At 47.0% G+C, this 286086-nt stretch overlaps 6 protein-coding genes, 2 long non-coding RNA genes and 2 pseudogenes across 14 annotated transcripts; 8 read left to right on the top strand and 2 right to left on the bottom strand.

Annotated features, from left to right (window-relative positions):
• Window positions 1-35299: 35299 nt before the first annotated feature.
• Window positions 35300-37607, bottom strand: LOC128345488 (uncharacterized). Its single transcript, XR_008316486.1, has 2 exons — window positions 37177-37607; window positions 35300-36809 (listed from the first exon to the last, which is right to left on the bottom strand). It is a non-coding gene; the product is annotated as an uncharacterized LOC128345488 (long non-coding RNA).
• A 41496-nt stretch (window positions 37608-79103) lies between these two features.
• Window positions 79104-128201, bottom strand: LOC128345485 (zinc finger protein 420-like). The gene is made up of 7 exons (XM_053297494.1): window positions 128045-128201; window positions 126871-127450; window positions 125536-125662; window positions 121874-121959; window positions 115424-115550; window positions 104414-105684; window positions 79104-82249 (listed from the first exon to the last, which is right to left on the bottom strand). Exons 2-7 carry the CDS (start codon window positions 127300-127302, stop codon window positions 81137-81139), a joined length of 3156 nt encoding a protein of 1051 aa, XP_053153469.1. The 5' UTR covers window positions 127303-127450; window positions 128045-128201; the 3' UTR covers window positions 79104-81136.
• LOC128345486 (uncharacterized) lies at window positions 97752-104879 on the top strand. Its single transcript, XR_008316484.1, has 3 exons — window positions 97752-98062; window positions 101373-101451; window positions 104849-104879. It is a non-coding gene; the product is annotated as an uncharacterized LOC128345486 (long non-coding RNA).
• A 218-nt stretch (window positions 128202-128419) lies between the features above and the next one.
• LOC128345484 (zinc finger protein 420-like) lies at window positions 128420-177892 on the top strand (annotated as a pseudogene).
• Window positions 150444-174720, top strand: LOC128345483 (zinc finger and SCAN domain-containing protein 31-like). 2 transcript variants are annotated; one of them, XM_053297491.1, is made up of 7 exons: window positions 150444-150631; window positions 157957-158088; window positions 168208-168828; window positions 169580-169709; window positions 170671-170969; window positions 171272-171398; window positions 174582-174720. In XM_053297491.1, the coding sequence occupies exons 3-5, from the start codon at window positions 168514-168516 to the stop codon at window positions 170874-170876; spliced, it is 651 nt and encodes a 216-aa protein (XP_053153466.1). In that variant the 5' UTR covers window positions 150444-150631; window positions 157957-158088; window positions 168208-168513; the 3' UTR covers window positions 170877-170969; window positions 171272-171398; window positions 174582-174720. The 2 variants fall into 2 exon arrangements, with proteins under 2 accessions (XP_053153466.1, XP_053153467.1); XM_053297492.1 differs by lacking the exon at window positions 170671-170969.
• Window positions 177893-182228: 4336 nt separating the features above from the next.
• LOC128345479 (zinc finger protein with KRAB and SCAN domains 7-like) lies at window positions 182229-197990 on the top strand. 3 transcript variants are annotated; one of them, XM_053297482.1, is made up of 6 exons: window positions 182229-182473; window positions 188494-189018; window positions 189763-189892; window positions 191770-191852; window positions 194299-194425; window positions 195940-197990. In XM_053297482.1, the coding sequence occupies exons 2-6, from the start codon at window positions 188605-188607 to the stop codon at window positions 196515-196517; spliced, it is 1332 nt and encodes a 443-aa protein (XP_053153457.1). In that variant the 5' UTR covers window positions 182229-182473; window positions 188494-188604; the 3' UTR covers window positions 196518-197990. The 3 variants fall into 3 exon arrangements, with proteins under 3 accessions (XP_053153457.1, XP_053153458.1, XP_053153456.1); XM_053297483.1 differs by lacking the exon at window positions 182229-182473 and adding an exon at window positions 184033-184275 and having other exon boundaries at window positions 195943-197990; XM_053297481.1 differs by lacking the exon at window positions 182229-182473 and adding an exon at window positions 184033-184275.
• An 87-nt stretch (window positions 197991-198077) lies between these two features.
• Window positions 198078-234941, top strand: LOC128343800 (zinc finger protein 91-like; annotated as a pseudogene).
• A 1854-nt stretch (window positions 234942-236795) lies between these two features.
• Window positions 236796-250410, top strand: LOC128345480 (zinc finger protein with KRAB and SCAN domains 7-like). 3 transcript variants are annotated; one of them, XM_053297485.1, is made up of 6 exons: window positions 236796-238853; window positions 239335-239807; window positions 240498-240627; window positions 243529-243611; window positions 244417-244543; window positions 249635-250410. In XM_053297485.1, the coding sequence occupies exons 2-6, from the start codon at window positions 239394-239396 to the stop codon at window positions 250156-250158; spliced, it is 1278 nt and encodes a 425-aa protein (XP_053153460.1). In that variant the 5' UTR covers window positions 236796-238853; window positions 239335-239393; the 3' UTR covers window positions 250159-250410. The 3 variants fall into 3 exon arrangements, with proteins under 3 accessions (XP_053153460.1, XP_053153462.1, XP_053153459.1); XM_053297487.1 differs by having other exon boundaries at window positions 239284-239807; window positions 249638-250410; XM_053297484.1 differs by having other exon boundaries at window positions 239284-239807.
• An 11110-nt stretch (window positions 250411-261520) lies between these two features.
• LOC128345482 (zinc finger protein 213-like) lies at window positions 261521-276779 on the top strand. 2 transcript variants are annotated; one of them, XM_053297489.1, is made up of 7 exons: window positions 261521-262385; window positions 263438-263515; window positions 263948-264473; window positions 265206-265335; window positions 268000-268082; window positions 268611-268761; window positions 276483-276779. In XM_053297489.1, exons 3-7 carry the CDS (start codon window positions 264060-264062, stop codon window positions 276515-276517), a joined length of 813 nt encoding a protein of 270 aa, XP_053153464.1. In that variant the 5' UTR covers window positions 261521-262385; window positions 263438-263515; window positions 263948-264059; the 3' UTR covers window positions 276518-276779. The 2 variants fall into 2 exon arrangements, with proteins under 2 accessions (XP_053153464.1, XP_053153465.1); XM_053297490.1 differs by lacking the exon at window positions 263438-263515.
• On the top strand, window positions 272660-276476 carry LOC128345481 (zinc finger protein 135-like). The gene has a single exon (XM_053297488.1). The coding sequence runs from the start codon at window positions 273006-273008 to the stop codon at window positions 274206-274208; it is 1203 nt and encodes a 400-aa protein (XP_053153463.1). The 5' UTR covers window positions 272660-273005; the 3' UTR covers window positions 274209-276476.
• Window positions 276780-286086: the final 9307 nt, after the last annotated feature.

Here is a 286086-nt window from a genome sequence, read left to right as displayed (position 1 = left end):
AACTCCATGCGTTCCCTATTGGGCAGATCACGCAGAACAGCGAGCTTAATTGGGCTGGGCCCCTTTCAAAGCCCCACCCCCTTGGGTGGAGCCGCCAGCCCTCCTGTTCCCTGCGGCTTGGTCCCTCATACCGCCCCTGTAATGACTCAGTATACGGCAGCTTCCTATGTTCCTATGTCCCACTTTTTCTGGAAACACAATGGACAGTTTCTCCTGTGATTCCTTTTTTTTTAAAAAAAATTGATGTTAAACAATTTATTTAATAACTGCATACATGCCATAATAATAATAATATAATATGACATTCCTTAGAAATGTGTGCTGTGGTTGTCAGGAGGTGTGGGTTACCTTTTTTTGCTGGGAGCCCAGAGTCCCACCTCATCCCCAAACTGCTGCCCAAGGTAGACTGCCTCTGCCTATGGAGGATCCCTTGCAGGGAGGGAGCTCTTTGTTGACCTGTCAAAGAGCAGAGGGACTCCTCCCCGCTCCCATCCCTCCCCCTTCACAAGACGCCCTCCACTTGCTTCGCAGCTGCAGCTGTACACCCGCCTGTTGTAGATGCTCCTTCTGAAGAACGCTTTGCAGACTTCGCAGGAGAGGAGGCCGTAGTGCATTCCCATCGCGCAGTCTCCACAAAGCAGGCAGGTGTGCGGATCCAGGGGGTAATCTTCTACTCCCTCTTCTTCTACTGCAGGGGCGCCTCCTCCCGGGCCCAACTAAGGGTCCCCTGGACCGAGCGTGCCAGTACTGACTCCAACTCCAACTCTGACTCCTTTTCCGGTGGCAGGGGATTTCCTGGAGGGCAGACTCTGCTAGCCAAGGTGGCTGGCTCAGCCCAGCAGTACTGTCCCCAGGGGGCTCTGGAGCCGAGCTGGAGGGCCTGGCGGCACCCCGGACTGAGCATCCCTCCACAGCAGCAGCCCTGCGCAGGGTGTTAGTACTAATACCTCATACTATATCCGTATGAGGTAAGCATCCGGACCCCTCGGAAGCCACGAACTGGGCCAAGGCTGCGCTAACTTTCCATCTAGCTGTCTCGATTTTACCCGGCTTAAACACGGCTCTCCATATCCTACGCTAGATGGGCACACTGATTGGTTCCTGCCCTGCCTGCCAAAAGAAAAGCATCTAGGTAACGGGCCGAGAGAAGCCCTACCCTGCGCTGAACTGCCCACTCTCTCTGGGCAGTGTCTGTGGTAGAGAGGAGATGGTTCCTTGGATGGAGGGTGAGCTGGACCTGATCTTCAATGCTGGGTAATCTTAGATCCTCCGGAGAAATCCATAAGCCTGGGGGGGGGGTGGACTATCCTAGCTGGTTCCCCTCCTTTGCAGAGGAGTGCTGGGTCCACCTTTTAATTTTTAAAAGAGCACTGAAGACACATTTTATTATTTTTCTTTTTTATTTATGACCCATGGTCAGCTTAGAAAACAATTTTAAAACCGTAGAATGAATAAATCCTACAAAAGGTTAACAGTTGCTAGAAAATAATAAAACATTGGTCACATACAGTACCAATCAAAGACTTAACTAGCAATTGCTAACAATAATATAAACTAAAAATTCAGGAAGAACATATGCATGAAATAAAAAACTGACGTAACCATATATCATTAGAGCAAAACTTTGCGACCTTATATGTAATGGATGGAGATTGATCTGCCAAAAGATAAGAGACACAAGAATCTTCTGAGCATCCTGGAAAGGGTGCCAGATAAGGCGATATCGGGGAGCATCTTAACTCTCTGTAAAATAGACAACAGAGCAATACATGTTGGATGGTTTCAATCTCCCTATAACCACAAGAGCAGATTCTATCTTCCCTAGGTATATATACTCTTTATTCTCTCCACCATCACAGCCGACGGGAGCAGGTCATACCTTGCTCTAAAGAAAGCCCTCAGATAGTGCGGGTTTTCTAGGGTATACTGATTAGTGGGACCCCTGACAGCAATGCATAAACCCAGCCTCCTTCTAGAACATACTGGGATCATAGAAAGCTTGTGTGGATTTTCAATATCCAGGATTCTCTGATTCAGAGCCTGTAGAACTTGATTATGGCTCAACAAAACCAGTTCAGCCATGAAACTCACAGGGTGACTCTTGGTCCCTGATACCGCCCCTAAAATTCCTGGTGTGTGGGCAACTAACCCCTGAGTGCCTTCCCCCACAGAAACCACACTCATGTCTAAACCTACAGGGGGTGCGTGAGCATTTCCCAGCACTGTTAAATTCCCAGCAGACCAAAGGGCTTTGAACCCCCTGGGCGCCAACCACCGAGGTGGCCATCGCACCGCTGGGACCTTGGAAATCAGGCCTAGCCGAGGTCATAATGAGTAACCACAGCTCCTGGTGCTGCTTATCCCATGGCAATGGCGTGTTAATCACAGCCCTCAGGCGAAACGTGCGGTCCTAATGCTCCCATGCGTTGCCCACGAAGTCCATGAACCCCCTGTGGATTATGTCAAAATACTTGACCCATGCTGGTCCTTTGGCTAGGTGCATCTGCATGACCACCCCCATGTAAATGGTGAGGCCGGAGAGCCAATGGGCCCAGTTGTGCTCAAGGGGTTTCCTTCTGTTTTTCTCCTTCTCTTTATCCTAACTCCGCCCTTCTATCAGCGGGGTCTTTTAGCGCCACCTAGCCATCCCTCGGGACCAGGGACCCCAAGACCAGTTGTGCAATTCGTGCGTCCGCACTTGGGGTCTGTAGTAGCTCAGCTGTCTCCTGCTGAAATGCATAAAAGCGATTAGCTGCCACCATTGGTTTTCTGTCTGCAGCAGGAAGGAGCCACTCCTGCTTGATCACCTCTGTGAAGAGGTCAGGCATGAGAAGGAGCATGCTCTTTGGTTTGGAACGGGGAGACAGAAGATCCCCCTTGCTAGAAGGTGTAGACTCCAAGTCCATCTTTGCCTGTAGATCAGTTGTTTTAATTATTCTAGACATAAGAGGGTTAAAATTCTCAGCAACAAATAGGCGTTGAGATACGTTAGTGTTTTCATTATCCTCCGCCCCCCTGGACCACTCTGCCTCTTCCCTGTCAGGAGGGCAGGCCACCCTCCACGATTGACTTCATGAACATCAGATTCATGAACAATCATCTCTATTACGATGGAGTCAGTAGACGGATGCTGCTTCAGGAAGGTGTCATCCTGGTCAGCTGAAGCGTGCACCTTATAAAAGGAGTCCAGTCTCTTTAAAGTTTGAGGGAGGGAGGGAGGGAGGTTTGCTCCAAGAAGCCTTGGTGACCTTAAAGATGGACGGGTTCAGAGGAAGCGATACTGAGGGACGGGCCTCGTCCTCAATCAATTGGAACAGGGGGTCTGGATCGGATTTGTCCCTTTGGGATATTTGGACCCTCAAAGATGCTGCCATGCAAGAGACAAAATCTGTCTAAATTCTGAAATCCTCCAAGGGAGAGCCGGGCCGAGATTCCATCAGAAGTGTAGGGGGCAATGAGCCCAATGATATCCTATCAGACAGAGAAGATTCTGGGCCTTCTTCATCTGAAGACTAATCTGACGAGTCACTCGAGACCGGAGGAGGGAGGGATCGGATTCGAAGTCGAGTAGGTGTCGGCCTGGAGTCTGGGGCGATCATGGCTGTGGCTGCCTACACAGGAGAGTTTCTTGGTGGAACTTGTGGTGGGAGCAATAGGAACATAGGGCGACGGTTCTGAAGGAGGTGAAGTAGAATGTTCGAGGGGTGGCCTTGCAGTGGTCGAGACTCGGCGGTGGTGACGAACCTCCTGGTTCTCGTAGAAGTAGTCAGCGTCCTCTTCTACCTGTTGAGTGTAAGGTGGTAAAAGCGGAGTGAAGGGAACTGTAGCACGCCGGGCCCGGAGGCCATGACGGGATGGTAAACTCTGAGGAGAGCGGGGGGTACCGGGGAAGAAATAAAAACGCTAACGAAGGGGATACTTAACAAAAATTATAGGGGGGAAAGTTGGTACTTAGCAATTTCTAGCAAGGAGTGCTCCAACGATGTCTACTTGTTCGCGGACGAAGAAAGACTGGAGAGGGGAGCCCGCGCAGCTGTCTGTATACCGAGGGGGTGGGGTTACCGCCAAAAGTTGAAAGTCTAGCTTGGAAGCTCTGACGAGGTCTCTGCTCAGGCGCAAAGCCCATTTTGTGTAAAGCACAGAGACCACATCGAAGAACTGGTCACGCAAACCTTGGCAGCAGCAAACACGTTGTGTGGATTTGGGGATCCCATCCATTGAGGCCATTCACACAATCAAAAACTGTGTTCTACCCATGTTTGGGAGCTGAGTGTGCTTCCAATTTCTGGTTGTGTGGAAGCAAGGTAAGAGGAAAACCTGGATAGAAGTGATGGTGTGGAAGCAAGTGAGGAGGAAAAGCTACCCTTGGTTCATCTAGCTCTGGATTGTCCACCCAGACTGGCAGTGACTTCTTCAGTGTTGCATGCAGGAGTCTCCCTCAGCCCTATCTTGGAGATGCTGCCAGGGAGGGAATTTGTGGGTCGGTCTTTGTGACACTCGTGAAAATATCTGAGTAAGGATGGATTTCGGCAATGAGCTGGGTTAAGGGAAGGCCCCATTATGGGGCATTCTCTGCCGTGTTGTTGCTCACCAGGACCCCGCCATTTCAATGGAATTGCATCGTGCGATCGGATGCCATCTTGACACATGGTCACCAAACTTGACCAAACAGCCTTCAAGCTGTCAGTCTGAGAAGAAAAACTCGGTTAGAGCAGACCGACGGTCCATCAAGGCGTCATTGACCCTGGATCTGCAAGCCCCTCAGTAGCAGGAGGACGCAGACAGTTCAGGGGATGAGCCCGTTTTCGCCCTAGCCAAATCAGATGAACTTCCTCCTCTGCATTCATCCTTGGACTCACAGTACTAGTGAGTTGGAGCTATTGCCTACAGAATAAAGCATAGGCCCCTTGAAGCTCTGGCAACTTCAGTGCGGGGAGAGCGGTGGTAGAGACAGCAACTATTTGAAGGCTCAGCTGGGGCCAGATTTCTGGTGAAGGTTGATTAATCAATGCCTTTATTTATACGGCCGCCTGATGACAAATTGTTCTCTGGTACCCTCGCCCAACAGGAAATTCTGCAGTTAGTAAAATATACCATTACAAACACATTAAAACAAAAAAAGAAAGGTGCCCCCTCCAGAAACCCCTGAAGCAACCTCCTCCTATCCCCTGGGCATTACGCTACAGACAGCCCTCGGCGCTCTCCAGAGTCCTGATCCTGCCCTGGGATCTAGCCATGATCCTGTTCCTCTGTCGGTTTCCTGCCCCAAACTGGTCTGTTTCTGCTGCTGACCTTGGATCCTGGAAGCCAGCCTGCGTCCTTTCTGGAACAGGACACGAGTACCTGTATTCTGTTCGTGAGTATGGATATATGTGTCAGGATCACTCCCGATGCCTCTGACGCGTTAGCCCCAGATATTGGGGCCCAAAGCACCGAGACCCTAGAGGGGGACTGTGAGACTACTGCCCAAGGAACCAGGAGAGCCGAACAACCCAGGCAAGGCCCAAAGATGTAGAGGAGACCCAGACAGGTCCTTGAGCCTGTCGGGTCTCTGGGCCCCAAACAGGGAGTGGGGGTCCAGTTGGTGACCCCTGCTCAAGGGAAGCCACCTCCATCTCTGCTGGAACTCCAGGAGTAAGTAACTAATACGTTTATTGTTGTAACCACAGCTCATAACACACATATTAAAACATAATAGAGAGGAGGGCTGGGCTGGTGGTATGCAGCATGAATCGTCCCATTAGCTAAGCAGGGTCTGCCCTGGTTTGCATTTGAATGGGAGACTAGAAGTGTGAGCGCTGGAAGATATACCCCTTAGGGAAGGTCTTCACAACATAAGGCCCAGGGGCCATATCTGGCCCCCAGAGACTTTTTTGCTGGCCCCCAGGTAGGAATATCCTACAGCAGGAACCATGAATGACATCTTGGCCTTTCTGCTGATGAGCAGTCTGCTTGCGTCTTTCCTCCCTTTACCTTTATTTTTCAGCCCAGGAGATAAAGCTTGAAACTTAGTCATTTATTTTGTATTCCTTCTAGGAAGTATCTTACAGCAGGCAGAGCTTAGTTACCCATCCAAATACAAACCAGGGCAAATCATGCTTTGCAAAGGGGACCAACCATGCTTACTACTCCAAATGTGATGCTAACTCATGGCTAAACCCTCCCTCCCATGTCAACTTCCAGTTAAGTCAGGCCTTGGCAAGATGGTGATGAGAGCCAGCATAGTGTAATGGTTAGAATGTTAGAGAAGACCCGAGTTCGAATCCCCATTCAAGCATGAAACTCACTGGGTGACTCTGGGCCAGTCATGTATCTCTCAGCCTAACCTACCTCACAGGGATGTTGTGAGGATAAAAAAAAAACCATGTACTCTGAGCTTCTTGGAGGAAAAGCGGGATTTATGTGTAAAATAATCAAGAATGTGCAGAGGACCCTGGTACAAAATTAGTGGGAGTGGTCCTTTTCCTGCTACTGCTCTGGGTTGAGATGATCATGAGAACCAGGTCCCCAGATTCCGTGCTAAAAGCCAAGCAGGTAGACCACAAACAAGTTCTGCTTGCTCAAAAGCATTGCTCCGTGAGCTGGCCACCGTAACCTCCCTCAGTCCCTGTGTGGTTTGCTGAGAATCTAAATACAGATCAAAAGCACCACAATGACGATGCGGTTTCACTGGACCTCACATTGCTCCCTGGAACTGTGTGCTGGCCGGAAACAGAAAACCTCCCTCGGTCCCTGCGTGGTTTGCTGAGAATCTAAATACAGATCAAAAGCACCACAATGACAATGCAGTTTCACTGGACCTCACATTGCTCCCTGGAACTGTGCGCTGGCTGGAAACAGAAATCAAAGTGACGGCATCTAACCCGACCAAGAGTGGTTCTTTTGGTTTAGCTGGAACAGAGCTGGAAATGAAACCTATTTTGCGCTGAATAAGAAACGGAAAGGGAACATAGGAACATAGGAAACTGCCATATACTGAGTCAGGCCTATAGTCTATCTAGCTCAGTATTGTCTTCACAGACTGGCAGCAGCTTCTCCAAGGTTGCAGGCAGGAATCTCTCTCAGCCCTGTCTTGGAGATGCTGCCAGGGAGGGAACTTGAAACCTTCTGCTCTTCCTAGAGCGGCTTCATCCCCTGAGGGGAATATCTTGCAGTGCTCACACATCAAGTCTCCCATTCAGATGCAACCAGGGCAGACCCTGCTTCGCTATGGGGACAAGTCATGCTGGCTACCACAAGACCAGCTCTCCTCCCATAGGGGAAAGGACGTAAGAGCAAACCCTGCTAGACCACACCAAAGGATCCACCAAGTGATCTTCGTGGGGATGGGGCCATCGCTCCGTAGAAGAGCATCTGCTTTGCATGTCAGAGATCCCAGGTTCCGTCCCTGGCAGCATCTCTAAGTAGGACTGGGAGAGACTCCTGCCTGGGAGAGACTCCTCGGAGAAGCTGCTGCCAGTCAGTGTAGGCAATACTGAGCCAGATGGACCAAGGGTCTGACTCGGTATATTGCAGCTTCCTCTGTTCCTTTGCAACATGCCCTCTTTTGCCATGAATGAAAGGAGATATGTGAGCTGCAATCTAAATTGCATAATTACATTCCAGAACATAACAGGCAGGATGTTGGGGGAGCTGTAGCAATTGGGTTGACTCCAGGAATCTTGCCACTTTGGGGAAGAGAGCCACCAGCTAAAGAAGGGATGTCTGGAAATTGTAAATGCCAAGGCATGTCGGTCAGAGGCTGAGTGGCAGGTCTTCTTCCGAATCCAGCCTTGGAATGCGCTGGGTTGCTTTCCATCCATGCAGATGACACACTGAACTCGGGGGAAGTTATGCTAGCAGCTGCCAGAGGGATCTGAGAAAGTGTGAGGCCCGTTCGAGCATCTGATGACCATTTTATTACACTCATGTTGATCTGGAAAACGATGAATCATGAGCGTAAGAGCCAGAAGGCAGCAGCATTTTAGGAAATCGTAAGAGCCAGAAGACAGCAGCATTTTAGGAAATCGTAAGAGCCAGAAGACAGCAGCATTTTAGGAAATGGAGCATTTTAGAAAATCGTGAGCGTAAGAGCCAGAAGACAGGAAACGGGGCTCAAACTCCACCCAGTTCCATGTAAGTTAGGCCTGGATCTGTCCCAATCTCAAACGAAGAGTTCATATTGCGGGGCTAAGCTTTGCGGGTGGGGCCATACTCCTCCGTGCAGACGATCCCAATCTCTGGCGGCATCTCCAGGTGGGGCTGAGAAAAACCCCTGCCTGAAACCCTTGGAGAGCTGCTGCCAGTCAGTGCAGACAATACAAAGCAAGATTGACTAAGGGTCTGACTCAGTAGATGACCGTTTCTTGGATGAAGGGGCCATATCTCAATGGTAGAGAAGTTCCCCGTTTCAGTCCCTGGCAGCATCTGCAGGTGGGGCTGAGAAAGACCCCTGCCTTAAACCTCAGAGAGCTGCTGCCAGTCAGTGCAGACAATACTGAGCAAGACTGGCCAAGGGTCTGGCTCGGTGTAGGCAGCTTCCTACGTTCTTAATCTTATCCTTAGTGTGGCCAGTTAGCCCCACTTGCCATAAAGGCATGTTAATACCTGATGGCTTGAGTATGGATAGGCAAACCATAGCGTACAGCTCCGTCTCTTTGTTCATTTTGCATCTGTTCAGCCCTCAGCTGCCTTCCAGAGAAGCAGCCTCCCATCTTGATGGTACAGCGACCTCTTGTGGCCAGTATGGTGTAGTGGTTGGAGTGTTGGGCTAAGCCTGGAAAGACCCGAGTTCAAATCCCCACTCAGCCGTGAAACTCACTTCTTCTTATGAAATGATGAAGCCATTTGGGCCACACCACAGTATCCAGCTCAATGGTGAACTTGAGATCTCGGGATCCCTGTCGCTCCAGACGCCCAATTTTCGTTATGATGGCGGAATAATTGGGAAGCACAATATAGTTCATAATATCAAAATCAGCTGCCAGGTCCCCTTTCTCATCCAAGTACACCCCTTCAATGGAAGTATTGACGTTTCCCAGGAAAGGGTGAAGCTAGAATGATGGAGAAAACAGCAACATCAGGAAACAAGAAGCCCTGTTGTCTTACTTAGCCCTTACCAGTTCAAGCCTGAATCTCTATTCAGAGCTGATGCACAACGTTCTTCTTCCTGGTCTCTCTGCACCATGGATGCTGTCATCTCTAACAGGCCTGTAAAAGATAATTGTGAGGCATCTGAGAGTCCCCTCTTGTTTTTCGTATCTTTGTGGTTGGGGTGTGCTCGGAACTGGCACAGGCAGTTCGGTTTGAATTTGAATCAAACTGCCTGGCCCGTGAATCAGTTAGTTAGAACCAGTGGCACACTTCAATTCATGCTGTCAAACTGGGTCAAGTGCTTTCCTTGTAAAGGGGAATTCCATAAGGATTCCCCTCTACAGGCCAAGGGGGATTCCCTATTTAAAAGGGATTTGAGGTCAGGGATGCAGCAAAGTCAGGGATGCACCAATCAGGTGGAGGACAATTAATTTTGCTACAGCAGGGAGGAGAAGCCAAGTTGATGGGAGGAGGGGAAGTGATGAGTGGGCATAATCCTCCCTGCTTATCCAGCTGGATAGCAATGGGTCCCTGATGGAGATGCTGTCAAGTACCCTCCAACTGTTTAACTCATAGCAGCTGGCAGTGCAGAGCAGTCCTCCCCTCCCCTCCCCTCCCGGGATGCACAACTGCCCATCTTGGGTGTAGGCAATGCTCCTCCTGGTATGGTGCTCAGGCACCATAGATGGTGCTGACTAGGATGCTCCAGGGTGGAGAAGACATACCTGCCATTGCTGGATCCTTTGATGTTCCAACCTGCCTCCACCCATCATTGCCACCTGCTTGGATCTGGAGGAATACACAGCATCTAAGGCACGCGCCACGGTCTGGATAGCACTGTAAATCCTGTAACTGTCTAGAGAAAGGAACATTGGTCTTACCGTGAAGGGTTCTTTTTCCCTGTAGTAGGAAATCCTCAGGATGGGTAGTGAACTGAGCATGCTCGAGACAGAACTGGACCACGTGACTTGTTTGTGGGCGTAGCCTCCTCCGTCCTAACCCCAGTTCCAGGGCTGTTGAGCAAGGTGGTATGTCAAGTGGAGAGAGTCCTGTGTAAGTACTCTGTAAGCTGTAGGTAAAGAAGAAAGTGGGAAGATCTCGGACGAGAGGTTAGAGAATAAGATAGACAAGTGCAAAAAACAGCCAAGGAGTCTACTCCTGAGGGGCTGCCTCCGTCCCCGATCAGGCCCATCCTCCAGTTGGCCCCGTTAACCATCTGTGCATCTCTACCTCCCGAAAATACATCCAGGTGGGGCTGAGGATCTCCTACTACAGGGAAAAAGAACCCTTCACGGTAAGACCATTGTTCCTTTTCCCCCTGAGTAGGAGATCCTCAGGATGGGACGTGCCCAAGCTGAAGACACTAATCTCTGGGATGGGAAGGATGTATTCAAACCCCTTGTCAAAGCACCGTGCGCCCCAAGGCTGCCTGTGCTGCTGAGTGGTCAGAACCTTATAGTGCCTAGGGGAATGGAGCAGCGGAAGGCCCCGATAGTGGGATGGGCTGAAAAAAAGGCCGCAAAGGTAGCTGTGCCTCTGGTCGATCGCGCCATGAACCGAATGTTGAGATCCGAGTAGGCCAGGCGAATGCATGATCCGATCCTGCCAGTCGAGGTGCCCTTAGAAACTCTGTTCCCCAAAGAGGAGAGACGGAAAAAGACAAGGAGAGTGTTGGACTTGTGAATCTGTCTGGTGCGATGAACGCCAAGCCCTGGGCCCATCAGGCTTGTGCTACAATCATTCCCCTGGCTGGACAGGGGAAAGGCAGAATGAAGGAAGAATGTCAACTCTGGATCTATGAAAGTGAGAATTAACATTTTGGGAGGGAGGTGGTGTTCAGGCCATGATGCACTGCATCTAGCTGGAAGGTGCAATATACCTTCTGTGCCAAGAGGGTACTTAGCTCAGAAACCCTTGAGCCAAGGTAATAGCTACCAGGAAGAGGGCCTTATAAGACAAAAGCCTCAGTGGACTGGTAGCAATGGGCTCGAAGGAGTCCTTCGTGAGAGCGTTTAGGAACTCGGTTGAAGTTCCAGGCAAAGAACGCCTGACTAGAGAGGAGACGGGTGTGTCGCTTCCCCAGGAATTTGTATGAGAGTGGGTGCAGGTTCGGTTGGCCCAAGTCAGTGGAAGAAAAAATTGGCAAAACCGAGGCTAGTGAGGAGGCTTGGTGCCTCAGGGTGCTTGGTTGCAGAGGAAGGTCTAGGCCAGCCTGGAGAAAGGTGAGGACCTCAGGCACCCCTGTGGGGAGTGGATCTCTCTTTGTGAGATCAACCCTCTGCGGAAGGTGAGCCAGGAGGCTTGATATATTCAATTGGTTGATTGGTGTCTGAAGCCGGAATGGTGTCCTAGACCTGTAGTATCTATCTATCTTTCTTTCTTTTTGACACTACATACACATAATAGTAAAACCGATACATAAAAAACATCCATTGACCATCCCTCCAGATATGTAAATAATTAGATGGAGGAGAATAACTAAAATTATCTTGATTTGTGAACAGAATAAAATTGACCAGATCATAAAGAAAAATCAGGAGAATTAGCTTGATCTGTTCGAAAACGAATAATATGAGTCAATTTTCCCCAGATATGGTAATGTGCCACAAAGACTGGTACCAAGAAGTCAACGACATCGTTTTATGCTTCCAACGTAGTGCAATGGAAAATCCAGCCTCAGTTAACATAAAAACTATAAGATCCTTATATGATAATGTCAAACTAACTTCCGAAAATATATGTAATAGAGGCAACTCTGTCCAAAAGCAGGACAAGACCAGCATAAACGGAAGTATGTACCACTATCACAACAGCCATTCCAACATAATGGAGACCAACTCTGATTGATGTGGGCTGCTCTAGAAGGGGTCAAATACCACCTGAGAGAGAGCCTAACAAAATACTCTCTAATTCAGGAAGAGGTAGAAAAACACCAGCTTCCATTTTGGTATTCCTTCCATACTAAGTCGCTAATAGTTTGCTATAGGTCATTTTCCCAAGCCAACTGAAGGCCAGTTAATGGATCAGATGATTGGTTTATTAAAATCTCCTATAATCTAGAAATCAGGCCCTTAGAGTCTTCTGAAGCCTTTAATATTAATTCCACAAACATAGTCAAACTCCTATTAGCTTGCTTAACTATATCAGGATATGAAATAGAGGAGTGAAATTGAAGAAAATTTAACCAAGAGCAATGCTTATTCCTAAACTTCTCCCAAAATGGTTCTAATCAATTGGCGTATCGAAATAATAAAAATCCTTTAATCTATTGTGTGACACCTCCCAGACATCAAGTAATCGGGAGGGAGAGTCAAAAGTTGGAAATTTGGGATGACTACAAATGGTTAACAAGGGGAAATATGGGAGGGCAAAAATTTTATGCCAAATCCCCCAGATCTTAAAGGTGGTACTTAAGGTGGATTTGTAACAGATTTAGAACTCTTAATAAGTTCAGATATCAATAACTGGTTGTTGAAATTACCAAGACGTTCGTCGGGAACCTTCATCTTCACCCAGAACTTTTCCAGGTCTACTATTATCCACAAAATATCTCTAAGATGTGAGGCTTCATATTAGGCCATTAAGTTTAGAACTCCAATGCCATCCTGTTATACTTTCCTACCGTGTTTCCCTGAAAATAAGACAGTGTCTTATATTAATTTTAGCCCCCCAAAATGCACTAGGGCATATTAGCGGTACATCAGAAATTACTGCTAGGTCTTACTTTCGGAGAAACAGGGTATATAATACATTATTACGAAATCTGAACCTTCTGACAGAAAAGCATCTTTGTGGCCCTTGGCCACTAAGTTCACGCACTCAGCCTCCTGACAGAGAGCTGTACCACTGGAATCGGTGTGAAGTAGTGTTGCCTGTAAGGGTGAAAGAGAAGCGGACCAACTACGGGGGGCCCATTGGGCTCTCTGTGTGGAGAAGGCATAGCCTACTCTTATCCCATGTTTCGACCAAAAACTGGGTCTAAGTGGGACCAAAAGGGGTGGCTCCCACAAGTGGAGCAGTAATCAAAGGAAACTTAGAATTATCGTCAGCATTTCAGGTCTTAAGCCAAGATGACCTGTATACAGCCACGTCCACCGCTATGGCTCGACTGTGTACAATCTAAGCTAGACTTGATACTAAGAGCAGCAGTCTTGGTCATTTAGTTAATGCCCTGGTGAAACCTTAGGCCGGTCAGGAGGGACCACCTTGAACAGTGCCTTGGTCCAGAGTCGAACGCTCGAGCAAGATGGGGTTGGTGGTGCATATCTTGAAGGACGTGGCTGAAGGCATCTCGGACCTTCAAGAGAAGGGAGTGTCAGCGCCTGTTGTCCTGGGGCTAGAGAGGTCCCTGTCCTCTGAGTGTAGGAGACCAATTGAGCCCCCGGAAGGGACAACCTTAGGCATGGCCAAAGGTTTTGAAGGGTCCCCTGGGGCTGGAAATGTTTCTTGGGGAGGTCAACCATCGGTTTGGCCGAGGCCGGGTGCTGCCACTCCACGCACATCACCCTGCAAAATAGAGTGGGGAACGTAACTGTGGATGTTACCGGATCAGCTGCAGGGAAAACTTGTTAGTCAAGGGACGAAGACGGCTCTGCAGTTTTTGACGGGGAGACAGCACTGATTGTGCGCTGTGCCTTAGACAGTAAAACCTTCCGAGTTCTGCTGAGGAAAAAGGTCTGGCAGAGTTAGAAATGGGCAGCATCACACACGCACCCCCCCCCCCAATAATTCCCTTTCCTCCTTGTCTGGCTCCAATGGCCCAGTAGGGTCCAGAGGCAGAGATTGCAAGAAGCCCTTTTTCTGACTGATGGTCAGGTGGTAACTGGGCTGTAGGCCTCCCCGGTCTTTGGGGAAGGGGAGGGTACGAGGTGATACCTTTCAGGCTCTTCATAATTCACTGGTACCTGTATAGCTACAGGATTCGAGCTGGCACCCTTCTGCTTGTTAATCAAGCATTTCCCTGCTGCACCACTTGAGGTGACTGGGGGGGAAGGGAAAAGGGGAATGGTGCAAGTAGACCCGGTGTGAGACCGGAAGGCCGCCTTATTATTATTATTATTATTACATTTATATCTCGCTCTTCCTCCAAGGAGCCCAGAGCGGGGTACTACATACTTAAATTTCTCTCTCACAACAACCCTGTGAAGTAGGCCAGGCCGAGAGAGAAGTGACTGGCCCAGAGTCACCCAGCTAGAATCATGGCTGAATGGGGATTTGAACTCGGGTCTCCCCGGTCCTAGTCCAGCATTCTAACCACTACACCACACTGGTTCCACTGGGGAGCATGGGGCGTTAACTCCTGTCCCACCAGTGAGGGTGGGAGGAAGAGGGGAAAGAATCCCTACGCCTTCTCTTGGTTTTGCATGGCAAAAACTCTGGGCATACACCAACCACACTCATACAGAGGAAAAAACCCCTGAGCCATGGGTTGGGTTCAGGCAAAGGTGGAAACAACACGCGTGTCCCTGCGTGTAAGGGGTGAGGCCCCCGCAGAACTGGTAAGGGCCATGCTAGGGGAGTAGCAGGCAAGGCTGTGGGTGGCTCAATGGAAAACCTTTATATCTTACAGTGCTCAGTCTTTCATTCAAATGCAAACCAGGGTGGACCCTGCTTAGCAAAGGGGAAAAAATTCATGCCTGCTGCCACAAGACCACTCTCCTCCCACTGCTCCGGAAAAAAACTCACGCAGCCATTGAGAATCCTGGGTGAGAAAAGGTCTTTACGTACAGAGGTGACTGCTGAGGCTGTGCAGGGAGCGTGTGAGCGATCCATCATGCAGCGTGGAGGGAATGTGTGGACCAGCCGGTTCCCCCTCAAACGCTGAGGCCCCAATGGCCGGAGGATGAGATGCCAGGATAGTGCCCACCGGGCTCTGGTCATCTCCCTCAAAGCGAAGGCGCTTGTTTGATTCAGCCTTCCACTTGGCGCCATTTGCTTGCTTTCGCTTTTGATTTCCAGCTGGCCACCTGAATCAACAGGCGCTCCCTTAAAAGTACGTTGTGCCCTTTCAGACGCTGGAAGGCCTCACTCAGGCTGGCGCCTCTATTTCTTGGCGTCCACTGCACCTGGACCTCTTGGGGGCTTTGGCTAAGTGCCACCCTAAGGTCCCCGTCTCCATTGTCTGAGCCATGGCTGCAGTCGAGGGGGAAGCTGGAGCAGTCATGCTGGAGTAAGGCGCGGCAACAAAAAGAGCTGAGAAAGCACGTGCGCAGCTGAGAAGCCTGAGCTCCAATGCTGAGCCCTGAAAGAGTTACTCTGAGAGCGAACTCCGTTGTCCCGCTGACCAGGACTGTTGCGGGGGGGGGGGGGGACCCTCCAGAATCTAGCCTTCCTGTTTGATTCAGCCACTGGCTTTCATCCTTCTATCACCTGGATAGAGAATGGGGCGTCTTGCCAGAACCAAAGAGGATTAGGCTCAACTCTCGCTGATATACTTGTTGTCTTAACTGAATGGAGTCAAACAACAAGGGTGTGTTGCTCAAAGAAAGCGCTTTTATTTCATGTCATGAAAGGCACGAGTATCATCAGAGAGCATCTGTCTGATACTGCGCGCCGAGTCATAGTTAGGTAGTTTTTATAGGTTTCAAACATACATGCATATCAATAAAGCAATTAATACACCTTATTAGTTATCAAACCTACATATTCCAGAGGTGCCATCTAGAGCCTGAGAAGATGAGTTACTACCTGGCTTTTATGACAACTTTAATCCCTATGGTATCTCTTACTACCAGCAAGACCTTCTTTCTGCTGACTGAGGAATTTAGCTAATGGCCTGTGTTTGACCACTCCTGGTACCTGTTATCTCTGGTGGGCCTCTCAACCCACATTCTTGAGAGGGGGCCTCTTGCTCTTGACTTTGGCCTCCGTTACCGAGAGGCTTCTCAACTCTAAATAACCTGCTAGCTTTATATTCCATTATATTCCATTAAACTTTTGAGTTATACTTTGATACACTTTTATATACTTACTAGTATTTTTCAGCCCGTCATAATAACGGGCGCTAGGTTTTTGGTTTGGGTTTTTTTGGCTCTGCTGCCGTCCCCGGTCTGTTGTTCTCCTCCTCCCGGTGTTCGGGGCCCCCGCCGTCATTTCCCCTCCCGCCACCGCCAGCCTCCATGCCACGGCTGGTCTCCCCGGCCGGGCAAGGGCCCCAAGGTCTCTCACCCGCCCAGCTTCGGCGGCGCCGCCAGGCCTCGGCGGTGGCTCCACCGCCACCTCGGCCGGCTTCCCCCGCCGCCTCTTGCCCCCTCTTGCCCTGCAGGGCTCGCTGGGTCCTCTGGCTCCTCCTCATCCCCGCTCCTCCTCCTCCTCCATCCCCGCTCCCCATGGCTCCGCTGCTTCTCCAGCTTTTTCGCGGCGGCCGCTTCTGGCCGCCCAACATGGTGGCTGGTGCCGGAGGTCGTGTCTCCCTAGGCGCGTTCTGGGCATGCACTCCGCGCATGCCCAGAACAGCCCAGGGAGGCACGGACACACGCCTTGGTGTCCATGGATGGACACCAAGGCTTTTATTAGAGAGGATTTGTAGGCCTGGATTAAACAATTCATTATCAGTCCCCCCTTTGACCCTGTCCCGCATCGGGAGCAAAGGGTCACTCATTCACATATGCTTCATTCACATATACCTTGCGCAGCCTAGCTTTCTGCTGCTCAGTCAGCGTTCTCATGGGGATTTGGGGAAATTGCCCATTCAGGTTTTGAGGCCACATTTTCCACAAGTTACATACACATTGAAAGCAGCAGCATGCACTTAATATAATTATAGCTAAAGCAATAAGTGTTACAATGAGTTCTCTGAGCCAATTCAGGTTTGGTAGACATCCGGTTAACCAATTCCACAATCCAGGAGCATCTCCCTTTCGTACTTGAGACAGCTCATTACTGATGGACTCCATGTGTCTAATAGAACCTGAGATATTAATTTTATAATCATAAATATAGGAACAGTGTTCTTGTTTCAAAAGTCCACACACACAACATTTTTTTAGAGGCTAAAACAAAGTCTAGGGCTCCGGTTCTGTATGGCAAACTGTTGGACTTCAGGCAGCTCTTGGTTGATAAGGCCAAGGGCTTTAGTAGTTTCACTTATGAACATCTGAAGGGCCACTGTAAAATAGAGTGCACGCAGGCCTATCCAGTACTGTTGGGTGTTAAAACTACGATAGTATTGCAGTGAACCTGGGGCAGTGTTTCTCAAACTTTGTTGGTTCGCCGCCCCCTTTTAGAAAAAATTGAATGCTTAATGCCCCCCCGCCAAGTCCCGCCCCCAGGGTGGGGGGTGAGCTGCCCAAGCCCCGCCCCTGGAATGCCCCGCCCCTTGCCTAAGGCACTGCTGGGGGTTGGGCCAGCCCCGAGTAATGGTGAGGACATAGAGGACAGGAATACGAACTAAACTAGTAACAGAATAAGTTTTAATGAGAAGGATGAGCCTGATGAGATTCTAACAATTTGTCAATATTCGGCTCCATGTTTGTTAACAGCATTCTCAAATCTCCATGATTAGCTATCTGCAGCCTATTTTTTTTTTTTTTTGTTATTAGCGTAGTTACTGCACTGAACCCACGCTGCACTAAATAAGACGAAGGGAATGCAATAAGAAGTTTTTGAACAATAGTCCATAAACCAGGATAAAGTTCAGGTATCTGCTTCTGCAGCCAAAACTGTTGGTATCCAGATTTAAATTTAAATTTCAGCTCTTCATTTGTTCTTAACTCAATCAACTCTTCTTCTAAGTTTGGAGATGCTTCTGAAATTTCACAGGAAAATGGGTCCAAAAGCCAATCAGGTACATCCATTTTTAAAATATCCTGAAATCGTTTTTTGAAGTCCAATTCCAGAGTTTCCAAATGTTGGCAATATTCAAGTAAATCTTCGTCATTTTTTTCTACTGTTGACAAATTTGGAAAGTGGATAAATTCTCCCCATCCCAAGTTTCTTTTATGTATTTGAAGCTTTCCCACAAATGCAGAAATTACATTTTTAGTTTTTATTAGATTCAGGTCATCACCTTGGAGCTGAAGGTTCATTTCACTTAATTTGTTAAACAAATCTGTCAGATAAGCTATATGTGGTTTTGATTTTATCAAATCTGCTCTTAAAGTAGCATCTTTGTCTTCCAAAAACTCTAGCACTGAGTTGAAAAGGTTGGAAAAACGGCTCAAACTGGCTCCCTTTGATAGCCAACGAACTTCTGTATGAAGAAGCAGACGATTGTAATCTTCATCGTTCTCCATACAGAGTTGTCCAAATAACCTGTCCTGCAAAGAATTACCTCTGATTTTGTTCACTGCTCTGATGATGAGATGAAGTGAGCTATGTAAGCGTTCACTCAGGTTTTTCGCTACTAGATGTTGCCGGTTAATAACACAGTGTACGGCCAATATATTTGGTACCTCTTCCTTTAAATGTGCCATAAAACCATTGTAGCGTCCAACCATCGCTGGAGCACCATCAGTAGCAACTGACAATATGTTATTCAGGGGAATTTCTTTCTCTTCAAAAAAATCTTTCATTACACGAAATAATGATGCTCCTTTAGTATCAGTTTCTAAAGTTTGGGCAAACAATAACTCTTGGCAGATTTGTTGATCCCTTATGAAACGCACATAAGCGAGAAGTAAGGCTTCATTCCCTGGCAAAGTTGACTCATCAAGTTGCATTGAAAACTAAGATGTTTTTAAATAATTACATAGAGAGTTTTCAATGTTTTCAGCCATCTCATCAATTCTTCTTTGGACTGTGTCATTACTCAAAGGAAGTTTTTTGACAATGTCAGTTGGTGACTTGTGTAGCACAGTCTGTAATACTTCCTTTATGGCTGGTATAATAAGTTCTTCCCCAATAGTATGCGGTTTCCCTGATTTTGCAATAAGTAAAGCTATATTGTAAGAAGCACGCAACCCATCGTTACCTTGTTTGGAAGCTGTTGAAAAGATAGTTTCCAATTTGGGCTGTTTTACAAACTTTTCTTTGAGTCCTTGAAAATAATGCAAATCTTTATTCTTTTTATCTGGATGAATTTTTGTCAGATGTTCTTGGAGTCTAGAAGGCTTCATAGCTTCATTTGAGAAAACTTTTTGGCATATTATACACATTGGTAATGCATTATTTGAAGGAGACGGAATGAAACCATATTTCAAATAATCAACACTGTACTGCCTGCATTTTTTCTTTGCCTCAGACATGGTAATAACTGAAACAAGAAGCGTTGGAGCTCCGAGGGGCGGGAGCATTTAAAAAGTCGGTGGGCTCCCTCAACTGCATGTAAAACTAGTGACCGCCTTCCCCTGAAAAGTTCTGGCCAGCGGTGGGTGGGACAGCTGGAGGACTGAAGCCCAGGGTGGCAGCTGCCTGAAGACACTAGAGGTCTTCAGGCAGCTGCCGCCCTGGGCTTCAGTCCTCCAGCGTCTCAGTGGAGTCTCAGTGGGCGGCAGAGGATTTAGCCGGCTCCCCTGCTGCACCTGCGCAATGAGCCCCTCCCTTGGCTCGTTGCGCAGGCGCAGTAGGGGAGCTGGCTGAATCCTCTGCCGTCCACCGATTGGTTCCTGGCGCCCCCTAATTTTACATGGAGCTTCCAACGCCCCCATGGATTGCTCCAACGCCCACTAGGGGGCGATACCGCCCACTTTGAGAACCATTGACCTGGGGGAAGGGACTGGAGGATCCTTGCTCCCCAGGACCACCCAAACCCAATAGGAAGCACCTGAAGCAATGTTAGCATATTACAATGAGTAGCATATGCACGCTGCCTACGGACTCACTAAAGAACTACGTGGGATTTGAATAATATTGTGCCTTTAGCAAAGGCTTTAGTGAAGGGATCACCTGCGCTGGTTGAGATATGCCTCCCTGTTAGAGTCCTTAAGTCACAGGAGTCATTTTTAGAAGTTTGCCATAGGGCAGAATAGAGCTGGCACAATGTTCCAACAAATGGCTTTGAGATAGGAGGATAGCCCCCTGCCTTGTAGGCTGTTCTTGGCCATGGCCCAGTAATATTTACACTCAGATTTTCCCAGTGATGGCCCATTTCCTTTCAATATCTGACAGATTTCGCCTGGTGGGGTGTAGGCTAAGGCCAGATACCCAGAAGAGCTAGGGCGACGTAACCAGGGCACCTTAACTTTCTCCCACCACTCTGGCTGCATGTAAGTTTGGTAACTGAGGGGAGGGGCAAACCCAACCCCGTAGTACACTGGTGTATGGACACGTGTCTCGTAATCTGTCTTATCCGAGTGTTCTGCAAGATGTCTACACAGAGTAAAGTGATTCTTGGGGGCCCATGTCCCATAGGTCTCAGAACAAACAACAAGGATTCCCATTATGCTATAGGATCCCAGGAATCCCTCTCTCTTTCCCAAACTGTAAAGTGATTCTACACCAGGTGCCTTTTCCCTTTAGGAAGAGGAGGGCCTTAGTGTCTGCTTCATCACAGATCAGTATTACCTTCTCAGTTTTCCTGCTGTACTAAAACGGTTTCAGGGAGAACCAAAGTAGGAGCTATATCAATAGCTAGTATTAATGACAGATAGTTTTGCCAGCAAGGATAGGGTGGATTCATTCCCAGCCTGTTTCTTGCACTAGTAAGGGAGTCAATATTACATCAGTGTTAAACAGTATATAAAATCAACAACTTGGTTTTCTCTTTGCTTCTGGGACTAGCTCTTTCCAGGCAGCTTAGTCCAGTTTGGTTGTCCTCTGCTTCTGGGACTAGCTCTTTCCAGGCAGCTAGTCCTGCGTTGCTCCCACAGTGTCTGAATCGATTTGTCACTCATCCTCTGTGTTTCTCTGGAGTCTCAGGACTGGGACTCGACCACCAGGTGGTATTTCATCTGCTTCTGGGGAGGGCACCCTGCGTTGCTCCCTCGAGGCTGGAGTTTGGTCTCCAGGTACTGCTGCACTTGCTTCTGTTGGGGGGTAATTTCAGCCTTGCCCCCGAAAACCTTTCACTGTGGTTTCAGAGATGTCCTCCTCTGATGCTCTTTTACATCAGTCAAGTCTCCTCCCTCCAAGAATGACACCTCTCCCATTGAAGTATGGGTAAAGTTTCATTCACCTGCAGATAAATAGGATCTAAAAAGATTTTGGTTAAACAAAGGTTCTGGTCTGCTGGCGCTCTCAATTCCAGAACCCCTTCTGTATCCTTTAGAGTTTGTCATGGCCAAAGGAAACCATGGAGAGCCCTAGAATTTAAAAAAAACACACCCAAGAGTCCTTGGTCTTGTTCAGTGTCGCAGGATTTTGGCTATCCTGGATATCCTCTGATCCACTTGTATTGCTTTGGCTTGTTTGGCTAGTGTTCATAGACAAGCTCGGATGTCCATGTGCTTGAGAGCCTTGGTTTCCCCCCCACCTCATGGGCAATTTGAAATAATGTCTTACAACGTCATAGAAAAATAAACAACAAAACAGATACTTCAGCAGCTCAATATCTGGCTGGCCTGTTAGCCTTCAGGCCTTCCTCAGATATTTGGCATCAAATCTGTAACTACAACATTCTGGGATGCAGGAGGATCAGGAACAAGAAACCTGCATCATGGCCTTCTCCTCAAACACAAGACAGGGCAGCCGATGGATGTTCCGTCATCATTGGCCTGGACTGGGAATGCAAATGGGGAACCCCCCTCAGGAAGCAGCTGTTGCTGATGATGGTTAGCCCGGCCTGTCACACTGCCGGTCCTTCTGGGTCAGGACTGCTGTCCTCTGAAGGCTCCCTTTCCTTTCACTTGACCACTGCTTTGGTCTGTAACAGAAAGACATCCCTCTCGGGAAAGACAGTTCAAGGCAATCCTGCTTATGTTAGAAATAAAAGACAGATGCATGAATTACCAATTTCCCTCCCCTGGGCAGGGACAGCATGCTGAGACTGAGTCCCTGAGTAGCCCAATACAATAAATAAACCTGAGGCTATTTTCAATTTGATCTTTTGGCATTTTCTTTCCAATTTATGTTTTTGTTTTCCTGCTTGCCCTCTTTTCTCCCCTCGAAGTCCAAAACAGGGGATAATGTCCTCATTTGGGGCTTATGACAACTGCTGTGGCTATGCCACAGGAAGAAAAGGCTTCACCTGATGAGCAATCCTGAGCAGGAGGCAAAAACAATAAAAATCAAAAGGGAAAATAATAATAATGTTCACATTCATCCCCCCTTGTGGGTTTGTGACTGAAAAGGCATTAAAATCTGACAGGTCAAACATAGTCTTATCACTCGAGAGGCCACAACATAAACTCCAGCGCTCGAATTTCACAAAGGCCTTTTGGGTGGAACTACTGATAGTCCCGTTCACCTGTAGCCTCATAGAGTCTCTTTTATATCCAGCTGTTCCTCCGAAAGTCCAGAGCGGTGTACTACATAAGTTTTTCTTCCACAACAATCCTCCAAAGCAGGCCAGGCCGTTTAAGTGGCTGGCCCAGCGTCACCCAGCAAGTGTCATGGTCGAATGAGGATTCAGACTCAGGTCTCCCCGGTCCTAGCCCAGCACTCTAACCACCACGCTGGCTGCCTACATACTTACAGACTTCTGTCAGGGCAATCAATTTCCATCCAGTGTATCTGACTTCATGATTCGTCAGTGACATCTGGCCTTTGGGATTTTCACTGCCCCCATCTAAGCCACGTGTAGATAGTGTTCCAGCTCTCCGTCTTCAGCCTCATCTCTAGCAAGCTTGGTAGGGCAACAATATCCTCATAAAAACCTATATAAAAGAAACAGTCCTTGCCCCCAAGAAAAAAAATACTATACCTTGTTGAAAATCTCTTTTGCGAGGTTTAGAGTCTCATGAAACAAACAGGCTTCTTTAATAAAAAATGTTATCAGAAAGATTATCCATAGTCTTGCAGAGGAACGAAGCCTGTGATAAACACAAGTTATTATCAAACCTCTACTCAGGAGCTGTGAAAACAGGGTACGGGTTTTACGACAACACAAAAAACTTGATCCCTTTCAAACTGGGAGGTTTTCCAGGTAAAATGCAAACCAGTCCTTTGGAACTCTCTGCTACTTGGTATAAATAGAGCAAGACAATACTTTATTTCTTCTTCTGTGGCTCATAAAGATTTTGGAGGATCAGCCATGTGTGAAGGGCACTCTATTAAGATTTTGTGTAGGGAAAGTCCAGTTCGCTGGTTGGGCATGACCCTCATGATCAGGGGTCCCAGAGCTTGGCTGAAAGGAAGTAAAGTCAGCTGACAGGAAACCTTGTCGCTCTGTTCTTTACAATAAGGTACTTCATATCTGGGCACCAGTTTATGGACTAATTTCTTAAAACTGTAGCTGCATCAGCTTTCCCACAGGGGTAGGCTTCAATCTTTCCTAGAGAATTACAGACTATAACTAAAATAAATTCATAACCTCGACGTGATGACAACTGGGTTAAGTCCAGCTGGAAGCTGACAAAGGGTCCTCGTGTAGCTTTCAAAGCCACTGATTGTTTTTACAGGTTTGGATCCATTGCATGAATTATACATTTCACATTTTGGCTGCAATAAGAAGAGACATGGTGGTAAGATTTGGGATGAAACCAATCTTTTAAAAGCAACGTGTGCATAGCATCTCTTTCCACACACTCCCATCCATGATAGGTATGTAGGGAAGGGATGCTAACTGGAAGGACAGGTGGCCAATCCTGTTCTTCCAGATCGGGTTTTAGTGCAAACAACACTCTGCCTCACTCCACGATCGTTTCTCATCTTCTGGGGTCTGACAAATCTGCAAGCCGCAGTTCAGGAGGAGTGGGCACTCTTGTTTCTTTAAAGTTATCATGTCTGTTCTTTTAAACAAGTTCACATTTTGTCACAAAATTGAGTACAATTCCAAAAACATGTCTACAATCGGTCTATATTCACCTTCCCCCCACCTTGCCAATTTACAAGCCTTTTGAACTGCTTTTAGCTCTGTTGTCAACTTTTAATACTCCAAAAGTATTACAAACAGCATATCCAGCCTGCAGGTAACCCAATAAGTCTCTGAGGCAAGTCAGAATTTTGTCAAAACAAAACAATACAAAACCACATACACAGACACACACACATGCACACAAACGAACAAAGAAAGAAAGAAACATTCTGTAAAATCTGAAAATCTGCTCTTGGATTGAGTGCATCATACAAAGCAATCCCCCTTCTGCCTCCCTTTTGTTCCCGCCCCCCCCCCTTTGGGGTCCTCCGACCCCCCTTTCATACTGGATTTTGCCCTGCTGCATGACACTAGCTGTTCTACATCTTGCCAATTAGGTTGATGTGTATTGAAGATTGTTTGAAATCTCCGGTGCACCAGTTCTGCCTCATCTTGCAAGCGCAGGGTGTTTTGCTGCCACAGAACTAGGTCTGCTGCAGCAAAAGGGACATGACTATAGGGATGTGCTATCCCGTCATTAGTGGGAACAGGGTAAGTTCTGAGAGGGGCTATCAACTGGGGACTTCCCTCCCCAAAAGATGCCGTTTGAGATGGCTGGTTTCCTAATGCTTGTTCAAGGGCAGTGGAAATTGCCTTAGTTGCTGTTTCCAGGAGAGAGAGAGGCTGCTGCTCCTGCATGAGTTTGCTCTGACAGGCAGTTTCGGTGAGATCTCTCCCAGCTGCTCCAAAGGGGAGCCCTGACCTGGTGTGAGGGGGAGAGATCTGAGACTGAATGTTTTGACTTCCCCCAGCTAACATAGGACTGGCTCTGGGAAGGAGAAGAGGAGCCGGGGGCATAGTGCTTGGTCTCCACCCATCCTCCTGTGTAGAAAGGTAGGGAGGAGGAAGGGGAACTGTGGTGGCCACCATTTGATTATTGATAAGCCTGGGAACCCCCCCCCCGCTCTCTTCTCAGCAGCGTTTGCCCAGACAAACCAATAATCCATTTGCCCAGGCTGTGGGACCTCCAGGAACCCTCGCAAATAGCTGAGACGTTTATGCTCAAATGACTCTTGTCACTGGTCACTGTCTTGAAGGAATCTCAAGGTAAATCCTGGCCATACGGAGGTACAAAGAGTGACCATCCGAACCCGTGACAGTCCCACAGTCCCTGTCAAATCCCTCCAGTTTTCACACATGTATGCTAGGGGAGTTCCTGGAACTAGTCCTTTGCTCTGTCCAGTCCCCATCCTTTCCAAGGATCCCTCCCAAGGAATCCTTCCCCAAGGTACCTTAAACCCGTAGAGCACGCACCTGATTCTCAATGTGGAATCTTGGAAGCTGTCCTTTTCGCCTTACCCAACCCAGGGGGTCCCACTGAGTCCCAGCAATGGTGAACTCACTGTTTGGTACCGGCTGGTTGTCCCTGGATCCCTCTGGGCTCAGGCAGACAGGGTGGACAGTCCCATCTGATTGGGGTGCCAGGAAATTGTTGCGGGGGGAAAACCCTCTAGAATCTAGCCTTCCTGTTTCATTCAGCCACTGGCTTTCATCCTTCTATCACCTGGATAGAGAATGGGGCTCAATTCTCGCCGGTATACTTGTAGTCTTAACTGAATGGAGTCAAACAACAAGGGTGCGTTGCTCAAAAACGAGACGATAAATCTTTATTGTCATTGTCCTGTACAGAACAACGAGATTGAAAGAATCTACAGCAACCTCTACAGGACCTAACAAGAAATAACTAAATATATCCCAATATACACCCCCCCATAGCTCTAAAAAACTAAAAACAAAAACCCCATCAGAAACTGTATTTTGCTGCGTTCAGAGCTAACACCGCTTTTGGATAGAAACTATTTCTCAAGCGGCTGGTCCTGGCTTTTATGACCCTGTACCTCCTTCTCGAAGGCAGAAGCTGAAAGAGATCATTTCCAGGGTGCGTGGGATCCTGCACTATCTCTACCGCTTTGTTAAAACTCCTGGTGGCATAAATTTGGTCTAAAGTGGGAAGAGTACACCCAATTATTCTCTCTGCAGTCTTAACAACCTTGGACAGCAATGCTCTTTCCCTGACTGTGCAACTCCCAAACCACACACAGATTCCATAGGTTAACACACTCTCTATGGTACAGCGGTAGAACCTCAGCAGTAGATTATTTGAAAAACTATTCTTCCTGAGAGCCCTCAAGAAGTATAATCTACGCTGTGCTCTCTTCACCAAATCTTTGGTGTTTGCTCCCCATGTCAGATCATCTCTCAACTCCATTCCCAGAAATCTAAACACCGAAACCCGTTCCACACAAATCCCTTCAATAATGAGTGGCTGAATGTTCGAATTGCATTTCCTAAAATCCACAATGATCTCCTTTGTTTTCTTTAAATTGAGGAATAAGTTATTCTCCCTACACCACTCTGTCAGCCTCTCCACCTCCTTCCTATAGGCCGACTCCCCTTCTCCAGCAGTAATCAGACCAATCACAGTTGTGTCGTCTGCAAACTTAATGATCTTATTGCTGGGGTAGTTGGGAACACAGTCATATGTGTAAAGCGTGTACAAAAGTGGGCTCAACACGCACCCCTGCGGCGTCCCCGTATTTATACTGAGATCCGCCAAGACATGGGAACCCATCCTAACCCATTGAGAACGATCTGATAAAAAGTCTAATATCCACCTACATAAACACGGTGGAAGCCCCAGATCTAATAATTTGGGCACCAATCTATATGGAAGAATAGTATTAAATGCAGAGCTAAAGTCAACAAAAAGCAATCTTGCATAGCTCCCATGTTTCTCCAGGTGGGTCAGGACGGTGTGTAGGGCCATAGCCACAGCATCCTCCATGGATCTCTTCTTCTTATATGCAAATTGACCGGAGTAAAGTCCAACCGGCAGACAAGCCATAATACGATTTCGCACCAATTTCTCAAAACATTTCATTATAATGGGTGTAAGCGCCACAGGACGAAAGTCATTCAGACTGTCTGTGTTAGATTTTTTTGGTAGAGGTATAATGGTAGAGGATTTCAGGCAAGGTGGAACAGTAGCTTGGGCCAGAGATCGATTAAAAATCTTCATGAAAATTTCAGCCAGTTGTTCCGAGCAGTCTCTCAGCGCCCTACCAACCACTCCGTCAGGGCCCATAGCCTTCCTCGCTTTTAAAAAGCGCTTTTATTTCATGTCATGAAAGGCACGAGTATCATCAGAGAGCATCTGTCTGATACTGCGCGCCGAGTCATACAGTGGGTAAGTTTTTATAGGTTTCAAACATACAAGCATATCGACAAAGCGATTAATACACGTCATTAGTTATCAAACTTACATATTCCAGAGGTGTCATCTAGAGCCTGAGAAGATGAATTACTACCTGGCTTCTATAACAACTTTAATCCCTATGGTATCTCTTCGTACCAGCAAGACCCTCTTTCTGCTGACTGAGGAATTCAGCTAATGGCCTGTGTTTGACTACTCCTGGTACCTGTTATCTCTGGTGGGCCTCTCAACCCACATTCTTGGGAGGGGGCCTCTTGCTTAACTCTGGCCTCTGTTACTGAGAGGCTTCTCAACTCTGAATAACCTGCTAGCTTTATATTCCGTTAGGGATGTGAACCAAACTTTTGATTTATACTTTAATACATACTTTTATATACTTATTTGTAGGCCTGGATTAAACAATTCATTATCACTGAGCAAGATAGGCCAGTGGTCTGACTCAGTATAAATCAGCCTCCTATGTTCCTCCTAAGAGTGGGATACAAAATGTAAATAAAATAAAATAAGATAAATTCTGGAAGCCAAGAAAACATGCCGCAAATGAGTTAAGGCTGATGCAAGTGTACCATTGAACAGTTTGTCCGTTATTGTTCCGCATTGCTTTCCATCGTTCATGGTTTGTTGTGGTGTGGAAACCCATCACCACAATGATGAGGGAGATTTGCTTGCCCTCACTTTTGGTTCCTTGCAGGTGATATACCGAAAATCCGTTCTTTGTCTGGGTGGTATCTGACGCCAATAATTGATCCCACACAGCGGAAAAGTTTTGATAGTTTTTACTTATGCAGATCAGTAAGACAACGGGGCAAGGCAGCGCCCAAATCAGTTGTGAAGGGATACAGAGCTTTAAGGAACTATTAATACATTTCTAAGTTCTTTGTTCTACCCATCTATGACATAGCAATACATTGAAAGAGGACACTTTAGCAATTACATACGTAGATCAATCTCCAGTTGACATCAAACAACAAACTATTGACATGGTAATTGGCATTTGGTGGTCTCAGATGTTGATCAACCCTTTTAGTCACAGTTTTACTCTTATTGCCTTTGGCTATGCTCTTGTAACAATTGTTTTCCTAAGTCTGTATGGCTAGCACTTCCTTATCTCCAAGGCTAAGATGTGCGCAGAGGAGGAGTGAAGCTACAATTCTAATTTACATTCCAAAGGTTCAGAGACAGCTCTGGTGTGAAGAAAGGAAGGGAAGGGAGGGCCTGTGGGCCTAACTATATTCTAAAGTTAACTTAAGAGTTTAATATTTGGTCACGAAATGGTTGTGCTTAGGTTCAGGCGTTGGGCCTGTATGTAGTGTTGTTCTGTGTTAAATGTAGTTTTATGGGAATTGGGGTCCCGGGTTATATCACAGGGAAAAGTCCTCGAAAGCCAGTGAATGATGTTTAATCTAACTCTATCTGATTTCTATACTGCCCTTCCAAAAATGGCTCAGGGTGGTTTACACAGAGAAATAACAAATAAATAAGATGGCTCCCTGTCCCCAAAGGGCTCACAGTCTAAAACGAAACATAAGACACACACCAGCAACAGTCACTGGAGGTACTGTGCTGGGGGTGGATAGGGCCAGTGACTCTCCCCCTGCTAAATACAAGAGAATCACCCCGTTAAAAGGTGCCTCTTTGCCAACATAATGGCGAAACCTCCCTAGATCACCCTGTGGGAAGGTATTTGAAAATGTGCTTAAGCAGTGAAAAAGATTAATTTGAATAAGTAGCAAGGTAGCTGAGAAATGGCACTTTTCGCATCCGGTACATTCTGTCCCTTTCCTTGATGGTAAACTAAATAAATGGTGATTATTGCTTCCTTCAATCATCCTTTGTCTGTCTAGTTTGTGGAAACTTGGGGGCCTCCCAGGTAACAAAGGTGCCTGATTATGTCGGTGTGGGTGAGAGAAGACACACTTGAAAGCTTCTGGGTTGGCTTGTATGCCATGCGCAAGTGTGGAATGTACGATTATCTCAGTATAAAAAGAGATGTAGAAATGGCTAGAGTACGTGTGAGCTTTGATGTTAGCTTTAATAAAGCTCTGTTTGAAAGTGTGATACTGGTGCCTGGTGTAAATTACCTAACCAAGGAACGAACGCAGGTAGAATCCCCGACTTCCAACAACCCAAACAGATCAGTGTATTATTATCTACATTTATATTATTATTTTATGATTATTTTTGACATTTATATCCCGCTCCTCCTCCAAGGAGCCCAGAGCGGTGTACTACATCCTTAAGTTTCTCCTCACAACAACCCTGTGAAGTAGGTTAGGCTGAGAGAGAAGCGACTGGCCCAGAGTCACCCAGCAAGTCTCATGGCTGAATGGGGATTCAATGAGAGTCAATGGATGGCTCGCTTCCATTTATAGTGTCTGGAATGGCAGCAGGCTGGCTGACACCACTAGCTTACTCCACAGAGTAGCCCATATTGGATTTCTGTCACTTTTGATGAAGGAAAACTTTGTTTGGGCCTGGTTCGGGCCTAGTCAAGTATCTAGGCCAGGCCTGTGAGTTTTGGACTTCAGTACTGCTGCAAGGGTTGCTATGGTAACAGAATGTCTCCCTTTGCTGTGTGGAGGGAAATGGAAGGAATTGGGACAGCTGCATATAAGCTAAAGTGTGAAGAACTGCTGGCAAGTGGTGATTGGTGCATACTCTCAATATTACTAGTAATATGGCCTGATGTTTGACTTTTAAGGTGATTGGCTAACTGGTTATGTTCTATGCCTCTGATTGGAGAAACTTCACCATCCTTACTTTGCATGCTGTTGTAACTTTATTCTATTCTGATTGGGTCAGACAAGTGTGCTGTAAGCCCTTAATTGGTGGGCCCATCATGTTTGCTGTATAAAGCACTTTTGCTTAGTCACTGCGAGCACCTGGCATCATTAAACAAACTCATGGAGATTTCTCTCTCTTTCTGCCTCTTCTGCATAGGGGATCCTCTGTCCTCCTTTATCAGCTCATGGAGATTTCTCTCTCTCTTTCTGTCTCTTCTGCATAGGGGATCCTCTGTGGTTTTATCAGCTCATGGAGAGTTTTATTTATTTATTTAGTTTTATTTTTACATTTATATCCTGCTCTTCCTCCAAGGAGCCCAGACTAGCAGTGTACTACATACTTAGGTTTCTCCTCACAACAACTCTGTGAAGTAGGTTAGGCTACTAGAGTTCTCCAATTCGTTCACCAACTCTCTTTCATGGGGCAACACCTGAATCTTAGGCCAGTTGGGCAGTACTGAATCCTTTGGTTAGATTATACTTCTGTGACCAAATCAAGAAATTGTGGACTTTATCTTGAAATTATAAAGCTATATCCTATGACTCCTCCTCCTTCTAAGAGATCTGGGACTGTGTGAATCCACTTCCCCCTGATATCCTTTTCTGTGGCAGCTACACACTGCCTTGGAAGGGAAAGGAAAAACTTAGCAAGTGAAAGGAAAAAGCCAAGGACATTTTTTTATTTTTGGAAGCTAATAAGATAGCTCATTTTAGGTTCTGCTAAATACAAAAGCATGGTTTAAAAGAACACGGTATAAATTATTTTTAAAAATGCCCAGGTTACATTTCATGGTCTCTTTCCTCCATCAAGAGGACAAAGAAAAAACCTGCTTCTTAAATACATGAATACAAAAAGGTATAGAACTAGATTCACAGGTGTGTGGCCAGGCAGAGAGGGATCTAGCTTGCCAAAACTTGGTTCCAAATTTCAGGCTACACTCAAGTCTTTCCAGATACAATCTCACCAGCACATTTTTGTTTGTACACTATTTTTTACTACTTAGTTGTTACTACTTAGATCTGACTTGCTCCAAGTTCTCAGGCAACCATAGTTTGAGTTGTTGAGAATAGCCTTCCCCAAATAATCCCTTCTTCTCTATAATTCCCAGGGATGAATGAATGATTCTTGAAGCAGCTGCAGTTGATCATGTATAGTTTCTGCAAAAACAATAGATCTCAGAAGTACATTGTGTTTTGGCTTTGTTGGAAGCCAGGTTCTAGTTAGCGAAGGGCTATTTGAAACTAATTATGCTGTTAGCTGCTTAAGCAAAATGGCAAATATGCTTTTAACTGTTTAAGTAAAATACCCCCTTCTAACAGCTTATACATACTAATCTTAAGAGCTATATTGCAGGCCAAGGAATAGTTTTCGTCTTTCAAAGCCCATGTTCACAGATCCACATTTAAAAACATTTCTAGGGGAAATTCCTAGATTTGAAATCCAAAACCCGAATGCAGGCTCTCAGAATATAGGGAGGAAATTTCCTCACAGCTGCAAATACTTTGGCCTAACAATGCATCTGGTCTGTAGCCGCTTTGGAAAGCGCTACAGTACTTTTTTCAGAGCCACTCGAAAATAGTTTCGCTTTTGCATGAACCATTCCCCAAGCAGCAGAAATAATATCAAGCAAGTCGATGCAGAGAGGAAACTTGCAATCCTCTGCTTTTTGGAACAAAAACCCTGCTTTTTGAGTGACTATGTAAATAAAGGCAGTGGAACTTCTCACAAATGTATGCACTTAAAGTACTCTTAAGGAACTTCTCTGTCTGTGAGCCATGGAATCTCTTTGCCTGGGACTCTGATCAGTCCTAAAGCTGGTGAAGGAAAGAAAGTTAAATTAACAGCAAAGATGCTGTTGAGGTCTGAGTGTGGTACCCCTACCACCACCACAAGCTCCACAGTTAACATCAGAATGATAGAAAATCCACTTCTCTATGGAGGTTGTAGGCTTTCCATTCATTCCTTGACATATTCATCATCTGGGTCAGCATTTTCCCCCCACAATATAGTGGTCTTACTTTTCTTACATTTGCGGGGTGGGAAGCATGGTTCGCACATTACAACATTCTGTTTAGATTTCACCTCTTTTAGACACTAGCAAACTCAGAGGAGGAGGGACTGTCTGAAGAGGGAAGCCTTTGTACTTCTTTCCTTTGATTTTTTTTACTTAAGAGTTCTGGCCTGGTGAATAGTATCAATAATGGCATTCCTGAACCAGGGGCCTGCCATTTTGGAGGGACTGCCTTAGGTAGACTAGAGGAAGCTTTGGGAACTTTTGTTGGAAGGCGGTATGTAAATCTTTGTCGTATTCATATTGATCATGCCTTGGCTCACTTCTAGTCCGCTGTTCCCTGAGGAGAAACATTTAATTTCCTCACTTGTAAACCAGGCCCAAAATTACAATTGCATCCTTCTGTATCAGCCACAGTTTTCTCCCACATCAAATTACAACAAGCCTCAGCTGGACTTGTTTCCTCATAATTGTGAGTCACACGCTAATTAATCACATTCTTTCGTTATGAATTACTTAAATGCATACTTCATTAAGAATTGGGGTTTGGGGTTTTTATTTACTGCTGCGACTTTGTGTTCTATGTATTCCTGTTTTTATAGGTTTTTAAATAGAGATCTTACTTTTATGTTTGTATTATCTGTACTTCTGTATTTTTTAAATTATTATTATTATTATTATTATTAATAATAATAATAATAATAATAATTTGATTTCTATACTGCCCTTCCAAAAAATGGCTCAGGGCGGTTTACAAAGAGAAATAAAACAAATACGATGGCTCCCTGTCCCCAAAGGGCTCACATTCTAAAAAGAAACATAAGACACACACCAGCAACAGTCACTGAAAGTACTGTGCTGGGGGTGGAGAGGGCCAGTTACTCTCCCCCTGCTAAATAAAGAGAATCACCACGGTAAAAGGTGCCTCTTTGCCCAGTTAATTGTGGATTGTTTTAAACATATTGCAATCTGTTTTTTGAGATTCTTTTAATAAAAAGCGGTATATAAATCGGTATAGAAAGTGAACAATAAATAAACACTTTTAATGTTATTTGATTAACTTCAGCTAGCATAAGCTTAGGCCAAAGTTCTCCTTCCTCAAAATGTGGGCTTACTAAACGGTCCTCACATCACTCTGGTGTATGACTCGTTTAGAGAAAATCTCTCCTCTCTGGCTGCCAATCTGTTTTAGGTAGATTTCTTAATACACTTACAATTCCCCGGCTTTCTCACATCAGTCATAATAATCCTCAACTGAGCTGTGGTCCTCCTAATGCTGAATTACATAGTAATTAACTTCATTCTCGTATTAACACTCTTAATTAATCTGGTGATTGACTTCAGTTGTAAATGTATAGGCCAACATTCCCCTTGTATGTTCCCCTTAGGGAACATATCTCCTCAGGCACGCCGGTCCGATGCTTACTGTGGGGAAATATCTCCCCTCTGGCCCGTCCAGCCATGTCCTTGAGGGAGACGAGCAGAGTAAGACCTGGTTTTTGGGGTGGTGGCTGTTTCCCTTCAACCCCATTTAAGTATTTGGCTAAGCCTCTCTTTGATGGGGTCTCCCTTCATGCCTAAATTTTGTGTGAAAGTTGCAAATGGAACCGCATCTTTTCCCTTCAGAGGCCTCCCATAATCAAACACCTTATGAAATAGGACAGGATTCTTTTCTTTCTCCGTATCAATACATTTATTAATGAATCAGTCAGTCAGGGGATATCTGGATACCTCAGTGTTTCCATGGATTAGTAGGCCAAGAGTATGAGGTTGTATTCCTCGGAACCCATGGCGCTCTCTGTAATATGAGAAAAACTTCTCAGAGCTTTTATGAAGGGCTCTGAGACCATAGCCCACACTGTAGGTGAAAGCCAAAAAACATTGCATTTTTGTATTTTTTTAAAGCACTGCGTGTTATTGCTTTAAATTTATTGTTTTGTAACTGACAGTTGGAAGCTCCCTTAAGTTGGTTGAAAAGGTGGTCTTATTTATTTTTACATGTATATCCCACTCTTCCTCCAAGGAGCCCAGAGCGGTGTACATGGTTATGTGTCTCCTTACAACAACCCTGTGAGGTAGGTTAGGCAGAGAGAGATGCGAATGGCCCAGAGTCACCCAGTGAGTTTCATGGCCAAACGGGAATTTGAACTTGGGTCTCTCCGGTCCTAGGCCAGCCCGCTAACCACTACGCCACACTGAAAATATCAATATAAACGAAGAGTAGCTGGGAGAGGCTGACTTGGTGTGTGGCAATTGAACAAATAAATACATAAATAATTGAAAACTGAAACTGTAGACATGGAGAAATCTGAGACAGCAAAACCAATGATGAAGCACCTCCGTCTCATAGTCTGAGATTCCAGGCTGTTCTCACAACCATCTCAACCAGAGAGAGCAGCAGAAAGAAACTGGCTCATGCTATCTTCCAGCTGTGTCCGCCCTTGGCAGAGAGGATCTTGAGAATGCACCAGCATGCACAGGATCCTAGCCGAGCTAAAAGCAGGGGCTCCCTTGTTTTCCTGCTAAGGGGCATAGCCAGGGGAGAGGGGGCCCATGTTCGCCCCTCTCCACCGTGGCCCCTTGGATAATGAATGAAATAGGGAGGTGTAGAGTTGGGGAGGCCTTCAGGAAGTGGGGCCCCCAGGTTCTTTGAACCCATCTGCTCAATTATAGCGACACCCCTGTTTCTGCTCTCCTCGCACCCATTTCTATGAAGAGACTGCTAGAAGCTCAGTAAGCAAGCTGCAAATACGTTCAGATTGATGCGTGCAGTTCTTTGCAGTTTGGCCGTTGGTGTCTTCCCGTGGCCCTCCCTTTCTGACATGGTTTGTTGTGTGAGGAAATCAAAATCACCACAATGACGAGGGTGTTTTTGCTTGACCTCATTTCTGTTCCTCGTGGCATATTGGCAAGAAAAAAAATCCTCAAAAGCCAATGAAAGACCGGATCTAACCACAGACTATAGCTCTGGGCCTGGACAGATACCCATTTTGTATTTGAAACCAGAACATAACTGTGGGCCCTCCTATAGATCACACCACTAGATCTATCGAGATCAATTTCTTTCAGGCTGACCCAACCAATCTGCCTCCCCACAGAGTGGACTACAATGGGTTTCTATCTTGTGCCAGTCAAGCTGTACTGAATCTCTTGGTGATTGTTTACTGGCCAAGTCAATTAATCATGAACTTAATCCTGAATTTGTAAAATGAGGGTCTATGGTTCCTCCCTTTCTGGGCTATCTCGGACCACAAAGAACCTTTTGCCATGGAACCAATGCAGACCCAAAATGCCTTTGAAAAGAAAAAGTTGACAAGAGACAGATGGGTAAATCAAAGGACATTTTTATTTTTGGAAGCCACTGAGAGAGAAGAAGAACTTCTGGCCTGCAGACAGGCTATGATAAATAGCATACAGACTACACCTTAAAATAACACAGTATAAATTAGAATAGCAATAAGTTACATCTCATGGGCTCGTTCATCTAGAGGACAAAGCAAAGAACCTGCTTCTTAAATATGTAAAGGGATATGGAACTAGATTCACAGGAGTTTGTACGTGCCGGGAATTCTATTTGGCTACGTTTGGGAAATGACTTGCCTAGTGAGTAAGAGGTTGCTGATTTGAATCCCAACTAGTAACACCTAAATCGGGCAGCAGCGATATCAGAAGGTGCTGAAAGGCATAATCTTGTACTGCATGGGAGGAGGCAATGGTCAACCCCTCCTGTATTCTACTAAAGGGCTCTGGGGTCGCCAGGAGTCAACACTGACTCAAGGGCACAAAAAGGTTTTGTTGCAAATTTCAGATTACATTCAAGTCTTCCCAGCTAAACTCTTCAGCACATTTTTTGTCTGTTTGGGTAGATCTAAACTACACCTTTTTATCAGTTTTTACCACTTAGGCCTGGCTTTCTCCTAAATCCTCTGGGAACTATAGTTTGTGGAGATGTTGAGGATCATTTCCAAGCAATCCTTACTCCTCTGTAGTTTCGAAGGATTTGTGAATGATTCCTGAAGCAGCTTAATTGGGTAATGCAAAGAAAAAGGTGTTAGTTCCTGAAAAAATAATAGATCTCAAAAGTACTTTCCCCCGCTTTGGCTTATGCATACTAGTCCTAAGAGGAGCTTTGCAGGCCAAAGGACTATTTGTTCACGAATCTAGTAGAAGCCTACAATGTTTGTTCACCTAAAAATATTTCTGTGGGAAATTCCTAAGTCTAAAATCCAAAACGGAATTCAAACTCTCAGAATACGGGGTGGAAAATTCCTCACAGCTACAAACACTTTGGCCTAACAATGCATCTAGCCTGCAGTTACATAGGAAAACAGCTTGCTTGATACACTTTCCAATTTTTTTTTTATAGCCATTAGAAAATAGTTCTTTTCTTCTTCTTCATGAACCATTTCCAAAACCGTGGAAATTGTTTTGTATCAAGCAAGCGGATGTAGCTGAGAGAGGAAAACTGCAATCCTCAGATCACTTTTTATTTACCACTTAAGGCAGTCAATGTGATGGCTTGAGAAAAGTGCTTTTAAATAATCTCTGCCCTGTGGGCCATGGAATCTCTTTGCCTGGGACTTCTCCAAGATCTGACAGCTAGACGTGTCAGACCTTGCAGAAGGAAAGGAAGTTCAATGGAAAGCAACTTCCTTCCATTGAATCAAGGAAGTGATGATGTTGAGGTCCGGTGTAGCTTTTCTTGGCAATAACTCTTCTGTAGACACCAGAGTGATGGAAGAGCCACTTCTTAAGGGGGTGACAGTTTTCCCATTAGTTCCTTGACATAGTTGTCTTCTGGGTCAGCACAGGTTGCTCGGTTTCTCTCGGTGATAAATCTGTTGAGGGAAGAAGTAGAAGTCTACAATATATCACCATTTCCTAGGTTTGCTTTTTCACCATGTGATGATGATCTCACTTTTCTTGTATTTGGGGAGAGGGAGAAGGCCCAGATGCCCATGAACATGCCCCAGACATCTTCCAGATTAGAATATTCCCTTGTTCATCGTCTCCACCTACTCCTGATGTTGTAAACTTCTCCCACGTCTTTTTCTAAACCTCAGCCTTGCCCCCGCTGGCAAATATTTAATTCTCCCTATGTTGAAAAGATAACGTACCATGGCTGCCACCAACCCTTTCTTTGTCTCAGATGAACATACACGTTTGGACCACTTGCCACATTTCTGGAGCACTCCCAATACTTACACTACAGATTTCTGGGGGCAGCTGGTGAAGAAATAACTCTTCAAATGGTGCTCGTATGTCCTTAGTTGCTCTGTGGTTGCATAATTGTAGCAACAGGGAGTAGGCTGGTCTGTAAGAGATGGAAAAGACAGGTGTTTTGACTTCAGGTTCTCCCTCTTTTTGTGGAATCCACCCCCAAACTGACAACCACAAGGCAATGTGGTTGCCTACAACAAGACAATGTGAACAAAATAGTATAGTGCTGATTCTCTTCTGTTATAGTGGCGATTCCCTTTTTTGAGAGCAAATGGCCTTCTCCATCCCCAGCACAGTATCCCTCTAGTGGCTGTTGCTGCTGTCTGTCTTATGTTTCTTTTTAAGATTTTGAGCCCTTGGGGGGACAGAGAGCCATTTTTTTCTATCGTCTATCTATCTATCTGTAAACTGCTTTAGGAACTTTTGTTGAAAAGCAGTATATGAATATTCATTGTAATATTCATCATATTAAGAGCCCCACTGAAGATGGGGATTTAGTAGAACATCTGCTTTACATGGTCCCAGCTTCAATCCCTGGCAGCACCTCCAGGTAGGGCTGAGAGAGACTCCTGCCTGAAACCTGGGAGAGCCACTGCCAGACAATGCTGGGCTAGATGGACCATGGTCGGACTGGGTATATAAGACAACTTTGTATGTAGCAGAGTGGGGAATGGGCAGCTCTGGGCTACTCAATGCAATCGCCAGGAAGCCGTCCTGCACACTCCCTGACAGAAGCTGTGCAAGGGTGCAGTGGGAAAAGAAGTTGCCTCCATGGCTTGGCGATCCCATTGGGCTATCATGGCTACTAATCATCAGTAGATCTTGGAATTCAGCAGTCCTTTTGTAATGCCATCTAAGTGAGTGGCCATCTCCTGGCGGTAAATCCATCCATTGTGAATTGAATCCGCTCACATGCAGGACTATCCCAACAACTCTCCAAAGAAATGTACATTTTTAAAAACCTCCCTCGCCGATCAAATATATATCCCCAAGCTTACAAAAATTAAAAACTCACAGCAAGCAGCCACTACTAAATCTTTATGGGATCTTAGCTCCTCTAGGAGGATCACACCTTGAGCTAAGAGGCATAGCTCTCTATAAAGCTCATGAAAGGCTGATGTCCCTCATCATATTCCCCATTTCAAGTAGCTTTTTGATCCCTGATTGTTCTCTATTCAAGGGCTCCTTTCCCTCCGATTGGAGTCCAGGGCCAGAGATATGTATGCAAGGGGAGAGAAGATTTTACTCACGTGGACCGGCAGTGGTAAGGGAGAAGGAGGCGATGACGAGGAACAAAGCAAGGGCAGCCACAAAGACCTTCATATTAGCTGGAGATGGAGACTGAACCAAAGGCTGCTTAGAAGTCTTCTTCTTCTGCTTCCTTGGGGCTCACTACCTCCAGTTGCCCTTGCTCTGGTTTTTATAGAAGACTCTGGCTGTGGTCATGGAAAATGTATTGCAAGTGTGGGTGGGACTGAGGGAGGATTACACACTTTGGGAGATGATGTCACGAGACAACTGACTTCAGAATACCATTGTATGCAACAAGAGGCAAAAACTCTTGTCCTGAAGGATGCTTTCAACATCGCCCTGGTGGATGATGAGAATGTAGGAATCCCCCAAGACACTTTGGCAGGATACGAACTCGCCACAAAGCATATCAGTGGCATATTTTTTATGGCTTCCACAAGAAGATGAGAGATAAGAGCCATTTGGGGGGATGTTGCTTGGAATCATTACAAGGAATTGGACAGACTGTATTAGCTTGCCACATACTTTGCCAGACTTGCCCAATGAGCAAACTTGTAGATGGACTGTAGGTCAACTTTGAGGGGAAGTGCTTTTCTGCGCAAGTGGTGACTCTTGGGGTTTGGTTCTCAAGAGCAGGCACACACCTTCCACACCTGAGCGCACCTTTGCCATTGTGCCACTTCACTTCTGGCCATTGCTGTTCGCAGTTATTCAGTTAATCACAGTTCTGCAAGGCCAGTTTTATTGCTGTTTTATTGCCAGTTTTATTGTTTTATTCTGCCCCTGCTTTTGCTTTTTAAAAGACTTACAGGTCTACTCCAATGGAAGTCTCACTGCTGTTCAAGAGCCTACCTCCCAAAAAGCATTTGAGGGAGAGGGTAGAGAAAACAGAGTTGTGGGGTGGACCGGCAGTAGCTGGAAGTTGGATTCGATATCACACTTGGCTAGCAGTGTGCAGCGGCCACATGCGGCCACCATGGCCACCGCCTTGTCAAACGAGGTATACAGAACCGAGCAGAGCTCGGGCGGGATACCGTCATTCACGGAGCTACCCCGAGGATAGGATAGGTGATGGATCAACCTATAATCACTTCATAGTCTAGAGGGGCACACGGATTGGTGCCCGCCCTGCCTGCCAAAAGAAAAGCATCTAGGAGACGGGCTGAGGAGAGAAGCCCCACCCTGTGCTGAACTGCCCACTCCAACATTTATTTATTTATTTAATACATTTATATACTGCCCAAAACTCAAGTTCTCTGGGTGGTTTACAGAACAATAAAAACAACCAATAAAAATTAAAACATTTCTACAACTAAATTAAAAAGTTAAAACTATTAAGAACACCATTAAAACAGCATCTAATTAAAAGCCTGGGTGAACAAATGTGTCTGGACTGCCCTTTTAAAAGTTGTAAGTGATGGGGAGGCTCTTATTTCAGCAGGAAGTGTGAGCTGAATGCCTCAAAGGCATTCAACATGGAGCTGAATGCCTCAAAACGCGGTGCAAGAGACAGAGCATCCCATAGGCAAGGCCCTGTCCACATAGTAGCTTCCATTAAAGGTGAACCCCAGGAGGTCAAAATCATCAGGGTGGACCAGCAGTAGCTGGAAGTCGGATTCGATATCACACTTGGCTAGCAGTGTGCAGCGGCCACCATGGCCACCACCTTGTCAAACGAGGTATACAGAACCGAGCAGAGCTCAGGCGGGATACCGTCATTCACGGAGCTACCCCGAGGATAGGATAGGTGATGGATCAACCGATAATCACTGGGGGCCTTCTTTGGCACTACCCCCAGAGGGGAAACCTTAAGCGTGGGAAGAGGCAGGTCTTGAAACGGGCCGAGGACCCGACCAAGAGCTACCTCTTTCGCTCTCTTCTTTGCCACAACCTCCACCATCCCTTGAACCGGTTACGAGCCAAACTATGCAACCCGGGGAACTGCCATGGGATTCTAAAACCAGCTGAAAACCCTGATAACAACAACTCCGTGCGTTCCCTGTTGGGCAGATCACACAGAACAGCGAGCTTAATTGGGCTGGGCCCCTTTCAAAGCCCCACCCCCTTGGGTGGAGCCGCCAGCCCTCCTGTTCCCCGCGGCTTGGTCCCTGATACCGCCCCTGTAATGACTCAGTATACGGCAGCTTCCTATGTTCCTATGTCCCACTTTTCCTGGAAACACAATGGACAGTTTCTTCTGGGATTCCTTTTTTTTTAAAAAATTGATGTTAAACAATTTATTTAATAACTGCATACATGCCATAATAATAATAATATAATATGACATTCCTTAGAAATGTGTGCTGTGGTTGTCAGGAGGTGTGGGTTACCTTTTTTTGCTGGGAGCCCAGAGTCCCACCTCATCCCCAAACTGCTGCCCAAGGTAGACTGCCTCTGCCCATGGTTGCTCCCTTGCAAGGAGCTCTTTGTTGACCTGTCAAAGAGCAGAGGGACTCCTCCCCGCTCCCATCCCTCCCCCTTAACAAGACGCCCTCCACTTGCTTCGTAGCTGCAGCTGTACACCCGCTTGTTGTAGATGCTCCTTCTGAAGAACGCTTTGCAGACTTCACAGGAGAGGAGGCCGTAGTGCATCCCCGTCACATAGTCTCCACAAACCAGGCAGGTGTGCGGATCCAGGGGGTCATCTTCTACTCCCTCTTCTTCTACTGCAGGGGCGCCTCCTCCTGGGCCCGACTAATGGTCCCCTGGACCAAGCGTGCCAGTACTGACTCCAACTCCAACTCTGACTCCTTTTCCGGTGGCAGGGGATTTCCTGGAGGGCAGACTCTGCTAGCCAAGGTGGCTGGCTCAGCCCAGCAGTACTGCCCCCAGGGGGCTCTGGAGCCGAGCTGGTGTGCCTGGCGGCACCCCGGACTGAGCATCCCTCCACAGCAGCAGCCCTGCGCAGGGTGTTAGTACTAATACCTCATACTATATCCGTATGAGGTAAGCATCCGGAGCCCTCGGAAGCCACGAACTGGGCCAAGGCTGCGCTAACTTTCCATCTAGCTGTCTCGATTTTACCCGGCTTAAACACGGCTCTCCATATCCTACGCTAGATGGGCACACTGATTGGTTCCTGCCCTGCCTGCCAAAAGAAAAGCATCTAGGTAACGGGCCGAGAGAAGCCCTACCCTGCGCTGAACTGCCCACTCTCTCTGGGCAGTGTCTGTGGTAGAGAGGAGCTGGTTCCTTGGATGGAGGGCGAGCTGGACCTGATCTTTAATGCTGGGTGATCTTAGATCCTCCGGAGAAATCCATAAGCCTGGGGTGGGGGGGGTGGACTATCCTAGCTGGTTCCCTTCCTTTGCAGAGGAGTGCTGGGTCCACCTTTTAATTTTTAAAAGAGCACTGAAGACACTTTTTTTTTTTAATGACCCATGGTCAGCTTAGAAAACAATTTTAAAACCGTAGAATAAATAAATCCTACAAAAGGTTAACAGTTGCTAGAAAATAATAAAACATCGGTCACATACAGTACCAATCAAAGACTTAACTAGCAATTGCTAACAATAATATAAACTAAAAATTCAGGAAGAACATATGCATGAAATAAAAAACTGACGTAACCATATATCATTAGAGCAAAACTTTGCGACCTTATATGTAATGGATGGAGATTGATCTGCCAAAAGATAAGAGACACACGAATCTTCTGAGCATCCTGGAAAGGGTGCCAGATAAGGCGATATCGGGGAGCGTCTTAACTCTCTGTAAAATAGACAACAGAGCAGTACATGTTGGATGGTTTCAATCTCCCTATAACCACAAGGGCAGATTCTATCTTCCCTAGGTATATATACTCTTTATTCTCCCCACCACTGCAGCTGACGGGAGTAGGTCATACCTTTTTCTAAAGAAAGCCCTCAGATAGTGCGGGTTTTCTAGGGTATACCGATAAGTAGTGGGACCCCTGACAGCAATGCATAAACCCAGCCTCCTTCTCGAACATACTGGAATCATAGAAAGCTTGTGTGGATTTTCAATATCCAGGATTCTTTGCTTCAGAGCCTGTAGAACTTGATTATGGCTCAACAAAACCAGTTCAGCCATGAAACTCACAGGGTGACTCTTGGTCCCTGATACCGCCCCTAAAATTCCTGGTGTGTGGGCAACTAACCCCTGAGTGCCTTCCCCCACAGAAACCACACTCATGTCTAAACCTACAGGGGGTGCGTGAGCATTTCCCAGCACTGTTAAATTCCCAGCAGACCAAAGGGCTTTGAACCCCCTGGGCGCCAACCACCGAGGTGGCCATCGCACCGCTGGGACCTTGGAATTCAGGCCTAGCCGAGGTCATAATGAGTAACCACAGCTCCTGGTGCTGCTTATCCCATGGCAATGGCGTGTTAATCGCAGCCCTCAGGCGAAACGTGCGGTCCTAATGCTCCCATGCGTTGCCCACGAAGTCCATGAACCCCCTGTGGATTATGTCAAAATACTTGACCCATGCTGGTCCTTTGGCTAGGTGCATCTGCATGACCACCCCCATGTAAATGGTGAGGCCGGAGAGCCAATGGGCCCAGTTGTGCTCAAGGGGTTTCCTTCTGTTTTTCTCCTTCTCTTTATCCTAACTCTGCCCTTCTATCAGCGGGGTCTTTTAGCGCCACCTAGCCATCCCTCGGGACCAGGGACCCCAAGACCAGTTGTGCAATTGGTGCGTCCGCACTTGGGGTCTGTAGTAGCTCAGCTGTCTCCTGCTGAAATGCATAAAAGCGATTAGCTGCCACCATTGGTTTTCTGTCTGCAGCAGGAAGGAGCCACTCCTGCTTGATCACCTCTGTGAAGAGGTCAGGCATGAGAAGGAGCATGCTCTTTGGTTTGGAACGGGGAGACACAAGATCCCCCTTGCTAGAAGGTGTAGACTCCAAGTCCATCTTTGCCTGTAGATCAGTTGTTTTAATTATTCTAGACATAAGAGGGTTAAAATTCTCAGCAACAAATAGGCGTTGAGATACGTTAGTGTTTTCATTATCCTCCGCCCCCCTGGACCACTCTGCCTCTTCCCTGTCAGGAGGGCAGGCCACCCTCCACGATTGACTTCATGAACATCAGATTCATGAACAATCATCTCTATTACGATGGAGTCAGTAAACGGATCATCCTGGTCAGCTGAAGTGTGCACCTTATAAACGGAGTCCAGTCTCTTTGAAGTTTGAGGGAGGGAGGGAGGTTTGCTCCAAGAAGCCTTGGTGACCTTAAAGATGGATGGGTTCAGAGGAAGCAATACTGAGGGACGGGCCTCGTCCTCAATCAATTGGAACAGGGGGTCTGGATCGGATTTGTCCCCTTGAGATATTTGGACCCTCAAAGATGCTGCCATGCAAGAGACAAAATCTGTCTAAATTCTGAAATCCTCCAAGGGAGAGCTGGGCCAAGATTCCATCAGAAGTGTAGGGGGCAATGAGCCCAATGATATCCTGTCAGACAGAGAAGATTCTGGGCCTTCTTCATCTGAAGACTAACCCGACGAGTCACTCGAGACCGGAGGAGGGAGGGATCGGATTCTAAGTCGAGTAGGTGTCGGCCTGGAGTCTGGGGCGATCATGGCTGTGGCCGCCTGCACAGGAGAGTTTCTTGGTGGAACCTGTGGTGGGAGCAATAGGAACATAGGGCGACGGTTCTGAAGGACGTGAAGTAGAATGTTCAAGGGGTGGCCTTGCAGTGGTCGAGACTCGGCGGTGGTGACGAACCTCCTGGTTCTCGTAGAAGTAGTCAGCGTCCTCTCCTACCTGTTGAGTGTAACGTTCGTCGAGGGCGGCCTCAAGCTCCTGATTGGTCCACCGACGAGGTTGTTCTGGAGGAATCTCCTCGGGTTCAGAGTCCCGCTCAGTCTCTTATACGGGATCGTGAGGACTAGACATGTAAACTAAGTCAGCATCCAGGATGGTCTCCGTCTGGAGAGTACGGGATCGACCCTTGGCATCGTGTGTCGATTTCTGCTTTTTCTTAGCAGGTTCTTCAGGAGCGCGGCGCTCCTTCTTCCTCTTTTTCTTTTTAGAAGGTTGGACGGAGCGTGGCTTGATGAGAGCCGCTGTCGAGATGGACACTGCCACAGAGCTCCTCGGTACCGAAGTTGAAGCCCAAGTCACGGGATCAACTGGTAAATTAGCCTCAGGAGTGGCTACTGAGATCCCCGTTGGGGACGAAACGGGCTGTAAGCCCCGGGCCGAAGGAGAGGCACTTGTTGATGCCTGCATGGTCAAGTTCGACTCATCTGTGTCCGAACACCTGAAGGCTTGTTCCCAAAGCCAAGAGCAAAGGTGAGACGTTAGATTCTTACACGCCTGCTTGCTAAAGGCTGCACAATGAGGGCAAGAGCCAACCTTGTGGGCTTCGCCCAGGCAAAAAAGGCAAAGTTTGTGGCCGTCGGTTGAAGGGATCTTGGATTTGCAGCGACCACACTGCTTAAATTTCATAGTCTTGGCCGTAGGCCAGAGAAAAGCGGAGTGAAGGGAACTGTAGTACGCCGGGCCCGGAGGCCATGACGGGATGGTAGGCTCTGAGGAGAGCGGGGGGTACCGGGGAAGAAATAAAAACGCTAACCAAGGGGATACTGAACAAAAATTAAAGGGGGGAAAGTTGGTACTTAGCAATTTCTAGCAAGGGGTGCTCCAATGATGTCTATTCGTTCGCGGACAAAGAAAGACTGGAGAGGGAAGCCCGCGCAGCTGTCTGTATACCGAGGGGGCGGGGTTACCGCCAAAAGTTGAAAGTCTAGCTTGGAAGCTCCGATGAGGTCTCTGCGCAGGCGCAAAGCCCATTTTGTGTAAAGCACAGAGACCACATCGAAGAACTGGTCACGCAAACCTTGGCATCAACAAATATGTTGTGTGGATTTGGGGATCCCATCCATTGAGGCCATTCACACAATCAAAAACTGTGTTCTACCCATGTTTGGGAGCTGAGTGTGCTTCCAATTTCTGGTTGTGTGGAAGCAAGGTAAGAGGAAAACCTGGATAGAAGTGATGGTGTGGAAGCAAGTGAGGAGGAAAAGCTACCCTTGGTCCATCTAGCTCTGGATTCTCCACCCAGACTGGCAGCGACTTCTTCAGTGTTGCATGCAGGAGTCTCTCTCAGCCCTATCTTGGAGATGCTGCCAGAGAGGGAATTTGTGGGTCGGTCTTTGTGACACTCGTGAAAATATCTGAGTAAGGATGGATTTCGGCAATGAGCTGGGTTAAGGGAAGGCCCCATTCTGGGGCATTCTCTGCCATGTTGTTGCTCACCAGGACCCCGCCATTTCAATGGAATTGCATCGTGCGATCGGATGCCATCTTGACACATGGTCACCAAACCTGACCAAACAGCCTTCAAGCTGTCAGTCTGATAAGAAAAACTCGGCTAGAACAGACCGACGGTCCATCAAGGCGTCATTGACCCTGGATCTGCAAGCCCCTCAGTAGCAGGAGGACGCAGACAGTTCAGGGGATGAGCCCGTTTTCGCCCTAGCCAAATCAGATGAACTTCCTCCTCTGCATTCATCCTCGGACTCACAGAACTAGTGAGTTGGAGCTATTGCCTACAGAATAAAGCATAGGCCCCTTGAAGCTCTGGCAACTTCAGTGCGGGGAGAGCGGTGGTAGAGACAGCAACTATTTGAAGGCTCAGCTGGGGCCAGATTTCTGGTGAAGGTTGATTAATCAATGCCTTTATTTATACGGCCGCCTGATGACAAATTGTTCTCTGGTACCCTCGCCCAACAGGAAATTCTACAGTTAGTAAAATATACCATTACAAACACATTAAAACAAAAGAAGAAAGGTGCCCCCTCCAGAAACCCCTGAAGCAACCTCCTCCTATCCCCTGGGCTACACACAGCCCTCGGCGCTCTCCAGAGTCCTGATCCTGCCCTGGGATCTAGCCATGATCCTGTTCCTCTGTCGGTTTCCTGCCCCAAACTGGTCTGTTTCTGCTGCTGACCTTGGATCCTGGAAGCCAGCCTGCGTCCTTTCTGGAAGAGGACACGAGTACCTGTATTCTGTTCGTGAGTATGGACATATGTGTCAGGATCACTCCCAATGCCTCTGACGCGTTAGCCCCAGATATTGGGGCCCAAAGCACCGAGACCCTAGAGGGGGACTGTGAGACTACTGCCCAAGGAACCAGGAGAGCCGAACAACCCAGGCAAGGCCCAAAGATGTAGAGGAGACCCAGACAGGTCCCTTGAGCAGGGAGTAGGGGTCCAGTTGGTGACCCCTGCTCAAGGGAAGCCACCTCCATCTCTGCTGGAACTCCAGGAGTAAGTAACTAATAAGTTTATTGTTGTAACCACAGGTCATAACACACATATTAAAACATAATAGAGAGGAGGGCTGGTCTGGTGGTATGCAGCATGAATCGTCCCATTAGCTAAGCAGGGTCTGCCCTGGTTTGCATTTGAATGGGAGACTAGAAGTGTGAGCGCTGGAAGATATACCCCTTAGGGAAGGTCTTCACAACATAAGGCCCAGGGGCCATATCTGGCCCCCAGAGACTTTTTTGCTGGCCCCCAGGTAGGAATATCCTACAGCAGGAACCATGAATGATATCTTGGACTTTCTGCTGATGAGCAGTCTGCTTGCGTCTTTCCTCCCTTTACCTTTATTTTTCAGCCCAGGAGATAAAGCTTGAAACTTAGTCATTTATTTTGTATTCCTTCTAGGAAGGCAGTAGGCAGAGCTTAGTTACCCATCCAAATACAAACCAGGGCAAACCATGGTTCACAAAAGGGACCAACCATGCTTACTACCCCAAATGTGATGCTAACTCGTGGCTAAACCCTCCCCCCCCCATGTCAACTTCCAGTTAAGTCAGGCCTTGGCAAGATGGTGATGAGAGCCAGCATAGTGTAATGGTTAGAATGTTGGAGAAGACCCGAGTTCGAATCCCCATTCAAGCATGAAACTCACCGGGTGACTCTGGGCCAGTCATGTATCTCTCAGCCTAACCTACCTCACAGGGATGTTGTGAGGATAAAAAAAATAACCATGTACTCTGAGCTTCTTGGAGGAAAAGCGGGATTTATGTGTAAAATAATCAAGAATGTGCAGAGGACCCTGGTACAAAATTAGTGGGAGTGGTCCTTTTCCTGCTACTGCTCTGGGTTGAGATGATCATGAGAACCAGGTCCCCAGATTCCGTGCTAAAAGCCGAGCAGGTAGACCACAAACAAGTTCTGCTTGCTCAAAAGCATTGCTCCATGAACTGGCCACCGTAACCTCCCTCGGTCCCTGCGTGGTTTGCTGAGAATCTAAATACAGATCAAAAGCACCACAATGACGATGCGGTTTCACTGGACCTCACATTGCTCCCTGGAACTGTGTGCTGGCCGGAAACAGAAATCAAAGTGACGGCATCTAACCCGACCAAGAGTGGTTCTTTTGGTTTAGCTGGAACAGAGCTGGAAATGAAACCTGTTTTGCGCTGAATAAGAAACGGAAAGGGAACATAGGAACATAGGAAACTGCCATATACTGAGTCAGGCCATTAGTCTATCTAGCTCAGTATTGTCTTCACAGACTGGCAGCAGCTTCTCCAAGGTTGCAGGCAGGAATCTCTCTCAGCCCTATCTTGGAGATGCCAGGGAGGGAACTTGGAGCCTAGATGCTCTTCCCAGAGCAGCTTCATCCCCTAAGGGGAATATCTTGCAGTGCTCACACATCAAGTCTCCCATTCAGATGCAACCAGGGCAGACCCTGCTTAGCTATGGGGACAAGTCATGCTGGCTACCACGAGACCAGCTCTCCTCCCATAGGGGAAAGGACGTAAGAGCAAACCCTGCTAGACCACACCAAAGGATCCACCAAGTGATCTTCGTGGGGATGGGGCCATCGCTCCGTGGAAGAGCATCTGCTTTGCATGCCAGAGATCCCAGGTTCCGTCCCTGGCAGCATCTCTAAGTAGGACTGGGAGAGACTCCTGCCGGGGAGAGACTCCTCGGAGAAGCTGCTGCCAGTCAGTGTAGGAAATACTGAGCCAGATGGACCAAGGGTCTGACTCTGTATATTTCAGCTTCCTCTGTTCCTATGCAACATGCCCTCTTTTGCCATGAATGAAAGGAGATATGTGAGCTGCAATCTAAATTTCATAATTACATTCCAGAACATAACAGGCAGGATGTTGGGGGAGCTGTAGCAATTGGGTTGACTCCAGGAATTTTGCCACTTTGGGGAAGAGAGCCACCAGCTAAAGAAGGGATTTCTGGAAATTGTAAATGCCAAGGCATGTCGGTCAGAGGCTGAGTGGCAGGTCTTCTTCCGAATCCAGCCTTGGAATGCGCTGGGTTGCTTTCCATCCATGCAGATGACACACTGAACTCGGGGGAAGTTATGCTAGCAGCTGCCAGAGGGATCTGAGAAAGTGTGAGGCCCGTTCGAGCATCTGATGACCATTTTATTACACTCATGTTGATCTGGAAAACGATGAATCATGAGCGTAAGAGCCAGAAGGCAGCAGCATTTTAGGAAATCGTAAGAGCCAGAAGACAGCAGCATTTTAGGAAATCGTAAGAGCCAGAAGACAGCAGCATTTTAGGAAATCGTAAGAGCCAGAAGACAGCAGCATTTTAGGAAAGGGAGCATTTTAGGAAATCATGAGCGTAAGAGCCAGAAGACAGCAGCATTTTAGGAAACGGGGCTCAAACTCCACCCAGTTCCATGTAAGTTAGGCCTGGATCTGTCCCAATCTCAAATGAAGAGTTCATATTGCGGGGCTAAGCTTTGCGGGTGGGGCCATACTCCTACGTGCAGACGGTCCCAATCTCTGGCCGCATCTCCAGGTAGGGCTGAGAAAGACCCCTGCCTGAAACCCTTGGAGAGCTGCTGCCAGTCAGTGCAGACAATACAGAGCAAGATTGACTAAGGGTCTGACTCAGTAGATGACCGTTTCTTGGATGAAGGGGCCATATCTCAATGGTAGAGAAGTTCCCCGTTTCAGTCCCTGGCAGCATCTGCAGGTAGGGCTGAGAAAGACCCCTGCCTTAAACCTCAGAGAGCTGCTGCCAATCAGTGCAGACAATACTGAGGAAGACTGGCCAAGGGTCTGACTCGGTGTAGGCAGCTTCCTACGTTCTTAATCTTATCCTAAGTGTGGCCAATTAGCCCCACTTGCCATAAAGGCATGTTAATACCTGATGGCTTGAGTATGGATAGGCAAACCATAGCGTACAGCTCCGTCTCTGTGTTCATTTTGCATCTGTTCAGCCCTCAGCTGCCTTCCAGAGAAGCAGCCTCCCATCTTGACGGTACAGCAACCTCTTGTGGCCAGTATGGTGTAGTGGTTGGAGTGTTGGGCTAAGCCTGGGAAGACCCGAGTTCAAATCCCCACTCAGCCATGAAACTCACTTCTTCTTATGAAATGATGAAGCCATTTGGGCCACACCACAGTATCCAGCTCAATGGTGAACTTGAGATCTCGGGATCCCTGTCACTCCAGACGCCCAATTTTCGTTATGATTGCGGAATAATTGGGAAGCACCATATAGTTCATAATATCAAAATCAGCTGCCAGGTCCCCTTTCTTATCCAAGTACACCCCTTCAATGGAAGTATTGATGTTTCCCAGGAAAGGGTGAAGCTAGAATGATGGAGAAAACAGCAACATCAGGAAACAAGAAGCCCTGTTGTCTCACTTACAGTAGCCCTTCCCAGTTCAAGCCTGAATCTCTATTCAGAGCTGATGCACAACATTCTTCTTCCTGGTCTCTCTGCACCATGGATGCTGTCATCTCTAACAGGCCTATAAAAGATAACTGTGAGGCATCTGAGAGTCCCCTCTTGTTTTTCGTATCTTTGTGGTAGGGGTGTGCTCGGAACTGGCACAGGCAGTTCGGTTTGAATTTGAATCAAACTGCCTGGCCCGTGAATCAGTTAGTTAGAACCAGTGGCACTTCAATTCATGCTGTCAAACTGGGTCAAGTGCTTTCCTTGTAAAGGGGAATTCCATAAGGATTCCCCTCTACAAGCCAAGGGGGATTCCCTATTTAAAAGGGATTTGAAGTAAGGGATGCAGCAAAGTCAGGGATGCACCAATCAGGTGGAGGACAATTAATTTTGCTACAGCGGGGAGGAGAAGCCAAGTTGATGGGAGGAGGGGAAGTGATGAGTGGGCATAATCCTCCCTGCTTATCCAGCTGGATAGCAATGGGTCCCTGATGGAGATGCTGTCAAGTTCCCTCCAACTGTTTAACTCATAGCAGCTGGCAGTGCAGAGCAGTCCTCCCCTCCCCTCCCCTCCCCTCCCGGGATGCACAACTGCCATCTTGGGTGTAGGCAATGCTCCTCCTGGTATGGTGCTCAGGCACCATAGATGGTGCTGACTAGGATGCTCCAGGGTGGAAAAGACATACCTGCCATTGCTGGATCCTTTGATGCTCCAACCTGCCTCCAGCCATCATTGCCACCTGCTTGGATCTGGAGGAATACACAGCATCTAAGGCACGCGCCATGGTCTGTATAGCACTGTAAATCCTGTAACTGTCTAGAGAAATGGCTCTTTCTGGCAGTGACATTCTTTGGACCAGGGTCTCCGGGATCTCTTTCTCTCTGCATCTTGTCCAACCCTTCACAGATAATGTGTGCTTTGAATATAAACAAGGGAATGTAATTTCCACCACCTTTTTCATATGACCAAAAAAAGATCGAGAGTCATCATGTTTTGTCCATCTGTTTGTCTGCATCAAGAAGGAAAAAAACCCATGGATGTACTGGAAATTCATATGATTGTAACTAAACATCAACATGATGTCCCACAAGGCTGTTGTGACCCAGACTTTCCCCACCATGGAAGGCACTGACTTTTCATATACTTGTTGTTTAATTAATACTCCGTTCACAAAATCACGGGTCTCTGCATAGTAAACATATACATTGACTTCATGCCACTTGAGAAATGAATCACTCATCTGTAGCAACTTTTCAAATGTTGTCACTGTTGCAGGATGGTGAAAGAACGCAACACAAATACTGCTCCTTGTGAGCAGAGGCACAAAGGTCTTCGAGAACTGTTCTCCATTGTCCGTGTCTGGAGCAAGGAGACCGATCCATGTCCATCCAAAATGCAGGAGCAGTTTGACAATTCCCGGGTACACTTGTTCTTCTTTGGGGACCATCTGGTAGATGAAAGGGAACTGAGTTTTATCATTCAGAAGATGAGAAGCAAAACCATAACTGACCTTGTAAGGGAAGGAAGAGAGAGGCCATTTTTGTCTTGTTTTCAGGAGAAAGCCCTGATATTCATTTCCCTAACATTATGATCTAACAAAATTCTACTACACTGAATACTTATATACTGCTTTTCAACAAATGTTCCCAAAAAGAGAAATAAAATAAAATAAAGTAAAGAAAGATGGATCTGTGTCCCCAAAGGGCTCACAATCTTAAAAAAACACCACAAGATAGACACCAGCAACAGCCACTAGAGGGATGCTGTGCTGGTGTTGGATAGGTTCAGTTGCTCTCCCCCTGCTCAATTCAGAATATTTCCACTTTAAAAAGGTGCCTCTTTGCTCAGTTAGCAGGGGAAATGGCAGCCATATGATGATAACCAGAGGGCCATTCCTTGCAAGAGCCTTTAGTTGGGGCAGTGCTCTTCAGCCCGTTTTGCTCAGTTATTGGCACCTCCTGTCAGTGAGGACCAGGCAACCCAGGCCTGAACTGCCCCCCCCCCCCCACACACACACAAGAAAGCAGCAGATGCAGCCCATGGCAGGTGAGAGAGCAGAGGATCAGTGAGAATTTTTGCTATCTAGTCCCTGTCCTTAAATACTACACTAACACTTGTGAAAGTAAGGAAACCAGACAAGAGCAACGAGGGTGTTGGAACATCCTCTTGTTATATTGTTGATTTTCTGATTTAATTGTATTTTTATTCTAACTGTAACCAGAGATCTGGTTTGAAAGAGGAAACTGTGCTCATACGTACCCTCACCACATTCTTAGCCAGTAGTGCAAAAGCCAAAGATTTTATATTGCTCTGAAAAAAGAAGAAAAAGATGTGTCCTCAATCGCATTCACTGCTCTTAAAACTGTTATAATGGTTTTTACTGTGACACTCTATGGATGCGAATGCTGGACTTTGAGGAAGCAAGATAGAAAAAACATTGACGTTTTTGAACTTTGGTGCTGGAGAAGACTTTTGAGGATACCATGGACAGCCAGGAAAACAAACAAATGGATCATAGAACAAATCAATCCAGAATTTTCACTTGAGGCACAAATGACCAGGCTCAAACTCTAAACCTAAATTGATTTTTAAAGATGAAGAAGGTAGGCTATTAGCATTGGAAATTTTAATTTCTGGAATTAAAACGGTGATAATTGATAATTGGAATTTATGCCCCTAACGAAAAGAAAGTTGAATTCTATGATTATTTGGATCAAAAGATGGCTGAGTTATTGAATGTTAATTTGATTATATTGGGAGATTTTAATGGTGTTGTTTCTACATCCTTGGACAGAAAATCTGATATACCGGATAGGAATTTACAAGGTAAACTTCCTAAAGCATTCTTTGATTTAGTAGAACACATGGATCTTTATGATTTGTGGAGAATTAAAAATTCAAATGCAAACGAATACACTTATTTCTCTGAAAGCTATCAATCACATTCAAGGATAGATATGGTTTGGACATCCGCTATTACACCATGTATGAAAAGAATGGACATTTTACCCTAGGACCTTTTCAGATCATAATCCAATTTGCTTTACATGGAAGAAAAAAGGAATGACTTCATTTCGCTGGAGATTGAATGAATACCTCTTAAAAAAACCAGATGTTGTGGAGAAAGCCAAAAAGAAGTTAAAGGATTATTTTGAATTGAATTTAAATCAAGGAATGGATAATAAAATAATCTGGGACGCAAGTAAAGCGGTTATGAGAGGTTTTTTATACAGCAAAATGCTACTTTAAAAAGCAGAGAGGATTGAAAAAAGAGACCTTATTGATGCAGATCTCCAAAAAGGAAAGGGAACTATTATGGACTAAAGATAAGAAGATGGTTACTCAAGCTATCAAAATGTTACAACAACTTTCTATGTTAGTAGCAAACGAACTTGAACGGAATTTGAAATATGTTAAGCAAAGGACATTTGAGTTCGCAAACAAACCAGGCAAGTTGTTAGCTTGGAAAATTAGATCTGAGGGGGGGGGGGAATTACATATCCAAAATACTTACAAAAAATGGGCTCTCTTATGATGGAAAAGAAATAAGAGCTGAATTTTATAAATATTATTTAGAACTATACAAAGGTAAAAAAGTGGAAGACCAAAAAATTGAGCAGTTTCTTAGGACCAAAAATATTCCAAAACTCTCTAAAGAACAAATAGAAATTATGAATGCTCCGATAACAATTATGGAAATAACAGAAGCAATACATCAAAGTAAGCCCAACAAGGCCCCAGGACCTGAGGGATTGTCAGCTTTGTACTACAAGTCATTTAAAGATCAAATTTTACAGCCTTTTCAATGGACTATGAATGATATTTTACAAAAAGGGATTATGCCGGATTCATGGAAGTATGCAAATATTGCAGTAATCCCAAAACCAGATCAAGACTTAACGTTAGTCAAAAATTATAGACCAATCTCACTTTTAAATAATGACTACAAACTTTTTGCTGCCATTCTGGCAAGAAGAATGAAGGTTATATTAAGATATTTTATTCATGAAGATCAAGCTGGCTTCTTGCCAAAGAGACAATTGAGAGATAATGTAAGAACAGTCCTGAATGTACTGGAGTATTATGAAAAACATAATGATAAACAGATGGTGATAATTTTTCTGGATGCAGAGAAAGCTTTCGACAATGTTTTGTGGCAATTTATGTGGAGATTATTAGATGTAATGGGTGTTGGCAACAACTTTATTAGGGCAATTAAGACAATTTATTCGGAGCAATATGCTAAGATTATTGTAAATGGGGAATTATCAGACAATTGTGAAATACAAAAAGGGACTAGACAAGGATGTCCACTTTCCCCACTGCTTTTATATTGGTTCTAGAAGTGCTTTGTAGAAGTATTAGAGAAGATGATAAACTACATGGCCCCAAAATTGGGAAACAAGATTACAAGTTGAGAGCCTTTGCGGATGATGTGTTGTTGTTTTTAGAAAATCCAATGGATAAGATTGGAAGACTCTTGGATAAAATACAATAATTTGGCCAACTGGCTGGATTTTATATAAATAAGGCCAAAACTAAGGTTTTAACTAAAAATATGGATCAGAAATCTAAGGACAAACTCTGAAATAAGTGAGTTGAAAGTAGAGAAGAAAATCAAATACTTGGGGGTCTGGTTAACAAACAATAATTCTTTGTTGTTTACAAATAATTATGTTAAAATATGGAATTCAGTGAAAATTGATTTACAAAGATGGTCTAAACTGAATTTGTCTTTAATGGGAAGAATCTCAGTTGTGAAAATGAATGTTTTGCCTAAAATGTTATTTCTCTTTCAGACTATCCCTATAATCAACACTTTAACTTGTTTTAAGGAATGGCAGAAGGATAAAACTAAGTTTGTTTGGCAAGGGAAAAGACCAAGAATTAATTTTAAGAATTCAACAGATGCAAAGGAAAGAGGTGGTCTTACTTTGCCGGACTTAAGGTTGTATTTTGATGCTGTTTGTTTGACATGGCTAAAGGAATGGATAACATTAAGAAACCCTAGAATACTTGATTTGGAAGGATTTGATAGAAGGTTTGGATGGCACTCATATCTGTGGTATGAAAAAAGCAAAATACATAAAGACTTTTTGAACCATTATGTAAGAAGGAGTTTAATGAGGGTGTGGTTAAAATATAAGAATTGGTTGGAACCTAAAACTCTGTTATGGATATCTCCAATTGAAGCCCTATCACGAAAAGAAGTAAACATGCAACTACATTGGGGTACCTATAGGGACTTGTTATATTTCCAGGAAAAGGACTGTAAGTTAAAAAGTTTAACTGAAATACAAAATCTGGTTAGAGACTGGTTTCAGTATCATCAGTTAAATGAAATACATAAGAAGGGTTTTAAAGTTGGATTTGAGGATCAGATCTCGATCTTTGAGAAGGAACTATGTGAAAATGATGACAAATTAGTTTCTAAAATGTATAAACTTTTACTTTTGGAAGAGACTAGAGAGGAAGTGGTTAAAACAACCATGATAAAGTGGGCTCAAGATGTGGGTCGTAATATAGAAATTGCAGCCTGGGAAAAATTATGGAAAACTGACTTAAAATTTACTGCATGTTATGCTTTAAAAGAAAATTATTATAAAATGATGTATAGATGGTATCTGACACCAAAAAAATTGGCATTAATGTATAAGAATGTTTCAAACATGGAAGTGTGGACATTCAGAAGGCACTTTTTTTCATATGTGGTGTACCTGTGGGAAGACTAAAGCCTATTGGGATATGCTATATAATGAGTTAAATAAAATATTTTAAATGACATTTCCTAAGAAGCCAGAATCCTTCCTGCTGGGGATAACACAAGGTGTAATTTCTGCAACTGACTTAACATTTTTTATGTACGGCTCTACGGCGGCCAGAATTATATATGCACAGAAATGGAAGAGTAATGAACTGCCTTCAAAAGAAGATTGGCTGATAAAAATTTTGGAATATGCGGAGATGGCAAAACTTACAACACTGATAAGAGACCAAAATTTGGAAGGCTTCAAAGAAGATTGGAAACCATTCTTGTTGTATCTCAAGAACTATTTTCCTACTATAGACTTTACAGCAGGGTTTGAAATTTAGTAAAAAGCTGCTGGTTGGGTAGATTAACTGTGTTTGTAAGGGTTTAAATTTAGGTTTTGAATTATTATTATAGCAAGGGTAAAACTCTATAGCCGATGATTCACGAAGAGAGGTGCGCGGGAAGTCCACTTTTGTGTATATTGTAATGAATGACAATATTACTATTGTTAAAATCAATAAAAAAAATAAAAATGGAATTTGGAAAAGAAAAAGAAAAAAAAGTCCAGGCTCAAACTCTCACACTTTGGACACATTATGCAGAGACATCCAGTTCCCTTGAGAAGTCTATAATGCTGGGGAAAGTTGAAGGAAAGAGAAGAAGACAATGACCAGCAGCAAGGTGGATGGACTCGATTAGGACAGCAATGAATAGGTACATTGGTACTCACCGTGAAGGTGTCTTCTGGCTGGTGTAGAAGAGGTCACCCAACGTGGGATTACATCCCTCCATGTGCTCCAGAAAGCAGGAAGTAGAGACATATGAAGATCCTTAACCCTACGCCTGTGGGCGGATCCTCTCAGTACTTACAACAGCTTGAGCTTCAGAGAAAAAACCTCAATGATATAACAATGACAGCGAAAGAGATTAACCGAACTAAGATATAAGATCAAGGAATAGAACTAGTAGACTAATAAGTAGCAGCGCGCCTGGTGAGACCAGGGCAAGGTAGACCCCAGACAGAAACCGGGTGGGCCTTGGGTGACCTCTTCTACACCAGCCAGAAGACACCTTCACGGTGAGTACCAATGTACCTTTCTCGGCTGGTGTAGGAGGTCACACAACGTAGGATATACCACAGCACCATCCACGGGGGGGTGGGAGGTAGAGAGAGATGAGTTAGTGGGTTGGGAGGACCTTCTGCAGGACCCTCCGACCGAAGGCAGCCCTGGCTGCCTCATGATCGTCCAGCTTGTAGTGTCTAGAAAACATAAACGGGGAAGACCAAGTTGCCGCCTTGCAAATCTCTTCCAGGGAGGCCGCGGACGACAGCGCAGCAGAGGTCGCCACCGGGCGTGTTGAGTGGGCCGTGATCTGCTCAGGTATCGGAAGATGCTGTGCCCTGTAGGATTCCACAATGCAGGAGCGCACCCACCTAGCTAAGATGGCAGCCGACACCTTGGAACCCCGTTTTGCCTCCTTGAACGCCACAAACAGGGCGTCAGACTTGCGGAAGGGTTCCGTCCTGTCCAGGTAGATTTGCAGCGCCCGGCGGACATCTAAACAGTGCCACTCCTTTTCGGCCTTGTGCTTTGGATTAGGGCAAAACGAGGGTAGGTAAATGTCCACCGCCCTATGAAAGGGCGAATTCACTTTAGGTATGAAGGAAGGGTCTGGAATCAGGCGCACGGAGTCCTTGGAAAAAATGCATAGGTTGCTCTTTACCGAGAGGGCCTGCAGTTCGGACACCCTTCTAGCTGACGAAATTGCCACCAGAAAGGCGACCTTCCAGGAAAGCAACTGAAGCAGTGTGGATCGCAGGGGTTCGAACGGAGGGAACTGCAGCCCTCGCAGGGTAACGTGGTCGTCCCAGGACGGGAACCGATGGCAGACTGCCGGCGACAGCTGAGTGGCTCCCCTCAGGAACTTCCGTAGTAGAGGATGTCTCGCCTGGAATGAACGTTGTAGGGGAAACAGCATCTGCACCAAACAAGCTGTCTGATGTTTGAGGGTGTTGGGCTTCAGGCCCAGAGACAGGCCGTCCTGGAGAAAGTCCAGGAGATCCCGTAGCTTGCACTCCTTGACCGGGACGGAGTGTCTAGACGCCCAGCGTAAGAAGGAGTGCCACAAAGACTGGTAGATCTTGTTGGTGGATGCCTTACAGGAGGCGAGGATAGTCTGGATGACGCCATCTGACAGCCGCTCCTCCTTCAGCAGAGACCTTTCAGCTTCCCGGCGGTCAACTGCAACCACCCTGGGTCTGGGTGGTTGATGGGTCCCTGCAGCAGCAGGTCTGGGCACACTGGAAGTCTGAGGGGTCTGCCCACTGCGAGTGCCACAATCTCTGAGAACCACGGTCTCCTGGGCCAGTAGGGTGCAATGAGAATAATCGAGGCTCCCGACCCCCACAGCTTCCTGAGACACCGGGAGAGCAGTGGAACTGGAGGAAAGGTGTACAGAAGACACGGTGGCCACGGCGTCGACAGCGCATCTGTCGCTTCCGCTCCCCTGGTTGGAAAGTGAGAGTAGAATCTGCTCAGCTTGGAGTTCTGTGGTGACGCGAAGAGGTCTATCTGCAGGGTCCCCAGTTCCTGTGATCCAGTGGAACACTGATGGGTGCAGGCTCCATTCTGCCGGTTGGATCTCTTGCCTGCTCAGCCAATCCGCCTGGACGTTGGAGGCACCACTGACATGGTGGGCCACTATGGATTGGAGGTGGGCCTCTGCCCACGATAAGAGTTCCACGGCCTGCAGGTGAAGGGACCTGGATCTCGTCCCCCCCAGCTTGTTTATGTGCGCCTTTGTGGAAGTGTTGTCTGTGCGCACTAACACATTGGTCCCTGACAGTGATGACTGGAACGCCTGTAGAGCCAGGAGGACCGCCTGTAATTCCAGCCAGTTGATGCTGTGGCAGGCTTCCTCCACTGACCATGTGCCCTGCGCGGTCCTGTTGAGGCAATGGGCTCCCCAGCCGGACAGGCCGGCATCTGTAGTCACCAGCACACGGTCCGGTTCCATAAAGGGCTTCCCCTTGGTGAGGTTGTCCCCTTGAGTCCATCAGGCCAGGGATACCCGTAGGTGCTGAGGTACTAGGATCCACTTGTCCCTTTTCAGGGCAATTCTGCCCTGGAATGGGAGGAGGGTCCACTGTAGTTGGCGCAGGTGGAGCCTTGCCCAAGGTACTGAGTCCATGGCCGCCGCCATGAGGCCCAGTAGCCGTGCCAGCTTGAGAATGCGGATGGACGAGTGGCGCACCACCTCTCGAATCAGTGACACGAGGACCTCCCTCCTGTCCTGAGGTAAAAATAGTCTGCAGAGGGTGGTATCTATGACTACTCCTAGATGGTGGAGACGAGGGAAGGGGATGAAGTGGCTCTTGGCCACATTTATTAGAAACCCGTGCTCCCTCAGGAGGGCCATGGTCCTGGCCAGCGACTGTTCTGCCGCCTCCACCGATCCCGCTCTGATCAAAAGATAATCCAGGTAAAAATAAAGATGGATGCCCTCTGTGCGGAGTATGGCCGCCAGGGGACTCATAACCTTTGTAAAGACTGGGCGCCAAAGATAGACCGAAGGGCAGGGCGCGATACTGGAAGTGCTCGCCCCTGTAGCAGAACCACAGGAGCGGGCGGCTTAGAGGATGGATCAGCACATGTAGGTAAGCATCCTGCAGGTCTATAGAGACCATGAGGTCTCCTGCCTGCAGCACCTCGGTGATGGTGCGCAGGGTTTCCATCCGAAACCATCTTTTTCTTACGAATTTGTGGACGGGGCGCAGGTTTAAGACCGCCCTCAGGGAGCCGTCCTTCTTTGGGACTGTGAAGATCACGGAGTATACTCCTGACCCCTCTTGGCCCAACGGGACGCGCTCCACTGCTCCTATGTCTAGGAGGTGCTTGATGGCTAGGGAGAGGCCCCTGTGCGTCGTTGCATTCCGGGAAGTGGGGGTGAGGAGGAATCTGTTGCTGGGGGTTCTGAGTAATTCTATCTTGTATCCTAATTCTACAATGGAGAGAACCCATTGATCTGTGATGGATTCTTTCCAGACGGGCCAGAAGTCCGAAAGGCGGGCCCCCACCTTGGGTGCTGGACCATCAGGATTGCTGTTTGGCTCCCCTTCCCTGAGCAGGGAAGGACTGCCGGCCCTGGGGAGAAAAAAACTGTCTGCTCTGGCCTCTAGGTCTACCCCATTGTGATCTATAGGGTCTAAAGGAGTCCCTCGGCCTATACTGGGGCCTGAACGCTCTAGATGTCTGAGGGAACCTACAAGATGGGCCCTTGTCCTCCTTGCGTGGTGCTGCAGGCAGAGCCTTTTTCTTATCCCTTGTCTATTAAGACTTCCTTCAGAGCCTCGTCTCCAAATAACTTGCCCCCCATATAGGGGACAGCTGCCAGGTTAGCCTTGGAGGTGTTATCCACCTTCCAATATTTGAGCCAGATGTTACGCCTGGCAGAAACCCCTGCACCTATGGCCCTGGCCGAGAAGCATACGCTATCGAAGGAAGTGTCTGCTATGAGGGCGGCGGCTTTTTGGAGGCGGAGAAGCTTCCTATGCATTTTTGCCTGATCTGCAGGCAGGTCATTGAGTAACTCGTCTATCCACAGCACAGATGCCCTGGACACGAGGGAGGCAGTGGTGTCCGCCCGGATAGCCATAGCAGATGACTCATGGAACCTGCACAGTGCCACCTCGGCCTTTTTATCGGCCAGGTCCTTGAAGGTTGAGTCCCCATCCTTAGGGACCACCACCCCGCTAAGAAGTGCCCCAAAGGGGGCATCTGTGAGGGGGACTTTCAACATCTGTGTCCTCCTCAAAGTTGTAAAGTCTGGCGGCAGCCGCAGACGCTCACTTGGCACTAGATAACGACTCCCACTCCTCCTTAATGGACGAGGTAAAACCCTCTGGCATGACTGCACTGTGCTGAGGGGCTTTCGACTGTGGCAGAACTAGTGCCCCCTTCGTAACCAGGACCGACCCCCCGGGCGTGGCTGGCCTAAGGCCCAGGACCAGTAGGGCTTGGTTAATGATCAGTTGGGCGTCCTCCATAAGGGAAAGCCTCTGGCTATTAGATCCCGGTTCCTGGTCTTGCGGTATCTCCCCCTCTTCCCATGAGGAGGATTCTGCCTCCTCCTCCCCAAGGTCTACGTCCGCTTGGGGATCCCTGGGTTGGAAAAGGTCCGGGGACTCCTCCCCCGATTCTTCCAAGGAGCGCCAGCCCCCGGATCCTGCATAACAGGTGACTCGCATAGTGTGCCTTAGGCGTTTGCATAGTGGGGATTCCCCCTGTGAGTCTGATGAAGAGGGGCTGTCGTAATGGCGCCTACGTGCCCTATTTGACCCCTGAGGGCTGCCTGGACGGTCTTTTGCACCGCCTCCTCGATCCAGCCCTTCAACATTGCTGGGTTTAGGCCACCCGCAGGATTGTCCGCGGCGTGGTCCCCCATTCTGTTGGGGGAGCCTATCTGGTCAGCTAGTGGGTGCGGAGTCTCCTCGTCCCCACTCCCCCCCTGGGGGCCCCCGCTCTCACCAGGATCATGCCGGATGTGTTGCCTCCGTGCCCGCTGATCTCCTCGATGGCTGCCTCCGGTGCCTCGCGGCTTGCTCGTTTTTCCGCTCCGGAGACGTCCCCATGTGAGCTCGGGGATCGTTGGAGCTCCAGCTGTGGCCCGCCCGCCGGTTCCGCGGCGGGTCGGGTGGCCGTCGGGGTAAGCTGGCACGGAGAGAGCAAAGCCGCGTTCCGCTCCGGGGGGTGGGAGGGGGGAGCCGCGCGGCGCTCTAAAGCGGCCGCCGTGCGCTCCCTCTTGGATGCCGCTTCTTCTTCTTCCTCTTCGGGGGAGGTGCGGCTCGGGCTCAGTCATCGTGCCCAGCTAGTGCTTGAGCATCCGGATCTCGGCACGCGGCGGTGGGGAATGGCCTAGGCGTCTCAGCGGGCTTGGAGAGGCTTCCCCTGGCGGCCGCCATTTTCTCTCCTCCTTTCGCGGTGTCCCGCTGCTTTGGCGGGAAAGGCCGACGGTGGGCTGAAAACTCCCTTCTGGCGAGGAGGCCCAGGCCCCTCTCCGTGGCCATCAGTTGGCGCTCGTAAGGGGGGGAAGGGGGGAAGGCAGCGGGGTGAAGCAGAAAGGAGCAGCGATTTTTTTTTTTAAGGGCAAAGTGAATGATAGCAGGTGAAAAGGTAAGGAAAAACTTTCTGAGAAGAGCAAACGGAAAAAGAGATTTCGACAGGGAGAGAGAGGTGAAGCGAGCTACAGCGGACCGGTCCTCTGGAGCAAGGCAGGAAGTAGAACTGAGAGGATCCGCCCACAGGCGTAGGGTTAGGGATCTTCATATGTCTCTATTTCCTGCCTTCTGGAGCACATGGAGGGATGTAATCCCACGTTGGGTGACCTCCTACACCAGCCGAGAAGCATCACTGATAGACCTTAAAGGCCAAGTTGAAGACAGATCATCCTAGACAGAATCCATCTATGTGGTCATTAAGAGTCGACACCAACTTGATGGCACTTCATAAAGCAATCAAAAACTGTTATCTGTCTCAGGACACACTTCCCGAGGCCCAGGGCCTCTTTTGCTTTTTTGCTTCTCTGAAGTGTTGCAAAATAGAATTACTATTATCAGCTTGCCTCCCACCCACCCTCATCCCAAATCCACACCTGTGGGATTTTGTAGATGCCCAAGATGCATGAAATCTGGATGGAGTTTTCAGATTCGGCCCCTTCAAGAAGAGCCAATGGAGCACTCCTCCTTCCACATCTGTAGTTGGACACATTTGCCTGTCCAGTGGAGAGGAGGTCTATCAATGCATCATGTGTCATTTTTGCATTGAAATAGTCATCATAGATGATGTAGCCCAGGGTGATGTTGGGTAAGAGCCTGGGTTTCTAGTTGATCTAATGAATGGCAAATAAGAAAGATAGGAGGTGCCAATACTTGGTGTTTTCTCTCCTGCAATAAAATGTACATGTCACATTAGCCCAATTCAGGTAATGTTTGTAGCCTGGACAGGGGCAGAACAGAAGCATCATCTCTGTGCCTGGATGAGTTCACCATTCCATGCAGGAGGCAGTGGTAGCTTAAAAAAGAAAAACGGAACTAGGTGGGTGAAATTTGGAAAGGGTGGTTATTACAGGATTGGGAACTAATGGTGGAATAAATACATATGTATTGATCACTACACATGGGTTTCTGCACAACACCTGCACAGAAGAAACTTCCATGTAGAAAATGTGTCTCTTGTAAATTGACCCTGAATTTTCCATCCATGACTGGGATATCTGAGAGTTACAGTCAATAATAAAAGAACAGCACCCTGCTTGTGACAGGAATGGGCAAATTACAATGATTTCTTAGTCTGGCAGGGGCTGGTTTTGGCCCTGGCAGAACTTAGCTGCCTGCTCCTGTTGCAAATTCCTCTGTCTAGTGTGGCAAACTAATGTATCCTCTTCCCTCCTGGTGTCAAAGTAAGCACTAGAATGGTGAATGCACATATATCTCCTCATGAGCCAACAGTCATCATAAGACAAAGGCTGGCAGGAATCATTCACTGGTTTATAGACTCCCTCCGCCCCACCACCTTCTTCTTCCCCTATTTTGCTAGTGGCTATTTGGGTAGGTGATCATCTAGGACAAAATTGTGTTTTTTAAAAAGCATGAGATGAGACAGAGAAAGTGACACTTGGAATCCTCACATAACTCCTGACTGTTGTTCTAAGTCTTTAACAGAGATGGCTCATGTTTTCAGGGTTTGATCAACAACTGTGTCTAGATGGTACAGTGTTCCTTTTAACAGGGGTTTCCAGATATTGTTGACTACAAGTCCCATCATCCCTGTTTGGATAGGGGCGTAATTTCAGTGCTTGCCCTAGGCGCTATTTTCCCTAGATACGCCTCTGATCTTCACTCTACATTCTGGGCTGGCCAACCCAAATTGTATGCATCAATAAGTCTTAGGGATGTGCACGGACTGCGGAGGCGCGGTCCGACAGCGTGTGTGTGTGTGTCGCTTTAAGGGCAGGGGAAACTTACCCCTCCCACCACTTTCCCCCCTCCAGCGCTCCAGTTTTGAGTAAAGATTTCGGGGGCGGCAGCATTCCTCCCTGCCGCCCCTGCCCCCTTGTTGACTGTTAAATGCCGAAGTAACGTCGGCAGCACGTTCATTTGCGGAAGTTACTTCTGCATTTAACAGTCAACAAGGGGGCAGGGAGGAACGCTGCCACCCCAAAATCTTTACTCAAAACTGGAGCGCAGGAGGGGGGAAAGCGGCGGGAGGGGTAAGTACAACCCACCCACCCCCGCCCTTAAAGTAACACACATCCCCCCAGCTTCGAACCGCCAGACCAGGCGACCTGGGAACCAGACCATCTAAGTGAGGGGAGGGAAGCATATGGTTTCGGGGCTAGGGAGATGCACAGCGGACAGAGGCCCCCAGGCTGCACCCTCCGCTCCTCCTTCAGGAGCCTTGTTCTACCTGGTTCCGTTGCCCAGAGGCTGTTTCTGCTTGGCCCAAAAGAGAAGGTCTGGAAGGAAGGACCAGTGTGGCTTCACCACCTGTGAAGACAACCAAAAAGGACAAAAGAGATCTAATTCATGACATAAACGCGGGGGTGGCGGTGGCGGTACAGTAAAAACAGTAAGAACGGAGTCAATCAGGCAAATTGCAAACAACTAATGGCATTTTTTTGATCTTACAGAACGATTCCAGAGTGGCCTGGACTCCTAGTTCTTCTGCACAATAGGGTGTGCAAGATGACTGGGGAAGATTGTACCCAGGATATTGTAGCATCCCCTGAAGTGCTGGGAGCATGTGCACTGGGGGACTCAATATATCAGCCAGTGAGAAGAAAAGCATCTTCAGCTCTTGCCAGAAGGCAGGCAGGGCGGGTGTTGGATGGAAGCAATTCCAAGAGAAGGTGCCACAACCAAGAAGGCCCTGCTCAAAAGACAGCAAACTGAAGGGGAGACTTTGAAGAAGAGGTTCATGGTTGGGCAGGCTCATACATGGCGGGGATACTGCAGGTAGATTGGGCCAGTTAATTTAGGGCTTTAAAGGCCCAAACTGGGACTTTAAATGAGTAACCTCCAAAGGCCTTAACGACCTGACACCTGCACACCTCAAAGGTGGCTCCCCCTGCCCTACAAGCTGATGGGGGGGGGGTAACCAGCCACATGCTCAGGAGGATGGTGAGTCTGGGAGAGGAAGAGGAGAGGAGAGCTGGTCTTGTGGTAGCAAGCAGGACTTGTCCCCTTAGCTAAGCAGGGTCCACCCTGGTTGCATTTGAATGGGAGACTACATGTGAGTACTGTAAGATATTCCCATTAGGGGATGGAGCCGCTCTGGGAAGACCATCTGAGGTTTCAGGTTCCCTCCCTGGCAGCATCTCCAAGATAGGGCTGAGAGAGATTCCTGCCTGTAACCTTGGAGAAGCCACTGCCAGTCTGTGAAGACAATACTGAGCTAGAAAGACCAATGGTCTGGCTCAGTATATGGCAGCTCTCTATGTTCCTATGTAAGAGGGCGTTGGAGAGGGAGAGAGATTCCAGACCAGCACCTGAGCGCAGCCAAGGCCACTGCTTCTTGCAGTGAGGGTTCCTCCCTTGTTCAATGACAATCTAGTTTGAGCCCCAGTTCAAAATCTGGTTCAGCACTTCTGTTGCATTCTGCCGTTTGGAGGTAGCCCCCTCTTGTATTTGTGATGTGCTTCTAGTTTTGTTTCCATGTGCTGATATTGTTATATTTATTTTGGTGGTTGGGCCTTTTTAAATTTAAATGTTTAACTGTACACCACTGGGGGGAGAGCGGGGATTAAAAAGAGGGCCTCCCTTGTACAGCTGGAGTTCTTTGTGCGGAAGTTTGTTGCAGAGCCTGCTGGCTTTTCAGTGGGAATGCCTTGGGTTTGGGTGGAAAGAAATCTAGTTATTCACCCAGGGTTTTAATTAGATTCATGTTTTTAAATTTTTAATGTGGGGTTTTAAATGATTTTAATGGTTTAATTGGTTTAGTTTTGATTTTAATTGTTTTCATTTTGTTGTAAACCACCTTGAGCCATTTTTGGAAGGGCAGTATATGAATGAACGAACAGTGAGCTTCCACAGATGGTGTGTCTCCAGACCTCAGAGCCGGCCTCTTCGCCTGCAGGAGGCAGCTTAGGGCAGGGCTGCACGACTTTGGCCCTCCAGCTGTTTCTTGACTACAAATCCCATCATCCCCTGCCAGAGTGGCAAAAGTCAGGAGTGATGGGAGTGGTAGGCCAACATCTGCAGGAGGATTGATGTTTTGCAGTCCTGGCTTAGGGGGTTTCAACGTCAGTCCCTGCCATTGGCAGGCAGCATGAAATGTTGGGAGGCATCTGGATCCACCAAGGGCACTCGACATGCCAGGAGGTCTGGTCTTCTCCCTTTGCCTGATCAGCAGCTTCGGATTCACCAGCCACCTCCCACGCCTCTGCCAGCAGGGACGGGGTGGGGTGGGGGGCGTTCTATACCACCTGCACATCTGTGAGCATCTGAAACAAAGCCGGCATGGTTGTGCCAAGTCAGCTCCTTTGCTAATTATAAAACTGAGCAGTTGCGCTTGTGGGATGCTAAGGCTGTTATTTCCAACGGCCACAGCATCGTGCAAGCGTGATTATGCTATTGTATGTATTTGCGCGCAAGAGCACTGCTGCGCAGGAGTGCTGACGTTGTTTCAGATGCCAGCTACAGCACGGACTGTGTAGAACCATCCTTGGTACACAGCATATCATGTCAGCCACTGTGGTATGCATGGCCTCTTGTGAGACATCCAGGACTCTCCACCTTTTCATTGCCTTATTTTTATTTAAATTATTTTTTAAAAAATTGTATACCACCCAAAACTTGTGCCTCTGGGTGGTTTACAATTAAAATCATTTAGAACATTAAATCGATTACCAATTAAAATCATTTAAAAGATAGAAAAAAATTAAACCCAGTATTAAAATTATTTAAAACTATAAATCTAATTAAAAGCCTGGGTGAATAAGTGTGTCTTCAATGGCTTTTTAAAAGTTGCCCATTATCAACTTTATCAAGCCAGTTGCAGGCACTCCTGACTGTGGCCATCTCACTGGTCATGCTGTGGTTCTCTTTGGAGATCCTGGCAACACCTGCATCTTCACCTATCAGGATACCTATCGGTGGAGGAGCATGGGTTGACAGGGCCAGCGTCCGTCACACCGAGGATGGGGCCCTGACATAAGTACAGTAGGGATTGGGAACTGGAGGACCAACACACTGGCAAAAGTGGTATGTGGAGGAAGCAGTGACTGTGACACAGGACTTGCTAGCAGTCCATTAGCCTATTGGCTCCACTCCTCTCTCAAAGAGACTCTCTTATAAGACTAGTTGACCAAAGAAGCAGACCAAGCAGAGGGGCCTATGTTTTAATTTTGGTCCTCAACCAGAACACTTTTAAGCGCTTATTTATTTCGAGTTGGAGATGGAGCCCCTGATGGCATCAACTCTTAGCACCAGTAACCCCATTGACCACTAGGGGTGGAGATACTTAAGAAGGGAATTCCCTCTTTGACTGCCCTTTCTCTACTCTATTTCCTCTTTGCTAGACTGATAGCCTCAGGTTTCATGCTCTCACCTGGAGCCTCCTCTTCCTGTACGTAGCTAGCAGCAAGGCATGTAGGCCTAATCTATCTCGCTGATGGATTTCCTAAATAAACTACTTTATTTAGAACTTCATGTCTCCAGATAATATTAATTGGCAGTGCACCAATTTACCTGTGCACTTCTGCTGCAGCTGGGGTAGAGAAAGAAGTCTCCCCTCCAAGCTCTCTAACATTTTGTGTATGACTCTTACACCTTGCACTTCTGCCAAGGAGCTCTGAGCAATTTATCTATAGGCTTGTTAACATGACCACAGGCAGGATAAGAAATACTAGCCGACCCACACAGAGCATCTGTGCGCTTTTGGGGAGCCTGCTGTTCCCCTCCCCCTCCCTCCTGCCCCACTCTCTCTTGCCCCCTCCCCCTCCCTCCAGACTCACTGTCTCTTGCCCCCCTCCCTCTCCCACCACAGTCAGGTCCTTCTTACCGGGGGGGGGGCGGTGGCGGGCCGAAAAGTTTCCCTCCCAACCCAGCCTCCAATGCCTCCAGCGGCGAGTCCTGGCCAGGCCGCCGCCTCTTCCGTATCTTGGATGGCCTGGCCAGGCCATCCCACTGCCTCTGCCTCCCGCTTGGTCGGGCAGCCGCCGTCGCCACCTCTCATACCTGGGACGGACTGTCCTGCAGCCTCCGCCTCCCGCTTGCTCAGGCTGCAGCTCATACCTGTCATGGCCAGGCCATCCCACCACCTCCCACGAGGTCAGGGGGCCGCCATCTCCGAGGCCGCCACCTCTGGCCGTTTTGCTTGTGGCCCGCCCCCACTGCTGCCATTTTTTCCGTCCCCTCAACTCTCGCTGGGCCCAGGAACTCTCGCAATGTCTCGTGAGAGTTCCGCCGCCAAATCCTGGGCACGCATGTCCCAAGAGAATTAAATATATAGATGCCCAGCCTGGTTAGGAGAACCGGGCACATTCCTACTGTAAGTCAGTCAAGTGCTTACATAAGAACAGCCTGCTGGATCAGGTCCAAGGCCTACCTAGTCCAGCATCCTGCTTGACACAGTGACCCAGAGACAAGAGCTGTTGCTCTCCGGCAACTGGTATTAGAGGCATCTTGCCTCGGAGGCTAGAGGTGGCCCATAACCACTAGACTGGTAGCCATTGATAGAACTGTCCTCCATGAATTTGTCCAAGCCCCTTTTAAATCCACCCAAGCTAGTGGCCATCACCACATCCTATGGCAGAGGTTTCCATAGATGAACTGTGTGCTGCATGAAAGAGTAAATCCTTTTGTTGTTCTTACATTTGCTAGCATTCCATTTCATGGGATGACCCTGTGTTCTAGTGTTGAGAGAGAGGAAGAACATTTTCTCTCTGTCCACTCTCTCTACTCCATGCATAACATTATACACCTCTATCATGTCTCCCCATGGGCGCCTCTTTTCCAAACCAAAAAGGCCCAGATGCTCTAGCCTTGCCTCATAAGGAAGGTGCTCCAGGGCCCCTAATCATCCTGGTTGCCCTCTTCAATACCTTTTCCATGTCCTTCTTTAGATGTGACCAGAACTGTACAAAGTATTCCAAATGTGGCCGCACCATAGATTTGTATAAGGCCATTATAATATTAGCAGTTTTATTTTCAATACCTAATTTTATTTTCAATTCCTAACGATCCCTAGCATGGAATTTGGCTTTTTCATAGCTGCCGCACAGTGAGTCGACATTTTCAACGAGCTGTCCACTACAACCACAAGATCTCCTGGTCAGTTACTGACATTCAGACTCCATCAATGTATAGGTGAAATTGGGGTTTTTTGCCCCAATATGCATCGCTTTACACTTGCCAACATTGGAGCGCATTTGCCATTATGTCACCCACTCACCCAGTTTGGAGAGATCCTTTTGGAGCTCCTCTCAATTTGTTGTGGATTTCACTACCCTAAATAGTTTAGAGTTCTCTGCAAATTTGGCCACTTCGCTGCTTACCCCAACTTCTAGATCATTTATGAACATGTTAAAGAGCACTGGTCCCAGTACAGATCCTTGGGGGACCCCACTTCTTACTTCCCTCCATTGTGAAAACTGTCCATTTATTCCTACTCCCTCTTTCCTGTCTTTCAACCAGTTAGCGATCCACACATGTACTTGTCCCTTTATCCCATGCCTGCTAAGTTTTCTCAAAAGTCTTTGATGAAGAATTTTATCAAAAGCTTTTCGAAAGTCCAGGTATACTATGTCAATCAGATCATCTTTATCCACATACTTGTGGACACTTTTAAAGAACACCAGAAGGATAGTGAGGCAAGACCACTTTTTTGGTCTTTTGGCCCTACTTTTTTGTTGGTTGGTTGTGCCGTCAAGTCGGTGTCAACTCCTGGTGACACTAGGTTTTTCCTTTGCCTTGGGTCTCTATCTCCCTGGTAACTGCCCCCCCTTTTCCAGTTTTGCCCCCTGATAATATCATACCTAATCTATGGAATTCTGATGACTGGCGATGAGAGACAGGGCGCACCAGGGAAAAATTTCTCCAAGCATGTTAAACCCTGAGGCTTTAACATGTTTGGAGAAATTTGATCGTATAAGAAATGTTTTTCTACTGTTGTCCTGTGTTAATGGGAACCAGCCCCTGATGAAGCCTACGGCGAAACAGCTCCTTATCCCGGGGTGGCTGACGTGATTTTTCCCTGGTGTGCCCTGTCTCATCGTCAATCACCATCAGTCATTACAGAGCAGGTTGCTTTCTTTCTTCATATGCAGGATTTAAGATTTGAACTACATGTATTTACAACATTCTAGTGAATACATTGCCTCCTCCAATTGGATTTGAGGACTCATTACCTGTACTGCATGCACTCTTCTATGTCTCTTTTTGATGACATCTCGGACTGTGTTTGGACACCTGGATATACTGGTTTCTCATTCTTTCATTGCATTTTGTAATTTCATTTGGTATTTTGTCATTGTATTTTGTTACATGCTATACAGATGTGTTTGATTATTCTTACCTGTGTTGAGAGCTGGTCATTCATTATTTTCATTTGGTTTTCCTTGGGCCTGATCCAGCAGGGCTGTTCTTGTAACATCTGGGAACCCCTGTTACAAGGAACACTGTAACACCCACCATCAGTTGTGTGAAAGATAGACACAAAGAATGCAGCTTTTTCTGTGTTGTCATAATCATGGAAAACACCCTGCCTAAAGAAGTCAACCTGGCTGATTGTCTTTCAGCAGGCAGTAGAGAGCTAACACAGCCAGACATTGTGCTGTTTTGTCTTTTCACAAGATGTTTGGACATCTATAAGCCATACCTGTCTGGCTTCCCCTTGATCCAATTATACAGCAAATGCAACTGTGCTATTTTGGAAAAGGGCAGAGAATGTGGAACAGCCAAGAGACGTTGCTCCTAAACAAAATGCAATGTTCCATGGGATATTTTAAAGCAAGGGGGGAAACCTAGAATGGGTAGCCAACCTGAGGCTCTCCAGCTCTTGTTGGACTACAACTCCCATCATCCCCACCACTACTGCAGCTGGAGATGATGGGAATTGGAATCCAACAGCTGGAGAACCTCCAGCTGGCCACCCCAGACTTATGTCTTTCTCAACAATGATAGTAGCATTAAGAATGAAGAACACATGGCAACGATCCGCTTTGATGACCACAACAGCAGATACAGGTGAACCCCATTATCCACAGGGGTTCTGTTCTGTTAGGGAACCATGGATATTCGGGCACTGAAGTCAATGGGATGGTAGCGGGTAGGTTCCTGCAGGCTGGCAAAAAGGGAGGAAAGGCGAATAAAGTGCTCTACAGTGTCCCATGGATGTCCAGGTGTCCTGGAAGGCTCCACCCCAGTTCCAAATTCCCCATCTTTCAGTGGAAAATGGCAGGGGAAATGCTTCTTTTGGGGGTGGGGGAACACATCAGCCACAAAATGGCTCCTATTTACAAAATGGTGGCTGGAAATGACCTCTGAGGTCATTCCTGGCCTTCCTTGAACTACACATACATGGATTTTAACCCTGTTGTGTCTGTAGATAATGAGCTCTGGTGTCAATTAGACACCCGCTGCCCATGAACAGCAGTACTGTGTATAGTGAGGTCCACCTGCATATCTTTGGCAAGTGTAACACCTGCATTATCTCAGGCACTTTCCCCAGCAGACACACTGTATTTATCCTTTGGCTATTTAAACAGTTTGTTCACTGCTGCTGTTTACAGACACGACACAATAGAAAGGTCTCCTAGAGAGTCTACTGAGTGACAGGAACCCCCTCTCCTGCCCAAGAACGGATTACACAAGCATTTCTTTACACAAAGCAGCTGACACCCCGATTAAAACATTCAGTACTAGTATTTTTAAGCCCGTTATAATAACGGGCGCTAGCTTCCCCCCCCCCCCCACTTTAAGCGTTCTTCCTTTCTATTGCTTTTTTTTTGTCCCTGTCTCTCTTCCTTTCTCTCCTTTCCTTCCTTTTCTTGTTCTCCTTTTCCTTCTATCTTTTTTTTGTTTTGTTTTTTATATGTTTTATTCTCTTCGTTATCTTTTTCTCTCTTCTTTCTATAATGGGTGTGTTCTGTGGGGGGGGGGTTGTCTGTGTGTGTGTTCCTTTTTCTCTTTTTCTATCTTTTGTTTTTTCCCTTTGTTCTTCACTTTTATCTCTCTTATTTTCCCTTCCTCTCTCTTTATTTTGTTCTTTTCTTTCCCATCTCTCTCTTTTCTCTGTTTTTCCTTCTTTATTTCTTTTCTCTTCTCTATTGTTCTGTCTCCCTCCCTCATTCCTTGTTTTGTCTTTTGCTGTCTGTCTATTTTTTTGTCTGTCTGTCTTTCTCTCTCTTTCTCTCTTTCTTTGTTTTGCACACCCATTGGGAAAAATGAGAGTACCATCACAATTAGAATTATGCACTGCTTAGTGGCCCCAGAGTGGTTGCACTTTGGAGTGGCTTGCAAGCAGTACATGCACATCTCAGAGCTGTGGATCTCTGCGCAGTATGCAAAGTAGTATTGTAAAGTTCTATAATTTTGAACAATTACAGTCATCTTCACAAATAGTAAATAATTAAGCAAAGGGTGTGTGTGTGCTTGTGTGGTACTCCCCCTACCCCCCTCCCCACAGTATTAAAGTCCAGATCGTCCCATGGAAATGGTGCCGTTGCCGCCTGCTCCGCTGCCCTCCCGGCCGCCCTTCCTCCGAAGGTCTGGAATATTTTTCCGGGCGCAGTTGGCCCACGGAGCCGTTACCACTGTCTTCCCGGCCGCCCTCCCATGAGGAGAGTCCTTCGCCCAAGAACTGCCTAATGTCAGTGGGAGAGAGGTGCTCGCAAGCAGAGCTCCTCTCTCTTGCAAAGCCTCTGCCCGTACTGTCAGTTTGGACGCAAAGGATGCCTATTGCGTCCTTCACGGCCAGAGTGTCAGTTCGGGCAGAGCCGTTGCAAAGAGAGGAGCTCTGCTTGTGAGCTCCTCTTTTTCTCTTTAATGCAGTAGCTTTCAGCCTAATAGACATGGCCGGGGTAAGGAGGACTCAGGAGGGAGGGCGGGCGGCCATCGGCAGTATTTGGGTGGAAATGGCCGCCCGTGGGGCTGTGAAAGGAGGACCGGGGACGCAGGAGTCGGGAAGGAGGGCGGGCGGGGGGCCAGTGGCAGCATTTGGATTGAAGTGGCCGCCCGTGGGGGCTTGAAAAGAAGACCGGGGATTGGGCCGAAATGGCGGCCGGTGGGTCCGGGATGGTGGCGGCGGGCGGGCGGGCAGCGATTGGCCCATAATGGGCGCCCGTGGGGCCGCGGCGAGAGGTCAGGTGTTTGTTGCCAAAGCGGGCGGGCGGGCAGCGATTGGCCCGTAATGGCCACCCGTGGGACCGCGGCAAGAGGTCGGCTGTTTGCTGGCTAATGACCGCCCGCGGCTTTGGGACACTGGTGTCTGCGGTCCTGTCTCCCTTGGGCTGTTCTGGGCCTGCGCTTCGCGCAGGCCCAGAACAGCCCAGGGAGACAGGGACGCAGATCCCCAACGTTCCAAGGCCACGGCCACTCACTTAGCCTTTTATTATATAGGATTACTACTCAGGAGTTATTTTAAAGGACAACTAAATTTCAATTGGACTTCTTTTAGTAAATTCAGTCAGGCTGTCAGCATCGGCCACTATCTGCATATATGACAAATAAATACCTGCTTTTGGAAAAACCTTTCAACATTTTATTGTTCTAAACCTCACAGCTGGTGAATTTGCAAGCCAGATAAGTGCACGGGTTTCTAGTAATCCTAAGGATAATTCTCCCTCAGAAGAGGATGGCATCCGAAAGGCATGATGGGTTGACACGACCTCCTGCTCCGAGACAGGGCCAATCAGAGAGCTTTTCCTCCTGTAGCAGGAGGGAGGGGCAATCCCCTCAGGCTTCAGGCTTCGCCCTGTCTCGCTCCGGCAGGGTCGTGTTGTGTTTTGCTCTGGCTAGTATCCTGCTTTTCCAGCCTTTCTAAGCTATATTTCTTTCCTGAGCTGTGCCAGTCAGGACTTAGTATCCTGGGCTGTTCCAGTCAGGACTCTGCTATTACCTATCCTGAGCTGTTCCAGTCAGGTTCGAGGGCTAAAAGGCTGACTGCCTGCGCTGACCGCTCGTGGCGCTTCTCCCACAGCAGGCTGAGTTTCGGGGTGATAATGAGCTCTGAATTGGCGCATACCGAGAGGGGGGCTTCCCCCTCCCTCTCGGAGGATTCTGTTGCACCGGCGGTGTGTTGTGACGAGTGGGCGGCGGCTACTGCTCCCGCGCCCATGTCTCGTCTTCCTAAGAAGAAGAAGGATAAAAAGAGCAGCAGGAAAGGCTCTAAGGGCCAGCGGCCCCTTTCTTGGCCCCGGCCAGCACTTCCACCGCACTCGCAACGACGAGCGACACGGGGAGAGGAGCGGATTCGCGCTCTGAGGACCCGGCAGGGCAAACTGCTGGCACCGATCAGGTTTCTCCCACCCCTGCCTCCTCCCCTTGTCGGCTGCCGCAGGAGCCGCCTGCTAAGCGTTCGCGCCCCTCAGCTTCCTCCGACATTGCTGAGGAGGACATTCCTCCTAGTTTTGCCGCCCTTCTGTGGCGCATAGTGGCCGAGGAATTTGGGAGGCTGCTTCCCTCCTTAGCGGAGCAGCTTCCAGCTCAAATCAGGGCGCCCACCGCTTCCAGCGCAGGAGGGAGCGATAGCCTAGCTGCAGCCGCCATTTTGGGGGCAGGAGAGAGCGGGAAAGCTCCCGCGACCGCCATTTTAGGATCGGGGGTGGCTCCCCCTAGCGGACCATCGGTTTTGCCTGCTTGCTCTCCCGCGGCCTTGCCCTGTCCTGCCGATCTCGGGCCTCCTGTCTTGAGCCCGTGTGTCACATCTAGCGCTGCAAACCGTGCTGTACCTCCCGAAAGTTTTCCCTTGGAGGAATCAGATTCGGACAGGGAGGAGGGCGAGCTTTCTGGGGATGAAGGGGACAGTTTTTCCACTCCACAGGCCCCTTATCGTTTGTTTTCGCCCTCAGATTTTCCTGTGCTACTCCACAAGGCACGGAAAACCTTAAAGTTGGGGGGTGTGGTGCCCGATCCTCTGGACACTACCCCTGAGGGGGATCCCGTGGTCCTACCCTCTTTGAAGACACCTGAGGCAGTGGTGCCTTGCCCTCAGCTTTTTCTGGATATAATCCACTCAGAGTGGGATCGTCCAACCGAAAGTAAAGGTCCTCCTCCGGGGATTAAGCGCCTTTATACGACAACCAAGGCGGTAATGGACAAATTGCAAATACCGCCTGTAGATGCGGAAGTGGCGGCCCTTGTAACTGGCACTGTTTTGCCCAGAGATGGAGAGGAAGTTTTGCGTAACCATGATGACAAAAAGTGTGACGCCGCTTTGCGGAGGTCCCATGAGGCTTCTTTGCTCGCTATGCGGGCCTCCATGGCTAATTCCATATTTGCAAGAGCTTCAGTGCTCTGGATTAAGGAGCTTCTGCCCTTGGTTCCCCCCGAGCTGTTGGCTCTCAGGCAGGGCCTCAATAAGCTATCTAAAGCTTCGGCCTTCATGGCTGACAGTTCCCTGGACGCTACCCAACTGTCCGCTAGGGCACTGGCTTCCGACGTGACAGTCAGGCGCCAACTATGGCTCAAGCATTGGCGCGTTGACCAAAAGTCCAGGTCTAATCTAGCCATGTCGGCGTTCAAGGGGGGCAAGCTTTTTGGGGAAGTCCTGGAGCCTGTCTTAGTTGAAGGCAAGGACAAGAAAAGGGCGATGCCATCGTCAGTGCAACGCCAGGGATGTAAACATTTCTCCTCTGCTTTCTCTTCATACAGGGGCTTCCGGTCATCCTTTCGTCCCAGACAGGACAAACAGGACAGGTTTGCCTCCTGGAAGCGACCACAGGGCACCTTTAGAGATGCTGCCCAGTCCAGGTATCGTCAGCCTGCACAGCAGAAGTCTGGCTTCAAACGACCAGCAACCCAATGACGGTGCTCTAGAATGCCAGGTGGAAGGCAGGTTGCAGTTCTTCGCCCAGGCCTGGGCGAGGATTTGCTCGGATGTCTGGGTTCTGCGGACCGTGGCCCAGGGCTACAGTCTGGATTTCCACTGTCAGCCTCGCGACCGTTTTCTAGTGTCCCCTCAATCCAACAAGCGGGGCAAACATGCGCAGATGCTGGCCGCCATACGCCACCTGTCAGATATCCAGGCGATCGAGCCGGTTCCCTTGGAGGAGGTTGGGTGTGGCGTCTACTCCATTCTTTTTCTGGTGCCAAAAAGGAATGGAGAGTGGAGAGCTATCCTCGACTTGAAGTACGTGAACCGGTTCCTCCGCACGAAGCGTTTCCGGATGGAAACCCTTCGCTCCATCTTGCTAGCACTCCAAGGGGGCGACTTCCTGGCCTCAGTGGACCTAAGGGAGGCCTATCTCCACGTCCCAATTCATCCCCAGGACAGGAGGTTCCTCCGGTTTGCGTATGCAGGGGCACACTTCCAATACCGGGCCCTTCCCTTTGGTCTCTCGACTGCGCCACGCGTGTTCACCAAGATCATGGTGGCACTCGTGGCGCACTTGAGAGCCAAGGGGATTCATTTATATCCCTATCTGGACGATCTGTTGATCAGATCCCCATCTCACCAGAAGGCCTTGAGAGACGTGAAGGAGACCTTAGTGGTCCTTCAGAAACACGGGTTCCTCGTGAACCGTCAGAAAAGCTCCCTCTCCCCCCGGAACCAGATCCTTCACCTCGGAGCTGTCATAGACTCCGTGAAGGGCACTGCATCCCTGTCACTGGAGAGACGACAAAGGCTGTCTGCCTTGTGTCGAAAGGCCCGCCTACGCAGCCATCTGGATGTGCTATCCCTGAGTCAGTTACAGGGGATGATGGTCTCGAACATAGGCATAGTTCCCTGGGCTCGCCTCCACTCACGCCCGCTTCAATGGCTGCTCCTGCCGCTTCAGGACCTGGTGTCCGCCCAGTCCCAGCGGAGGGTCCGTCTGGCCCCTCAGGTCAGGAAATCACTGGACTGGTGGCTGTCGCCGGCTCTGGCCAAGGGTGTCTCGTTCTTGCCGGTACACCGCATCCTGGTCACCACAGACGCCAGCCTCCAAGGGTGGGGGGGACATTGCCAAGATCAAATCGCACAAGGCCTGTGGTCTCCGTCCGAATGGGTCCAGTCCATAAACTGGCTGGAACTCAGGGCGATTCGGTATGCTCTTCTTCAGTTTCTCCCCTTGATTTGCGGGTCCCACGTTCTAGTGAGGACCGACAGCAAAACGGCCAAGGCTCATGTCAACAGGCAGGGGGGAACGCGGGCATGGCTGCTGATGCACGAGGCCTCGCTGCTTCTGCACTGGGCAGAAAAGAATCTAACATTGTTGGAGGCAGCACATGTCAGCGGCGTGTCCAACACGGTGGCAGACTGGCTGAGCCGGACTCAGCTGGATCAGGCAGAATGGGTCCTGGACGATCGAGTGTTCCGCTCCATCACGGAGAAGTTCGGGACCCCCCAGGTGGATCTGTTCGCCACACCAGGAAACGCCAAGGTGCCCAGGTTCTTTACCAGATACCCGGCGCCAGGGGCCGAGGGAACGGATGCCCTAGTGTCTGCATGGCCAACGGGCCTGCTTTATGCCTTTCCGCCCCCGGCCATACTCCCGCAAACGGTCAGGCTGGTCTGGCAACACCGAGTGGAGGTTATCTTAGTAACCCCACGGTGGCCACGTCGGCCGTGGTTTTCAGACCTGGTCTCCCTGTCGCTGGCTCCCCCGATACCCCTGGGTTGCCATCCGCATCTGTTGCGCCAGGGGCCGCTGTTCCACCCAGATCCTCAGTGGCTGAACCTCCACGCTTGGAGATTGAGCGGGGCACGCTAGTGGCCTGTGGCTACTCTCCTGCTATCCAGAAAACCATTCTCGCCTCCAAACGCCCGTCCACCCTTAGGGTGTACCAGTCCACCTGGCGGGCTTTTTCTGTTTGGTGTGCTTCTGTGGGGTCCAGCCCCAGGTCTGCCTCAGTCATCCAAGTTCTGGGGTTCCTTCAGGCCGGGCTGGACAAAGGGCTTATGCCGGCCACTCTCAAATGGCAGATGTTCTCCATCTCCACTACCCTACAGGTGCCGGGAGTGCCTCCCTTATCGGCACATCCTCATATTAAAAGGTTCCTCAAAGGGGCGGCGGCTCTCAGGCCTCCCCCTATCCATCGCTTCCCCACCTGGGACCTCAACCTGGTCCTCCGGGCATTGGTCAAGCCCCCCTTTGAGCCTTTGCGCTCCATTTCCTTGCGGCTACTCACCCTCAAAGTTGTTTTCCTGGTTGCCATCACCTCGGCCCGGCGGGTGTCAGATCTAGGGGCTTTATCGGCCAGAAAGGAGCTGTGCTTGGTTTACTCTGATTATGTGGTGCTGCGCACCGACCCCACCTACCTTCCCAAGGTCAATTCAATTTTTCATAGGTCCCAGGAACTGGTCTTACCTTCCTTTTGCCCCAAACCTTCGACCCCTAAGGAAAAGGAATGGCATACGCTCGACGTCAGGAGAGCGCTCAGAATTTACTTGCGCCGGACCAAGGCCTTTCGGGTCTCCGAGTCCCTGTTTGTCTCCTTCAGGGACTGCTCACTGGGAAAAAAGGTCTCATCCTCCACTTTGGCGCGCTGGATCTGCCAGTGCATTCGCCTAGCTTACGCATCAGCTAAGGTGGCGGAGCCGGATGGCATTACCGCCCATTCCACACGTACTGCCGCATCCTCCGCGGCCCTGGCTACCATGGCCCCTCTGGCTGACATCTGCAGAGCGGCCACGTGGGCTTCCCTTTCCACCTTCGTGAAATTCTATAAGATTAATGACTGGGCCTCTGCCGACGCTTCTTTCGGCAGACGGGTTCTCCAACGGGTGGTTCCAACATAGTCCCATACTCACGGTTCCCGCCCTGTGTGCCTAGCAGCTATGGTATGTCCCATCATGCCTTTCGGATGCCATCCTCTTCTGAGGGAGAATGAATCGTTGGCACTCACCTGAATGGTCATTCTCCTCAGAAGTATGGATGGCATCCGACCCGCCCGACCGTTCGTTTCTGCTTCTGTTGTTTTCCTACTTATCCACCCCTCTGTTCCCTATATAGGTGTGGGGAGGCTCTATTCTTCCGCGTTGTACGTCTCACCCTAGGGGTGGGGTTTTTCCGCAAAGACAGTTCACAGCTCGTTTTCTTCTAAAGTTCTACTTTACTTGTTGTTCCATTCTGCTTGGTTCTTTCTCTGATACTGTTTTCTCTAGCAGGAGCATCGGAGAGCTAGCAATAGACTGAAGCCTGAGGGGATTGCCCCTCCCTCCTGCTATAGGAGGAAAAGCTCTCTGATTGGCCCTGTCTCGGAGCAGGAGGTCGTGTCAACCCATCATGCCTTTCGGATGCCATCCATACTTCTGAGGAGAATGACCATTCAGGTGAGTGCCAACGATTCATTCTACTCCCACTTCAAAAACCAATTGTTAGACCCAACATAGAATGTAGAACATTGAAACAAGCAAAGCAGATGGACTATTGCTAACCACAGACTATGACAAGACATAAGCCAGCATGGCTGGGGATGAAGGGAGTTGTAGTCCAACAGCATCTGGGGACCCAACTTTGAGAACCCCTGCTTTAAAAGGTAAGAGCAGTCACCATCCACAACAGTGGCCACGAGTGATAATGTGTCAACCCCAATGTGTAGGCGATGACCTCTATTATTTTAAAAGGTTAGCACATTACTAATACATAAAAGTTACTATACCTGACACAACTAATACATGCCACATTGCTAGTTCACATTCGGCTGGGGTTCTCACCCTTGGGTCTCCTAATATATGTTTGTGCATGAACCGTGGTTCACACACTGGTTCAGTGGCGTGGGGAGGGGAGCGGGAGCTTTAAGAAAGAGGAGAGCAGGTCCTTACCTGCTCTCCTCTGTCTCATAAAGCTTCCTGCTGTGGTGGAGTTTATCTCAAGTACCCACGCGCAGCACCAGCATACAGATACACGGGCACCATTTGTGTGGTCAGCAATACCATGTGCGTGCTGGCGCCGTGCCTGAGTACTTGAGTTGCGCACCGTGCTCTCCTTTCTAAAAGCTCTCGTTCCCCTCTTCCCTCCCCACGGCGTCAAACCAGTGCTTGAAGCACGGTTCGTGCACACCCCTATCCCGATATTGTTGGACTACAACTTCCATTATCTCCAGCCACAAGAACCAAAGGCTGTTGTAGCAGGGATGATGGGAATTGTGGTCCATGTGCAACTCAGGACCCGAGTGAGAACCCCTGCATTCGGCTAATAATCCTAAAAGCTTAACATACAACAAAAAGATACAAGAAAGGAGAATCGGTGCTGATCCTTGGCCAGCTCTCAGGACAGCTGGTGATGTCTCCTCCAAGGCTACAGGGGGCTAAAAGAAGTTCCTTCACTAAGACACACTCAGGCGGAGGCTGCAGAAGAGTTTGGGAAGATGCCAGGTAGCCAGCAAGTTGGGGGGAAATGGGTCTGGATTTTGCCACTGGTTGGAAGGAGGAAATTTGCCGAGATCCTGAGTGGACCCTACCAGTCTGGCAGGAACCAACACTGTCAGTCAAGGTGTCTGTTGGCTCCCTATCTTTATTAGCAAATAAGTCAATATGGCAGAAGTGTGGGAAGTTGGGGGCTCCCTCACCTGGAAAGAAACTAAACCTATCACAGACCTCCTGAATCATAGAGTTTTAGAGTTTGAAGGGATCCCATAGGTCTTTGAGCAGAATCCCCTATTCAGTACAGGAAATGCTGGCTGCTGTTTCCTGCTGGGACGTATGAAACAATGCACTGGTATGGAGATGTCTCTTAAAGGGACACAGCGTGATGGGACAAGTTCAAGTGCCAAGACATTTCTTCCTATATAACAGCAATTGCACGGATGGTTCTGCCCTTGTGAAGCTGGTGACTCGAGTGATCCCTTGGAAGAAAGAAATATTCACTACAGGTGACCAGTGGGGAGTCCCCTCATGAGACATTCTGGATGATGATGGCTCTAATTGAAGTTTGATCCTCAAGCCATCCATTATTATCATTTTTTGAGCAAATTTTTTTAAAACCATATTTTAAACATTCATGGGGTTTCTCCTTTTTCTCTGCTCATTACATGAGCTTGTGTTCAGAAACGCTCTCATATAATTATGTATATGACTTATCTAATATGTGAACAATCTGAAATAAAGGTATGTTTTCCATCTGAAGTTCTCTCCAAGCTACAGACATTTCTGGAATTCATGAAACCTGCTCCTGTGTGAATTCTTTTATGTACATCAAGGTTCTGACTGAAGCCCTTTCCACATTCTCAGCATTTAAATGGTTTGTTCCTATGTGAGTTACTTGATGTGCATTAAGGTGTATCCTCTGGCTGAAGCTCTTTCCACACTCTGAGCATGTATATGGTTTCTCTCCTGTGTGGATTCTTTGATGTTCATTAAGGCTTGAACTCCGACTAAACCTCTTGCCACAATGCACGCATTTATGTGGTTTCTCCCCTGTGTGGATTCTCTGATGGTAAGTAAGGCTTGCACTTTGGCTGAAGCTCTTTCCACACTCTGGGCATTTATAAGGTTTCTCCCCAGTGTGGATTCTTTGATGGGAAGTAAGACTTGAGCTTTGCCTGAAGCTTTTTCCACATTCTGAGCATGTGTACAGGTTCTCCCCTGTGTGGATTCTCTGATGAATAGTAAGGCTGTTGCTGTGACTGAAGCTGTTTCCACATTCTAAACATGTATATGGTTTCTCTCCTGTGTGCGTTCTTTGATGTTCATTCAGGTGTGAGCTCCGGCTGAAGCTCTTTCCACATTCCAAGCACTTATGTGGTTTCTCCCCTGTGTGAATTCTTCGATGGTAGGTAAGGCTTATGCTCTGGCTGAAGCTCTTTCCACATTCTGGACATCTATAAAGTTTCTCCCCTGTGTGGATCCTGTGATGTCTTGTAAGACTTGTGATATAACTAAAGCTGTTACCACATTCTGAACATTTATAAGGTTTCTCTCCTGTGTGGATTCTTTGATGTTCATTTAAGTGTGAGCTTCGGTTAAAAGTCTTCCCACACTCTAAGCACTTATGTGGTTTATCTCCTGTGTGGATTCTTTGATGGTATGTAAGTTTTGCACTCTGGTTGAAGCATTTCCCACACTCTAAGCATTTGTATGGTTTCTCTCCCGAGTGAATTCTTTGATGGTACGTAAGGTTTGCACTCTGGTTGAAACTCTTTCCACACTCTGAGCATTGATATGGTTTCTCTCCTGTATGAATTCTTCGATGTGAAGCAAGATGAGAGCTCCGACTGAAGCTCTTTCCACACTCTGAGCATTTGTATGGTTTTTCCCCTGTATGGATCCTCTGATGTCTTGTTAGGCTTTTCCTGCAACTAAAGCTTTTCCCACACTCTAAGCATTTCAGCTGTTCATCATGAAGTCTTTGAAAGGTGCCAAGCCTTGTTTTACTAGTTAGGATTTTTGCACATGGAGGGATTTCGTTCCTTTTGCTTCCTTTGAAACATTCTTCAGAGACTGAATCAGCCACTTCAGAAGCCAGGGAGTTCTGCTTTGCTTCAGTTTTCCTTCTCTGCTGCTTACCTTTTCTCTCACTTTCCCTCCCATCACCTGCAAGATTAGAGAGAAATCTGGTAAGGGATAAATGAAGCCTGAGATATGGGAACAAATCCAGTTAACTGCTGTGTCATTCACAAAACAGAAAAGACTTAATGAGGAGCCTGATTCTCCAGCATATTAAATAGTCTCTATGGAATGGTATGAACTGACAGTGTCGAACATTGGACTTGATCTACAGGGACCTGGGTCCGGCTCCCAGACGTAGGAAGCTGCCATTTGCTGAGTCAGACCATTGGTCTATTTAGCTCAGTGTTGTCTACACAGACTGGCAGCAGCTTCTCCAAGGTTGCAGGCAGGAATCTCTCTCAGCCCTAACCTGGAGATGCTTTGTTTACGGCTATCTTAGAAGACAGGAAGAGACACTGATCTTTGTTCAATTCAAGGTGCCGACTATCAATATATTTAATTCTCCTAAACGTACCCCTCGCTAATCCCATGCGTGGCAGCTCTTGCAGGAGCAGCTGCCTGAGGATAGCAACGGGGATGGGAGACAATGGCGGCCGCTGCCGGTCAGCCAGAAGAGGCTGCGGCGGGCCAGCCTTGCCCTGGCCTGGCTACCAATCAGGCGGAGGCGGCGGCGGCGGCGGGCCAGCCTGGCCAGGCCACCCACTGGGAGGAGGGGGCCTGTAAGCCAGAAAGCGTGGGGCGGGGGGAGGAAGCGGGCTGGCCAGTCAGCCTGCTAGAAAGCGCAGGTGGGGGCCGAGAAGTGGGCAGCGGTGGTGGGGGGGAGTGGCCGGCTAGCCAGAAAGCCGGGCTTGCTGGTGTGGGGGACAACAGCAGTGGGTGGGCTGGCCAGAGGCACAGATGCTCTGCGCCCAGCCCAGCTAGTTCCCTTTAAAGCCCTTTGTTGCCTGGCCCTGTATCTCTGAAAGGGAGCACCTTCTTCCACACCACCATCTCCATCTTTTGAGGAAAGCAAAAGGAAACTCTCTTCTGGTTCCACTCCTTTTTGAAGGTGAGATTATTAATAAAGTCTTGGAACCCACCTACATATCATGGGAGAGATCCCTGATCAGATCTCTCAGTGCTTTCTCTTTGACATAGAAGTTGCCCAAGGGTGGAGGAGGTGGTGATTAGTGGGAGCCAGCCTGGAATTGTCATGAACGAGTCGTGCCAGGTTAATCGCATCTCCTTTTTCAATAGAGTTAGTTGATCATGGGAATGACATGGACATAGTGTATCTTGATTTCAGGAAAGCAAAGTTTCCCATGACATCCTTGTTGATATTTTGGTAAAATGTGGGCCAGATGATACTACTGTGCAATGGTTCCACATCAACCTGGAGGGAGGTACTGGGTGGTTGCCACAGGACTCTGTGTTGCAGAAGGAAACCATCTTCTCACTATTAATTATTTGTTATTAATAAGTAATTAATTGCTTGTTTTTATTATTATTCCTCTTATATAAAGAACTGCTCCGATAACGTTTTTTGGTTGAAGAGCAGTATATCAATCAATCAATCGGTCTGCCATTTTGTTTCCTTTGATATCACCCTCTCCCTTTTCTATCCCTTTTTATACCCCACCTTCCACCAGTCAGTTTGCTCAGGCATCTACAAACCCACTTGCTAGCTCACCAGTGGCAAATGTCCCCAGCCCTCTGGCAGGCAGGACACCCAGCACCACACAGATCTCCTCCCCAGAGGCCCCAGCCCTAACTTGGAGATGCCATGGAGGGAACTTTGAACCTTCTGCATGCAAGCATGCAGGTGCCCTTCCCAGATATCGCCTAAGGGGAATATCTTAGTGCTCACATGTAGTCTCCCATTCAAGTGCAAACCAAGGTAGACCCTGCTTACCAAATGGGGCAATTCGTGCTTGCTACCACAAGACCAGCTCTTCCTCTTATCTGGCTCAGTATGGTCTGCTTTGATTGGCAGCAGCTCTCCAGGATTTTGGACAGGGGTCTTTCCCTGCCCTACCTGGAGATGGTGCCAGTGATTGAACCTGGGACCTTCTGCATTTAAAGAAGATGCTCTACTCCTAAGCTATGGCCCCATCCCCTAGATCAGAGCTGCACAACCTTGGTCCTCCTGTAGATGTTGGACAACAACTTCCCTACTCCCTGACTATTGGCCACTGTGGCTGGGGATGATCGGAGCTGTAGTCCAAAAAATGCTGAAGGGCCAAAGTTGTGCAGTAGGGGTGTGCACGAAACAGATTATGTGTTCCATTATAAGCTCGGAAACAACACAAAATCAGCAGAACATTCCATCAGAACAACTGGGTGAGCCGGTTGTTTCGATGAAATGATCTCAGAACACTCAAAACATTCCAAGTGTTCCATTTTCCCCCTCTAAAATGGCACCCTTCTGGTCTCTGCACACATGAGACGGCCATTTCCATGGTGGTGCTGACCACGCAAATGGCCGCTGTGCTTGTGCAGCGGCCAGAAGAACACCATTTTGGAGGGGGGAAATGGTACTTGGGACACTCTGAATGTTCCAAGTTGGAACGGGCTTGTTCTGTTCTGAGCTTGAAATGGACCCTTCATTTGAACACTCAAAACAGCCTGTTTCAAGGTGTAATTTTCTGAGTTCTGAATGTTCTGCACATCACTATTGTGCAGTCCTGTCTTAGATTTAGAGGGAAGGTTATTTTCACTACATTCCACTTCCAGGAAAGGTGAGTATGAAGGCTGCCACAGATACTCAGGTCTGATGTCACTTTGGGTGCCTCCAAAAAGGGGCTGCTCAATAAGGGCTCTGTCCCCCTATGAAGAGACTGCACAATTATGCCAGGCTGGAAGAGGACAATGCAGGATAGATACTCAAAGCACAGGAAGTATGCCAAGATGCTAAAGACACTTTTTAAGGTTTGGGGAAATGATTCCCTTGGTCAGGGGAAAGCAGGAGCCTTACCCAAGGAGACCAGAGTTCTGTAGTTCTCCTCCATGACTTCCTCATGCAGAGCCCTTTGGGCTGGATCCAGCAGCTCCCACTCCTCCTTGGAGAAATACACAGCCACCTCCTCAAAGTTCCCCACAACCTGAAAGAAAAAAGAAGAAAATTACTACTACGATGATGAATATTTATATACCACTCTTCAACCAAAGTTCTCAAAGCGGTTTACATAGAAAACATGTTGTGAGCCACCCCAGAGATGGTATTTTGGAGTGGCATACAAATTTGATAGACAGAGAGATGTCAAGAATCCTTTATCCGGACTGCTTGGGACTAGAGTTGTTCCGGATTTTGGATTTTTCCGGATTTCGGAATATTTTCATAAATGAGATATCTTGGGCATGAAAGGTTACTGGGTTTTTAAAAAAAGGTTTTATTTAAAGTATGTAATCAAATAAGCATTGAACTCAAACATGGCATTTTAGATGGAAAATGCCCTCCTTCCTTCCTTGCAACCCAGGCTTGGCTTTGGCAGAGGGTCTCAACAACTCCTGAAGTTCCTTTATGCCTTCTCGCCAAGCTCCTTTCTGCCTTCTCTCCTTCCCCTCTCACATGCTTTTCAATGGGATCGCACTCACACGCTTCTCAATGGGATTGCTTCTCAGTGGGATTGCACTCCTTTCCACCTTCCCTCCTTCCCCTCTCTCAGGACCCTCTCTCAGACCAGTTTGAGAAGCATGTGAGTGGCAGTGCTTGAGAGGCAGTAAACAAAAGGCAGATAGCAAAGCCTGAGGGGAAGAACTAAAAGGGGAGCTAACGAGCTTATGAAGCAACAACAGTGAGTTTAGGGGCCATAAGCGATCGCAGGATCGCTTCTGCAAACTGCTTGTCCCGCCCAATCCTGGCCCCAACAGTTCCCAGTCGATTACAGAGCCACCATAATGTTCTCTCTGTGAGTTGCAGGCTTTTTGCTGCTTGGTTATACAGTACTGTATATACTCTGTTAGCTGCTGAGTTGGGGCCAGGATTGGTTTGGGGGCTGAGCTTTAGGGGCTGGGGGGGGGCGTTGTGTGAGAGAGGTTGAGGCTACAAGCATTTTTTCTCTCTCTCTTGGCGTGGTGTCCAGATTTCAGAGCTTTCCAGATTTCGGGAGTCTGGATAAAGGATTCCTGACCTGTAGATAGATCCCGTCCCCAAAGGGCTCACAATCTAAAAAGAAACATAAGGCAGATACCAGCAACAGCCACTGGAGGGTTGCTGTGCTGGGGTTGGACAGGGCCAGTTGCTCTTCCTCTGCTTTCTGTCAGCTTCGGCTGATATGCCAGCTGTGCACATTTCTCAAGATCAGTGGTATATTTGTTGGTAACCTCCAGACTTGACTTCTGTAATGTGCTCTACGTTGGGCTGCCTTTGTACGTAGTCCGGAAACTTGAGTTGGTACAGAATGCGGCTGCCAGGTTGGTCTCTGGGTCATCTCGGAGAGACCACATTACTCCTTTGCTGATGGAGTTACACTGGCTGCCAATAGGTTTCTGGGCAAAATACAAAGTGCTAGTTATAACTTATAAAGCCCTCAATGGCTTCAGGGGTGGGGAACCTTGGCACTCCAGCTGTTTTTGGACTACAACTCCCATAATCCCCAGCCACAGAAGCCAATAGCTAGGGATTATGGGAATTGTAGGCCAACATCTGCAGGAGTGCCAAGGTTCCCCATCCCTGGCTTAGATCCTGGGTATTTAAGAGAGCGTCTTCTTCTCTAGGAACCCCACTGACCACTGAGGTCATCTGAGGAGGTCCGTCTCCAGTTACTCCCAACTCGTCTGGTGGCCACACGGAGACGGGCCTTCTCGGTTGCTGCCCAGAGATTGTGGAATGCGCTCCCTGCGGAGATACGATCCTCCCCATCTCTGGCAATTTTTAAAAAGACATTTGAAAACCCATTTTTTTACCCAAGCTTTCTCAGGGTTTTTTTTTAATACTGTTTGTTTAATTTTATGTTTTTTAAATTATTGCATTGTTTTAACTTTTATATGTGTTGTTATATGTTGAACTGTTTAACTTTTATATGTGTTTTAATTGTTAGGCTCCCAGAGATGTAAGTTTGGGCAGGGTATAAATTTGATTGACAGATAGATAGAAGAGAATCACCATTTTTAAAAGTGTCTCTTTGCTCAGTTAGCAGGGTGTTCTCACAGAAAATGTCACAATCCTTGAAGACCGTCAAGGGGAAGTGACTGGAGCTGTTCCCCTGAAGGATCCAATGCTTCTTCTGTGGCCTTCAATGCCTTCTGAATGGGCAACTTTGGCAGAATTCAAGGGAAACAGGCAGAAAACTACTGGTCAGGAAAAAATTTGATAGAGGCCAGTCTGTCTTGGATGGGGTTGCACCCTGCTTGGGTCTACAGCTTGAAATGCTCCTAGAACTAGCCTCTTCTTGAGAGGATCAGGGGACAGCTGATAGAGCCTTTGCATCCATTTCGGTCTCAGTGACTTGGCTTCAGTGATCTAGTTACATCCCATTTTGATTAATTTAACTCAGGGCTTCTCAGACTTGGGCCTCTGGTGACATGATCCTGGCCCCCCCCCTCCCCCAAGTAGGGAACAGGGCAAAAGGGTCTGGGAGCAGTGGGGCTGTGTTGTAGGGATGGGCAGGGTTCCTGTACCTTTTTTCCCTTCAGGGTCTCAGCAGGGACATCTGTTTCCCAAAGCTCAGATCAGTTGGCTCTTGAGCGGTAGTATTCAAAGCTATGTGTGTAATTTGTTTAACCCAGTAATTAATACAAAACAGCAGTAACTTAATCTTCCATTCACTGAGCTGTATGTGAGTGGGCCCATTGAAAGAACAGTACTTAAAATGCAGTGCAATCCTATGCATGTCTATTCAGAAGTAAGTCCCATTGAATTCAATGGGGCTTAATACCAGGTAAGTGGGTATAGGGGTGCATATTCTTGAACTTCTGGTAACAGAACCTCCCAAATTATTTAAATCTATCTAAGTGGCGGGGGGGGTGGCTATAGGGACTCTTATAGAGAGAGCACCTGCATTTCCGAGTTTGCAACTACACTAACCGAGTTGCCTGGAAGAGTGCCTTCTTCTGCATGATCCCCACCACACATTAAGGTCATTGAGAGAGATCAGTCTCCGGATGCCGCCAGCCCGTCTGGCGGCAACTTGGGAATGGGCCTTGGCTGTGGTTGCGCCTGGGCTGTGGAATGCGCTCCCTATAGACATTCGTGGTTTGACATCTTTACCAGCCTTTAAAAGAGCCCTTAAGACACATTTTTTTAGCCATTGTAACGGGATGCTGAGAGTTGCTGTCCAACAACATCTCAGGACCAAGCAGTGTTCCCTCTAATAGGGATCCCCAGATCTTGTTCACTACAACTCCCAGCATCCCCAGCTTCAATGGCCTTTGGCTGGGGATTATGGGAGTTGCAGTCAACAGCATCTGGGAATCCCTTTTAGAGGGAACACGGGACCCAAGCAATGTTCCAACAGGGAATTCCAGATGTGGTTGACTACAACTCCCATAATTCCCAGGCAAAGGCCATCACAGTTGGGGACCCTGGGAGTTGTAGTCAACAGCATCTGGAATTCCCTGTAGGAGGAATTTCCTGAGAACCCTTGCTGTGGGCTCTCTATGTGGGCTTGTTCTTCAAGACCCTTTGGAAGCTACAACTGGTGCAAAATGCAGCTGGTAGAGTCCTGACAAGGACAAAATTCTTCGACTGTGTAACACCTGGCCTGGCGCAGCAGGATTGGTTGCCAATCAACTTCTCGACACAATTCAATGTGTGGTTATGACCTTTAAAGCTCCTAAAGGGCTGGGCCCAGGGCCTTTGAAGGACTACCTTACCCCACAACAATTATCCTGCCTTACATGAACTTATAAGGATTTTTCTGATGTCTGCAGAGGGGCAGTTAATGGCCATACGAGAGAGAGCCTTCCCCAGAACAGAGTTATGGAACTCCATCTCTCCCAATATTTGCTTGTCTCTCTTATGTGCATCATTCAGGAAACGAAAAATCTCCTTGTTTCAGTCAAGGCTTCATTCTGCCTCATTTTGAACACAGGTATACCTTTTTGCTGCTGTTTTAACTGATTTTAAATTTTTTTCAATTTTATTGAATTTCTGGGCTTTTTAATGGTACTGTATGCCACCTTGAATAGTAACCTAATGACGCAGCAGGGAAGTAACCTGCTAGAGAGCAGGAGGCTGTTGGTTGGAATCCCCGCTGGTATGTTTCCAAGAAAATGGGAAACTTCTATATCGGGCAGCAGCAATATAGGAAGGTGCTGAAAGGCATCATCTCACACTGCATGGGAGGAGGCAATAGTAAACCCTTTCTGTATTCTATCAAGAAAACCACAGGGCTCTGTGGTCGCCAGGAGTCGACACTGACCCGACGACACAACCCAATACCACTTTGAATATTTGGAGAAAAGCAGAACAATATTTTGAAATCAATACAGTGAAATTCTTCCAGGGCCTGGGAGATAAGATAACTGCCTATCTCTCCGGTCATTTTTCTCCTACCTGATCTGATGCCTCCACAGCCACTGATTCTGCTCCACCGCAAAGAGCAGAAGGCCAGGAATGAAGCACAAGGGTAATTTCACTGTCTGTGAGGGAGACAGAGGGGGAGAGGAGAGGTTTTTATGTATTAGCTGCCCCATAACAGATTGTTCTCTGGGCGGCTGACAAAACGACATTAAAACATGAGATGAAAACACACATCACATTAAATCATAACAGACCTCCCCCACAAAAAGGGGAGGAGAAAATACAAAAGACAACTATTTAAAACACATTTTTAAAATTCAGTTAAAATCAGATTAAAATTTAAAAGGCCTGAGTGAACAAAAAGGTCTTCACCAGGTGTCCTAAAGAACAAAGTGATGGAATAGCCACTAGGGAGGCTATTCCATAAACGGGATCCAACCACCCCACAGGTCATGATGGTGATGATAATAAACTTTGTTAGCTGCCCCATAACAAATTGTTCTCTGGGCGGCTCACAACACAGCATTAGAACATCAAGTAAAACCACATAACATGTTAAATCACAACACACACCCCAAAATACAATACAAAACAACTTTAAAACCTTTTTTTAAAAGTCAGTTTTAAAAATCAAATTTAAAAGTCAAAATTTAAAAGGCCTGAATGAACAAGAAGGTCTTTACCTGGTGTCTAAAGGAATAAAGTGATGAAGCCAGGAGGACCTCACTGGGGAGGCTATTCAATTAATGGGTTGTTATAAGCATTTTGCTTCTCAGTTCCTGGAGTGGAATTGGTCAGCCTAGCCACAATGCCTTGGGGCATAATTCCCAGAGGCCGACATCCTAATGGGGGCTTTCACAACAAGCACACGAAGATCACGCAGCTGTGCAAAATCACAGAGATTTCCAGAACTGTGCTACTGTACAAATGTTCCATGAAATATGCCACAGGCTGCACAGCCATTGCACGAACACGATGACATTTGCACTAGTGCACTCTAATCTGGAATACAAGTGCCACACGTTAGTGCAACAAGCTAGTGCAGCAGCCCTGCATTAGCACAATGTCCTTGCACAAGTGTGCCATTAGTCAGGATGTTGGCCATAAATACCGTATTTACCCAAATACAAGATGATTGTGAATTTAAGATAAGCCTCTTAAAAGACAGAGGTTAAATACAGGTTATACTTACTCAAAAGGAACTGGACTCTGAATTTAAGATGACTCTCTGGTTTAAACATTAAAGAACCTGGGGAAAAATCTAGTCTTGGATTCAGGTAAATTCAAATCTGGAACGCGCTCCCTGCTGAAATAAAAGCCTCCCCATGTCTGACAACTTTTTCAAAGTCTCTAAAGACTTATTTTTTCATCCAAGCTTTTTAACTGGACTATGATTTTGAATTGTTTTAAGGTTTTCATTTCAAGTCTCTTTTACAGGTGAAACTCGGAAAATTAGAATATTGTGCAAAAGTCCATTAATTTCAGTAATGCAAATTAAAAGGTGAAACTGATATATGAGACAGACGCATTACATGCAAAGCGAGATAAGTCAAGCCTTAATTTGTTATAATTGTGATGATCATGGCGTACAGCTCATGAAAACCCCAAATCCACAATCCCAGAAAATTAGAATATTACATGGAACCAAGAAGACAAGGTTTGTAGAATAGAACAATATTGGACCTCTGAAAAGTATAAGCATGCATATGTATTCAGTACTTGGTTTGGGCCCCTTTTGCAGCAATTACTGCCTCAATGCGGCGTGGCATGGATGCTATCAGCCTGTGGCACTGATGAGGTATTATGGAAGACCAGGGTGCTTCATTAGCGGCCTTCAGTTCTTCTGCATTGTTTGGTCTCATGTCTCTCATCCTTCTCTTGGCAATGCCCCATAGATTCTCTATGGGGTCAGGTCAGGCGAGTTTGCTGGCCAATCAAGCACAGTACACTGTATACTTTTCATTTTAAACTGTTTTATTGTTTTATTAAGGTTTTAAACTGTTTTATTGTTTTATGGTATTTTATATTTTTAATTGTTGATTGATTTTAACTGTCTTTGTTTTATTTGTAAACTGCCCTGAGCCAGCTTTGAAAGGGTAGTATAAAAAATGAATGAATAAATGAATAAAGCAAGCTTCAGGTTTTAGCATTTTCATTTATATATTTTAAAATTGTTTTAATTGTGCAAATGTTCAATAGATTGTGAACTGCCCAGGGACATTTTTGTATGGGGTGGTATAGAAATATAAGAAATAAATAATGAAGTACGTAAATAAGTAAGTAAGTACATGAACCAGCTGGGGTGGTCAGTACCATATTGAGGGAGAAATGCTCATTGTGATTTTTGACAAGATTTACACTTCTAGAAATGAAAAAGGTGGTGATTATTACTATGCTTTCAACTTTCAGTGTGTTGTCATGCTTTTATTGTCCTGACCATCAGGCTTGCAGCAACCCAATTTGCAATGGTGTTTTGAAATTTTTTTTTAAAAAAAACACACAAAACCCACTATAAAATCAGGTCGCTTGAGCTCAGGAGTTCTGGGCTGCAGTGGGCTATGCCGATTGGGTGTCTGCACTAAGTTCAGTATGCTGGGGGTGAATAGGGCCAGTTACTCTCCCCCGCTAAACAGAGAACCACCATATTAAAAGGTGCCTCTTTGCCAAGTTAGCAGGGGTAGGATAACTAAGTGTTGCTGAACTACAATTCCCAATTGCCCCAGCTACATCTATTGTGGCTGGGGATGATGGGAGCTGTAGTTCAGCAGCATCTGGAGGCTCCTAGTTTGGGAACCACTGCTATAGCCTACTCCCAGCCTCAGAGGCAAGAGGCCTCTAAATACCAGTTGCAGGGGAGTAGCAGTAGGAGAGAGGGCCTGCCCTCAGCTCTTGCCTGTGGGCTTCTCAGAGGCATCTGGCGGGCCACTGCGTGAAACAGGATGCTGGATGGGATAGGCCTTGGGCCTGATTCAGCTGGGCTGTTCCTGTGTCCCCTGAGATTTAATGGCCAAAGTCTTTGGGCCTAGCTCATAGACTAATATAAAGATGGACCGTTCAAACTAAACTCTATGTAACTTGTTACAAAGGCTTGAGAGGAGGATCTTCTACCCCACCCAGCCTCAAGAGGGACTTTCGGAGCCCACGGATTTCAGCTCATTCAAGAGATAGAAGCCAAGTCGAAATACTGCTCTGCTCGTTCTTACCCAGCTGGGTGGTCCCTCTGACACTCTCTTCCACGATCCACTTGAACAGCGGCCTTCGACTAGTGCCTGGTGGAGCCTTCTCTGCCTTCAGGCAATCAGAGATCACTTCTGCTAGCTGTCTTTGCACCTGAAGCAGGAGTGGAGATCCCAGGCAGGGAAGAGAGATAAAGATTAGGAAGGATGGAGATGCAAAGGCTAAAGCCGGTGTGGTGTAGTGGTTAGAGTGTTGGAACAAGGACCAGGGAGACCTGAGTTCAAATCCCCATTCAGCCATGAAGCTCACTGGGTGACTCTGGCCCAGTGACGTATCTCTCAGCCTAACCTACCTCAAAGGGTTCTTATGAGGATAAACCTAACCATGTACACCGCTCTGGACTCCTCGGAGGAAGAGTGGGATAGAAATGTAAGCATAAAGACATAAATAAAATAAAGCAGCATCTCCAAGTCTCCTTGAACTCAAGTCTAAACCATGTTTCTAAACCATGCTAAAAAAAATAAAAATGAGTGCAGTTCTCCTTTATGGAACTTCTTTACTGCATATAAAAGGGGAGGTTAATCCAACAGGATTAGCCTGTTGGTTACACAATAACCAATCAAACATACGCAATAAAGAAGGTCCATAATGGAGAACTGTTTCGAGTTGTCATGAGCAGTTCAAAAAGTCAAGTCCTGCAAAACCTGTATGACGTTAGCTGATGTAAAGTGCGAGTGGCCATAATGAGAAAGCTATAGTGAGTAGGTATAGTGAGGAGAGCCAGCATGGTGTAGTGGTTAGAGTGCTGGACTAGGACTGGGGAGACCTGAGTTCAAATCCCGATTCAGCCATGATACTTGCTGGGTGACTCTGGGCCAGTCACTTCTCTCTCAGCCTAACCTACTTCACAGGGTTGTTGTGAGGAGAAACTGAAGTCTATAGTACACCGCTCTGGGCTCCTTGAAGGAAGAGTGGGATATAAAATGTAAATAAAACAACAACAACATTCTAGGCTCCTCAAGAGCCCCAGGCTCTTACTGCAAGCAAACTTATTACCATGAGGAAATCAGACACTAAGTGGTAGCAGATCATGCTCAAGAATACCCATGCCAAGCCTTGACTATTTTATTTCATTTTTTTCTTACTTGTATCCGAGCCAACCCAAGAATTTAGGAGTCAGACAATGGACTCTTGACAATATTAGGGAACTTCGTGATGGACATTGTGCAGGGGAAGATTAATGGGCTTCTGCTTATCCCCTTTGCAAGTTACATAATTTAGAACAGCAACAGGCTGCCTGGGACAAATAAAGATCTTATTATATAACTCTGCCTCCAAATAGTCTAGTCTAGATGCCATGGTTAAATTTCGAGGCGCCTTGGCTGTCTGGCGCCTAGGATTTGTCAAGCCCTGGCCTTTGCAAACTTATTTCCTGTGTCTATGTTTCTATCAGTGTTGAGGCTTTATGAGCAAGGGTCCCTCAACAGAGTCCATGTCTAGGAACCAGAATGTGCAAGTGTATTGTAGCACGTGAACTGCAGACACATGCCACTGTGGTTGCAAATTTCCTTTTTAAAGAGTCCTCTTCTAAACTGCTTTCACCAGTTATTTATTTATTCATTCATTCATTCAATTTATATACCGCCCTTCCAAAACGGCTCAGGGCGGTTTACAACAGAATAAATACAAGTAAAACCAGTTAAAAATTAAAATCAAAACTATAAAAACAGAATAAAACCAATTAAACATTCAGACAGATAAAAACCCTGGAGAACCAGGGCAAACATTAAAACAATTAAGACAAATTTAAAACCCTGAAAGGCCAGGCCAAACAGATGGGTTTTAAGGGCTCTCTTGAAGGTCAGTAAGGAATTAAGATAACGGATTTCTGCTGGGAGTGCATTCCACAGCCCTGGAGCAGCTACAGAGAAGGCCCGCCTCTGAGTCACCACCAAACGAACCGGTGGTAACTGGAGACGGACCTCCTCATATGACCTTAACGCGTGGTGGGGATCATGTAAAAGAAGGCACTTTTATGTCCCCAAACCACGCATAGCCATGCTTTGGTGGGAAAATGAATAAGGATCTATAGCTCAGTGGTCAAGCCTCTGCTTTAAATGCAGATGGTCCCAGATTCAATCCCTGGCAGCATCTCCTGGTAGGGCTGGAAGAGACTCCTGCCTAAACCTTGGAGAGCTGCTGCCAGTCAGTGTAGGCGATATTGAGCTAGACTGACCAATTCTGACATGGTATAATACAGCTTCCTTTTATTTATTCCTTTGGGGATGGGGCCCAGTGTTCTAATTTTTTTCATCGATATGCAGAATGAGTTTTGTTCTCGGTGGCAGTATCAAAGCAGTGTGTGCGCACATACATTCAGAGTGGCGCCTTCCAGATTCAACCTGAGCGGGATCTAAAATTAACTGAGCAGGCATCCAGAAACTTGTGAGCACGCACATGTGCGCATGCCTTAAAGGGAACATTGATGGGGCCGTGTGACATTTTCCCCCCAGTACTGGAAACACTAGAATCAGCGGCCATCCCATGAAATTGATTGCCAGGAAATTTAGGACCAGCAAGCGGAGGTACTTTTTCACACAATGCATAATCCACTTGTGGAATTCTGTGCCACAAGATGTGGTGACAGCCAACAACTGGATGGCTTTAAGAGGGGTTTGGATAACTTCATAGAGGAGTGATCTACTAATCAACGGCTACTAGTCTGAGGGCTATAGGCCACCTCCAGCCTCAGAGGCACAATGCCTCTGAATACCAGTTGCAGAGGAGTAACAGCAGGAGAGACGGCATGCCTGTAGGCTTCCAGTGGCATCTGGTGGGCCACTATGTGAAATAGGATGCTGGCCTAGATAGGTTTGGGGCCTGATCCAGCAGGGAAACTCTTAACTCCCAAACAATCCCTGCCTTTCTGAGGCCTTTGCTGTTAGTGTTACAGTTTTTCTGGCACCAAACCCTAAACATCTGCTCCTGAGAGGAGCTGCCTCAGGCTCTGCTTGCTGCAGGACCACCTCTTCCCCACCCTACTAGGAAAGTTGCAATCCCCATTAATTGCCCTGTGTTCCTCCTACACCACTGGAACTGCTGGCCCTAGGGGTTGGGACATTCCACATTTGGGTAATTTCCAGAAGAGGTTGGGCAACTGATGGGTGATTTTAGGACATTGATCCACATATCCTCTGCTCCTTAAAAGAACAAGAATGACATTTTCACCTGCTGCTGTTCCTGCTTCTTGTCCTCTGCCTGGCTCAGGAGGAAACCTTCTGCCAGGGCCACTGCCTGGGAACTGGTCTCTGCGCCACACTCTCTGATCCAGCTCTCCAGCTCTGGGGGCAGGACAGTCAGGAATTGCTCCAGGATCACCAGGTCCAGCATCTGAGCTTTTGTGTGTCTTTCCGGCTTTAGCCACTGCTGGCAAAGGGTGTGGAGTTGGCTGCAAATCTCACGGGGGCCCTCGGCCTCATGATAGCCAAACTGCCTGAAGTGCTGGCGCTGTGCATCTGAACTGGTAGTGTCCTCACCCAGCACCTTTTGCACAGTTCTTTCCCAGCTATTTCCCTGGATATCTTGAGGGTCATTTCCAGCTTCGGAACAAGCTGACTTTTGCTCTTCCATCTTTAGTCCCTCTTCTAGGCCAGCTTCCATGAATATAGAAGGATCCTCTGCAAATTTCAAGGCAAGGGGCACTCAAGTGACTAGGTCAAGATGCTACTCCGTGTGTGAGGTGTGGTGCTCTTGAGGCAGGCATATATTTCACTAGCAAAACTGGATGGTTCTGGCTAACAGCATCTCTCTGCAGGGAAGACAAGCAAAGAGCAAGACTCAGGAAGAATATGAATACGGCCAATATTTATACCATATACTGCTTTTCAATAAAAGTTCCCAAAGCGGTTTACATAGAAATACATACACACATATATACATACATACATAGACAGAAAGAGAAATAAAATGGCTCCCTGTCCCCAAAGGGCTCACAATCTAAAAAAGAAACATAAGATAGACACCAGCCACTGAAGGAATGCTGTGTGTGGGATGGACAAGGCCAATTGTTCTCCCCCTGCTAAATAAAGAGAATCACCACTTTTAAAAGGTGCCTCTGCTCAGTTAGCAGTGTCATGGAGAGTGTCCTTTGCCAAGCCTGAATGCTACTAATCTGAATACTACTATTCATCTGCTTTAAGAGACCTCAACCTCCCTGCTTTCATTCACTCTCCGCCTCCCTCCATATCAGCTGCCTCCCACAGAGTTCTTCTAGCCACGTTCCCTTTACTCCGCTGCCTCTTCCAGGGAACAGTGTCAAGCAGTCAGATTCACAGTTTGGTTCTTGGACTTTCCGAGGCGGCGGCAGAGAAATGAAAGACGCTCTCCCGTATGCATGCCTTGGAAAGAATCTAAAGGGTCTCACTGAAGTTCGATCACCTTTGGGTGAGGCAGGGGTATCGCGCCCTGGCCCTGCACCTCGCCCCACATCTGGGCCCTTCCAAAGCTCCTCCCTTCTTTCCTGCCTATGCTCGTCCCTCCTATCCTCCGCTCCACCCCAACTGCGCTTGGCACCACGCACCCGACTCTCTTAAGGGCTGAGGCCACACGCGTGGGAAAATCCTAAGGTCCTTTCCCACGGGAGGGGGCGGGCAGGAAGTGAGCCTTCTTACCAGTCTCAGATAACGCCCGGCCCCACCGGCGCGGTAGGTGCCTTTCTAGACAGCAGGACTCTCTGTCTTTAACTCTTCGATAGGCTCTCCCGCCCCAGGAAGCAAAGCAAGAGAAAGGGGGCGGCCCTTCTCCTCCTCCTCCTCCTTCTGCGTCGCTTTGCAGAAGTACGAGAAGACGCCGCAATAGCGGAAGACGGTGCCACGAAAGGGAATCATTATTGTTTTGGCTCTTACAGAAACGAGGCCTGGCTGGAAGCGACCCCGCGAGGAAGAGGCAACGCCTGTAGCAAAGCTCGGAGCACGACCCCTTGGTCTGGTCCTGGTGTGGCTCCGCTCATTGTGCCAGGTGAGAGAGAACATTAATTTGGCGCTTCTTTTGGGAAAGAGACTCGCTCAGGGCTCGAGTCTTCCTGGGTGGGGTGGCCGAGAGCTTTGCACTTCCTGCCCTGCCTTCCCCTCCTGTGGAGAGATCCGGTGAGCTATATGCGGGTTCTTCTGGAGAACCAAAAATTAACCTCAGGGTAGGCAGATGAAAAGGGGGTTGGGGGAAACCACCGTGGCAGGTCCGGAGCTCAGTAGCAGAGATCTCCATGTCTGGCAGGCAGAAAGTCACAAACTCAGGTCCTGTCGGCAGGGCTAGGAAAGAGCCTTCTCTGACTGAAGCCTTGGAGAGATGCGGCCAGTCAGTGTAGATAATGTTGACCTATAGGCCACCCCACCTCCAGCCTCAGAGGCATGATGCCTCTAAAGGCCAGTCGCAGGGAATCAACAGCAAAAGAGAGGCATGCCCTCAGCAGGCATGCCTGTTGACTTTTCAGAGGCATCTGGTGGTCACCTATGCCCTTTCCCTGAGCAGTCAGACCTGACTATACTCATTTGTGCCATTGCCACTTCTAGGTTAGACTCCTGCAAGGAGTGCAACATGGGGCTGCCCTTGAAGACAGCGCGGAAGCTTTTATTATTTATTCCATTTCCATAACACCCTTCCAAAAGTGGCTCAGGGCGGTTTACACAGAGAAATAATAAAGATCCCTGTCCCTAAAGGGCTCACAATATAAAAGAAACATAAGACAGACACCAGCAGCAGTCACTGGAGGTACTAGGCTGGGGGTGGATAGGGCCAGTTACTCTCCCCCCTGCTAAATAAAGAGAAGCACCACATTAAAAGGTGCCTCTTTGGCAAGTTAGCAGGGGTAGGGACCAATTTGGTAGTTGGTCTCAAATGCAGCTGCCAGGTCATGACCTGGATCAGAAAGATCAGAGAATAAAACTCAGATGTTATATATTCAGCACTGGTTACCAACTTGTTTCTGGACTGTATCAGTTTGGAGTGTTACAGTTCTAGATGGGTTGCCAGAGTTGTTAAGGACCAGGATGAAATCAGACACAGGCCTATATTTCACATACTTCTGAGTTGGTACTTCTGGTTCTGATATGTTGATATGGACCGTCCATAACAGAGTCACTTAACACTTAATCTGCTCAGCCTGTGAAATCACCTACAGGACTCTTCTCTGCATTCATCCTCCAGGGTTCCCTGTAATAGGGGCTCCCAGATATTGCTGACGACAAATCCCAACATGCCCAGCCAAAGACCACTGCAGCTGGGCGAGATGGGTAATATAATGCCCTTATACAAATCTATGGTGCTGCCATATCTGGAACACTGTGTACAATTTTGGTCACCATATCTTAAGAAGGATGTTGTAGAATTGGAAAAGCTGTAGAAGAGGGCAACCAAGATTATCTGGAGCACCTTCCTTATGAGGCAAGGCTACAACATCTGGGGCTCTTTACCTTGGAAAAGAGGCAACTAAGGGGAGAAGTGAGCAAGGTGTATAAAATGATGTATGGAGTGGAGAGAGCGGACAGAAGTTTTTCTCCCTCTCTCACAACCCAAGAACCAGGGGTCACCCCATGAAACTGAAGGTTGGGAAATTTAGGACCGACAAGAAGTACTTTTTCATACAGCGCATAATTAATCTATGGAATTCATTGCCATGGGATGTGGTGATAGACACCAGCTTGGATAGCTTTAAAGGGGGCTTAGACAGGTTCATGGAGAACAGGTCTACCAATGGCTACTAGTCTGAGGGCTATGGGCCACCTCCAGCATCACAAAGGCACAATGCCTCTTAAACCCCAGTTGCAGGAGAGCAACAGCAAAAAAAGAAGGCATGCCCTCACCTCTTTCCTGTGAGCTTCTCAGAGGCATCTGGTGGGCCACTGTGTGAAACAGGATGCTCGACTGGAAGGGCCTTGGGCCTGATCCAGCAGGGCTGTTCTTGTAACATCTGGGAACCCCTGTTACAAGGAACACTGTAACAACCACCATCAGTTGTGTGGCAGATAAATACAAAGAATGTGGCTTTTTCTGTGCTGTCAGAATCATGGAAAAGACCCTGCCTAAAGAAGTCAACCTGGCTGATTGTCTTTCAGCAGGCAGTAGAGAGCTAACACAGCCAGACATTGTGATGTTTTATCTTTTCACAAGATGCTTGGACATCTATAAGCCATACACATCTGGCATCCCCTTGATCCAATTATACAGCAAATGCAACTGTGCCATTTTGGAAAAGGGCAGAGAATGTGGAACAGCCAAGAGAAGTTGCTCCTAAACAAAATGCAATGCTCCACGGGATATCTTAAAGCAAAGGGTAGCCAACCTGAGGCTGTCCAGCTGTTGTTGGACTACAACTCCCATCATCCCCACCACAATTGCAGCTGGAGATGATGGGAATTGTAGTCCAACAGCAGGAGAACCTCCAGCTGGTCACCCCGGACTTATGCCTTCCTCAACAATGATAGTAGCATTAAGAATGAAGAACACATGGCAACGATCCACCTTGATGACCACAACAGCAGATACAGGTGAACCCTGTTATCCACAGGGGTTCTGTTCTGTGAGGGAACCATGGATTTGGGGGCACTGAAGTCAATGGGATGGGGGTAGGTAGGTTCCTGGAGGCTGGCAAAATGGGAGGAAAGGCAAATAAAGTGCCCTACTGTGTCCTATGGGTGTCCGGCTGTCCAGGAAGGCTCTGCCCCAGTCCCAGATTCCCCATCTTTCAGTGAAAAATGGCAGGGGAAATGCTCCTGGGGAACGGGGGACAAATGGGCCACAAAATGACTCCTACTGACAAAATGGCAGCTGGAAATGACCTCCCAAGTCATTTCTGGCCTTCTAGGAACTACACATACATGGATTTTAACCCCTTTGTGTCCGTAGATAATGAGCTCAGGTGTCAATTAGACACCTGCCACCTGTGAATAGCAGTACTGCATATATATTTACTTATTTATTTAGTTAGTTAGATTTATATGTCGCCCTTCTCCCATAGGACTCAGGGCGGCTTACAAGCAATAACATACACAGCAACACAATTCCACAAAAATATATCTTACATAACCTCATAAACCACAACCCCATACAATACTCATTCCACATGACATAATAACCATGGATTACAGGATCACTCTACAACCAGCTATCTCAGCGACCGAACACCCGGCAGAACATTTCAGTTTTACATGCCTTATGAAAGGCCAACAGATCATGGAGAACTCTGATACTATCTGGGTGACCGTTCCATAGAGTTGGGGCCACCACTGAGAAGGCTCTGGCTCTCTTGTTGATTGTAGTTTAATATCCCTAGGGCCCGGGATCACCAAAGCATTACTTGTGGCTGACCGCAGGATCCGGCGAGGGACATATCGAACCAGGCGGTCTTGGAGGTATGGAGGGCGCATACAGTGTAGGGCTTTAAATATTAAGGTTAATACCTGGGACTCAACTGGCAGCCAGTGCAACTGAACGAGCAAAGGTGTCACATGTGCTTGCCAAGGCACTTGAGTAAGGACCTTGGCCCCTGCATTCTGCACCAGTTGCAATCTCTGAGTTAGGCGCAGTGGCAGCCCCACATAAAGCGAGTTGCAATAATCTAACCTGGAAGTGACGGTCGCATGGATCACAGTGGCCAAGTCCGGAGGGAACAGATAGGGAGCCAGCTGCCGTATTTGGCGTAACTGAAAAAAGGCCTTTCGGGCAACCTCCATGATCTGAGCCTCCATATTCAAAGAGGCATCAAGAATCACACCCAGACTCTTCACTGTAGGCTGAGGTATCAAACAAGCACTATCAAGGATCGGTAATTGAGAACTCCCCCCTGACCTCTTCGGGCCCTGCCACAGAACTTCAGTCTTATCCGGATTAAGCCATAGACAACTTTGCTTCAGCCAGTCTGCGACCGCCTCCAAACACCTGGCCAGCCAGGCGAGGTCCACCTGTGTATAGCGAGGTCCACCTGCATATCTTTGGCAAGTGTAACACCTGCATTATCTCAGGCACTTTCCCCAGAAGACACACTGTATTTATCCTTTGGCTATTTAAACAGTTTGTTCACTGCTGCTGCTGTTTACAGACAGGACACAATAGAAAGGTCTCCTAGAGAGTCTATTGAGTGACAGGAACCCCCTCTCCTGCCCAAGAACGGATTACACAAGCATTTCTTTACACAAAGCAGCTGACACCCCAATTAAAACATTCAATATTACTACTCAGGAGTTATTTTAAAGGACAGCTAAATTTCAATTGGACTTCTTTTAGTAAATTCAGTCAGGCTGTCAGCATCGGCCACTATCTGCATATATGACAAATAAATACCTGCTTTTGGAAAAACCTTGCAACATTTTATTGTTCTAAACCTCTCAGCTGGTGAATTTGCAAGCCAGATAAGTGCGCGGGTTTCTAGTAATCCTAAGGATAATTCTACTCCCACTTCAAAAACCAATTGTTAGACCCAACATAGAATGTAGAACATTGAAACAAGCAAAGCAGATGGACTATTGCTAACCACAGGCTATGACAAGACATAAGCCAGCATAGCTGGGGATGAAGGGAGTTGAAGTCCAACAGCATCTCGGGACCCAACTTTGAGAACCCCTGCTTTAAAAGGTAAGAGCAGTCACCATCCACAACAGTGGCCACGAGTGATAATGTGTCAACCCAAATGTGTAGGCAATGACCTCTATTATTTTAAAAGTTTAGTACACTACTAATACGCAGAAGCTAGTACACCTGACAACTAATACATGCCACATTGCTAGTTCACATTAGGCTGGGGTTCTCACCTTTGGGTCTCCTGTTATGTTTGTGCATGAACCGTGGTTCACGCACTGGTTCAGTGGCGTGGGGAGGGGAGTGGGAGCTTTAAGAAAGAGGAGAGAGGGTCCTTACCTGCTCTCCTCTGTCTCATAAAGCTTCCTGCTGTGGTGGAGTTTATCTCAAGTACCCATGCGCAGCACCAGCATGCAAATACACGGGCACCAATTGTGTGGTCAGCAATACCATGTGCGTGCTGGTGCCGTGCCTGAGTACTTGAGCTGAGCGCCGTCACAGCAGGAAGCTACATGTGGCAGTGGAGAACAGGTAAGGCCCTGCTCTCCTTTCTAAAAGCTCTCGTTCCCCTCTTCCCTCCCCACAGCACCAAACCAGTGCTTGAACCACAGTTCATGCACACCCCTATCCCAATATTGTTGGACTACAACTTCCATCATCTCCAGCCACAAGAACCAAAGCTGTTATAGCAGGGATGATGGGAATTGTAGTCCATGAGCAACTGAGGACCCAAGTTTGAGAACCCCTACATTAGGCTAATAATAATAAAAGCTTAACAAGAAAGGAGAATCGGTGCTGATCCTTGGCCAGTTCTCAAGACAGCTGGTGATGTCTCCTCCAAGGCTACAGGGGAGCTAAAAGAAGTTCCTTCACTAAGACACACTCAGGTAGAGGCTGCAGAAGAGTTTGGGGAGATGCCAGGTAGCCAGCAAGTTGGGGGAAACGGTACTGGATTTTGCCACTGGTTAGAAGGAGGAAGCTTGCAGAGGTCCTGAGTGGACCCTACTAGTCTGGCAGGAACCAACACTGTCAGTCAAGGTGTCTGTTGGCTCCCTATCTTTATTAGCAAATAAGTCAATATGACAGAAGTGTGGGAAGTTGGGGGCTCCCACACCTGGAAAGAAACTAAACCTATCACAGACCTCCTGAATCATAGAGTTTTAGAGTTTGAAGGGATCCCATAGGTCTTTGAGCAGAATCCCCTATTCAGTACAGGAAATGCTGGCTGCTGTTTCCTGCTGGGACATATGAAACAATGCACTGGTATGGAGATGTCTCTTAAAGGGACACAGAGTGATGGGACAAGGTCAAGTGCCAAGACATTTCTTCCTATGTAACAGCAATTGCACGGATGGTTCTGCCCTTGTGAAGCTGGTGACTCGAGTGATCCCTTGGAAGAAAGAAATATTCATTACAGGTGACCAGCGGAGAGCCCCTCATGAGACATTATGGATGATGATGGCTCTAATTGAAGTTTGATCCTCAAGTCATCCATTATTATCATTTTTTGAGCAAAATTTTTTTAACCATATTTTGAACATTCATGGGGTTTCTCCTTTTTCTCTACTCATTACATGAGCTTGTGTTCAGAAACACTCTCAATTATGTATATGTCTTATCTAATAGGTGAACCCTTTGAAATAAAGGTATGTTTTCCATCTGAAGTTCTCTCCATACTCCAGACATTTCGGGAATTCACAGAACCTGCTCCTGTGTGAATTCTTTTATGTACATCAAGGTTCTGACTGAAGCCCTTTCCACATTCTCAGCATTTAAATGGTTTGTTCCTATGTGAGTTACTTGATGTGCATTAAGTTGTGTCCTCTGGCTGAAGCTCTTTCCACACTCTGAGCATGTATATGGTTTCTCTCCTGTGTGGATTCTTTGATGTTCATTAAGGCTTGAACTCCAACTAAACCTCTTGCCACAATGCATGCATTTATATGGTTTCTCCCCTGTGTGGATTCTCTGATGGTAAGTAAGGCTTGCACTTTGGCTGAAGCTCTTTCCACACACTGGGCATTTATAAGGTTTCTCCCCAGTGTGGATTCTTTGATGGGAAGTAAGACTTGAGCTCTGCCTGAAGCTTTTTCCACACTCCAAGCATGTGTACAGTTTCTCCCCTGTGTGGATTCTCTGATGAATAGTAAGGCTGTTGCTGTGACTGAAGCTGTTTCCACATTCTAAACATGTATATGGTTTCTCTCCTGTGTGGGTTCTTTGATGTTCATTCAGGTGTGAGCTCCGGCTGAAGCTCTTTCCACATTCCAAGCACTTATGTGGTTTCTCCCCTGTGTGAATTCTTTGATGGTAAGTAAGGCTTATGCTCTGGCTGAAGCTCTTTCCACATTCTGGACATCTGTAAAGTTTCTCCCCTGTGTGGATCCTGTGATGTCTTGTAAGACTTGTGATATAACTAAAGCTGTTACCACATACTGAACATTTATATGGTTTCTCTCCTGTGTGGATTCTTTGATGTTCATTTAAGTGTGAGCTTTGGTTAAAAGTCTTCCCACACTCTAAGCACTTATGTGGTTTATCTCCTGTGTGGATTCTTTGATGGTATGTAAGTTTTGCACTCTGGTTGAAGCATTTCCCACACTCTAAGCATTTGTATGGTTTCTCTCCCGAGTGAATTTTTTGATGGTACGTAAGGTTTGCACTCTGGTTGAAACTCTTTCCACACTCTGAGCATTGATATGGTTTCTCTCCTGTATGAATTCTTTGATGTGAAGTAAGATGAGTGCTCTGACTGAAGCTCTTTCCACACACTGAGCATTTGTATGGTTTTTCCCCTGTATGGATCCTCTGATGTCTTGTGAGGTTTTTCCTGCAACTAAAGCTTTTCCCACACTCTAAGCATTTCAGCTGTTCATCATGAAGTCCTTGAAAGGTGCCAAGCCTTGTTTTACTAGTTAGGTTTTTTGCACATGGAGGGATTTCATTCCTTTTGCTTCCTTTGAAACATTCTTCATGGACTGAATCAGCCACTTCAGAAGCCAGGGAGTTCTGCTTTGCTTCAGTTTTCCTTCTCTGCTGCTTACCTTTTCTCTCACTTTCCCTCCCATCACCTGCAAGAATAGAGAGAAATCTGGTGAGGGATAAATGAAGCCTGAAATGTGGAAACAAATCCAGTTAACTGCTGTGTCATTCACAAAACAGAAAAGACTTAATGAGGAGCCAGATTCTCCAGCATATTAAATAGTCTCTATGGAATGGTATGAACTGACGGCCTCGAACATTGGACTTGACCTACAGGGACCTGGGTCCGGCTCCCAGACATAGGAAGCTGCCATATGCTGAGTCAGACCATTGGTGCTGCAAGGGAGGGAACTTGGAACCTCAGATGCTCTTCCCAGAGCGGTTCCATTCCCTGAAGGGGAATATGTTACGGTGCTCACATGTGGTCTCCCATTCAAATGCTACCAGACTGGACCCTGCTTAGCTAAGGGGACAAGTCATGCTTGCTACCAGAAGACCAGCTCTCCTCCTCTAGTCTCATGAAGGTCTCAGGATCAGCTTAGGCCAGTCATGATTTCAGCGTCTAACCTACCTCACAAAGTTATTGTCCAACTTATCAGTTCCTTTTGCCTCACTCTAGGGTAATTTCTGTGCTGAATGAGAGGAAAGAAAGTGAAACTGAATCCAGTTAGAGGCAGAAGTACTGATAGTGTAGAACCAACTAGAGCAGGGGTTCTCAACCGGGTCCCCAGATGTTATTAGACTTCAACTCCCATAATCCCTAGCCCCAGTGACCTTTGGTTGGGGATTATGGGAGTTGAAGTCCAATAACATCTGGGGACCCAACATTGAGAATCCCTGATCTACAGCCCCTCTATGGATATGGTGTGGCCAAGCTCCAGACTCCCAGTCATAAGAATATAAGAACAGCCCTGCTGGATCAGGCCCAAGGCCCATCTAGTCCAGCATCCTGTTTTGCACAGCAGCCAACCAGATGCCGCTGGAAGCCACAGGCAGGAGTTGAGGGCATGCCCTCTCTCCTGCCATTACTCCCCTGCAACTGGCCATCCAGGCTGTTGGCTGTCACCACATTCTGTGGCAGAGAGTTCCACAAATGGATCACGCATTGTGTGAAAAAGTACTTCCATTTGTTGGTCCTAGACCTCCTGGCAATCAACTTCATGGAGTGACTCCTGGTTCTAGTGTTGTGTGAGAGGGAAAAGAATTTCTCTCTCTCCACACCATGCATGATAAAAAGCCGGGCATGCAGGCGTGGGGGTGGGGACAGTGGCGTTGGGTGGGCTGACCGGAGACACAGATGCTCTGCACCCAGCCCAGCTAATTCCCTTTAAAGCCCTTTGTTGCCTAGTCCTGTATCTCTGAAAACAGGGAGCACCATCTTCCACACCACCATATCCATCTTTTGAGGAAAGCCTGCAGGTGCTCTTCCCAGATATTGCCTAAGGGGAATATCTTAGTGCTCACATGTAGTCTCCCATTCAAAAGCAAACCAGGGTGGACCCTGCTTAGCAAATGGGACATTTCATGCTTGCTACCACAAGACTAGCTCTCCTCTTATCTGGCTCAGTATGGTCTGCTTTGATTGGCAGGAGCTCTCCAGGGTTTTGGACAGGGATCCTATCTGGAGATGGTGCCAGTGATTGAAACTGGGACCGTCTGCATTTAAAGAAGATGCTCTACCCCTAAGCTATGGCCCCATCCCCTAGAGCAGTGTTTTTCAACGTTTTTGGAGTCATGCACCGGTACATCCTTTGTGCGCAGTTTCCAGGACCAGCAGTTAGTGAAGGTGTTCCCCCCACCCTCACCCCCCACCCCAAAACAATTTCAAGCCACTGGAGGGCACCGCCGCTGGGAGCTCTCCAGAGCTCATTTCTAGGCAGGCAGCCCTCACTGCTGGGATAACTCCTTGACTTGAGGAAATTATTAGACCACTTCTAAAAAAGTCTGCCTTCAATCCCTCAGAGTTGGGTAACTACAGGCCTGTTTCCCACCTTCTGTGGTTGGGCAAGGTAATTGAGAGGGTGGTGGCTTCCCAGCTCCAGGCGGTCTTGGAGCAAACTGACTATCTAGACCCATTTCAAACTGGCTTCCGGGCTGGCTATGGGGTGGAGACTACCTTGGTCGGCCTGATGGGTGATCTCCAGTTGGGAATTGAGAGAGGAAGTGTGACTCTATTGGTCCTTTTGGACCTTTCGGCAGCTTTTGATACTATCAACCATAGTATCCTTCTGGAGCGTCTGAGGAGGATTGGGAGTGGGGGGCAATGCTCTTCAGTGGTTCCGCTCCTACCTTTCAGGCAGGTTCCAGATGGTGTCCCTCCGGGACTGTTGTTCTTTAAAGTCTGAACTTTCATATGGTGTCCCTCAGGGTTCCGTATTGTCTCCAATGTTGTTTAATATCTACATGAAACCGCTGGGAGAGATCATCAGGACATTTGGTGCAGGGTGCTATCAGTATGCCGATGACATCCAAATCTATTTCTCCATTTCAACATCAGGAGAGGACATAACCTCCCTAAATGCCTGCCTTTAGTCGGTGATGGGTTGGATGAGGGATAACAAACTGAGGCTGAATCCAGATAAGACAGAGGTACTCATTGTGTGGGGTCAAAACTCAGGAGATGAGATTTATCTGTCTGTTCTGGATGGGGTCACACTTCCCCAGAAGGAACAGGTGCACAGTCTGGGGGTGCTTCTGGATCCGAGCCTCTCCCTGGTGTCCCAGGTTGAGGCGGTGGCCAGAGGTGCCTTTTTTCAGCTTCGGCTGATACACCAGCTGTGTCCGTTTCTTGAGATGAATGACCTCAGGACAGTGGTACATATGCTGGTAACCTCCCGACTGGATTACTGCAATGTGCTCTATGTGGGGCTGCCTTTGTATGTAGTCCGGAAACTACAGTTGGTTCAGAATGTGGCAGCCAGGTTGGTCTTCGGGTCATCTCAGAGAGACCATATTACTCCTGTATTGAAAGAGCCACACTGGCTGCCGATAAGTTTCCGGGCAAAATACAAGGTGCTGGTTATAATCTATAAAGCTGACTTAAACAGCTTGGGCCCTGGGTATTTAAGAACATCTTCTTTGGCATGAACCCCACCGCCTACTGAGATCATCAGGAGAGGTCTGTCTGCAGCTGCCACCGGCTCATCTGGTGGCTACTCGGGGACGGGCCTTCTCAGTTGCTGCCCCGATGCTTTGGAACGCGCTCCCTGAGCTTTCCTATCTGACATTTTTAATAAAATCTTTAAAGACACATTTGTTCACCCAGGCTTTTAATTAAATACCGTTTTGGTGATTTTAACTTCATTTTAAACTTGTTTTGGGGTTTTAAATTGTAATGTTTTAACTTTTTGTTGTCATTTATTTTAAGCAATGTTTTAATTTCTTTGTCATTTATCTGTTTTAACTAATGTTTTAACTCATGGATTCTCAAACTTGGGTCCTCAGGTGTTATTGGACTTCAACTCCCATAATCCCCAGCCTCAGTGGCCTTTGCTTGAGGATTATGGGAGTTGAAGTCCAATAACACCTGAGGACCCAAGTTTGAGAATCACTGTTTTAACTTCTTGTTTTTGTTGTAAACTGCCCAGAGATGCAATCAATCAATCAATCAAATATAGCTTCCTCGAAATGAACATTATCCTAGCAGTGAGGGCTGCATGCCTAGAAATGAGCTCCGGAGAGTTCCCAGCAGCGGTGGCCCCCACCGGCTCAAAATTGTTTGGTGGGGGGATTAATTCCTCATGGACCAGCACAGACCGGCACTCAATTCCTCACGGACTGGCACTGGTCCACAGACCGGTGGTTGAGAAACACTGTGCTAGATCACAGCTGTACAACTTTGGTCCTCCTGTAACACCATGTAACCATGTAACACCGATATTCAAAAAGGGATCTGGGGGCGATCCGGAAAATTACAGGCCGGTTAGTTTAATGTCCGTTCCAGACAAATTTATGGAAAGCATCCTCAAGGATAAAATTGTAAAGCACACAGAAGAACAGGCCCTGCTGGGAGTGAACTAGCATGGCTTCTGCAAAGGTAAATCTGGCCTCCAACCTTTTGAAGTTCTTTGAGAGTGTCAACAAGTGGGAAATAACGGAAGTAATAAGCCAAAGCAAAGCCAATAAAGCACCAGGGCCTGATGGATTACCAGCTTTGTACTACAAGTTATTTAAAGCTCAATTAATACAGCTTTTGCAATGGACGATGAATGATATTTTGCAAAAAGGAAATATGCCGGAGTCTTGGAAGTATGCTAACATTGCAGTAATCCCCAAACCGGATTAAGATTCAATGCAAGTTAAAAATTACAGGCCAATCTCACTGTTAAATAATGATTATAAACTTTTTGCTGCCATTTTGGCAAGGAGAATGAAGGTTGTACTAAGAGCTTCATTCATGAAGATCAAGCAGGCTTTTTGCCAAAAATGCAATTAAGAGATAATGTGAGAACAGTCCTGAATGTATTGGAGTATTATGAAAAACACAATGATAAACAGATAGCTATGATCTTTCTGGATGCAGAGAAAGCATTTGACAATGTCTCCTGGCAGTTTATGTGGAGGCTACTGGATGCAGTGGGAGTTGGTAATAATTTTATTAGGGCCATTAAGACAATATATTCAGAACAATATGCTAAAATTATTATAAATGGGGAACTATCGGATAATTGTAAAATACAAAAAGGAACTAGACAAGGTTGTCCACTTTCCCCATTACTTTTTATATTAGTTCTAGAAGTGCTTTGTAGAAATATTAGAGAAGATGAACAAATACAAGGCCCGAAAGTAGGGAAACAGGAGTATAAACTTAGAGCCTTTGTGGATGATGTGGTGTTTTTTTTCTAAATAATCCATTAGAGAAGATCGGAAGGCTCTTGGAAAAAATAGAACAATTTGGCCAATTGGCTGGGTTTTATATAAATAAGAGTAAAACGAAGGTGTTGACAAAAAATATGGACCAGAAATCCAATGATAGACTTTATGAAACAAGCGAATTGAAAGTGGAGAAGAAAATTAAATACTTGGGTGTCTGGTTGACAAACAAAAATTCTTTGTTATTTTCAAATAATTATATCAAAATATGGAATACAGTAAAAATTGATTTGCAAAGATGGACTAGAATGAACTTATCTGTAATGGGAAGAATTTCAGTTGTGGAGATGAATGTTCTACCTAAAATGTTGTTTCTTTTCCAGACTATTCCTATAATTAATACATTAACCTGTTTCAAGCAATGGCAAAAGGACATAACCAAATTTGTTTGGCAAGGGAAAAGGCCAAGAATTAAATATAAAAATTTAACATGCTAAAGAAAGAGGTGGTCTTACCCTGCTGGATTTAAGGTTGCATTTTGATGCTGCTTGTTTGACATGGTTAAAAGAATGGATAACATTAAGAAATCCCAGAATACTTGATCTGGAAGGATTTGATAGAAGGTTTGGATGGCATTCATTTCTGTGGTACGATAAAAGTAAAGTGCATAAAGACTTCCTCAATCTCTATGTAAGAAGGAGTCTAATAGGAGTGTGGGTAAAATATACAAAATGGCTGGAATCTAAAACTCCATTATGGGTATCCCCGATTGAAGCTTTGGCATGTAAAGAGATAAATATGCAATCTGAATGGGGTACCTATAGGAACTTGTTATGTTTTAAAGAGAGGGGCTGTAAATTAAAAAACCTAATCAAAGTACAAAATTTGGTTAGTAACTGGTTTTAGTATCGTCAGCTAAACGAAATTTACAAGAAGGATCTTAAAGTTGGATTTGAGGATCAAATGTCGAGATTCGAGAAGGAATTGTGTGAAAATGATGAAAAATTAGTCTAAGTTGTATAAGTTGTTGCTTTTGGTGGAGACAAGAGATGAAGTGGTTAAAATGACTATGATAAAATGGGCTCAAGATGTTGGTCATAATATAGATATGGCAGCTTGGGAAAAATTATGGAAAACTGATTTAAAGTTCACAAGAAGTTATACTTTAAAAGAAAATTATTATAAGATGATGTACAGGTGGTATTTGTCACCAAAAAAATTAGCATTAATGTATAAAAATGTTCCAAACAAATTTTAGAAATGTGGACAATGTGAAGGAACCTTTTTTCATATGTGGTGGTCATGCAGGAAGGCAAAGGCCTTTTGGGATATGCTACATAATGAGTTGAAGAAAATTTTTAAAATGACATTTCCTAAGAGGCCAGAATCCTTCCTGCTGGAAATAATGCAAGGAGAGTTCTCCAGAAGAAATTTAACATTTTTAATGTATGCAACCACGGCGGCTAGAATAGTATATGCGCAGAAATGGAAAGATAATAAAATGCCCTCAAAAGAAGTTTGGTTGATAAAAGTTTTGGAATATGCTGAGATGGCAAAACTTACAGCACTTATAAGGGATGAAAACTTGGAATGTTTCAAAGGAGATTGGGAGCCATTCTTACTTTACTTAAAGAACTATTTTTCCAATATGGACCTTTCAGCAGGGTTTGAAATTTAGTAACAACAGCACGTTGGGTAGGGTAAAATCGAGTTTGCAATGTGGAGTATATGTGTTTTGAATTATTATAGCAATGGTAGATTTGTATAGCTAATATGAACCGTGCAGACTGGTAAGCGGGAAGTCAATATTTACTTAATTAAATGTAATTGGATTGTTAAGATATTGTAAAAACCAATAAAATTTTAAAATGCAAAAAAAGAGAGAGTGTCAACAAGTGTGTGGATCAAGGTGATCCAGTTGACATAGTATATATACCTGGACTTCCCAATTTTTTTGACAAAGTTCTTCATCAAAGACTCCTGAGGAAACTTAGCGGTGATGTGATAAGGGGACAAGTACATGTGTGGATTGCTAACTGGTTGAAGGACAGGAAACAGAGGGTAGGTATAAACAGAGTTTTCATAATGGAAGGAAGAAGTGGGGTCCCCCAGGGATCTGTACTGGGACCAGTGCTTTTTAATTTATTCATAAGTGATCTAGAAGCAGGGGTAAGCAGCGAGGTGGCCAAATTTGCAGATGATACCAAACTCTTTCGGGTAGTGAAATCCATAACGGATTGTGAGGAGCTCCAAAAGGATCTCTCCAAACTCGGGGAGTGGGCGACAAAGTGGCAAATGCGGTTCAATGTTGGCAAGTGTAAAATGATGCACATTGGGACGAAAAAGCCCAACCAAGTCTACGTTGATGGGATCCGAGCTGTCAGTGACTGACCAGGAGAGGGATCTTGGGGTCGTGGTGGACAGTGCCGACTCAAAAATACAAGATTTGGTTAGAGATTGGTTTCAGTATCATCAGTTAAATGAGATGTATAAGAAGGACCTTAAAGTCGGATTTGAGGACCAGACTTCAAGTTTTGAGAAGGAATTATGTCAAAATGATGAAAAATTAGTTTCTAAAATGTATAAACTGTTGCTTTTGGAGGAAACAAGAGACGAAGTCGTTAAAACGACTATGATAAAATGGACTCAAGATGCGGGGCGTAATATAGAAATGGCAGCCTGGGAAAAGTTAGGGAAAAATGATTTAGAATTTACTGCATGTTATGCTATCAAAGAAAATTATTATAAAATGATGTATAGATGGTATCTGACACCAAAAAAATTGGCATTAATGTATAAAAATGTTTCAAACAAATGTTGGAAGTGTGGACATTTTGAAGGCACATTTTTTCACATGTGGTGGACCTGTGGGAAGGCTAAAGCCTATTGGGATATGATATATAATGAATTAAAGAAAATATTTAAAATGACATTTCCTAAGAAGCCTGAATCCTTCCTGCTAGGAATAACACAAGGTGCAATATCTACAACCAATTTAACATTTTTTATGTATGCCTCCACGGTGGCTAGAATTATATATGCACAGAAATGGAAGTCTAGTGAACTGCCTTCAAAAGAAGACTGGCTGTTAAAAATTTTTGAATATGCGGAGATGGCAAAAGTTACAGCACTATTAAGAGATCAAAACTTGGAATGTTTTAAAGAAGATTGGAAACCATTTTTGTTGTATCTAAAGAATTACTTTCCCACTATGGACTTGACAGCAGGGTTTGAAATTTAGTATAAATCGCAGGTTGGTTAGATTAATTATGTTTGTAAGGGTTTGAATTTATGTTTTGAATTATTATCATAGCAAGGGTAAATTTTATAGTTGTTGATTCACGAAGAAATGTGAGCGGGAAGTCCACCTTTTATGTGTGTATTTTTAATGAATGATAATATTGTTATTGTTAAAATCAATAAAAATTGAATTTGCAAAAAAAGAAAGAAAGTGCCGACTCAATGTGCAGCAGCTGTGAAAAAGGCCAATTCTATGCTAGGGATCATTAGGAAGGGGGTTGAAATTTAAAATAAAACAACTAATATCATAATGCCCTTATACAAAACTATGGTGCGGCCACACCTGGAGTACTGCGTACAATTCTGGTCACGATGTCTCAAAAGAGACATTGTTGAACTGGACAAGGTGCAGAAGCGGGCAACCAAGATGATAAGGGGCCTGGAGCACCTTTCTTATGAGGCAAGACTACAACACCTGGGGCTATTTAGTTTAGAAAAAAGACGACTGCGGGGAGGCATGATAGAGATCTATAAAATCATGCATGGTGTGGAGAAAGTGGATAGAGAGAAATTCTTCTCCCTCTCCCATCACATTAGAACCAGGGGTCATCCCATGAAATTGATTGCCAGGAAATCTAGGACCAACAACCAGAAGCACTTTTTCACACAATGCATAATCAACTTGTGGAATTCTCTGCCACGAGATGTGGTGACAGCCAACAACCTGGATGGCTTGAAGAAGGGTTTGGATAACTTCATGGAGGAGAGGTCTATCATTGGCTACTAGTTTGAGGGCAATAGGCCACCTCCAGCCTCAAAAGGGAGGATGCCTCTGAGTACCAGTTGCAGGGGAGTAACAGCAGGAGAGAGGGCATGCCCTCAACTCCTGCCTGTGGTTTCCAGCAGCATCTGGTGGGCCACTGTGTGAAACAGGATGCTGGACAAGATGGGCCTTGGGCCTGATCCAGCAGGGCTCTTCCTATGTTATGTTCCTATGCTGGACTACAACTTCAATACTCCTTGACTATTGGCCACTGTGGCTGGGGATGATGGGAGCTGTAGTCCAAAAAATGCTGAAGGGCCAAGGTTGTGCACTAAACAGATTATGTGTTCCATTCCAAGTGCGAAAGGGAACACATAATTTGCAGAACATTCCATCAAAACAACCGGGTGAGCCGGTGGTTTCGATGAAACTATCTCAGAACACTAAAAACATTCCAAGTATTCCATTTTTTCCTCCAAAATGGCACCCTTCTGGCCTCTGCACACATGAGACAGCCAGTTGCATAGTGGTGCTGACCACGCAAATGTTGGCTGTGCTTGTGCAGATGCCAGAAGAGCACTTGGAACACTCGGAATGTTCCGAGTCGGAACAGGCTCGTTCTGTTCTGAGCTTGAAATGGACCCTTCATTTGAACACTCAAAACAGCCTGTTTCAAGGTGAAATTTTCTGAGTTCTGAATGTTCTGCACATCCCTATTGTGTAGTCCTGTCTTAGACTTAGAGGAAAGGTTATTTTCACTACATCCCGCTTCCAGGAAAGGTGAGTATGAAGGCTGCCACAGATACTCAGGTCTGATGTCACCTAGGGTTCCTCCAAAAAGGGGCCACTCAATAAGGGTTCCATCCCGCTATGAAGAGACTGCACAATTGTGCCAGACTGGAAGAGGACAATGCAAATTAGGTACTCAAAACACAGGAAGTATGCCAAGATGCTAAAGACACTTAAGGTTTTGGGAAATAATTCTATCAGTGAGGGGAAAGCAGGAGCCTTACCCAGGTATACCAGAGTTCTGTAGTTCTCCTCCATGACTTCCTCATGCAGAGCCTTTTGGGCTGGATCCAGCAGCGCCCATTCCTCCTTGGAGAAATACACAGCCACCTCCTCAAAGTTCCTCACAGCCTGAAAGAAAAAAGAAAATTACTACTACAATGATGAATATTTATATACCGCTCTTCAACCAAAGTTCTCAACACGATTTACATAGAAAACATGTGAGCCACCCCAGAGATGGTAGTTTGGAGCAGCATACACATTTGATAGGTAGATTGAGAGATCCCCTGTTCCCAAAGGGTTCACAATCGAAAAAGAAACAGAAGGCAGATACCAGCAACAGCCACTGAAGGGACTCTGTGCTGGGGCTGGATAGGGCCAGTTGCTCTCCCCCTGCTAAATTAAAGATAATCACCACTTTAAAAGGTGTCTCTTTGCTCAGTTAGCAGGATGTTCTCACAAAATATCACAGTCCTCGAAGTCTGTCAAGGGGAAGTGACTGGAGCTGTTCCCCTGAAGGATCCAACACTTCTTCTGTGGCCTTCAATGCCTTCTGAATGGGCAACTTTGGCAGAATTCAAGGAAAACAGGCAGAAAACTACTGGTCAGGGGGGGGAAATTGATAGAGGCCAGTCTGTCTTGGATGGGGTCACACGCCGCTCGAGTCTACAGCTTGAAATGCTCCTGGAACTAGCCTCCTCTTGAGAGGATCAGGGGCAGCTGATAGAGCCTTTGCATCCATTTCGGTCTCAGTGACTTGGCTTCAGTGATCTAGTAATTTAGTTACATCTCATTTTGATTAATTTAACTCAGGGCTTCTCAGACTTGGGCCTCTGGTGACATGATCCTGGGGGACCCCTCCCCCAAGTAGGGAACAGGGCAAAAGGGTCTGGGAGCAGTGGGGCTGTGCTGTAGGGATGGGCAGGGTTCCTGTACCTTTTTGCCCTTCAGGGTCTCAGCAGGGACATCTGTTTCCCAAAGCTCAGATCAGTTGGCTCTTGAGCAGTAGTATTCAAAGCTATGTCTGTAATTTGTTTAACCCAGTAATTAATACAAAACAGCAGTAACTTAATCTTCCATTCACTGAGCTGTATGTGAGTGGGCCCATTGAAAGAACAGTACTTAAAATGCAGTGCAATCCTATGCATGTCTATTCAGAAGTAAGTCCCATTGAATTCAATGGGGCTTAACACCAGGTAAGTGGGCATATTCCTGAACTTCTGATAACAGAACCTCCCAAATTATTTAGATCTATTTAAGTGGGATGTGTGGCCATGGGGGTGTGGTGGTTGGGTGAGTGTCGCGATGGGGTGTGGCTATAGGGACTGTTATATTATTATTAATTTTTATTATTATTTATTACATTTATAAACCGCCCCATCCAGAAGCTCTGGGCGGTGTACAACAACTTTTAAAAGACATAAAAACACACAATTCAAAACACAGTGCTAAAAACAATATTAAAACCATTCAAAAACAATGGAAACCATTTAAAACCAATTAAAATACCTTTAAAAAAACAACACCACTTTACAAGCCTTGGAAGGCCAGGCCAAACAAATAGGTTTTTAGGGCTCTCTTAAAGGCCGAGAGCGTGCCTAAACTGCGGATTTCTGTCGGGAGTGCATTCCATAGACCAGGACCAGCTACAGAAAAGGCCCGGTTCCAGGTCGCCACCAGTGGTCCATCTCCGAGTTACCACCTCCTGTGGTAACTGGAGATGGACCTCTCCAGATGACCTCAAAGAGCGCTGGGGATCATACCGAAGAAGGCGCTCTCTAAGCTAACCCAGACCCAAGCCGTTCAGAGCTTTAAAGGTAATAACCAGCAGTTTGTATTTCGCCTGGAAACATATCGGCAGCCAGTGCAGCTGTTTTAAGACAGGCATAATATGGTCTCTCCGGGTTACCCCAGAGACCAATATGGCTGCCGCATTTTGAACTAACTGAAGTTTCCAAACTACGTACAAAGGCGGCCCCATGTAGAGCGCATTGCAGTAGTCGAAAATGGAGGCTACCAGCTGATGCACCACTGTTTTGAGATCGTTCTTTTCAGGGAATGGACGCAGCTGTTGAATCAGCCAATGCTGATAGAAAGCACTCTTGGCCATAGCCTCCACCTGAGATACCATGGTGAGGCCTGGATCCAAGAGCACTCCCAAGCTGTGGACCTGTTCCTTCTGGGGAAGTGTAACACCATCCAGCACAGGAAGATCTAACTCATCCCTTAAATTCCGATCCCCCACAATGAGCACCTCTGTCTTGCTTGGATTCAGCTTCAATTTGTTATCCCTCATCCAGCCCATTACTGCCTGTAAGCAGGCATTTTGGGAGTGAATGCCATTTGATGATGATGATGAGGAGGAGGAGGAGGAGGAGGAGAAATAGATTTGGGTGTCATCAGCATACTGATAACACCCAGCACCAAATCTCCTGATGACCTCACCCAGCAGTTTCATGTAAATATTAAAAAGCATTGGTGACAGAATGGAGCCCTGAGGGACTCCATATAATAGCTCCCGTTTTAAAGAGGAACTGTCACCAAGCTCCACCATCTGGAATTTGCCTGAGAGATAGGAGTGGAACCACTGCAAAGCATTACCTCCTATCCCCAGTTCCCCCTACCGATCCAGAAGGATACCATGGTCGATGGTATTGAACGCCGCCGAAAGATCCAAAAGAACCAACAGAGTTACACTCCCTCTATCGATTCCTCAGTAAAGGTCATCCATCAGGCCGACCAAGGCAGACTCAACCCCATAGCCTACTTTAAAGCCAGTTTGAAATGGGTCTAGATAATCAGTTTCCTCCAAAACCGCCTGGAGCTGGTTAGCCACCACTCTCTCAATCACCTTGCCCAACCATGGGAGATTGGAGACCGGCCTATAACTATCCATCACTGAGGAATCTAGGGAAGGCTTCTTTAGAAGTGGTCTAATAATTGCCTCCTTCAAACAAGGAGGCATCCTACACTTGGTCAGCGATGAGTTAATGATATTAACTAAGCCATCCCCAACAATCTCCCTGTTAGATAAAAGCAGCCAAGTTGGGCAAGTATCCAGAGAACAAGTGGTAGGCCACACCGCCCCAAGCAGCTTGTCCACATCATCAGGCATCACAGACTGAAACCGATCCAATCTAATACTGCAAGAGGGAATGCTGGACACCACCTTAATAGACTCTGCGGAAACAGTGGAGTCCAAGTCGGCCCAAATACAGGAGATTTTGTCTGCAAATAATCCATTAAAAGCATTGCAGCAGAACAAAGTCCCCAGGGATTGGTTAGAATTGGAACGAGTCTGAATCAAACTCCTCACAACCCGGGACAGCTCTGCCGGACACAAAACCACAGAAGCAATGCGCGCAGCCCAGAATAATTTTTTTGCCACACGCACCGCCTCTGCATAAACCTTCAAATGGGCTCTATGCTTTCCTGTCACATTCAAGCCGAGTTCTCCTCCACTTGCACTCCAGTCACCTACCTTGCTGCTTCAGACCCCGTAACACCTCTGTATACCAAGGGGCCACTTTTAAAGCAGATCAGAAGAGATGCTTAGGAGTGATCGTGTCTACTGCCCTGGTGAGTTCCCTATTCCAGGTTCCCACCAGGGCATCGACAGTCACTGGCAGGGCCAACATCAAAACCAGGATCCCACACCCATGGAACACCCCACTGATCCAAACAAAAGACCAAATCAAGTGTGTGGCCGGCAACATGAGTTGGTCCTGAAACTTGTTGGGATAGACTAGTTTCAATATCACAATGGATATTAAAGTCACCCAGAACCAAAAGTCTGGGTGACTCCAACACCAACTCCGAGACCAGCTCCGTCAGCTCAGTTAGGGAGTCAGTTGTGCAGCGGGGTGGACGGTACACCAACAGAATCCCCAGTCTATCCCTAGTTCCCAGCCTCAGAAAGACACACTCTATGTAAGTCAGCTGTCGCACAGGGGCCCTGGTAAGGGGAATGGTATCCTTATGGACCACAGCCACTCCACCTACCTGCCCACATCTCCTAGCCTGCTCCACAACAGAGTAACCTGGTGGAAGAAGCTGGGCCCAAACTGGGCCACTAGCCTCCCCCATTCTGGTCTCAGTTATACAAGCCAGGTACTCTGCTCTCTCATCCATGATCAAGTCATGGATGATTTTTGTCTTATTCTGAACCGACCTGGCATTGTAAAGGAGCAAGAGAGAGCACCTGCGTTTCAGAGTTTGCAACTACACTAACCGAGTTGCCCGGAAGAGCGCCTTCTTCTGCATGATCCCCACCACACATTAAGATCATTGAGAGAGGTCTGTCTCCAGATGCTGCCAGCTTGTCTGGTGGCAACTTGGGAATGGGCCTTCTCTGTAGTCGCTCCTGGGCTGTGGAATGCACTCCCTATAGACATTTGTGGTTTGACATCTTTACCAGCCTTTAAAAGAGCCCTTAGGACACATTTTTTTAGCCTGGCTTTTAGTAATTGTTGAATGTTTTAAATTTGTTAAAGCTTTTGGAGTCATGCGGTATTTTATTTATTTATTTATTTATTTATTTATTTGATTGGTTGATATGCCACCCTTCCAAAAATGGCTCAGGATGGTTTACATCAAAAATAAAAACAAACAATTAAAATCAAAACTAAATCAATTAAAATCATATATTTTTAAAATTAATTATAAAACACCACTGTCTGAGAGCCGAGTCGAACTGAGAGGCACCCAGGTACCTGGCAACCTCCTGCCCAGTGGGAATCCCCACACCAGATGAACCAGAAGAAGAACTCCAGTCAGTACTTGGTTGGATCTGAGGAGTCATCCCTGCAAATGTCCTCTGGTTCAAAGAAATCTTCCCAGGACCTCCCGGCCATGATAGAAGCCCATCAGTACTGTCGGGGCAGGCGCCTACAAAATGCTGCAAGGCTCTTGAAGACAAGAACTTGTTCCTGGAAGGGCACAGCCAAGTTACCTGGCATGAGCAACCAGGTCATTTTCTCAAGAAACAACACTGGAGCGACCCACCCTTTTGTTTTGATGCCCATCTCTGAATTCTCCTGATTAGCTCTGTCTACAATCCTGATCTGTTGCTCTGGGAGCTGTCCAAGGTCAGGGGCATCCCTGGGCCTTCTCTCAGAAGAGACTATGGAAGTGTCTGGAGCAGGACACCCAGATGTTATTGGACTCCCATGATCCCCAGCCACAATGACCCAAAGCCATTGTAACAGGGGATGCTGAGAGTTGCGGTCCAACAACATCTCAGGACAAAGCAGTGTTCCCTCTAACAGGGATCCCCAGATGTTCACTACAACTCCCAGCATCCCCAGCTTCAATGGCCTTTGGCTGGGGATTATGGGAGTTGCAGTCAACAGCATCTGGGAATCCCTGTTAGAGGGAACACTGGACCCAAGCAATGTTCCAACAGGGAATCCAGATATTGTTGACTACAACTCCCATAATTCCCAGCCAAAGGCCATCACAGCTGGGGATCCTGGGAGTTGTAGTCAACAGCATCTGGAATTCCCTGTAGGAGGAATTTCCTGAGAACCCTTGCTGTGGGCTCTCTATGTGGGCTTGTTCTTCAAGACCCTTTTTGGAAGCTACAACTGGTGCAAAATGCAGCTGGTAGAGTCCTGACAAGGACAAAGTTATTTGACTACATAACACCTGGCTTGGTGCAGCAGGATTGGTTGCCAGTCAACTTCTCGACACAATTCAATGTGCTGGTTATGACCTTTAAAGCCCCTAAAGGGCTGGGCCCAGGGCCTTTGAAGGCCCACCTTACCCCAAAACAATTATCCTGCCTTACATGAACTTATAGGGAGCTTTCTGACACCTGCAGAGGGGCAGTTAATGGCCATACGAGAGAGAGCCTTTCCCAGAGCAGAGTTATGGAACTCCCTCTCTCCGAATATTTGCTTGTCTCGCTTATGTATATCCTTCAGGAAACGAAAAACTTCCTTGTTTCAGTCAGTTCTTCATTCTGCCTCATTTTGAACACAGGTATACCTTTTTGCTGCTGCTTTTACTCTGACTCTGAAACACTTTTGGGAATTTTACTGAATTTCTGGGCTTTTTAATGGTACTGTATGCCACCTTGAATAGTAACCTAATGACGCAGCAGGGAAGTAACCTAACTAGAGAGCAGGAGGCTGTTGGTTGGAACGCCTGCCGGTATGTTTCCAAGAAAATGGGAAACCCTTATATCGGGCAGCAGCGATATAGGAAGGTGCTGAAAGGCATCATCTCACACTGCATGGGAGGAGGCAATGGTAAACCCCTCCTGTATATTATCAAGAAAACCACAGGGCTCTGTGGTCACCAGGAGTCAACACCAACTTGATGGCAGAACCCAATGCCACCTTGAATATTAGGAGAAAAGCAGTACAACATTTTGAAATCAATACAGTGAAATTCTTCCAGGGCCTAGGCGATAAGAGACCTGCCTATCTCTCCGGTCATTTTTCTCCTACCTGATCTGATGCCTCCACAGCCACTGATTCTGCCCCACCGCAAAGAGCAGAAGGCCAGGAATGAAGCACGAGGGTAATTTCACTGCCTGTGAGGGAGACAGAGGGGGAGAGGAGAGGTTTTTATTAGTTAGCTGCCCCATAACAGATTGTTCTCTGGGCGGCTGACAAAACAACATTAAAACAAGATATAAAAACACACAACACATTAAATCATAACAGACTTCCCCCCTGAAAAAGGGGGAGGAGAAAATACAAAACACAACTATTTAAAACACATTTTAAAAATGCAGTTAAAATCAGATTAAAATTTAAAAGGCCTGAGTGAACAAAAAGGTCTTCACCTGGAATCTAAAAGAACAAAGTAATGAAGCCAGGCAAACCCCACTGGGGAGGCTATTCCATAAACGGGATGCAACCACCAAAAAGGCCATGATGGTGGTAATAATAAACTTTGTTAGCTGCCCCATAACAAATTGTTCTCTGGGTGGCTCACAACACAGCATTAGAACATCAAGTAAAACCACATAACACGTTAAACCACAACACACACCCCAAAATACAATACAAAACAACTTTAAAACCTTTTTTTTAAAGTCAGTTTTAAAAATCAAATTTTAAAGTCAAAATTTAAAAGGCCTGAATGAACAAAAAGGTCTTAACCTGGTGTCTAAAGGAACAAAGAGATGAAGCCAGGAAGACCTCACTGGGGAGGCTATTCCATTAATGGGATGTTATAAGCATTTTGCTTTTCAGTTCCTGGAGTGGAATCGATCAGCCTAACGCCACAATGCCTTGGGGCATTGCTTTGGGGCACAATTCACAGTGGCTGACATCCTAACAGGCACTTTCACGACAAGCACAAGATCACGCACTGTGCAAAATCATAAAGATTTCCAAAACCAAGTACCAGTTGCAGGGGAGTAACAGCAGGAGGGAGGGCATGCCCTCAACTCCTGCCAGTGGCTTCCAGGGGCATCTGGTGGGCCACTGTGTGAAACAGGATGCTGGACTAGATGGGCCTTGGGCCTGATCAAGCAGGGCTGTTCTTACGTTCTTATGTGCTACTGCACAGAAGTTCCATGAAATATGCCACAGGCTGCACACCCACTACACAAACACGAAGACATTTGCACTAGTGCACTCTAGTCTGGAATACAAGTGCTGCACTTTAGTGCAACTAGCTAGTGGAGCAGCCCTGCATTAGCACAATGTCCTTGCACAAGTGTGCCATTAGTCAGGATGTCGGCCATTAATATTGCATTTACCCAAATACAAGATGACTGTGAATTTAAGATGAGCCTCATAAAAGACAGAGGTTAAATACAAGTTATACTGACCCAAAAGGAAGAGGACTCTGAATTTAAGATGGCTCCCTAGTTTCTAACACTAAAGAACCTGGAAAAAAATCTAGTCTTGGATTCAGGTAAATTCAAATCTGAAACACACTCCCTGCTGAAATAAAAGCCTCCCCATGTCTGACAACCTTTTAAAAATATCTAAAGACTTATTTTTCACCCAAGCTTTTTAACTGGACTGTGATTTTGAATTGTTTTAAGGTTTTCATTTCAAATCTCTTATGTTGCTGTAAACTGCCCAGAGACAGTTTACAGTGGTCTACAACTCTGATAAACAAACAAACAAACAAACAAACAAACAAACAAACAAACAAACAAACAAACAAACAGTAATAGCATTTGTACTATGCGTTTTGGGGAGTGTTCAAAGCACTTCACATGCCTTACCTTGTTTTAATCCTACCATAGTCCTGTGTGGAAGTTCAGCACTATTGCTAAGTGCTAGTTTGGATTTATTATTTATTTTATACTCTGGAACACGCTTCCAAATGAAATTAGAGTTTCCCCTTCTCTGAATATTTTTAAGGAGGACTTAAAAACAGACCTGTTCAGCCAGGCTTTTAGTTTATAGCTTTAAAGCTTCAGGTTTTAGCATTTTTATATATATATATATATATATATATATATATATATATATATATATATAAATTGTTTTAATTGTGCAAATGTTCAATGGATTGTGAACAACCCAGGGACTTTTTTGTATGGGGCATTTTTGAAATATAAGAAAGAAATAATAACGTAAGTAAGTACATGAACCAGCTAGGGTGGTCAGTACCATATTGCGGGACAAATGCTCATTGTGATTTTTGACAAGATCTAATAGTAAAGGTAAAGTGTGCTGTCAGATCGATTTAGACTCCTGGCACCCACAGACCCCTGTGGTTTTCTTTGGTAGAATACAGGAGGGGTTGACCATTGCCTCCTCCCATGCAGTATGAGGGGATACCTTTCAGCATCTTCCTATATCGCTGCTGCCCGATATAATACCAGCGGGGATTCAAACCGGCAGCCTTCTGCTTGTTAGTCAAGCATTTCCCCATTGTGCCACTTATGGTGACTTGACAAGAACTATAGCCCTAAAAATGAAAAAGAATTGTTGAATATTACTATGCTTTCAACTCTCAGTGTGTTATCATACTTTTATTGTCCTGACTATCAGGCCAATTTGAAATGGTGTTTTAAAAAGCTTTAAAACATTTTTTAAAAACCACACTATAAAATCAGAACGCTTGAGCTCAGGAGTTCTGGGCTGCAGTGGGCTATGCCGATCGGGTGTCTGCACTAAGTTCAGCATCAATATGGCAGTCACCAGGGAGCTGGGAGCCACCAGGTTGCCTAAGGAGGGGTGAACTGGCCCAAGGCAGAGACAGAGCAAGTCACTATAAAATCATATTGATGTCATCAGAGGAACAGAAATGAAAATTGCCAGGAATGTCTTCCAAGGGTTACTCGATGGAGAGAGCACAACACTTGGGTCATTGTTACCTTAACCCTGACCCTTAGCCTTTCTTCTGTGCAAAAATGACTGCAATTTTACCCGAATCATTTGCGGACAGGGCTCTAGAAGAGGGGATAACACAGTGAAAGTTGTAAGTGCAACAATGCTATCACTACTTTCCACCTCTGGAGGGTAGATGTTGCCAAAAATCACTATGAGCATTCAAAATCATGCCAAAAATAACTATGAGCATGGTTTAAAAGGGGCTTGGACAGATTCATGGAGAACAGATCTATCAATGGCTACTAGTCTGATGGCTATAGGCCAGTGGTCCCCAAACTGGAAGCCTCCAGATGTTGCTGAACTACAATTCCCAATTGCCCCAGCTACATTTATTGTGGCTGGGGATGATGGGAGCTGTAGTTCAGCAGCATCTGGAGGCTCCTAGTTTGGGAACCACTGCTATAGCCTATTCCCAGCCTCAGAGGCAAGAGGCCTCTAAATACCAGTTGCAGGAGAGTAGCAGTAGGAGAGAGGGCCTGCCCTCAGCTCTTGCCTGTGGGCTTCTCAGAGGCATCTGGTGGGCCACTGCGCGAAACAGGATGCTGGATGGGATAGGCCTTGGGCCTGATCTAGCTGGGCTGTTCCTGTGTCCCCTGAGATTTAATGGCCAAAGTCTTTGGGCCTAGCTCATAGACTAATATAAAGATGGACCGTTCAAACTAAACTCTATGTAACTTGTTACAAAGGCTTGAGAGGAGGATCTTCTACCCCACCCAGCCTCAAGAGGGGCTTTCGGAGCCCACAGATTTCAGCTCATTCAAGAGATAGAAGCCAAGTCGAAATACTGCTCTGCTCGTTCTTACCCAGCTGGGTGGTCCCTCTGACACTCTCTTCCACGATCCACTTGAACAGCGGCCTTCGACTAGTGCCTGGTGGAGCCTTCTCTGCCTTCTGGCAATCAGAGATCACTTCTGCTAGCTGTCTTTGCACCTGAAGCAGGAGTGGAGATCCCAGGCAGGGAAGAGAGATAAAGATTAGGAAGGATGGAGATGCAAAGGCTAAAGCCGGTGTGGTGTAGTGGTTAGAATGTTGGAACAAGGACCAGGGAGACCTGAGTTCAAATCCCCATTCAGCCATGAAGCTCACTGGGTGACTCTGGCCCAGTGACGTATCTCTCAGCCTAACCTACCTCAAAGGGTTCTTATGAGGATAAACCTAACCATGTACACCGCTCTGGGCTCCTCGGAGGAAGAGTGGGATAGAAATGCAAACAAATACATAAATAAAATAAAGCAGCATCTCCAAGTTTCCTTGAACTCAAGTCTAAACCAGGCTTCTAAGCCATGCTTTTTTTTTTTTAAAAAAAGTGTGCAGTTCTCCTTTAGAGACTTTACTGCAGGGGGGTTAATCCAGGAGAATTAGCCTGTTGTTTACACAATAACCAATCGAACATAAACAATAAAGACGGTCTATAAAGGAGAACGGTTTCGAGTTGTCATGAGCAGTTCAAAAGTAAAGTTCTACAAAAGCTGTATGATGTTAGCTGATGTAAAGTGCGAGTGGAAAGGTGTAGTGAGGAGAGCCAACATGGTGTAGTGGTTAGAGTGCTGGACTAGGACTGGGGAGACCTGAGTTCAAATCCCGATTCAGCCATAATACTTGCTGGGTGACTCTGGGCCAGTCACTTCTCTCTCAGCCTAACCTAATTCACAGGGTTGTTGTGAGAAGAAACTGAGGTCTGTAGTACACCACTCTGGGCTCCTTGAAGGAAAAGTGGGATATAAAATGTAAATAAGAATAAGAAGAAAAAGACCAAAATAATCCCAGTGGTCATTGGTGCCCTGGGCGCAGTTCCAAAAGACCTTGAAGAGCACCTCAACACCATCGGGGCCACAGAAATCACCATCAGCCAATTACAAAAAGCAACTTTACTGGGAACAGCCTATATTCTGTGACGATATCTATAACAGCAGCAACAACATTGACAATAAAATTCAACCATCCCAGGTCCTTGGGAAGGACTCAATGTCTGAATAAAACAAACCAGTCAATAACACCTGTCTGACTGAGGAGGAGAAGGAAGAGGAGGAGGAGGAGGAAGAGGAGGAGGAGGAGGAAGAAGAAGAGGAGGAGGAGGAGCAGGAAGAAGAAGAAGAAGAAGAAGAGGAAGTAGTAGTAGTAGTAACAAGCCTTTTCACCTGCTGCTCTTCCTGCCTCTTGTCCTCTGCCTGGCTCAGGAGGAAACCTTCTGCCAGGGCCACTGCCTGGGAACTGGTCTCTGCTCCACATTCTCTGATCCAGCTCTCCATCTCTGGGGGCAGGATGCTCAGGAACTGCTCCAGGATCACCAGGTCCAGCATCTGAGCTTTTGTGTGTCTTTCCGGCTTTAGCCACTGCTGGCAAAGGGTGTGGAGTTGGCTGCAAATCTCACGGGGGCCCTTGGCCTCATGATAGCCAAACTGCCTGAAGTGCTGGCGCTGTGCATCTGAACTGGTAGTGTCCTCACCCAGCATCTTTTGCACAGTTCTTTCCCAGCTATTTCCCTGGATGACATGAGGGTCATTTCCAGCTTCAGAACAAGCTGACTTTTGCTCTTCCATCTTTAGTCCTTCTTCTAGGCCAGCTTCCATGAATACAGAAGGATCCTCTGCAAATTTCAAGGCAAGGGGCACTCAAGTGACTAGGTCAAGATGCTACTCCGTGTGTGAGCTGTGGTGCTCTTGAGGCAGGCATATATTTCACAAGCAAAACTGGATGGTTCTGGCTAACAGCATCTCTCTGCAGGGAAGACAAGCAAAAAGCAAGACTCAGGAAGAATATGAATACGGCCAATATTTATACAGTACACCACTTTTCAACAAAAGTTCCCAAAGCATTTTACATAGAACTACATACATAAAATGGTTCCCTGTCCCCAAAGTGCTCACAATCTAAAAAAGAAACATAAGATAGACACCAGCCACTGGAGGAATGCTGTGCATGGGATGGATAAGGCCAGTTTCTCTCTCTGCTCAATAAAGAGAATCACCACTTTTAAAAGGTGCCTCTGCTCAGTTAGCAGTGTCATGGAGAGTGTCCTTTGCCAAGCCTGAATACTGCTAATCTGAATACCACTATTCATCTGCTTTAAGAGACCTCAACCACCCTGCTTTCATTCACTCTCGGCCTCCCTCCATATCAGCTGCCTCCCACAGAGTTTCTAGCCACGTTCCCTTTACTCCGCTGCCTCTTTACTCCGCTTCCCCAGTGTTAAGCGTTCAGATTCACAGTTTGGTTCTTGGACTTTCCGAGGCGGCGGCAGAGGAATGAAAGACGCTCTCCAGTATGCATGTCTTGGAAAGAATCTAAAGGGTTCCACTGAAGTTCGCTCACCTTTGGGTGAGCCAGGGGGATCGCGCCCTCTCCCCGCCTTTGTCTCCATCTCCTGGGCCCTACACCTCGCCCCACATCTGGGCCCTTCCAAAGCTCCTCCCTTCTTTCCTGCCTATGCTCGTCCCTCCTATCCTCCGCTCCACCCCAACTGCGCTTGGCACCACGCACCCGACTCCCTTGGAGGAGAAGAAAAGGGCTGACTCCACGCCCGGCCCCGTGGGAAAATCCTAAGGTCCTTTCCCACGGGAGGGGGCGGGCAGGAAGTGAGCCTTCTTACCAGTCTCAGATAACGCCCGGCCCCACCGGCGCGGTAGGTGCCTTTCTAGACAGCAGGACTCTCTGTCTTTAACTCTTCGATAGGCTCTCCCGCCCCAGGAAGCAAAGCAAGAGAAAGGGGGCGGCCCTTCTCCTCCTCCTCCTCTTTCTGCGTCGCTTTGCAGAAGTACGAGAGGACGCCGCAATAGCGGAAGACGGTGCCACGAAAGGGAATCATTATTTTGGCTCTTACAGAAACGAGGCCTGGCTGGAAGCGACCCCGCGAGGAAGAGGCAACGCCTGTAGCAAAGCTCGGAGCACGACCCCTTGGTCTGGTCCTGGTGTGGCTCCGCTCATTGTGCCAGGCGAGAGAGAACATTAATTTGGCGCTTCTTTTGGGAAAGAGACTCGCTCAGGGCTCGAGTCTTCCTGGGTGGGGTGGCCGAGAGCTTTGCACTTCCTGCCCTCGCCTTCCCCTCCTGAGGAGAGATCCGGTGAGCTATATGCGGCGGGTTCTTCTGGGGAACCGAAAATTAACCTCAAGGTAGGCAGATGAAAAGGGGGTTGGGGGGACACCACTGTGGTAGGTCTGGAGCTCAGTAGCAGAGACCTCCTTGTCTGGCAGGCAGAAAGTCCCAAACTCAGGTCCTGTCGGCAGGGCTAGGAAAGAGCCTTCTCTGACTGAAGCCTTGGAGAGATGCGGCCAGTCAGTGTAGATAATGCTGACCTAGATGGACCAAGAGTCTGACTCAGTAGAGAGCATCTTCCTGTATTGTGGAGGGCCTGCACTCAGGTCCCTGGTGCAGCACCTGGCAGCATCTTCAGATAAGGCTGAGAGAGACTCCTGCCTGGAACCCTGGAGAGCTCTCGACCAGGGATTCTCAACATTGGGTCCCCAAATGCTATTGGACTTCAACACCCATAAACCCCAACCCAAGGCCAGTGGGGCTGGGGATTATGGGAGTTGAAGTCCAATAACATCTGGGGACCCAACAGTTGAGAATCCCTGCAAGACAATCCTGAGCTAGATGGAGCAAGAATCTGATTCAGTATGAGGCAGCTGCTTATGTCCTAACAACCTGGCAGAGTGTCTGCTTTGTATGTAGAAGGCTGCAAGCTCAGTCACTGACAGGACTGGAAAAGCCATTTCTTTGAGTGAAACCTTGAAGAGTTGCTGCCAGTCAGTGTAGGTGATGCTGACTTAAATGGGCCCAGGGTCTGATTCATTAGGGGAATCAGCTTCCTGTGTTGGGGAGGGGCAGCAGGCAGCCTAGCAGCTGGCTTTCCTGAGAACTCCACAATGCCTTTCCCAGAAAGGCATCTGCCTCTGTCGTCCACAATCCCTATCAGTGGCACAGCCCCTGCTTTGCATGCAGAAGACCCCAAGTTCAATCCTTGGCAGCATCAGCAGGTAGGGTTGAGACAGAACACTTCTAAGTCTGTGGAGAACTGTTGCCAGTCAGTGCTGGCGACCCTGAGCTACATGGACCAAGGGTCTATGGGAGCAGAACTGAGCTTGTGGCAGCAAGCATGAATTGTCACCTTGCTAGGCAGGGTCAGCTTTGGTTGCATATGAATGGGAGACTATGTGTGTGAACACTGTAAGATGTTCCCCGGGGCTGCTCTAGGAAGAGTATCTGCCTGCTTTCATGTAGAAGGTTCCAAGTTCCCTCCCTGGCAGCATCTCCAAGATAGGGCTGAGAGAGACTCCTGCCTGCAGCTTTGGAGAAGCCGCTGCCAGTCTGTGAAGACAATACTGAGCTAGATGGACCAAGGGTCTCACTCTGCATATGGCGGCCTCCTATGTTTCTAAGGGTCTGTCTTAGTATAAGGCATCTTTATATGTTCTTCTGGAAATGCATCCTAGTGCAGTGGTGGAGGAGAACTGGTCCTGTCGTGAGCATGAATTGTTGCCTTTACTAAGTAGGGTCTGCCCTGGTTTGTGTCTGGATGGATGACTGAGCACTGTCTGCTGTGAGGTCTTCTCCTTGTGGGGTGGGGCCACAGCTGAGTGGGAGAGCCAGCATGGTGTAGTGGTTAGAATGCTGGACTAGGACCGGGGAGACCTGAGTTCAAATCCCCGTTCAGCCATGATACTAGCTGGGTGACTCTGGGCCAGTCACCTCTCTCTCAGCCTAACCTACTTCACAGGGTTGTTGTGAGGAGAAACTCAAGTATGTAGTACACTGCTCTGGGCTCCTTGGAGGAAGAGCGGGATATACATGTAGTCGTCGTCGTCGTCGTCGTCATCATCTTGCAGCTGATTCAGATTCACTCTCTGGCATCTCCAGGGCTGGGAGAAACTCCTGCCTCTGCAACCGTGGAGAGCCACTGTCAGTCAGTGTAGTCAATACCAAGCTAGATGGACCAATCGTCTGATTTGGTTGAAGGAGCTTCCTGTGTTCCTGCTTGGCCCGCAGAAGACTCCAAGTTGAATCCCTGGCAGCATCTCCACGGGAAAGGTCTCAATGAAATGGTGTTTTACCCCAAGGGAATGAACATCCCAACAGGTCAGGGCTCTCTTGTGAAAAATCAGTCAGGCCCAGGAAAGAAACACAAACAGCTGCTGCCAGTGAGAACCGGCAATAAACGTTATAGAAAGCAGATCTGTAGGGGGACTCCTACTTTAAAAATGTCTCTAGGGACAAAGCTTAATGGTAGAGCTAAGTTCCACGCATAAAGTTCCAGTTTCATTCCCTGACATCTTTGCTTTAGGGGTGACGTAGGGACATTGGAAGCTTCCATATATGGTCTATCTAGCTCAGTATTGTCTACACAGACTGGCAGCGGCTTCTCCAAGGTTGCAGGCTGGAGTCTCTCCCAGCCTTGTCTTGGAGATGCTGCCAGGGAGGGAACTTGGAACCTTCTGCAGGCAAGCGTGCAGGTGACCTTTCCAGAGCAGCCCCTTCCCTTAAGGGGGTTATATTACAGTGCTCACATGTAGTCCCCCATTCAAATGCAGCCAGAGCGGACTCTGTTTAGCAAAGGGCACGAGTCATGCTTGCTACCACAAGACCAGCTTTCTTAATCCCTTTAGCTTTTCGTTTTTTAAAAGCTAGTGGCGGGAGACAGATTTCTGAGTGAGGGCATGGTGGATTGTTGTTGTTGCTGTTGTTGTGTATATTTTTGCCCCTGAAGCGCTCTCATTATGGAGGTTTATGTTTTTTCCCCTTAGGAGAGGCTCCGTTTTGCATGGAAAATATCTGCTTGTCTGGAGACTACAACAACATGCAACCTGAGGAGCAAAGACATATCAGCCATTTCTGAGATCAAGCAGTGGCCTCTTCATGATATTTTTGCCCTGGGGAAGGAAGTAGCTTCTAAGCAAGGAGACCTTATGGCCTTGTTGCGAGCTGCATTTGAGTGCAGAGAGAAAATCGATGCCCAAAGCCAAGCAGGCAAAGCATCAGGAAAGGGAGAGAAAACAGGCCTTGATGCCATCCTGGCTAGGAACACTAGGGAATTCTGGGAAGGAACCGTACAGAAGATTCTGGAAGACAACATTGTTAGCTCAGATGAACAGCGCCAGCACTTCAGGCAGTTCTGCTACCAGCAGGCCGAGGGGCCCCGAGAGGTTTGCAGCCGACTCCACAGCCTTTGCCATCAGTGGCTGAAGCCGGAAAGTCACACGAAAGCTCAGATCCTGGACCTGGTGATCCTGGAGCAATTCCTGAGCATCCTGCCCCCAAAGATGGAGAGCTGGGTCAGAGAATGCGGAGCTGAGACCAGTTCCCAGGCAGTGGCCCTGGCAGAAGGTTTCCTCCTTAGCAAGGCAGAGGACAAGAAGCAGGAAGAGCCACAGGTGAGTATCTCTTTCATCCTGGTACCTTTTATCATATGTGGTGGACATGTTAAAAAGCCCCAAAACTTTGGAAAACAATACATTTGAAGATGCAGCAAATATTGCAAATAAACTTTCCTTTTCTTCCAGAAATTTATGTTAAATTTTACTAAACTCTATATTCCTGCAAAACACACTGAACTTTCTTGATATATAATGGTGGCAAGAATCCTTTATGCTTCCTGTTGGAAAATAAATCTGATTCTGACTTTAGATAATTGGCAACTCAAACTTTGGGAATATGCATCAAAGGCTAAAATTACTGCATATACTAAAAATAAATCTGAAGACCTTTTCTTTCAGACATGGGGACCATTTATTCAATATAATATATCGCAGGGTTTGGTACCTCATCTGAGATTTGGTTTTCTTTGTAGAGCGATTTAAGGCAGACTGTTGTGTATAGACAGTAGGAACATCAATTTTGTTGTTGTTATTAATTTTTTACTTTGGCTGTTATATATTTTTCAGTGTAGGGGAAGGAGGGGAGAGAGATATTGGTTGAAGGAGTTCAGGCTGATATATATATATAGATAGATAGATAGATTATAATGAGAATCATTGTATTTGATTTGCTTGATTATTTTATTCTATTATTTTTTCCTGTTTTATTATGTCTTGTTTGTATTTCTGATGAAATATTTTTTGAAAAAAATTAAGGCGTCTTCCACCTCTGACTAACCAAAATACTCTGCCAAGGGCTTGAGCAAGAATCCAGTTCTCTTTTAGGCAGTCAAGTAGAAATATTCCTTGACAAAGATTCTTTCTGAAACACGTTGGAATAAATATATATCGTTTTCTTCAGCTGCTTGTGCATTGTTTGTGGACCCATCTTAGCCATTACTGATCCTCTGTTTCATTCTTCATTGCTAACCTTCCCCTGATTTCTCCCCTTCTTCCTTGCATGGGCTCCTCTCTGAATATTTGTTTTTGATTTTTGTTTAGGTCCTGTGGCCATTAACTGATGTGGTCACTGGTTCCCCCAAGTTGAAGAAGGATCCGTCAAATTCCTGTCAGAAGCTGCTCTTTGGGGGGATTCTACAGCAGGGCCAGACATGGGATACCTCACTGGGTAAGGAATTTTTCCTCCTGCCTGTGTTTCTGAGTACTATGAAGTACTCAGTACTGAGTACTCCTTTTATAATGCCTTGATCCTGAATGTGAGAGCAGCATTTGTCTAGCATCCACTGGAGCTTATTAACAATCTGGTAAAAGCTTTTTCTTCCACCACCTTTACATCCCCCATAGGCAATGAAGTGACATCCCTGATACTCGCAAAATCCTCTCCTTGTGTTGGAGCAGAAACTTTTTCCGTGCAGGAGGACCAGGTAGGGGAAGCATCATCACCGATAACAAGTGCAGGGCAGTTTGGGGGTCTCCAAAACCAAGGTAATTATGCAGCCCAATCCCTTTTAGTTGGGAATTTTATTTTATTTTTTAAACCTTTTTTATATCCCGCTCTTCCTTCAAGGAGCCCAGAGCGGTGTACTACATACTTAAGTTTCTCCTCACAACAACCCTGTGAAGTGGGTTAGGCTGAGAGAGAAGTGACTGGCCCAGAGTCACCCAAGTATCATGGCCCAGAGTCACCCAAGTATCATGGCTGAATGGGGATTTGAACTCGGGTCTCCCTGATCCTAGTCCAGCACTCTAACCACTGCACCACGCTGGAAATGGACTGAAGAGACCTGATTCATCTGGTCAGTTGCAGAATGCCATACTAACCAGATGTATAACCGTTCACAAGGATACTAATAATACATTTCCCTCTTGGATGGCTTATTTGTTAAAAACAAAAAAACCTATCATATCACTTCTTGTGCCCAAGGCAGAATACAGTGATGTTAAAAGTCCTGCACCATTTTAAAAAGCAAGCAGAAAACTAGTAACCACATCATTAAGCTTTCCACATACCACCAAACAGGGGCTGTGAGCTGTGACATTAGCACTTGATGCTTTGAGTTCTATGAGAAAATGCCCTTTTTCTCTGCCTCAGATTTGTCTCGTAGATTATTTTTATTTCATTTGTTTAAGACGATATAGTGGCATTGATATACACATACTTCCCTGCTCCAGACAAGATTTAAGACCTCTCTGAATGCATAGATAAAACAAATAAAAACAAAGATCTTACAAACTTGAGCAAACGCGTTTCGGTGTTAAAACATCATTGTCAATGCTCTATCTCAAACAGCTGGAGACTCCAACTGTAAGAGATAGAGCACTGACAATAATGTTTTAACACTGAAATACATTTGCTCGGGTTTGTAAGATCTTCATTTGTTTATTAAGAAAACTTTCCTGCTGCTTTGCCTCCATCAAGGGCACCCAAGCAACTCCCCAGAGCAGTGGTTTTCAAGCATCTTTTCTTCCGACCTACTTGGAGGCTCAAAATAAGAATTTATTCTCAAAAAAGCCTTCATAAGATCACTGGGATCATAGAGAGCAACGATGCACCAGTGCAGAGAGAAAGAGCAGCTGAACAGAACTTCACAACCAACTGGGCCAGTGTCGCAGAGAATATATATCCCCGAGGGTTGCACAGCCCTTGGGTGGCACAGAGGGCTTCCTGGAGCAGGGCAGGGCATCCAAAATTGCTGCTCCACTGCTACCAGTGCAGGTAGTTGGGCCATTTGGTTAGGCTGTTCTCTTGCTGCACTGGTATATCCTTGCTCTGTGTGTTAGCTCTTATTGGGCAATGCAAGCAATTTGAACAACATTACATTTAACTGCTGCCTGATTTTAATTGATTCCTCCCCCACCCTTTACAGGGACCAGTGACCTTTGAGGAAGTGGCTGTGCATTTCTCGGAGGAGGAGTGGGCTCTACTGGATCTTGCCCAAAGGGTGCTGCACAAGGAAGTCATGGAGGAGAATTCTGGGAATTTGGCTTCTCTGGGTAAGGTCCTCTCTTTGCTCTTGGCTTATAGCTGACAAAGGTGTGGATTTCTGGTCATGTTCTTTACTGTGAGCAAGGATTTCGCCAGGGGGTAGGTGTCTGGGCCCATGACCCGGATAATGCTGCAGAGGCCTAGCACCTACACCTATTGGAAGGAGAGCTGGTCTTGTGGTAGCAAGCATGAATTGTCCCTTTTGCTAAGCAGGGTCCACCCTGCTTTGCATTTGAATGGGAGATGTGTGTGAGCACTGTAAGATATTCCCCTCAAGGGATTGGTCTGCTCTGGGAAGAGTATCTGCATGCTTACATGCAGAAAGTTCCAAGTTCCCTCCCTGGCAGTATCTCCAAGATAGGGCTGAGAGAGACTCCTGCCTGTAACCTTGGAGAAGCCGCTGCCAGTCTGTGTAGAATGTAGACAATAGTGAGGTAGATGGACCAATAGTCTGACTCAGTCTAAGGCAGCTTCCTATGTTCCTACCTTTGTCTCTGTTCCTGGCAGGATTCAGATATCTCTTCCCAGGGAGGAAAACCCTGACCGGGTAGCCCTTTTCAGAGATAGGCAAGGACGTTCTAGCAGGGGTGCGATGGGTTGACAGTCTTCTCTTCCCTATGCTGAGGCATGACAGAAAGGGACACCGACTGCTCCTAGATGGGGATCCTAATTTAGATTTTCTTTACCTACCCCTAACCCATTTCATCCACTCTTTGGTTTTATTGCAAGTGAGGATTTCACTAAGGAGGTGTTTGGCTGTGCCTTGGCTGGTCTGGATGAGGCTGCTATGCCTCAGCACCTTCCTGGAGGATTCTCTCATAGGGAGTTGGTCCTGTGGTAGCAAGCATGACTTGTCCCCTTTGCTAAGCAGGGTCTGTCCTGGTTGCATTTGAATAGGAGACTACATGTGTGAGCACTGTCAGATATTCCCCTCAGGGGATGGGGCCACTCTGGGAAGAGCATCTGCAAGTTTCATCCCTGGCATCTCCAAAATAAGGAGGAGAGAGACTCCTGCCTGCAACCTTGGAGAAGCCACTGCCAGTCTGTGTAGACAATACTGAGCTAGATAGACCAATGGTCTGACTCAGTATATGGCAGCTGCCCATGTAATGGCTGCTCATGGGAACTCTCTGTCCATACTGGATGAAATGGGTGTTCTAAGGCAGGGGTAAGCCACCTTGACTCTCCAGCTATTTCTGAATTACAGCCCCCATCAAATTGCAGCTGGGGATTGTGGGAGTTGTCATTCAGCAACAGCTAGAAAGCCAAGGTTGCCTACCTTTCTTTTAAAGTTCCTGTTTGCTATGATGAGGCATGGCAAAGAGGGACACCAGCTTCTCTGTGACAGGGATCCTGAATTGTGTTTCATTTCACAAGCGCCAAAGCTCTGCTGTTGGTCTGGGCAGCTGCTTAAGAACATGAGAACAGCCCAGCTGGATCAGGCCTAAGGCCTATCTAGTCCAGCATCCTGTTTCCCACAGTGGCCCACCAGAGGCCTCAGGGAAGCCCACAGGCAAGAGCTGGGTTCATGCCCTCTCTCCTGCTGTTGAGCCCCTGAAACTGAGATTGAGAGGCATCGTGCCTCTGAGGCTGGAGATGGCTAGTAGCCAGTCGTAGACTTGTCATCCCTTCAGGCCTGCTTCGCCCTGTCTCATTCAAGGCCAGGATGAAGTTGGCAAGGATGACGTTGGCAAGTTGGGACAAATAAAGTCACTGGCTGACCTACTGAGCAATGTTCTGTGTGCCTTTTAATGGACCGTGTGCACAGTTCAGACACCCTTTCTGCAAATGCAAAGATTGTATACACACAGTTGTGCGATGGGCAGCCATTATTTCCAGTTGGGCAGGAGCACTCTTGTGCAACTGCATTTAAAACACGGATGGAACGTTGTGAAATATGTCTGTCCTGACTGAAAGGGACTGAGTCTCAAGATGCTTTTAAGCTTTGTGGGGGGGCCTAATTTCCTTAAGGAAAGTAAGCTTTTGAGATCATGTGTGTGTCTATCAACTTCACAATGCCTGGACCGATTAGAACCAAATTTGGAACATTTGTAGGGACACAAAGGGACACCTTGATGGTGTAGTTTGTGAGGCTGTCATTCACCCCAGTTCATTTTGGCAGCTGCATGACCATTTGAGGCCCAAGTGGGCTAACTAGTGAACTGCCTAACCGATTTGAACCAAATTTGGCACAGTTATAGGGACACCTCAACAGCCTAGTTTGTGATGTCATCCACCGCAGTTCAAGATGGCGACGTGTGAACATTTGAGGCCCAAGTGGGCTAACTTGTAAATGTGCTGAGTTTAATAAAACAAGAACTTCTGGTAATAACTAATCTGCCTACTTTCCTTTCATTATCATCTTAATTGATAATTAATTAAGGTGAATTAATCAAGATTATCAATTAAGATGATAATGAAAGGAAAATAGGCAGATTAGTTATTACCAGAAGTTCTTGTTTTATTAAACTCAACACATTTCAGCCACAAGGCCTTCTTTAGGGTCAATTGTTCGTATTAATTTACAAGATATCTCTGATGAAAAGTGCTATTCATTAACTGCACTGTGGACAGCTGACGATACTCCGCCAGTTTCCGTGAGGTTATCCCGAGCACGTACCTGGGCAACTCTCTCTTTCTCTCCTTCTCCTATTGAAGAGGAAGTCATTTCGATTATTATACCTTCTCTAGTCTTCATTCCCTGTATTTTTGGATGGAACAGGGTTGGGGGCAATGCATTCCTTCCACCGAATCTCTCTTTCACATAAGTTGGAATGGAGATGTGGCACCCATAAGGGTCCTTCTCTCATTTGGGGCGGGGGGGGGTGACCTTCACCTTGACTTCCAGCCCAGAAATCTTTCCCCCTTTTCCATTCTTCCCTCTGGGATTTCACACACACACACTTTTTTTTTTACATTTGAAAAACAATATTCTCTCTTTCCTTCTCTGTCCCAAAGATGAAACAGCCATGAGAGAGATCAGGGCAGACAGTTTCCCCAGAGAAGGCCTTGCACCAGAAGAAGCGCCGGGGAGTCTGCTGGGAGGGCCCGGAGAACATGTTTTCGCTCTGAGTAAGGCTGCTGAAAATGGGTGCCCCTCTGTGAAAGGGGAAGCAAGCAGGGAATAGACATGTTATATTTTAGATTACGATTGGGATTAGGATTTAGGATAGATTAAGGATTAGGATTTGTAATACGCAGGGAAAATCCATGTGGCACAAGAGAGACATGAGATCCATTTTTGAGACAAAAGTCCCTGCAGAACCAGGCCTTGGGAGACTTGGGAGAATGTAGATGAAACACACACCAGACAGCACTGAGGAGTCTGCTTTAATGCTGGACATAGGAAGCTGCCATATACTGAGTCAGACCATTGGTCCATCTAGCTCAGATTGTCTTCACAGACTGGCAGCGGCTTCTCCAAGGTTGCAGGCAGGAATCTCTCTCAGTTCTATCTTGGAGATACCAGGGAGGGAACCTGAAACCTAGATACTCTTCCCAGAACAGTTCCATCCCCTAAGGGGAATATCTTACAGTGCTCATACTTCTAGTCTCCCATTCATATGCAACCAGGGTAGACCCTGCTTAGCTAAGGGGACAAGTCATGCTTGCTACCACAAGACCAGCTCTCCTCTCCTCTGGTCTTCCCAGATGTTGCTGAACTACAACTCCCATCATCCCCAGCCACAAGTACGAGCTTTATTTCGATCAGTGACCAGAACAAACACAAGCAAAAGGAAAAAGAAAATACAACATCATAAAATAGTAGTACGCAACTTACATGCAACGTAACAAAACTTGGCCACAGAATTAGTGCTCATACTATCAAATTTAGTCAGTAATAAATCAAGATAAAAGTCATCTGAGCGGCCAGGAAAAGACTTCAACAGGGGTGAGATAAAATCTAAACGGGCATCCCTGTAGAGGTCACAGTAAAGAATAAAATGTGCAGTCGACTCAATAGCACCTGAGCCACAAGGGCAGAGGCGCAAAACATAAGGAATCCCCTTGAACCTTCCCTTAAGCACAGATGTTGGAAGAACATTAAGACGTGCAAGGGTCAAGGCACGCCTGAATTTAGGAAAAGTTATGTTACTTAGGTAATCAGCAGGCTTAAGATTGTAGAGCTGGTTACCTATATACAAACCTCTAGATATTTTGGAGGCTTCAACCTGTAGGTCAGTATCAATTATTCGCTGTTTAATAACCTTCGTAGCTGTAGTAGAGCCCATCCTAACAAGTTCTTCAAGTGGGATCCCATAAAGTTGAGATTTTATTTTAAGCGACCGTTTCCATCTCGAATCAAAGGAGTCGGTCATAATAAGAGGGACTAATCCCACTTGTGAGAACTTCAGTTTTAACCAGAATAGGAAAATACATTTCCAATAAGCCGATTCCAAAGTATAGAGGCCTGCCTCCCGTCTAATAGCAGCATTTGAGACACTATTTGGGACCTGGAAGATGGATCTAAGAAATTTTGTCTGTATGGCCTCCAGAGGTGAAAAATTGCAGAAAGGGCCCAATTGTGCACCATATGTAAGCTGTGGGTGTACTTTAGCTGCAAAGAGTTTAATAGCAGCAGGTATATATGCAGCGCCCTTCGTGAAATAAAAAGATCTAATTAAGTTGGCCGAAAGCTGAGCTTTCTGTATGGTATAGTTCAGGTGGGCCTGACGGCCTCCCGAAGCATGGAAGACTATGCCAAGGTATTTAAATATTTTAACTTGTTCAATTAATTGGCCATTTATTTTCCATACATGGGGCTTGGGGCGTTTGGCAAATACCAGTACTTTAGTTTTCTGGTAGTTTACCTCAATGGCCTCCTCTGCACAAAAAGAGCTAAGTGATGCAAGTGCCCGCCTTAGGCCGACTGGAGTCAGTGACAGGAGAACCATGTCATCGGCATACAGGAGAATTGATATATGTTTATGAGCCAGTTTGGGCGGATGAATAGAAGGAGCATTCATATGAGTTACTATGGAGTTAATATAGATGTTAAACAAAAAAGGGGCTAAAATACACCCTTGTCTGACTCCTCTATGTGTGGGGATTTCAGCAGATAAGTGACCCCGTACACTACAACGAACTCTTAAGGATGTATTTTCATGTAGCTTATAAATTAGTAATAGGAGACGCTTATCTATGGATAAATCCCTCAACTTAGCCCAAAGGCGGCCCCTAGAGATGGAATCAAAGGCAGATTTTAAGTCGATAAATGCCGCATAGAGGGCAGAGCCAGGTTTACAAGTATATTTCTCAACCAGATGTTGGAGTATAAAGGCCTGCTCAATGGTCGATCGGTCTTCACGAAATCCGGCTTGTTCAGGAGCCAGGATGTTATAGGCATCAATCCAGTCAGCCAGTTTTATCAGGAGATGTTTCGCATATAATTTAGAGATAATACTCAAGAGGCTAATTGGGCGGTAATTTGCGGGATCTTGTCTGCTTCCTTTTTTATAAATAGGGATAATTAAAGCAACCCCCCAATCCTGAGGAATTTTCGCAGTCTTATCGATAAATGAGAATAATGACGCAAGAACAGGGGCCCACCATTCTAAGTTAGTGCGTATAATCTCAATAATGATGCGGTCGATCCCGGGAGCTTTACCGGATTTAGTTTGTTTGACAAGGGCCTCAATTTCTGAGCATGTAACTGGGTTCCAATAGGAAAGGTCAGAGGTATTTAATTCTAGCTTAGCTTCTGTAGGATCAGTTTGACTGTAGAGTTTGTGGAAATGACGCTCCCATGATTCCGCGGGAACAATAAAGGTCGGCGAGGAGGGAGCTCTCACGTGAGGAGAAGAGATCAGTCGCCAAAACCTTGTTTGATTCCTTGATTTAGCCGCGTCAATTAGTTCAGACCATTTTTCTTTAGTAAATTGGAATTTCTTGGATTTCAACAATTTCTTATATTGATGCCTCAGATTAAGTAAATCCTGCGAACTGAATACAGAGGTACCTTCAGCATGGGATTTAAAAGCCTGAATGAGGGCCCTCTTGGCAGCGCGACACTCAGAATCAAACCATGGACGGGAGGGGGTTTTATGGTGCTGACTAGCTGGTGGACAGGAGTTGGTGAGCATGGGTGAAAGGAGACTAATTAGGCTATCATAAAGATCTAAGATAGATGGAGAGGAAATCTGTAATCCTTTCCCAACTAGGGCATCTCGCAGAGAGATGGCATCCTGAGAATTTAGGAACAAGCTTACTTGATTAAGCAAGAAAGGAGACCATCTCACTCGCTGGTGTATAGGTCCATCATTCCTGCAAAGATCTTGTCTGCAGTCTAACCTAACAAGGCCTTTCCAACCAATATTCAGAAGCAGGGGGAAATGATCGCTCTCTGGTCGATTAACAACTTGAAAGTTCCTAACAGCTGAGGCCAAACCACGAGAAATAGCCATATAGTCAATTAAGGAAGGTCTAGCTCCCGCCCAATGAGTAAACTCTGCGGGAAAATCAGTGTGAACCGCTCCATTAAGACAGTGCAAATCCAACTTATTAAATGACTGAAGTAAGGTTAAACCGGAAGCATTAGCTCTAAAGTCTTTAGAGCGTCTAACGATTAAAGGGAATGGAGGTTCTACAGTTGGAGGGTAACAGTGAAATTTGGAATAAAGAGCTCGATCATCCAAACCAGTACGGGCATTGAAGTCTCCCGCCAGTACATAATGTGAATTATGCTGTGAGATCTGGATATCAGTAATAAATGCTTCCAAATTTAGCCATACCCCCCTAACACAAGAGTGTGAACCTAAAGGTGGGATATAGATGTTTATCAGCACTAAACTGAAAACCCCAGAAGTAAGTAGAACAGCTAATGCATAAGGGTCAAGGGAGCCAAGATAAGTCAATTTGCATTGCAGAGATGTAGATACAAGGACCGCAAGACCACCCTTCGGTCTACCCCTGCCCCCCTCAGCCTTGGCAGCTAGTAGAAAAGGTGTATAACCAGGGAGAAAAAGGTCTCCTGTTAGCCAAGTTTCTTGGATCATCAAAATGTCAAAGTGGGAAACAAAAGTTGAAAAGTCCGGGTCACGACGTTTGCTGTTCCAACCGCCGACATTCCAGGCTAAGATCGATATCTGTTCTGGCCCAGCCAAAAGTCAATCAGTTGGAATCTGGGTAGCCGCGGGAGTAGAGTTAGTTTCAGGTTCACATAGAGTGGCATCAGTGGCCAGGGGTTCTGGCAACAAAGAGCAGTTGGGGATATTGGTTGGTGCAGATAATCTGGAAGTAGAGGTAGGATCATCTTGAGGAGATGGAGTAGTTGAAATGCAAATCAGGCTTGTGTCATCATCAGAGGAGAGAACAATAGGGTCTTCTGTAACTCTTAGAGTAGCAGAAGAAGGGGAAGGTGAGGCACTTGCAGTATCAACAGCGTTAGCGGTAGCATCCTTATAAGTTGGAAATGAGGGACCATTATCGTTGTCATCTGGGAGAGGCCTAGCACCAGTCTTTTTTAAAGCTTTAGCAGGGGAAGAGTGCTGTTTAGAATCTAGCAAGGAAAAAATTGCACAGAAATGGGGGTCGTTTGCCAAGCCCGCCCAATGGTCTTCCTCAATTTGGCCATTTTCTTGTAATGCCATGTGTACCAATTTCAACGTATCCACATCCACTGGAACGTCAGCAGATAGATGGTTAACTGGAGAGGAATTCCCAGCTGTGGAGAGAGAAGCAGCCTGACTTTGTTTACTCAGTTCAGCCAAATCGTTGGCTACCTCAAGCAAGGACTTTATAGTATCCGGTTGGGGAAGTATATCAGCATAGTCCTGTAATGCAGAAATAAGCTTTGGAGCAGCATAAGAGTTTAAAATTTCTGCCTCAGCTCCTTTCTCTTGGGAGGGAGTCTTAATTGAAAGTACACAGGGATGCTGACCTTGAGGTATGGAATGCGATGTTGTCTTAGGCCTGGATGTTTTGCTGCTTAGCTTAGTTCTCTCAAGGCTGCGAGGCTGAGGGCGAGGCGCAGAGAGTGGCGGATTTATCTCCCTCATAGCTAGAGGTTTAACAGTAGCATTTACAAAACATCTCTGGGTTGAAATATTGAATCTGGCCAGATACTCTCTTGATCGAAAAAATAACTCTGGGAAGCTGGAATTCCTGAATGTGAGTAGAATCCTCTGGTTATGATTCACAACTGGTAAATGTTCATATTTAATAAGGTCATAGCTTGAGATAGAACGGGCAGTTAAGGAGCTTAATGAGCGAAGAATAGCAGATTTGTGGATCCAGTTATAACGATAGCATGACTGACGAGGAACAGAAAGCATAACACAATTAGGTTGAAGTCTGAGGTTAGCTTTGTTGTCAGGTGGAGGGAATGATATACGATTTAATTGCCCATTAACCGATAGCCCATTAACCGGTGAGGCTGTCTTTGTTTTAGTATTGCCTTCACGATGGAAACAGGAGCAAGACTGGCTTTGGGTTAAAACAAGCTTCATGATCTCACTTGTTTTAGATTCCAGTCTCTTTAATGTTTGTAGAATATATTGCAGCGTATCTGCAGTTAAATTGCAGAATTGAGATAAAAGAACGTTTTGATCAATGCTACGCTGCGTCTTCTGTGAAGAGCCATTCAGGGGGGGGTCGACAAAATCATCCCCAGCAGCAGCTTCTGTGAAGGCACAAATATCCTCTAACGGGGCAAATCTGTTTTGTAGTGAAATAGGAGTCGAGGCACTCACCGAAGGCAAGAAAGAGTCCAACTTCAGCTTCTTGGTGCGTCTCTTTGACGCTGGGACTGAGGCAGGGAGACCAGCTCCTATGCAATTCCTTCTGCCCATCCTGGAGGGCTAAAAATAATCTCCCAAGTGATAAAAAGTAGAATAAAAAATATAAAATAATAAAATAGCAAAAAATAATCCAGAAAGAGAGGCCTCTACAGGGAAAAAAGAGAAAGAACTGGGGGAGCTGAGAGGAATCAAACTATCCGTCGGCCATGTTGGCTCCACCCTCTCCTCTCCTCTGGTCTTCCCAGATGTTGCTGAACTACAACTCCCATCATCCCCAGCCACAATAAATTGCAGCTGGGGATGATGGGAGTTGTAGTTCAGCAACATCTGGGAGGACCACAACTTGGGAATCACTGCTTTGTTGGAAGGAACAATGGGTACATTAAGCAAACTAACATGTCAGGAAGGAAATTTAGTTATAACCTGCGAACTCCTGTTGGTACATTCCACCAGCAGCAGGACTGTGTGCTTACGCTGAATGCTTAGAGCAACTCTAAGTCTTTAGAAGGGGTGTGGAAGCAGAACCCACGGCTTCTTCTCCGATGCACTGAATTGCACATGGACCCTAATCAACGGCTCCATTGCCCCACATGATGCTCTTACCTGATTTTGCTTCTTTTTTCAGTAGGTGATGGGTGGGATCATGATGAGAACAGTGACAGAGCACAGGAGGTGCTATTGGAAAGAAACCAGCTTCAAGAGATGGAGGCAAACTTCAGAAATGAATTGACAGAGAAGGAAGGGAAGACAACTGAGAAGCTGAGGAATAAATCCACTAGAGGGCAGGGTGGTGACTTCCATGAAGTTCCAGTTCAGCAAGGAAAGCAAAAAGGGAAAAGGAGAAATATCTGTCCAGCGTGTGGGAAAAGCTTCAGTCACAAATCGGATCTAAATGTCCATTGGAGAATCCACACAGGGGAGAAACCATTTCAGTGCCTGGAGTGTGGAAAGAGCTTTAGTCAGAGGGCCAACCTCACTGCTCACCAAAGAATACATACCGGAGAGAGACCGTATAATTGCTCAGATTGCGGGAAGAGTTTTTATGACAAATCGTACCTCCTTAAACACCAAAGAATCCACACAGGGGAGAAGCCATATAGCTGCCTGGTGTGTGAAAAGAGCTTCAGTCAGCTCACCAGTTTTACTTCCCATCAAAGAATCCACACAGGAGAGAAACCCTATAACTGCTCAGAATGTGAAAAGAGCTTTTATGACAAATCACACCTTCTTAGGCACCAAAGAATCCACACTGGGGAGAAACCGTATCTCTGCTTGGAGTGTGGAAAGAGTTTCAGCCAGATTACCAGCTTTACTACCCATCAAAGAATCCACACCGGAGAAAAACCCTTTGATTGCTCAGAATGCGGAAAGAGTTTTTATGACAAATCAAACCTCCTTAAACATCAAAAAATCCACACGGGAGAGAAACCTTATAAATGCCTGGTGTGTGAGAAGAACTTCAGTCAGAGAAAAAACCTTATTTCCCATCAGAGTATACACACGGGAGAGAAGCCGTATAAATGCACAGAGTGTGGGAAGAGCTTCAGGCAACGGACAGACCTGACTTCCCATCAGAAAATCCACACAGGGGAGAGACCATACCAATGCCTGGAGTGTGGAAAGAGCTTTTACAGAAAAGCAGACCTAAACAGACACCAGCGAATTCACACAGGGGTGGGAGGTCCAATTATTTCGTGGAGTGTGGAAATGGCTTCAGATGGTGCCCCCGTCTTATGTCCCATCAATGAGTTTGCAGCAGAAAACCAGTATATCATATCTGAGACTGAGCAGAATATTCGTAGCTAATTCATAGCTAATTGAGCTAATTGATCAGAAAATGCACTCCACCCCGCTCAGCCAGAGACATATTTGGACTGTGAGAAAGAGCATCTGACAGAACAAATGGTATAACATGCTTTGACTGCACCAAGATCTCTTGTGATAAATTAGATTTTAAGCCAGATTGCACCTCGTGGTGATTGCCTCTCAATTACAACTCTCCTCCTTTGACAATGACGAATGTTGGTCCCTTATTTCTGGTTTTTCCACGTGCAATCTCTCTTCACATACATTATAGGCTGTGGCTGACATCCTGTCAGAGGGCGCAAGCTTAAGCGTCAGAACTGGGAGAGGCAAAAACACTTGGGGTCTCGCCAGGAGGATGCTCCTGACCTGGGGGCTGCCGACAAGGCTCAAGAAGAGCTGGGAACACATCCAGCCAGATAGTTGGTTAGAAGCCAGAGGGACTAGAAAGGATTCAAGAGCCAGGGATGTGCTGCAGGTCCAGCTGGGGATCAGTCATCCTAGGGTATCGTTTGGGAGGAGAGCTGGTCTTGCAGTAGCAAGTATGAATTGCCTCCTTTGCTAAGCAGAGTTGGCCCTGGTTTGTATTTGGATGGGTGACCACCTGGGAGCACTGTCTGCTGCAAAATATTCCCCTTTTGGGATTGAGTCCTAACTCAGTGGTAGAGGATTTGCTTTGCATGCAGAAGGTCCCAGGTTCACTCTCTGGCATCTCCAGGTCGGGCTGGGAGAGACTCCTGCTTGAAACCTTGGGCAGCCGCTGCCAGTGTAGGCAATACTGAGCTAGATGGGCCCATGTTCTGACTCGGTAGAAGGCAGCTATGTTCCTAATTGGTGTGTGAGCATGCTAGAGTTGTAGCACAACATGAGCCTGAAAAGCCGTCTCTAGACCAGGGGTTCTCAACTTGCGGTCCTCTAGATGTTGTTGAACTACAACTCCCATTGTTCCCAGCCACAAGAAATTGTGGCTGGGGATTCTGGGAGTTGTAGTTTAGCAGGAGCTGGAGGACCACAGGTTGAGAACCCCTGGTCTAGACTTTGGACCACTGTGCCCTCTAAGAGGGATTCCCAGATGTTGTTGAATACAGCTTCCAGAATCCCCAGCTGCAGTGGCTTTTACTTGGGAATTATGGGCATTGTAGTCAACAACATCTGGGAATCTCTCTTCAAGGGAACACTGCTACATCCCTCTGCAGGTGCTTCATCAGGATGTCATCCTGTGTGCCTTACTATGTGTTATGAGAGATTTACGCACCAAAAGTTCTGTAATTACTGGTCCAAGATTATTTTATTTATTCTGTAATTACTGGTCCAAGATTATTTTATTTATTGTTTTATTTCTATACCGCTGTTCATTAAAATAATCCCAAAATGGTTTGCAATATAATTAAAACAATGCACCATTACAATACAAATTAAAAGTACAACTATTTTTCTATGTTGTACCAATATACAAAAGTACAAATCGATTTTAAACTCTTTAATTTGTTTTTATCAGACAGTTTTTATTGTATTTTGCAAATTTCTAACTGCTTTTACTCTGTTTTATATTGTGTTTTAACCTCTGTGCCCCGCCTAGACATGTACATATCAGGTGGTATAAAAATGTAATAAAATGAATAGATATTAATTATAAAAATAATATATCTCTATTTAAAAGTTTAAAAACTTCTATAAAAAAGTAACACAAAAAGCTGTACTCTTATATCAAAGCCTTGGTTGCCTGCACACTGCCCGGGATCTTGTCCACATCCTCAGGCTGCACCAGCTGAAAAGAATCCAGCACGATAGAGCCAAATGGTACCCAAGGCACATCTGGCGGGGCTGCCAAAATCCTGGAATCCAAATTGGCATGGATGCGAGTGACTTTATTTGCAAAGTAGTGATAATGGTAAATCAATTAAGCGGCATACAGATCTCGGCCATGGGATGTGGTGATGGTTACTCCAGCTTGGATGGCTTTAAAAGGGGCTTAGACAGAATCATGGAGGGACAGTGGCTACTAGTCTAGTGGCTATAGGTCACCTCCAGCTGCTGAGGCACAATGCCTCTCAATACTAGTTGCAGGGGAGTGACAGCAAGAGAGAGGCGTCTGATGGGCCACTGTGTGAAACAGGATGCTGGACTGGATAGGCCTGGGGCCTGATCCAGCAGGGCTGTTCCTATGTTCATGCAAACTGATCACAGCAGGCTCTAGATAGTTCTTCCCCCATTGCACAGGAGGATGTGTGAAGCTATAACTTTGCTGCATGAAAAGCCTCCGCTGGTTGATTACCATTCAACCAGCTTGCATAAACTCTGTTGTGTTTTCCTTCTGCTTTATTATTATTATTATTTTATTTTTTGTTTACACAGTCAGTCAGGTGTTATTGACTGGTTTGTTTGATCCAGACATCGAGTCCTTCCCGAGGACCTGGGATGGCTGAATTTTGTTATCAATATCGTTGTTGTTATATATATCGTCACAGAATATAGGCTGTTCCCAGTAAAGTTGCTTTTTGTAATTGGCTGATGGTGATTTCTGTGGCCCCTATGGTGCTGAGGTGCTCTTCAAAGTCTTTTGGAATTGCACCTAGGACACCAATTACTACTGGGATTATTTTGGTCTTCTTCTGCCACAGCCTTTCAATTTCAATTTGTAGATCTTTGTATTTTGTTGTTTTTTCGATTTCTTTTTCTTCGATTCTGCTATCCCCTGGTATTGCTATGTTGATTATTTTGACTTGTTTTTCTTTCTTCTTGACTACACTTATAGCTGGTGTATTGTGTGGCAGATGTTTGTCTGTTTGTAGTTGGAAGTCCCATAATATTTTTACATCTTCATTTTCTACCCCTTTTTCAATTTTATGGTCCCACCAGTCTTTGACTACAGGTAGCATGTATTTTTTGCAGATGTTCCAGTGTATCATCCCTACTACCTTGTCATGTCTTGGTTTGTGGTCAGTCTGTGCGATCTTTTTACAATAGCTGATTAGGTAGTCCACTGTTTCATCTGCTGCGTTACTAAGGCGGCACTTGCTGTTTGTTGTTGGGGTTTTTTTACTTTTGCTGATTGCATTTGTTCTTAGTGCCTGTTCTTGTGCAGCCAATATTAAACCCTCTGTTTCTTCAAGTTGCCATTCTTAAGCCACTGCCAGGTCTTGGTGATGTTTGGTTTTTCCGGTTATATTGTGCAAACATTGACCATGCAGTGGCTTATTTTTCCATTTTTCTGCTCAGTTCTTGACTTGTTCGTTCTTGTAGGCATGCTTTGTTTCTTTGGTGTTTAATAGCTTCTCGTTATTGACCATTTGAAGTGCATCTTCTTCACTGTCCTTGATATATTCTTCAAGGCCTCTTTTCTCCTCCTCTACTGTTTTATGGACTTGCAGCATTCCTCTTCCACCTGAGCTGCGAGGGAGGTATAGCCTATCTACATCACTGAGGGGTGCAGAGCATGATTGATAATCATTATTTTCCTGGTCTTACGGTCTAGCATCTTTAGCTCTGCCTGGATCCAGTCTCTATGGCTATTGTGATGGTAGATGTGAATCATCCTAGAGTTATGCCCTATTCATTGATGGCTGTGTGTGTCTACATATGCTTTTGTATGAATGACTGTATATGTGTTCCCTTTAGAAGTGAACCTGGATAATAAGAAGCTGCCTTATACTGAGTCCAACTATTGGTCCATCTAGCTCAGTATTGTCTACACCAGGGATTCTCAACGTGTGGGTCGCCAGATGTAATTGGACTTCAACTCCCATAATTCCCAACCAAAGGCCACTGGGGCTGAGGATTATGGGAGCTGAAGTCCAATAACATCTGGGGACCCACACGTTGAGAAACCCTGGTCTACACTGACTGGCAGCAGCTTCCCCAAAGTTGCAGGCAGGAGCCTCTCAGCCCAAGCTGGTGATGCCAAGGAGGGAACTTGGAACCTTCTGCCTGTAAAGCTCGCCGGTGCTCTTCCCAGAGTGGCCCCATCTCCTAAGGCAGGGCTGCTTAACTTTGGCCCTCCTGCAGATGTTGGCCTACAACTCCCATAATCCCTGGCTATTGGCCACTGTGGCTGGGGATTGTGGGAGCTGTAGGCCAAGATCTGCAGGAGGGCCAAATCTGAGCAGCCCTGCCCTAAGAGGAATATCTTACAGGGCTCACATGTAGTCTTCCATCCAAATGCAAACCAGGACAGGCCTGGCTTAGCAAAGGGAACAATGCATGCTTGCTATCATCTCTCCTCTCGTAATACATACACTGTACATGGTCGGTACATGCACTGAACATAACGTGTGGACAGGGCTTCTGCTTCACTTGGATGTGTGGATGTTCTCCATCTGTTCCCATTCCCAGATCCAGGGAAGGACTCTAGCTCAGTGGAAGAGCATCTGCTTTGCATGCAGAAGGTCCCCAGTTGGATCCCTGACATGTCTGTCTCCAGGAAGGGCTGGACAATGCCCCTCTCTGGGACCCTGGAGAGCCCCTCCCAGTCACTGTTGACAACGCTGAGCTAGATGGGCCAGGGACTGACTCGCTCTAAGGCACCTTCCTATGTATCCTCGACTTGCTGGCTAAAAGAGAAGCAGACAGAAGGTCCTATGCAGCTGCCACATGCTGGGTCGTCCATCTAACTCAGTGTTGTCTACACAAATTGGCAGCACTGGCTTCTCCAAAGTTGGAGGCAGGAGTCTCTCTCAGCCCTCTCTTGGAGGGCTGCCATCCCGGGCTGCTTCTGGTCTTCCGAATCCTTCCGTTTCCTCTGCGCCATATTCCTATTCCTCCTCCTCCTCCTCCTTTCTCCATCTCCACCCTTTTGCCTCTGCTCGGCTGGCTCCTCCTTCCCCGTCCTGGCCCTGTCCCGCTCTCATTGGCTGGCTAGCTGGCTGGCGGACGCACGCCTCGGCGCCGCGCGCGTGCATGCGAGGGGGCGGGAGATATTCTCCTGCCACTGTTCGTAAAAAAGGGTGAACTGGCCGCCGCGGTGGTGCCGTCTGTCTCCCAGGGGCTCTCGGTGTCCTGCGCTTGGCCGAGCACCGGCCAGACCCAGCGCAAGGTCTACGACTGGGTGCTGAGTCTCCAAGGTGAGGGGCCGCGGGGGGGGGGACGGGGGGGCTGGAGGACGGGATGTGGGGAACGAGAAAGGAGAGCGAGCTCCCCGGGGGCGGGGGGGCTCAGGGGAAGCGGGCGAGGCAGCAGGTGGAAGGGGCAGCAAGGCGGCGCTTTGGAGATGAGTCGGGGCAGAGACCCCGGAAGCCGTATGGGAGATGAGAACGGTGGGAGGGACCCTGCTTGGTCCCCTTGGGGGCTGGAAGACGCTCCGCGTGGAGAGTGGCTCCCCAGCATGCTCGAGGGCGGGAGTGGGGGTGGCGCGCTGGGCCCTGGCGGGGAGGCAGCCCAGCGGACACCGCGAAGCCTGCAAAACCTTGGAGGTCGGGAGCGCGCAGCCGGCTCTGGGGCAGAGCGCGCCTTCCTCTAGGGACGCCTCTTGGTCTCATTCAGCGGCTTCTTCTTCTCCCTGCCCCTCTCCGCCTCCCCACACGTAATCCGTCTATTCCCGCCCCCCGGGCGCACCCCTTGCCTGGAAGAGCTGCATCTTTGGGGCTCTGAGCAGCGGGGCGGCAGCAGCCCGTGGGAGAAAGCGGGGCCCAGGTAGATCTCGCCGTTGCCATCGTGTGGGGCAGCGGGGGCTATTCTCCCCCTTTTCTCTCCGGCGCCGCCGCACCCAGAAATGCAAACCTCTTCTCTGTTTGCTTCTCTGTTTAGTTGCGGGGCAGTTGGAGCAGTTGGGCGGGGGTGGGGTGGGGTGTGAAGAACCGCCCCCTCAACGTTTCTGGTCTCGGAATCCGCCTCCCCTGGATCTGAATCTTTCCCTCGTGAGCAGTTCGAAAAGCTATTGGGAATCTTCTTAGAGCAAACCTTTAAGGTGTGTAATGAGCCCCCATTTGGGGAGGGGGAAAGTGCCCTTTAACACAAGGCGCCTTTAAATGGTTGTGTTTCTCCCCTCAGTCAGCCCTGCGCCTGAAATTCTGCTTGCCAACTGGTTTGTGAACGAAGTACTTGGAAGGGAAGAGGCCACTGTCGCTATCTGGGAGATAATGGGAATGAGTTAAGATTGCAGCTGAAGCACTACAATGTGCCAATTTTTAAAGGGTTGTTTTAAGGGCATAGATTGCTACTATAAACATCCCTTTAATCTTTAACCGTACAAATAGGTCCATTTTCAAGAGCCAGTCATTTATTTGTCTAGCTATAAACAGTAATTTATGATACCCACTATCCATTCGCATTTACTCCCTTCCAACACTTTGGCAGTGATATGAAGCTGTTCAGTTGCTCTCAATGAAAAGGTGATGTAATTATCATCTGCATTGGGGAGACTAAACGATTCTGGTCATATACGTTTGTGAAAAGAGATAATGAGGTCAAGAAGAGCATCATCCACCATATCCACTAGAGACGTAAGTTTCAGAAGGGTATAAATTTAAATAATAATAATAATATTTATTATTATTATTGTTATTAATATTAAGATTTATTTATAATAAACTTCCTTTCCTACGTTTCCATTTTCAAAACAGAATACCCAAAGTAGCTAACAGATGCCCATAATATACTAAAACAATGGAAGCATGAATATCCAAAGAGTTCATAATGCTAATTTGCTGCCTCTTAAATAGTTTTAAGACTCAGCATTGCTATGTACAATTATTAAAGTCCTTCACTGATTCTGTTGTATTAGTTGGTTCTGCAACTACTACAACAGCATCCCTCAAAAAGGTAGCCCCCACCCCAGCTGCCGCCCTTTTCCGTTTCAGAAATCTAACATGTGGGACCCACAGCTTGGCTTTCCCACCCCAGAAATGCATTTTGCCCCTTTTGTGCCCTCTTGTTTTTTTGTTTCTGGTGCCACCACCAGAGGGGGCTACAACTGGCGGGTTAGGCAGGTGACTCTTTGCACCTTCGGACATCTGTTTTCCTCCGCTCTAGACTTCTGTCCAGTGTGTAGACACTGTGGGAAGTGAGGGCAGGAGGGGGAGGCACTGTGTTTGGGCAGCTCATAACCACTTCAAGCGGCCCAACTTCAGAGAGTGTGGCCAGGGCTGTCCAAAGGGAGGTGCAGGGCTGAGGACGAATCAGCATATGCAGGGCCTCCTTAACCTTTCATATCCTTACGGATTCATACTGATTGATGACATACAGTGTCAATAGTGTGAGTGAGGTTTTTGGACATGTCCAACCAGCTTGGACGTATAATGCATTTCTAAAGAAATAAAAATAAAAAGCACAACAAATGCTTCATAGTTCTCAGACCTTCTGGGTTGCAAATCAAATTGAGCATGATGCGTTCATAAACAAACGAATGAATTATATATTGTTTGTTCCAGAAGTTTTTGTAACTTTCTGCCATGAAACAAGCCACTTATAGGATTTTTTGGTAGACTGATACTCTCAGGGCTCCCCTTCCTACCTGTTGGTTGTAGTTTTACCTTTCCTCCATCCTTGTTCTGATCTTGCACTATGAAGACATAAAGCTCAGGGACACCGGCTTTCCTATCCAAGTATGTAACTTCCTAAATAAACCTTTTGGACATGTTTCCCTGTTTCAACATTCCTCAGGGGATTACTGTACTTGGGAACCTCTCCCTAACCTGCCTTCATGCAAGTCGAGCAGTTGAGCAGAAAGTGACCACACATTTTTCTCCATAACTCCACTTCTACAAGGGCTAGAAGGTGCAGAAGAGGGCAAGCAAGATAATCACGGGCCTGGAGCAACTTCCTTATGCAGCAAGGATACAACATCTGGGGCTTTTTAGTTTGGAAGAGAGGTGGCTGCGGGGAGACAAGATAGAGGTGTATACAATTATGCATGGAGTAGAGAGAATGGACAGAGAGAAATTTTTCTCCCTCTCTCACAACACTAGAACTGGGGGTCATCCTATGAAACTGAAGGCCAGGAATTTTGGGACCAACAAAAAGAAGCTGGGGTTTGACGTCTGTGCCAGGGCCTTGAAGATACACCTAGGCATTTGGTGTTGGCAGTTGATTAGATTGTAATTTTCTTTTTTAAATTGTCAACTGCCAAGAGAGATTTTGAGTGAATAGTATAGAAAGAGAATGATCCAGCAGGGCTGTTTTTCTGTTGGGTGGGGTGTGTGTGTGTTTGTGTTTAACCACTTTACTGATGAGACTTGCTCATTGTTCAGGCAGATAAATGTTTGCAAAGGACTTCAGTGTTCAGGTGGGGGAGAGAGTTCAATAAAAGGAAGATAAGGCAAAAGAAAACATGCCTCTGATCAAGATCACACCTGGTCCATGCCTCTCTGCTATGATTGGGCTGTTGCATTAGCAGTGCTTCTGCTGTTTCTCTGCTTTGTGACAATGAGTAAGAGACTAGAGAGGTCTTGCTAGCACAGTGACATGATTTTGCATGGTCTTCAGCCTGCATTCCCACTCTTCAGTGGCCCTGGGTGTTAACCGTGTTACGGAGCCCTATCACATGGGCCAATAAGATTTGTGATCTGAGAGAAATAAAGTGGACCTTCCTTTTCCACATTGATATCCTGCTCTTTCTCCAAGGAGCCCAGGGCAGTGTACATGGTTATGTCTATCCTCACTCAACCCTGTGAAGTAGGTTAGGCTGAGACACACATGACTGGCCCAGAGTCACCCAGTGAGCTTCATGACTGAATGGGGGATTTGAACTCGGGTCCTCCTGGTTCTAACCCAACATTCTACACCGCCTGGGACCTACCTGCCTGTGGTGACTCTTCTCTCCCGAGTCCCAGTCTAACAGCTCTTTTGGTTCTTGCATCCAAACATTGTACAACTAGGCAGGATCATGAAGAGCTCTAGGAATCCCTTCCAGGGATCCACAGATGAGAGGAGCCAGACCCTGGCCGCATATGCACAGTGGCTCCCATCCACCCCCTTTCCCAGATCACTCCCTGAAGTGTGTGGGGGAGGGTGTCATTGCCACTCTACAACATCTTCAGGGCCAGCCTAGTGCCAGGACACGCCACCATCGTCCCTCAGTTTATCCCCCTGGTTTCCCCACTCTCCTGCCCGCCTACGACAGGAGTACCCAGACTAATGAAGCAATATTTAAGAGGGTGAAGGAAGACTTTAACGTAACTTTACTTTGGGAGGGTTCATGTGCATTCACAAATTGGCCAGATTTACCCTAAAGTCCATGGGATATTCCACAGAGCACTTCACACACGATTTGGGTTTCCCCCTCCATATTGGAACCAAGCTCGATTTATGTCTGGGGTTTTTAAAAATCCACTTTTTGTGTTGCAAGTATCCGCAGGTGCTCCTTCAGATATCCATTTATCGATTTGCATTATCTACACAGCATTATCTACACTGACTGGCAGAGGCTGCTCCAAGGTTCCAAGCAGGAGTCTCTCCCAGCCCTGTCTGAAGAAGCTGCCAGCAATTGACCCTGGGACCTTCTGCATGCAAATGGTTTCCCACTGAGCTATAGTTCCATCCCCAAATATCTTACAATACTCACTTGTTGTCACCCATCCAAATGCAAAGAAAAGTGGATCCTGCTTAGCAAAAAGGACCGTTCATGCTTGCAACAACAAGACCAGTTCTCCCAGGGGCGGAGCCACCATTGGGCAAACAGGTTCAAAGAACCCGGGCCGCCACCAATCAAGGACCACGCCTCACAGCCCCAACACATCCCCCGCATCTGATGTCGGATGCGGGGGCCGTTATTTTGCTCCCAAATGGGGCCACGTGGCCCCACTTGGAAAAGAAATCGGCCCGCGCTGCATTGGCAGTGCAGGCTGGAGTGACTCTCCCTGTCTAAAGGCAAGGTGAGTCACTGCAGCCCGCGCTGCCCAACACAGCATGGGCTGACCTCCCTTCAAAACAAGGCCGCGCAGCCCCATTTGAGAGGGAGACCACGCCCCTGCGTCTGACGTCAGACTGGGGACCACGGTGGCCGAACACGGGCCACTGCCAGCCTCGCTCCACGCCTGTCTCCTCCTAATGAGAATCAGTGGGTACCAGCTGCCAATGCTAGGAAAGCTGACCAGTGAACACATTTTATTTGACTCCGTGTCTCCCAGAGGACAACTCCCCCGACCCGGGGCGGAGCTCTAATAAGTCACATGGGTTCAAAGGGCTGGGATTTATGTCTCTAGACCTTGTCTTTGTTCCTGCCACTGATGTCTTGTGTGGATATCTGTGGATTGGCTGGGGGTACAGTTTAGAATGCTCAAGTCTATCATCCGTTCTGTCAACTGATTGGTCAGTTCGTATGTCTGACTGGATGCTGGAACCAGTAATTTTCTGTTAGGATTATCTTTTACTGAGAGTAGGACTGTTGCTTGTAATGGAGTAATAGTGAGGTAACAAACCTTAGTAACTGATGTTTCTAGGCTGGAAATGGGATATGAGGGTGTGGCTTTATGAGGAGCTAAGGTTGGCACTCCAAGAGGCTCCGTGTTGTGGGAAAGCCCAGAAGAGGGTGAAAGGGGAGGAGCGGTATTAGGAACAGACCAAAAGGAAGGATCCTGCATTGGAGGCTTTGTTCTGTGGCCTCAAGGGAAGGCCACCTGCCTCAGCCACTCTGCCATTCTAGGGACTCTTTCGAGACTCTTAGCTTTGGTCTCCTTTTCATACAGGGAGAAGATCCATGAGGTGGGATTTGGGTTTCAAAAACCCTCATCCCTCAACAAGAGAATACTTCAATTTTTAATATAGTTGGAAGCTGCCTTGGAGCACAGATTGAAGCTGGAAAAGGAAGAGGCAGTTGGCTGAAAAGCAGGAGCCGGCCCTGAGGCCAGCCAGGCAGGAAGCACTGAGGAATTCTGGGAAAGGACCAAGCAGAAGATGCTGCTGGATGAGGAAGGCCTTTGCCCCCCCATCCCCTGCCGATAAGCTGCAATGCACTCTTTTTGCACCAGAACAGACCTAGTTCTGCTCTGCATAAGCGTGGAAACTCTTCAATATTATGCACTATTTTTTCTGGGTTTCTCTCCTCCTTTTTAAAGAAAACCATCAGAAATAAATAGAACATGCATTTATCAAAGAAGCCATTCCTGGAGCAACAAAATTATCCCAGGGAAAAGGGGCTGCAGGCAGCAACCGGTGATTGCATACACAGCGCATTCAACTAAATGCAAAATGTGGCACAGTATGTGCAGGTCAGTGGGAAGTGACTTATTCACAGTTTCTTCTTTTAAAGAAGTTTCCAGCTTTTGCTGAGCCTGTTCTGGTGTATTGCAGCTTCTCTTGGGGGTGGGGGTGGGGGGGCGCAGAAGGCCTTTGGGTCCAGGCTCCAAAACTACCTAGGTGCACCTCTGGGATTTTCCCTACTGATTAGTTGTATGTGGATGCACACCCTTCTCCCCAGGAGCAGAATAACTGGCTTAGCAATTGGTGTGTGGCATCAGAACCAGGGGTGTAGCTCGGGGAAAGAGGGCCCATGTTCACCCCTCTCCCGGGTGGCCCCTCAGAGTGAGGGAGATAATGAAGAAAATAGGGAGGGGTGGAGCTTGGGGGACCGGGTTCTTATAGCTAAGCCCCTGATCGGAACAATAGTTGTAGTATCCGATTTGATACAGCTCCCATCAGCAGCATGTTGCGTTGGTTTGCTTTTTGATGAAAAAACGGCTAACAGTGATATCATCCCATACGATATTTTCTCTCCCATCTTGGACTCTATCCGGAAGGAGGATCGGGGGTGCTTTCTCTGCTTTCCATGCAGAGGAGTCGCGACTGTCATCTGGGGGGGGTATTGATGTGGGGCAAGGGGGGTTGGTCTGAGGAGTGATGGGGCTGTAGCTGGCAGCCTGGGAACCTCCGCTGTCCATTGAGGGGAGGTAAATGTGGCGGTGGTGGTGATGATGGGACTGGAGCGGGGGCCGATGTTATTATCCATCGGAAAAACTTGGCTGTGTTTGGAATGGCCTGGCTGGCCGTGGTGGCTGGCAATGCCTGTGACTGGGCGGGCGCCAGGCAAGGTAGGGGGAAGGGGGCGCTGCCCAAGTGCGTCTGCAGTTGCCCTCTCTGGTGGCTGCTCAGGGATGGGCCTTCTCCGTAGCAGTCAAGACGCATTTGTTGACCCAGGCTTTTAATTAGATATTGTTTTAATTGTGGTTTTAATCATTTTAATGTGTTAAATTTAAATTGTTGCAATGTTTTAATCTTCTTCTTTGTTGTTTTTATCGTTTTGTTACATACTGTTTTGGGCGGTATATAAATGTGTTAAGTAATTAATAATGATAATAAAGTGGATGGTGCAGGGGCCATACCAACATTGGTGGGTGGAACTGCAAGCCGGGCATTGCTAAAACCTTTCCTCCCTAAAAAAAGAAAAGTACACGCTGCCTCGATTGTGCTGCCCAGGACAGAATTCATTCTGCACACCGATTTCTTTTAAAAACAGAGGGGACATAAGAAGAGCCCAGTTGGATCAGGCCCAAGGCCTCTCTAGACCAGCCTCCTGTTTCACACAGTGTCCCGTCAGATGACAGAAGCCCACAGATGAGAAGACAGATGAGAAGCCCACAGGCAAGAGGTGAGGGCAGGCCCTTTCTCCCACTGTTGATCCCCTGCAACTGGGATTCAGAGGCCTCATCTTGTGTGTATGTGTGATGTAAAAACCTGGTTTTAAAAAGCTGCAGCAAGTCTACTTACAAGTAAAAGAGCCCAAGACATGGTACTACACATAGATTGTTTTTTGGCGTATTCCATGTTTCAGTTTAAACCATACAAGAGACAGGCATGATTTGCATCTGACCTAGCGAAAATTGATATGTGTGTTGGATACCCCTAGAACGGAACACCATATTTTCTGCTGGCCATGAAAGGCCGTGCGCTTAGTTGTAATTTGGGCATGTTTTTCATTTTGTGTCTTTTAGATTTCTCTTCACAGCTGATTTCTGGAACAGATGATGTGTTCTAGACTTAAATATGAAATAAAACTACTAGAATGGGTTTTGTGGGCATTCAAACCTTTTTGAATCCCCCAGGTTTACTCAGTGGCAGCGTATCCAGGTAGGGCTAGGAGAACCCCGGCCTGACACCTTGGAGAAGCTGCTGCCAGTCAGTGTAAGCAATCCTGAGCAAGATGGCCAAGTGTGTCCTAACCTATTGAGGATCGTGAGAATGCCCCCCCACACACACACACACTGATCACCATTGCTTCCACATGTATGTCACAGGTATTCCCTAAACCATCTGATATCTGTCATCAGTGGCAATCAGTTCATCCACATGTTGGGAATTACCATTTTTCTAATGTATGTGATGCAAAATGCATACTGCATCACCCAATCTGCTCGCTGTCTTCCGTGCAAGAAAAAGAAATTCAGTTTGATCTCCTCTCTCACATTCTCCTTAGGTGGGGCCTGACCCTTTGTATTGCCAGTCAGAGTCGGCAATACTGAACTGTATGGACTGTACTGGACTCTGCAGACAGCAGCTTTGCATGCTAAAAACTTTCAGTTAAAAGATGGGAAAGGCCTTTCCCTAAGGCCGCGGGGAGGTGGGAAGGGTCATGATTCACATCTTGCCAAGCAGGGTCTGCCTTGGTTTGCATTTGGATGGGAGACCACACGTGAGTGCTGAAACAGATTTCCCTTAGGGGATAGGTCAGTGGAAGAGTGATGTGTGGAATCATCAGGTAACAACAGTGACAAGCCTACGGTCATCCTGGTGGACATGGCATTGTGAGTGGCCTCAGCACAAACATTACAGCCCCCCAAGACTAACACCCTCAGGGCCACATCCAAGATCACCTTCAGTAAGAATCTCAACTTTTTCTCTCGATCCCAACCCATCTGGTGAGGGGGATGTGGGGCTTCTCGAGTGCTCTGGAACACAAGAACCTGCTTGAGAACACAAGGCCAGGCCTTCCCAATCAATCCCAAGGCCCATCTAGTCCCACTATAAAGAGTCAGTGTGCTAGCTATACACCACCCCTATACTCTACCCCTTCTGGAAGCCTGGACCAGAACAACTAACACGTGTTTTGTGGTCCAGGGGCGGGGTTCACCAGTCCGTAAGCTGTTCTGGCAGAGTTTTTTGGCTGCAGCGAGGAAGTAACTTGCCTAGGGAGCAAGAGGTTGCTGGTTTGAATCCCCGTTGGTGTGTTTCCCGGACTATGGGAAACTCCTATATTGGGCAACAATGATACAGGAAGATGCAGGAAGGCATCATCTCATACTGTGCTGGAGATTGCAATGGTAAGCCCCTCCAGTATTCTACCAAAGACAACCACAGGGCTCTGTGGTTGCCAGGAGTCAACACTGACTTGATGGAGCACTTTTCCTTTAATTTCCTCACAAGAAGGCATGTTGTTGGGATGGGGAGGGTTTTTACTAGAACAGTTTTGGCATACTTTGATAATGATTCTTTTAAAGTGTAAATAAATCTCTCTCTCTCACACACACACACACACATGCACGCACGCACGCACGGAAGAAAGAAACTTATGCACATTATTTCTCACACACACACAGTTCATGGGCGTGGGTGGGAAGAGAAACTGACTGGTTTAAGCAAGGGGAACAAAACACTCTCACACACAAAACAAACAGATAAGGGTTGAGGTTTTTATTTTACTTTCCTGGGGGGAAACCAGCCCAACTTCCAGGTCCCATTTATTCAGCAACTCCAGAGTGGGGATGGAGGGGGGGGTACAAGGCCCCAGGAGAACCAATCAGGCAGTTCCTTCTGGGAGAGGGCAGGACTAGCAGAGCAGAGCATTAACTGTTAGTTGACTCTGCTGCTGCTGAGGAAACGGATCTAAAATTAACTGAGCTGACATTTAAAAAGGTGTGAGTGCGCGCACATGCGCATGCTTTAGAGAACACTGGCGAGGAGTAGAAATCGACTTGACAGCACAGTTTACTAAGGCCATTTTGGGCGGCATCTGCTCTGACTTGTTTGTGCAGAGCACAGCTGCTGTTGTGGAGCACTCTGGCCTTCACCTCCTAGCCAAAGCAAGGCCAAGTAGTGAGCGTGAGAATGAGCTCCTTCGGCTTCTGGCTTGTTTTGAATTGGGAGTGGGGAAGGTGCCCATGAAACTGATTATCAGGGCCCTGAGCAGTGTTCTCAGGGCAGCCGGGGGGGGGGGATGGGGGCGGGGGCGGGGGCGTGATCTGGGGTGAGTGTCAGAGGGATTTTGTCTGGGAAGGAAACATTGGTCCTACCTGTGAAGTGTTCTTTTTCATCGTGTCTGATTTTATCCATCAGAATGGGTTGTGTTCCGCATCATGCCCCAGGAAGACAGGAAATGCAGCTCAATTTTGTAGGCAATATCCTGTAGGAAGGTAGGTGGAGCTCCCCTCTACTCCAGTTTCGGATTGTCGGATCCTGCAATAACATACACTAGAAAACAATGACAAACTGACAATAACAAGGCCAGGACAGAGTAAGGTGAAGAGAAAGAAATATTACAGGCTTTAGTCAAGAAGGACAGGAGAAGGCGATCTGTAAACCCGGGAGTTGCCGCCTCCCTCTACTGTGCCCTTACCCAGCGGGAGGGGATTTTAAGATGGTAGAAGCAGTTCGTCCACAGGCAGGTTGGATAAAATCAGACACTGTGAAAAAGAACCCTTCACAGGACCAATGTTTCTTTTTCCGCAGTTGTCTGATTTTATCCATCAGAATGGGACATACCCAAGCTAGAGACAATGGCAATGGGATGGGAGAGCGGACACTAGACTACTTGCTGAAGGACCGCACGAGGATGAGATCTTATCATGCCTGATGAAAGGAGAGGTGGATGCCCAGGTGGCTGCCTTGCATATGACGTGGAGAGGGGCGTTAGCCGAGAAGGCTGCGGAAGTGCTGGTGCTGCACGTAGAGTGTGCTGTGATGCCTCCTGGAACGGGAAGGTTTAGCGTCTGGTAGACCATACAGATAGTGGCCCTAATCCACTTGGCCAGGGTAACCTTAGATACCTTAAGGCCCAGGGAACTGGGGTGAAAAGAGATGAAAAGGGCATCTGACTTGCGATGAGGTTGAGTACGCTTCAGGTATATCTTGATGGCCCTTTGCACGTCTAGCGTATGCCATGCTTTTTCTTTAGGGTGCGTGGGCCTAGGACAAAAGGAAGGTAGGACCACCTCCTGGGATCTGTGGAAGGTGGAATTAACTTTGGGAATGAAAGTTGGGTCAAGGCGTAAAATGACGGTTTCCTCTGAGAAGGTAGAGAGATCCTTGTGAGCAGAGAGCGCCGCAAGTTTGGATACCCTCCTTGCCGAGGTAATGGCCACTAGGAACAAAACCTTGTATGAAAGAATCTTCAAAGGAATAGTGTTGAGTGGTTCGAACAGAGTGTGCATGGGCATTGAGGACTTTATTCAGGTCCCATGACAGGAATCTGTGGACAGGTGGGGGGGCTAGGTTATTGGCTCCCTTGAGGAACCGAGTGAGGTGTGGATGCAGCAAGGGGGAGCCCCGGGAGTTGAGTGACAGAACTGATGCCAAAGCTGAAACCTGTCTGTGCAGGGTGTTGGGGCGCAGTCCTAAATCCAGGCCTTCTTGTAAGGAGGAGAGGACCTCCGGAATCCCCGCTGAAGATGCAGAAAGCTGTTTCTTGTGAGCCCATCTAGAGAAGGCTGCCCAGGTGTTCCGGTAAATGCGGCTGGTGGAGGGACGTCTTGAGGCTAAGATGGTATTCTGGACTGTGGTAGAGTAACCCGCTTGTATTAGTTTGAAGCGCTCAATTTCCAAGCGTGAAGCTGGAGCCATTCCGGATCAGGATGCTGAAGGGGACCTTGATTGAGCAGATCTCGTTGGAGAGGAAGAGGCCAAGGATCGTGGATGGACAGGGATATCAGATTGGCAACCCATGGGCGCCTGGGCCACCGTGGAGCTACCAGAATCACGACCGATTGCTTGAGTATCAACTTCTGTATCACTTTGGAGATGATGGCCGTCGGAGGAAAGGCGTATAGAAGGCCCGAGGGCCAGGGGGCCGTGAGAGCGTCCGTGTCCTCGGCAAGGTGGCAGTGAACCCTGGTGAAAAAGCAAGGAAGGTGGTGATTTGACTGTGATGCAAAGAGATCCACGGAGGGCATCTCAAACACCTTGGTGATCTGATGGAAGACCTCCAGGTGGAGGGACCACTCTGCTGCGTCTATGGTCTGATGACTGAGCCAGTCCGCTGTGAGGTTCGTCGCTCCGCTGAGGTGCTCGGCGGTGATGGAGGCCAGGTGAACTTGAGCCCAGTTGAATAGAAGGATTGCTTCCCTCATCATTGCTCTGGATCTTGTGCCCCCTTGATTTGTAATGTAGGCCTTTGCGGGCATGTTGTCCATCCGGACTAAAATGTGCTGGTTCCAAAGATGAGGGAGGAAGTGGACGAGTGCTAGGCAAATGGCTTGCAACTCCAGGACATTGATGTTCTTCGAGGATTTGTTGGGTGACCAGGTGCCCTGTGATAGAAGATGAGAGCAATGGGCTCCCCAGCCGGACAGGCGCACGTCTGACGTGACGGTGATCCTTCGAGGGGGAACCAACAGGAGACCCCTGTGCATGGCCGGAGATACCCACCAGAGGAGCGAATGGAGGACTTCCGCGGGAAGAGAGAGTGCTCTGTGCGTTTTGGATGTGATGAACTCCTGGAAGGGTCGTAGTAGCCACTGGAGAGGTCGTGAGTGCCAGCATGCCCACGGGGTGCAGTCCATGCAAGAGACTATGGATCCCATGAGTTGTGACGGGGTGCTGAGGCTCGACCATGGTTCTGCCAGCAGGGGCCTGATCAGGTTCGCCAGCTTGGCTATGCATTCCGGTGACAATGAGATTGTGTCCTGGGCTGTGTGAAGATGGCTCCACGGTGTTGAAGGGACTGAGAGGGCTCCAGGTGACTCTTCTGCTTCTTGACAATGAACCCATGCTGGTCCAGAAGGAGCAGGGATCTCTGCACATCTCTTTGGGCTCCAACCTGGGATAGAGACCTTATGAGTAGGTCATCGAGATAGATTTGCACATGAAGGGCCTCTTCCCGCATCCTGGCTATAAGGGCCACCATGATCTTGGTGAAGGCCCTGGGGGCTGATGAGAGGCTGAAGGGCATGGCCGTGTACTGGAAGTGTCTGTCTAGAGCTAGAAAGCGAAGGAACTTGCGATGTGGTGGGTAGATGGGTACATGGAGGTAGGCCTCCGAGAGGTCTAGGGAGGCCAGGACTTCCCCTTTCTGAATGGCCTCCTTGATGGAATGGAGGGACTCCATCTGGAAGGGCTGTTTCTTGATGAAGCGGTTCAGGTGCTTGAGGTCGAGTACCGCCCTCCATGAACTGTCCTTCTTTGGGACGAGAAAAATGAGGGAGTAGACCCCTTGTCCACGTTCGTCCGGGGGCACTGGTTCGATTGCATGAATCTGTTCCAGATGTAGCAGAGCTTGAGACATCTGCATCTTCTTCATCAGGTCTTTGGGAGTGGGAGTAAGGGTAAAGCAGTCCGATGGCTGAACCATGAACTCCAAGCGGAGGCCTTCTGCTATGGTGTTTAGCACCCACGCCTCTGAAGATGACTGGCTCCAAGCTGTTGAAAAGAAACGGAGCCGGCCTCTGACGGGTAAGGAGTCATTGTTTGCGAATCTGTTGGGATCCAGGCCTGAAGGGCTGCCTATTTGACTGGAATCTGCTGTTTCCTCAGAATCGCTGTTGGTTTTGTTGTCTCCAGATACCTCTATATGAGTTATTGAAGGGGTGATAGTCCCTGGCAGAGTTGAAGGAAGAGCGGAAGCCAGACCGGTAGGGATGAAAATAGTTCTGGGGGGAGCGCCCCAGCCAGGAAAATTCCCTGCAGGGGGAAGGCATTGCCCTCTTTTTATCCTTGGTATCAACCAGGACTTGGTCTAATGACTCCCCAAACAGTTTGGCCCCCGAAAAGGGTGAGGAATCCAGATTAAGCTTTGACTTGTGATCCACCCTCCAATTTTTTAACCACAGGCATCTCCTAACTGCCACTCCGGCTGCCAAGGATCGAGAAGCGTGTTATATGTAGTCAAGGCTTGAGTCTGCAGCAAAGGTGGCAGCCTTGGCAAGTTTGTTGATGCCTAGCCAAAGTTGTTTGTTTTCTGGGGGCACTAGCTGGATTAACTGCTTGGCCCACAGGACGGTGTCCCTGGAAAAAATGGAATTGGCTGAGGCTGCCCTGATGACTGTTGCCGCACCGTCGTAGACCTTTCGGAGTAGAAAATCGCATTTTTTATCTTCCGGCACCTTCAGTTGTTCGTCGCCATCCTTGTTCATCAGGGTTCCCGAGACCAGTTGTGCCACTGGGGCATCTACTAAGGGGGAGACCAAAAGAGACACGACATCATCTGGTAGAGTGTACAATTTCTTTGGGTATGGAATGGTTGGTTTGGCTGCAAAAGGCACCTTCCATTCCGCCATCATGGTTTCCTTAAAGAGCGGGGGGAAAGGGACTGAGGAAGAGGAGGAGGAGGTAGAGGGGAAAACCGCCTGGTCGAGGCTGGGAATGGGAGTAGGGATGGCTTCGGGTGCAGTATCTTTAATAACCTGGCGTGCCTTAGCTAAGAGCACATCAAAGTCTGCTTGCTGAAAAAGTCTGAAAGAGCTCACCTGAGTGGCCAATTCATCCTCTTGGGACAATTCACCTTCCTCAGAGGAGGAGAAAGAAGAGGAATCTTCAGATTGAGACGGCAGTGGGTGGGGTGGGGCAGAAGGGCCAGGGGTTGGTGGGGCAGGAGGGAGAATATTGGGTGGGGGTGGAGGCCCTTGTGGGGCTCAAAGACCCCATTTCTTCTTGGCAGGTAGCATTGTGAGCCTTTCCTCTGAGGAGGAGGATAAAGGCATAGGATCAATAGTTTGTTTGATCTTGCGCAACCTGGGGGGTCTAGGTTGGAATTGCCCTTTTTCATTGGTAGGAATAACACACACACCCCCGGTGGGGCTAGAGCACGGTGAAGATGACAAAAATATAGGCCCTTTAGTCAGGCTCATATTCTTGGGGCGGAGCTGGAGGTATGCAAGCCATTTCAGATCTGATAAAGTTTTTGAGCCAAGACTCAAATTCTGGTGCTGGTCGATTAAACTGAGTCACCGTTGAGGGAACAAGTACTCATGTTCAGTGGCAGTGGTAGTTGTGGTGCAGGGTTAACCGTAGCCAGTGCAGATCTCGGGCTGGTAGAGGTGGAGATTGTAGAGTGGGACACGGGGGAGGGGGTTAGCCAGCAACGGGGTCTCCCTCCCCCACAGGGTTTCCAGTGCCAGAATTTGTGGGCGTACACCAGTCACCCGTCCTAATTTGTGCCTCCAGGGAGCACCCTTGGGCTTGAGTGAGAGCAGGCGGGAGTCTCTTGGGCGGACGCTGCTGGCAAACCACTTGTAACAATAGGCGTTCGCCAAGGCGCGCCACCGACGGTTTCAATTTTCGGTTATGGCGTCTCTTTGTCAGAGGCGTCTTTAGGCTTATTTAAGGTTTTTTCGCCCTCCTTTTTGCCGTGCTTGCTCTTCTTGCGAGCCTTACATGGGGGAGCCTCAGCCGCGATAGGCAGGGAAGTGAGGCTTTGATCAATGGAAGTCTCGGCGGGAGCGTTCAGCTGATCGGCGGTCAGCAGGGGAAGAGCCCGCTCAGAACCGCAAGAGTCTGATTCGTGGGGTTTGGACTGGGGGTGGCTTGATTGGCTTCGGAAGGGATACCCTCTGGAAGGGAGGCTCCCAGAAGGTCCCCGGCATGAGCAGGGTCCATGAGGATTGGAGGGCGGGGTGGGTGGGTAATAAACCAAGAAAAAACTCAACTGAAAATAAAGAGCCCAATTGGCGAATCAATAAACACAAAAAGTGGTTGGAATTTAGTAAAATAAACCAAAAAACTCCCTTCCCGCCTTGCACATAAGAGAAGAAAGGAAAGAGCAAACAAGCCTGAAGAATAGCGAACTGCAGAGCCTTTCGAAGTGTGTTGCTGCCTGGGGCGAGACAGGAACGAAACTGGAGTGGAGAGGAGCTCCGCCTAACTTCCTACAAGATATTGCCTACAAAATTGAGCTGCATTTCTTGTCGTCCTGGGGCATGATCTGGAACACAACCCATTCTGATGGATAAAATCAGACAACTGTGGAAAAGGTGGTTTTTGTGCAAGCTGTTCCTGTGCTTTAGGGGAGATGGACGGTTTTTCATTCTCAAGCTTGCATATTTTCTTTTGGTTCTGTAGTCTGTACTTGCTGCTGTCTGAATCCCTCTGCATAAGTGTGTGCCGTGAGCTTAGGTCAATGTTGATTACTTCTGTTAGTCCTTTTAGCCTACTTTCCAGTAGGCTTATGAGATCACCCAGCATTTCATGTGTGTGTCCATTCCCCCACCCCGTCAACCTCGCAATGCCTGGACAAACATGAACCAAATCGAGTTCAGTTGTAGGGACACATAGGGACACCTCAACGGTTTAGATTGTGATGACGTCAACCACCCCAATGCAAGGTGGTGGGCATGTAAACATTTGCGGTGCAAGTGAACTAACCTGTGAACCGCCTAACCAATTTGAACCAAATTTGCTACAGGTGTAGGGACATCTTGGGATGGCTCAGCGGCATAGGTTGTGATGAGGCCATCTACCCTGATTCAAGATGGCAGACGCCTGAATGTTTGAGGTGCAAGTGGGCTAACTTGTGGACTGTCTTCACTGATTTGAAGCAAATTTGATACAGTTGTAGTGCGTGACACAAAGAGACACCTCAATGGCGTGGTTTGTCATGGTGTCATCCACCCTGATTCAAGATGGCGGACATGTGAACATTTGAGGTCAAGTGGGAACCGGTTTGGACCAAATTTGGTACAGTTGTAGGGATAGTGAAAGAAAAGTAGGCAGATTACTTCTTACTAGAACAACTTCTTATGGGAGAAAAGAATCTTCTTTTTTCGTTCTTTGTTTGGACAATACTTGGCATGGCATAGCTCAGGACCAGAGGTGTTCATTCACTGTGTTGGGTAAGAGGTCCGCTTAGATAAGGCATACGTTCCCAGCTGGCACACTCCTCTCCTGCTCAGAGGTCTCATACGCGTGGCAGAACTAAACCTCTATTGGTTAGGGACCTTGGAGGGAGTGAACACAATCTCCTGTGTGTCTGTTTCAAAGGCTGGAGATGTAAAGAGAAGCTGTGTGAGCAAAGCCTCTCCTCTAAAAGTACAGAACTAGGAGTTAGCTCTAACAGTTTTGTTCTTTTTTTCCTGTCTGTCCTTTTTCTCTCAGTCCTTAACCCCCTGTTCTGGCTGTTTGTCAATCAAGTAATTCTAGATGTTGGTGCTTGAGTGCTCTGAGAAGTGATTTCTTCCCCTGACAGGCCTGCCACCTACATGTTCTTCTCTGGGCAGCCAAGGGTGGGGAAGACTGGAGGAGGCGGATTACCAAGGGGTGATACAAGTGGCTCTCCTTGTGTCCTGGAAGGTGGGGAGGTTCGAAGATATGGTGGCTGGGAATGAGAAAGGAGGGTGTTGCTTTAAGGAGCTGAGGTTTGCACTCTGCTCCCCAGGAGGCTCTATTGTGTAGGGACACCCAGAAGAGGTGGAGGAAGTGGTGTGGGGTGTTATCAGGAACAGACCAAAGGGGAGGATCCTGCATTGAAGGCTCTGTTCTGTGACTCTGATGGGGAGACCACCTGCCTCCTCCACTCTGCCTTTCAAGGCTCTCTTGGACTTTTAGCATTTGTCTCCTTCTCGTACAGGGAGAAGATCCATGAGGTGGAATCTGGGCGTCAAAAACTTTCATCCCTCAGCAAGGAAATCCTTTGATTTTTAAATATTGTTGGAGGCTGCCTTGTAGCACGAATGAAAGATGGGAAAGGAAGACCCAGCTAGCTGCGAAGCAGGAGACAGCCTTGAGGCCAGACAACTCCTGGCCGCCGCCCCATTGCCAGATTTGGCTTTTTTAAAGACAAATTCTGGGTTACGGCCCATTTGACCCACGAGTATACCCCTTATTTTCTGGCAACAGGAGCACCGGGGAATTCTGGGAAAGGGCCAAGCAGAAGATGCTGGTTGAAGACATCAGGAGCTCAGAGGCCCAGCGCCTGCGCTTCAGGCAGTTCTGCTACCAACAGGCCAAGGGTCCCCGAGAGGTTTGCGGCCGACTCCACAGCCTTTGCCATCAGTGGCTGAAGCCAGGGAGACTCACAAAATGTCAGATTGTGGACCTGGTGACCCTGGAGCAGTTCTTGAGCATCCTGCCCCCAGATCTGGAGAGCTGGATCAGAGAGTGTGGAGCAGAGACCAGTTCCCAGGCAGTGGCCCTGGCAGAAGGTTTCCTCCTGAGCCAGGCAGAGGACCAGAGGCAGGAAGAACACCAGGTAAGAGGGCAGTTTATCTTAGTAGCTGCAAAGGACTAAGAATGTGAGCCAGGAGATCCTAAAATAAGCCAGATGTGGTTTAAAAAAGCAACTTGGAAATCACTCGTGGAGATGATCTACCCACCTCAATCCCTTTGTGGGTTAGGGGTCTTCATGGGGATGTGGCAGAGCATCTGATTACATGCAGAAAGCCCCCGGTTCAATCTCTGGCATCTCCATGTAGGACTGGGGTAACCTCCTGCCTGAAACCTTGGAGAAGAAGTTGCTGCCAGTCAGAGTAGATAATACTGAGCTAGATTTAGGAAAGGTGGTATATAAATGTATTGCTTATTGGTTGGATTTATATGCTACGTTTCATTAAAGTAATCTCAAAGCAGTTAACAATATAATGAAAACAATACATAAAATACAAAAGTACAGATAATATAAAAATAATATCTCTGTTTTAAAAATACATAAAACACAAAGCAGCAGCAGCAAAAGCAATACTTTCATTCAGATGCCTCAGTGAAGAGCCACATATTTCCTTAACAGGAGCGGATGTTGGCCAGGAGAAGAAGTCACTGCCAGTCAGTGTAGACCATACTGAGCTAGATTTTTAAAAGGCCATATATAAATTGACTACGTACGTACTGGACCAAGGATCTGGCTTGGTATGAGGCAGCTTCCTCTGGGACCTTCCTGCCCCGTTCCCTTTCTAATGCCTTCCTTCCTGCTCCCTGTTGGGATTCTCTCTTTCTGTCTGTCTCAGGTGCAAGAACGGTTGTCGGAAGCGGCCACTGACTTCCCTGAGGCCGAGAAGGCTCCATCAAGCACCAGGCAGAGGCCTCTGTCCAAGGAGATCCCCAGGCAGGAGGTCAGCAGTGGGGCCACCTTGCTGGGTAAGGAGGTATGGGGCGGATGCCCCCTTATTCCCCCCCTCCCCTCAGATACCCCTGTGAAGGAATGAGGCCTTTACCTCCCCTTTGTGCTTTTCTAATGTTTGTATTATACATGTGATTGCTTCCTCCCTGTGTTCTGTATTAAGAAGCTCTGCAGGGGTCAACAGTTCGCAGTCGCTGTTCTACTGTTTGGTCTGAAAGGGATGTTTACATTTTGGAGGAAAGAGAGGGTTTGATTTGAATGGCTATAGTTTAAAAACTGGAGGAAACTTGAGTTTATTTTGATTGGTTTTGTTTAGCAAAGTTGGAGGGGGGAAAGAGAATAAAAGGAGGCTTGCCTGCACCAGAAAGTTAGTTAAAGCCCGAGGAAGAGTTTAAAGGCAGGAGTCTATCCCAGCCCTACCTTCTGCCTGGGATGGAACCTGGGACCTTTTTCATGAAAGCACCCAGTTCCTCCCCCTCTGAGCCATGACCCCATCTCCTAAGGGGAATCTCTTACGGCAAAGAGGGCTCCCATGTATTCACCCATCCAAATGCAAAGAAAAATGAACTCTGTTCAAGCCAATTCATACTTACTACTGCAAGACTGGCTCTCCAATCCATCTTTACTTTGGAAAAATCATCCCGAGTAGGCATTTCCCCAACACTTCCCCCATTCCTTTTTAAATATCTTGCCCATTTCCCTGTCTGATAGATTTGACAGAAGGGGAGCACCTGAAAACCTTGCCTTGCTTTTATGTTCACCTGAGTCTTTTGGGGGGTGGAAGTGGTGGCAGACTGTTTTCTCCAGCCTCTCCCACAATAGACAATATATTGTGTTTTGACTGTCATCAAACTGATGTGTCCAAAACTGCATTTTGAATTCTGCACAAAGTCAACATGAGAATTTTTAAACTCTAGACTTGATTCTCTCTCTCTTTTATTCTCCTATATCCTCCTGTCACTTTTGTGTCCTTGGCAGGTGCTGGAATAACACTGCCAATGCATTCTCAGCCCTCCCTTCTGCCTGGTGGGATGGAAGATGCTTCAAACCCACCGAAGAAGGTAGGGGAGGGATTGTTGAGAATGGAGAATGTGGGGCAGACAGACAACCCCTATTCCTTGGACACCCCACAAGGGCTGCAAGTGGCCCTCTTTCCTTTGGCTTCTGTCCAAGCAGCTGACTAGAAAGCCTTGAATCTTGTGAAGGTTGGAATCTGTCTAACCAGACAGGGAGGTGCCTTTGAAACGCTGGCTTTCAAGTATGGAGCAGGCAGGGAAGTAAGTGTGCCATCTCATGAGAGCGTCTTTTCCAGGGGTGGTTTTTGGTATCTCCACTGTGTTTTTAGTTGCACGCCCCCTTTGTGACAGAACACCACCACCACCCTTATTTTTCTATTTAAACAATAGCAATAGCTATTTTCATTAAAAAGCGGGTCTATAAGTATAATAGATGACCCTGCAGGGAACATTCCCTGCCCTTCTCACAGCACCTTTCCTGAACAACTCTTGTGGATTCTGCTTCAAGGAAGGAACCATTATGCCTTCTGTAAGGGTGAACAGGTTTCCTTCCTCTCTTTCAGGGCCAGGTGAGCTTTGAGGAGGTGGCTGTGCATTTCACGGAAGAGGAGTGGGCTCTGCTGGATCTGGACCAGAGAACCCTGCACAGGGAAGTCATGCAGGAGAATAGGAGGAATGTGGCCTTTCTGGGTAAGACTCCTTGAAAGGGAAGAGTAAAAAGCCTGGTTCAGACATGATGTTGTACAGCAGTCTGTACCCTCATATATGTGTTTGTGAATGAGTAGACCTGCATTCATGTTAAAAGTGAACCTGGGTACGGGCCCCTCTATTGCATAGTATAGCTAGGAAGGGTACTGATGTACCTGTGTTCAACATACCATGTGAATGACCTAATCTGTGTGCAGATTTGTACCTGGGTACCAATACACTTATATGAGTGTTCAACATAATGTGTGAATGGAGATCTAGCGAGAGAGAGATCGAAGTTGTTTGCTTAGTTGGTAAGAGGGTGGTACAGATATTGCCAAGGCATTGGGTTAGTGGTATACTTGTTTGTATCAAACTAGCAGCTGGAAGATTCAGTTTCAAATGCCTCTCAGCAATGAAGGTCCTTGTGTTGACTCTGAACCAGTGATCTCTCAATCTGACCTGCCTCAGAGGGTTGTTGCGAGGGTAGAAAGGGAGAAAGGGTAGAATATAAATGCAATAAATAAAACTCAACCCTGAGGATGCTCTGCCTGACAACCCCGAAGATATGACCCTGTCTTATGTGGAGTTATACCCTTCAGCCACCTCAATCAGTAGACTCTACACTGACTGGCAGCAGCTCTTCAGAGTTTGGAAGAGGGTTTTCCCAGTCCTACCCAGAGATGCTGCCAGAGACTGAAATGGGGGTCTTGTGCATGCAAAGCAGAAGCTTGGCCACTGAGCTCAGGAGACTGACCATCTGGAGGGAGAGAGATTTCAGCCTTCCAGAGCATCCTGGGAGATCCAGCATCTGTGCAGAGATTGGTCCTGCAGAAGGTTCCTCCTCTCAGCTACGTAATGGGACTCTCACCTGGACAGGAGATTGCTAGCTAAGTCCTGTGAGTTGCCTGCAACACAGCCCATCCCCCCCTTCACTCCACCCCTGGAGAGGACCAGAGGAAGAGGCAAAGTACAGTGAAGACGCCAACCATTAAAATCACTCCTCAAATCGCAAAGTTCCAATATCAGGATTATAAATCCAACAGAAAACATACGACTGAAGTAAATTCATCAGATATATATCTGGCAATCTGAAAGATAAAAACAAAACATACCCCCACACACGCCTTTCTTGTGAGTAAGCAAAACAATATTTCTGTCACCACTCGCAGAAAACATTTCAAAGACTGAATCATATAAACTGAATGGTTGTTTTGAAGTAGGAGGGGGTGTTGGAGTGGTAGCTTTCCATTTAAAGGTGAAGTTCTGCAGGGCACAGACACAGAAGGAACTTTGAATCCTGAGCTGACCACATTTTTTATTTTATTTTCACCTTTTGGGGGGTCTGTTATTATTTAATATGTCTTTTTATTGCATGTCTTAATCCTCTGTTGTGAGCTGCCCAGAGAACAATTTGATAAGGGGCAGCTAACAAATAAAGTTTTTTATTTTTTATTTTATTATTCCTTGTTTACACAGTCAGACAGGTGTTATTGACTGGTTTGTTTTATCCAGACATCTAGTCTTTCCTGAGGACCTGGGATGGCTGAATTTTATTATCAATATTCTTGTTGATATTATAGATATCGTCGCAAAATATAGGCTGTTCCCAGTGAAGTTGTTTTTTGTAATTGGCTGATGGTGATTTCTGTGGCCCCTATGGTGTTGAGGTGCTCTTCAAGGTGTTTTGGAACTGCAACTAGGGCGCCAATTATGACTGGGATTATTTTGGTCTTCTTCTGCCTCAGCCTTTCAATTTCATTTTGTAGATCATTGTTCCCCCCCTCCCCCACTAATTCTTTTTCTTCTATTCTGCTATCACCTGGTATTGCTGTGTCGATTATTTTGACCTATTTTTCTTTCTTCTCGACTACAGTTATAGATGGTGTATTGTGTGGCAGATGTTTGTCTGCTTGTAGTCGGAAGTCCCATAATATTTTTGCATCTTCATTTTCTACCACTTTTTGAATTTTATGGTCCCACCCATTTTTGGCTACAGGTAGCTTGTGTTTTTTGCAGGTGTTTCAGTGTATCATCCCTGCTACCTTGTCATGCCTTTGTTTGTATTCAGTCTGTGCAATCTTTTTACAACAGCTGATTAGGTGGTCCACTGTTTCATCTGCAGCACTTGCTGTTTGTTGTGGATTTTTCTACTTTTGCTCTTATTGCATTTGTTCTTAGTGCCTGTTCTTGTGCAGCCAGTATTCTTTCTTCAAGTTGCCATTCATCAGCCACTGCCAGGTCTTGGTGATGTTTGGTTTTTCCGGTTATATTGTGCAAATATTGACCATGCAGTGGCTTATTTTTCTGCTCGGTTCTTGACTTGTTCTTTCTTGTAGGCCTGCTTTGTTTCATTGGTGTTTTAGTAGTTTCTCATTATTGACCATTTGAAGTGCATCTTCTTCACTATATATATTTTTCAAGGCCTCTTTTCTGCTCCTCTACTGTTTGATGGACTTGCAGCAATCCTCTTCCACCTGAGCTGCGAGGGAGGTATAGCCTATCTATATCACTGCGGGGGTGCAGAGCATGATTAATGGTCATTATTTTCCTGGTCTTATGATTTCTTATTCTTATTATTTATTATTATTATTATTATTATAAGTGTAACAAATAATTAAGTAGCCAAGAAGAAAGCTGGGCTCTGCTGATTTGGAAATGTTACATATATACAAAAATAATGAGGGGGTTTTAAAAGTCTGTTTGATTATATTAGCTGGAGTTCACCCAGTGAAAACCAGAGTCACACCAAACAAGGCGGCCTTAGAGCCAGTGTTGAAATACCCCAAGATAACTAGCCTAGGGGACTTAAATACTGCCCTTTGGCTACCTCTGTCAAACCAGGGAGGGAGACGGTAAGGCATCAGGTTTGCAAGGTATGCAAATATGAAGTACAGACATGGCAAACTGAGGGATTTCCCAGAGGGGTACCCAGTGAACAAGATGAAATCCTGATTGTGAACCCCTACCCACCCACCCATTCATCCTGTGTTGCGGCTGGCTTGAAAATCTGGAGGGTGACACCTAGGCCTCTGCCTGCCACATCCACTCATGTCTTGATAACACAGAACAGTCTGGATTTCTTCTTCATCCCTCAAAAGAACACATTAAGTGGGGGTTGATCAGTGATTGGAGGCTCCATTTCCATCCCAGGCTCTGACCCATTTTCTCTCTTCATTCCAGCAGGCGACAGTGGGGAGAGGAAGACGGAGGGGATTTGCAGTGGTGGATTGTTGGTTGATGTCAGCTGGAAAAACAGAGGGAACCATAGAAAGAGCACTGAAGCAAAAGAGAAGAAGAGGAATGGATCTTCTGTTTCTCATCATGGAGAAATCCATAAACCAAGCTTTCCACCTCAGTGGGAAATGCCCATAGGAGAGAAAACATATAAATGCTTGGAGTGTGGAAAGAGCTTCAGTGAGAGCACAACACTTGCTTTACATCAAAGAATCCATACTGGAGAGAAACCATATAAATGCTTGGAGTGTGGAAAGAGCTTCAGTAAGAGCGGAAATCTTACTAGCCATCAAAGAACCCATACTGGAGAGAAACCATATAAATGCTTGGAGTGTGGAATGAGCTTCAGTGAATGCGGAAATCTTACTAGCCATCAAAGAACTCATACTGGAGAGAAACCATATAAATGCTTGGAGTGTGGAATGAGCTTCATTGCCAAAACAAAGCTTACTAGGCATCAAAAAGCCCATACGGGAGAGAAACCATATACATGCTTGGAGTGTGGAAAGAGCTTCAGTCAGAACGGAAATCTTACTAGCCATCAAAGAACCCATACTGGAGAGAAACCATATAAATGCTTGGATTGTGGAAAGAGCTTCAGTGGGAGCGGAAATCTTACTATCCATCAAAGAACCCATACTGGAGAGAAACCATACAGATGCTTGGAGTGTGGAATGAGCTTCAGTGGGAGCGGAAATCTTACTAGCCATCAAAAAACCCATACTGGAGAGAAACCATATAAATGCTTGGAGTGTGGAATGAGCTTCATTGCCAAAACAAACCTTACTAGGCATCAAAAAGCCCATACGGGAGAGAAACCATATAAATGCTTAGAGTGTGGAAAGAGCTTCAGTCAGAACGGAACACTTACTAACCATCAAAGCACCCATACTGGAGAGAAACCATATACATGCTTGGAGTGTGGAAAGAGCTTCAGTCAGAGTGGAAAACTTACTAGGCATCAAAAAGCCCACACTGGTGAGAAACCATATAAATGCTTGGAGTGTGGAAAGAGCTTCAGTGAGAGCGGAAATCTTACTAGCCATCAAAGAATCCATACTGGAGAGAAACCATATAAATGCTTGGAGTGTGGAATGAGCTTTCTTGCAAAAAGTAACCTTACTAGCCATCAAAGAACCCATACTGGAGAGAAACCATATAAATGCTTGGAGTGTGGAAAGAGCTTCAGTCAGAGCGGAACACTTATTAACCATCAAAGAACGCATACTGAAGGGAAACTATATACATGCCTGGAGTGTGGAAAGAGCTTCAGTCAGAGCAGAACACTTACTAACCATCAAATAATCCATACTGGAGAGAAACCATATACATGCTTGGAGTGTGGAAAGAGCTTCATTCAGAGCGGAAATCTTACAATCCATCAAAGAATGCATACTGGAGAGAAACCATATAAATGCTTGGATTGTGGAATGAGCTTCTTTTCAAAAAAAAGCCTTACTAGCCATCAAAAAGCCCATACTGGAGAGAAACCATATAAATGCTTGGAGTGTGGAAAGAGCTTCAGTCAGAGCGGAACACTTACTAACCATCAAAGCACCCATACTGAAGGGAAACCATATACATGCTTGGAGTGTGGAAAGAGTTTCAATCAGAGCAGAACACTTACTAACCATCAAAGAATCCATACTGGAGAGAAACCATATACATGTTTGGACTGTGGAAAGAGCTTCATTCAGAGTGGAAATCTTACTATCCATCAAAGAACGCATACCGGAGAGAAACCATATAAATGCTTGGAGTGTGGAATGAGCTTCAGTCAGAGCGGAAATCTTTCTATCCATCAAAGGACCCATACTGGAGAGAAACCATATAAATGCTTGGACTGTGGAATGTGCTTCATTGCCAAAACAAACCTTACTAGGCATCAAAAAGCCCATACTGGGGAGAAAACATATACATTCTTGGAGTGTGGAAGGAGCTGCAGTCAGAGCGAGAAACTTACTAACCATCAAAGGACCCATACCGGAGAGAAACCATATACATGCTTGGAGTGTGGAAAGAGCTTCAGTGAGAGTGGAACACTTACTAATCATCAAAGAACCCATACTGGAGAGAAACCATATAAATGCTTGGAGTGTGGAAAGAGTTTCAGCCAAAGTGCACACCTCACTTCCCATCAAAGAACCCATACAAGGGAGAAACCAAATAAATGCTTTTAGTGTGGAAAGACTTTCTGTCACAGTGGGACACTTAGTAGCCATCAAAGAAAGCATACTAGAGAAAAACCATATAAATACTTCGAGTTTGGAAAGTTCTTTAGCCAAAGTGCACATCTCGCTTCCCATCAAATAATCCATACGGTGTGTGGGGTGGGGGGTGGGGAACCTTATTAATGCTTGGTGTGGAAAGAGCTTCAGTGAGAGCGGAACACGTAACTATCAAAGAACCCATATAAGGGAGAAACCATATAAATGCTTGAAGTGTGGAATGAGCTTCATTGCCAAAACAAAACTTGATTGATTGATTAAGTGCCTTCAGGTCGGTGTCTACTCTTAGCGACCACATAGATAGATGATCTCCAGGATGTCTGTCTTCAACTTGTCCTTTCAGGTCTCTCAGTGCTGCGTTCATTGCTGTTGTAATTGGGTCCATCCACCTTGCTGCTGGTCGTCCTCTTCTTCTGTTGCCTTCCACCTTTCCCAGCATTATGGATTTCTCAAGGGAGCTGGATCTTGGCATAATTTGTCCGAAGTATGATAGTTTGAGCCTCGTCATTTGTGCCTGTAGTGAAAATACTGGATTGATTTGTTCTATGACCCATTTGTTTGTTTTCCTGGCTGTCCATGGTATTCTCCAAAGTGCGCATCTCACTTCCCATCAAAGAACCCACAAAGGGGTGCAACCATATAAATGCTTGGTTGTGGAAAGAGCTTCAGTCAAAGTAGAACACGTACTAGCCATCAAACAGCCCAAACTGGGAACATTAGGAAAGGGATTGAAAATATTTTATATTACACCTGGCTCCATCTTCTGAACATTCCTCAAGTGGCCCAAGGATAAATAGGATTTGAGTTAAGGGTGGAGGGGAAAGGACTTAGATTTATTTAGGAGAGAAAGTAGCTAGGGGGTGTTGTGTGGACTTGATTATTCACACCACCACTCATAGTAGTAGCCTTAAATGCTTAGTGCATTCTATGCTTTTGAGAATGCTGTTTGTTCATCTTTCTGTTCTAGTGTACTTGCCACACCTTAACAACTTGTATGCCTTGCATTCTTTGAATAAAACATTTAGTCTTTAACAGGTCTGGTTATTTATTCCTGGGGTTAATCAGTCACGGTTCCTCCAAAGGAATCAAAGGACCCCAACTTGCAGTGGGTAAGTCTAGATTAATGCTAGAGTTAGTTTGATAAGTGATAGTTGGTAAGCGAAGTCAGACAGGTTCCCACTGGGGGTAACAATAACATTAGGAGTACTTGAAGGGATACTGGGGTGGGGGGGTGGGGCCCAGAACCCTCCTTTGGCCCCATGCTGCAGCTGTACAATTTGTTCCCCATGTGAGGCTTGAATGTGTCTGCTGCAGAAGGGGAGGAAAGTGGGTGGAAACCCTCCTCCTTTCCGCCTTGCTAACCCCTGCTAACTTGGCAAAGAGGCACCTTTTAATGTGGTCATTAGCAGGGGGAGAGTAACTGGCCCTATTCACCCCCAGCACAGTACCTTCAGTGACTGTTGCTGGTGTCTATCTTGTGTTCTTTTAGATTGTGAGCCCTTTGGGGACAGGGATCCATCTTATTTATTTATTTCTCTGTGTAAACCACCCTGAGCCATTTTTGGAAGGGTGGTATAGAAATTGAATTAATAATAATAATAATAATAATAATAATTATTATTATTATTATTATTATTATTATTATTATTATTATTAATGTCTGACTGTGTAAAGAAGAAATAATAATTAATAATAATACATGCTGAAGCTTCAGAAAATTAGCACCGAGTACTCCCAATAAGATTCATAAGATAAGTAAATTTGTCCCATTCATTTCTGTAACACTGCTTATCAGTAACTTAGTGTGGATGTTTGCCATGACAGTAGTAGCCTGTATCCCAAATTGTAAGGCGTGTGTGTGTGTGTGTGTGTGTGTGTGTAAATTTAAATGTTCCATTTATGAGACTGGCTACTCCACTATAACTTGCATCCAGTGATAGGTTACTCATAAGCAATTGTATTGAAATCAATGTCCCATTAGTTTCAATTTTAATGGAAGTACTCCTGACAAACTCTGTAGATCTCCACAATCCTCGGTGCATCCTCCATCACAATAGCTGTGAGATTTCCATTATTGAGGTGGTATGCAAAAAAAATTGGTGATAATACAAATCTTGATTAGAGGATCCTAGTCAGGGCCAGTCATAGGAGAGGCAGGACAGCTGGAACACCTGAGCTGCTTCTCCGTTTGATTCTGCTTCACCCCCTTTAGCTATCACTTCAGCTCACTGCCAGCTTGAGGGGTGAGCTGAAGGGCAAGAGAAAAAGGCCTCTCAGCCTACAGGTCACCACCTGCGGCCTGAAAACATTTGCTGTCGTCCAGGAGCCAGACCCACAGATTTTGGCCATCAGTACCATCTCAGGGGACGGAGGCTCATAGTGATTGCTGGCTGTGTCTCTCCCCCTAGAGAGGGAAAATAAGGGGTGGCATTGTTGTCCTTATAGCTTTCCCTGTATTATGGTCCTTTCTTTATCCCAAATCCCCAATGATCAGGCTCCTGTGGCATTTCCTTCTACCTCCCTAATATGTGGGGTAAAGATCCTGGTAGGACGACACCATCAGAATCTGGGAAGGGCTTGCAAGAGGATCATGCGAAGGAGACCTACGAAGAGCCTGGCTGGACTAGCCTAAGGCCACGATCCTCTTCCCCACCATGGTCAAGCAGATGCCCTGGGAAGCCCCAAAGCAAAGTGAATGAAAGCAGATCCCTTTTCCACCTGGGCTCCCTGCCACTGGGATTCAGACAGGGGCGTAACTATAATAAGGCAAGGGGAGACAGTTGTCTGGGGGCCCACTGCCTTGGGGGGCCCCCAGAAGCAAGTCACATGGCTGACTCCCCCAGCCAACACCCGCCCGGGCTTCCTTCAGTTGTATTCACCCACTGAAATTGATGTGAGAGTTAAGACCTGGAGCTACCAGAACAGCATGTCTTTCTCCGGTACCATTAAATGACTTTCATTGTCCACAATTTACAAAACCTTAAAAAAAAAATTAGGATTATGTTCTATCGTGGCACATAGGGGTGTGTGTGTGTGTGTGTGTGTGTGTGTGTGTGTGTGTGTGTGTGTAAATTGCTATGCTTTTTGTTACCACTGTTCAGCCTCATTTAAGATTTCTTTACTTAAATATTGTCTCTGGGCCCACTCCAGGCTTGCTACACCCCTGCCTGGGGGGCTGAAAGACGCTCAGCATGGAGAGAGGTGGCCGGGGGGTTTCTCCCTTCAAGGCCTTGGAAGGCGGCACTGCGCAGACAGTTCTGGGGCAGAGCACAGCTTCTTCTAGGGACGCCTCTTGGCCCTTGGCATCCACCGGGTACTGATGAAGTCAATGGCAGCTTCTTCTCCTCCCTGCCCCTCTCTGCCGCCCCACACGCAACCCCCAGCTTGCCGGCATGTCAACTCCCGCGCTGGGCGCACCCCTTTCCTGGAGGAAGTGCATCTTTGCTGCTCTGAGTAGCGGGGCTGTAGAAAACATAGACTGGACATGTGTTCAACATAATGTGAATATGGCTAGTGTGATGGTAGATGTGAATCATCCTAGAGTTCTGCCCTATTCATTGATGGTTGTGTGTGTCTACCTATGCTTTTGTATGAATGACTGTATATGTGTTCCCTTTAGAAGTGAACCTGGATAATAAGGAGCAGCCTTATACTGAGTCCGACTATTGGTCCATCTAGTTCAGTATTGTCTACACTGACTGGCAGCAGCTTCCCCAAAGTTGCAGGCAGGAGCCTCTCTTAGCCCTAGCTGGTGATGCCAAGGAGGGAACTTGGAACCTTCTGCCTGTAAAGCTCACCAGTGCTCTTCCCAGAGTGGCCCCATCCCCTAAGGCAGGGCTGCTTAACTTTGGCCCTCCTGCAGATGTTGGCCTACAACTCCCATAATCCCTGGCTATTGGCCACTGTGGCTGGGGATTGTGGGAGTTGTAGGCCAATATCTGCAGGAGGGCCAAAGTTGAGCAGCCCTGCCCTAAGAGGAATATCTTACAGGGCTCACATGTAGTCTTCCATCCAAATGCAAACCAGGACAGGCCTGGCTTAGCAAAGGGGACAATGCATGCTTGCTACCAGAAGACCATCTCTCCTCCCGTAATACATACACTGTACATGGTCGGTACATGCACTGAACATAACGTGGGGATAGGGCTTCTGCCTCACTTGGATGTTCTCCATCTGTTCCCATTTCCATTCCCAGATCCAGGGAAGGACTCTAGCTCAGTGGAAGAGCATCTGCTTTGCATGCAGAAGGTCCCCAGTTGGATGCCTGACATGTCTGTCTCCAGGAAGGGCTGGACAATGCCCCTCTCTGGGACCCTGGAGAGCCCCTCCCAGTCACTGCTGACAACGCTGAGCTAGATGGGCCAGGGACTGACTCGCTCTAAGGCACCTTCCTATGTATCCTCGACTTGCTGGCTAAAGGGGGGAAGCAGACAGAAGGTCCTATGCAGCTGCCAATGGTCATACCATTGGTCCATCTAGCTCAGTGTTGTCTACAGAGATTGGCAGCACTGGCTTCTCCAAAGTTGAAGGCAGGCAGGCAGGCGTCTCTCTCAGCCCTCTCTTGGAGATGCCAAGGAGGGAACGTGGAACCTTCTGCATGCAAGCATAAAGATGCTCTTTCCAGAATGTCCCCATCCCCTGAGGGGAATATCTGACAGTGCCCATATGTGTAGTCTCCCATTCAAATGCAGACCAGGGCAGATCCTGCTTAGCAAAGGGGACAATTCAGGCTTGCTACTAGAAGACCAGTTCTCTTCCCTCCACAGTGTCACAGCACTGTGGACGCCCCTTGTGGTTCTCCCTTATAAACACGGATGTGGCTGCAGCATATCCGTTAAGTACATGCTGGTATGAGCTAGAGACTCATCTCTCTCATCCTTTCCCAGGAGGAGGTGGCGGCAGCAGCAGCAGCAGCGATAATAATGGGGCTGGCAAGAGCAACCGAGGGAAACAAAAGTTCTTTGCAGTGCAGTGCTTTCAATGTTTCTAGCTTGCCTGCCTCTGCTCAAATGATAGGGAATGGCTAGCTGATGGCCAGCAGGGGGTGCTCTGGCACGAAAAATGCTTTGCTCGAGGGAAGATAGAGGTTGGCTCTACGGTTGGGGTTGGCTCCACGGTTGACTCTACTGCTGGGGCAGGAGGGCAGTGTGTGTGCTGCATTGAGCCAAAAGCGCGAGGCGGGCGTCTCTAGGATGCAAGGCAGGCTTGCTTCTGGCCTGTCAAAAGGAAGGAGCCATCCAGCTATAGGGTTTCCCATCCTGATCTACCACAACCCCTTGCAACTGGGCCCTCTTCCCTGATTTGCATACTTTGCCTCCAGGCCCCGCCCCCAAGTCACGTGACATGATTCCCCAGCGCCATCCCGGGCTGCCTCCGGTCTTCCCAATCCTTCCGCGCCATATTCCTCCTCCCCGCTCTCTCTTCCCTGCTTTCTCCATCTCCAGAGATTCTTCACCCTTTTGCCTCTGCTCGGCTAGCTCCTCCTTCCCTGTCCTGGTCCTCGCCCTAGACTCCCGCTCTCATTGGCTGGCGGGTGGACGCAGTTGTGCCCTGGATGTCCTGAGTTTGGCCAGATCCAGTGCAAGGTCGACGACTCGCTGCTGACTCTCCAAGGTGAGGGGTGGGGGATGGAGGACGGGATGGAGGCGGCGGGAAAAGAGAGCGAGCTCCCCCTGGGGTGCTCAGGGGAAGCGGGCGAGGCAGCAGGAGGAAGAGGCAGCAAGGCTGCGCTTTGGAGATGAGTCGGGGCAGAGACCCTGGAGGCCGCTTGGGAGTTGGGAACGTTGGGCCAAGAGGCGGGATGGAGCTTGCTTGGTCCCCCCCCCCCCGGGGCTGGAAGACGCTCAGCATGGAGAGGGACTCCCCAGCGTGCTCGAGGGCGGGAGTGGGGGCAGCACAGCAGGGGGCTAGTGGTGCTCAGATTAGCCGACACCCCCAAGCCTGCAAGGCCTTGGAGGGCGGGAGCGTGCAGCCGGCTCTGGGGCAGAGCGCGCCTTCCTCTAGGGACGCCTCTTGGTCTCATTCAGCGCCTTCTTCTCATCCCCGCCCCTCGCTGCTTCCCTCCACACGCAGCCCGTCGACTCCCGCCCTGGGGCGCACCCCTTGCCTGTAAGAGCTGCATCTTTGGGGCTCTGAGCAGCCGCCCCGGGGAGAAAGCGGAGCCCAGGTAGATCTCGCCCTTGGCATCGTGGCGGGCAGCGGAGGCTATTCTTCCCCTCTTCCTCTCTGCCTGCCTCCGCCCTTTTCTCTCCTGTACGCCGCACCCAGAAATGCAAACCTCTTCTCTGTTCAGTGGTGGGGCAGTAGCAGCAGTGGGGGGACGGGGTGGGGTGAAGACGGCACAGCCTCCTCCAGGTCTCTTGTCTCGGAATCCGCCTCCCCTGGATCCGAATATTTCCCTCGTGAGCAGTTCGAAAAGCTATTGGGGATCTTCTTAGAGCGAACCTTTAAGGTGTGTAATGAGCCCCCATTTGGGGAGGGGGAAAGTGCCCTTTAACACAAGGAGCCTTTAAATGGTTGTGTTTCTCCACTCAGTCAGCCCTGCGTCTGAAATTCTGCTTGCTAACTGGTTTGTGAACGAAGTACTTGGAAGGGAAGAGGGCATTGTCGCTATCTGGGAGGACTATTTAAAAAATAACCCGGAAACTATGTGGGCTCCCAGGTTAACGTCTGGCGTTGGAAATGCACAACTCATGGTCAGTTTGGGTGTGTTTGTGAGGAGAGAGGTGGAGTCTGACTCCTTGGTTAGTAGGAGACCCCGTGGAGCAAAAGGCTGGGGTGGGGGCTGTTGGAAATACTCTGTGGTGAGAGAATCCCTTTCTCCTTATAGCAGAGTGCACAGAGGCACAACACAGCGGAATTTAGTTAGGCATGCGTGTATGCTGAGAGTAAAGTAACTTGGAGCCAGTTCATAGTTTCAAATCAATATATAAGGCAGTTGCACTAGCAATGTTTCTGCTGTTTCATTCATAGTGCATTCAACTAAAGGCAAAATGTGGCACAGTATGTGTGTGCAGATCAGTGGGGAGTAACTTATTCACAATTTCTTCTTTTAAAGACGCTTCCAGGGTTGTTTCCACCCTGCGTCCCTCAGTTGATTATCGTGTCCCAAAGTTTGTTTCTCTTTGAGGCACGCACGTGCGTTTGCGTACCAGAGAGGCGGGGAAGAGGATGGAGCAGCCGTCCCTGTTGTCTTCGCCGGGATCGGCAGCGGTGGGCGGAGCTTGCTCGCCTGCCTCCTCCTCCTCCTCGCTCAGGCTGGACACGAGCACTGGCCCCTCCCAGCAGCAGCCGCCCCTCGATTCGAAGGAAGGCGGGCTGGCTGGGGAGGCTCGCACAGCGGTAGAGCGGCCAGGGCCGAGCAGAGACTCCCCGCCGCCTCCCCTCCGGAGCCCCAGCAGCGGCAGCATTCGCAGGTGCGTAGCAGGCACAGGCAGGCGGCGGGAGGGCGCTGCGGAGGGTCAAGAAGCGGCTGCTCTGGCCCGGAGGGAGGGGGCGGAGTCCGGCCAAGGTGGGGGGCAGAAGAGTCGCGACTGGCTCTTGGGGTCTGTGGGGGAGCTCTTGATGTGGGACAAGGGGGGGGTTGGTCTGAGAGGAGATGGGGCTGTGGCTGGCAGCCTGGGAGCCTCCGCTGTCCATGGAGGGCAGGGGAATGTGCACTTGTGCCCCTAGAAAGGACCAACCAGCCCAGCTGCCTCATACCCCCCTGGCTCAAAGGAACGACAAGAATATCGAAGGGAGCAGCAAGAACCTCCAGCAGCTTCTTCTTACCTTCAGTGACGGCTTTTAGGTAGCCAAACCCCCTGTCAGAACAGTTTATGGTCTGGTGAAGCCCATCTCTGGACTGCTGAAACACTTGTAACTTATTCTGGACCCAGCTTCCAGGAGGGGTGGGGTATTGCTGGAAGACGGCCTCTTTTGAGTGGGAGGGAGCTGCTTCTTGTGTGGGTGAGGTTGTATTTCTTATAAGCTGTGTCTAGGAGGCTGTCGTAATTTGGAGGAGGCCCTTCTGATCAAGATTGTCCTTGGCAGAGGGTGATGTGGTGATGGGACTAGGCCATGCCAGGTGAGGGGCAAGCAGGTTGGCTATGTCAACACTCTCACACCTTCTGGTTCTTCTCCCACCCAAGGAGGCCCTAGTCACTCTCTTAGCAGCCCTCCTCACACAAAACTGGTGCCACCAGACACTAGATCTACAAATACTAAAAGTGTGACCATCCTTGAGGTTATCCAGCATGAGCAAGCAGACCTGGCGTGCATTCTGGCAACCTGGCTGGAAGAGGGAGGCAATGTAAATCACTCTGAATTGTGTCCACCACCAGGTTTCTGGGCACAGCAGCAGCCTAGGCAGGATGAGTGGGGTTGTCCGGGTCTATTGGGAGAGCATCCCTCTCACCAGAGGCACTGTCCACCCTTCTGGTCATGTTGAGTATCTGCATGTGGGTTAGGATCGAGAGACAAAGCAGAGATTCTTGCTTAAGGTGGCCTCAGATGTGGGGCACCATAATGTCTGTGTCAGGGCCCCTCGTAATGCCATGTCCCCCAGGAGGAGCATGGGCTTGTCTCAGTTAGGAACATAGGAAGCTGCCACATACTGAGTCAGACCATTGGTCTATCTAGCTCAGTATTGTCTTCACAGATTGGCAGCAGCTTCCGGGCAGGAAGCTCTCTCAGGCCTATCTTGGAGAAGCCAGGAAGGGAACTTGGAACCTTCTGCTCTTCCCAGAGTGGCTCCATCCCCTGAGGGGAATATCTTACGGTGCTCACACATCAAGTCTCCCTTTCATATGCAACCAGGGTGGACCCTGCTTATCTAAGGGGACAAGTCATGCTTGCTACCACAAGGCCAGGGATCCCAAGTCTCACACTCCATTTGGTTTTTGGGTCATCAGCAGTTCATGGTGCTCCATGGACGGTCCGGGAAGCTTGATTAATGTTGCCATGGAGGAGTCGCTATCTGGTGAAGACTGGACTGAGGGTGGACCCAGCACTCCTCTGCAAAGGAGGGGGACCAGTTAGGGTCATCCACACACACACCACAGGCTTATGGATTCCTCTGGAGGATTTTCCTGCTGAGGGTGGATTATCCTAACAACACGCTGGTCTCTCTGGTATGAGGAGGTGGGTTGGGCGATTAACCGGACCGTGCCTGAGCGTCCTCTCCCAACCTGCCAAGCCCATTTACCAGCCATGGTTATCCACCCATCCTTGGGAGTACACAGCAGATTGCTGTTGCCTGTTACTTTTGGCATTGCTGGCTGGCATTATGAGTAGCCCCATGGCAATTAGGGACCCTGTTGGCCTGGGGCTGCTGCAGCACTTGAAAGGCATCATAGCATTGTTGGAGACACAGCTCCAGTTGCCTTGTCTCTCTGCACCTTTTCCCCTAAGGACCGCTAGGGATATTAGGAGTGGGGAAGGGTCTTGCTCTCTATCCCCCCTCTCCTTGCCTCTCCCTCTGCTCTGGCCACCTCTGATTGGTGGTGGTGAGGGTCTCTCACTTCCTCCTGCTCTTTGCTGCATTCTCCAGGAGTCCTGTCGCTTCTCTCACTCCCTCTCTACTCTGCACTATGACGACAGAAAGCTCAGGGAAACAGGCTTTCCTACCCAAGTATGTCATTTCCCCAAGAAACCTGACTTGCTTTTGAACCTAACACGTCTCAAGGTGCTCTTTACTGGGCTTGCTCTTCTCACACATGTTTGCTCTGCTATAATTGGGGTGAACTGTTGGTACCTTCCTGAGACAACCTGAGCGGGATCTAAAATTAACTGAATGGGCTTAAAAAAGGTGTGAGTGCGTGCGCATGCCTTAGAGGGAATACTGGCCAGGAGTTGAAATTGACTTGACAGCACACTTTACTTTACTAAGGCCGTTTTGGACAGCATCTGCTCTGACTTGTTTGTGCACAGCACAGCTGCTCTTGTGGAGCATTCTGGCCTTCACCTCCTAGCCAAAACAAGTGACAATGAGCTCCTTCTGGCTTGTTTTGAATTGGGAGTGGGGAAGGTGCCCCATGAAACTGTTTGTTAGAGGCCTAAGCAGGGGGTGGGGGGATCTGGAGTGTCAGAGGGATTCTGTCTGGGAAGGTGATTCTTGTGCAAGTTGCTCCTGTGCTTTAGGGGAGATGGACTGTTTTTCATTCTCCTGCTTATTGTGAAGTGCCTAATGAATCTGAACCAAATAGTTTTGATTGTGATGATGTCAAACACCCCAGTTCAAGATGGTGGACATGTAAACATTTATTTATTTATTTATTACATTTATATCCCGCTCTTCCTCCAAGGAGCCCAGAGCACTGTACTACATACTTGAGTTTCTTCTCACATCAACCCTGTGAAGTAGGTTAGGCTGAGAGAGAAGAGACTGGCCCAGAGTCACCCAGCAAGTATCATGGCTGAATGGGGATTTGAACTCGGGTCTCCCCGGTCCTAATACAGAACTCTAACCACTACACCACGCTGGCTCTGTAAAAATTTGCGGTGCATGTGGACTAACCTGTGAACTGCCTAACCAATTTGAACCAAATTTGCTACAGGGGTGGGGACATCTGAGTCAAGATGGCAGACGCCTGAATATTTGAGGTGCAGGTGGGCTAACTTGTGGACTTTCTTAGCTGATTTGAACTAAATTTGGTACAGTTGTAATGAGTGACACACAGGGACACCTCAATGGTGTGGTTAGTTATGGTGTCATCCACTCTGATTCAAGATGGTGGACACATGAACATTTGAGGTTCCAGTGGGAACTGATTTGGACCAAATCTGGTACAGTTGAAGGGATGGTGAAAGAAAAGTAGGCAGATTACTTCTTACTAGAACAACTTCTTATGGGAGAAAAGAATCTTCTTCTTTCTTTCCATGTTTGGACAATACTTGGCATGGCATAGTTCAGGACCAGAGGCGTTCACTGTGTTGGGTAAGAGGTCCGCTTAGATAAGGCATACGTTCCCAGCTGGCACACTTCTCTCCTGCTCAGAGGTCTCATAGGCATGGCAGAACTAAACCTCCATTGGTTAGGGACCTTGGAGGGAGTGAACACAATCTCCTGTGTGTCTCTTTCAAAGGCTGGAGATGTAAAGAGAAGCTGTGTGAGCAAAGCCTCTCCTCTAAAAGTACTGAACTAGGAGTCTGTTTTTCCTGTCTGTCCTTTTCTTCTCAACCCTTAACCCCCTGTTCTGGCTGTTTGTCAATCAAGTAATTCTAGACGTTGGTGCTTGAGTGCTCTGAGGAGTGATTTCTTCCCCTGACAGGCCTGCCACCTGCATGTTCTTCTCTGGGCAGCCAAGGGTGGGGGAGACTGGAGGAGGCGGATTCCCAAGGGGTGATCCAAGTCGCCCTCCTTGTGTCCTCGAAAGGGGGAAGGTTCAAGGATGTGGTGGCTGGAACAGGGAAAGGAGGGAGTGGCTTTAAGGAGCTGAGGTTTGCACTCTGCTCCCCAGGAGTCTCCATTGTGTTGGGAACCCCGGAGAAGGAGGAGGAGGAAGTGGGGTGGGGAGTTCTTAAGAACAGACCAATGGGGAGGATCCTGCATTGAAGGCTTTGTTCTGTGGGCCTGATGGGAAGACTACCTCCCTCCCCCACTCTGCCTTTCAAAGCTCACTTGGACTCTTAGCATTTGTCTCCTTCTCATACAGGGAGAAGATCCATGAGGTGGAATCTGGGTGTCAAACACTTTCATCCCTCAACAAGGAAATCCTTTGTTTTTTTTAATATTGTTGGAGGCAGCATTGGAGCACGAATGAAAGATGGGAAAGGAAGACCCAGCTAGCTGTGAAGCAGGAGAAGGCCTTGAGGCCAGACAAGTGGGGAGCAGCAGGCAATTCTGGGAAAGGGCCAAGCAGAAGAGGCTGGTTGAGGACCTCGGGAGCTCAGAGGCCCAGCGCCTGCACTTCAGGCAGTTCTGCTACCAGCAGGCCGAGGGCCCCCGAGAAGTTTGCAGCAGACTCCATGCCCTTTGCCATCAATGGCTGAAGCCGGAAAGCCACACGAAAGCTCAGCTCATGGACCTGGTGATCCTGGAGCAGTTCCTGACCATCCTGCCCCCAGAGATGGAGAGCTGGGTCAGAGAGTGTGGAGTGGAGACCAGTTCCCAGGCAGTGGCCCTGTCAGAAGGTTTCCTCCTGAGCCAGGCAGAGGACCAGAGTCAGGAAGAACAGCAGGTGAGAGAGCAGTTTATCTTGGGAGCAACAAAGGACTCCGCATGGAGGTCCAGGAGGTCCTCAAAGAAGCCAGATGTGGCATAAAAAAGCAACTTGGAAATCATTCATGGAGATGATCCACCCACTTCAACCCCTTCTTGAGGATGTGGCAGGGCATCTAATTCCTGCAGAACGCCCCTGGTTCAATCTCTGGCATCTCCATGTAGGGTTTGGATAACCTCCTGCCTGAAACGCTGGAGAAAAAGTCCCTGCCTGTCAGTATAGACAAAACTGTGCTAGATTTAGGAAAGGCAGTATATAAATGTATTGCTTATTGGATGGATTTATACGCTACGTTTCATGAAAATAATCTCAAAGCAGTTAACAATGTAATGAAAACAATACATAAAATACAAAAGTACAGAAAATATAAAAATATCTCTATTTTAAAAATACATCAAACACAAAACAGCAGCAGCAAAAGCAATACTTTCATTCAGATGCCTGGGTGAAGAGCCACATACTTACTTTTTTTCTAAAAACTGTCAAAGAGACAGGAGCAGACGTCAGCTGGGAGAAGAAGTTGGTGTAGACAATACTGAGCTAGATTTTTTAAAGGCGGTATATAAATGGACATACGTACGTACTGGACCAAGAATCTGACTCGGTATGAGGCAGTTTCCTCTGGGACTTTGCTGCCCCTTTCCATTTCTAATGCCTTCCTTCCTGCTCCCTGTTGGGAGTCTCTTCTTCTGTCTGTCTCAGGTGCAAGGACTGTTGTCAGAAGTGGCCCCTGACTTCCCTGAGGCCAAGAAGGCTCCATCAGGCACCAGGCTGAGGCCTCTGTCCAAGGAGATCCCCAGGCAGGAGGACAGCAGTGGGGCCACCTTGCTGGGTAAGGAGGTACGGGGCGGGTGCCCCCTTATTCTGCCCCTCTCTCAGACACACATAAGAACAGCCCTGCTGGATCAGGCCCAAGACCCATCTAGTCCAGCATCCCGTTTCGCACAGTGGCCCACCAGATGCCGCTGGAAGCCACAGGCAGGAGTTGAGGGCACGCCCTCTCTCCTGCTGTTGCTGCCCCGCAACTAGTACCCAGAGGCACCCTTCCCTCGAGGTTGGCGGTGGCCTACAGCCCTCTGACTAGTAGCCGTCAATAGACCTCTCCTCCATGAAGTTATCCAAACCCCTCTTAAAGCCATCCAGGTTGTTGGCTGTCACCACATCTTGTGGCAGAGAATTCCACAAGTTGATTATGTCTTGTGTGAAAAAGTACTTCTGTTTGCTGGTCCTAGATTTCCTGGCAATCAACTTAATGGGATGACCCCTGGTTATAGTGTTATGGGAGTGGTAGAGGAATCTCTCTCTATCCACTTTCTTCACACCATGCATGATTTTATAGACCTCTATAATGTCTCCCTGCTGTTGTCTTTTTTTCTAAACTAAATAGCCCCAGGTATTATAGCCTAGTCTCATAAGAAAGGTGCTCTAGGCCCTTGATCTTGGTTGCCCTCTTCTGCACATTTTCCAGTTCAACGTCCTTTTTTCGATGTGGTGACCAGAATTGTACGCATTACTCCAGGTGTGGCCGCACCATAGTTTTGTATAAGGGCATCATAATATTAGCCGTTTTATTTTTAATCTCCTAGCGTGGAATTAGCCTTTATTACAGCTGCCGCACATTGAGTCGACATTTTCAATGAGCTGTCCACCATGACCCCAAATTCCCTCAACTGGTCAGTCACCGAGAGCTCAGATCCCATCAGCATATACTTGAAGTTGGGGTTTTTCGTCCCAATGTGCATCACTTTACACTTGCCAACATTGAACCGCATTTGCCACTTTGTCGCCCACTCCCCCAGTTTGGAGAGATCCTTTTGGAGCTCTTCACAATCAGTTATGGATTTCCCTACCTGAAAGAGTTTGCTATCATCTGCAAATTTGTCCACCTCGCTCCTCACCCCTGCTTCTATATCATTTATGAATAAATTAAAAAGCACTGGTCCCAGTACAGATCCCTGGGGGACCCCACTTCTTCCTTCCCTCCATTGCAAAAACTCTCCATTTATACCTACCCTCTGTTTCCTGTCTTTCAACCAGTTAGCAATCCACACATGTACTTGTCCCCTTATCCCATGACTGCTAAGTTTCCTCAGGAGTCTTTGATGAGGAACTTTGTCGAAAGCTTTTTGGAAGTTCAGGTATACTATGTCAACTGGATCACCTTGATGTTGACACTCTCAAAGAACTCCAAAAGGTTGGTGAGGCAAGATTTACCTTTGCGGAAGCCATGCTGATTCACTCCCAGCAGGGCCTGTTCTTCTAGGTGCTTTACAATTTTATCCTTGAGGATGCTTTCCATCAATTTGCTTGGAACGGATGTTAATCTAACCGGCCTGTAATTTCCTAGATCTCCTTTGGATCCCTTTTTGAAAATTGGTGTACATTTGCTACTCTCCAGTCCTCTGGTACAGAACCTGATTGCAGGGATAAGTTATATATTTTAGCAAGGAGGTCGGCCCTGTGAATGAATCAAGCCTTTATCTCCCCTTTTTGCTTTTCTAATGTTTGTATTATACATGTGATTGCTTCCTCCCTGTGTTCTATATTAAGAAGGTGTGCAGAGGTCAACAGTTCACAGTTCATGTGTCCAAAAATGCATTTTGAATTCTGCACAAATCCAACATGAGGATTTAAAACTCTAGACTTGATTCTCTCTCTCTCGCTCTTTTATTCTCCTATATCCTCCCATCACTTTTGTGTCCTTTGCAGGTGCTGGAACAACGTTGCCAATTCATTCTCAGCCCTCCCTTCTGCCTGGTGGGATTGAAGATGCTTCAAGCCCACCGAAGAAGGTAGGGGAGGGATTGTTGGGAATGGAGAATGACAAGCCCTATTCCTTGGACACCCCTCTGGGGCTGCAAGTGGCCCTCTTTCCTTTGGCTTCTGTCCAAGCTGCTGACTAGAAAGCCTTGAATCTTGTAAAGGTTGGAATCTGGCTAACCAGACAGGGCAGCACCTTTGAAATGTTGGCTTTCAAGTATGGAGCAGGCGGGGAAGTAAGTGTGCCTCTTCATCTCATGAGAACATCTTTTCCAGGGGTGGTTGCTGGTATATCCACTGTGTGTTTTTAGTTGCATCTCATTTGTGACAGGACACCATTCCCCCCCACACTCCTTTTTCTAAATAATAATAATAATAATATCTCCTCTATTGTTTGTAATCGCCATGACCCCACTTTTACAAATACTAAACAAAACAAGCCTCGGATACCAAACATCTAAAACATCCAGTAAAATCAACCATCTGCTGTACATGGACGATCTGAAGTTGTATGGAAAGTCCCAGTCAGAAATCGAATCACTGCTAAACACTGTCCGTATATTCAGTAGCGATAAAGCAATGGAGTTTGGACTAGACAAGTGTGCTGCATTAATAATGAACAGAGGGAAAATAACAAAAACAGAAGGAATAGAACTGCCCAATGGAAGCAAGATCAAGAACCTGGAAGAGAAAGAACCTTACAAATACTTGGGCATTCTCCAGGCTGATAACATCGCACACACTGAAGTTAAAAGAAAAATGGGAAGTGAATACATCAGGAGAGTTAGAAAAATCCTCACGTCCAAACTCAATGGCGGGAACATCATACAAGCCATAAACACCTGGGCTATACCTGTTATTAGATACACTGCAGGAATTATAGACTGGACCCAGGCAGAGCTATAGACGCTAGATTGTAAGACTAGGAAAATCATGACCATCAGTCATGCTCTGCATCACCGCAGTGATGTCGATAGGCTATACCTCCCTCGCAGCTCAGGTGGAAGAGGAATGCTTCAAGTCCATCAAACAGTAGAGGAGGAGAAAAGAGGCCTTGAAGAATATATCAAGGACAATGAAGAAGATGCACTTCAAATGGTCAATAACGCGAAACTATTCAACACCAATGAAAGAAAGCAGGCCTACAAGAAAGAACAAGTCAAGAACCGAGCAGAAAAATGGAAAAATAAGCCACTGCATGGTCAGTATTTGCACAATATAAGTGGAAAATCAGACATCACCAAGACCTCGCAATGGCTTAAGAATGGCAACTTGAAGAAAGAAACAGAGGGTTTAATACTGGCTGCACAAGAACAGGCACTAAGAACAAATGCAATCAGAGCAAAAGTAGAAAAATCAACCACAAACAGCAAGTGCCGCCTTTGTAAAGAAGCAGATGAATCCGTGGACCACCTAATCAGCTGTTGTAAAAAGATTGCACAGACTGACTACAAACAAAGGCATGACAAAGTAGCAGGGATGATACACTGGAACATCTGCAAAAAATACAAGCTACCTGTAGCCAAAAATGGGTGGGACCATAAAATTGAAAAAGTTGAAGGAAATGAAGATGTAAAAATATTATGGGACTTCCGACTACAGACAGACAAAAATCTGCCACACAATACACCAGATATAACTGTAGTCGAGAAGAAAGAAAAACAAGTTAAAATAACCGACATAGCAATACCAAGTGATAGCAGAATAGAAGAAAAAGAAATAGAAAAAATCACAAAATACAAAGATCTACAAATTGAAATTGAAAGACTGTGGCAGAAGAAGACCAAAATAATCCCAGTGGTCATTGGCGCCCTGGGTGCAGTTCCAAAAGACCTTGAAGAGCACCTCAACACCATAGGGGTCACAGAAATCACCATCAGCCAATTACAAAAAGCAGCTTTACTGGGAACAGCCTATATTCTGCGACGATATCTATAACAATTGACAATAAAATTCTGGCATCCCAGGTCCTTGGGAAGAACTCAATGTCTGGATAAAACAAGCCAGTTAATAACACCTTTCTGACTATGTAAACAAGAAATAATAATAATTCAATTTCTATACCGCCCTTCCAAAAATGGCTCAGGGCGGTTTATAAAGAGAAATAACAAACAAATAAGATGGCTCCCTGTCCCCAAAGGGCTCATATTCTAAAAAGAAACTTAAGACACACACCAGCAACAGTTACTGGAGGTACTGTGCTGGGGGTGAATAGGGCCAGTTACTCTCCCCCTGCTAAATAAAGAGAATCACCACGGGGTGCCTCTTTGCCCAGTTTGCAGAGGAATAGAATATTTTAAAAATAGCAATAGCTATTTTTATTAATAAGCGGGTCTATAAGTATAATAGATGACCCTGCAGGGAACATTCCCTGCCCTTCTCACAGTACCTTCCTGAACGCCTCTTGTGGATTCTGCTTCAAGGAAGGAACCATTATGCCTTCTGTGAGGGTGAACATGTTTCCTTCCTCTCTTGCAGGGCCAGGTGACCTTTGAGGAGGTGGCTGTGCATTTCACGGAAGAGGAGTGGGCTCTGCTGGATCTGGACCAGAGAACCCTGTACAGGGAAGTCATGCAGGAGAATAGGAGGAATGTGGCCTCTCTGGGTAAGGCTCCTTGAAAGGGAAGAGTAAAAAGCCTGGTTCAGACATGATATTGTACAGCGGTCTGTACACTCATACATGTGTTTGTGTGAATGACTAGACCTGCATTCATGTTAAAAGTGAACCTGGGTATGGGCCCCTCTATTGCATAGTATAGCTAGGAAGGGTACTGATGTACCTGTGTTCAATATACCATGTGAATGACCTAATCTGTGTACAGATTTGTACCTGGGTACCATTACACTTGTATGAGTGTTCAACATAACGTGTGAATGGAGATCTAGCGAGAGAGAGATCGAAGTTGTTTGCTTAGTTGGTAAGAGGGCGGTACAGACTAATCTTTCATCGTTTTCACACACCTCCTTCTCAAATCTCGAAATTTGATATACAAACCCAACCTTAAGATCCTTTTTCTAGATTTTAAGGTTGGGTTTGTAGATCAAATTTTGAGATTTGAGAAGGAGATGTGTGAAAACGATGAAGGATTAGTCTCTCAGATGTATAAGTTGTTACTTTTGGAGGAGACGTGAGATGAAGTGGTCAAAACGACAATGATAAAATGGGCTCAAGATGTAGGTCACAATATGGATATGGCTGCTTGGGAAAAATTATGGAAAACGGATTTAAAACTTACTGCATGTTAAACCTTAAAAGAAAATGATTATCAGATGATGTATATAGGTGGTATGTGATACCAAAAAAATTCGTGTTGAAGTATACAAATGTTTCAAACAAATGTTGGAAATGTGGAGAATGTGAAGGAAATTTTATACATATGTGGTGGTCATGCAAGAGAGCAAAGACCTTTGGGGATATGATATATAATGAACTGAAGAAAATTCTCAAAATGACATTTTTCAAGATGCTAGAGTCCTTCCTGCTGGGAATAATATGGTGTTGAGGTGCTCTTCAAGTTTTTTTGGAATTGCACCTAGGACGCCAATTACTATTGGGATTATTTTGGTCTTCTTCTGCCACAGCCTTGCAATTTCAATTTGTAGATCATTGTATTTTGTAGTTTTTTCTATTTCTTTTTCTTCTATTCTGCTATCACCTGGTATTGCTCAGTTGATTATTTTGACCTGTTTTTCTTTCTTCTCGACTACAGTTGTAGTCTTAGTGCCTGTTCCTGTGCAGCCAGTATTAGAATCTCTGTTTGTTTCTTCAAATTGCCATTCTTAAGCCACTGCCAGGTCTTGGTGATATTTGATTTTTCCCCTTATATTGTACAAATATGGAGCATGCAGTGGCTTATTTTTCCATTTTTCTGCTCGGTTTTTGACTTGTTCTTTCTTGTAGGCCTGTTTTGTTTCATTGGTGTTTTAATAGTTTCTCATTATTGACCATTTTAAGTGCATCTTCTTCACTGTCCTTTATATATTCTTCAAGGCCTCTTTTCTCCTCCTCCTACTTTTTGATGCCTATCCTTTACATTAAGGGGGTCTTTACATTAAGATCAGTGATTGGAGGCTCGATTTCCATCCCAGGCTCTGACCAATTTTCTCTCTTCATTCCAGCAGACTACAGTGGGGAAAGGAATATGGAGGGGATTTGCAATGGAGGATTGTTGGTTGATGTCAGCTGGAAAAAGAGAGGGAAACAGAGAAAGAGCACTGAAGCAAAAGAGAAGAAGAGGAATGGATCTTCTGTTTCTCATCATGGAGAAATCCATGAACCAAGCTTTCCACCTCAGTGGGAAATGCACATAGGAAAGAAAACATATAAATGCTTGGAGTGTGGAAAAATCTTCAGTGAGAGCACAACACTGAGTACGGATCTTACTAGGCATCAAAGAACCCATACTAGAGAGAAACCATATGAATGCTTGGACTGTGGAATGAGTTTCACTAACAGAGGAAATCTTACTAGCCATCAAAGAACCCATACTGGAGAGAAACCATATAAATGCTTGGAGTGTGGAATGAGTTTCACTAACAGAGGAAATCTTACTATCCATCAAAGAACCCATACTGGAGAGAAACCATATAAATGCTGGGAGAGTGGAAAGAGTTTAAGCCAAAGTGCACACTTCACTTCCCATCAAAGAATCCATACAAACGAGAAACCATATACAGTGAGGGAAATAAGTATTTGATCCCCTGCTGATTTTGTCCGTTTGCCCTCTGACACAGAAATGACCAGGCTATAATTGGAATGGTAGGTTTATTGTAGTTGTGAGAGACAGAATAACAACAAACAAACCCTCAAAAGCCCAGTGCCCAAAAGTCAGCGATGGATTTGCATTGTAGTGAGGGAAATAAGTATTCGATCCCCTATCAACCAGCAAGATTTCAGGCTCCCAGGTGTCTTTTCACTATATGCAGGTAACGAGCTGAGATGAGGAACACCCTCTGTAAGGGAGTGCTCCTAATCCCAGCTTGTTACAGTACCTGTATAAAAGACACCTGTCCATAGAAGCAAGCAATCACTCATCTTCCAAACTCACCACCATGCCCAAGACCAAAGAGCTGTTGAAGGATGTCAGGGACAAGGTTGTAGACCTGCACAAGGCTGGACTGGGCTACAAGACTATCGCCAAGCTGCTTGGTGAGAAGGTGACTACAGTTGGCACGATAACTCACAAATGGAAGAAACACAAAATAACTGTCAATCTCCCTCAGTCTGGGGCTCCATGCAAGATCTCACCTCGTGGAGTTGCAATGATCATGAGAACGGTGACAAAGCAGCCCAGAACTACACGGGGGGAACTTGTCAATGATCTCAGGGCAGCTGGAACCATAGTCACCAAGAAACAATTGGTAACACACTACGCCGTGAAGGACTGAAATCTTGCAGTGCCCACAAGGTCCCCCTGCTCAAGGCAGCACATGTACAGGACCGTCTGCAGTTTGCCAATGCACATCTGAATGATCCAGAGGAGAACTGGGCGAAAGTGTTGTGGTCAGATGAGACCAAAATCGAGCTCTTTGGCATCAACTCAACTCGCCGTGTGTGGAGGAGGAGGGATGCTGCCTATGAGCCCAAGAACACCATCCCCACCGTCAAACATGGAGGTGGACACATTATGCTTTGGGGGTGTTTTTCTGCTAAGGGGACAGGACACCTTCACCGCATCGAAGGGACGATGGACGGGACCATGTACCGTCAGATCTTGGGTGAGCACCTCCTTCCCACAGCCAGGGCATTGAGAATGGGTCGTGGATGGGTATTCCAGCATGACAATGACCCAAAACACACAGCCAAGGCAACAAAGGAGTGGCTCAAGAAGAAGCACATAAAGGTCCTGGAGTGGCCCAGCCAGTCTCCAGACCTTAATCCCATAGAAAATCTGTGGAGGGAGCTGAAGGTTTGGGTTGCTAAACATCAGCCTCGAAACCTTTCTGACGGAGAGGATCTGCAAAGAGGAGTGGGACAACATCCCTCCTGGGTTGTGTGCAAACCTGGTGTCCAACTACAAGAAACATCTGACCTCTGTGATTGCCAACAAGGGTTTTGCCACCAAGTACTAAGACATCTTTTGTGAAGGGATCGAATACTTATTTCCCTCACTACAATGCAAATCCATCGCTGACTTTTGGGCACTGGGCTTCTGAGGGTTTGTTTGTTGTTGTTCTGTCTCTCACAGCTACAGTAAACCTACCATTCCAATTATAGCCTGGTCATTTCTGTGTCAGAGGGCAAACAGAGAAAATCAGCAGGGGATCAAATACTTATTTCCCTCAGTGTACATGCATGGAGTGTGGAAAGAGCTTCATTCAGAGCGGAACATTTACTAACCGTCAAAGAACCCATACTGGAGAGAAATTTGGACTGTGGAATGAGCTTCATTGCCAAAATAAGCCTTACTAGACATCAAAAAGCCCATACTGGAGAGAAACCATATAAATGCTTCGAGTGTGGAAAGAGCTTCAGTGAGAGCAGAAATCTTACTATCCATCAAAGAACCCATACTGGAGAGAAACCATATAAATGTTTTAAGTGTGGAAAGAGCTTCAGTCTGAGTGCAGATCTTACTAGGCATCAAAGACCCCATACTGGAGAGAAACCATATCCATGCATGGAGTGTGGAAAGAGCTTCAGTGAGAGCGGAACACTTACTAACCATCAAAGAACCCATACTGGAGAGAAACCATATAAATGCTTTTAGTGTGGAAAGAGCTTCAGTCTGAGTGCAGATCTTACTAGGCATCAAAGAACCCATACTGGAGAGAAACCATATAAATGCTTGGAGTGTGGAATGAGCTTCAGTAATAGCGGAAATCTTACTAGCCATCAAAGAACCCATACTGGAGAGAAACCATATAAATGCTTGGTGTGTGGAATGAGCTTCATTGCCAACATAAGCCTTACTAGGCATCAAAAGGCCCATACTGGAGAGAAACCATATGAATGCTTGGAGTGTGGAAAGAGTTTCAGTGTGAGTACAGATCTTACTAGGCATCAAAGAACCCATACTGGAGAGAAACCATGTAAATGCTTGGTGTGTGGAATGAGCTTCATTGCCAAAATAAGCCTTACTAGGCATCAAAAAGCTCATACTAGAGATAAACCATAACAATGCTTGGAGTGTGGAAAGAGCTTCAGTCAGAGCAGAACACTTGCTATACATCAAAGAATCCATACTGAAGAAAAACCATATAAATGCTTGGAGTGTGGAAAGAGTTTCAGCCAAAGTGCACACCTCACTTCCCATCAAAGAAGCCATACAAGGGAGAAACTATATAATGCTTGTATTGTGGAATGAGCTTCATTGCCAAAACAAAACTTGATTAAGTACCTTCAGGTCAGTGTCGACTCTTGGCTACCACATAGTTAGATTCTCTCCAGGATGATCTGTCTTCAACTTGGCCTTTCAGGTCTCTCAGTGCTGCGTTCATTGCTGTTGTAATCGGGTCCACCCACCTTGCTGCTGGTCGTCGTCTTTTCTTTCCTTCCACTTTCCCCAGCGTTATGGATTTCTCAAAAAAATCCATACGTCCGAGGAAGATACAGCCGCAGAGACACGGCGGCCATATTGAAGAGAACGGCGGGCGCAGAACGGGCTACAGGGAGGGCAGAGGCGGCAGCGGGGGGACCGGGAGGGCAGAGGCGGCTGCGAGGGGAACGGAAAAAAGATACGAGCCAGTAGCAGCGGAGAGATAAAAGAGGGAAGAAGAGACCGGCCGGACGGCAGCGACGGATACAAAATGGCGGCAATAGTGGGTCCGGCCCGGCCGCAGAGAAGGGAAAGGGAGCGGCGACGGGACCGGAACCGACCCGACCCAGCGGGCAGAGAAGCGGCAGAAACAGGGTCGGCCAGCCCAGGAGAAGGGACCAGCCCAGACAAAGGAAAGACCAGCAGAGATACAAGAGTGTGGGGCAGGAGAGAGTGAGGGAGAGTGAGGCAGAACTCTCAGAAAAGGACCCCCACTCTCGGCCAGAGGAGGCAGTGGGCCCGGCCAGGAGGAGGAGGACGCGGTGCGGCCAGAGGAGGCGGAGATAGCTGGCCCCAAAGGTCTACTAGTGCCCGTTAATTTAACGGGCTTAAAATCACTAGTTAATAATCATCATCGTCTTTATAAAACACCTGTGCGGTGAGTAACCAAACATCTAATAGCTGAACCTGTGCTCCTCACCTGCTCATAGGGGGACATGACAGTTGCAGCTAGCAAAGCTGCACAGTGGATTAGGCTTGGGCAGGCTCCCGCAGCATGAAACACTTGCAGGCCCTGTCCAGATTACTAAACACCTGTTCCCTAAGCACCATTTTTTTTTAATGTTTTAAAGATAATAAATGACATCGTTCAGAAAAAAACTTTCAAAAATCTGAAACAAAATTTTTATTGTTGTATGATTTTTAATTTGATAACCAAACCATTATAATGCATTAAATAAAATAAATGACATTGTTCAGAATAATACCTTTCAAACATCTGAAACATAATTTTTAACAATGTTGTACAACTCTTAATCTGAGAACCAAAACTTTCAAAGAAAGAAAAACTCAAACATCTTAAATATAGTTTTTAACAATTTCTAAAATCATTTTTTTTCAAAGATGCATTACATTTCTCAAAAAGGCCAAGACACAACAATTTATACATTATTTGTAAACATCTAATTTTTAACAATGTTGTATAATTTTTAATTTGATAACCAAGTTTCTTACTATCTCTAACTTCATTTTTTTTTAAAAGATGCAAGGGCAAAGAGAGTGCTAGTGGTTACAAACAGGGAGACTGAGCATGAGCAACGACACGGAAGTTTATCAGGAAAGAGGAGGAGGAAGTACTGAAATCTGATGGTGTAGGGGAGAATAACACACTAGCCCAGGCTTCCCCAAACTGTGGCCCTCCAGATGTTGCTGAACTACAACTCCCAGGATACCCAGCCACAATAAATTGTGGCTAGGGATGCTGGGAGTTGTAGTTCAGCAACATCTGGAGGGCCGCAGTTTGGGGAAGCCTGCCCTAGCCTATCAGAAAACCCTAAGGTGTACCACTCATTGATGTATATGACAAAGTGATACTACAGCTCCCTTCAGGGCCCGGCTGCTGCTCTGAGGGGCCACTGCGCGCGTAGGAGGAAGCAGGCGAGCAAGCACCGCCCACCGCTGGGATCCCGGTGAAGACAACAGGGGCTGCTGCTGCTCCTCCTTCCCCCCTCTCTGGCACACAGACGCACGTGCCGCAAAGAGAAACAAGCTTTGGGACATAATAATCAACAGAGGAAAGCAGGGAAACCCTGGAAGCTGGAAACGTCTTTAAAAGAAGAAACTGTGAATAAGTTACTTCCCACTGACCTGCATGCACATACTGTGCCACATTTTGCATTTAGTTGAATGCACGATGAATGAAATAGCAGCAGTATTGCTAGTGCAACTGCCCTGTCATACCAGAGACACATGGGCCAGGGCCAGAACCATGCGTGATCTTGATCAGACACATGTTTTCTTTTGCTTTGTTCTCCTTTTATTGAACTCTCTCCCTCACCTGAAAACTGAAGTCCTTTGCAGATATTTATCTGCCTGACCAATGAGCAAGTCTCATCAGGAAAGTGGTTAAACACACACACACCACTCCATAAGAACAGCCCTGCTGGATCATTCCCTTTCTATCCCATTCACTCAAATTCTCTCTTGGTAGTTGACAATTTAAAAAAGAATGACAACCTAATCAACTGCCACCACCAAATGCCTAGGTGTATCTTCAAGGCCCTGGCAAAGAGGTCAAAGCCCAGCTTCTTTTTGTTGGTCCCAAAATTCCTGGCCTCCAGTTTCACAGGATGAGCCCCAGTTCTAGAGTTGTGAGAGAGGGAGAAAAATGTCTCTGTCCATTCTCTCTACTCCATGCATAATTTTATACACCTCTATCATGTCTCTCCACAGCCACCTCTTTTCCAAACTAAAAAGCCCCAGATGTTGTATCCTTGCTGCATAAGGAAGTTGCTCCAGGCCCATGATTATCTTGGTTGCCCTCTTCTGCACCTTCTAGCCCTTGTAGAAGTGGAGTTATGGAGCAAAATGTGCAGTCACGGTGGCACCCCCAGAAACGAAGAACCGAGAGGGCACAGAAGGGGCAAAATGCATTTCTGGGGTGGGCAAGCTGTGGGTCACACATGTTAGATTTCTGAAACGGAAAAGGGCGGCATCTGGGGTGGGGGCTACCTTTATAAGGGATGCTGTTGTAGTAGTTGCGGAACCAACTAATACAACAGACTCAGTGAAGAACTTTAATCATTGCACATAGCAATACTGAGACTTAAAACTATTTAAGAGATAGCAAATTAGCATTATGAACTCTTTGAATATTCATGCTTCCATTGTTTTAGTATGTTATGGGCGTCTGTTAGCTACTTTGGGTATGCCATTTTGAAAATGGAAAGGTAGGAAAGAAAATTTATTATAAATAAATCTTATATAGCGGATGATGCTCTGCTTGACCTCGTTATCTCTTTCTACAAACGTATATATGACCAGAATTGTTTGGTCTCCCTAATGCCACTGTAGAGCTTCATACCACTGCCAAAGTGTTGGAAGGGAGTAATGCGAATGGATAGCGGGTATCATAAATTCCTGTTTATAGCTAGACAATTAAATGACTGTCTCTTGAAAAAGGGCCTACATGTATGGATAAAGATTAAAGGGGTGTTTATAGTAGCAATCTATGCCCTTAAAATAACCCTTTAAAAATAGGCACATTGTAGTGCTTCAGCTGCAGTCTTAACTCATTCCCGTTATTGAACACAACCTGTTCTTTATCATCCCAAACAAGTTGAGTGTGGGGTTAACCCTACACAACAAAATATTGAGACCAAAATATTCTTGGTGCTTTTATTTTCCCTTCCAAGTACTTCATTCACAAACCAGTTAGCAAGCAGAATTTCAGGGGCAGGGCTGACTGAGGGGAGAAACACAACCATTTAAAGGCTCCTTGTGCTAAAGGGCACTTTCCCCCTCCCCCAAAGGGGGCTCATTACACATCTTAAAGGTTTGCTCTAAGAAGATTCCCAATAGCTTTTCAAACTGCTCACTAGGGAAATATTCGGATCCAGGGGAGGCAGATTCCGAGGCGAGAGACTCGGAGAGGCCTGTGCCATCCTTCACCCTCCCCCGCCCCACTGCTGCTACTTCCCCACAACTAAACAGAGAAGCAAACAGCCAAGAGGTTTGCATTTCTGCGTGTGGCCGCGCCAGAGAGAAAGGCGAGGAGGCAGGCAGAGAAGGCGAGGGGGGGGAGAATAGCCCCAGCTGCCTCCCACTATGAGATCTACCTAGGCTCCGCTTTCTCCTCCGGGATGCTGGTGCTGCAGCCCTGCTGCTAAGAGCCCCAAAGATGTAGCTCCTCCAGGCAAGCGGTGCGCCTGGGGTGGGAGGGGAGAGTTGACGGGTTGCGTCTCCCATTCATATGCAATCAGGACAGACCCTAAGGAAAAGGGGACAAGTCATGCTTGCTACCACAAGACCAGCTCTCCTCTCCAGGCAGAGGCCAGAAAGGGGCTGCCCACCCATGACCATTACAAGAGACCTACTAAGCAGATGTAGCACCTGGACAACTTGTGGAATTTCCTTCCGGAATAGAAATCTCACAGCTATCGTGATGGAGGATGTACCCAGGACTGTAGAGATATACAGAGTTTGTCAGGAGTACTTCCATTAAAATTGAAACTAATGGGATATTGATTTCAATACAATTGCTTATGAGTAACCTATAACTGGATGCAAGTTATAGTGGAGTATCTAGTCTCATAAATGGAACATTTAAATTTATGTGTGTACAGAGAGAGAGAGAGGTAAGTCTTAACAGTTTGGGATACAGGCTACTACTGTCACTGGCACACATCCACACTAAGTTACTTATAGGCAGTCTTGCTGAAATGAATGGGACAAATTTACTTATCCTATGAATCTTAGTGGGAGTAATCAGTGCTAATTTTCTGAAGCCTGTCAGTCCAGCTGAGGGGAGGGGCATGCTGAGCTTCAGCATGTAGGCAGCCAGGCGCAAAGGAGGAGGGTTTCCACCCACTTTCCTCCCCTTCTGCAGCAGACACATTCAAACCTCACAAATTGTACAGCTGCAACATGGGGCCATAGGAGGGTTCTCTCCCCCCACCCCAGTATCCCTTCAAGTACTCCTAAGGTTATTAGTACCCCCGGTGGGAACCTGTCTGACTTAACCTACCAACTAACCAAACTAACTCTAGCAGTAATCTAGACTTACCCACTGCAAGTTTGGGTCCTTTGATTCCTTTGGAGGAACCGTGACTGATTAACCCCAGGAATAAATAACCAGACCTGTTAAAGACTAAATGTTTTATTCAAAGAATGCAAGGCATACAAGTTGTTAAGGTATGGCAAGTACGCTAAAACAGAAAGATGAACAAACAGCATTCTCAAAAGCACAGAATGCACTAGGCATTTAAGGCTACTACTATGAGTGGTGGTGTGAATAATCAAGTCCACACAATACCCCCTAGCTACTTTCTCTCCTAAATAAATCTAAGTCCTTTCCCCTCCACCCTTAACTCAAATCCTATTTATCCTTGGGCCACTTGAGGAAAGTTCAAAACATGGAGCCAGTTGTAATAGAAAATATTTTCAATCCCTTTCCTAATGATCCCCAGTTTGGGCTCTTTGATAGCTAGGAAGTGTTCTACTCTGACTGAAGCTCTTTCCACACCAAGCATTTATATGGTTTCCCCCGTGTGTGTGTTCTTCGATAGGAAGTGAAATGCACACTTTGGAGGATATCATGGACAGCCAGGAAAACAAACAAATGGGTCATAGAACAAATCAATCCAGTATCCTCACTAGAGGCACAAATGACAAGGCTCACACTTTCATAATTTGGACACATTATGCCTAGAACGGCCAAGGAATACACGGGCACAGAGACACGGGAGCACACCTAAGCCTTTTATTATAGAGGATAATACATTTATACCCCGCTCTTCCTCCAAGGAGGCCAGAGGGGTGTACTGCATAAGTTTCCCTTCACAACAACCCTGTGAGGTAGGTTAGGCTGAGAGAAAAATGAGTGGCCCAGAGTCACCCAGCAACTCTCACGGCTGAATGGGGAGTTTGTTCTCTGGTCTCCCCATTCCTAGTCCAGCACTCAAGCCTAATCCACTGTGCAGCTTTGCTAAAACTGCATCTGTCACGTCCCCCTAACAGCAGGTGAGGAGCTCTCATTGAGTGTGGTTGCAGCAGAGGCACTGCTGTTTGCACGCACAGGTAGGTCTTCGGTTCCAGTCCTGGAATCCAGTCCCGATTGCACTGCCCCCAACATATTCCTTGGGCACAGGTTCAGCTATTAAAGGTGTGGTTCCGCCAACCCCACACAGATTTCAACCAGCTGGGCTTTCCTGATGCCAATGCATCTCTGATGCATGAGGACGTGAGGTTTCCCTCTCCCTGTCAGATTGCACCAACCAGGTGGGCTCTTCTGATGGGTCCGCATCTCTGATGCATTAGGCTGTCCTGAGTTCCAGTCCTCAACTTGGCTCCAATCAGTTTCCAGGCACCATCCTTCCACTCCTGGGCGGGGACCCAGCAGATCCCACTACCCCTGTCCCTGTCAGATTGTGCCACCAAATCTGGCTCTTAAAATCATCCTCATCTTGGATGCACAAGGCTGTTAGTTCTTCCTGTCCCTGTCAGATTGCCCCAACTGTGCAGGTTTTTCTGATGGGTACCATTTTCTGATGCACCAGGCTATCAGTTTTCCCTGTCGCTGTCATTTTGCCACAACCATGCAGGCTTTTCTGATGGGTTCCCATTTCTGATGCACTAGGCAATCAGTTTTCCCTGTTGCTGTCAGTTTGCCCCAGCCATGCAGGCTTTTCTGATGGGTACCATTTTCTGATGCCCTAGCCTATCAGTTTTCCCTGTCGCTGTCAGATTGCCTCAGCCGTGCAGGCTTTTCTGATGGGTTCACATTTCTGATGCACTATCAGGCTATCAGTTTTCCCTGTCCCTGTCAGTTTGCTACAACCGGGCAGGCTTTTCTGAGGGGTCCACATCTCTGATGCACGAGGCTGTCACTTTTCCCTGACAGTTTTCTGATGGCTCCGCAGCTCTGATTCACAAGGCCATCACTTTCCCCTCTCCCTGTCAGATTGCACTACTCTCCAACATATTTCTTGGACACAGGTTCAGCTATTAGGTGTGCGGTTACTCACCGCGCAGGTGTTTATAACCTGGACAGGGAGGGGCAGAAAATGTTTCGTGATGCGGGAGCATGCACAAGCCTAGTCCACTGTGCAGCTTTGAGAACTGAATCTGTCATGTCCCCCTATCTCCAGGTGAGGAGCTCTCATTGCATCAGGTTGCAGCAGCGGTCCTGCTGTTTGCACGCACAGGTCCCGAGTTCCAGTCCTGCACTGGGCTCCCATTACTTTGCAGCGACTATGCTTCCACTCCTGGGCCGGGACCCAGAATTTCACACTCCCCACCTCCCTTTTCAACTCAAATGGGTGCTCTTTTCTGAAGGACTCTCAGTGCTCAGCACCCTCTCATATTCCACCAAACCCACACAGATTTCAGCCAGCCGGGCTTCTTTGATGGCTCCGTAGCTCTGATGCACAAGACCATGGCTTTCCCCTCTCCCTGTCAGATTGCACTACCAGCCCACCAACATATTTTGTGGACACAGGTTCAGCTATTAGATGTGTGGTTACTCTCCGCACAGGTGTTGATTAACCTGGAATGGGAGAGGCAGAAAATATTTCGTGCTGCGGGAACATGTCACAGCCTAATGCACTGTGCACCTTTGCTAAATACATCTGTCATGTCCTCCTATCTCCAGGTTAGGAGCTCCCATTGCGTGAAGCTGCATCAGAGGTACTGCTGTTTTGCGCGCACAGGTCCTGAGTTCCAGTCCTGCACTGGGCTCCCATTAGTTTGCAGGGACTGTGCTTCCACTCCAGGGCTGGGACCCAGCAATTCACACTCCCCACCTCCCTTCTCAACTCAGATGGGTGCTCTTTTCTGAAGGACTCTCAGTGCTCAGCACCCTCTCATATTCCACCAAACCCACACAGATTTCAGCCAGCCATGCTTTTCTGATGGCTCCGCAGTGCCGATGCACGAGGCCATCACTTTTCCCTCTCCCAATCAAACGGCACCACCCAGGCAGGCTTTTCTGATCGCTCCGCATCTCTGATGCACAAGGCCATCACTTCCCCCTCTCCCTGTCGGATTGCACTACACTATAACAATCCATCAAACGTTTTGAACTTCTTAATTTTGAGTGGTTGCTAAGGCTTAGTCTTTTGCTTGCTGTTTCATTATTTTGCATTATGTAGGAGCTGGGCATGTGACCACACAGCTGCCCATTTCTATTGACCTCAATAAATTGCTGATTTGGGTTACACACACACACACACACACACACACACACACACACTTTTTTAAAAAAATGATCCCTTAGTTCTTTATTCTTCATTGTCATCAGCACTGCACTGGGTAGGGAGAGCACAGAGACAAGACATCGGCGTTGCAGGAACTGCTAGCAGATCTGCTGGGTCACCGGCATGTGCCACACTCAGCCTTCTTTTCTTTCAAATTGACTGACACTCCAGCAGGCACACATCTGCTGTGCGTGTAGCACTTGCATGGTGGACATTCCACCTTCAACGCAGAAGAGATCACATATTTATTGTGTGCCCCAATGCTGCAGTGTTGCGTATTTACAGCGTAGGGTGTGGTATTGCTTCAGCTTCAAGTCTCATATTTTTAGTTTAATATTTTAACTGTATCATATTTATAATCATGCTTTCAAATTTTGCTGTAAACCACCTTGGGATTGTTTTAATGGGAGCTGTTATATAAATTTAACAATAAATAAATAAATAAATAAATATCTAACCTTTCCTTAATGATTTATTTTGCCATAACACATTGTACTTGTACTTATTACTCATTATATCCCGCCTTCCTTTAGACACAATCCTGAAACGTTACTCCTTTCAAGGCTATGTGTCTGTCTTTTGGGCCACCAGAGAAGAGAAGAGCCTTACTCTTCTCCTAATTTCTCATTTTTTAAAAAAAATAGCTTGGGAGAGAGGAGGATTCTATTGAATTTTGGTATTTGAACATAATATTTCTTTCTTCATGGCCTGCACTGCAGGTAATGACAAAGAGGGCAAAGTTCTAGATATGTTGAATGACTGCACCCTAGAACAGTTGGTCTTGGAACCAACCGGATAGAAGGCGACCTTGGACTTATTCCTGAGTGGCACCCAGGACCTGCTGCGTGATGTCAGTGTAATGGACCTTTTAGGGAAGAGTGACAATAGTGCAATCAAATTCTGCATACATGCGGGGAGAGAATCACCACAGAAGTCCATCACAGACAGTTTGAATTTCTGGAGAGGAAAATTCTACAAAATGAGGAGTATAGTGAAAAGAAAACTAAAAGGGAAAATCGGGAGAGTCACTTCGCTCCGTAATGCATGTAGTTGACAAAAAGGAAGAAGAAGAAGAAGAAGCCGAAGCCCAGTTAATTGGTATACCAAACAGGAGGAAAGGTATCACTAGGTCCCGTAGGCTCAAAGCATGAATAACAGGTACAGTCAAGGAAGCCATAAAATGGAAGAAGACTTCCTTCTAAAACTGGAAGGCCTGCCAAAATGATGAGAAAAGAAAGGAACACAAACTCTAAAAAAAAAGATATGCAAGGTGACAATAATGGATGCAAAAAGAGAGTCTGAAGAACATTTACTCAAAAGCATCAAGGGGAATAACAAAAACTTCTTTAAATACATCAGATGCAGGTAACCTGCCAGGGAGGTGGTTGGACCATTAGACAATGAGGGAGTCTAAGGGATTATTAAGGAGGATATGGAGGTAGCAGATAAGTTGAGTTAGTCCCTTGCGTATGTCTTCACAGCAGAGGATCCTGAGCATCCACCTGTTCCAGAAACAGGCTTTTTAGGAATGGGGTCTAAAGAACTGATTCCGATAGCGGTGACAAGAGATGATGTTCTAACCAGGGATTCTCAATGTTGGGTGTCCAGATGCTATTGGACTTTAACTCCCATAATCCCCAGCCCCAATAGCCTTTGATTGGTGATTATGGGAGTTGAAGTCCAATAACAGCTGAGGACCCAACAATGAGAATCCCTGTTCCGAACTGTCTTGAAAAACTGAAAACTAACAAATCACCATGGCTGCAGAGTCATCCTAGAGTCCATCCTAGAGTTTATTGGATCTCAGCTGTCTCTGACTTATCAAGAGAGGGATCTTGGGGTCATGGTGGACAACTTGTTGAAAGCGTTGACTCAATCTGCGGCAGCTGTAAAAAGGGAAATACCACGCTAGGGATCATTAGGTAAGGGGTTGAAACTAAAAATGCTATTATGACAACGCCCTTATAAAGAACTATGGAGCAGCAACATCTGGAGTACTGGTTACAACTCTGGTCACCACATCTTAAAACGAACATTGTGGAACTGGAAAAGGTGGAGAAGTTGGCAACCAAGATGAGCATGGTCCTAGAGGACCTTTCTTTTGACGCAAGGTTACAACATCTGGGCCTATTTAATTTAGAAAAAAGAGGACTGCAGGGAGACATGATAGATGTTTATAAAATCATGCATGGAGTGGATAAGGTGGATAGAGAAAGATTGTTTATAATTTTATTTACAGTCATAAGACCAAACAGAATAAAAACTAGTAAACCATGGCGGGCTTTCCTGATGGCTTTTCTACTTCCATCAGAAAAGCCATCAGGAAAGCCCGCCTGGATGGTGCAATCTGATGGGGAGAAGGAAACCCGACGGCATCATGCGTCAGAGATGTGGAGCCATCAGAAAAGCCTAGCTGGCTGAAATCTGTGTGCGTTTGGTGGAATTTGAGAGGGTGCTGAGCACTGAGAGTCCTTCAGAAAAGAGCACCCATCTGAGTTGAAAAGGGAGGTGGGGAGTGTGAAATTCTGGGTCCTGGCCAAGGAGTGGAAGCATAGTCCCTGCAAAGTAATGGGAGCCCAGTGCAGGACTGGAACTCGGGACCTGTGCACGCAAAACAGCAGGACCGCTGCTGCAACCTGATGCAATGAGAGCTCCTCACGTGGAGATAGGGGGACATGACAGATTCAGTTCTCAAAGCTGCACAGTGGACTAGGCTTGTGCATGCTCCCGCATCACGAAACATTTTCTGCCCCTCCCTGTCCAGGTTACTAAACACCTGCGCGGTGAGTAACCACACACCTAATAGCTGAACCTGTGTCCAATAAATATGTTGGTGGGTAGTGCAATCTGACAGGGAGAGGAGAAAGTGATGGCCTTGTGCATCATTGCTGCGGAGCCATAAGAAAAGGAAAACTGTCAGGGGAAAATGACAGCCTAGTGCACCAGAAAAGGGAAGCCATCAGAAAAGCCTGCACGGTTGGGGCAAACTGACAGCGACAGGGAAAACTGATTCTCTGGGACCCTGGAGAGCCCCTCCCAGTCACTGCTGACAAGGCTGAGCTAGATGGGCAGCTCTAAGGCAGCTTCCTATGTATCTTCGACTTGCTGGCTAAAGGGGGGAAGCAGACAGAAGGTCCTATGCAGGTGCCATATACCGGGTCATGCCATTGGTCCATCTAACTCAGTGTTGTCTACACAGATTGGCAGCACTGGCTTCTCCAAAGTTGAAGGCAGGCAGGCAGGCGTCTCTCTCAGCCCTCTCTTGGAGATGCCAAGGAGGAACATGGAACCTTCTGCATGCAAGCATAAAGATGCTCTTTCCAGAATATCTCCATCCCCTAAGGGGAATATCTGACAGTGCTCATATGTGTAGTCTCCCATTTAAATGCAGACCAGGGCAGACCCTGCTTAGCAAAGGGGACAATTCAGGCTTGCTACTACAAGACCAGCTCTCTTCCCTCCACAGTGTCACAGCACTGTGGACGCCCCTTGTGGTTCTCCCTTTTAAACACGGATGTGGCTGCAGCATATCAGTTAAGTACATGCTGGTATGAGCTAGAGACCCCTGGCTGGCTGCCCCATCCCTGGCATCTTTCCCAGTCTTGCTTGGCAAGTTAGAGCTTGCCGGAAGGAGGAGGGGCTCTCATCTCTCTCATCCTTTCCCAGGAGGAGGAGGCGGCAGCAGCAGCAGCAATAATAATGGGGCTGGCAAGAGCAACCTAGGGAAAGAAAAGTTCTTGGCAGTGCAGTGCTTTCAATGTTTCTAGCTTGCCTGCCTCTGCTCAAATGATAGGGAATGGCTAGCTGATGGCCAGCAGGGGGTGCTCTGGCACTAAAAATGCTTTGCTCGAGGGAAGATAGAGGGCCACGGCTGGCTCTGCTGCTGGCTGGGGCAGGAGGGCAGTGTGTGTGCTGCATTGAGCCAAAAGCCCGAGGCGGGCGTCTCTAGAATGCGAGGCAGGCTTGCTTCTGGCCTGTCCAAAGAAAGGAGTCAGCCAGCTATAGGGTTTCCCATCCTGAGCTGCTACAACCCTCTTCACTGATTTGCATGCTTTGCCTCCAGGCCCCGCCCCCGACAAGTCACGTGACATGACTCCCCCGCGCCAGCCCAGGCTGCCTCCGGTCTTCCCAATCCTTCCTTTCCTTCCGCGCCATATTCCTCCTCCCCGCTCTCTCTTCCCTGCTTTCTCCACCTCCAGACATTCTTCCCCCTTTTCCCTCTGCTCCGCTGGCTCCTCCTTTCTCGTCCTGGTCCTCGCCCTAGACTCCTGCGCTCATTGGCTGGCGGGTGGACACAGTTGTGCCTTCTCCCGTCCCAGGGCTGGATGTCCTGAGCTTGGCTAGATGAGATCCAGTGCAAGGTCTACGACTCGCTGCTGACTCTCCAAGGTGAGGGGTGGGGGGTGGAGGACGGGATGGAGGCAGCGGGAAAGGAGAGCCAGCCCGGGGGCCCCAGGGTCTCAGGGGAAGCGGGCGAGGCAGCAGGAGAAAGAGGCAGCAAGGCTGCGCTTTGGAGATGAGTCGGGGCAGAGACCCTGGAGGCCGTATGGGAGATGGGAACGTTGGGCCAAGAGGCGGGATGGAGCTTGCTTGGTCCCCCCCCCCCCGGGGCTGGAAGACGCTCAGCATGGAGAGGGACTCCCCAGCGTGCTCGAGGGCGGGAGTGGGGTGGCGCGCTGGGCCCGGGCGGGGAGGCAGCACAGCAGAGGGCTAGTGGTGCTCAGCCCAGCCGACACTCAGCCTTGGAGGGCGGGAGCGTGCAGCCGGCTCTGGGGCAGAGCGCGCCTTCCTCTAGGGACGCCTCTTGGTCTAATTTAGCGCCTTCTTCTCATCCCCGCCCCTCGCCGCCTCCCCCCACACGCAACCCGTCGACTCCCTCCTCCCGCCCCGGGCGCACCCCTTGCCTGGAAGAGCTGCATCTTTGGGGCTCTGAGCAGCCGCCCCGGGGAGAAAGCGGAGCCCAGGTAGATCTCGCCCTTGGCATCGTGGCGGGCAGCGGAGGCTATTCTTCCCCTCTTCCTCTCTGCCTGCCTCCGCCCTTTTCTCTCCTGTACGCCGCACCCAGAAATGCAAACCTCTTCTCTGTTCAGTGGTGGGGCAGTAGCAGCAGTGGGGGGACGGGGGTGGGGTGAAGACGGCACAGCCTCCTCCAGGTCTCTTGTCTCGGAATCCGCCTCCCCTGGATCCGAATATTTCCCTCGTGAGCAGTTCGAAAAGCTATTGGGGATCTTCTTAGAGCGAACCTTTAAGGTGTGTAATGAGCCCCCATTTGGGGAGGGGGAAAGTGCACTTTAGCACAAGGAGCCTTTAAATGGTTGTGTTTCTCCCCTCAGTCAGCCCTGCGCCTGAAATTCTGCTTGCTAACTGGTTTGTGAACGAAGTACTTGGAAGGGAAGAGGGCATTATCGCTATCTGGGAGGTCTTTTTAAAAAATAATCCTGAAACTGTATGGGCTCCCTGATTAACTTCTGGTGTGGGAAACGCACAACTCATGGTCAGTTTGGGTGTGTTTGTGAGGAGAGACATGGAGCCTGACTCCACGATTAGTAGGTAGGAGATCCCTGGAGCAAAAGACTCTGGGGCCAGGCGGGACCTAAAAACAAATCACTTCTGAACTCAGTTACTTGACTTCACTGCAGCTTCAAAATAAAAGCACCAAGAATATTTTGGTCTCAGTATTTTGGTGTGAATGGTTAACCCCACACTCAGCTTCTTTGGGCTGATAAAGAACAGGCTGTCTTCAATAATGGGCATGATTTAAGACTGTTGAGTAGGACTGCAGCTGAAGCACTACATTGTGCCTATTTTTAAAAGGGTTATTTTAAGGGCATAGATTGCTACTATAAACACCCCTTTAATCTTTATCCATACATGTAGGCCCTTTTTCAAGAGACAGTCATTTAATTGTCTAGCTATAAACAGGAATTTATGATACCCGCTATCCATTCGCATTACTCCCTTCCAACACTTTGGCAGTGGTATGAAGTTGTTCAGTTGCTCTCAATGAAAAGGTGGTGTAATTATCTGCATTGGGGAAACCAAACCATTCTGGTCATATATACGTTTGTAAAAAGAGATGATGAGGTCAAGCAGAGCATCATCCACTATATAAGATTTATTTATAATAACTTTTTCCCCCTACTTTTCCATTTTCAAAACTGAGTACCCAAAGTAGCTAATAGACGCCCATAACATACTAAAACAATGGAAGCATGAATATCCAGAGAGTTCATAATGCTAATTTGCTATCTCTTAAATAGTTCTAAGACTCAGTATTGCTATGTGCAATGATTAAAGTTCTTCACTGAGTCTGTTGTATTCGTTGGTTCTGCAACAACTACAACAGCATCCCTCAAAAAGGTAGCCCCCACCCCAGCTGCCGCCCTTTTCCGTTTAAGAAATCTATCGTGTGGGACCAACAGCTTGCCCACCCCAGAAATGCATTTTGCCCCTTTTGGGCCCTCTCGGTTCTTCATTCTGGGGGTACCACCATGACCGATCATTTTGCTCCATAAATCCCCTTCTACAAGGGCTAGAAGGTACAGAAGAGGGCAAGCAAGATGATCACAGGCCTGGAGCAACTTCTGTATGCAGCAAGGATACATCATCTGGGGCTTTTTAGTTTGGAAAAGAGGTGGCTGTGGGGAGAGAAGATAGAGGTGTATAAAATTAAGCATGGAGTAGAGAGAGTGGAGCCAAGTCATGCTTGCTACCACAAGACCAGTGATCGCAAGCCTCACACTGCATTTGATTTTTGGGTGTTCCATGGATGGTCCATTTGGCTTGATTAATGTTGCCATGGAGGAGTCTTTATCTGGTGAGACTGGACTGAGGGTGAACCCAGCACTCCTATGCAAAGGAGGGAGACCAGTTAGGAGAGTCCACACACCACCACCACCACCCCGGCTTATGGATTCCACTGGAGGATTTTCCTGCATGCTGAGGGTGGATTATCCTAACAACACGCTGGTCTCTCTGGTATGAGGTGGTAGGTTGGGCAATTAACAGGACCGTGCCTGAGCATCCTCTCCCAACCTGCCAAGCCTATTTGCCAGCCGTGGTTGCCCACCCTTACTTGGGAGTACACAGCAGAATGCTGTTGCCTATTTGGTTACTCTTGGCATTGCTGGCTGGCATGACGGGCAGCCCCATGGCCATTAGGGACCCTGCTGGCCTGGGGTTGCTGCACCACTTGAAAGGCAACATAGCACTGTTGGAGACACAGCTCCAGTTGCCTTGTCTCACTCCACCTTCTGCCCTACGGACCTCTAGGGATATTAGGAATATGGGGGGGGTCTTCCTCTCTATCCCCCCTCTCCTTGCCTCTCCCTCTGCTCTGGCCACCTCTGATTGGTGGTGGTGAGGGTCTCTCACTTCCTCCTGCTCTTTGCTGCATTCTCCAGGAGTCCTGTCGCTTCTCTCACTGCCTCTCTACTCTGCACTATAAGGACAGAAAGCTCAGGGAAACAGGCTTTCCTACCCAAGTATGTCATTTCCCCAAGAAACCTGACTTGCTTTTGAACCTAACACGTCTCAAGGTGCTCTTTACTGGGCTTGCTCTTCTCACGCATGTTTGCTCTGCTATAATTGGGGTGAACTGTTGGTACCTTTCTAAGACAACCTGAGCGGGATCTAAAATTTACTGAATTGGCATAAAAAAAGGTGTGAGTGCGTGCACATGCGCATGCCTTAGAGGGAACACTGGCGTGGAGTCGAAATCGACTTGACAGCACTCTTTAATAAGGCCGTTTTGGACAGAATCTGCTCTGACTTGTTTGTGCAGAGCACAGCTGCTGTTGTGGAGCACTCTGGCCTTCATCTCCTAGCCAAAACAAGGCCAAGTAGCGAGCGTGAGAATGAGCTCCTTCGGCTTCTGGCTTGTTTTGAATTGGGAGTGGGGAAGGTGCCCATGAAACTGTTTGTTAGAGGCCTGAGCAGAGGGTGGGGGGACCTTGAGTGTCAGAGGGATTCTGTCTGGGAAGGTGGTTTTTGTGCAAGCTGTTCCTGTGCTTTAGGGGAGATGGACTGCTTTTAATTCTCAAGCCTGCTTATTGTGAAGTGCCTAATGAATTTGAACCAAATTTGCTACAGGTGTAGGGACACCTTGGGATAGTTCAGTGGCATAGTTTGTGATGATGTCATCCATCCTGATTCAAGATGGAATCCGCCTGAATGTTTGAGGTGCAAGTGGGCTAACTTGTGGTCTGTCTTCACAGATTTGAACCAAATTTGGTACAGTTGAAGGGATGGTGAAAGAAAAGTAGGCGGATTACTTCTTACTAGAACAAATTCTTATGGGAGAAAAGAATCTTCTTTTTCCTTTCCTTGTTTGGACAATAGTTGGCATGGCATAGCTCAGGACCAGAGGCGTTCACTGTGTTGGGTAAGAGGTCCGCTTAGATAAGGCATACGTTCCCAGCTGGCACACTCCTCTCCTGCTCAGAGGTCTCAGACGCATGGCAGAACTAAACCTCTGTTGGTTAGGGACCTTGGAGGGAGTGAACACAATCTCCTGTGTATCTCTTTCAAAGGCTGGAGCTGTGAAGAGAAGCTGTGTGAGTAAAGCCTCTCCTCTAAAATTACAGAACTAGGAGTTAGCCCTAACAGTTTTTGTTTGTTTGTTTGTTTTTCCTGTCTGTCCTATTCCTCTCAACCCTTAACCCCCTGTTCTGGCAATTTTTCAATCAAGTTATTCCAAATGTGGGTGCTTGAGAGCTCTGAGGAGCGATTTCTTCCCCCCAGGCTTGCCATCTGCATGTCCTTCTCTGGGCAGCCAAGGGTGGGGGATACTGGAGGAGGCGGATTCCCAAGGGGTGATCCAAGTCTCCCTCCTTGTGCCCTCCTGGAAAGGGGAGAGCTTCGAGGATGTGGTGGCTGGAAATGGGACAGGAGGGGGTGGCTTTAAGGAGCTGAGGTTTGCACTCTGCTCCCCAGGAGGCTCCATTGTGTGGGGACGCGCAGAGGAGGAGGAGGAAGTGGGGTGGGGAGTTATCAGGAATAGACCAAAGGGAAGGATCCTGCATTGAAGGCTTTGTTCTGTGTCCCTGATGGGAAGACCACTTGCCTCCCCCACTTTGCCTTTCAAGGCTCTCTCGGACTCTTAGCATTTGTCTCCTTCTCATACAGGGAGAAGATCCATGAGGTGGGATCTGGCTGTCAAACAGTTTCATCCTTCAACAAGGAAATCCTTTGATTTTTTAATATTGTTGGAGGCTGCCTTGGAGCACAAATGAAAGATGGGGAAGAAAGACACAGCTAGCTGTGAAGCAGGAGAAGGCCTTGAGGCCAGACAAGTGGGGAGCACTGGGGAATTCTGGGAAAGGGCCAAGCAGAAGATGCTGGTTGAGGAGCTCAGGAGCTCAGAGGCCCAGCACCTGCGCTTCAGGCAGTTCTGCTACCAGCAGGCCAAGGGCCCCCAAGAGGTTTGCAGCCAACTCCACAGCCTTTACCATCAGTGGCTGAAGCCAGGGAGACACACAAAAGCTCAGATTGTGGACCTGGTGACCCTGGAGCAGTTCTTGGCCATCCTGCCCCCAGAAGTGGAGAGCTGGGTCAGAGAGTGTGGAGCAGAGACTAGTTCCCAGGCAGTGGCCCTGGCAGAAGGTTTTCTCCTGAGCCAGGCAGAGGACAAGAGGCAGGAAGAACAGCAGGTGAGAGAGCAGTTTATCTTGGGAGCTGCAAAGGACTGAGAATGTGAGCTAGGAGATCTTAAAACAAGCCAGATGTGGCATCAAAAAGCAACTTAGAAATCACTCATGGAGATGATCCACCCACTTCAACCCCTTCTTGGGTTAGGGTTCTGCCTTCTTGGGCATGTGGCAGAACATCTGATTCCATCCAGAAAGCCCCCGGTTCCATCCCTGGCATCTCCATGTAGGGCTGGGATAACCTTCTGTCTGAAACCTTGGAGAAGAAGTCGCTGCCAGTCCGTGCAGACAATACGGAGCCTGATTTAGAAAAGGTGGTATATTAATGTATTGCTTATTTGTTGTATTTATATGCTGTTTTTCATGAAAATAATCTTAAAGCGGTTAACAATGTAATGATAACAATATATAAAATACAAAAATACAGATAATATAAAAATAAAATCTCTATTCACTACTAATCGTGCTCAGCAGAGCTATCCCGGGTTGTGAGGAGTTTGATTTCTGCTCCTTCTGCCTCAAACCAGTCCCTGGGGTCATTCTGCTGTGAGGCTTTTAATGGTGTTTTTGCAAACAAGATCTCTTGTATTCTGGCTGACTTGGACTCCATTATTTTTGCAGGGTCTATGGAGGAGGTGTCCAGCAATCCCTCTTGCAGTATTAGATTGGATCAGTTTCAATCTGTGACTCCTGAGAATGTGGACAAGCTGCTTGGGGTGATGCGGCCTACCACCTGTGTTCTGGATCCTTGACCAACTTGGCTGCTTCTGTATAGCAGGGAGATTGTTGGAGATGGCCTAGTTAATATCATAAATGCATCTCTGAGGGAGGGTAGGGTAGGGTGCCCCCTTTTTGAAGGAGACATTGGTTAGACCACTTCTAAAGAAGCCTTCCCTGGATCCCTTAGCGATGGACAGTTACAGGCTAATCTTCAATCTCCCTTCGTTGGGCAAAGTGATTGAGAGGGTGGTGGCCGACCAGCTCCAGGCAGTCTTGGAGGAAACTGATTATCTAGACCCATTTCAAACTGGCTTTAGAGCTGGCTATGGGGTTGAGACAGCCTTGGTTGGCCTAATGGATGACCTTTACCAGGGAATTGACAGAGGGAGTGTGACTCTGCTGGTTCCTTTGGATCTCTCTGCGGCGCTTGATACCATCGATCATGGTATCTTTCTGAATCGCCTGGGGGAGTTGGGGATAGGAGGCACTGCTTTGCAGTGGTTCTGCTCCTATCTCTCGGGTAGATTCCAGATGGTGGAACTTGGTGACAGTTGCTCCTCAAAATGGGAGCTGTTATATGGAGTCCCTCAGGACTCCATTTCGTCACCAATGCTTTTTAATATCTACAGGAAACCGCTGGGTGAGGACATCAGGAGATTTGGTGCTGGGTGTTATCAGTATGCTGATGACACCCAAATCTACTTCCCCTTTTAATCTTCAGGAAATGGCACTCATTCTCTAAATGCCTGCCTACAGGCAGTAATGGGCTGGATGAGGGAGAACAAATTGAAGCTGAATCCAAGCAAGACAGAGGTACTTATTGTGGGGGCTCAGAATCTGAGGAGTGAGTTAGATCTTCCTGTCCTGGATGGGGTTACATTCCCCCAGAAGGAGCAGGTGCACAGCTTGGGAGTACTCCTGGACCCAGGCCTCACCCTGGTATCTCAGGTGGAGGCCATGGCCAGGAGTGCTTTCTATCAGCTTCGGCTGATTCAACAGCTGCGCCCATTCCTTGAAGAGGATGACCTCAAAACAGTGGTACATCAGCTGGTAACCTCCCGGATCGACAACTGCAATGCATGCTACGTGGGGCTGCCTTTGTACGTAGTCCGGAAACTTCAGTTAGTTCAGAATGCGGCAGCCAGATTGGTCTCTGGGGCAACCCGGAGAGACCATATTATGCCTGTTTTGAAACAGCTACACTGGCTGCCAATATATTTCCGGGCAAAATACAAAGTGCTGGTTATTACCTTTAAAGCCCTGAATGGCTTATGTCCGAGTTATCTAAGAGAGCGCCTTCTTCTGCATGATCCCCACCGCGCATTAAGGTCATCTGAGGAGGTCCATCTCCAGCTGCCACCAGTTCTTCTGGTGGCAACTCAGAGGCAGGCCTCTGTAGCTCCTCCGGTGCTGTGGAATGCACTCCCGGCAGAAATTGGTAATTTGAGATCATTACTGTTCTTCAGGAGAGCCCTTAAAACCTATCTGCTTGGCCTGGCCTTCCAGGGTTTTAAATGATTGACTGTTTTAATTTTTTTTTAATTGTTGCCCTGATTTCCAGGGTTTTTGTCTGTTTAATTGGTTTCATTGTGTTTTAATAGTTTGATTTTAATTGTTAACTTGTTTTAATTGTTTTTATTGTGCTGTAAACTGCCCTGAGCCATTTTGGAAGGGCAGTATATAAATGAATGAATGAATGAATGATGTAAAAATCCAATTTTAAAATAAATAAAAAACAAAGCAGGAGCAGCAAAAGCAATACTTTCATTCAGAAGCCTGGGTGAAGAGCCATGTATTTACTTTTTTCCTAAAAACTGTCAAAAGAGGCGGGCAGGGGGGAGAGAAAGGCGGCAGCGGGCAGTGGGTGGACGGAGAGAAAGGCAGCAGTGGCAGGGCCCTTGGCCAACCGTCATAGCTCTGTGCGGGGGGGGGGAGAGGAACGGGAGGGCTAGAGGGAAGGGGAAGAGAGAAGAGGGAGGGGAAAACAGCCGGCCCCAAAGTGCCACACAGATGCTCTGTGCAGGATTGGCTAGTGTTAATGTATTTTAGATCTGTCTGGCTATAGAATCAATTACATTAAATCAGGATGGTGAAATACACATTTCAGCAAAGGTATCACAAAGGCATTATGGTGTAGTGGTTAAAATGTTGAACTAAGCTGAAGAGGCCTGAGTTTCCCAGCAGGGCACCCAGTGAACACGATGAAATCCTGATTGTGACCCCACCCACCCACCCACCCACCCACCCACTGCTCCTGTGTTGTGGCTGGCTTGAGAATCTGGAGGGTGACAGCTAGGCCTTTGCCTGCCACATCCACCCATGTCTTGGTAACACAGAACAGTCTAGGTTTCTTCTTCTTCCCTCAAAAGAACACATTAAGTGGGGGTTGATCAGTGATTGGAGACTAGATTTCCATCCCAGGCTCTGACCAATTTTCTCTCTTCATACCAGCAGAAGACAGTGGGGAGAGGAACAAGGAGGGAATTTGCAATGGAGGATTGTTGGTTGATGCCAGCTTGGAAAAGAGAGGGAAACAGAGAATGAACGCTGAAGCAAAATAAAAGAACAGGAAAGGATCTTATGTTTCTCATCATGGAGAAATTCATGAACCAAGCTTTCAACCTCAATGGGAAATGCACATAAGAGAGAAACCATATGAATGCTTGGAGTGCAGAAAGAGCTTTAGTGAGAGCAAACACTTGCTATACATCAAAGAATCCATACTGGAGAGAAACCATATCAATGTTTGGAGTGTGGAAAGAGTTTCAGTTAGAGAGAAAAACTTACTAGCCATCAAAGGACCCATACTGGGGGGAAACCATATAAATGTTTGGAGTGTGGAAAGAGCTTCAGTAAGAGTGGAAATCTTACTAGCCATCAAAGAATCCATACTGGAGAGAAACCATATAAATGCTTGGAGTGTGGAAAGAGTTTCAGCTGGAGCGGAGAACTTACTAGACATCAAAGAACACATACAGTGGGTATAGGAAAGAATCACCCCCTTTGATAGACCTTAAATTCTGGTTCCCTTACATCCTAAAATGAAAACACAAAGAAAATTCCCTTCACCAGCTGTACGTATCCAATGCAACCTATAACATCCAACTGAAAAACATCACAATTACAGTCCAGAAAAAGTGTCAGAAATAAAAAACAAGAATTACTGAGATTGAAAAAGGATCACCCCCCAATGTCAATATTTTGTTGAACCACCTTTTGCTTTAATAACAGCCTTGAGTCTGTTGGGATACTTCTCTATCAACCTTGCACATCTAGATGGAACAATATTTGCCCACTCCTCCATACAGAACTGTTCAAGTTCTGTCAAATAACAAGAGAAAAATGCCCCACTAGGAAAGAATGAAACATCTCCTCTCTACTTGCTAGTCTTTCACTCAAGGATGCAGTCTCCTCTGGCTAATTTCATTTGGGAGTGGGGACATTGTGGCAAAGTTACAAGCAATAGCATGTTATTTTATGTGTAGTTTAGCCCAAAGAGAGATGAGAAATAGTCTCTCAGACTGAATGTGAGCCAACCTAGTTATGTAGACTTTATCTTTCAGTTGCCCTTTCCATGCTGTTTGTATAGCACTAAAGCTACAGTTCCACATTTGTCCTACACGTTCAACTTTGTAAAAAGAGGAAAGTGCTGAACAGATTGAAAAGAAGATCCTGTTGATAATATATGGAATGTGTGGTGGGAGGGGAGTTTTTTAATACTGTGGTACCCCAAGCAGTGTTTGCACTTAATTGGCCTGGTTTTGATTTGTTAATCTTCTTAAATGGTTTTCCATTCCAGTTCCTTCAAAATAGAATAATCCCATTCATCTAGTGACTCTGACACACAAAGATTTGTATCTTAAGGTTTCCTTTCTCTGGAGGAAGAAGTCTTCTGTGGAGGAAGGATTCCCTCCTCTGGATGAAGATTCCTTCCCTTGGAGGTAGAAAACTTTAGGATACTAACTTTTAGGATACTAAAACATTAGGATACTAGTACTGAGGTTTAAAGCCAGCATGGTGTAGTGGTTAGAGTGCTGGACTAGGACGGGGAGACCGGAGTTCAGCTCCCCATTCAGCCATGATACTTGCTGGGTGACTCTGAGCCAGTCACTTCTCTCTCACCCTAACCTACTTCATAGGGTTGTTGTGAGGAGAAACTTAACTGCATCGCTCTGGGCTCCTTGGAAGAGTGGAATATAAATGTAAATAAAATAAATAAATAAATAAACAGACATCTATGAAGCAACCAGACATAATGCAGAATTCAGGATTTGGTTCCCTAAAATGTTAAGAATCTCCTTATTTAAGATGGAATTCACAGAAAACACAAGTCAACTGATTTGTTTTTTCTGAGAAGCTCTAGATTTTCTTTGAATAATCAGCCAGGTACTGTGTCTTTAATTATTATTTTTTTAAGCTTCCTGCAGGGAATCTGACATATAAATTTCCTTTGCATGTGAATGTATTTTCAGGGAGGAGTGTGTAAGTGAGCCCTGACATTTTCATGTTGCTATTGGACAGAGGTTCTGTACTAATCCATGTTGGTGAAGGGATTCCTCTGTCAGCCTTTTTGTTTGGGACATAAATGGGAATTCCCGCTTCTTCTAATTGATCTAGTATAGGAATTGCTGTCTGATAGTTTCAGAAGGAGAGACTTCTCTCTCTAGTTGTTGCCCTTTTTATGTCGTGTTTTTGCTTTGTGTTGTATTCTATCCAGAAATATTTTGTTGTTGGGATATTTGTCCCAGGGGTTAGGTCCCTGTCGCTACAGGGATGATGTAGAGAGAGTGGGCAGGGGGAGAGGGGGAATTAAAAGGGAAGAAAAAGGATAAAATGGAGTCGTTGCTGAATAAACCTTTAGTTAAATCTACATAAGATGTATTTGTGCATTAGGGAAGCAGCTTTAAAACACTTTGTAGAAGTACTTAATAATGAGTAGTGCTGTTTGGGCCCTCATGCATTAAATAGGAACATGTAATATAATGAATCAGACCACTGGTCTATCTAGCTCAGTATGGTCTTCACAGACTGGCAGCAGCTTCTCCAAGGTTGCAGGCAGGAATCTCTCTCAGCCCTATCTTGGAGATGCTGCCAGGGAGGGAACTGGGAACCTTTTGCTCTTCCCAGAGCGGCTCCATCCCCTGAGGGGAATCTCTTACAGTGCTCACACTTCTCGTCTCCCATTCATATGCAACCAGGGTGGACCCTGCTTAGCTAAGGGGACAAGTCATGCTTGCTGCCATAAGACCACCTCTCCCGTGCATGTGTCACTGTGTGTGCGCGCATAGGGAGAAGGGGGGGCGCGCTCCAAATGGCCATTAGGTGCAGGCTCCAAAATTACATAGGTGCAGCTCTGCTTCTACGCACCCAGGAGGATCCCGAGTTTTATAAGCCGGAGAGAGGGCTCACATCCCGGAATTTGGCTCGGTCCCTGAGAGATGCTTGCAGGAGAATCAAGAGGGTTTGAAAACAAAAGAATCGGGGCTCCCCTTTGCAGCGGGATTAAAAGAGAACCACAGCAGAGCTGCTGCTGCTGCCGGCAGGAGAGTTAAGTTTTCTCTTTTCGTAGTACTCCTCCTCCACCCGTTCCCAGAGAGCCCTTTCTCTCTTCTTGCTGCAGTGCAAACCCCGCCCTCAACCACCGACCCCAGTTTGAACCCAGAAGAACGGTAGAGGTAGAAAAAGACAAGAGATGCACAGCAGCAACTTCCAATTCACCTTGGATCGCCGCGCATAGTGGTTCGTCCCTCAGAGACATTCCATTTCTTCACTCTGTCCTGCTGTGTCTCTCGGGGAGGAAGGGAATTGTGGGAAGGGGCAGGATCTCTTGCACAGCAAATGCCTCTCCCCGGTGCGTTTGGTGCATTTTCTTGGCGTTGAGCTGGAGGCCGATCCCTGAAGGAGCAAAAAATTACCACGTTCCTGCTTTCACACGGACGGAACTTCGTGGAAACCCCGTGAAAAAGGAGCCGAGACCTCCACGCTTGGGGCTGGGGGGCGGTGGGGAGTGACTCTGGTCTCCTCATCCCTGCGGGGGCTCTGGTGAGTCGCATGTGCATTTGTGGGGAGGGAACCAACGTGGTGGGAGTGCTACGGGGGAGGGCTGGTGGGGAACGCCAGGAGGGAGGGAGAAGACAAAGGCAACTGATGGGGATGGGGCTAGATCACTACTAGTGATCCTTTCTGCACTTCTTCAGCTCTTGTAACTCCAGACTCTCCAATCTGACTTCCAAAAATATGCAAGGTTACTTAGAGAGCAGGTAGCAAGCATGACTTGTCCCCTTCGCTAAGCAGGGTCTGCCCCATTGCATATGAAAGGGAGACTAGAAGTGTGAGCACCGTAAGATATTCCCCTCAGGATGGAGTCGCTCTGGGAAGAGCAGGTTTCAATCTCCCTCTCCGGCTTCTCCAAGATAGGACAAGATTTTTTTATTAAACCAACAAACTACCAAAGCATACAGTACGTTTCCAAAGCACAATTATATAAAAAGTGGTTGTTTGTACATCATATATACAAAGATTCACACGCAAGGATTTGGTAACCAACAGGGTTATAAAGTATATGCAGGCAGTACTGTAACTTCCCGGGTTGGGGGGCAGGATTTCAAGGCACATCAGGAGCCAGTGTGGTATAGTGGTTAGAGTGCTGGACTAGGACCGGGGAGACCCGAGTTCAAATCCCCATTCAGCCATGAAACTAGCTGGGTGACTCTGGGCCAGTCACTTCTCTCTCAGCCTAACCTACATCACAGGGTTGTTGTGAAGAGAAACTCAAGTATGTAGTACACCGCTCTGGGCTCTTTGGAGGAAGAGCGGGATATAAATGTAATCATCATCATCATCATCGCACAGACTGACTACAAACAGGGGGGATGATACACTGGAACATCTGCAAAAAATACAAGCTACCTGTAGCCAAAAATTGGTGGGACCATCAAATTGAAAAAGTGGTAGAAAATGAAGATGTAAAAATATTATGGGACTTCCAACTACAAACAGACAAACATCTGCCACACAATACACCAGATATAACTGTAGTTGAGAAGAAAGAAAAACAAGTTAAAATAATTGACATAGCAATACCAGGGGATAGCAGAATAGAAGAAAAAGAAATAGAAAAAATCACCAAATACAAATATCTACAAATTGAAATTGAAAGGCTGTGGCAGAAAAAGACCAAAATAATCCCAGTGGTAATTGGCGCCCTGGGTGCAGTTCCAAAAGACCTTGAAGAGCACCTCAACACCATAGGGGCCACAGAAATCACCATCAGCCAGTTACAAAAAGCAGCTTTACTGGGAACAGCCTATATCCTGCGACGATATCTATAACAACTGACAATAAAATTCAGCCATCCCAGGTCCTTGGGAAGGACTCGATGTCTGGGTAAAACAAACCAGTCGATAACACCTGTCTGACTGTGTAAACAAGAAATAATAATAATAATAATTCCGGGGGGGGGGTATGTCTATCGTCCATTTCCACAATTTGTCCCATTGCTGTTTAGAAGAGATACACTTGTCTTTCTGCACATAACCATGCAGACTTTTCCAGAAGAAATTTACTGTCTTATCCATGTGAACCTCTTGGTCATGTCTTCCCTCCAAGATAGGGCTGAGAGAGATTCCTGCCTGCAACCTTGGAGATGCCACTGCCGGTCTGTGAAGACAATACTGAGCTAGATAGACCCATGGTCTGGCAGCATATGGCATGTTCCTGTGTTCTCCACCGCTGCCCCCTACTACTTCACCCCACAGCAAGATGCTGTGCACTGTTAACCCATCCAAGATCTGGAGGAGGGCTTTCTTTCCCTCTCTTTTCAGCAAAGCAAAGTGCTCCCTTAGAATGATATTCAATGCAGTTTCAAACTGATTTCCCCACAGGAGTTCTGAACAGGGCAAGTAAAGAAAGTCTCTGAAGCTGCTGAGTGAGTCAGATCTTTGGTCAACCTGGCTCCCATTGTCTACATATGACTGGTAGCGGTTTTCTAGGGTAGAAAGCAGGAATCTTCCCCCCCCCCCGCCCTCCTTTCTCCAGCACATGTGGACCCTGGAACTTCCTGAAACCAGGAACCTCCCAAAATGGAGAGATAAAAAGCAGGGGGAGGTTTGGGTGAAGAGTCTTGTGGAAGGAAAAGTATGAAGTAGATACAATCATGGTGGGAAGATTCAAGAGAAAGCCGGGGCGGGGGGGGGAGGGCAGGGAGTCACCAGAGACAGGTCAAAGGGAAAGGTGTTGCACTGATGCCAGGGGGAAGAAATTGCTCTTCACCTTGGTCCTCCTCACAGCCTCTCTCTGAAGGCCTGTGACTCACTCCTTGCTCTCCTCATCCTTGCCCTATCCCCTTTGTATAGGTTCCTGCACAAGCAGCACAATCCCAGCCTCTCCTAAACGAGCCCCACCCCTCTTTATTAAACCCCATAATCACTGACATGCCTCTGCTGTGCCTACCCTGTTTGCTCCTGTTTCCCCTCCCTCTCTCAGCCCCTCCCATCAGTTCGAGGCACATTGCTGACATCATCACGATGCGCCTCGCCCTCCCCTTCACGACCCAGTCTCCTCTTCTTGGGAGCTTTCAGGCCGGCCAGACTGCCAGCTAGGGTTGCCAACTGTCCCTCATTACGCGGAACGTTCTTCATTTCAGGGTTGAAAAGTTGGTCCCTGTAGGGGCAGCATTTGTCCCTCATTTTGGTGGTGGGGCAAGCAGCTTCTTATTTTGAGAAGTTTTTGGTTGAAAAGTGGTATAACTTGAAAATGTTCCAAATAATCACAATGCTGGCATTATTCAATAGCATATAATTCAATTACATATATGTCAATGATACTCAGGTTCTTGATTACCACTGCATGCGCCTCCTGGTCCCCACCAGCCAGCCCCCGCCCCCAAACTTGTGTGCCTTATTCTGGCAATGAAATGTTGGCAACCCTGCTGCCAGGCCCATGCTGCTCTCTTGTCAGGTCGGGGAGCTTGACCGCCATTTTCCCTGGTGGGCTGGGGTTTCCATCCGGTGCTCCATCGCGACGGAGGCCCAGGCAAGGCTGGCGGGTGTTCCTGCTGAACAAGAACCATTATGCCTTCTGCAAGGGTGAACATGTTTCCTTCCTCTCTTCCAGGGCCAGGTGAGCTTTGAGGAGGTGGCCGTGCATTTCATAGAAGAGGAGTGGGCTCTGCTGGATCTGGACCAGAGAACCCTGCACAGGGAAGTCATGCAGGAGAATAGGGGAGATGTGGCTTCTCTTGGTGAGGCTCCTTTCTTGAAAGGGGAGAGTAAAAAGCCTGGTTCAGATATGATGTTGTGTAGATGTCTGTGCACTCATTCATGTGTTTGTGTGACTGACTGAACCTGCATTCATGTCAAAAGTGTACCTGGGAACAGGCCCCTCAAATGCATGGGACAGAGAAGAAGGGTTCTGATGTACCTCTGTTCAACATAACGTATGCATGACTGTACTTGTGTACAGATCTGTACCAGGGTACCCAGTGCACTTATCCAAGTGTTCAACATAATGTGTGAATTATTTTTTTATTGGAGGTTTAGCAAGAGAGAGATTGGTCTGGTTCACTCAGTTGGCAAGAGTGCAGTACAGACATTGCCAAGGCATTGGGTTAGATCCACTTATGAACCAAAGAGCCCGTGCGGTATAATTATTTGTGTCAAACTGGAAGATTCAGTCTCAAATGTCCCTCAGCAATGAAGCTCCTTGGGTGACTCTGAACCAGTGATCTCTCAATCTGACCTGCCTCAGAGGGTTGTTTTGAGGGGAGAAAGGGTGGAACATAAATGGAATAAATAAAACTCAACCCTGAGGATGCTCTATCGGACAACCCCAAAGATATGACACGGCCTTATGTAGAGTTAGACCCTTCAGCCACCTCAATTAGTAGTCTCTACACTGCCTGGCAGCAGCTCTTCAGAGTTTAGAAGAGGGTTTTCCCAGTCCTACCTGGAGATGCTGCCAGAGACTGAAACGGGGACCTCGTGCATGTGAAGATGCTCGGCCACTGAGCTCAGGAGACTGGCAATCTGGAGGGAGAGAGATTTCAGCCTTCCAGAGCATCTTGGGAGAGGGAGATCCAGCATCTGTGCAGAGACGGGTCCTGCAGAAGGTTCCTCCTCTCAGCTATGTAATGGGAATCTTGCCTGGGTAAGAGATTGCCTGCTAATTCCTGTAAGTTGCCTGCTACCAGAGGAGAGTTCCCATTTGGACCCAGCATTTTTATTTATTTATTTATTTATTTTTACATTTCTATCCCACTCTTCCTCCAAGGAGCTCAGAGCAGTGTACATGATTATTTTTATACTTATAACAACCCTATGAGGTAGGTTAGGCTGAGAAATATGTGACTGGCCCAGAGTCACCCAGTGAGTTTCATGTTGAATGGGGATTTGAACTTGGCTCTTCCCAGTCATATTCCAACATTCTAACCACTATGCTATGCTGGCAATTAAAAAAAAAAATCTTGGCCAAGGCTATGAACTAGGGGTGTGTGTGTAAATCTCATGCTCCGATGTCCAAAAACATCTGTCAAAAACATAAGTTCCAACTGGTCTTCAGGTTCATGACCTATCCCCAATCTAAACGTCTCCAAGTGGAGGCAGAAATACTGTTTTGCTTATTCACATTCTTTTCCCTAGTGCAAGTCAGACTAGTCTCTTATCTGTAGCCTCGGTTAAAGTTGTACCGTCGAGTCGGTGTCAACTCCTGATGACCAAAGGGCCATGTGGTTTTCTTTGGTAGAATACAGGAGGGGTTTATCATTGCCATCTCCTGCACAATATGAGATTATGCCTTTCAGCATCTTTCTATATTGCTGCTCCCTGATAAAGGTGAACTCATTTATTTAGCAGCCCAGAGCTCAGGAGTTCTGGGCTGCAGTGGGCTATGCCGATCGGGTGTCCGCACTAAGTTCGGCATCAATATGGCGGTCTCCGGGGGCCACCAGGTTGCCTAAGGAGGGGTGAACCTGGTAAAGGTGTTTCCCATAGTCTTGGAAACAAAGCAGCGGGGATTCGAACTAGCAACCTCTTGCTCACTAGGCAATTTACTTCCCCACTGCGCCATTAGGTGGCTGCATAGCCTTGGTACTTGAACAGAAAAACTGATGCTCAGTTCATAGACACAAAAGTCATGCTTTCCAGCTTGCAAGATGCTATGGGACAAGAAATGGCTCCTCTCGTGTCAACGCAGGAAGACCAGGCTACGCATAGTGTAGTGGTTAGAGTGTTGGAATAGGACCAAGAAGACCCAAGTTTGAATCCCCTTTCAACTATGAAACTCACTGGGTGACTCTGGGCCAGTCATGTATCGCTCCGCCCAACCTACCTCACAGGGTTGTTATGAGGATAAAAATAAACATGTGCACCACTCTGAGCCCCTTGGAGGAAGAGCGGGATAGAAATGTAATACATAAATAAATAAAATAATCCAGATTTGCATTAAACCATAACACTCCCTGAGTGCAGGACTTGGAGAGGATGAAATAAATATGCAAAGTAAGGTGAAGATGCCAATCATAAGGCATATATCTGGCAATCTGAAAGAGATTAAAAAACAAAACATACACACACACACCTTGCTCGTGAATAAGTAAAACAATATTTCCACTTGCAACTGGTTGCATTTTCAAACAGCCAGCAACATTTTCAAACAGCCAGCCTCATGGCTGTGCTGTCTAAAGACTTTAAAAAATAAATAAATAAAAGTTACTTTTAGAAAAGCAAGATGGAACTAGTCTTTCTAGAAGACTAGAAATGTTTCTGAGAAGCCTGGATACTTTAAGAGCCAATTTTTAATGCATACCGGAGCTGAGAAGGAAAAAGAGAGTTTTTCAAGCCTTGATTGGTTATTGTTTGTTTAATTTCAAAGAAGATCTGTCTTAATTTATGCATTTATTTTAAAGCAAACCTTTTTTGTAATGGCAAGTTGTTCTCTTTTATGCAAGTCTTTTCCAATGTAAAATTGTTTTTCTCTTCCTTGAAGAGCCTATGCTACCAAACCTCTGTCTCATAAAATTTATATTAGATTTTGTTAGATAATGAAGAGTATGTAGAAAAGAAGAACAGAACCCCCGTCTATAATTTGCCCAAATTAGGCATAGGCATAGTCGTTATTTTGGTCTTTGACCAGCATAAGAACAAAATAGACAAAAACAGTTCAAATAATCTACTGTAGATTATTTGAACTGTTTTTGTCTATTTTGCTCTTATGCTGGATCTACTCCTACAAAATAATAAAAAGTCTCAATAAAATTACTTAGTATAATAAATAGAAGAAGCTAGAAGTTAAAACGATGAACATAAAACTATACATAAAGGCTAATCAACACTAATATCAGAATGACCTGAGTATAAAGGTAGCAAGAAAGCAAAATTATGTAAAAATACAGAGCACTGTTAAATCTCATACCATATTGTATTCTATACTACGTATGGCAGCAACATATCCAGTGAGTGGAGGTAACATACATATAGGTGTTAGAATATTTAGTTCTTATTGAGCTCTAAATGAATTTTGCTAGCTATAAGGCAGAACCTAGCCACATTACAGGATCTAGAGGAAATTTAGGTAAAAGGAATCAGTACAGCCCGGATATGAGCTAATATCTGAAGAGATGAGCTTATGCCAAATATCACGGTAATACTGACAGTACAAGAGTACATGAGCCATTGTTTCAATCTCAACAGCCACAGGGGCAAATACGCTCTCCATATGGAATTATTTGATATCTCCCTTCCATCACAGCTTTGCACAAGGCATTGCATCGGGCCAATGTCAGAGCTCTGCAGTACTTTGGGACTGTTAGCTGGTTCAAATAGTTGGCTGGGGTAAAGCTCAAAATTTGATTGCCCAAAAAGACACCAACCGGAATGGAGCTCTGATCAATTTGCCGCTTCATATCGTATATCATATCATATCATAAATTATTTCCCCTATTTTGAATCTGGCGTTTTCGTAACCCAGAGTTAGCAGTGTGGTGGGAGAAAAATCGTAATAATATAGCCTTTCTTCCACCCCTTTTTTACACCAATGGCACTAAACCAATGGGATGGAAAATCAGCTTAAGCCGTAATTCAATAATAATAATCCAAGCCCTAGCCTCTATGTTGAGCAACCCTGCTTCCAGCCATAGAACAGCCCTAGGAATGCACCTGAGGACCTGAAATATATTTTTCAGAAAATTAGATTGAACCATTTCTAATTTATATTAATAATAATAATAATAATAATAATAATAATAATAATTCAATTTCTATACTGCCCTTCCAAAAATGGCACAGGGCGGTTTACAAAGAGAAATAACAAACAAATAAGATGGCTCCCTGTCCCCAAAGGGCTCACAATCTAAAAAGAAACATAAGACACACACCAGCAAGAGTCACTGGAAGTACTGTGCTGGGGGTAGATAGGGCCAGTCACTCTCCCCCTGCTAAATAAAGAGAATCACCACGGTAAAAGGTGCCTCTTTGCCCAGTTAGCAGGGGTAACTGGGATAACTGGGTATAGAGTATATGCCCAGCTGCACTCCATTCAAGAGCTGTACATGGACTTTGGCCTCAAAGAGTTTAATAGCCGCAGGGATAAAACGGGCACCCCTGGAGTAGTAATAAGATTGAATTGCCTGTGCGCTCTTCTTAGCATTCTGGCTAACCTATTCTCTATGCGCAGATCTGCAGCCAGAGACCTGAAATATTACACCAAAGTACTTGAGTTGTTTTACTTGTTCCAACTAGACCTGGGTATTATTATGGTACTGGCAGGGTGTTTATTTCAAGATAAGAGGTGGTAATTGGGATAAAACAAGTTCCCGGCAGCTTTGGCCCCTTTTCTTGAAAGAATCTCATCTTGACAAGATAAAACAATCAAGAGGGAGCTTTTGTGTTTCTAGATGCTGAGAAAGCATTTGATAGAGTTAAACACCTATACTTATTACAGACTTTAGAAGCATTTGGACTTGGAGAGAATTTCACTGATTTGATAAAACATGTATTAAAAATCTTTAGTCAGGAGGATCTTGGCAGATGGTATATTGTCAAATGAATTTCATTTGGAAAGAGGAACAAGGCAAGGTTGCCCACTCTACGTTATTATTTGCATTAGTTATGGAACCTCTTGCTAAATCTATCAGATGAGGAGAGGATTACAAGAATAAAACTGGGTCATAAAGAACTTAAGATTTCATTGTACGCAGATGATGTGGTCTTAAATTTGTCTAACAGAAGAATATCTTTCCCTGTGTTGTTTAAAAAGTTAGTGTATTTTTGATCTGTGTCTGTCTATAGACTGAATTACACGAAATCAGAATGGCTAAGTCCATATTTCGGCAAGGGTTTCCAGCCTATGTCAGAAGGCCATTCCGGTGTAGTGGTTTAGTTGATGGGCTGAGGCTGAAGCGACCCAAGCTGAAAACCCTGTTAGGCCACAAAACTCCCTGGGTGACTCGGGGCCGATCACTTCTGTCTCAGCCTAATCTACCTAACAGGCTTGTTGTATAGCCATGTAGATCAATCTGGGCTGTTTGGATGAAGAGTGGGGTACAAGGGTAACAAATAAATAAGCAATCAAGAAGAAAGCTGGGCTCTGCTGATTTGGAAATGTGACATATATACAATAATAATGAAACTTTGAAAAAGTCTATTTTATTATATTAGTTGGGGCTTACTCATGGGGGCTATGAAATCCAGAGTGACACCAAAGAAGGCGGCCTCAGAGCCAGTGCTGAAACGCCCCCAAGATAACTACCCTGAGGGACTTTAATACTGCCCTATGGCTACCTCTGTCAACCCAGGGAGGGAGATGGTTAGGCACCAAGAGAGCAAGGTATGCAAATACCAAGTACAGACACTGCAAACTGAGGAATATCCCAGTGGGGTACCCAGTGAACAAGATGAAATCCTGATTGTGATGCCCTACCCACCCACCCACTGAGCCTGGGTTGCGGCTGGCTTGAGAATCTGGATGGTGACAGCTAGGACTCTGCCCGCCACATCCACCCATGTCTAAGTAACACAGACCAGTCTGGCTTTCTTGTTCTTCCGTCAAAAGAACACATTAAGTTGGGGTTGAGCAGTGATTGGAGGCTCCATTTCCATCCCAGGCTCTAACTATTCTCTCTCTTCATTCCAGCAGATGACAGTGAGGAGAGGATTGAGGGAGGTGCTAACTGGAAAAAGAGGGAAAGACAGAGAATGAAAACAGAAGCAAAAGAGAAGAACAGGAATGGATCTTCTGTTTCTCATCATGGAGAAGTCCATAAAATGGGAATCCAAAAAATAAGGCAGAAAGAAACAGAAAGGAGAATATGCCCTCTGAAAAGGAAAATCTCTTGTTCTGAATCAAGCTTTGAACCTCAGTGGGAAATGCACATAGCGGAGAAACCATATAAATGCTTGGAGTGTGGAAAGAGCTTCAGTCAGAGCGGAAATCTTACTATCCATCAAAGAACCCATACTGGAGAGAAACCATATAAATGCTTGGAGTGTGGAAAGAGCTTCAGTCAGAGTGGAACCTTTACTAGCCATCAAAGAACCCATTCTGGAGAGAAACCATATAAATGCTTGGAGTGTGGAATGGGCTTCAGTCAAAGTGGAAATCTTACTAGCCATCAAAGAACCCATACTGGAGAGAAACCATATAAATGCTTGGAGTGTGGAATGAGCTTCAGTGCCAACAGAAGCCTTACTGACCATCAAAGAATGCATACTGGAGAGAAACCATATGAATGCTTGGAGTGCGGAATGAGCTTCATTGCCAACACAAGCCTTACTAGGCATCAAAAAGCCCATACTGGAGAGAAACCTTATAAATGCTTGGAGTGTGGAAAGAGCTTCAGTGAGAGTGGAACACTTACTAGCCATCAAAGAGCCCACACAGGAGAGAAACCATATAAATGCTTGGAGTGTGGAAAGAGCTTCAGTCAAATTGGAAAACTTACTAGCCATCAAAGAGCCCACACTGGAGAGAAACCATATAAATGCTTGGAGTGTGGAAAGAGTTTCAGTCAGAGCGGACATCTTACTAGCCATCAAAGAGCCCACACTGGAGAGAAACCATATCAGTGCTTGGAGTGTGGAAAGAGCTTCAGTCAGAGTGGAATGCTTATTATCCATCAAAAAGCCCACACTGGAGAGAAACCGTATGAATGCTTGGAGTGTGGAAAGAGCTTCAGCGAGAACAGAAAACTGAATAGCCATCGAAGAGCCCATACTGGAGAGAAACCATATACATGCCTGGTTTGTGGAAAGAGCTTCAGTCAGAGCGGAACACTTAATAGGCATCAAAAAATCCATACAGGGGAGAAACCATATAAATGCTTGGAGTGTGGAAAGAGCTTCAGTGAGAGTGGAAAGCTTACTAGGCATCAAAGAATCCATACTGGAGAGAGACCATATAGATTCTTGGCGCGTGGTTCACATAAAGTAATCCACTCTGGTGATTCATGTTGATTAAGGAAAAGAGTTGCACTAATGTCCTGTGGCAGAAACAGGAAAGGATCCCATAGACCTGAATTATGTACATTTATATTTTTGTGTGAACTTTTGCACAGGATATCTTTAATATAGGAGCCTTGCTTGTAAAACATAGTGCTTCGTTGCACAGTTAATCTTCAGCTCTGGAAAACTCCTATGGCCTCTTTCTCTTCTAGAGAAGCACAGAGCAGTAACTTTATCGACTGACCTTTATCCACACATTTAGTTGGATGTTTCTTGGATCAACAGTTCAATATAAATGCAAAGGGATGCACACTGGGGCAAAAACCCCACCTCCAGATATACACTGATGGGGTCTGAGCTGTTGATGTGCATCTTGGGGTTGTGGCAGACAGCTCTTGAAAGTTTCCACTCGGTGTGCGGAACTGTGAAAAAGGCATATTTCATGTTGAGGATTATTAGGAAGGGGATTGAAAAACCTCCAGACATTATAATCTCTAGTTTGCCGTGATCAAAGCTGAATAATGGGATCCTAAGCCACCTAATGGCTCAGGCCATCAAGCTAGAGGTTGCCAGTTTGAATCCCTGCTGGTACGCCTATATCAGGCAGCAGTAATATAGGAAGATGCTGAAAGGCATCATCTCATACTGTGCAGAGATGGTAATGATAAACTCCTCCTGTATTCTACCAAAGACAACCACAGGGCTCTGTAGTTGCCAGGAGTTGAAATCAACTTGACGGCACACTTTACCTTAACCTTACACAGAGCAAAAGGTTAGGGTAACAATACGATGCTGTCCTCTTTCAGTTGATCGATCTTTGGAGGACATGCTTGCCCATTTTTTATTTCGTTATACATTTATTGAATTGCTTTTGGGTTGTCCTGTCTGTTCTGGAGCTGTGACCCAGGACCATCCTGGTGCTCTCGCCTCCTTGGCCCCCGTTTGGCCTCAGAATTAGCATAGGGAGAGGGGAGCTTACTGCCACCTCTACCCCCTACTCCTCCCTATAACAGCCACTGCTTCTTAGAACTCAACTCATGGGGCCACTCAGTAACAGCCAGCCCTCATCTGCTGCTGGCCGTAATAATCCCACAGTTGCTGTGCGGGGCGGAGCCACAACACAGTGATTTGCTCCAGCCCCATAAGAGCTGCAAGGCTTGTGGCCCTAACTCCACTGTTGCCTCTTCTAACTGGGGCTGGCTTAGAACCCGTTCATGCACATCCCTATTAAGAAGCGGGCTGAAATAACTATGGAAATTATAATCTCCAGCTTGTTGTGATCAAAGCAGAATAATGAGTTCCTAATAGAGTCGACACCAACTTGACGGCACTTAATAAATCAATCAATATCTGTGGAAATGTGAAACTGAAGGGACTCATGAGAATCTTAGGCGCATTCCTCCTTTGCCTCTCTCTTCTCTCCTGGAGTTCTTTCCCAAGATGCTTTTCCTCTTAGGAACTAGTGATTGCTGGCTATGTCTATCCTGCTAGAGAGGGGGACATAAGTGATGGCGTTGTTGCACTTGTAGCTTTCCCTCTGTTATTATCCTTCCCTTATCCCAACTGCCCAGTGATTAGGCTCCTGTGGCATTTCCTTCTACCTTGGTAATATTTGGGGTAAAAGTGCTGGTAGGACAACAGCATCCGAGTCTGGGAAGGGCTTCCAAGAGGATCATTTATTATTAATTTATTTTTACATTTATATCCCACTCTTGCTCCAAGGAGCCCAGAGCGGTGTACTACATACTTGAGTTTCTCCTCACAACAACCCTGTGAAGTAGGTTAGGCTGAGAGGGAAGTGACTGGCCCAGAGTCATCCAGCAAGTGTCATGGTTGAATGGGGATTTGAACTTGGGTCTCCCCGGTCCTAGTCCAGCACTCTATCCACTACACCATGCTGGCTTTCCATGCTGGCTCATGTGAAGGAGACCTAAGAAGAGCCTGGCTGGACTAGCCTAAGGCCACGATCCTCTTCCCCACCATGGTCAAGCAGATGCCCTGGGAAGCCCCAAAGCGGGAAGTGGAAGCAGACCCCCTTTCCACCTTCGCTTTCTGCAACTGGGATTTAAAGGCATATTGCCCCTGAACAGGTTCCACTTCACCATCATTACTAACAGGCATGGAGTCCTGCTGTGGCTTTACTAATCCCCTTTGAATCAATTTTTTGTCTAACCCCCTTTAAAAGGCATCTAAGCTACTGCCTTTCACCACATCTGGTGGCAGTGAGTTCCCCATGTTAAAATATACTACTGCAATATAGTTAAGTATACTACTGTAAACTGCTTTCAGAAGTGCTGAAAGGAGTTTACAGAGAAATGTAAATAATAAAAAAGGTGGTTCCTTGTGCCAATGAACTCAATTTAAAAAGAAGCATAAGGTAGACACCAGCAACAACCACTGGAAGGATGCTGTGTTGGAGTTAGGTAGGGACATTTGCATAAGCTTTGTGTGAAGATCTGGTGGCAATGAATTCCCTATGTTAAATGTATGCTTTCTGTGAAGAAGTCCTTTCTTTTCCCTGTCCTATCTACCACCAATACATGTCATTGATCTGCCCCAAGTTCGAGAACTGAGAGAGAGTGAGAAAAGCAGATCTCTGGCTGTTTCTTGTTAGCATCCTGCACTTGATGCAGCAAAGGGATAGAAGAGGGGGACTGATTACTCCCAGGTGTCTGGAGACCTCCTGACGTTGGGGGGGGGGGAGTTCCCAATCATGCTCTGCCTGGAGAGGAGGGGAACTGTGGGAGGGGACAGCAGGCTCTCTTGCCTGTCCGGCCTGGGGGAGGCTGGAGGCCTTTCTGGAGGGATCCAAGAGTTCCCAGGTTCTTGCTGTTGGCGTTTGTGATTATTTAGCAAAGCACCAAGGAAGCAACCACTCCAGTTACAGAGTGCAGAGTTTAGTGGTTATAGCTGTTTAAGGAACATGCGTGGAGATCACTGTAGAGTCTAAACCAAATTGATTCATTGGTGGAATACATTTGGGATAGGAAAGACCCATCCAATCTATCAGCTACATAATGAATAGGTAGGGAAGGAGAGAGAGAGATGTCCCCATCAAAGGAAGAGGACTGACTCACTACAGGAAGTTCCTGAGGAGTCAAGGCAGGGGTCATAGAGTAGAGGCAAGCAGGGACCGGTAAAGGAGATCCTCACTAGCAGCTACCTCTGCTCCCAGTGCCCCAAGTGGTTATTGCGACTGTTGGTGCAAAAGGTGCACTGGAAGTCTGTCTCCAACACCTGCGTCTACAAGGAGCGCCTGGAAGGTTTTGTGCAGGCTTGCTCCGTTCTGGCTATGAGTAATTTCTCTCTCCCGCCCTGTCTGGTTGCCCACCTCCCCACAAGGCCACTACAACTCCCCCAGTGAGCCCTGATGGCGCCCGTGCACAAATTCCCCGCTCTCTTCTGCCCCCAGCTTTGCCATTTTCCTCCCCGATTTGCCCCTCATGTGTGGGTTGTTTCCTCTCCTCCTCCTCCTCCTGTCACTCCCTGTCCCCTCGAATATATCACGAACCAAGTCAACTCAGGATGCAGTCGGGACAGCGAGGAAGCGTGGAGCGACCCAGCCCCCAGAGGACGGCGGAGTCCGGGCGCAAGTTCACCCCAAAGCGGGGATTGGAGGCGAGGGAAAGCCGTCAGTCAGCCGCCCGCCCCCTCCTCTCCCCATGGAAGTGGTGGTGCTAAACGCCTGGCCGGCATCTTCACAATGTTAGGGGGGAAGCCGCGGTGGGGTCTTGCACCTCCGCAGTCTGCAAAGCACCCAACAGTGAACTAAATGGATCCGCCTCGAGTTCGAGAATGAATGGCGGGAGACTGAGCCGCAAGTTCCCTCCGGCCCTTCCTGCACAGCACCCCGCCTTGGATGCTCCAGAGAGGAGAGGCGGACCACATCCAGGACCTGGCACCTGGCTAAATCCCTAAGAGAGACTTGCAGCAGGAGAATCGAGAGGCTTGGGGAAACAAGAGACTTGGGACCCTACTTTGCAACGGGGTTTATTTATTTATTTTATTGTTGAATTTATATACCGTTTTTCATTAGAAATGATCCCAAGGAGGTTTACAAAAGTTTTTTAAAACTACAATAAAAATGACAATTAAAAGTTAAGCTAAAAATATGAAACAAATCTGATTTAAAATATATAAAATACAAACATAGAAACTATATGTGGGTAAAACACACAGAAGCAGCAATTTAAAAAATCATATAAAGGCCTGGATTAAAAAAAAAACAAGATTTAACAAGCTTTCCAAAATTCAAATATATTCAAATATATTTTCAAATAGGATTCAAATATAAACCGCATCTGAGCTGCTGGCCGGAATGAGGACCCGCCCCCCCCCTTCCCAAAGAGCACTTTCTTCTTGCTGTCTCCCCCACTCAGCCCACCCCATTTTAAACCCAGAACTTAGAAGGACACTGTAGAGGTTGAAAAATGCAGGAGACGCACAGTAGGAACTTCCGGCTCACCTTGGACTGCAGCCCTTAGTAGTGGTTAGCCGCTCAGACGTGCCAAATTTTCTTCACTCTGTTCTGCTGTGTCCCGAGGAAGAAGGAAATTGTGGGAAGAGGCAGGATCTTTTGCACAGCACAGCAAATGCGTCTGTTGTATTTGGGGCATTTTCTTGGCGTGGAGCTGGAGGCCACTCCCTGAAGAAAGAGAAAATTCCCACGTCCTTGCTTTCACGCGGAACTTCTTGAAACCCCCGTGAAAAAGAAGCGGAAGCTTCCACGCCTCTCCTGTGTGGGGAAAGTGACTACTGTTTCCTCATTGCTGAAGGGATCTGGTGAGTCCCATGTGCATTTGTGGGGAGGGGACCAAGGGGGGCTACAGGGGAGGGCTGGTGAGAAATGCCAGGTGGGCAAGGGGTGGGAGGAAGGGAGAATGAGAACAAAGGCAGCTGCTGAATGGTTCTGGGCCAGGCGTAGAAAAGCAAGTTTGACTATCTCCGTCTGCTCCCTGCCCGCTTCATCCCATAATAGCAAGATGCTCTGCCCTGTTCACCAACCCCAGATTTCCTCATAGTGGGAGGACTCAAGAGAAAGCCCAGGGGAGGAGTCAGGGGGAGGGGAGTTACTAGGGAGAGGTCAAAGAGGGAAGGATGCTGCACTGAAGCCTTTGTTCTGTGGCCCTCAAGGAAAGAGATAACCCCCCCGTCACCCCACAACCTTTCTAGCTTCTCTTTGACTCCTGGCTTTTGGCTCATTTTCTTGCAGGGAGAAAATCCTCCAGGTGGAATTTAGGTCTCTAAAATCTTCATCCCTCAGGAAAGAACAAGGAAGTACTTTGGCTCTCCTGGGAGGCTGACTTGGAGCACAGCTTAAAGATGGGGAAGGAAGACCCAGCTAGCTGCCAAGCAGAAGAAGGCCTTGAGGCCAGACAAGTGGGGAGCACTGGGGAATTCTGGGAAAGGACCGAGCAGGAGATGCTGGTTGAGGACATCAGGAGCTCAGAGGCCCAGCACCTGCGCTTCAGGCAGTTCTGCTACCAGCAGGCCGAGGGGCCCCGAGAGGTTTGCAGCCGACTCCACAGCCTTTGCCATCAGTGGCTGAAGCCGGAAAGCCACATGAAAGCTCAGCTCATGGACCTGGTGATCCTGGAGCAGTTCCCGGCCATCCTGCCCCCAGAAATGGAGAGCTGGGTCAGAGAGTGTGGAGCGGAGACCAGTTCCCAGGCAGTGGCCCTGGCAGAAGGTTTCCTCCTGAGCCAGGCAGAGGACCAGAGTCAGGAAGAGCAGCAGGTGAGAGAGCAGTTTATCTTGGGAGCGGCAAAGGACTGAGAATGTGAGCCAGGAGATCCTAAATAAGCCCCAGAGAGCAACTTGGAAATCCACCCACTTCAACCCCTTCTTGAGTTAGGGGCCTTCTTGGGAATGTGGCAGAGCATCTGATTCCATGCAGAACGCCCCCGGTTCCATCCCTGGCATCTCTATGTAGGGCTGGGATAACCTCCTGCCTGAAACCTTGAAGTCGCTGCCAGTCAGAGTAGATAATACTGAGCTAGATTTAGGAAAGGCAGTATATAAACGTATTGCTTATTTGTTGGATTTCTGTACTACTTTTCATGAAAATAATCTCAAAGCAGTTAACAATATAATGAAAACAATACGTAAAATACAAAAGTACAGAATATAAAAATAAAATCTCATTCAGAAGCCTGAGTGAACTGCCACATATATTCTTTCTTCCTAAAAACTGTCAAAGAGACAGAGGAGTGGATGTCAGCCGGGAGAAGAAGTCTCTGTCAGTCACTGTAGACAATACTGAGCTAGAATTAACAAAGGCAGTATATAAATTGACATACATACATACATACAGGACCAAGGATCAGACTTTGTGTAAGGATTTTTCCTATGGGACTTTGCTGCACCTTTCCCTTTCTAATGCCTTTCTTCCTGCTCCCTGTTGGGATTCTCTCCTGTCTGTCTCAGGAGCAAGGACTGTTGTCGGAAGCGGCCCCTGACTTCCCTGAGGCTGAGAAGGCTCCATCAGGCACCAGGCAGAGGCCTCTGTCCAAGGAGATCCCCAGGCAGGAGGACAGCAGTGGGGCCACCTTGCTGGGTAAGGAAGTATGGGGTGGATGCTCCCTTAAACCCCCTCGCAAATACCCATGTGAAGGAATGAGGCGTCCACCTCCTGTCTGTGTTCTTTAGAGTTTTGTATTATGCATATAATTGCTTACTCCCTGTGTTCTGTCTTAAGAAGCTGTTCAGGGGAAGAGTTCTGCTGTTCAGTTTTTGGCGGGAAGAGAGCGTTTGGTTTGATTGGCTGTATTTTTTTAAGATTGAGGGGACTTGGGTTTTTTAAAATTGGTTTGTTTAGCAATATTGAAAGGTGGGGGAGAATAAAAGGAGGTTTGCCTGCAGCAGAAAGTTAGTGAAAGCTGGAGGAATAATAGTTTAAAGCTAGCATTTGAGCTGACTAGGAGTAAGACCCCAAGAGAGACTGCTGGGACAGTGGAGAGGCAAGAAGGCTGCAAGAGAAAGCTGACGGGGGCTGTCAAAAACGGAACACTTGAAATCACGGATCGCTGCAGCAGGGGAGAGGCAGAAAGGACTCGGTGATGCTGGTGGTGGTGGTGGTGGTGGTGAAGGATTCTGGCCTCTTGCAGGGGAAAGACGGAAGCTTTGGGAGAAGCCATCTTTTGCATTCCTCTTGAGACTGATGCTGAGTCTAGTTTGTATAAGTTATTTGGCTGGGTTATTCTTTGCTTTTCTTGTGCTTTTTGTTCTACCTGACATTTATAAACAAAATTTTACTTAATGTTATGGAACTGTTTTGAAACTAAGAGGATCTTGAACCAAGTAAATTTTTTCTGGATGTTTCCATAGTGTCTCTGTCAATTATTTCCCTCCACCCAATGCCTATTTTTCCCCACCTACTGCCTCTGCTGATACGCCAGTTGCATCAGTTTCTGAGATAAATGATCTCAGAACAGTAGTACAACTGCTGGTCACCTCCAGACTTGACAACTGCAACGTGATCTATGTGGGGCTGCCTTTGTACGTAGTCCAGAAACTGGAGTTAGTCCAGAATGTGGCAGCCAGGTTGGTCTCTGGGTCATCTCGGAGAGATCATATCACTCCTATCTTAAAAGATCTACGTTGGCTGCTGATAAGTTTCTGGGCAAAGTACAAGGTTTTGGTTATAACCTATAAAGCCCTAAACAGCTTGGGCTCTGGGTATTTAAGAGAACATCTTCTTCAACATGAGCCCCATTGCCACCATCTCATTTGGTGGCTACGTCAGGAGGGGCCTTCTCCATTGCTGCCTTGAGGCTTTGGAACACACTTCCTGCTGAAATAAGAGCTTCGCCATCTCTGACAACTTTTAAAAAGGCAGTCAACACACATTTGTTCACCCAGGCTTTTCATTAGATATTGTTTTAATTGTGTTTTAATAGTTTTAATGTTTTAAATTTTAATTGTTGAAATGTGTTAATCTTTTTAATGGTTGCTTTTATTGTTTTGTTGTAAACTGACCAGAGGACTTGTGTTTTGGGCAGTATAAAAATGTATTACATACATACATACATACATACATACATACATACATACTTGCCTAAGTTACCAGTCCACCTTTTGGTCACGCTGAGAGAGAGGCTCCAGTGACAGGATGGTAGAACCAGTCAAAAGAACTCTGCCTGGTGGCAGTGAGTTGTCTTATGCCCAGGGCCTGCTGGGGCAGTATCCTCCCCAATCCCTGCTGTCTGTGGTCTGCTTGAATGCTTCCCTGCTCCTGTCTGCGGAGGTTTCTCCTCTCTGGACCCTTGCAGCTTTTAGAAATCTCTTGGTTACAGGAGTTATATATCAAAGCCTGTATGTTCAGAGATTATGGGTAGAAACGTTTCCTTTTATAGAGGTTAAATACAAAATTGTGCACAAATTCATAATTCATGTAAAGGATAAAGCATCATGGGAAATGATCAAATTGCCAGGCTGTGCCTCCTCAATATTTTTTTCTGGTGTCTGTCCCAGTTTCATACAGTGCAGTACCCAAAAGAGCTCAAGAGGGTGGCGGGGTTAGATCTCCGCTTGCAGAGCCAGCCTTGCATCTCACCTGGCTCTCTAGGAAGTGTGAATGGGAGACTAGAAGTGTGAGCACTGTAAGATATTCCCCTTAGGGAATGGAGCTGCTCTGGGAAGAGCAGAAGGTTCCAAGTTCCCTCCCTGGCGAAATAGCTAAGATAGGGCTGAGAGAGGATCCTGCCTGCAACCTTGGAGAAGCTGCTGCCAGTCTGTGTAGACAATATTGCGCTAGATGGACTAAGGGTCTGACAAGCCAACATGAAGAGAATTGTTTAACTTGACACTTGATCCTCTCTCTCTCCTATATTTCAACATTTAAGATTTCATTTAGGAGTCTCTCCCAGCCCTACCTGGTGATTCTGCCCGGGATTGAACCTGCGACCTTTGGCATGAAAGCAGATGCTCCCCCACTGAGCTATGACCCCAGCCCCTAAGCCAGGGGAATATCTCACGGCAGAGAGGGCTCCCATGTCTTCACCCATCCAAATGCAAAGGAAAGTGAGCTCTGCTGAGCGAAGGGTTCATGCTTTCTGCTGCAAGACTGGCTGTCCATCCTGAGCCATCTTTACTATGGAAGAATCATCCCGAGTGGACACTTCCCCAACACGTCCCCCATTCCTTTTTATATATTTTGCCCTCTTTCCTGTCTGGTAGACTAGAGCATCTGAAATCTCTGCCCTGCTTTTATGTTCCCCTTTTGTGGGGTCAACCCTTTTCTCCAGCCTCTCCACAGTTAAAATATACAATACATTTTGTTATGACAGATGTCAACCTTGTGTGTCCAAAACTGCATTTTGAATTCTGCACAAAGCCAACATGAAGAGAAATATGTTTACTCTGCACTTGACTGACTCTCTCTCTCTCTCTCTCTCTCTCTCTCTCTCTCTCTCTTTTATCCTCCTATGTCCTCCTGTCACTCTTGTGTTCTTTGCAGGTGCTGGAATGACGCTGCCAGGGCCTTCTCAGCCATCGCTTCTTCCTGGTGGGATGGAAGATGCTTCAGGACCACAGAAGCAGGTAGGGGAGGGATTGTTAGGAAAGGAGAATGTGGGGCAGACAGACAACCCCTTGGAGCTCCCTCAGGGGCTGTGATCCGCCCTCTTTCCTTCGGCTTCTGTCAAAGCTGCTGACTAGGAAGCCTTGAATCTTGTGAAGGCTGGAATCTGGCAAACGAGACAAGGAGGAGCCTTTGAAATGGTTGGCTTCCAATTACTGAGCAGGGTTGAAGTAAGTGTGCCTCTTCATCTCAGGAGAGCATCTTTTTCAAGTGGTGGCTGCTGGTATCTCCACTGTGTACTTTTAGTTGCATCCTCTGTGAGGCAGGACACAACCACCCTCCGACTATGGTTTTTTGCTATTTAAACCACTTTATTTAATTGTTTATTAAAACATTTTTATACCGCCCAAAACTTACGTCTCTGGGCGGTTTACAACAGAATAAAAAAGTAAAACATTCGTTAAGACAAAAAGGTGGGGGGACGACGACACATGACAACAATTTAAAATTTTTAAAATAATATTTTAAAAACAGCATTAAAACCATTAAAACAACATTAATTAAAAGCCTGAGTGAAGAGATGTGTTTTCAAAGACTTCTTAAAAGCTGTCAGAGATGGGGAGGCTCTTATTTCACTATTTTGAACCACATATCAATATAATTTAAATACTTGAAACCACATAGAAATATAATTGATGACCCTGCAGGGAACATTCCTTGCCCTTCTCACACCACCTCATCTGAACAGCTGTTGAGGATTGTGCTTCAAGGAAAGAGCCATTATGCATTCTGTGAGGGTGAACATGTTTCCTTCCTCTCTTTCAGGGCCAGGTGACCTTTGAGGAGGTGGCTGTGCTTTTCACGGAAGAGGAGTGGGCTCTGCTGGATCTGGACCAGAGAACCCTGTACAGGGAAGTCATGGAGGAGAATAGGGGCAATGTGGCCTCTCTGGGTAAGGCTCCTTTTTTTTTCTTGAAAGGGGAGAGTAAAAAGCCTGGTTCAGACATGATGTTGTGCAGATGTCTGTACACTCATACAGTATATGTGTTAGGGTGAATGACCATGACTATACAAAACCTTGTGGGGTCTCAGAGAAAGTATGCTGATACACAAAGAGTCCCCCTAAACAAACACATGATTATACCTTTATCTTTGATGGTTAATACATTTACATTTGGCATTAAAACTGTTGACAAAAGTGTTCCGGGGTGACTGGTGAAGCACCCCTACATGTGTTCATGTGTTCAGGCTTGTGTGGGGCATTAGCGAGGTGGTGTGGAGAAATTCTGCGTCAGAATAAATTTGTGCAAAGTTCTGTTACTGGGGAAATGAACTGACAGAGAGTAGGTTAAGCTTCAAAAATAATAAGGTTTTATTGGAGGGAGGAAAGAAATGTTTAGTTACAGCAATATTACTTAGATATGTTACAGAGAGACTAGATCACTTGCAAAGACACTTTTTTTTTTAGCTTGGATTCGAATGAGATGAAGTCCAAACTATCTAGAGGAAGAATGCTCAGAAAAATAGGCTTTGGGACTTGAGAAGAAGCAGGGATAGGGGAGCCCAGAGATGGTGCGAAGAGCAAGACACAGCTTGATGTTGCAGCGGGTGCCAAGTCTATTGCCCGGACAATGGGTGACTCCAGAGACCAAGGCGCGAAGAGCAAGGCCTGGTGTTACAGCGGGTGCCAAGTCTGTTGCCCAGACGACGGGTGACTCCAGAGACCAAGGGAAGCACACTGGTTCATGAAACCAGGGCCAGTGAGAGCCCAAAATGTGTCCTGAGGCGAAATTCCAGTTTCTCCTCTTTCCCAAAGAGGGAAATTGCGGTGGATCTCAAAAGGATCCATTGTCTCTGTTTGCTGTGCTGGAATATAACACATATATTCATATATGTGGTGCTTGACGCGAATGGTCAAGCACCACCTGTATGTAGATGAACTAAATGGACGGGCAAGCTCTCATCTGTCAGGTTGGAAGGACCCAGTCATCCAGTCAGTATTTTAATGAGCACACGTCTTGACCTCCTATCGCCAACTTAGCTCCTTTGTGATGGGGAAGGGAGTAGTGTTGGCATGCCTTATCTGCTTTTTCCTGCTGAGGTGATTGGTTCCAGCTTGTCTGAGGCAAGCACAAGGGATGGGGGAGTAAAAGGGTCAATCTGTGGACCAAGAGACCATGAAATTGAAGTCAACTTGTAAGTTAGCTCCGGGTCTGCTTAGAGATTCCCAACACAGGGAAAGGTGCAATGCTAATCCCCTGTCAATTTGCCTGATGGCTGGTGACCCTGGGGGCAACTGTCCCACTGCCTGCTAAGTGCCCTGTCCCCATATGCCAGGCCTGCTCAACTTCGGACCTCCTGCAGATGTTGGCCTACAACTCCCATAATCCCTGACTATTGGCTGCTATGGCTGGGGATTATGGGAGTTGTAGTCCAAAAACATCTGGGGGGCTTAAGCTGAGCACGCCTTTGGCATATGCCAACAAATGGGGAGCCCACAATCCCGTAAAGCTCCCGAGCATGTTAGGAGTGAGAACTACAAGCCTGTAGTCTCAGACATAAGCAGAGAGGCTTCTGGGGGCCCACAGAATAGCAGTGTTGGCAACTATCTGGAATCACCAATCTGTATACCTGCTTCATAAAGGGTAGATAACATATCATCTAAATAAAACTTGTATAAATCCAGATAGTATATTCCTAGACAATAAACAATATATACTCTCCAAAGTGAAAAAATCATTACTTACAAATGCTCACATACACACACACGATGTATAAAATATGAACTATATGTTACCAAAAGGGTATTCCAAAGGGAGTCCTGAGTTACCCAGGAGTTTACAAGTTTCCATATCCACCGTGTGGAGTGAATTGTTCCACGGGCTGCTTTTCCACTCATGGTAAGGAACAGCCCAAGGAGGTACTTTTCCAAATAAATGTCCTACACCAAAAAATGTTTTGACCATGGTAGTCTTCACCAGTGGCATTAGTACTGAAGAATCATACTCCTTGTGTTCCCATGTAATGATTCTATGTAATACAAATATATACACCAATCTGCGTTTACAAACCTCCTTTAGGGTGGTCCTCCCCTCAATTGAGAGCTATATCCACCTGCAATGACTGTTACCTCAACAATGGGTTGGTATGTAAACATTTTATATGGAACAGTAATTAATTCATCCATCCATATATCCAAATAATGGATTCACCCATTTTCTAAAATATACAGGATGTCAAAACCTGTAAAAAGATATAAACATACTTAGTACACATTCAGCATTTGGGCCTACTTCAAACCAGCTGTGAATCTCCTCTCTCGGTGGTGGCTCTTCTAGTCATGCATTCAATTTTATAGACTCTAAAGGTACCTCCGGTGTTTGGGCCACCTGGGCCTTGTGAGGCCTATGATATACAAAATCTTATTCTGGAAGTACTTAAAAACCTCCCTCAAATGGAATGCTGCAGGCTCAAAAGGATTATTCCCAAGGGAAGTCAATATAACTGATTCTTGGGTGCTCTGATATAAACAGTGTTTATCTACGCATAAAAACATAAGCAGATTTAGCCACGGACTTCGAGGACCTGGTCCGTGGCCTCCTGCCTCCTGGAAGGCCTCTGAATTGGGGAGGGGGGCCTCCTGCACTGGCAGCCTGTCCGGCAGGCGCACCTGCACAGTGTAAATATGAAACGTTGCATACTGGTGATGTCACGGCATGCAACATTCCATATACACACTGTGCAGGCGTGCCCGCTGGACAGACTGCTGCTGCATGGGGGAGTCCTACTCCACTTGTAACTCAGCCCCCACGGCAAATATAAGCAAGGGGCTGCGGTGGGACAGGCGAGGGGCGGCGGTGGGGCACTTCGGAACCCCTGATCACTGGAGCGCCCCCTACCCAGGAACAGTGGTGGGGCAACAGCAAGCCTTAAAAATAAATAAATAATGTGAGGCTCATGGCGGGGGCGATGTGGGAGGGCCTCCGAAGCCCTCAGGTCTGGGCTGCTATTGGACCTCGGTGCGCCCCTGCATAAAAAGACCAGTCCATAAACCATATGAATACTTAGTTTATCTGAAGCTAAACAGGGATCCAGTTTTCCAAAGGGTTTACAAATTTCTGACTTATAATGCATCTCCATAAAGATCATATATCTCAACAGATCTCCAGCAATGGCCAGAACTCTACATATGTTTTGTAAATCCAATTAACCTCCTCATTTAATCCAAATGAGGTCCAGGTTTTAAGTGTGTGGATCCAGAAATGTTTGATGCAGTAATAAACTATTGCTATTATCCTTGTGCTTCCAAATTGAACCTTATATAATCTGCTTTATGGTTCAAGTGTTTGACCAAGGGTGCCTTCCTTATGCAACTCTTATGTTCAATAATCAAATTGTTAATGTTCCGAGTTGTCTGGCCCACATCTAACAATGTACAGGGACATTGTATAGGACACATAATTTGCTCTTGAATTGGTCTGCCACGGTTCTGCCCAAGTACATGCCGAAACTTCCCCCCGACCCCCAGACAGTTGAGGTTGGCTCGGGGATTCTAAAGTAAACATTTTTTATTTTTTTTAAATTAAATATTCACCCTTGGGAGGTGTGGCTGCGGAGGAAGTCTGCTGTTTCCCTCTCTCCCTGGTCACATGCCAGGGCACATGCGTGACAGCCTCAAAAATGGCCGCTGTCACCGAAGAAAGTGCCAGAACAGCCCGAACAGTCCTGTGGCTGTAGGCCCATTTAATGTATTAATGTAATGTATTTGACCTTTCCTTATTTCCATGCTACTATGAACCAACATATCTCTAAAGTTGGGGCTTTGTTTCTGAGCAAATATATGTGGGCCATTTCATTTTGGAATATCATGTAATAAAGACCAATGCTTTTTAAGATTCTGTTGCATGGCATAGGAGTGAGTATCAAAAGTGACTGGAACTATCATCCTTCCTAAGGTGTTCTTTTTTTAAATCGAGAATCTGGTTGGAGGATAACACTGTCTTTCTATCTAAGATGTTAGCTCTATAATACAGTAGTTCTTAATCATACAGTATGGGTATTCTTCATCTAGAAAATGCATTGTTAAAATAGATGTGCATTCATGTTAAAAGTGAAGCTGGGTACAGGATCCTCAAATGCATGGTACAGATAGGAAGGGTACTAATGTATCTGTGATCAACATAATGCATGAATGACTGTACATGTGTACAGATCAGGAAAGGCCAATTCCATGCTAGGAATAATTAGGAAGGGGATTGAAAGTAAACATGCTAATATTATAATGCCTTTGTAAAAATCTATAACCAGCCCCGAGTATTATGGTTTTTATCTATGCATTTCTTTTAATGCAAACCCTTTTTTGTAAGGGCAGATCCTTTTTTCTTTTCTTTTTATGCAAGCCTTTCCAATGTAGAATTGTTTTTCTTTTCCATGCAAAGCCTATGCTACCAAACCCTTGTATCATAAAAATTATATCAGACTTTTGGGAACAATAGAAACTATGTAGAAAAGAACTCATGTTTATCGCCTGTCCAATCTAGACCTGGTTATTATGGTACTTATATTATGTAATGGTACCGGGTATTATGTTATGGTACTGACAGGGTGTTTGTTTCAAGATAAGAGGCAGTAATTGGGATAAAGTAAGTTCAGGTCAACATTGACCCCTTTTCTTGAAAGTGTCTCATCTTGACAAGACAAAACAACTAAGAGGGAGCTTTTGTGTTTCTAGATGCTGAGAAAGCATTTGATAGAGTTGAATCAGTCCACTTATTTCAGACATTAGAAGTGTTTGGACTTGAAATACTGATCGTGGCATCCTACCCACCCACTCACCCATTGAGCCTGTGTTGCAGCTGGCTTGAGAATCCGGATGATGACAGCTAGGACTCTCTGCCTGCCACATCCACCCATGTCTTGGTAACGCAGAGCAGTCTGGCTTTCTTCTTCTTCCCTCAAAAGAACATGTTAAGTGGGGGCTGATCAGTGATAGGAGACTCCTTTTCCATCCCTGGCTCTGACCAATTTTCTCTCTTCATTCCAGCAGATGACAGTGGGGAGAGGAACAAGGAGGGAATTTGCAACGGAGGATTGATGGGTGGTGCCAGCTGGAAAGAGAGAAAAAAACAGAAAATGAAAACTAAAACAAAACAGAACAAAAATGGATCTCATCATGGCAAAGTCTATAACATCAGAATCCAAAAAATAATGGAGAAAGAACCAGAAATGAAAATGTGCTCTCTGAGAAGGAAAATCTTCTGTTCTGAACCAAGCTTTCAACCTCAGTGGGAAAAGCACACAGGAGAGAAACTATATAAATGCTTGGAATGTGGAAAGAGTTTCAGTTGGAGCGGACATCTTACTAGGCATCAAAGAACCCATACTGGGGAGAAACCATATAAATGCTTGGAGTGTGGAAGGAACTTCAATCAGAGCGGACATCTTACTATGCATCAAAGAACCCACACTGGAGAGAAACCATATAAATCAGAGGTTCTCAAACTTGGGTGCCCAGATGTTGTTGGACTACAACTCCCATCATCTGCAGCCTTTGACCACTGTAGCTAGGGATGATGGGAGATGTAGTCCAACAACATCTGGACACCCAAGTTTGAGAATCCCTGATATAAATGCTTGGAATGTGGAAGGAGCTTCAGTCAGAGCGGAACACTTATTAGACTTCAAAGAACCCATACTGGAGAGAAATCATATAAATGATTGGCGCATAGTTCACATCAAATAATCCACACTAATTTCTTGTGGCAAATACAGGAAAGGATCTCATAGACCTGAAATACACAAATTTATATTTTGGTGTTAGCTTTTGTATGAAATATGTTTAATATAGGGGCCATGCTTGTAAAACATAATTCTTCATTGCCCAGTTAATCCTATGGCCTCCTTCTTTTCTGGAGTAGCACAGAGCAGTAACTTTATCCACTGACCTTTATCCACGCATTAAGTTGGATGATGTTTCTTAGCTCTACTGTTCAATATAAATGCAAAGGGATGCACATTGGGACAAAAATCCCAACTTCAGATATAAACTGATGGGGTCTGAACTGTCGGTGACTAACCAGGAAAGGAATCTTGGGATTGTGGCAGACAGCTTGTTGAAAGTGTCCACTTGGTGTGCGGAACTGTGAAAAAGGCATCTATCATGTTGGGGATCATTAGGAAGGGGATTGAAAAAACTCTAGACATTATCGTCTCTAGGTTGCCATGATCAAAGCAGAATAATGGGTTCCTAATATCTATGGAAATGGGAAACCGAAAGGGCCAATGAGAATCTTGGGTGCATTCCTCCTTTGCCTCATTCCTCTCACTTTCTTCTCTCCTGGAGCTCTTTCCCAAGATACTTTTCCTCTTAGGAACTCTTCCCCCTCTTTTCCTTTCATTCTCTACACAGATAGTTGGAAGGGAAGGAAGCAGCTCTGCTCTGCTGGATGGGGCCCTAGCTGTTTGTCTCTGCTTCTCCCCTCCCGCAGGTGATTAGCTGATAAGAGCTGCTCCTCCTAGGGGTGCCTGCCTCTTGGCACCAGCCTATGGGCGAGAGCAGAAGGGCTCTTTTCCTTGTGGCTCTCCGCCTTCAGACGCACAGACTGAGCCCCAATCAACAGGAAGATCATTTGGACTGTCCCTGCATGTTTGACAACATGGTTTAATACAGATCATTCAGAGCATTTAGAGCAGGCATAGGGAGATATGGCGGTGGGAGTTGGGCAGGCCGTTACAGAAGGAAACGGTCCAGACAGCTGAGGTCTGTTCTTTTTTCTGAGTCATCTCTCAGTCCTGCAGCCCCAGTGAGCTCTGGAAACCATCTCTCTAGGATTAGGGGGCTGCTGCTGAATGCCAGGTCAATAAATGGTAAAACATCTCTCATCCACATGCTGATCTGGTATGTATGACGTAGACCTGGTTGGATGAGCAGGGTCGTGTTGGTCTCTCTCAGCTTTGTCCTGCAGGCTTCCTCACCTTGTGAGTTGGGGAGGGAGCGTGGTGGTCCTCTGTCGTGAGACTTTTCCCCTTACCAGGTGCCCGGTTAGATAATCTCCTGATTTCGAGGGTTTGTCCTTGAGGGTGGGCCTCTGAGATAGGCTGGAGATTCTGATGGTGTACCGACCGCCCCGCTGCACTTCAGTCTCCCTACCTGAGCTCCTAAACGCCCTCTCCAGCTTGGTGGAGCCTTTTCTGATCTTTGTTTTTCTGAGGGGCTTAGGGCAATGACACAACTCAGATGACAACTGGAACGATGCTGGAGGAAAACTTGCGGTGGAAGACTTGCGGCGAAGACTTGCGACCGAACATCGGCTAGAACCCACTTTCGGGACTACTCTGTGGCAGTGGGGGTGGTGAAGAAACATTTTTTCTCCTCATCCATTGCATCTGCTCAGTGCAAGCCAGCAGAGCACTTTCAAGTAGCATAGTTGTTTCTTCACACACACCCCTGTGTAATCAGGGAGGAACCACCTATAGCCCTCTGTGAGCAGTTTGCGTACCACTTTGCAGATAAAGTCGCTTGCATCTCTGCTGATTTGGACTCCAGGGTTGAGCAGTTCCAGCAGATGGGCTCCGGGTTCTTTTTAGTTGGTACAGCCTGAGGATGTGGACAAGATCCTGGGCAGTGTGCAAGCAACGTCATGTGCTCTAGACCAGTGTTTCTCAACCTTTTTGGAGTCAAGGACCGCTAAATTCTTTGTGCGGCGTTTCAAGGACTGCTACATTCTTTGTGTGCAGTTTCCCAGACCAGCAGTTAGTAAAGGGGTTTTAAGTTTATCTGTTAGTACTATACTACAGGTGTGCACAACTCAAATGACCTGGTGGGCCAAAACTGACTTGGCTCATGAGGGCCGAGGTCAATTTTTAGGGTGCTGATTATTAAAGTAACACTTAATATCAATCAATTAATTAAATCAAATTAAAGTGAAATTAATTAAAATGAATTTAATCAAAATTTAACTTTTGAAGTTCTGGCAGGCCAAGATTAATTTAAATTAAAATAAAATTAATTGAATTAAAAATTCTAATAAAATAAATACAACACAATCTGTACAAAATACATAACAATAAAATGCATTGCTCTTCCTTTCCACCTCTGCCAAATCACACTTAACATGAAGCACTTGTAATAAAAAAAAATTAGAGAAGTTTTTCTCATAATTTTGGATAAGAAGATTACACTTTGATCAGAAGGGAGAGAGAGAGCGAATGGAGGAGGGGAAGAAAAGGAAAGGAGGCTTGGCTTGAGAGAGAGAGAGAATTGAAGGGGTAGAAGGGGAAAAGGAGAGGGAAGGATCTGAAGTCAAGAGAAGTCAGAGAGAAGCAGCAAAATGATGAGGAGGCAACATCTCCAGGAAAGGGAAGGGGCTGAAGCCGAGAGAATAAGCCAAGGAGAAGCATCAAAATGACGAGGAGGCAATGTCTCTAGCTCTGTTTCCCAGGCTTGCTCTGATTAGCTATGTTTCCAGACCCAGCGAGCTGTTTCCAGACCCCCCAAGCTCAGCTGCCTGCAGGAGAGGTGCTACCACGGGCAGGCAGCTGAGTGTTGTTCTTCTGTGTTTGTTTTTGGCGGGCGGGGAACATGCAGAGGCGGAGAGAAGGAGCAGAGCAGCAGCAGTAGGTAAGCGAGGCGAGCCGCTCACCCAGTGGGTGTTGCTGTGCATGCACAGAGGGAGTGAGGGAGCAGCAAGCACACACACAAGCCAAGGGTGAGGCTGCAAACAGTGAGTAAAGCTGCCCGCCTCTAGGCCAGTGTGTGCTACTGCCACCGCCCAGCTCCTTGCACTCTCTCTTTGTTGGAAGTGAAGGACTATACGCTGTCTCTTGTCTCAATGACAGTGGTGGACAGACTAGTGAGTCAGAGGGCTAGAGGGTCAAGACACTGGTCATCCCTTCTCTACGGCTCTGACAGTATCCCTTTGGAATGTAGATTGCTACTCTTAGGGACCCTTCCTTCCAGCCACTTCCTTCCTCTCTTCCCCTTTTTCTCTTCCTGTTCCTTCTACCTTGCAACATGCAAGCTCCTCTCCCCTGCACCATGTGTGCAGAGATGCAGAATCCATCTGCATGCAGCTAGATAGATAGATTAGAGATCCTAACTCCTCACTTTCCTATCTAGAATGGAGTTCTCTAATAAATACAATTTATATTGATTTGAAACTATGAACTGGCTCCAAGTTACTTTATTCTTAGCATACACGCATGCCTAACCAAATTCCGCTGTGTTTTGCCTCAGTGCACTCTGCTATAATGAAAAAGGGTTTCTCCTACCAGAGAGAATTCCCAACACTCTTTAGGCGATATAGAGGGAGAGGTAGCACATCACCTGCCCTGCACCATGGAATATGCAAGTGTAGGCATGGAAGCAGCTGCTCGGCAGAAGGAAGGCTGCTTAGTTCGCAGCAGGCTGCTTAGCTCGCCCAGCCAGTGAGCAGGAGGGCAAGTAGGAGAGAGGAGAAGAGGAGGGCAGGGAGACTGGCCAAGGGGCCTTGGAGGTATGGACCGGCACTGAACTCTTCGCGGACCAGCACCGGTCCCCGGACTGGCGGTTGAGAAACAGTGTTCTAGACCCTTGTCCTCCATGGCTAATCAAAACAGCTAGAGGGAAGGTATAGGCAGGTGGTTGGAGGCTATAATCAAAGCTTTGTTAAGGGAGGGCAAGATGCCATTGTGCCTCAAGGAGCTGGTGCTGAAACCACTAATAAAAAAGCCCTCCCTTCATCCCTCCAATCTGAAGAATTATAGACCTGTTTCTCACCTCCCCTTTTTTGGGAAAGGTGATAGAGCGTGTGGTGGGCTCTCAGCTGCAAAGGGTCCTGGATGACATTGATTATCTGGATCCCTTTCAGTCTGGCTTCTGTCATGGATATGGGCCTGAAACTGCCTTGGTTGTCCTAGTGGATGACCTGCACCGGGAGCTTGAAAGGAGGAGTGCGTCTCTGCTGTTTCTGCTGGACCTCTCCGCAGTGTTGATAACATTGACCATGGTACCCTTCTGGACTGCCTCAGAAGTATGGGGTTTGGAGGCACTGCTTCACTGGAGTGGCTTCAATCCTTTTTTGGGGAGAGGGTCCAGAAGGTGATGCTGGGGGACTTGGCTCCTTGGCCATTGGCTTGTGGGGGTCCCGCAGGGTTCAGTCTTGACCTCCATGCTGTTCAACATCCACATGAAAATCCTGGGAGAAGTCATCCGGGGACATGGACTGTGTTGTCAGCAATATGCAAATTATCATCAATATGTAGTCAGCAATATGTCACGGAGGACAGTATCAATGGCTACTAAACTTGTGGCTATAGTGACTTCCACCCTCAGAGGAAAGATGCCTCTAAATACCAGTTGCAGGGGAGTAGCAGTAGGAGAGAGGGCATGCCCTCAGCTCTTGACTGTGGGCTTCTCAGAGGCATCTGGTGGGCCACTCTGTGAAACAGGATGCTCAACTAGATAGGCCTTGGGCCTCATCCAGTGGGGCTGTTCTTATGTTCTTAGGACACTCAGCTCTATCACTCATCGCCTGATCCTAGGGAGGCAGCGGATGACCTGAATTGGGGTTTTGAGGCTGTGATGGGCTGGACGTTAGCGATGTGCATAGAACTGTGGCGAGGAGGCTCGAAGGCGGAAGGAGTGCCACTTTAAAAGCAAGGGAGGGTGCACTTACACCTCCCGCCGCCCCTCCCCCGAGCCAGCATCCCTTGTTTAGAAAGCTAATCGAGGTGGCTGGAAGTCCCCGATGCGCCCGCACATCGGGGACTTCTGGCCAGTGGGTGCAATGGGGCGGCAGGGAGGTATGTTGCTGCCCCGATTAGGTGGGGGGGAAGCGGCAGGAGGGGTAAGTGTACCCTCCCTTAAAGCGACACCCCTGCCACCTTCGAACCTCCGGACCGGTTCCGTGCACATCCCTAGTGGATGTGGGCTAATAAACGGAGATTGAATCCAGACAAGACAGAGGGGCTGTTGGTCAGTAGGAGAGCCAATCGGGATGCTGGTTCTGGATGAGGTTGCACTCTCCTTGAAAGAGCAAGTATGCAGCTTGGGAGTACTGTTGGACCCGACTCTGCTTTTGGATGCTCAGATGGAGGTGGAGGCGGTGGCCAGAGGTGCTTTCTAGAGAAGGCAAATCTGACCATTGTTACCCACGCCTTCGTCACGACACGGCTAGATTACTGTAACCTGCTCTATGTGGGGCTGCCCTTGAAGAATATTTGGAAGCTGTAACTAGTGCAAAATGCAGCAGCTATGTCTTTATCCGGAGCTGCCTGTTGGGATCATATGACACCCATTCTGAAAGAGCTGCAATGGCTATCAATTCGTTTCCGGATCCTATTTAAGGTGCTGGTTTAGACCATTAAAGCCATTAACAGTTTGGGGCCTGGATATTTGAAGGACCGTCTGCTCCCAAGGGTTTCTGCCCGCTTGACAAGATCACCGGAGGAGGCTCTGCTCCGAGTGCTGACGGTGAGAGAGGCTCAGCTGGCGAGCACACGGGACTGGGCCTTCTCAGTCATTGCCCCCCAGGCTTTTGAATGCTCTCCCAGCTGGCATCTGCTCCTCAGCGTCCATGATAATTTTGAGGAAATAGGTAAGGATGTGGCTCTTCATCCAGGCTTTTAAATGAAAGCATTGTTTTTTTACTGCTGCCGTTTTGTGTATTACTGTATTATATAGGTTTTTAAACTTATAAATAGAGATGATATTTTTATGTTGGTTATCTGAACTTTTGTATTTTAAATTGTGCATAGTTTTAATTATACTTTGAGATTTTAATGAAAAGCAGTATAGAAATAGAACAATAAACAAATCTTATTAGAAGTCCACAAGTATTTTATCTTCTAATCTAAACATATATGCTTCAGCTATGCCATGAATTCTATTCCCTTTTTAATCAGCCATACACTGAGTAGTTCTTTGTTAGTTATTTTACTAAATACCCATTTCAAACTGGCTTTTGGGCGGGCCATGGGGTGGAGACTGCCTTGGTCGGCCTGATGGGATAATCTCCAATTGGGGGAATTGACAGAGGGAGTGTGACACTGTGGTCCTTCTGGATCTCTCGGTGGCTTTCAATACTATTGACCATCGTATCCTTCTGGAACGTCTGAAGGGATTTGTGATGGGAGGCACTGATTTGCAATGGCTTTGCTCCTACCTTGCAGGCAGATTCCAGATGGTGTCCCTCGGGGACTGTTATTCTCCAAAATCTGAACTTTTGTATGGTGTCCCTCAGGGCTCCATATTGTCTCCCATGTTGTTTAATATCTACATGAAACAGCTGGGAGAGATCATCAGGAGATTAGGTGCAGGGTGTTGTCAATATGCTTATGACACCCAAATTTATTTCTCCATGTCAACATCAATGGGAGAAGGAATAACCTCCCTAAATGCCTGCCTGGAGTCGGTGATGGGCTGGATGAGGGATAACAAACAGAGGCTGAATCCAGATAAGATGGAGGTACTTATTGTGTGGGGTCAGAACTCAGAAGATGACTTTGATCTGCCAGTTCTGAATGGGGTCATTCTTCCCCAGAAGGAACAGGTACGCAGTCTTGGGGTGCTTCTGATCCAAACCTCTCCCTGGTTGATATGCCATCTTTGTCTGTTTTTTGAGATGAACAGCCTCAGAACGGTGGTACATACGCTCTATGTGGGGCTGCCTTTGTACATAGTCCGGAAACTGCAGTTGAACCAGAATGCAGCAGCCAAGTTGGTCTCTGGGACATCTAGGAGAGACTATATTACTCCTGTGTTGAATAAACTATACTGGCTGCCAATAAGTTTCTGGGCAAAATACAAGGTGCTAGTTATCGCCCTGGGTATTTAAGAGAATGTCTTCTTCATCGTGAGCCCCACCACCTGTTCATCTGGAGAGGTTTGTCTGCGGTTGCCACCAGCTCATCTGATGGCTACTCCAGGAGAGTCCTTCTCCATTCTTGCTTTGGAATGCGCTCCCTGTTGAAACAAGAGCCTCCTCATCTCTGGCAACCTTTAAAAGGGAACTGAAGACATATTTATTCACCCAGGCTTTTAATTAGACTCAGTTTTTATATTTTTAATTGGGTTTTAACTGATTGTAATGTTAGTGATTTTAATGTTTAAATGGGTTTAATTGTAAATGGCCCAGAGATGCTAGTTTTGGGTGGTATATAAATTGTTGAACTAGTTGGGTTGGGCACAGAGCATCTGCTTCTCTGGCTGGCCCACCCACCGCCACTGCCTTTTTCTCCCCCCTCCCTGCCAGCCCACTTGGCTTTCTGGCCAGCCGGCCAACCCGCTTCTCACCCCTGCTTGCTCCGTGTCCCCACCCCCCACCCCCCGCTTTCTTGTTGGCGGGCCAGCTGGAAAGCTGGCCTGCCAAGTCTTCCAACCCGCCCAACTCCTGGCGGTAGGGCCAGCATCGCTATTTCCTCCCCCATCCCCATTGCTATCCTTTCCGGCAGCTGCTCATGAACTCTCACGAGAGCTGCCACACATGGGATTAGCGACGGGTACATTTAAGAGAATTAAATATATAGGAGGATAAAGAATAAGCTTCCATGAATTCTTTTGGAGAAGCCTTCACATTTCTCAAGTGGCTGAAGGATAAATAGGATTTTAGTTAAATGTGTAGGCAAAAGTGCTTAGAGATTAATTGAGTAGAGAAAGTAGCTAGGAGATATTGGGTGGACTTTATTTTCAACACCACTCATAAGAGTAGCTTTAAATGCCGAGTGCATTCCATGCTCTTCATAATGCTGATTACTCATGTTTCTGTTTTGGTGCACTTGCCATATCTTAACTTATATGCCTAGAAATCTTGTAATAAAACCTTTAAGCTTTAAAAGGTCTGGTTACTGAATCCTGGGGTTAATCAGCCAAATTTCCTACACTGGAATAAAAGGACGCAGACTTGCAGTGGGTAAAGCTAGCTTTATAATATAATTAGTTTGATAAGTTATAGGTAAGTGAAGTCAGACAGTTTCCCAACAGGAGGTACTATTAACCTTAGGAGTACTTGGGGGGGGGGCACAGAACTCTTCTATGACCCCATGCTGCAGCTGCACAATTTGTTCCCCATGTGAGGTTCGCTTGAAGCCAACACATCCTCAGTAATGCATCTGCTACAGACAGGGAGGAAAGAGGGTGGAAACCCTCCTCCTTTGTGCCTGATTGGCTGGCTACATGCTGAAGCTCAGCATACCCTTTCTCTCAGCTTGACTGACAGGCTTCAGAAAATTAGCACGGAGTACTCCCGCTGAGATTAATAGGGTAAGTAAATTTCTCCCATTAATTTCAGTGAGACTGCTTTGGAGTAACTTCATGCGGATGTGCGCCAGTGACAGCAATAGCCTATCTCCCAAACTGTAAAACTTAAGTTTGTGGGGTGTGAATGTGTACATGAAAATTTAAATGTTCCATTTATGAGAATGGCTAGTCTACTCACTAACTTGCATCCAGATATATGTTGTTCATAAGCAATCTTACTGAAGAGAGAAGTAAGCTTGTCCTGTTAGTTTCAGTGGGAGTACTAATGAAAAACACTGTATATCTCTGCAGTCCTTGTTACCTCCACCATCACAATACCTGTGAAATTTTTATTCTGGAGGGATATTTCACCAGTGGTCCAGGTACATCTGCTCTATGGGTCTCTTGCAACAGTCATGGAGGGCAGCCCCTTTCTGGCTCAGGCATGGCTGTGTAGGAATGGTGGACTGCAAGAGGTGGACTGCCAGTGAACAGAGAGGGTAGCCTTAGGCAGCCTACAGCAGAGGGACCTCTAAACTGCCCACAGTAAAGTTGCCCCTTGACTTCAATGGGAACACCAATGAGAAACTTTGTCTCAATGCCAGTGAGTGACTGGAGCAGCCTGAATGGTAACTGTAGTGTGTGTGTGTGTGTGTGTGTGTACGTACGTGCACGTACAAAAAATCTCTATGGGGTAACCTGAGCTGTAGGTTTGCAACAGAAGGAATTTACGTGTAGTTAAAGGTTGGGAACAGTATTCCATCCAACAGGGATTCCCCAATTATATTGACTACAACTCCCAGCATCCCCAGCTATAATAGCTTTTGCTTGCGGATTATGGGAATTGTAGTCAACCTATGAGCCACCTCGTGGCGCAGCAGGGAAGTAACTTGCCTAGCGAGCAAGAGGCTGCTGGTTCAAATCCCCGCTGGTATGTTTTCCCAGACTATGGGAAACACCTACATAGGGCAACAGTGATATAGGAAGATGCTGAAAGCCATCATTTCATACTGCGCAGGAGATGGCAATGGTTAACCCCTCCTGTATTCTACCAAAGAAAACCACAGGGCTCTGTGGTTGTCAGAAGTTGACACTGACTCGACGGCACAACTTTACTTTTACTTTAGTCAACCTATGGAAATCCCTCTTAAAGGCAGAGGTGCTTTTACCCCTAGACTTCTGGGTGGAAGTCCAGGGCCTCCACACCCCCTGGGGGCCCACAAATCCTTCTTAGTCTGTCCTGGTGGTGCGGTCGCATTAAAAATATGTTTTAAATACTGGGTGGGTGGGTGGCCTCCAAAAGCCTTTAGGTCCAAGCTCCAAAATTGTTTAGGTGCGTCTCTGGTTAAAGGGAACACTGGTTGGGAACCTCTGAGCTAAGGGATTATGCTAGTCTGTGAGCCTGCCCATGCTTACTCAGAAAAATGAGAACTGCAACACAGAACAAATGTTGTGGTTTTTTAATTTGTTTTGTCTGTGGCACTTGGGGTGGAAGCCCAATGACTCAGTTACCAAACAAACCCTTGTCAAGCTCATGGGAGTGCTTTTGTTCCCCACACCATTTGTGGCTCCAATTTCCTTCATCTTTTGTAAGACCCTTGGGGTGGTATACAAAAATATGCTGAATAAATTATAATAATAAAAATAAAATAAAAATTTTAGATAAAAGATCCTGGTCAGGGTCAGTCATGGGAAGAGAGTGGGAAGGATAAAGACAGGCCCACTGAAATACCTGAGCTGTTGCTTGGTTTGAGTCTGCTTCAGCCCTCACTATCACTTCAGCTCACACCAGCTTGAGGCGAGAGCAAAAGGCCACTCAGCCTGCACATTACCACCTGTGGCCTGGAAACATTTGCTGTATTCCATGAGCCAGGCCCACAAATTTTGGCCACGGGACGGATGTTCATAGTGATTGCTGGCTCTGGCTCTCCCCCAGAGAGGGAAAATAAGTGATGGCATTGTTGCACTTATAACATTCCATCTGTTATGATCCTTCCTTTATCCCAGGCCTGCTCATCTTAGGCCCCCCAGCTGTTTTTGGACTACAATGCCCATAACCCCCAACCACAGTGGCCAATAGCCAAGGATTGTGGGGGAATTGTAGGCCAACATATGCAGGAGGGACAAAGTTGAGCAGCCCGGCTGGGCCGATGCCATCAGAGTCTGGGAAGGGCTTGCAAGCGGCTCATGCTAAGAAGAGCCTGGCTGGACTAGGCTAAGGCCACGATCCTATTCCCCACCATAGTCAAGCAGATGCCCTGGGAAGCCCCAAAGCAGGAAGTGAAGACAGACCCCCCTTTCCACACTGCCACTGGGATTCAGAGGTATCCTCTCGCTCTCTCCCGAAGGAAGTGGTGTTGAATCCCAGGCAGGCGGCTTTACAATGTTAATAGGGGGAAAGCCGTAGGGTTTTACACCACCTCCTCCTGCAGTCTGCAAAGCACCCATTGAACTAAATCAATCCGCATCAGTTAGCGAATGATGAGAGACTGAGTCAAAGTAAGTTATCTCCGACCCTTCCTCCACAGCATCCCGCGTTGGATATGCCAAAGACAAGAGACGGATCACACATCCTGGACCTGGAGTTTGGCTAGATATCTAAGAGAGACTTGATTGATTGATTGTCAAGTCGGTGTGGACTCTTAGCCAACACATAGATCGATTCTCTCCAGGATGATCAACTTGGCCTTTGAGGTCTCTCAGTGGTGCATTCATTGTTGTCGTAATCGAGTCCATCCACCTTGCTGCTGGTCGTCCTCTTCTCTTTTCTTCAACTTTCCCCAGCATTATGGACTTCTCAAGGGAGCTGGCTCTTCGCATAATGTGTCCTAAGTATGATCGTTTGAGCCTGGTCATTTGTGCCTCGAGTGAAAATTCTGGATCGATCTGTTCTGTGATCCATTTGTTTGTTTTCCTGCCTGCCCGTGGCATCCTCAAAAGTCTTCTCCAGCACCAAAGTTCGGAAGCATCAATGCTTTTTCGATCTTGCTTCTTCAAAGAGAGACTTGCAGCAGGAGAATCAAGAGGCTTTGAAAACAAGAGAATCGGGGCTCCACTTTGCAGCGGGATCCAAATATAAACCGCACCTAAGCTGCTTGCAGGAGAGAGAATATCTCTCCCCTCCCCCCAATCATCCTTCCCTAAGAGGACTTTCTCTCTTCTTGCTGCTTCCCTCCTCCCGCCCGCTACATTTTGGACCTAGAAGGACCACCGTAGAGGTAGAAAAAGACAAGATTCGCACAGCAAGACCTTCCAGTTCACCTTGGATTGCTGTCCTCAGGGGTTCGTCACTCACAGACGTTCCTTCTTTCCTTTTTTTAACCCTATCCTGCTGCGTTTCAGAGAGGAAGGGAATTGTGGGAAGGGGCAGGATCTTTGGCACAGCAAATGCCTCTCCCCGTTGTGTTTGGTGCATTTTCTTGGCGTGGAGCTGGAGGCCGGTCCCTGAAGGAGAGAAAAAAAGTTCCCACATTCCTGCTTTCACACGGAACTTTGTGAAACTCCGGTCAAAAAAGGAGCCACGCCTCGCCTGTTGGAGGAAAGTGACTCCCGTCTCCTCCTCCATCCCTGAAGGGTTCTGGTGAGTCCCTCGTGCATTTGCGGGGAGAGGGATCCAAGAGGGGCTACGCGGAGGGCTGGTGGTGGGAAACGCCTGGTGGGCATGGGAGGGGGGGATGTGGGTGGGAGAGAACAAAGGCAGGCATATAAGGCAGCTGCTGATGAGGGAGGGGCCAGACTTGGAGGAGCAAGTTGGCTTAGAGTAGCAAGTTTACCCCTGCTAACTTGGCAAAGAGGCACCTTTTAACGTGGTGATTCTCTTTATTGAGCAGGGGGAGAGTAACTGTTACCTGGGAGGCCCCCAGTTACCACAAACCAGACGAACAAAGGATGATTGAAGGAAGCAAAATCACCGTTTATTGAAAACCAGCGCTGGTGACGCTCCCAGTACCTAACGGTAAAACCTGAGAGACGTGCCCAGCTGCCTGGGTCACAAGTTTTTATAATTTGGCATAACTACACAATTAGGCGTCAACATTCAGCCCCAAAGAACCAATCAGTTCATCACATTCGTACATATGCTTGCATAGAGGCTGGACTTTGCGCTCTAAGTTTCTATTTCACAGCAGAGAGATAATTAATTAATAGAAGAAGCCTCCACATTCCTAGAACAATACAGTTACTGTTCAGGGGAGCCTATCTCTCCCCGCTGCTGCAAACCCCCACTTATTCTGCTCTGGGCAGATAGCTGACTGAACACTTTCTTTGGGTCTGTACTTTTCCATCCCACAGAGGCACTGACTTGCAAACACACTTTCTACAAAGCAATTACAAAGCAGCTTTCTGAAAAGGCCTTTTCCATTCCACATAACTGGCCCTCTCCACCCCGGCACGGTACCTCCAGTGACTGTTGCTGGTGTCTGTCTGATGTTGCTTTTTAGATTGTGAGCCCTTTGGGGACAGGGAGCCATCTTATTTGTTTGTTATTTCTCTTTGTAAACCGCCCTGAGCCATTTTGGGAAGGGCGGTATCGGAATCGAATGAATGCATGAATAAGTTTAAACTTAGCTGAGCAAGAGCTGTTCACCCCTCCCAGATTTCCCGGATGAGAGATTTCTTCTGCTTTCTTCTCAGCAAAGCCAAGAGCCCCCTTGGAGTGATATTCAATGCCGTTTCAAACTGATTTCCTTGCAGCAGTTCTGAACAGGGCAGGTAAAAAGAGCATCTTTGCAGCTGCCCAGATCTTTGGTCAACCTGGCTCACTTTTGTCTATATATGTTTGGTAGCAGCTTCTGGGGTTGCAAGCAGGGCTCTTTTCCTTCCTTCCTTCCAACACATGTTGACCCTGAAACCAGAAACCTCCTGAAATGGGGGGGGGTTGAAAGGAGGGGGAAGTCTGGGGTTGCGAAGTGTTGTGGAAGGAAAAGGATGAAATAGATACTGTCATGGTGGGAGGACTCAAGAGAAAGCCAAGAGGAGGATTAAGGAGGAGGGGAGTAGCTAGGGACAGGCCAAAGGGAAGCATGCTGCACTGAAGCCTTTGTTCTGTGCTCCTCAAGGAAAGAGATCCTTCCCCCACCTTCACCTCACCACAGCCTTTCTAGCTTCTCTTTGACACCTGGCTTTTGGCTCATTTTCTTGCAGGGAGAAGATCCACCACATGGAATGTGGGTCTCTAAAATTCTCATCCCTCAGGAGAGAACGAGGAGGTACTTTGGCTCTTCTTGGGAGGCTGCCTTGGAGGCACGAATGAAAGATGGGAAAGGAAGACCCAGCTAGCTGCAAAGCAGGAGAAGTCCTTGAGGCCAGACAAGTGGGGAGCAGCAGGGAATTCTGGCAAAGGACCAAGAAGGAGATGCTGGTTGAGGACATAAGTAGCTCAGAGGCCCAGCACCTGTGCTTCAGGCAGTTCTGCTACCACCAGGCTGAGGGCCCCCGAGAGGTTTTCAGCCGACTCCACAGCCTTTGCCATCAGTGGCTGAAGCCGGAAAGCCACACGAAAGCTCAGATTGTGGACCTGGTGACTCTGGAGCAGTTCCTGAGCATCCTGCCCCCAGAGCTGGAGAGCTGGATCAGAGAGTGTGGAGCAGAGACCAGTTCCCAGGCAGTGGCCCTGGCAGAAGGTTTCCTCCTGAGCCAGGCAGAGGACAAGAGGCAGGAAGAGCAGCAGGTGAGAGAGTGGTTTATTCTGGAAGCTGCAAAGGACTGAGAATGTGAGCTGGGAGATCACTCATGGAGTAGGAATCACTCATGGAGATGATCCACCCACTTCAACCCCTTCTTGGGTTAGGGTTCTGCCTTCCTGGGCATGTGGCAGAGCATCTGATTCCATGCAGAATGCCCCTAGTTCCATCCCTGGCATCTCCATGTAGGGCTGAAATCCTGCCTGAAACCTTGGAGAAGAAGTCGCTGTCAGTGAGAGCAGACAATACTGAGCTAGATTTAGGAAAGGCGGTATATAAATGTATTGCTTATTTGTTGGATTTATATACCATGTTTCATTAAAATAATCTCAAAGTGGTTAACAATATAATCAAAACCATACATAAAATACAAAAGTACAGGTAAAATAAAAATAAAATTTCTATTAAAAAAACCAATTAAAAATACATAAAATACAAAGCAGCAGCAGCAGCAAAAGCAATACCTTCATTCAGAAGTGTGGGTGAGGAGCCACATCTTTACTTTTTTCCCAAAAAACTGTCAGAGAGACAGTGGAGTGGATGGCAGCCCAGAGAGCCATCCAAAGCCTGGAATGGAATAGAATGGAAATCTATGCATAATGGGCCATGGATCTGACTTGGCATAAGGCAGTTTCATCTGGGACTTTGCTGCCCCTTTCCCTTCCTAATGCCTTTCTTCCTGCTCCCTGTTGGGAATCTCTCCTTCTCTCCTGTCTCAGGTGCAAGGACTGTTGTCGGAAGCAGCCCCTGACTTCCCTGAGGCCGAGAAGGCTCCATCAGGCACCAGGCAGAGGCCTCTGGCCAAGGAGATCCCTAGGAAGGAGGGCAGCAGTGGGGCCTCCTTGCTGGGTAAGGACATATGGGGTAAAGGAATGAGGCCTCTGCCTCCTCTCTGTGCTTTTCCAATTTTGGTATTATGCATGCAATTGTTTATTCCCTGTGTTCCGTCTTAAGATGCTGTTCAGGGGAAGAGTTCTGCTGGTCAGTTTTTGGAGGGAAGAAAGGGTTCCGTTTGATTGGCTGTATCTTTTTTAAGATTGAGGGGACTTGAGCGTTGTTTTGTTTTGTTTACCAAATTTGGAGGGGGGAGGGAGACAGAGTAAAAGGAGTCTTGCCTGCAGCAGAAAGTTAGTATTAGCTGGAGGACGTGTTTAAAGCTAGCATTAGTGTAAGACTCTGAGATTTTGAACCAAGTAAACGTTTTCTGGACGTTTCCATAGTGTCTCTGTCAACTATTTTCCTCACCCAACATGCCTAAGTTACCAATCCACCTTTTGGTCACGCGGAGAGACAGAGGCTCCAGTAACAGGATGGAATAGGAAAAGTTGTGCCGTCGAGTCGGTGTCGACTCCTGGTGACCACAGAGCAATGTGGTTTTCTTGGCAGAATACAGGAGGGGTTTACCATTGCCTCCCGCCGCACAGTATGAGATTATGCCTTTCAGCCTCTTCCTATATTGATGTTGCCCGATAGACTGGGAAACACATAGTCTGGGAAACACACCAGCGGGTATTCGAACCAGCAACCTCCTGTTCTCTAGGAAGATTACTTCCCCACTGCGCCATTAGGTGTAGAACCAGTGGCAGGGAGTTGTTCTATGCCCAGGGACTGCTGGGGCAGTACCCTCCCCAATCCCCGCTGTCTGTGGTCTGCTTGAATGCTTCCCTGCTCCTGTCTGCGGAGGATTCTCCTCTCTGGCCCCTTGCAAGCTTTTAGAAATCTCTTGGTTACAGGAGTTATATATCCAAGCCTGTATGTTCAGAGATTATGGGTAGAAACCTTTCCTTTCATTGAGCTTAAATACAAAATTGTGCAAAAATCAAAAATTCATATGAAGGATAAAGCATCATGGGAAGTGATCAAAGTGCCAGGCTGTGCCTCTTCAATATTTTTCCTGGTGTCTGTCCCATTTTCCTACAGTGCAGCACCCAAAAGAGCTCAAGGGGGCGGTGGGGGTGGGGGCAAAGAGGTAGAATGCTCGTGGGCGGGAGGAAGTATTTGGGCAGGCAGTGGATGGGGGGGAGGTAAGTCTGCTCCAGTTTGTGACTTTCCCAGATTGAAGGATTTAGTCCGCAACCCACGGGGGAAAAGAACCTGCCACAGTCTATCTGGCTCTTTTAGTATCCACGTGTGCTTTCTTCAAGGCGAAGACCTGGGAATGAGCAGAAGTGATCGAAAATAGGAAGCGGCCTTATACTGAGTCAGACCATTGGTCCATCTTGCTTAGCACTCTCTATGCTGATTGGCTGTGGCTCACCAAGATTTCAGTTAGGAGTCTCTCCCAGCCCTACCTGGTGATTCTGCCCAGGATTGAACCTGGGACCTTTGGCATGAAAGCAGATGCTCCCCCACTGAGCGATGACCCCATCCCCAAAGCCAGGGGAATATCTCACAGCAGAGAGGACTCCCATGTCTTCACCCATCCAAATGCAAGGAAAAGTGAGCTCTGCTGAGCGAAAGGGACATTTCATGCTTACTACTGCAGGACTGGCTCTCCAATCCACCTTTACTTGGGAAAAATCATCCCAAGTGGGCATTCCCCCTCATTCATTTTTTAATACATTTTGCCTTCTTTTCTGTCTGATACACCTGACAGAAGGAGAGCATCTGAAATCCTTGCCCTGCTTTTATGTTCCCCTTTTGTGGGGTAGACCCTTTTCTACAGCCTCTCCCACAGTTTAAGTATACAGTGGTCCCTCTACTTACGAAATTAATCCGTTCCGAATGCACATTTGTAAGTCGAAAAATTCGTAAGTCGAAAAGCGGTTTCCCATAGGAATGCATTGGGAACGGATTAATGCGTTCCGGAGCCTAGAAAAAAGACCCAGACCCCCAGTAAGGCTTGCAAACTGCACAGGAACATTTCTTTTCAAGAATAAACAGGCAGTAAACAGGCAGGCAAGTCAAGGAAACCGCATGTAAAATTTGTAAGTCGAGGAAACCCCATCTAAAAATTTGTAAGTCGAGGAAACCCCATCTAAAAATTTGTAAGTCGAGGAAACCCCATCTAAAAATTTGTAAGTCGAGGAAACCCCATCTAAAACCGGATCTAAAACTGCCGTTTGTAACTCGAAAAATACTTATGTCGAGTAGTTTGTAAGTCGAGGGACCACTGTACAATATATTTTGTTATGACAGTTGTCCAGATTTTGAGAGAAGAGCTGGTCTTGTGGTAGTCTTGTCCCCTTAGCTAAGCAATGTCCGCCCTGGTTGCATATGAAAGGGAGAGTAGAAGTGTGAGCACTCTAAGTTATTCCCCTGAGGGGATGGAGCCGCTCTTGGAAGAGCATCTGTGTTCCAAGTTCCCTCCCTGGCAGTATCTCCAAGATAGGGCTGAGAGAGATATTCCGGCCTGAAAACTTGGAGAAGCTGCTTCCAGTCTGCATAGACAATACCGAGCTATATGGACCAAAAGTCTGACACGCCAACATGAAGAGAATTGTTTAACTTGACACTCTCTCTCTCTCTCTTTTATCCTCCTATGTCCTCCTGTCACTCTTGTGCCCTTTGCAGGTGCTGGAATGACGCTGCCAGGGCCTTCTCAGCCATCGCTTCTTCCTGGTGGGATGGAAGATGCTTCAGGACCACAGAAGCAGGTAGGGGAGGGATTGTTGGGAAAGGAGAATGTGGGGCAGACAGACAACCCCTTGGACCTCCCTCAGGGGCTGCTATCGGCCCCCTTTCCGTCGGCTTCTCTCAAAGTTGCTGACTAGGAAGCCTTGAATCTTCTGAAGGCTTGAATCTGGCAAACTAGACAAGGAGGCACCGTTGAAACGGTTGGCTTCCAAGTATTGAGCAGGGTTGAATGTGCCTCCATTACAGGAGAGCATCTTTTTCAAATGGTGGCTGCTGGTATCTCCACTGTGTACCTTTAGTTGCCGCCCCTGTGAGTCAGGACACAACCACCCTCCGGGAATGTTCTTTTGCTGTTTAAACCACTTGAACCACATATCAATATGATTTAAATACTTTAAGCCACATAGAAATATCACTGATGGCCCTGCAGGGAACATTCCCTGCCCTTCTCACACCACCTCATCTGAACAGCTCTTGTGGATTCTGCTTCAAGGAAGGAACCATTATGTCTTCTGCTAGGGTGAGCATGTTTCCTTCCTCTCTTGCAGGGCCAGGTGAGCTTTGAGGAGGTGGCTGTGCATTTCACGGAAGAGGAGTGGGCTCTGCTGGATCTGGACCAGAGAACCCTGCACAGGAAAGTCATGCAGGAGAATAGGAGGAATGTGGCCTCTCTGTGTAAAGCTCCTTCTTTTTCAATCAGTATCCAATCAGTATTTTAAGGAGCACACCTCTTGAGTTCCTATCGCCAATGTAGCTGTTTTGTGATGGGGAAGGGAGTAGCGTTGGCATGTCTTATCTGCTTTTGGCAAGCACAAGGGATGGGGGAGTAAAAGGGTCAATTTGTGGACCGAGAGACCATGAAATTGAAGTTAACTTGTAAGTTAGCTCTGGGTCTGCTTAGAGGTTCCCAACACGGGGAAAGGCGCGGGGCTGATCCCCTGTCAATTTGCCTGATGGCTGGTGACCCTGGGGGCAACTGTCCCACTGCCTGCTAAGTGCTTTGTCCCCATATGCCAACAAACAGGGAGCCCACAATCCTGTGAGCCTTCTGAGCATGTTAGCAGTGAAAACTACAACCCTGTAGTCTCAGACATAAGCAGAGAGGCTTCTGGGAGCCCACAGAATGGCAGAGGTGGCAACTATTTGGAATCATGAATCTGTATACTTGCTTCATAAAGGGTAGATAACATATCATCTAAATAAAACCTGTATAAATCCAGATAATATATACCTAGACAACAAACAAAATCTATTATCCAAGGTGAAAAAATCATTACTTACACATGCGCGCACACACACACACATATACACGATATATAAAATATGTATATGTTACAAAAAGGGTATTCCAATGGGAGTCCTGAGTTACCCAGGAATTTACAAGCTTCCATAGCCACCGTGTGGAGTGAATTGTTCCACGGGCTGCTTTTCCACTCATGGCAAGGCACAGCCCAAGGAGGTACTTTTCCAAATAAATGTCCTACACCAAAAATGTTTCGACTATGGTAGTCTTTGCCAGTGGCATTAGTACTGAAGAATCATACTCCTTGTGTTCCCATGTAATGATTCTACATAATACAAATATATACACCAAACTGTGTTTACAAACCTCCTTTAGGGTGGTCCTCCCCTCAACTGGGAGCTCTATCCACCTCCAGTGACTGTTACCTCAACAATGGGTTGGTATGCAAACATTTTATATGGAACAGTAATTAATCCATCTATCCAAATAATGGATTCACACACCCCATTTCCAAAAGAAATAGGATGTCAAAACCTATAAAAGGATATAAACATACTTAGTAAACATTCAGCATTTGGGCTTACTGCAAACCTACTGTGAATCTCTTCTCTCGGTCATGGCTCTTCTAGTCATGCATTCAGTTTTATAGACTCTAAAGGTACCTCAGGTGTTTGGGCCACCTGGGCCTCATGAGGCCTATGATAGACAAAATCTCATTCTGGAAGTACTTAAAAACCTGACTCAAATGAAATGCTGCAGGCTCAAAAAACATTATTCCCAAGGGGAGTCAATATATACCTGATTCTTGGGTGCTATGATATAAACAGTGTATATCTTTGCATAAAAACACAGGCAGATTTAGTCACGGACTTTGGGGACCTGGTCCGTGGCCTCCTGCCTCTGAATTGGGAGGGAGGCCTCCTGCACTGGCAGCCTGTCCAGCGGGCGCACCAGCGCAGTATCAATATGGAACGTCGCATGCTGGTGAAGTCACGGCATACAACATTCCATATACACACTGTGCAGGCATGCCCGCTGGACAGACTGCTGCTGCATGGGGGCATCCTACTCCACTCATAGCTCACCCCCCACCCCGGCGGTGAAGATGACTAATATCGGCAAGGGGCAGTGGCGGGGCTCTGGGGAGCCCCCCTACCCAGAGAGAGGAGCAGTAGCGGGGCAGCAGCAGGGCTTTAAAAAACTAAAAGAAGGTGAGGCTCATGGAGGGGGCGATGTGGGAAGGCCTCCGAAGCCCTTCAGGTCTGGGCTGCTATTGATCCTAGGTGCGCCCCTGAATAAAAAGACCAATTCATAAACCATATGAATACCTAGTTAATCTGAAGCTAAATAGGGATCCAGTTTTCCAAAGGGTTTACAGATTTCTGACTTATAATGCCTCTCCATAAAGATCATGTATCTCAACAGATCTCTAGCAATGGCCAGAACTCTACATTTATTTATTTATTTATTAGAAACATTTAATATACCGCCCACTCCAAAGACTCCGGGCGGTGTACAATGACATGTAAATAAGGTAACATTAAAAATTACTATCAAATTTTTAAAAAACCAAAAAAACACAAAGGTTAACACACTAAAATAGATAATGAAAAGGAAATAGAGTAAACTACAGGGCAAATGCCTGGTGGAAAAGAAAGGTCTTCAGTAAAGATTTAAAGACCAGTAAAGAGGGGGCTAGACGAATCTGAAGAGAATTCCAAAGAAGTGGGGCAGCAATCGAAAAGGCCCTTTCGCGGGTCTTAGAACTCCGAACCTCTCGAAAATCAGGGACTGGCAAAAGGGCCATCTGAAATAATCTAACAGGACGAGATGTAACTGGATAGGAGAGGCGGTTCTGTTGGTAAACAGGTGCCAAACCCTGCAAGGCTTTGAAGGTAAGACCAGGACATATGCATATTCATATGCATTCTAAATCCAATTAACCTTCTCATTTAATCCAAATGTGGTCCAGGTTTTCAGTGTGTGGATCCAGAAATGTTTGAAACAGTAATATACTATTGATATTATCCTTGTGCTTCCAATTTTTTTCTACACACCAGAACCTTATATCCTCTCCTTTATGGTTGAAGAGGGCAACCAAGATTATCATGGGCCTGGAGCACCTTCCTTATGAGATGAGGCTATGGCATCTGGAGCTTTTTCTTTCTTTCTTTATTTTTTTGCATTTATATACCGCCTTTCGTTAAAAGATAACCCCAAGGCGGTTTACAAAAGTTAAAAACATACAATAAAAAGACAATAAAAACATCATGCTAAAAGTATAAAAACATATAAAAACAGGCATAAAACAATACAACAGATAAAAACACACAGAAGCAGCAGTAAAAATGATTATGTAAAAGCCTGGGTAAAAAGCCAAGTCTTTAAAAGCTTTCTAAAAGCCGTGATGGAGTCCAAGGAACGAATGGCCACTGGGAGAGCATTCCAGAGTCTGGGGGCAGCAACAGAGAAGGCCCTGTCCCGAGTGCATGACAGCCGTGACTCTCTCATTGTCGGCACCCGGAGCAGGGCCCCCTCAGATGTCCTCGTCAAGCAGGCAGCAACCCTTGGGAGCAGGCGGTCCCTCAAATACCCCGGGCCCAAACCATTAAGGGCTTTAAAGGTCAAAACCAGCACCTTGAATTGGACCCGGAAACGAGCCAGTGCAGCTCTTTCAAAATGGGGGTGATATGTTCCCAAGGGGCAGCTCTGGACAAAACCCTCGCTGCCGCGTTTTGCACTAGCTGCAGTTTCCGGATATTCTTCAAGGGCAGCCCCACGTAGAGCGCGTTACAGTAATCCAGCCGCGACGTGACTAAGGCGTGGGTAACTGTGGCCAGATCTGCCTTCTCGAGAAAGGGATGCAGCTGGCGCACCAGCCGAAGCCGTGCAAAGGCACCCCTGGCCACCACCTCCACCTGAGCATCCAAAAGCAGAGCCGGGTCCAGTAGTACACCGAAGCTGCGTACTTGCTTCTTCAAGAGGAGTGCAACCCCATCCAGAACCGGTAAAATCTCCTCATCCCGATTGGCTCTCCTACTGACCAACAGTACCTCCATCTTATCCAGATTCAATTTCAGTTTGTTAGCCCACATCCAACCCATCACGGCCTCCAGCCCCCAATTCAGGACATCCGCCGCCTCCCTAGGATCAGATGACAAGGAGAGATAGAGCTGAGTGTCATCCGCATATTGCTGACAACTCAGTCCAAATCCCCGGATGACCTCTCCCAGCGGCTTCATGTAGATGTTAAACAGCATGGGGGACAAGACCGAACCCTGCGGGGGTTTGGAAAAGAGGCGACTAAAGGGAGACATGATAAAGGTGTATAAAATGATGCATGCCGTGGAGAAGGTGAACAAAGATAAATTTTTCTCATCTATGGAATTCATTGCCATGAGATGTGGTGATGGCCACCAGCTTGGATGTCTTTAAAAGGGGCTTAGACAAATGCATGGAGGACAGGTCTATCAATAGCTACTAGTCTGGTAGCTATGGGCCACATACAGCCTCAGAGGCACAATGCCGCTCAATCCCAGTTGCAGGCTGATCAGTGATCGGTGGCTCCGTTTCCATCCCAGGCTCTGACCAATTTTCTCTCTTCATTCTAGCAGATGACAGTAGAGAGAGGAATACAGAGGGAATTTGCAACGGAGGATTGTTGGGTGGTGCCAACTGGAAAGAGAGGGGAAAACAGAGAATGAAAACTGAAGCAAAACAGAAGTACAGAAATGGATCTCATAATGGCAAAGTCTATAACATCAGAATCCAAAAAAGAATGGAGAAAGAAACAGAAAGGAGAATGTGCCCTCTGAGAAGGAAAATCTTCTGTTCTGAACCAAGCTTACCACCTCAGTGGGAAAAGCACACAGGAGAGAAACCATATACATGCTTAGAGTGTGGAAAGAGCTTCAGTCAGAGCGTACATCTTACTAGGCATCAAAGAACCCATACTGGGGAGAAACCATATAAATGCTTGGAGTGTGGAAAGAGCTTCAGTGACAGCAGAAATCTTACTAGCCATCAAAGAACCCATACTGGAGAGAAACCATATAAATGCTTAGAGTGTGGAAAGAGTTTCAGTCAGAGCGGACATCTTACTGTGCATCAAAGAGCTCACACTGGAGAGAAACCATATAAATGCTTGGAGTGTGGAAAGAGCTTCAGTCGGAGTGGACATCTTACTAGCCATCTAAGAGCCCATGCTGGGGAGAAACCATATACATGCTTAGAGTGTGGAAAGAGCTTCAGTCAGAGCGTACATCTTACTAGGCATCAAAGAACCCATACTGGGGAGAAACCATATAAATGCTTGGAGTGTGGAAAGAGCTTCAGTGACAGCAGAAATCTTACTAGCCATCAAAGAACCCATACTGGAGAGAAACCATATAAATGCTTAGAGTGTGGAAAGAGCTTCAGTGACAGTGCAACTCATACTAGGCATCAAAGAGTCCATACGGGAGAAAAACCATATAAATGTTTGGAGTGTGGAAAGAGCTTCAGTCAGAGCGGAACCCTTACTAGCCATCAAAGAGCCCATACTGGGGAGAAACCATATAAATGCTTAGAGTGTGGAAGGAGCTTCAGTGACAGTGCAACTCGTACTAGGCATCAAAGAGTCCACACGGTAGAAAAACCATATAAATGTTTGGAGTGTGGAAAGAGCTTCAGTCAGAGCGGAACCCTTACTAGCCATCAAAGATCCCATACTGGGGAGAAACCATATAAATGCTTAGAGTGTGGAAGGAGCTTCAGTCAGAGCACATACCTTACCATTCATAAAAGAGCCCACACTGGAGAGAAACCATATCAATGCTTGGAGTGTGGAAAGAGCTTCAGTCGGAGCGGAAACCTTATCAGACATAAAGGATCCCATACTGGGGAGAAACCATATAAATGCTGAGCACCAGCCACTTCTGGTATTATGCTGGCCAGGGCAGCAAGGATGTACACAGCTGCCCCATGCCAGCGATTTTAAAGATAGCGCTGGCTGGGGAAACGCGATGGGGTGGTAAGAGTGCTCTCCCCGATCTTTAAAGCTATCCCCCCCAAACAGACACTCCTTCAAATTGGCTTGAACATCAGTCTTTCAAACCAGTTCGGCGGTCCAGGAATGAACCACCGAACCGGTTCATGCACATCCCTATTAAGAAGTGGACTGAACGAACTGTGGAAATTATAATCTCCAAGTTGTGTGATCAAAGCAGAATAATTGGATCCTAATATCTATGGAAATGTGAAACCGAAGGGACCCATGATAATCTTAGGCGCATTCACTGGTGGCGCAGTGGTAAAACTGCCGCCCTGTAACCAGAAGGTTACAAGTTCAATCCTGACCAGGGGCTCAAGGTTGACTCAGCCTTCCATCCTTCCGAGGTCGGTAAAATGAGTACCCAGAATGTTGGGAGGCAATATGCTAAATCATTGTAAACCGCTTAGATAGCTCCGGCTATAGAGCGGTATACAGTGGTCCCTCGACTTACAAACTACTCGACATAAGTATTTTTCGAGTTACAAACAGCAGTTTTAGATCTGGTTTTAGATGGGGTTTCCTCGACTTATGAATTTTACATGCGGTTTCCTTGACTTGCCTGCCTGTTTACTGCCTGTTTATTCTTGAAAAGAAATGTTCCTGTGCAGTTTGCAAGCCTTACTGGGGGTCTGGGTCTTTTTTCTAGGCTCTGGAACGCATTAATCCGTTCCCAATGCATTCCTATGGGAAACCGCTTTTCGACTTACGAATTTTTCGACTTACAAATGTGCATTCGGAACGGATTAATTTCGTAAGTAGAGGGACCACTGTATAAATGTAAGTGCTATTGCTATTGCTATTCCTCCTTTGCCTCATTCCTCTCTCTTTCCTCTCTCCTGGAGCTCTTCCCCAAGATGCTTTTCCTCTTAGGAACTCTTTTCCTTTCCTTTCCTTCTCTACACAGATAATTGGAAGGGATAGATGCTCTGCTGCGTGGGGCCCTGGCAGTTTGTCTCTGCTCCTCCCCCCTCCAGGTGATTAGCTGATAAGAGCTCCTCTTGCCAGGGGTGCCCGCCTCTTGCCACCAGCCTATGGGCGAGAGCAGAAGGGCTCTCGTCCTTGTGGTTCTCCACCTTGGGGTGCGCAGACTGAGGCCCAACCGTCAGGAAGATCATTTGGACTGTCCCTTCATGTTTGACAACATGGGTTAAGGCAGAGCACTCAGACACAGTTAGCAGGAGCCGCTTGGTATGCAGGCAGCAGCAGCAGCTACCACCTGGTATAACAAGAAGAGGACTTTGGAAGGACTTTTGGAGGAAGTGGAAGGAATTGGAAGGACTTTACGACCATCCACCCAGAGTAGCTTGTTCCTCGGGGTTGGCTATTTTATGTGGTTAGGATTGCCGTTAGTGGCCTGTTGGAGGTTTCTGTGTCTTTCCCCTCCTGAGTTGTCTGTGGAGGCGTCTATGATCGCTTCAAGGTGGGGAGACGGCAGAGTGAGGATTGGTAAGAGTGGGGCTCTCGCTCTACGTTTGCCTCATCTAGGAAGCCTTATTTAAATTACCACACACACACACACACCCGCCTTCAGCTCAGAGGCTGGTACTTGGGTGGGCCGTCAGAGTGCTCTGCTAAGCCCAGGATTGGTGAGAGCATTCCTGGAGGAGAGCTGGCTGCATGGCTGTGGGTTGTTCTTGCTTGATCAAGGGAGTTTGGGCTGGGTGCTGAGGACACATAGGAGCTGGGGTAGTTGGGTGAGGAATGGGTCTTGGAGAGCGGAAGATTGGGGAGGATCAGGGATGGTGATTTCTCAGGTAGCAGGCAGAGGGAGATATGGTAGTGGGAGTTGGGCAGGCCATTACAGGGGGAAGTGGTCCAGCCAGCTGAGGTCTGTTCCTTTCTCCCAACGCATCTCCCAGTCCTGCAGCCCCAGTGAGCTCTGGAGTTAGGGGGCTATTGCTGAATGCCAGGTCAATAAATGGTAAAACATCTCTCGTGGATGAACATGCTGACCTGGTATGTATGATGGAGACCTGGTTGGATATGGCCAGGTTGGATGAGCTGCGTGGGGTTGGTCTCTCTCAGTTTTGTCCTGCAGCCTTCCTCACCTTGTGAGTTGGGGAGGGAGTGTGGTGGTCCTCTTCAGTCTCCCTACCTGACCTGCACTTCAGTCTCCCTACCTGACCTCCTAAACGCCTTCTTCAGATTGGTGGAGACTTTTCTGCTCCTTGTTTTTCTGAGGAGCTTAGGGCAATGACACAACTCAGACAACAGCTGGAAGGATGCTGGAGGAAGACTTGTGATGAATCTGACCGAACATGGACTAGAACCCATTTTCGGGACTACTCTGTGGTGATGGAGGCATTGAAGAAATGTTTTTCTCCATGTTGCTCGCATCTGTGCCGATTTGGAAACCAGGGTTGAGCAGTTCATGCTCAACCCTGCACTGCCATTCCTTAATTACTTGTACGCCTTGAATTCTTTGAGTAAAAAATTTAAGCTTTAAAAGGTGTGGTTATTGAACCCTGGGCTTAATCAGTCACGGTTCCTCCAAATGAATCAAAGGAGCTAAAGTTGCGGTGGGTAAGGCTAGCTTTATGACTGTTTGATTGTAAGAGATACCTTCTATTATAGTTGGTAAGCGAAGTCAGACAGGTCGTGAGTACCAATACCCTTAGGAGTACTTGACAGGTTACTGGGTGAGGGTGAGGTGGGGACACTGCAGTTGCACAACTTGTTCCCCATGTGAGGTTTGCTTGAAGCCAACACATCCTCAGCAATGCGTCTGCTGCAGAAAGAGAGAAAAGAGGGTGGAAACCCTCCTCCTTTGCACCTGATTGGCTGGCTACATGCTGAAACTCAGCATGCCCCTCCCCTCAGCTGGACCGGCAGGCTTCAGAAAATTAGCACTTTGTACTCCCACTGAGATTCATAGGATAAGAAAAATTGGCCCATTCCAATAAGACTGCTTATGAGTAACTTAGTGTGGATGTGTCCCCATGAAAGTAATAGCCTATCTCCCAAATTGTAAGACTTAAACTTGTAGAGGGTGTGTGTGCACACACAAATTTGAATGTTGCATTTATGAGACTGGCTACTCCACGCACTAACTTGCATCCAAATATTGGTTATAAGCAATCTTACTGAAGATTGCTTACTCATAATCAGACTTACTGAAATCAGTGATGGAAGTGAGTTTGTCCCATTACTCATGAGAAACTCTTTATCTCTGCAAATCTCTGTGCATCCCCCATCACAATAGCTGTGACATTTTAATTCCGGGTTGGGGGGGAGGATTCCACAAGTCTTCCAGGTACTACATCTACTACATTGAGGAGAGCTGGTCTTGTGGTGGCAAGCATGACCTGTCCCCTTAGCTAAGCAGGGTCCACCCTGGTTGCATATGAATGGGGGACTAGAAATGGGAGCACTGTAAGATATTCCCCTCAGGGGATGGAGCCACTCTGGGTAGAGCAGAAGGTTTCAAGTTCCCTCCCTGGCTTCTCTAAGATAGGGGCTGAGAGAGATTCCTGCTTGCAACCTTGGAGAAGCTGAAGACAGTATTGTCTTTAGTACTGAAGACAATACTGAATTAGATGACAAATGGTCTGGTTCAGTATATGGCAGCTTCCTGTGTTCCTGACTGCTCTGTGGGTCTCTCTTATAGCAGTCATGGGTGGTTGGCCCCTTTCTGGTCTCTGACATCGCTGTTTAGGAATGGTGGACTGCGGGTGAAATGCCCACAGTAAAGTTGTCCCTTGATTTCAGTGGGAATACTAAGTAGCGCAGCAGGGAAATGCTTGACAAACAAGCAGAAAGTTGCCGGTTTGAATCCCCGCTGGTTCTGTATTGGGCAGCAGTGATATAGGAAGATGCTGAAAGGCATCATCTCAGACTGCACAGGAGGAGGGAATGGTCAACCCCTCCTGTATGCTACCCAAGAAAACCACAGGGCTCGAAAACCAAAGAAAACCACAGAGTCGAAATCAACTTGACGGCAAACTTTACGTTTACTCATGAGAAACTTTGTCTCAATGCCAATGAGTGACTGGAGTAGCCTGAATGGTAACTAACATTTATTATTATTATTATTATTATTATTATTATTATTATTATTACATTTATATCCCTCTCTTCCTCCAAGGAGCCCAGAGCGGTGTACTACATACTTAAGTTTCTCTTTCTCAACAACCCTGTGAAGTAGGCTAGGCTGAGAGTGAAGCAACTGGCCCAGAGTCACCCAGCTAGTATTATGGCTGAATGGGGATTTGAACTCAGGTCTCCCCGGTCCTAGTCCAGCACTCTAACCACTATACCACGCTCGCTCTCCATACACAAGAATGTGTATGTACACATACTAAACTCTCTAAGGGTTAACCTGAGCTGTATGTTTGCAACAGAAGGGGTACTGGGCAAACCCTTGCCAAGCAAATAAGAGTGCTTTTGTTTCCCACACCGTTTTTGGCCCGAATTTCCTTCAAATTCTGTAAGACCTTTAGGGTGATATACAAAAATATACTGAATAAATAAGAAATAATAAAATTAAAATCTTAGATAAAAGATCCTGGTCAGGGTCAGTCATAGGAGAGGCAGGACAACAGAACCACCACTTGAGGTGTGAGCTGAAGGGCAAGAGGAAAAGGAACGTTGGGTCCTACCTTGTGAAGGGTCCTTTCCGCCTCATCTGGAGACCATCAGTATGGGATCAGGCACTGAGCATGCTCAAGACAAGACCGGATATTGAAGCTGTAAATCCTCCCACCATCTGGAGGCTTCCCCAGTTCCGGGATTGTAGCGAAAGGTGAAGAGGACCTGAAATGCTCTGCAACCGAGTAAGTAAACATATACAAGGAACAAGAATACAACCATGCCAGTAAAACGCGGCAAACATACAGAAAACACAGTACAGTACAGGCGGAGAGAAAAACCCAACTAAATCCCTGGAGAACTGCCTCCACCCAAAAACGGAATACCCTTTGACTTGAAAAACATCCGGGTGGGCCTGATGGTCTCCAGACGAGGGAAAAAGGACCCTTCACAAGGTAGGACCCAATTTTCCTTTTCCCCCTGTCTGGAGACCATCAGTATGGGACATACCCAAGCCGGAATAGACAATGTCGCTGGGAGGGAAGGATGTCATACCACCTGCTGTAGGACCCTGCGGCCGAAGGCCGCTTGAGACTCCAAGAAAGCGGAATCTTGTAGTGGCGAATAAAGGGGGAAACTGAACTCCAGGTTGCTGCCTTACAGATATCCACCAGAGGAGTATTGGCCGAGAAAGCTGCAGATACTGCTGCACTGCGGGTAGTGAGCTGTAATGCCTAAGGGAGGAGAGAGACTGAGACTCTCATACGCTAGCTTAATACAAGTCTTAATCCAGGCTGCTAGGGATGCCTTAGAAGACCGTTGGCCAAGGTTGTGGGGAGAAAAGGACACAAACAGAGCGTCTGATTTCCTAATGTCCCTGGTACGTCTTACGTAGAAACGCAGGGCACATCTTACATCCAATTTGTGCCAACGCCGTTCCGAGGGGTGTGAAGGATTGGGACAAAAGGAAGGGAGGATGACCTCCTGAGCTCGGTGGAAAATAGAATTGACTTTGGGTAGAAAGGTAGGGTCCAGAGTGAGGCAAACCTCGTCTTGAAGAAAAACGCAGAATTCCTTTCTAGCGGAAAGAGCTCCCAACTCCGAAACTCTTCTAGCTGATGTAATTGCTACGAGAAACAAGGTCTTATATGATAGGAGCTTCAGCAGAATGGAGCTCAGAGGTTCAAAGGGGGGAGCAGTCAGAGCGTTCAGCACCTTGTTGAGATTCCACGATGGAAAACGGGGAACCGGAGGAGGAGCTAGGTTAGAAGCTCCCTTGAGGAAGCGGGAAATGTGAGGGTGGAGGGAATGAGTACCCGGGTCAGAAATTTTTAGAACTGAAGCCAAGGCGGAAACTTGTCTCTGTAAGGTGGAGGGTTTGAGCTGCAACGTCAAACCTGCTTGCAAGAACTAGGACTTCTGGAACGCCCACCGAGAGGGGGTCAAGACGCTTCTCACGGGCCCAACCGGAGAAGGCTGTCCACATAGTTTGGTAGATGTGCTGGGTGGATGGGCGTCTGGAAGCCAAGATAGTATGCAGAACTTGCAGGGAATAGCCCTGGGATTCTAGGAGGCTGCGTTCAATTTCCACACGCAAAGCTGAAGCCAGTCGGGATCCGGATGAAGGATAGGCCCCTGGCGCAGGAGGTCTCGGCAAGGAGGAAGACGCCACGGAGGTGCCGTACTGATGCTGACTAGTTCTGCAAACCATGTCCGACGAGGCCAGTACGGGGCGATCAGAATTACTTCCGCCTGTTCTGAACGGACTTTTCTGACCACTTGATTGAGAATCGGGACGGGAGGAAAGGCATACAGAAGGGCTTTTGGCCAAGGAAGGGCGAGAGCATCTGTCCCCATGGCGGAGGGAGTGAGGAACCTCGAGAAGAAGTTGGGCAGCTGGGTGTTGAGGTGGGATGCGAACAGGTCGATGAAGGGAGTGCCAAACCGTTGTGTGATCTGAAGGAAGACACGCGGATGGAGACTCCATTCGGACGGGTCGACCGACCGTCTGCTTAGCCAGTCCGGTACTGTGTTGCTTACCCCGCTTAGGTGTTCCGCTTTGATCGAGAGGATGTGATTCTCTGCCCACTCGAAGAGAAGGTTCGCCTCTGACATCAGATTCTTGGAGCGGGTGCCCCCCTGGCGGTTGATGTGCGCCTTGGTGGTAGTGTTGTCAGTCCTGAGTAAGACATGGGTACCCCGAATGAGGTCCTGGAAGGCTAATAGGGCCAATCTCGCGGCACGAAGCTCCAGACGATTGATGCTCCATGCTTTCTCCTTCGTGCACCAGAGGCCCTGCGCCGGATGGTCCAGACAAACAGCTCCCCAGCCGGACCGGCTGGCATCCGAGGTGATCTGAATCCTGTCTGGTTCCGTGAAGTGGAGGCCCGTCTGTAGCGCCGGAGAGATCCACCATGCAAAGGACCGGCACACCTTGGAGGGGAGGGGCACCTCCATGTGGGAGCCCAAGGAAATGAGGTCCTGGTGAGGCAGAAGGAGCCACTGAAGCGGTCGGGAGTGCCACCTGGCCCAAGGAACACACTCCATGGCTGCCGTCATCATCCCGAGGATTGAGCCAACAGCATGACATCCGCTTTGACTGAGTGTAGGAGGGGGCGAAGGGTGTCCACCAGTTTGGTCTGCCTGTCCTCTGGGAGCGTCACCAGGGCCGGGACGGTATGAAACACAACCCCCAGATGTTGGAGGGATTGTGAGGGAATGAGGTGGCTCTTGTCCCGATTCACCACGAAGCCATGGTCCCTGAGGCAGATCAGAGTGGACTGCAGGTGTCAAGAAGCCGTCTCGAACGATGGTGCTATCACGAGCAAATCGTCGAGGTACGGATGGATCCGAATGCCCTGGAGGCGCAGGTGAGTGGACATCACCGCCATGAGCTTCGTGAACACCCGAGGAGCCGTTGAAAGGCCAAACGGGAGGGCGCGATATTGGAAGTGTTGGTTTTCGTAAAAGACCCTGAGATACCTCCTGTGAGACGGATGAATAGGTACATGTAGGTATGCTTCCGTAAGATCTATGGAAGCGAGGAATTCATCCAGTAGGACGGATTGCTTGATGGATCGGACTGATTCCATGCAGAACTTCTGTTTCTGCACGAAGCAATTGAGATGTCTGAGGTTCAGGACCGCCCGACTGGACCCATCCTTCTTTGGGACCAAGAAGAGAAGCGAGTAGATGCCTGAACATTCTTCGGTGGAGGGAACCATCTCAATTGCCTGTATGTCGAGAAGATGCTGAATCGCTGCCCGCATCAGATGACACTTCTCGGGTCTCCAGGATGGAGGGGTGGCAAGAAAAAAGTCTGGAGGAATGCGGGTAAACCTTATGGCGTAGCCCTGGGTCACGGTGTCTAGGACCCATGAGTCTTGAGAGGTGGACTGCCAAGTAAGGGTGAACAGTTGAAGTCTGCCCCCAATGGGAAGATAGTCATTGGCGCTTTCCAAATTGGGGCGGCAGGTTAGCGGGCTTAGCGCCTTGGTGTCTAAAGGAACCTCTGCCCCTGGATCTCCTCTGTGATCTGAAGAAGCCCCTGCCCGGGGCTGCTGGTTATCTGATCTGGAGGAGGAATAAAACTGAGATTGCCTGTAAGTAACCCCGAAAGGAATAGTTCTGACCTCGTGGGCCCTTGCGAAAATCTCGCCTGCCAGAGGGCATAACCCTCCTTTTGTCTTTAGAATCCACAAGCACGGACTCGAGTGGGAGACCAAAGAGATTATTGCCAGAGTAAGGCGTGGCCTGGAGAGCCATTTTTGACTTTGAATCTACTTGCCACCCCTTGAGCCACAGGGATCTACGGAGGGCAACCTCTGAAGCTAGGGCCCGTGACGCATACTGTACACAATCCAAACTGGAATCCGCCATAAGGGCGGAAGCTTTAGCTAGCTTATTTAGACCCTGGCGAAGTTGAGTATGGCCTGAAGGAACCAGGGTCATAAGCTGTTTGATCCACAATATGGAAGCCCGGGCAAAAATAGAATTAGTGGTAGCCATTTTAATAACTGTGGCTACCGCCTCATGAGATTTCTTTAGGATAGAGTCATTCTTTTTGTCCTCTGTAGATTTGAGCTGTTCTTGGCCCTCCATATTCAAAAGGGATCCTGAAACCATTTGAACGACCGGGGAATCCACTTTAGGGGTGGCCAAGAGAGCTGACACTTCATTAGAAAGATTATAGTGTTTCTTAGGGAGAGTGCCTATGGGTCTGCAGGAGGCAGGATTTTGCCATTCTGCCAACATAACTTGTTTAAATAGAGTAGGGAAAGGGACCGATGCCGCAGCCCCTGAGGTGGAGGGGAAGACCTCCTGGTCAAATTCTGAAGGGGGAACCACATCAGCCGAGGAGACATCTTTAATAGCCCTCTTAGCCTTAGACAAAAGAACCTCAAAATCTGGTGAGGAAAACAGGCGTGGAGAAACTGAAGGAGTAGGTGCTGCCTCTTCCTCAGACAATTAATTCCCCCTCCTCCCTATCAGGGTTCGCATCAGGATTAATGGGAAGTTCCTCTTCAGAGGGAGGCTGAACTGGTAATACTGGGAGGGAGGGAAAAACAGGATTGGGTTCAGAGGGAGGGGGGCCAGGAGGAACGAGGGGGGGTCCAGCCGGGGCTGGGGTATGACGGTTCCCACTTCTCCTAGGGAGTTTGGGCAGGGGAAGGTCAGGATCAGAGGTGGAGAAAGAAGAAGAAATCCTGCGCCTTTTATGTTTAGTCAAGCCCCTAGGGGCGAAACTGCCCCGTTCAAAGAGGGGAATAGCGTCCCTGCGGGGGCTAGATACAGGGGAGGAAGACGAGAGGCGTCTACGGGGTCTGGAGGCGCGAGAGCTGGGCGCCGGAATGGTTGAGGTCAGTGCGGCGGTGGCGGGGAGCGAACCGCCCTGAATTGGAGCCGACTGGCCAGGCAGAAGCGGAAGGCACTCTTTAACAAAAAATTCCTTTAGCCAGTTAGCTACATCGAGAGGTAGCTGAGTGGTGGAGGTTCCTGGGATGGCAACTTTAGAGCCCGGGTCTGGAACAGGGAGAGCAGGCAGCGGCTCCGAAACAGCTATGGCGGGAGCGGGCAGAGGGATATCGGGCGAGTTCTGAACTGGCGCTGCCGAGAGATGCGGCGGAACAAGCACGCCGCTGCCGGAGGGGAGCACCGGAGAGGTGCTGGGGGAGAAGGACTCACCCGAAGGGACGGAGTCTCCCTTGCTCCTTTTGGTCTTTTGGTCCCGTTGTTGGTGGGAGCGTTTACATACCGCCTTGAGCAGCAGACGTTCACTGAGTCTGACAGAGCCCGAGAGCTTTTTAGCCTTTTTTGCTTTCTCCCTGCTCTCCTTGTTGGTTTTCTTCTTGGCTTTCCTTGGAGAGAGCAGTTGGGGCGGGGGAGGGGCCGCCGCCAGAGCGGGGTAGGCCGTCCCCGAGGTAGGGGGGTTGCCCAGGTCGGGCAGAGGGTTAGAAGCTGGCCCGTCCGGTGCCATAGTGCCCTCAGATAGAAAGCCCTGAAGGAGCTCTTCTGCATGTGCTACCTCCATTTTCCCAGAAGAAAATGCCGCCAAACCAACAAACAGCAAAAATGAAAGTGAAACTCCAATTAGCCAGATTAAAAAGGAAAAAGAGATTTAGCAATTTGGTAAAATAAACAGAACACTAAGCAGTCTCCTTCCCACCTTGCACAGAGAGGGAAATACAGAAAAAGAAGGAATCCTATGCAGAGCAGTTCGTGTGCGACCAAGCCTTGAGCAGACAAGACCGGAACTGGGGAAGCCTCCAGATGGTGGGAGGATTTACAGCTTCAATATCCGGTCTTGTCTTGAGCATGCTCAGTGCCTGATCCCATACTGATGGTCTCCAGACAGGGGAAAAAGGCCTCTCAGCCTGCAGGTCACCACCTGCAGCCTGAAAACATTTGCTGTAGTCCTTGAGCCAGACCCACAGATTTTGGCCATCAGTACCATCTCAGAGGACGGAGGCTCATAGTGATTGCTGGCTGTGTCTCTCCCGCTAGAGAGGGGAAAATAAGGGAGGGGTGGCATTGTTGTCCTTCTAGCTTTCCCTGTATTATGGCCCTTCCTTTATCCCAACCTCCCAGTGAATAGGCTCCGGTGGCATTTCCTTCTACCTTCCTAATATGTGGGTAAAGATGCTGGTAGGACGACACCATCAGAGTCTGGGAAGGGCTTGCAAGAGGATCATGCAAAGGAGACCTAAGAAGAGCCTGGCTGGACTAGGCTAAGGCCACGATCCTCTTCCCCACCATGGTCAAGCAGATGCCCTGGGAAGCCTCCAGGCAGGAAGTGAATGAAGGGAGACCCCTTTTTCCACCTTGGCTCCCTGCCACTGGGATTCAGAGGTATACTGAGCCTGAACAGGTTTTATTTTATTTATTTATTTATTTATTTTTGCATTTATATACCGCCTTTCATTAAAAAGATAACCCCAAGGCGGTTTACAAAAGTTAAAAACATACAATAAAAACACAATAAAAACATCATGTTAAAAGTACAAAAACATATAAAAACAGGCATAAAAACAGCTGGTTCCGCTTCACCATCATTGCTAACAGGCACAGAGACCTACTTTCTAGGGAAATAAATAAGATTTGAGGAGAAAAATTAAAATGGCTCACTCCATTTTGTTGCTGTAGTGGATCAAGATGGTAAAATATTCTGTGTTGGCTTTACTAATCCCCTTTGAAAGGCATCTAAGCTACGTCTGGTGGCAGTGAGTGCCACATGTTAAATATACTACTGCCTCTACAAATATCTATATACTGCCTTTCAGCAGCAGAAGTGCTAAGGCAGCTTACAAAGAAAAAATAATAATAAACAAGGTGCTTTCCTGTGCCAATGAGCTCACAATTTAAAAGGAAGCATAAGGTAGACACCAGCAACAACCACTGAAGTATTTGCATATGCTTTGTGTGAAGATCTGGTGGCAATGAATTCCCCATGTTAAATGTATGCTTTCTGTTAAGAAGACCTTTCTCTCCCCTGTCCTATCCACCACCAATAAACGTCATTGATCCACCCTAGTTCAAGAATTGTGAGAGAGTGAGAAAAGCAGATCTCTGGCCGTTTCTTGTTAGCATCCTGCACTTGATACAGCAAAGGGATAGAAGTGGGGGACCGATTACTCCCAGGAGTCTGGAGACCTCCTGATGATGGGGGTGGGGAGGGTTCCCAACCACATCATGCTCTGCTCTGCCTGGAGAGGAGGGGAACTGT

This window comes from Hemicordylus capensis, chromosome 2 (genome assembly GCF_027244095.1).
Source record: "Hemicordylus capensis ecotype Gifberg chromosome 2, rHemCap1.1.pri, whole genome shotgun sequence".
In the NCBI taxonomy this organism is placed as follows: Eukaryota; Metazoa; Chordata; class Lepidosauria; order Squamata; family Cordylidae; genus Hemicordylus; species Hemicordylus capensis.
Note: the sequence above shows the minus strand (reverse complement) of the source record. Positions and strands in the feature narration are given on the sequence as shown.

Coding starts and splice junctions, on each gene's coding strand:
- LOC128345481 (XM_053297488.1), top strand. CDS start 273,006: ATGAAAACTGAAGCAAAACAGAAGTACAGAAATGGATCTCATAATGGC.
- LOC128345483 (XM_053297491.1), top strand. CDS start 168,514: ATGCTGGTTGAAGACATCAGGAGCTCAGAGGCCCAGCGCCTGCGCTTC. Junction 168,829..169,579: donor AGAGGCAGGAAGAACACCAG/GTAAGAGGGCAG, acceptor TGTCTGTCTCAG/GTGCAAGAACGGTTGTCGGA. Junction 169,710..170,670: donor CAGTGGGGCCACCTTGCTGG/GTAAGGAGGTAT, acceptor TGTCCTTGGCAG/GTGCTGGAATAACACTGCCA.
- LOC128345485 (XM_053297494.1), bottom strand. CDS start 127,302: ATGGAAGCTGGCCTAGAAGAAGGACTAAAGATGGAAGAGCAAAAGTCA. Junction 115,551..121,873: donor CTGTGGAGGCATCAGATCAG/GTAGGAGAAAAA, acceptor TTTTTCTTTCAG/GCTGTGAGGAACTTTGAGGA. Junction 105,685..115,423: donor CAGAACTCTGGTATACCTGG/GTAAGGCTCCTG, acceptor CTATTCTTGCAG/GTGATGGGAGGGAAAGTGAG.
- LOC128345480 (XM_053297485.1), top strand. CDS start 239,394: ATGGGGAAGGAAGACCCAGCTAGCTGCCAAGCAGAAGAAGGCCTTGAG. Junction 239,808..240,497: donor AGAGTCAGGAAGAGCAGCAG/GTGAGAGAGCAG, acceptor TGTCTGTCTCAG/GAGCAAGGACTGTTGTCGGA. Junction 244,544..249,634: donor GGGCAATGTGGCCTCTCTGG/GTAAGGCTCCTT, acceptor TCTTCATTCCAG/CAGATGACAGTGGGGAGAGG.
- LOC128345479 (XM_053297482.1), top strand. CDS start 188,605: ATGGGAAAGGAAGACCCAGCTAGCTGTGAAGCAGGAGAAGGCCTTGAG. Junction 189,019..189,762: donor AGAGTCAGGAAGAACAGCAG/GTGAGAGAGCAG, acceptor TGTCTGTCTCAG/GTGCAAGGACTGTTGTCAGA. Junction 191,853..194,298: donor CTTCAAGCCCACCGAAGAAG/GTAGGGGAGGGA, acceptor CCTCTCTTGCAG/GGCCAGGTGACCTTTGAGGA.
- LOC128345482 (XM_053297490.1), top strand. CDS start 264,060: ATGGGAAAGGAAGACCCAGCTAGCTGCAAAGCAGGAGAAGTCCTTGAG. Junction 268,083..268,610: donor CTTCAGGACCACAGAAGCAG/GTAGGGGAGGGA, acceptor CCTCTCTTGCAG/GGCCAGGTGAGCTTTGAGGA. Junction 268,762..276,482: donor AGCTCCTTCTTTTTCAATCA/GTATCCAATCAG, acceptor CGCCTTCTTCAG/ATTGGTGGAGACTTTTCTGC.